General features: G+C 47.3%; 3 protein-coding genes and 1 non-coding gene across 7 annotated transcripts; 2 read left to right on the top strand and 2 right to left on the bottom strand.

Annotated features, from left to right (window-relative positions):
• Positions 1-59287: 59287 nt before the first annotated feature.
• Positions 59288-59432, top strand: LOC115859975 (small nucleolar RNA SNORA48). The gene has a single exon (XR_004042291.2). It is a non-coding gene; the product is annotated as a small nucleolar RNA SNORA48 (small nucleolar RNA).
• Positions 59433-71388: 11956 nt separating this feature from the next.
• On the bottom strand, positions 71389-115354 carry CD58 (CD58 molecule). Its single transcript, XM_030869168.2, has 6 exons — positions 115220-115354; positions 92796-93092; positions 84961-85230; positions 80378-80449; positions 77536-77576; positions 71389-72553 (listed from the first exon to the last, which is right to left on the bottom strand). The coding sequence occupies exons 1-5, from the start codon at positions 115287-115289 to the stop codon at positions 77557-77559; spliced, it is 729 nt and encodes a 242-aa protein (XP_030725028.2). The 5' UTR covers positions 115290-115354; the 3' UTR covers positions 71389-72553; positions 77536-77556.
• Positions 115355-118752: 3398 nt separating this feature from the next.
• On the bottom strand, positions 118753-217995 carry IGSF3 (immunoglobulin superfamily member 3). Of its 4 annotated transcripts, XM_060300801.1 has the most exons (13): positions 217865-217995; positions 216563-217230; positions 162418-162795; positions 154253-154663; positions 149384-149773; positions 144814-145215; positions 141734-142138; positions 132199-132609; positions 128345-128752; positions 123745-124221; positions 121683-121907; positions 119368-119499; positions 118753-119266 (listed from the first exon to the last, which is right to left on the bottom strand). In XM_060300801.1, the coding sequence occupies exons 2-12, from the start codon at positions 216603-216605 to the stop codon at positions 119414-119416; spliced, it is 3636 nt and encodes a 1211-aa protein (XP_060156784.1). In that variant the 5' UTR covers positions 216606-217230; positions 217865-217995; the 3' UTR covers positions 118753-119266; positions 119368-119413. The 4 variants fall into 4 exon arrangements, with proteins under 4 accessions (XP_060156784.1, XP_060156773.1, XP_060156779.1 ...); XM_060300790.1 differs by lacking the exon at positions 118753-119266 and having other exon boundaries at positions 119290-119499; XM_060300796.1 differs by lacking the exons at positions 118753-119266; positions 217865-217995 and adding an exon at positions 217357-217474 and having other exon boundaries at positions 119290-119499.
• A 57097-nt stretch (positions 217996-275092) lies between these two features.
• CD2 (CD2 molecule) lies at positions 275093-286143 on the top strand. The gene is made up of 5 exons (XM_030869170.3): positions 275093-275181; positions 275320-275625; positions 279649-279882; positions 284586-284708; positions 285799-286143. The coding sequence occupies exons 1-5, from the start codon at positions 275121-275123 to the stop codon at positions 286095-286097; spliced, it is 1023 nt and encodes a 340-aa protein (XP_030725030.1). The 5' UTR covers positions 275093-275120; the 3' UTR covers positions 286098-286143.
• Positions 286144-288358: the final 2215 nt, after the last annotated feature.

The following is a 288358-nucleotide window of genomic DNA, read 5'->3' as shown; positions in this document are numbered from 1 at the left end:
AATTATACTCCAATAAAGATGTAAAAAAAAAAACAAAAAACAACTCAAGTCAGATCCTCCCACTCCCTTGCTTATAATCCTTCAGTGGCTCTCCAATCTCTCTATAAAATGGTTTCCAAACTCAGCTAATTATGAGAACCCTCTGGGAAGAACTTTATAAAACTCAACTCTCTGATGGTGGGTCCTAGAACCTGTGTGCCTTAAGAGTTGCCCAGGTGACCTTGATGATCAGTCAGCTTTGGGAACCACAGGTTTCCAGGCTAAAATCCCAATGCCTTTGCATGGTATGGAAGGCTGTCCATGATGTACCTCCCCTGCCTTCCTCTCTGGTAACCTTTCGTGCCCCTTCCCCCTCTTGAATGTTATGCTCCAGCACTGCTGAAAGCGGACAGTTCTCACACAGGCTGTTATTCCACCTCTGCTTTGAGCATACTATCCCTTCTTCCCACAATGCACTTCTCTACCCTGCCCCCTGATGAATTCCTATTCGTCCTTTTAGCTCTGTCTCGGACATCAAGGAGCTTATGTAGAATGGCTCGATCTACATAAAGTTCAAAACAGGCAAAACAAATCTATGCTTTAGGGTCAGGAGAGAGGCTACTCCTTGGAGGCCAGGGAGGGAGGCGGCTAGCAATGGGGAGTGGACAAGAGTGGGCCTTCTGGGACGCTGGTCGTGTTTCTTTCTTTCTTTCTTTTTTTTTGCTGCATGTGGGCCTTTCACTCTTGTGGCCTCTCCCGTTGCGGAGCACAGGCTCCGGACGCGCAGGCTCAGTGGCCATGGCTCACGGGCCCAGCTGCTCCGCGGCATGTGGGATCTTCCCGGACCGGGGCACGAACTCGAGTCCTCTGCATCGACAGGCGGACTCTCAACCACTGCGCCACCAGGGAAGTCCTGGTCGTGTTTCTTGATCTGGGTGCTAGTTCCACAGGTTTATTCCAATTGTGAAAACTCATCAAATTGTATAGTAACGACGTGTACAGTTTTTTTTGTATGCTGAAGCTCACATGGGAGCTCAGCTCCAGGAAGACTTTGTGGATACCCTCCCTTAGAGTTAATTCTGCGCCTTTCCTGTTGCCACTCTGCCTGGTTCAATCTGCTTTTTTTGGTGTTTAACCCTCTGAATTATCATTCCTTTATTGACATATCTGTCTCCCCACCTAGACTGTGAGCTACTTGTGGATGAGATTAGAGAATCCCCAGCACCTTCCCAGGGCAGTTATATGGAGAAACATCTATGGACAGAATGAATGAAGACAAAGTGAGCATCAGTGCAGTGGCAGTTACTCCTTCTACCTTTTTTCCTGTTGAGAATACAAAGTGCTCTGCTATTAATCTGCTTTGAAGTACCCAAGGCAAGAAATTTAAATGACTCTCACCACGCCTCTGGTTGCTGAGAAAGACTGCCTGTGCCCTGCAGCCGGGGCTCCAGACTCTGCAGCTCCCACATGCACTCTGTACTCCCAGTGCCTGCCGGCCGATAGCAGCTCTTCCAATCTCATCCCATGTAAACACCACTGCCCAGAAGGGTTCCCAGGGGATCACCGAGTTGGCATTTGCTCACTGTCTTCCATTACTGCATATCTGGAGAAATGCTCCAGGCAAGTCATAAAATAACAACAACATCATTTTAATTTTAAAAAAAATTTAAATTAATTTATTTATATTTGGCTATGTTGGGTCTTCGTTGCTGCACGCGGGCTTTTGCTAGTTGCGGCAAGCAGGCACTACTGTTCATTGCGGTGCGCAGGCTTCTCATTGCAGTGGCTTCTCTTGTTGCGGAGCATGGGCTCTAGGCGCGCAGGCTTCAGTAGTCGCAGCACGTGGGCTCAGTCCTTGCAGCACATGGGCCCTAGAGTGCGCGAGCTTCAGTAGTTGTGGTACGCGGGCTCAGTAGTTGTGGCACATAGGCTTAGTTGCTCCGTGGCATGTGGGATCTTCCCGGACCAGGGGCTCGAACCCATGTCCCTTACATTGGCAGGCAGATTCTTAACCACTGCACCACCAGGGAAGTCCCCCAAAACAACATTTTTAAAAGTCTTTTAGGACTGGGGGGATTCTGTGGCCACTTCTGAGCTACCAACAGACTCACTCCTTGGCAGGGGTGTAAAGCTGGCAGACCTCTCCTAGGATGCTCCCTACACTTCCTGCATCTTCTCTACCTCCACTCCTCCCCTGCATCTTTCAGGAGACCCGCTACCTGCAGGTACCTAAGTTCTAAGGCTGTGGACGTCTCTTCCTATCAGCAATTCTAGCTTTGGGGATAATGGCCACTTATAGCTCAGTGTATGTATATGAGTAAGAAGCAGTTCTGCTGTAGTGAAAGAGTTCTGGACTTAGAACCATAAAATCCAGGTCTTAATTCTATCTCTGTCACCTACTGCCTTTGGTGACACATACAACTCTACTTCTCTTGCTCTCTTTATATAAACTGAGACATGAGCAGGGCACACCCCACAGATTGCTGTGAGCATTCACAATGACATAAGGTAACGCAAATGATTTACGCGCTGTAAAGTTCCACATAAATGTGAGCAGTAGTCATAGCAGTGTGAATAGGAGTCCACATTTTCAAGGAGCAGCTGCATTTTAAACCTTATATCTTAAAGGAATTTCAAACACCACTGACCAAGCTGGCGGGGGTAAGCGCAGGTGGAGTTCAGGGGACTTTCTAGCAAGAGCGCTCCAGGACCAAAGGACGGTAGTATGTGAAAGGTCACTCACCTCCTTCAGGGGACTATATTTCCACATCTGGAGCATTCTGCCTCACTGGCTTTCAACATATTCAAACCTGAGGTCAGAGGACCCCTTTCCTATGTAGGAAGGCCAATTCCCCAAAGCTTAATTGAAGCTCCAGTCTCATTTAGTGGATGCCACTGAGGGCCTGTCCCTGCCTGCTGTCCCTTTGGGAGAACTGGTGCAGTTCCCTGCAAACATCTATTCCACAGGAGCTCAGGCAAAGCCAGATGGGCAGGAAAACACATACCTCAAAAGGCCATTCGTAGCTAAGGGCCTTCAGCTCATCAAAGAGGAAAACAGAAACAACCCAGCACCTAATTTTTAAAACAGTCTCAACAAAGGATACTCCGAGCTTCCCTCTGAATTAACCATTACAGAGTGTGTATAGGGTGTGTCCGAGGAACCGCATGTAAACGCATAGTGCAACAGAGTAAGAATATCTGATGGTGTGAGGACTAAGATCCATTCCTGTGAAGTTAGCCTGTTTGTCCCTTAAGCATCCAGAGAGGCAGAAGATGCTCATCCTTGGATACTCACGGCCACTGACACGGCACCCAGTAAAACAGTGGTTATGACGAGAGGCTTAGGATGGAGTCCTGGTTCAGCCATTTAATCACCACGTGACTCTGGGAAAGTTAACGAGTCAAGTACCATGAACTCATGAACCATTTCTTCATCTGCAAAATAGGAATTAAAATGCCCCCTAGGGGGCTTCCCTGGTGGCGCAGTGGTTGAGAGTCCGCCTGCTGATGCAGGGGACACGGGTTCGTGTCCCGGTCCGGGAAGATCCCACATGCCGCAGAGCAGCTGGGCCCGTGAGCCATGGCCGCTGAGCCTGCGCGTCCGGAGCCTGTGCTCCGCAACGGGAGAGACCACAACAGTGAGAGGCCCGCGTACCGCAAAAAAATAAATAAATAAATAAATGCCTCTAATGGTGCTTTGTGAATTAAAGGAAGATGACGCGTGCAAAGTGTTTATCAGTGGCTGGCAGATAAAAGCTCAACGAATGACAGGTTTTTTTTATTGAAGTATAGTTGACTTACAATATTGTGTTAGTTTCAAGTGTACGGCCAAGTGATTCAGTTATATTTACATCTTTTCATATTATTTTCCATTATAGGTTATTACAAGATGTTGAATATAGTTCCCTACGCTATACAGTAAATCCCTGCTGCTTATCTATTCTACATATAGTAGTGTGTATCTGTTAATTCCATAATCCTAATTTATCCCCTCCCCTTTTCCCCTTTGGTAACCATAAGTTTGTTTTCTATGTCTGTACGTCTGTTTCTGTTTTGTAAATAAATTCATTTGTATTATTTTTTTAGATTCCACATGTAAGTGATATCATATAACATTTGTCTTTCTCTGTCTGACTTAATTCACTTACTATGATATTCTCTAGGTCCATCCACGTTGCTGTAAATGGCAATATTTCATTCTTTTTGTGGCTGAACAGTATTCAATTGTATGTACATATATACCACATCTTCTTTATCCATTCATCTGTTGTTGGACACTTAGGTTGCTTCCATGTCTTGTAAATAGTGCTGCTATGAACACTGGGGGTGCATGTATCTTTTCAAATTAGAGTTCTCATCTTTTCTGGATATATGTCCAGGAGTGGGATTGCTGGATCATATTACAGCTCTATTTTTAGTTTTTTAAGGACCTTCCATACTGTTTTCCATAGTAGTTGCACCAAATTACATTCCCACCAACAGTGTAGGAGGGTTCCCTTTTCTCCACACCCTCTTCAGCATTTATTGTTTGTAGACTTTTTAATGACGGCCATTCTGACTGGTGTGAGGTGATACCTCATTGTGGTTTTGATTTGCATTTCTTTAATAATTAGCGATGTTGAGCATCTTCTCATGTGCCTGTTGGCCATCTGTATTTCTTTGGAGAAATGTTTACTTAGGTCTTCTGCCCATTTTTTGATTAGGTTGTTTTTTTGATATTGAGTTGTATGAGCTGTTTGTATATTTTGGAAATTAAGCCCTTGTCAGTCGCATAGTTTGAAAATATCTTCTCCCATTCTGCAGGTTGTCTTTTCATTTTGTTGATGATTTCCTTTGCTGTGAAAAAGCTTTTAAGTTTGATTAGGTCCCATTTGTTTATTTTTGCTTTTGTTTCTTTTGCCTTGGGAGACTGGTCTAAGAAAATATTGCTACAATTTATGTCTGAGAATGTTTTGCCTATGTTCTCTCCTCAGAGTTCTATGGTAATGCCAGTTATTTTAAAATTCTGCTTCAGAACTAATTTTCTAGCAAATGGTCCTTTACATGAAGACTCAGACATTGGTAAAACACAAGCATAGTTGCATTCTGTTTTCATCCTCCCAAGATCCATTAGGAAAGAGAGAGAGGATATCCAGACAAAAGGTGAATTAAGGGATATGGTCTCCTCTCATCCATTCAGGGTGTGGTACAAGCTGAGGTGAAAAGTGTGTATGGGGGTTCATTCCAGTAGCCTAAGAGTCACACCCCAGGAAACTATCTTTCCAAGTGGGGGAAGAAAAAAACTTCCAAAGATTGATCCGACCTAAGCAGCCCATACCAGGTAGAGAAGTGTCAGAGGCTTCAGCCTGTCCCAAGAAGCAGTCACACTGGCCATCTCTCATGCGGCCAGCTGGTTATCATCTGGATTCTTTTTCTTTTTTTTTGCGGTACGCGGGCCTCTCACTCCTGTGGCCTCTCCCGCTGCGGAGCACAGGCTCCGGACGCGCAGGCTCAGCGGCCATGGCTTACGGGCCCAGGCGCTCTGCGGCATGCGGGATCCTCCCGGACCGGGGCACGAACCCGTGTCCCCTGCATCGGCAGGCGGACTCTCAACCACTGCGCCACCAGGGAAGCCCCTCTTCTTCTTTTTTTTTTTTTTTTAAGCAGAGGTCTTCTTAGAACCCCATATGATTTAAATTTATTTATTTATTTATTTATGGCTGTGTTGGGTCTTCGTTTCTGTGCGAGGGCTTTCTCTAGTTGTGGCAAGTGGGGGCCCCTCTTCATCGCGGTGCGCGGGCCTCTCACTATCGCGGCCTCTTGTTGCGGAGCACGGGCTCCAGACGCGCAGGCTCAGTAATTGTGGCTCACGGGCCCAGTTGCTCCGCGGCATGTGGGATCTTCCCAGACCAGGGCTCGAAGCTGTGTCCCCTGCACTGGCAGGCAGATTCTCAACCACTGCGCCACCAGGGAAGGCCTATCATCTGGATTCTTAATGAGAATGACCATCCATTCAAGGACTGGGCTGCCCATGCACAAATAACTCCCCAAACTTTCAAAAACATTTAGCTAAAAGAAATTAGGCTCTTAACATTTCAACCACAGCATAGTCACTTAACCCCACCTACCAAACTATTGGGGATATAATCACTTTGCATCAGCCAGTTTCATAGTTATGCCTAGAAGTTTCTACTACTTTAAGGAACAGTCAAGTATTGATAACAAAGGACAGCCTCTTTATAAAGTGGACTCTGCTAAGGAGCTTCGGGCAAAACCCTATTATAGTACATAGTCCATAAATATTTACTAAGCAACCGACTGGTTCATTGATTCCTTAATTCATTTATTCAGCAGATGTATACAAGTGAGCCTCACTCCCGCAAGGCTCAAAGGCCAGAGATGAGTAAGACACAACTCCTGATATGAAGAAACTTAAAACCCAATGGAAGATTATAAAAAGCTGACTATAATACCAGGAAGAATGACATAGGTACTTTAGATGAGCTTCAAGTGAAGTGCTATGGAAACTCAGAGGGAGAGTGGTTGCCCAGCACAGAGCAGACAATCAATAATATGTGGGTACGTGAAGTCTGCTACATATGATGAACGATGACAAAAGGTGAACTGCTGGGCTCCTGACACAGTCTGCAAGGCAGTGTCCTTTGGCCCATTCCACATCTGCACTCATCTGCCCACTGCAGACCCTCACCTGAGGCTTTGCAGTGGGCCCAAGAAATCAGGTGTCTGGTCCCTCCCAGCATTCTCATCTCTGCATTTCTCCACTGAATTCAGGCCAACCATTGATTCTCCAGTGTTGCCAACATGTCACACCACTTTACAAAGCCAGCATCTTACAGGCTCCGCTAATACCGCCCTAAGTGGATCTTAGGAGTCTCAGCCTGCCGGAAAATCAGTTCACTTCTGAGCCCTACCGTGACGAATATTTTCCCCCGTTTATTAGATAGCGATCTTGTCGATTTGGGAGATTCTTTTGCTCTGCCTATGAAATAGAACAGAGAGAGAGAGAGACCAGAGGGCAAAAGATAAAGGAGATATATACTGGCATCAGGGATTTTGTCAAGAGACACAGTGCCCAGGAGTAGACAGTTTTCCTGTTATACAAATGGAATAGTTTGATGACTTAATACAAGAAAATCCTAACAGGATTCTGATTTTTCATAATCATAAAGTCTGGGACTTGTCAGTTTTGAGGTTCCCAAAGTGTTAGTCTGATGGCAAAGTGGAACCAAAGAGGAGCCTTTCGAAGACATGATCTCATCAGCTAGGGGCTGCTCTGGGTCAGGGAGACTGGAGTGGCCCAGGAGACGGAGGGGCAGAGCAGCTATGAGGCACTGTCAGTGACAGAGGGAGGGCTGGGGTTTGCAGTAGAGGACCTGGATTGGGGTCCTGGCTCTCTAGAATACCAGACATGAGGCTTTAGATAATCATTTCACCTTCGTGAATCTCAGTTTTCTTGTCTTCAAAATGGGAGTATTAATATCTACTCTGACAAGATGGGCCAGAGACTCAAACACCATGAAATTCTTTTTCAGACAATAGAAATCTGCCCAAGGAGGATTTAGACAGTGAATTTGCAGGCCAAAGACCACAGACCTAGAATAAGGTCAGCACACATTAAGAAATCTGCTTTTCTTTTCTTTTTTCTTTTTTTTTGAGAGTTGAATATTCCTTACTTCTTAGAACCTCGAGCTCCCTCAAATGAGCATTAATTCTAATTATGCTGCTAATTACTAATACTGCTTATTGAACCCTTGCTCTGGCCAGATTAGCTCTGTGTTACCCTCTCTATAGGTATTATCTCATGGAATCCTCAAACCATTCCTATCAGATAGGAATTTTACAGATAAAGAAGGAAGGAGTCAGAGAGGGGAGTTATCCACCCAAATTGGTCACAAAGCTAGGGGCAGAGACAGGATTTGGATCCAGAGCTAAATTTTCCGCAGGGCGAGCACTGGTTCTGAAGACAAGGGCAGGAGGATGGCTAATTCTGAACCAGTGTGACTTTCCTAGGCCATAAAGGGCGGAACGCTAAAGCATCTCTCTTCCTAGCAGCCTTGCCAGAAGGGAGTGGAGAAGAACCAAAGCTCTGTGTCTGCCGTGGCTCAGTGCTAGCCGGGCGGCAGGCTGAAGAAGGGTAATTATGATTCCAGCAGCCATATTTACGGAGCAGTTACTACTGCTTACCCCCAACTCATTTAACCTGTCTGTCCTGCTGTAAAACTTCCCCACTTTACAACTGGGTAAACAAGATGGATGGAAACTCCACTCTCCAAGTCTTACACTAGAAAGCCTCATGACCCCTCTTGTTTCTGCTGCTTTCTCTTGAGACTTGAGTCCAGGGATTATGTAAACGTTGCCTGTGTCACCCCCAGCGCCAAGGCTAATAACCTTGCCAGAGAGCTGGTTTCTGCAAACTCACCTCTGGCAGCCTGCAGCGTACTTTGGACCTGTGTTGGTCTTTTCAATGGCTTGAGATGAGCTGAATTTGGATCCCTCCCCCTGGTGTGGTTATGGCGGTGGGGGGCACAGCAGTGGAAAAGGAGGAGAGATGGTTTTCTGCCACCGGGGAGTGGGGAGGAATGACTTGAGGCTGTGTAGACCTGGAGGCCCCATAACCTGCCTTCAGGCCAGAGAAGCATCTTTTCTGTCAGGACAGACTCACTCAGCAGCAGATTCGTAAGATTCCACGTGGGGCTTTGTTGGGAGGCAAAGACTGCCCAAGGGTACGCCTCACCCCTCACCGAAGGTGCCCATCTCAGCCGAGGCCACTGCGCTCACTGTCCTGGCTGCTTGCTTGGGCCCAGCCCTCAGTGTGGGCAACCCGGGCAGGAGATACCAAAGGGGGAGGGAGGAGGGACAGAGAGGATGGGAGGGAGAGGAGAAGAGGGGAGAGGGCTTCAGAAGGGGTGAGAAGAGAAGGGTGCAGGCAGCACAGACAGACACCAGATGAAGGTAGATGTTCAGTCTGCCTGCCGTGCGTCTCTGAGGCCCAGGCTGGGGATGGAAACTAGAGGCAATTCCAGAGGGGTGAGTCTTTAATATAGTCAGAAATGAAATAGGCAGGCCTGGACCAAACACCAGGTCCAGACAGAGCAGAAGAGGCTGCAGGCAAGCTCAGAAGCTGGGACTGTCCAGACTCGAGCGCTCTCTGGAGAAGTGGGGAGGGTCGGGAGAGGGTGGTTAGCTAGCAAGGCCAAGCCAGAGACCTTCCCCGAGGAACTCTTCCTACGGGGCTGAGCAGGGACGCGCCCTAAGTGGGGAGCCAGCGTCTTCTTTCACTGTCCCCGCCCTGCTCCGGCCTCTTCCTCCTCAGGGTGGGCCTGCCTGAGGCCAGCCCCAAAGCAGTCTCCATCCTTCCTCCCCACCCTTCAGCCCCTCTCATCCACTGTGCACGAAGGCCCCGAAGAGGTTTCTTCTGTGGTCCCAGGCCCACTGTGGACTGTCAGACCTCCAGAGCTGGCCTGTGAGCTGCCCTAAACCTGCCCCAAACCTGCCCCAAAGGGACATCTAGAACCATGCTTCTGTGGCCACTCCACTAGGAAGGATGTCGTACTTTAGATCTACCCATGCTCAATCAAACAAATAAAATAAGTTCTCAAGTGATGGGAAAACAAACAAAAGCAGAGTCTCAGTTTACTGCTCACGGACCATGGCCTGGTTTTGAGCAAAATGGCGACAGTGGCCTTCAGCCTCTTTCCCTCCCACTCAACCTCAATACACAGACACACCCTTGGTGACCCCCATATTTGACCTTCATGCTGGCAAGTGCCCCAAACCCACATGCTGCTCTAGCCGTCTAAGGTGCCTCACCCTGTGCAGCGCCCCATGTTCCAAATTTCCTAAACCCCTACCCGCTCCCTCCAAAATTAACCCATACTTCCCTTCCCCCACTCCCGTTGAGAGAGGAGGGAAGGGGGGCGGGGCACAACCATTAAAAGCATGACGGGGCTTCCCTGGTGGCGCAGTGGTTGAGAGTCCGCCTGCCGATGCAGGGGACGCGGGTTCGTGGCCCAGTCTGGGAAGATCCCACATGCCGCGGAGCGGCTGGGCCCGTGAGTCATGGCCGCTGAGCCTGCGCGTCCGGAGCCTGTTGCTCCGCAACGGGAGAGGCCACAACAGTGAGAGGCCCGCGTACCGCAAAAAAAAAAAAAAAAAAAAGAAAAAAAAAAAAAAAAGCATGACGTAGCCCTTGAGGATACGACATAAACTGGTTAGAACTGATTAGGCTCAAGATGGCGGAAGATTTGACTTCCAGTAGCCTCGTTATATGCTCACTGTAATACGTTAGCATATGCTACATGACACTCCCACAGGTGCCAGGATGGTCCTGACCGTAAAAGGCCAAAAAAGTGGGCAGTGGCTCAATTCCTGGAAATCCCCACCCCTCCCCCCAAATAGTTGCAATAATCCTCCACTCGTTAGCCTATGAAATGACCCAGCCCATAAAAACTAACCACCCCATACTTCGGGCCACTCTCGCTTTCTGAGATGGACCGCATTCTGTCTATGGAATGTGTGTCTCTCTCAATAAACTACTTTCACTTTACTATGGCTCACTCTTGAATTCTTTCCTCGGCAAAGCCAAGGACCCTCACTTGGCGGCCTGTCCCAGGGACTCACTCAAGACCTGGGCCACAACCGTCCTCTTTCACCTCATTTTCCTGCAACACCATTATACATACTTCAACAGCCAAACTGTGAGTCCTTCAGAAGGGAAAGAATATTAACTAACTGATCAACTACATTCCAGTCACGGTAATAAGCACTTTACAAACGGCATATCATCCACCTTATAACAACCCTCCGGGGTAGTTGTTGGTACCACCATTTTGTAAATAAGAACCTGAAGCTCAGAGGTTAAATAACATGCCCAAGGTTACACGGCAAAAAGTACAAGTGCCAACATCTCAAAGCCTTTTTTCACTTGGCTGCTCTCATTTTTAGTATTCTAAAGCTAGAGGGGGACAGACTTTATCCACTGTTGTATGCCCCAGAGCTGACTTAGTGCCAGCAAGTTACAGGTGCCAAATAAATGTTATTGAATAAATAAATAGGTGAATGAATGAGAGAATGAGAGAAATTGAAATGAACTTTGATGGCCATAAACTAATGGGTTAGTCTTCTCAGATAACATCCTTATGCATTTGGATTCTGAAGACAGCTCTGAAGCAATGGCTCCATTTTAGTGTGTGCCTTTCTTACCATTTCTAGAAAAACTGAAGCTCGTTCAGAGGAAAATGTCAGGATTGAAAGGAGATCCCAATCACTTATCACGAGTAAGAGTCATTGAGACTACCAGAGGAGAATACTTGGTGTTTAAATATTTGAAGGCTGGGTAGAGGGTACATGGAAGAGGAAGTGGGTTGTTGTTCCATGTTTCTCCAGGCCATTAGAATGAGGATCAAAAGTGGTACTATGATGCGGCTGATTGACCATCAGCATACTCTATTCTGTGCATACATTCAACAAGCACTTTTGGGTGTCACCTGCAACTGAGGCACAATAGAAGCTGTCTAAAGAAGGAATTGTATGGAAATTTTTATGCCTCTTTAAGAAAAGGAGTAAGAAGTTGCTTGGACTTCTCTTAGGGCCTTGAAAAAGGTGTTTACACACAAGGGGTCCTGAAGCTTAAGTTTTATTACCTTTTCAGTCAATCCACCCCTGATTCAGTCCCCTCTTCCCTGTCCACTCTCTCCTCCATTAGTAATCTTTTAATTTATTTAATGATTTATGTTTCCATTAAATAATAAGCAAATATGTGTAAATATTCATATCCTCCCTTTCTTAGATAAAAGGGAAAATGCTGTACATTGCTCTTTCTAACTTGAGTTAACATTGTATCCTGGAGATAACTGCACAGCAGTACATAGAATCACCTTCATTCCTTTTCACAGCTGCATAATGTTCCATTTAGTGGATATACCATAGTTTATTCAACCATTTCTCTACCAACAGACATTTGATTCATTTCCAGTCTTTTACTCTCTTAATGGGGATTCAGTGAGTGGCCTTGAGTATCATATTTAAATTTTTTGCCAACATATCTTTGGGATAGCATCCTAGAAGTACTATTGCTGGGCCAAAGGGTCAATGCATATGGAATTTTGTTGGATACTGTTGAGTTCTCTTCCACAGGGCCTGTAGTTAAAGGTCTCTCCTAATACCAGCCTCTCCCCCTATCTGCTGCTTCTTCACGCACTGCCAAGAAGTGTGGCCCAATAATTCCCCCTAGAGTTGCCAGTATCTAGGGACAAGTCAAAGAAGAGGGAGCATCTCAGGGTCACGTGATGGCAGATTGGGAAGGGCCCTGATGTGAGACATCTAGCGTGCAGAAACATCTCTAAACCCCCACCTATCCAGGGCTGCCTGGAGTCAGTAGACTTCTATGATCTACCTTTGAGTTGCGAGATGATTAATAACAATATTAACATTAATCATTTGAATGATAATACGTGAATGGGTAAGGTCGGTAGCTGTACCAGATGTGCCTCCACAAGCCAAGGGAGTGGGGGAGAGGGCCTCCAGTCCCCAGGGCCGGAAGAAAAGAGCCTCGGCCCTTCTCTCCAGGGAGATCCTGCCATTCCTCATTTCTCTCAGCCAGTATGTTAACACTCACAGACAAAGCCAGTAACTTGGACAGCGGCTGCCAGGGGACTTAGCTTATTTATAGCACAAGCTACTCTTACCCTCACCCCTGTGAAAATTGTGTGAAGAGAACAACTCAGCAGGATGGGCCGCTGGGCCATCTGCGACTCTCTTTCCACTATAAACGCCTCACAGCTGCATGTCACCTGCTGAGCTCCCGTCAGTGTTGCTTGGGCACTTGAGCAGATGGCATTCAGGGTGCAGCCAGGGCAAGACCAGTGGAATCCCAACCCTCTGTCACCTCATCCCTTCCCAGAAACAGCCTGACGCCCAAACAGCCTTGAAGTCACCCTATGTGCTCCTGAGAGAATAAAGAACAGTTCCGGGACTTCCCTGGCAGTCCAGTGGTTAAGACTCCATGCTTCCACCGCAGGGGGCGCCCGTTCGATCCCTGATCAGGGAACTATGACCCCGCATGCCACACAGTGCAGTCAAAACAACAACAACAACAACAACAACAACAGAAAGAACAGTTCCATGACCAGAGTCTGCAGCTCATGAGGGTACAGATGGCCCTGAGGCATCACCGGCAGGTACCTCCATCTCTGAGGTTCTTTTAAGGCTTGCAGAGCCCAGGAACACAGCAGGAAGTGGCAAATTCCCACTGCAGCACGGAAGTACACGGGTGAGATCCATCAGAAACAGAGCAAGTACACTCCAGAATAGGCCTCCCTCTTGGAAAACTCAGAAGACCAATTTTATGCCCACATTTTGTCACTGATTCAACTATTGAATCAGGCCAATGCGATTTGTAAAATTTTAGGGTCATCCTCCATTGTAAACACGAAACAAAACAAATTGTTAAGAACAGTCATGCCCCTTGTTCAGATCTGCCCATCTTAACTCAGGCAGCCAGGAGTCTCGCTCAGGCACTTGCAATAAGCCTGGGAGCTGTGAAGAAAAGGTAGCCAATGGATCCCACCTTCCATTGGTCCTACTCTTCCTCCTGACCCTAGCCCATCGCAGGGTTTCATGGGGTGATCTGCCCATCACCCACAGGAATTGATTACTTACAGAGGCTTTCAGCCTAAAAAAGAAACTAAAAAGAAACCATCATTGGGACATCCCTGGTGGTCCAGTGGGCAAGACTCTGTGCTACCAATGCATGGGGCCTGGGTTCGACCCCTGGTTGGGGAACTAGATCCCACATGCGTGTGAACTCCTGCCTGCCGCAACAAAGATCTCACATGTCGCAACTGAGACCTGGAGCAGCCTAAATAAATAAATAAATAGAAAGAAAAAGAAACCATCATTGCTACATCTGGAACATGGCTGACAATGGTGATGGCGGCTATAGCCCGGGAAGGGAGGGCGGTATATAAAATCCCCACTCCTTCAGGTGTGAGAGCCTTGGGAGATAGAATTGTGACTTGAGGATTCAAGTAGTTACAGTCAGGATGGAAAGCCCAGGGAGCAACATCTCTTTCTTCCCAGGCTGGGCCCCGTGGATGGAAGAGTGCAGCTGGGGAGCTGAGGGACTGGCCTCAGGAGATCCCTGGCTTTAGGCTCTTTGCCGAGAGCTCAGCTGACCCATCCATGAACCACACCAGCCGAGAAGGGCACCCCTCTCTTGACTCTCAGCCCACTTGGTGTTTGCTCTCATCTCCTGGTTCTTAAATTCCTGATTTTGTACCCAGGATCTTTTATCTGCTCCTGGCTCCTTTGATTCGGCAAACCACCCAATTCTAGCCTTTTGGACTTAAAAGATCTCAGCTCAACCCACAGCAGTCCCCATTCCAGCCCCCAGAAATGAAGGACAGCATCCCACCCCGACAGCTCGGCTCCCCTGATGCCCCTCCCCCAAAAAGGCAGATGGGAGGGTCCACTCTCAGGTCTTTTGTAGATGAGGCCTGTGCCCTGAGATGTTGGAACACTGGGTCTGAAACCGAGTGCCCCTAACACCGAGTGCCCCTGCTAAACTTATGATTAACCTCTCTATCCAAAACTTTATTCTCTTTCTTGTCCTGCCCCCAGTTCCCCTCCTGATTGAGAAGTAGCAAAGAAAAGGAGGAGATTAAAACTGAGCAGGACCCTGCAGGGCCTTCCCAGATACAAAAGCCCCTCCGTGTCCCGTTTCTTGTTTGTAGAAAAAGGTTTTAGTCTCCTAGACCTTCCCTGAGTTCCAAAGAGTAGATTCAAGCAGTTACTGATTAGGGAAGTGAGGGAATGCAGAAACAAAGGGAAAGCATTCAGGAAAATAGTTCAGCGTCCTCAAGGGATACACCTAACAATCTGACGCAGGTCTTTGAGTGGTTCTTCAGGAGCTAACACCCCCCACACCCAGGCAGAGGATGGTGACTACGTGCTGACCACAAGCACGGAGACATCAGACTGGTTGGAACCAGAAGATTGGTCATTAAGATTCCTGAAATACCAACCTGTTACCTCACTATCAAGCAATCAGAAGAAAGTCATGCCCCCTGCAACCCTCACCCCAAATGTTGCCTTTGAAAGCCTTTCCTTGAAAGCCACTGGGGAGTTTGTGTCTTTTGAGTATGAGCTGCCTGTTCTCCTTGCTTGGCAACTGCAATAAACACTGTACTTTCCTTCACTACAACCTGGGGTCAGTAAATCGGCTCCACACCGTGGAGAGGACCCAAGTTTCATTCAATAACAGGACCCCACGCTACAGGGTAGAAGGGGAGCATCAGACCCCGAAGAAACCAAGCCTGGAGGGATGGGCTTCCTGACCCATCCTCAGAGCAGACTCCTGGACCTTCAGATCTCAAGAGGCTCTAAGATCAGGGCTAAGTCGGACTCTTAGCTCTGCAGTGAAAAATTCATGATGTCCGTGATGGCATCCCTCTGTGTGGTTCCCTGCCTCTGTGTGTCATACTTGTGGAAAGGGAAAGTTGCCTGCCATTCCAGTAAACAACAAATGTCGCCCACCATCAAGCCATCAGCCTCTGCAATTACCCTACCCACCCACCCACCCACCACAGTGTACCCGGAGGGGAATTCAGGATGGAGAAAAGCAGGAAATATTCTGTGCTCTGGATACTGGCCCAAGCTAGTTACGATGCATATCTAAGGAATAATTTCAGTGAGCTCAGACTCTTGCATCTTCCCATTCAAAGAAAAGCACTAAAATCATTACTTTGGGATGTCTGTTTTCTGGGATTAGCAGTAATCTTTTGATGTTCCACCACATGGCTTTCTTTTTTTTTTTTCAGCAAAAATTCCTATATATCCTGTCTGTCTCCTCCCTTACCTCTGAGTTCAGTACCTCAGAGCTATCTGAGAGGCTGCCTCCTGGGCTCTAGTCCTCAGTGAAGGGCCCCAAATAAAACGTAACTTGCAAGTTTTAGGTTGTGTGTTTCTCTTTGGCTGACACACTCCTTCCCTTCCAGGCCCCTCTCAGGGAAAGGCAGGCTCCCTTTCTCCTCCTGATCCCTCAGCAGCCAGAGAGTACATACTCCAGACCCCTAGTGCTTCCCATGTGCCAGCCTCTCTTTTAAGCACTTGACCCATATAAGCTCCTTTAACCCTCATAACAGCCCTATGAGGCAGACACTGCTCATGTCCTTATTTTATAGATGAGGACGTTGAGCCACAGAGAGAGAAAGTAACTTTTCCAAGACCATCCAACTGGTAAGTTGCAGTCAGGATTCAAACCCAGGAAATGTAGCCACTATGCAGAGTCTAATGGAAAACATCTGGCATATAATAGGTGTTTGGCAAACGGTAGCAGGATTAATATATTACCTCAGCATAGCCTCAACTCTTCTACCTTTTTACTATGTAACATTGGACTGTGAAAAAGAGGTCGCTTGGTAAATGGCCAGTTGTAGTCAAGTCAGGGATACAGAACTACACAAAGTGATTGGCCAGTTCTAGTCAAATGGTCCGTTCTAGTCAAGTCAGGGTTACAGAACTACACGAAGTGATTCTGAGTGCCTGACCTTTGGCGGTCCTGTATTTCATACGGGCTGGTCTGTCTAAAGACCCATAACAGATAGTAATTTCTAATTTTGCTGAGGCACAAATCTGAATCATAGATACTATTTGGAAGTGAGTTTATGGGCACTGGTCTCTCAGTGAGTGAGTGAGCTGAGCCACCTGCTTGGTACCTGCATCACATCATGGGTTTATCATCCTTTATCTGCTGTTGTTCACATAGAGCCTCTTGTGATAACAAAAACTGATGTTTCTTTCTGGAAAATGGATGCCACGAGAGTTACAACTGCTGGTGCCAGTGATGGAGACAAAGAGATTTTTAAAAATTATCATTCCTTCCTCAAAATAGGAGCTATGAACAAATTAAGGAGTAGAAAATGAAGTTGTCAGTGACTCAGGTCCGTGCCATGAACAAGTTCACCATAAGGTCTGTATAAAACCTAAGAATAAGCAATTTGTGAATCTCTACAAATATCTGTCTGGAAAATTGTGTGAAAGATGAAAAGGTGTGGCCTTGAGGTGTGAGAAAATGTAAAGGGAACAGGAGACCTGATAGAAATGATATGCCACGGATATCTTTGCAAGTTTGAGAATTTACCAAGATCTGGGGATATAAGCTTTGTGAATGCAAAGGATCTGCTCAACTTAAGTACAATGCTTGGTGGGAGTTGGGATGTCAACTGAAAGAAAACGCACAGCGTAAGAATTGTGAGTTAAGTTTTATTCAGAGAACATACGGAGGGCTATAGCCTGGGAGACAGCCCCTCAGACAGTTCTGAGGAACTGCTCCTGAGACGTAAGGAAGGAGTCAGGATATACGTAAACTTTTTTGCTGAGGAAGGCATGTAGTCAAGCATCAAAAGATTACCACTCATCACAAAGAACAGACATCTCAAGTTAATGATTTTAGCGCTTTTCTATGGATGGGAAGATGCAAAAGTCTGGGGTCGTTTGAAATTTTTCCTTAGATACACATCTTATCTAAGGGCCAGTATATCCAAAGTACAGAATGGTTCCTGTTTTTCTCCACACTAAATTCCTGTCAGGGTGCACTTGCATTACCGGTGTTGACTACAGTATCTAATGGCTTGATCCTTGTAGAACTGGAATGGCAGGCAACTTTTTTCCTTTACACATTTTTTTTCTTTTTCTTTTTTTTTCCTCAGGGAAGAAAGCACATGGGAGCATTTGAGGGTCCCATGATGAAGTATCCTGAGCTAAAACATTTCATATCCCTTCCCCTGACACAGCCAAAGAGTCAGTCCGACCCTCCTCCCCAGCTTCCCACATGCCCAAGGTAGTTCGGGAACCCGCTCTCAGATTGTCAAGTTCTAGTTTGATTGTTCTATAATGGGCTTCAGTTTTCCTGAATCCCCTGCCCTGCCTTACCTTCTGCTCTCCCACCTTCAGTGTTTCTATGGGCATTTTCTTTCTTTCTTTTTTAATAAATTTATTTATTTATTTTTGGCTGCATTGGGCCTTCGTTGCTGCATGCGGGCTTTCTCTAGTTGCGGTGAGCAGGGGCTGCTCTTCGTTGCGGTGCACGGGCTTCTCATTGCGGTGGCTTCTCGTTGCAGAGCGTGGGCTCTAGGCACATGGGCTTCAGTAGTTGTGGCACGCGGGCTCAGTAGTTATGGCTCACGGGCTCTAGAGCGCAGGCTCAGTAGTTGTGGCGCACGGGCTTAGTTGCTCCGCGGCGTGTGGGATCTTCCCGGACCAGAGCTTGAACCCGTGTCCCCTGCATTGGCAGGCGGATTCTTAACCACTGTGCCACCAGGGAAGTCCCTATGGGCATTTTCAATATAGAATGGGTCTTATCAGAGCAGCTTCTAGTCAGGCCTGATATTTAACTTTCTGAGGACCAGTATTCATGGCATTAAGGAGGAAGAGTAAGAGCAAAGGCATCCCCAGAAACAAGGACAAACAGTGAGCTATTATACACAAAACTGGTCCCTTTGCCATTCTCACCAAGCCAAAAATAAATTTCCTGAAACCATTGACTAGCAGTCAATTAAGTTAAATATCTAATTAAAACAGAACTGGAACTGTTTTACAATTAAACACTTCAACTATTTGCCAATCCGAGCATGGTGAAATTGGGGGTTCTAACAGAGTAGCAGCAGCAAATAAAATAAAAACAGGTCTCAGCAGAAATAAATGTAAAGTCTCATTTCTAAGGAAAATGCACATACGGTCACTTTAAATCCACCCTGGTGGATGCTTGATGCTTTGAAGCTGGAGACCATGCCCGGAGCATACGTAGGAGAGGCACCATTGTTCAGAAGTGGGCTAGCACGGCCCAGTGTTTCCAGACGTGGTCGGTCCTGATAGGACAAGGAGAACGCAATACGTGGAATTCAAGTAGGGCTGCCAGAGGACAACAAAGTCTCTTTTCAGTTTAAATATGTCCCCAATATTGCATGGGACATACTTATACCAAAATTGTCTTTGCTGTTTACCTGAAATTCAAATTTAACTAGGCATCCTGTATTTTTCGCTCAGTTTAGCAACCCTAAATCCAAGATATGCAAGTAACCCCCATGACCCAGAAGAGTAGCTGGGAGACAAACAGAAGGGCATCCTGGAGTGGCTCAAGTTCCGTGAGGGTGTTGTATGAACATCTGGGTCCCCGTTTTTTCATCTGTAGAATGGGGAGATGGACACTTGCTGTGCAGAGTTTTTGTTAAGTATCATCAGCGGAGTCACAATGCACCTGACTGTCACTTTTATGTATTCAGTAAATAGTAGCTGTTATGGCATGCAGAGGGTCTGTAGCCAGTGAGCAGCACACAGTAGGCCCTCAATACGAGTTAGTTCTTATCTCTAAAGCAAAGAGAGCTGATAGGTAAGCGTAAGCATCATTTATGGGTACCTACTATATACCAAGTACTTTATAACATTTTCTCACTTCAGCCTCATAATAACCCTACTAAATAAGTATGATGATCACCTTTTCAAGGGTATGGACACTGAAGCTCAGAGATTTAATTTAAATTTAAATTAATGTTACAGGTAACGTTACATAGGAGGCAAAGCTGAGCCCCAAACCTGCTTAACTCCAAATCCTGTACTCTTTTCTCTGTATCATCCTGTCCCACATCACTGGATTCCAGGCAGGCATAATCCCACTAGAATAACACATTATCTTGTTCGCCACAGAACTGGCCTCTTCTTAACCTCTTCACCTGAAGGGTTTTCATCTCCAATTATTGGAGGATTTCCTTTTCCTGCGGGAACACAGCTACAGTCTCATGTGAGGTCAGTGAGAAATGGATTGGGAATTTTTGAAACTCACTTTACTGTCAACCTCACTGATATGCCTCTTTTGCATTAAGTGACAGATAATTGTAAAACGTTAAAATCAGAAAATAACATAATCCTTTTGGGTGGCTGGCAGGAAATTAAAGAACTATGGATTCTTTACATGCTTCTCTCAGGTCCCGTTCTATCCTCACCACACACCCCTCCCTGTTTTCTAATGAAACCAGGAAGGCCTCTTGCTCCTTTCTGCTTAGGAGACTGACTAGTGAGAACAGAAAATAAAATGATGGACAGGAAGGCTGCAGAGCTGGAAAAAGAGATGTTTTAGAGGGTGACACTCAGAAGTCAGTGTCTATTTTAGCAACACAAGGAATCCTAGTTGGAGGTCCCACTCAGGAAGGAAGAATCCCTCCCTTTGAGGGCAACCACGGTGTGGGGAAAACAGGACTTAGTGTTATTTCTTGCAAGACTGAAGGCATCAGAGACTGGGGGGAATACTTATGAGCAAGTGACATGCCAGCCACGCCCAGAATGGGAAGTCAAGACACAAAGCCGAAGCCGTCCATAGGAGAGAGAAATTCCTGTCGATCGTATTTAAACTACTTCTCCCTTCACTGACTTACCAGTTGCCTAAAGCATCAGGATGTGGAGATGCAGCCTCAGTGACGGCCAGGTTTTCTCAGTATGTGCGTTCCCAGTCAGATTTTACTTTCAACCTCTTTTTTTTTTTTAATCGATCAAAACACCCCAGTGCTTTGGGATTGCACCCTAAACCTACTGAATTTTGTATTGTAATTTTGACCTGGCAGACAAAGAAGAACATTTCCCCCTTGCCCTTTATGACAGTAAGTTCCTGGAAAGGCACTTGACTGTCTCAGTTGGCTTTTCACTGAAACTTACCCTTTCCCTCTTTTCTTCTGTCTGCCTCTCCAATCTCTTTCTTTTTCACTCTCCTACTTTGTCAGCAAAACTTGTCTTTACCAGAGCAACCCCCGTGGACTACACATTCCCTTTCCAAGCCATGTCCGAGCTGGTTCCATCTTCTCACTGGACCCCCTCTTTCATATCATTCATCCTTGGCTCACTGATAAATCAGCCAACGTCCTGCAGCCCATCTCTGGGTCCCACTCCTCCGGCACAGGTGGAGGCCCAGCCCCTCTTCTGCACTCCTGGATCTGAGATCTGGTCACGTGAATGCTGAGTTTACGTCTGAATGTCAGTGCAGAGCTGTTTACATGTCTGCAGGCCCAAGGGGGCTTATTTGCACAGAGCTCTGACCTAAGCAGAGCTGGTTACAAACCCCAGGGGCCCCCTGAGGGCATCCTAGGCCTCCCCATTTAGGGCGCTGTGGAGAACCATGGTTGCCCAAGTCAGGTTGCAGCTTCCAAAAACAAGCCTTCTGACTTGCTACGAAGCCTTTCCCCTTGTTTATGTCAGCAGGTTCTCGAGTTGGAGATTTCCCGGTGGGGCTAGAGCCTTCGCTGCAGAACTCTGTCATGTGTCTATGAGTGAGGCAGGTTCTGAGGCACCCTCTTAGACCACATCTCTGAGCTCCCACTCAGAGCCAGATGTGAAGAGACAGATCGGCACCATAATGTCTGGGGCTTTCCAGACACTGCTTTCTTTAAGCCAGTGATTCTGTAGCTGCCCCGAGGGTGCATGAAGAAAGCTGAGCTCTCTTTATATCTGTTTAAAGGGATTCTGAAGCCGTAGCAATTTGGCACCCGGCTTGTTCTTTTGCAAAGGTTGCAGTAAGGAATTGTAATTCTCTTTTTGTTTTTCTGTGGGCATAATGGGTCTACTTCATGCTTCCAACGTGTGGCTGGTATGAAAGGGAAAAGTATCTAGCACAGGACCTTGATTTGGGTTCCTTGGGTTGGGAGTAGTGAGGAGTAACGTTCACAAACATTGAATAGATAATATTCAGTTTCTCTCCATAAACAGGTGATGGTGGTGGTAGCGGTCCTGGTGCTGGTACTGTTGGGGATGAGGTTGGTGGTGGAGGAAGAAGTGGAAAATGAGGATGATGAGGAAAGTGTGGGGAGGGGGGTAGAGACGAGCAGACTGCAGAGAACACAGCCCAAGGGTGGATGTTGGGGGTGAGACGGTGTTGAGGAGAGAGAGAGAGATCAGAGAGGAGCAGCGGTGAGAGCAGTATGCAGGGCGCTCAAACTGCTAGAGAGGGAGGGGAAGGCAAAACTGGAAAGGCAGGAGAACCGGGGAAGCAGAGTGAGCCTTAAGGATCAGCAGTTACTCAGCCCAGATGATAACCGATGTCAAGCTGCTGCAGAGGGACTCTGACACGTTTCTGTCATTATTGCTTCTGATTCTGAGATCTTGACTTGAAGTTTGCCCAAAGAGCATTCCCTTCCACTAGCTGCCCCATCAACTCTGATTTTACTAGCATTCAAAATTATAAAGTTTTTGTGGACAGTGGCTGGATCTGAAATGAGACAAATACAGTAATTTCTCACAGAGCCTCCTAGTAACAAGGTCACTCGGAGAGAGTTAGATCATCTGTAGGTATCATTACTCTTTAGCACACTTTGTCACCTTTAGGTACAGAAAGAAATACCAAGGAGGGCTACAGAGTTTGTAAGCTTATTTACAAAGCAGAAACAGAGTCACAGACTTAGAGAACTAACTTATGGTTACCAGGGGGAAGGGTGCAGGGGACGCATAGCTAGGGAGTTGGGGATTGACATGTACACACCACTATATTTAAAAGGGATAACCAACAAGGACCTACTGTATAGCACAGGGAACTCTGCTCAGTATTCTGTAACAACCAAACTGGGAAAAGAATTTGAAAAAGAATAGAGACATGTACATGTATAACTGAATCACTTTGTTGTACACCTGAAACTAATACAACATTGTTAATCAGCTATACTCCAATATAAAATTAAAAGTTAAAAAAAAAAAGACAGAAAGAAAGAAAGACCAAGGAGGACTACAGAGCTTTGTACCCAATACCTGCTGGCAGAGAAAAAGCATGGACTTTGGAGTCATATAGATGAGAGTTCAGATTCCAGGCTTTCATTTCCTAGTTATTCATACTCTTTAAGCCTGACTTTCCTCAGCCATGAAATGGGAGTAATAACACGTATCTGACGGAGCTGTGCAGATCAAATGAGACAGGGCCTGACACATAGTCATTTTTTTTGATGCTCATACCATTTCCAGCAGGGGGTCTAAGGTAACATAAAGACGCTCGCCGGAGGCAGTTTTATGCTAACTTTCTGCTTCTCCTCGTTCTAGCTCTCAGCCAGAACCAGTAGGCGCTTCCTGTCCCAAACATTTTTCATGAGCCATATTTTCACTTATTAAGAATCATCTTGATTCCTGTGACTTAGGAATAACAAAACTTCAGACATCAAAACAACCATTTAAAAAAAAGAGAGAGAAGATTTAAGCTCTCAATTGGTTGTTTTTTCAAACGCTGCCCAACTGTTTTTTTCCACTGAATGGACTGAGATTTTGGTTGACTTAACCATGTGAAGAGATTCTATAACAGTTTTTTTTTACACTGTCGGATGTTTTCCTTGATGTCCAGCCCAAGTGCTTTTTGCCTATGTCATTCCATTACTCCTACTTACGCCGCCTGGTACCTGAATAAACATCTAGATCCCACCACTTGAATCTGTTCCTTTCAAATATTTACAAACCATAGTCATGACTTCATATAGTCCAATCCTATACATATTTAATTTTCCTTGATAAACAAGCCCTAGTTTCCCTACATCATTTATTTCTTCTTCTGAAATCTTTCCAAAGTTGCTTTTGCCTTAAGGAGATGCCTCTGAGTGGACTGTTATCAAACAGACGCTAAAAAATAGCTGTTCTGGAACCTGGGGTATGTCTTAAAAGTACGGATTCCATGACCTCATTGCCAATGATTCCGATTCATGGTTCTGGGATATGGGACCCTGGAATGCGTATTTTAACCACCCATATCTCCCCTTACACAATCTGCAGGTAATTTTGATGTGGGTTCCCTGTAGACCCCCCCTTGCAAGCAGTGTCACATCATAGTTGATACAGTAACGTGACGTATAAGCCATTAGGTTCCTGCTTTCTGATTTGCAATCCCATTCAAGCCTATCTTCCTTAGGTTACACCAAGATCGCTTTGATTAGTGTTTGCGTATTCCTAAACCCTTCAGTCAAATACCTCATTTTGGTTTACAGCTGCAGATAGCTAAGCATATCCGTTAGAGACAGATTTTACCCGTTTAAGTTCTAGAGGTTTCTCCCATTTCCCTGCTCCTCAGGTTCTGGGTTGAAGGACAGGAAAGTATGAAGGGTGGATTTCACTGCCACCACCATGTTCTAGAAATCTAGCAATTTTGCATCCCGTAGGATTACTCTTCAAATCTCTTTTTTTATACAACTGTGACTCCAGTTAATAATCATAATTCTTTATTGTCCTCATCCCCCTCACTGTCCCTTACATGTCCCCCATCCGGCTGCAAGCACTTCTAGGTCAGGCCTGTGTAACTCTGAGTCCCCTGCACCAAGCAATGCCCTTCACATAGGAGCTTGACAAATATGTACTGAACGCACAAATGAGGGAGTGCCCCTAACCTTCAATATCCGGTTGGTGAGGAAGTAGGAAGCTGAACATATACAAAAAAAAACCATTTGCAAACAATTAGGCCCAAGTCAGTATTTCAGTGCATAAAATCATGCAGCGCTCCTGCCCCCTAGATATTTACACTTCTTTTTCCCAGCACACATACTCCTGAGGGTCACAGACTGCCCTCACCAGGCATAAAATGTGTGCACATGTGGTGTGTGTTTAATCTTCTCTAATGAGAAAAGTAACCGAGAATTACTTAGGACCGCTAATAGTATTACTCCACCCCAATAAAGACTAAATCATTCTGGAGTTACTATGGGTAGAGTCTCTCAGACATGTGGATTGAGTAGGAAAGTTTCCCTCAAACAGCTGCTCAGTTGCTGGGGTAAAACCCACGAAGCCAGGATTAGAGGAAGGCGAGGAGGCCAAGTCACACAAGTGCAAGGTCAGATTGTGTCTTTATTTAACTTTTTGATCATTTGTACGTATTTTTCATGAATTTTTATTTTTTTAAAATATTGCATTAATCCTGAAGTTGCTCTCCTTAGCATTGACCGAAAGGAGTTGAAAACGTATGTCACACAAAACCTTGTACACAAATGTTTATAGCCGCTTTATTCATAACTGACAAAACTTGGAAGCAACCAAGATGACCTTCAGTAAGTGAAGGACAAATAAACTGTGGTACAACCAGACAATGCAATGTTATTCAGCCCTAAAAAGAAATAAGTTATCAAAGCATGAAAAGACATGGAGGAACATTGAATGCATATTATTAAGTGAAAGAGGCCAATTTGAAAATGCTACGTACTGTATGATTCCAACTATACGACAACTGGCAAAGTCAAAACTATGAAGACGGTAAAAAGATAGAGGTCGCCAGGCATCAGGGAGAAGGGAGGGATGAACAGGTGCAGCACAGAGGATTTCTAGGGTCATGAAACGACTCTGTATGATACTATGGTGGTGGATACACATCATTATGTATTAGTCAAAACCCCTAGAATATACAACACCAAGAGCAAACCCTAATGTAAATTATAGACTTTGGGTGGTGATGATGTATCAGTGTAGGTTCATCAGTTGTAACAAGTGTACCACTCTGGCTGGGGATGTTGATTATGGGGGAAGCTATGCATGGGTAGGGTCAGGGCATATATGGGAAATCTCTATACCTTCTGTTCAGTTGTGCTGTGAACCTAAAATTGCTCTAAAAAATAAAATCTATTTAAAAAATTGCTATGGGATATCATTTATTTTGATTACTGAAGCTTCTTTTGTTTTTGTTTTTTTTTGCTACCCCCCCCCAAAATTTTATGCCTACTCCTATTGCCAGAGGCCCTGGGGGGGGCAGGGTCTGTCTTCCAGTACCTGTGTTGCGGGGGATACTCAGAGTCCCTCTGCAGCAGCTTGACATCGGTTATCATCTGGGCTGAGTAACTGCTGATCCTTAAGGCTCACTCTGCTTCCCCGGTTCTCCTGCCTTTCCAGTTTTGCCTTCCCCTCCCTCTCTAGCAGTTTGAGCGCCCTGCATACTGCTCTCACCGCTGCTCCTCTCTGATCTCTCTCTCTCTCCTCAACACCGTCTCACCCCCAACATCCACCCTTGGGCTGTGTTCTCTGCAGTCTGCTCGTCTCCCTCCTCTCTCCCCTCCACTCACATCTGCCTTGTTTTACAATGGAAGAAGCTCTTTAACACCTGTGAGATCCTGTCATCTGGGCAGGGAAGGACATGCTCACTGGCTGAATCATCAACACAGCACCCCCATGGAAAAAGGTCCCAAATCCCCTATAGCTCTCTTTTCTGTTTCCTTCTCTCAAAAGGGTCCCTTGGACCCCGCAAAGAGGCTGTAGAACAAGAATATGGGCTGCCTGCCCCGGCTGACCGCAGGGCTCAGACGGTCCCATCCCTCGTGGCTTCCCACCCACCGCGTGTTGGGCGCACACTCAAAGCCACAAGCTCTGATGATTGCCACACACCCATCTCTGTGCTGCTCGCATACGACAGAGAAACAGAGGCACTGGAAGATGATGTCAGATCGATGAAACACATAATCAATCAGGGACAAAACAGAGGTTTCAACCTAAGTTTTTTGACCCGCAGTCCTGCATTCGTTCCATTATTCCATGAACTCCACCCTTTACTGCCCCTGACCCCCTCACACCCACCCCCTGAAAAGTCACTTCAGCCCCTGATCAATTGGCATGGGTGGGCCAATAGTGATGGTTGTAAATAGCAGATTTTAGGCTTGATAAGTTCAAGGCACTCTTCAGGTCCCCATAGACACATGCACCCACTGATAGAAAAATTCTCTCCCACTTTTCCCCTCTAGTCTGAGTTTCTTAACCAAATTTTCTCCAGCTCCTCTACAGAGCCTTTTACAAATTCCCACTTGCAACACTGCTGAAGGATGAAATGTATTGATGCGCTCTCTCAGATGGTGCTGTGAGCTTTAAAAACACAGACATGACACCAGTGAGTATGTGCCTGTATCATATTTCTCAGCTGAACATCCTCAGAAGCTGGGGAGGTTACTTTTCCACTCCAGCCTGCATGCTCTGTGGTCCCTGAGCTGGTGGGAGGGCAGAGTCCTGTAGAGAGGCCATTGTTTTCCTTGCCTTTGCTGATAGCATGAGATCAGCTAAATGATGATGGCTGATCTCCAAGACCAAGTGAAAGAGCAGCTAGGGGTACAGTAACGGGAAGCTGTAAATTGTAGAAGATATTTGTAATCTAACCAACGTAAGTCATGCCTTTCCTGGGAAATTGAAGTACTGATTGCTTACGAGCCTAATGGGTTTTGAGGTCCCAGTAAATGTGTGGGGGTGGATGCCAGGAGCAAGCAATCATTGTGACCACAGGCCACCTCAATCCATATCTGAGATCCCCACTGAGAATGACTGGAAAGGTTCCAGGCTCTGGCAGCCCTAAAGCCATTCAGATTTGGGAGGGCCTGGGGAATGCCGACCTCGGTGTTCTCTGGGTGGCATCAATTACAACACAACCTTTTCTCAAACACTGATATAGGTGCTTTCCGTATGTCATCTCGGTGAATCCTCACCACCACACTACTGGGGCGGGTGCTATTATGCCCCTAAAAATGGAGAAACTGAGACTCAAAGAAATTACGATCATGCATCTATTAAGAGGTAGGGCAAAATCCAAACTCAGTTTTGTCTGATTCCAAAGCAAACGCACTTAACTACCCAACTCTGTCGGCATCAGGGCTCTTGGGCCCCAAACACACCAAGCATCCCTAGCTAGAAGTCACCTTTCCTTCATTCATTCAGTATTCAACAATACTTAGTGAGCATCTACATCGTGCCAGGCCTTTTGCTAAGTATTCAGGCTTTGCTGATGAAAGAGACAGGGACCATACCTTCGTGGAACTTGAAATCTAACGGGTGAGTGTCAGGACTGCACTTAAGGTTGGACAGGTTCGGCCCTGCACAAAGGCTCTTGGCCAAGGTGGGTGAGTGGGTACTGAAACCCAGTTTACATTCCTCTACATGCCCACAGAACTGCATCTTCCAGAGGAAGCAATTTTTAACTATATTCCCAAAGCATTATATGGGCTATCTGGAAGTGCCCACCTTCCCTACCCGTTTCAAGTTCACGTCTCTCTAAAAGAGCCCCATGACAACCTTCAGTGTCCAGGGAACGTGAATCTGCACCAGGCCAGACTCTGGACAGTAAGGAGGTCAATAGAAAATCCAAAGAAAATGTAGCCTGATCCACGTGACCCCCACCAATGAAGCCCACACCTACGTTCAGGGAATCCTGGCTAATCAACCATGACTTGAATTAATTCCCCCAAGAAAAATGCCTGGATGAGGAAATGTTCACACAATTCCCAAAGATAGTACCTCCACCTCTGCAGAGGACTGAACCCTTGCTTGGCTCTGGGCCTACAGACCTTCTGCCCACACTGTCAGGCCCAGGGGAGCTGTAAGGAAGTCTTCCGGAGATACTTTTTGCAGGGAACAAATGCGAAGAAAGGTCAAGGTGACATGCAGTCCAAAGCCCAGTAATTGGAGGAGAGTATCTCTATTAGCAGAAACAGAGGCTAAACCGTGTGCCAACTTTTCAGTTATAATCATATAAGGGTTTATATTTAAGGAAGCTTCATGTATGAGATATTGTAATTCTTCCAAAAACCCTGATATGGTTCCCTTTTGATAGATAGGAGCTGACACCCAGAGAAATCATTTGGCCAAGGTCACGTAGCCAGGAAGTAGAGCTAGAAAGTGGCAAATGAGGGTCCACTTGACTCAAAGACACCTGATTAAGCTGTGTTCCAGCTTCGAAGGAGCTGTCCTCAGCCCTGATATAAAGATAAGGGAAGTGAGATAAAGGGAATGAGGCCAAGCAGCAGTGAGGCCAATGGAGAGAAGGGAAAGAAGAGAGAAGCAAAGGTAGCCGAGGGCGGGCCCTAATAACTTCTCATAGACGAGAAAGCAATACGTTATTACAAGGAGCTACAAATGGAGTTCACTGGTCTCGGTATCCAGGGCAGAAAACGTCCGAGCGGGAAGGACCTTTGGGTTTTTCGGGGGTTGCTTCTGATTTCAAGTTATTTATTTATTTATTTGGCTGCACCGGGTCTCAATTGCGGAATACGGGATCTAATTCACTGACATGGAAACGAACCCGGGCCCCCTGAACCGGGAGCATGGAGACTTCACCACTGGACCACCAGGGAAGTTCCCAGAAAGGACCTCTATGGCTTCATCCAGTCCCTCCTTTTACAGCCAAGGGAACAGAAGCCCTGAGATGACTAGTGTCTCCCCCAGGGCTCCCCAGGCTATCCCGAAGGCCTGGCCCCAGGGTCTCTTAGCTCTCGCGTCTGATACTTCCCATCACCCCCTGCATGGCTGAGATTAGTATCACCAGTGACCAGGATGCTACAAACAGCTGTGGTCACCCACTGTCCAGTTCCTAAGCATCTGCCACCCTGGCACCCATCTTTGCTGTGTGGCTTGCAGAAAACCCTGCCCTGGTCACGTGAGCTCCAGAGGCATGGAAAATTCCAGGTCAGTGAACAACCCTCCCTCCAGGTAGCCTTCTTCGTCAGCCCTGCCTGCAGAGGCTCCCAGGCCCTTTTGTCCGTCCCACCACCGGTTAATATTTCACTTTGGTGAGACTTGAGGGAACAAAGAACACGAAGCTGGCCTTAAGGGGCCAAAGGTAGGCAGCCAATGGTGCCCGATGCAGCTCGTAAATAAGGACAAATGTACTTTGGGTGAGAACACGGCTCGGCCTCCCGCGGAACAGCTGGGGAGGCTATTCATAGGAAAGCGAGGCGCGCTATTTGGGTCTGCCTGGCGTCTGAGTTAGGCTCCCTTAATTGTGGCTGCTTGGCCCACAGATGTGTCACAAGCCTCATTCTCGAGCAGGGAGTGGCCTGAGGCAAAGGGGACCTGCCTCTCCAGGGCAGCTGAGGGCACTCCAGGGGCCAGGAGGGGCGTTTCCAGGGAGATCTCCTGCCCCTGCAGGAGGACTTAGGAGCCAGAGCACGCACTTAGTAGTAGTAATATCAGCCTGACTCCTCTCCGCAGGGGAGTCACGTGTCCTTGGACCCTTCCTAATGGCCACCTTTGTCCAGGCTCCAAAGTGAACCAGGAGACCATCCACAGCACCTCCCACCCCGCAAGGAGGCCAAGGCCCCCACCAGGTGGCTCAGGTTGTGCTCTAACATCTTGGATAGGAAAGCCAAGTGGAGCAACCACGGAAGGGCAGTTCCCAGATGTCACGCGGAGCCCCCAGTGCCACCTGCTCCGGCCACCATATTACCAGCTCATGTGCTGCGGACTACAGAGCTGAGGTTGGGTGCGAGGCTCTGTGTGAGCTGAGGTGTGGGTGATTCTTCCCCATCCTTAGCACCGGCCACCCTGGAGAGGTCACCCTCTGGTCTGAAATATCATATGATACCACTTATATGTGGAATCTAAAAAAAATTATACAAATGAACTTATTTACAAAACGGACTCACAGACATAGAAAACAAATTTATCGTTACCAAAGGGGAAAGGGAGGGGGGGAGCGATAATATTAGGAGTTTGGGATTAGCAGATACACACTACTATATATAAAATAGATAAAACAACATGGTCTGGGCTTCCCTGGTGGCGCAGTGGTTGAGAGTCCACCTGCAGATGCAGGGGACGCAGGTTCGTGCCCGGTCCGGGAAGATCCCACATGCCGCGGAGCGGCTGGGCCCGTGAGCCATGGCCGCTGAGCCTGCGCGTCCGGAGCCTGTGCTCCACAACGGGAGAGGCCACGGCAGTGAGAGGCCCGCATACCACAAAAAGAAAAAAACAAAAACAAACAAACAAACAAAAACAACATGGTCCTACTGTATAGCACAGGGAACTATATTCAATATCTTGAATAAACTATAATGGAAAAGAATCAAAGAGTTATATATATATATATAAACGGAATCACTTTGCTGTATGCCGGGAACTGACACAGCATTGTAAATCAACTATACTTCAATTTAAAAAATTTTTTTAAAGAAATTGTACTTTTTACTATTCTTTGTGAGCAAAGATGATCCGTATATGGAAGACATAGCATTTAGGCTGTTTTCCCAATAAAAGGGCAGGACCTCCTGCTAAATCACACCTTCATTCAACATTTCCGGGCACCTACTGTGTACCAGGCTGGGTACTCAAATTAAACAAGGCACAGGTGGGCCCCGCACGGAGGGCTCCCAGTCTAGTGGGACCAAAGGTGTATTTACAATGAACACATTACACTGGGATGGGCGATGCTGAGAATTATGGCCTAAGCTCTCTGGAATGAGGATTCTTCCTGGGGTCAGAAAGGGAGGATAGAGCTTGAGAAGGTCTCCCAAAGGAGGGGCCGTTTGAAGGTTGGATAGATCCAGATGGACAATAGAGTGCTCTAGGCTGGAGGATATTAAAGGCATCCAAACCTGACCGTGATCTGGGGATGGAATCGTCTCCCCCGCTGCTCTTATGGGTGACGGCTTGATGACAATGCAAGTTCAGGTGACACCTTTGGTTAGGGAATGGGGCACTTTCTTCTCTCTAGTAAGTCCGCTTGTCTCAAGGACTCTACCTGTCTGAAAATCGCTGCCTGGACCCATTTCTCCTACCAGTCCCAGCAGCTAGAGTTGGATAAACAGGCTTTCTGACATGTAGGGAAGAACTCGTAGCTGGAAAGCGGGACCCGCAGCATGACAAAGGACAACCTGGGGCACCTGTCAGGAAGCCGTGCCTGACCATACCTGAGGTCTAACCGGCTAAGTTTGGACAGACCCACTCTCGTTCTTTCCCCCTCATGTGACTAAGAACCTTATCATAATAAAAGCTGTAAAAATGCCAAACTTTAACCTTATTAAAGTCACACTGTTCTCGTCTTGGCCACCCTAATGGGATTTTACAACTCAGCCTCTACAACGAGAGTCCTTGAACAGCCCAAGGTCTGCCAGAGTCCGTGATGGGTGACTAATGTCTTCATGGACTGCAGCCCACCACGTTCCCACCCTCCCCTTGCCAATCCCCAACCCGGGCTCACTGTGGCTTTCCATAATGGCCTCCTGTTTTGTGACAAATGGAAAGTGAGAAATTTCCACTATCTTGGACCCCGGGAAGAATGTATGAGTGTACCCTAGAGCACTCATCAGCTAACATGGTATTTTCCTCCAGATTAATGAAGTGCAGTGGAATTCTTAGCTGCTGTTGTAATGATTAATATATCGAATCAATATCACAGGAGAGGTGATCAGGGAAGTGATGTTGGAGTGAGCATGGGGTCAGTGGGAGGTGGGAAGGGAAGAGAGGAGGCAAAACCAGAGAAGGAAAAGAGAAGAAAAAGAAGAAAGGGAAGGGTCGGGAGAAAGGGTGCAGGTGGCTGACGGGCCTTTCTCCCATGGGCTGTGTTGGCTCATTTAGCGGGGGCTCCTCCTGCCCTGGGCCACATTGGTGGAAAGTTGGGTTGAGTCAGCTCCTAAGGAGGGGTCTCCCGGGAGTGATTATTAGCAGAAGGTTCTGCTTATGTTGTATTATGGGGAGTCATGGGCCCTTGACGATTGGAGGACATGTAAAGAGAAACTGTACAGTAGTGTCCAGGGGCTCACTAAACCTCTAACCATCACAAAAGACCAAAACAAAACAGCCCGGCATTAAGCTGATGGTGTTTCGGCAGCTGGAACTGTCATGTCTCTCAGCACCCCTCTGCAATGGGGGGTGGGAGCTTCTGGAAACAGGTTTGGGAAGGTGACAGTGGCATCAGTCGTGTGCTTCCTTTCTGCTGAGCCTCCTCTTTGCCCTACAAGACTCTGACCCCCTCCTCCCACCCTCATGCCCATGGCTGATGCAATCCTCCAGGGGGCCTCACTCGCTGGGTCCTCTCGCCCAAGCTAGGCCATCCAGATGTCCCCACAAGAAGGGGTGTCCACCCTGTGCATACTCGCACTCCGGCCCCTTGAGACCAGCACACAGATGGGCTGAGGGATGGTGGCCAAACCGCCAGTGGGAAAGATATTTGCAACGCAAATAAGCCCTCCAGAGCCAGGCTTTTGCCTCTCCTGCTCATTATTTTTATCACGATGTATTATAATAATTTCATATTCTGTATGATCAAGAGCTGGCTCCTTGAAAAACACCATCGCCTTTATTGAAATCACCTGTCAGTTTCAACAGGTCTCTGAAGTCTCTTTCCTGTTCCTTAATCTACTCCTGTAAATCACATCACGGGCCAGGTGATTCAAGTTTATGGAACCCCGTGTGCTATCCTGTGGACTGTCACACATAGTTTCTTCCCTAAAAGCAGAGGGGGGAAAATCAGGTCTGGATGCCCCGTAATGGTTAAATCATCTCTGCGATTGGAAAATAACACAAAGCTCCACTACAAACGCTGGTTTACGTACCCAGCGTAGGGAAGAATGAGCTGATTCACAAATTTTATTTCTGATTATATTTTTACACCTAATATTAATGATCGGATCAGTTCTTCGTCCACATTAAGACCATCGGTAAGTGGACTTGACTCCAACACGGCCACTACAGGAGCGGTCATCCCAGGAGGGGCTCACCAGTGGGTACGGAGCCCTCACCCACCCACCTAGGGGCCTTTGTAGACACTGCCTCTTTGTGTGTCTTTCCTTAAAGAAAGAGGTCCTGCAGGGCAAGCTGTCCAGCCTGCTGACCTTCACCTGTGGGGACCCAAATGGACAGACAGGATGATATGATGGGAACACCGTCAGTCAACAGAGAAGGCACAGTCTCAACAGCCCCCCTTCCCCACCCCACGTGCCTGGGTGGCATCACGGGAAGAGGCAGCTGGGGCTCCTCTAAGGAGGAAGGTAACCGTTGTTTAAAGATGCCGTGTTTCCAGTTCTCAGAAGGGAGATTTTATATTTCCATCACCCACTGTAGCACGCCCACAATAGCTGTTAGCTGTTTCCCTGACGGTGGATCCCAGAAGAGCGTAAACTCCCAGCCCGTGCGCCTAGCACAGTGCCTGGTATCCACTGGCGCTCAGTAAAGGCACTGTAGGTGGTAGTGGTCTCGAAGCAGAGAAGCCAAGTCGGGGGGATTACAGATACAGAGGGTCACCAAATGTGGCGAACGAGAGGTCATTTGACCGCCCTGCCACGTCAGCTCTCTGACAACAGGTCGGCGCCAGGGTTCATAAGGGAGGAATCCAAGAGTCCCTCTTCCTTTTTCCTCTTCACTTCCAACTCCGACTGCCCTCCCCCTCCACACCCACCGGCTGCCTCCCAGACTCTGGGACAGAACTCCGTGTTCTGCTCAGGGTGAGGCTTCTTCTTACAGAAAAGCCAGTGGCAGGGGAGGTGAAAAGGGCAGGCTGTCTGGGGACTCTTCAGACACAGACAGGAAGGCAGGATTAAGACTGCCCGAGGGGATGGTGGGGACCAACACAGGATGGAGGAGCCTTTCCCTCCATTTTCCCCTCCCTGCCGCCATACCTTCACTTCCCAGCTTTTGACTGCTCACCCTGGGCAACCTGGAAAGTCTACATTTTTAGGTAATAGATGGAGGCAAAGAGCAGCCATGACCCAATGTCTCTGAAACTGCCTTGAGGCCCCAGACCTTGGACCTCTTCCCAGAAGCTCAGCTTCCCCCTTTGAGGAGGATAAGGGGAAAGTGGCTGGAGCTAGCCTGGAAAGGAAGAAGTGGTAGACACTGCCTCTTTGAAAAGGATAAAGGCCATTTAAACCCAAGGTTTCAGTCCACCCCCAGGATCCCAAAGGTGACTGGTTCATAGATGGACAAGTCACACCAGTTTCCATGGGAATCATTTCATGGCTCAATATAGCATCAGTGAGGAGCTGGCACAAGCAACTCCTCTGTGCCTGCATCCCTTCCAGGTACTCTTCATGTACCTTACGTTGGGTTCAGCTGCTATGGCTCCTGTGGAAGCGTTAAGATTCCTCTAGCCCTGCAGATGAAGGGGAGGCCCTTCTTTGACACCAGTAAGGGCTCTCACCAACCCCCTCACAACTTTGGAGATTTAGAGATGTCCATGTCTTAATAACCAGAGTTGCTGTGCTCGCTATCTAGGATTTGGTTTACCTGGTAAACGCCCTGTCACAGACCCAGCATTTCTTCAATCAACCCCATATTCATTTGCCACTATCTTGTGGCTGAAAATAACTCAAAATCCTGCCCTTGGTTTTTGAAGGTGAAAGATTACGCCTGTTAATAACAGTCACCAAGTCCTAAGGTTCCTATTGAGACCCCGGCGTTAATTCAGGCTCCAGCAAATCCAAATATTGGCTGGGAGACAGAAGCCAGCAGGATTTCACCTGCGTGGCCAATTTTTATCTAGAACAGGGCTACGCCTGCATTAAATTGTCACCAGTGGAAAATAAACATGAACCCACCGAGAATGATAGATTTTGACATGAGGAGTGGTGGGTTATTCAGAAATTTGGAAACAAAAACCCCATAAGAAGTCTGTATTTCTCAGCACCAAGGGGCCGGAAGAGCTGATCCCTGCCATGTTGAAAGCGTCCTCACTGCTCTCCCTGCTCCCCAGTTTGACGATGTGCTCCCTTCTCATCCTTCCCATCAAAACTTCAATTTCACCCTCTCACAGTGGCTTCTAGGACCACCCCATCGAAGCCAGATTCCCCCTGCTGAGGCAGGACAGAGCGTGGCATTTTTAGGCACTGGCGGATGGCCAGGGTGACTGCCACAGTGAGCGCTGGGGAAAGCGGCACCAGATAAGGTTGGAGAATCGACAGGGACCAGTCTGCGCAGAGCTTGGGGGCCACGGTGAAAGGCTTGCCCTTTATCCCGATGTCCGGAGCAGGCAAGAAGCATCTGAAAATGTCTTACATCGGTTCCAGCAAAGCTTTCTGCCCTGATCCAAGCGGTAGTGCAGCTTGGTGTTTGCGGAGCCTGACTCTCCTGAGCTAGCCACTTGGAGTCGAAGTGAACCGCCTAGAGGATTCAGCGAGACAAGCAGACCAGCCGCCTGACAACGAGGCTTGAGCCACAGGAGGCGAGAGGAATGCCCACGGCCCTGCCGGGAGTCGAGGGGACCAGCCGAGGGCTCCAGGGAACCTCGGGCTCCTTTGGGCAGCTCTCACCTGTTCCTCCGTTTCTAGGGCGGAAGATCCTCTGCCTGCCTCACCCCTCCTCCGGCCTGCCCGCTTCACCACCCCTGCCCCTTTCCCCAGAAGCGGCCCCACCCTCCCCTGGAACGTGGAGTTCTCTGCTGTGGACTATGGGAGGGCCCTGGACCAGGTACAAGATGCAAGCTGTGCTGCAGAGGGTGGGGGCGGGGGGCGGGAGGAAGGAAACGGGGAGGGAGGTCAAAGATGGAAGGGGAGAGGGAAGAAGAAAGGGACTGCTCTGGAGTTTCCCCCTCGCACATTCCAGACCTTTCCTTTGATAAAAAGCAAAGGGAGGAGGTTTTTTAAATGAAATGAAATCAAATTCTGTCTGTTGGATTTGGTCGGCCCCTGTGATCCCACTCAACTGCCGCCTTGCCCCTCTCTTTCAGGACCACCGTCTGCAGTGTAACCACAATATAAAGCACCTACTGTGTGCCAGCTTGGCACTCTGCATGGACTGGGCCTGGGAGTTCTGGTGGCCGACCGTCATATTTGCTGGTACTGGGAGCTTCCCAGGACATAAGACTTTCAGTACTAAACCCAGGACAGTCCCAGGCAAACTGGGACAGCTGGTCACCTAAGTAGGAGCTGACCATCCTGTAGAGTCAATGATCTAGTAGTTAAATCACAGCACAGTGTGGCCTGTGGGCAGTGACAGGTAGGAATAAAGAGTTTCCCCCGTAGAACTGGAAACACCTTCTTGGCACTTAGTTCCCTTCCTGAAAGGACCCCAGTGCCTGTTTCCATGATGCCAGTCCAGGCGGAGCCTAAGCCCCTGGGATGGGCAGGCGGTGGTGCTGAGACTGGGCTGTCTCTGTCGTTTGCTAAGGTGACTCTCATTATATGAAGCTACGGGAGCCTGTCCACTGGCTCTTTAGGCGAAGGTCAGTTAAGGACAAGCGATTAGCTTGCCCCTTTGGGCCTTTCTCTTGGTGACACCGCCTCTGGTTCAGAACAAAGGTCCCTCATTTTGCTAGGGCACCGAGTATTGAATGCCAGAGTGCTGCCATCTGCTGGTCACAGGGCCTGTTTTCAGGAGGTGAGCTGAAGCCTCCAGAGGAAAGCTGACGGGCAAGCCAGGGGCTGCTAAGTCCACCAGCCACAGCAAGGCCTCCCGGAGTGCCCAGGGCCAGACCTCTAGCGAGAAGCAGCCAGGGACCCCCTCAAAGGTACACCTGGAAGAGCACTGGAAGCCCCCTCAGTGCCTGCACTCTATCAGTCCGGCTGTGGATTCCAAGAATTCCCAGCTAGCATGGGCACTCTTTTAGCTACAATACAATCCTCTGGGCCCTAGGGGTGGGCTGAAGCGGGCTGCACCAGAGTCCATAATTAAATATTCAGGAATTTTAAAAGCTGCAGGGTAGAAAGCCCAGAGATAAACCCACACACATATGGTCACCTTATCTTTGATAAAGGAGGCAAGAATATACAGTGGAGCAAAGACAGCCTCTTCAATAAGTGGTGCTGGGAAAACTGGACAGCTACATGTAAAAGAATGAAATTAGAACACTCCCTAACACCATACACAAAAATAAACTCAACATGGATTAAAGACCTAAATGTAAGGCCAGAAACTATCAAACTCTTAGGGGAAAACATAGGCAGAACACTCTATGACATAAATCACAGCAAGATCCTTTTTGACCCACCTCCTAGAGAAATGGAGATAAAAACAAAAATAAACAAATGGGACCTAATGAAACTTCAAAGCTTTTGCACAGCAAAGGAAACCATAAACAAGACCAAAAGACAACCCTCAGAATGGGAGAAAATATTTGCAGACGAATCAACTGACAAAGGATTAATCTCCAAAATTTACAAGCAGCTCATGCAGCTCAATAACAAAAAAACAAACAACCCAATCCCAAAACGGGCAGAAGACCTACATAGACACTTCTCCAAAGAAGATATACAGACTGCCAACAAACATGTGAAAGAATGCTCAACATCATTGATCATTAGAGAAATGCAAATCAAAACTACAATGAGATACCATCTCACACCAGTCAGAATGGCCATCATCAAAAAATCTAGAAACAATAAATGCTGGAGAGGGTGTGGAGAAAAGGGAACACTCTTGCACTGCTGGTGGGAATGTGAATTGGTTCAGCCACTATGGAGAACAGTATGGAGGTTCCTTAAAAAACTACAAATAGAACTACCATACGACCCAGCAATCCCACTACTGGGCATATACCCTGAGCAAACCATAATTCCAAAAGAGTCATGTACCAATATGTTCATTGCAGCTCTATTTACAATAGCCAGGACATGGAAGCAACCTAAGTGTCCATCAACAGATGAATGGATAAAGAAGATGTGGCACATATATACAATGGAATATTACTCAGCCATAAAAAGAAACGAAACTGAGTTATTTGTAGGGAGGTGGATGGACCTAGAGTCTGTCATACAGAGTGAAGTAAGTCAGAAAGAGAAAAACAAATACCGTATGCTAACACATATATATGGAATCTAAGAAAAAAACAAAAGGTCATGAAGGACCCAGGGGTAAGACGGGAATAAAGACACAGACCTACTAGAGAATGGACTTGAGGATATGGGCATGGGGAAGGGTAAGCTGTGATAAAGTGAGAGAGTGGCATGGACATATATACACTACCAAACGTAAAATAGATAGCTAGTGGGAAGCAGCTGAATAGCACAGGGAGATCAACTCGGAGCTTTATGACCACCTAGAGGGGTGGGATAGGGAGGGTGGGAGGGAGGGAGACGCAAGAGGGAAGAGATATGGGAACATATGTAAATGTATAACTGATTCACTTTGTTATAAAGCAGAAACTAACACACCATTGTAAAGCAATTATACTCCAATAAAGATGTTAAAAAAATAAAATAAAATAAAAAATAAAAGCTGCAATGGGTGGTGGGAACATTTACAATACGGAAATTGGCAAATGCTACAAATGAGAGCTCTCCCACCCCCTCCAGGGCATCAGTCAGCACGCCACTGCAAAGCCCCTGTCAAGCTTCAAATATTGTCACCTGGGAGATGGACCATGTCAGCCCGTTAGCAGGGGTTTTCTCAGATAAACCGCCTAGTATGAAATCAGTATCAGAGAAGAGAGATATATTCCGATAAGAGGGAGGTTGTGGGAAAGGCATTTTTTAACAACTCCCTAAGAACAATTACTTAATAGTTAATGGCCCAGGCATCAGAAACACCTGGATTCAAGTGACAGCTCTCCTACTTGTGAACTGTAGGACAATGAAGCAAATGGCTTCACCTCTTTAGCTCCCAGTTTCTCTGTCTTGAGTGGGGGGTAATATTAGCAGCTCCTCAAATGGTAGTTGTGAGGTGATGCAGTTCTAAGTGCTTAGAACGTTGCCCGGCACAAAGTAAGTGCTCAATACATGTTAAATATGATCAGTTATTGATTAGAATCACAACTCAGCAGGCTTGGAGCTGATCCTGCCATCTCCCTACTAAAGTCATTTTCACCTCTAGGTGTCCTTCACGGGGTTGGGAGGTGGGAGTTGCTTCCTCCATCCTCCGCAGCAGCTACATTTTGACATCAGACTCACTTTTGGCTATTCATTTGTACATGTCCCCTGCAGTTAGTACATAAGACAAGGGATCCCCTAGAACGTAGAAATAAGGTGGTAAGGTGAATGTAAAAGCATTAAAGATACAAACAATGGACACCAGCAGAAGTGCAGAAGATTCTCTGTAAAGGGATTCCTGCCCAGTTAAGGCATCCAGTATGTAAGTTCAGAAAGGGCAGGATTCAAATCTGATTGTAACAACAAGACCCGAATCCTCCTAAGTCGTATCGCCTTCTGGCCAGCAGGAAAGCAAAAGTCTAACGCTTCTGATTACGGACCAGATGTAGCCATGTGACCACAGCTTGCTGCAGGAAAGGTGGAAAGGGTCTTTGTTCAAAGTGGGGGTAGGAGGCATGTGTCTAACTAAAAATTAGGGGCTCTATTTTTAGGAAAGGAAGAACAGATATTGGGGGGGGAACCCACAGACTCTACCACAGTAGGTCAGTTTCTCTAAGTCTGTTCACTTCTTGACATCAGGGCACTTCTGCATGACAGCCCCCAGGATAAGCTGCCGTGAGCCCAGACTGGACAGGTGGCTAGATTCCCTCTGGAACGTTCTCTCTGTGGTCCTCGGTGAGACTACAACTCCCACATCCCATCAGGCACGGAGCTCCACTCTGTTGCCTCTACAGCTCCTTCCCAGAGTTTCCCTCCTTTCCGGCCCCGGCCTCCCCACTGGAGTTCGGGTCTCCCTGACCACCAATCTGGGTGATTGTAATAATCACTTTGTTCTTTCTGCCTCCACTCTTGCTCTCCTTCAAGCCCTGCAGCCGACAGATCACTCTTCCTAAAGCACAAGTCCCACCATGACACATCCCTGCTCAAGAACGTCCCAGAACCATTTCCCAGTTCCTTCCCCAAAGTCCAAATTCCTTAGAACTCTGAAGACTTTCTATGAATAGGTCTTTGTCTGAATTTCCCTCACGCACATGAAGCTCCAGCAAGAAAGGGCTGCTCACCCTTCCTGGGATATGACTGTGCCCTTCTGCCCCTCTGCCTGGGCTCCGCTCTGCTGGCATCTCTTCCCTCCTCAGCCTGTCTAAATCTTACCTGTCTCGCAAAGCTCAGGTCAAAGCCTTCCTCTTCCATGGAGCCTTACCCAAGCTTGAGCTACTCCCACTCTCCCAAGCACTGTCATAGGAGTTTATGTTTCTATTACGCTTGACCTGAAAGTATTTCTGCATTCCCTACTAGGGCGTAAGCTTCCACGGGGCTGGGGCCATGCTTGCTGGCATCTGGCACTAGAGCCTGCCATGTCGGTGACTCAGAATAAATGTTTGTAGAATGGATTTGCACAGCAGGGTTAGTGCTCCATGGAAGAGGGGCACGTGGGGACTGGGTGTGAATGTGAACAGCTCACACAATGACCTGTGAGCCTGCTGGAAGCCAGAAAGCCAGGGTGACCATTTACACCACTCGGGGAGCCAACATTTTGCCTCCATCTGAATTTACAAGTGTCGGGACAGACCTTCCACAAAAGGGGAGCCCCTTCTGGGCTTGTGTTTGAGGGGCCATGTGAGGGAATGGAGCAGGGCTGGTAAGGATGTCTGGCATTACTCCCTTTTTTTTTTTTCAGAAGGATCAAAGTATGAGTAGCCATGAACATCAAAGCTTTCTGGGGGAACGAGGCATTGACAGGAAACTTTAAATTATCTAGACAAAGCTTTCATTTCTCAGTCCCAGGGCAGCAAGGTGGCTCGCTCGACGTCACATGGCCAGAGTGTAGGGTAGCACCTCGACTGTCCCAGTTCCCTGGCTACTATTCTCCTGCTCCACTGCACGAGTCGTCCAGGTAAAAGACACCATCGATTCCCAAGGAAACCTCAAGTTTGGGGAAATACGAGGTCGTAGAGATCACACATAGATTTGTGTGTTTATTTTTATGCTAGCCATCATAAAATTATTTTATGCTTATACAACCAAAGAAGGAAGACGTGCAGTCAATTTTCAAAGTTGAAATTCTATATGTCTTAACATCCGGTGTTTAGATTTTCCCCTTCTCTGTTCATTGTCACCTTTTTTCCTCGGGAAAGTATCAAAATGGCTTTTCCTTACAACCTACTATATACAAAATAAACAACAAGGTCCTTCTGTATAGCACAGGGAACTATAGTCAATATCCTGTAATAAACCATAATGGAAAAGAATTTGAAAAAGGATATATATATATATATATATATATATATATATATATATATATATATATATATATATATATATATAACTGAGTCACTTTGCTCTACAGGAGAAACTAATACAACATTGTAAATCAACTATACTTCAATTTAAAAAACACTTTTTTAATGGCTTTTCTGATTTTCCGTTGGGGCTGAGAAGTCTTACTGGGAGCACCCATTCTCGGTCCAGCTTGTAACTGCCTAGATTTTAGTGCAATAGATAAGACTTGGGACCACAGACTACTGAAAGGCCCTTTGTTCGTGGACTACAAGGAGGGTCACTCAGTTTATCTCATTCATTATGCGACCCGACTTTTGAGTTGCCAGGTTGAAGCCCGGGGCAACATGTTGATGGAAGAGAACATTAAGCACCAAGTTGTTCTGTGCTCGTGTTCATTCCAACCCACTTTCACCTCCCTTAGCCCGCGAAGGTTATGACTACGGCCCAATTCCCTAGTGACTCACTCCAGGAAAAGGACATGTGACAAGGACCTGGCTCTCATGGGACTGCTGGTCAGCGGTGCCAAGACAGAGATGGCATTGTTCAGAGAAGCCTCAGGAAGTCAAACATCCGGAGACAAGTGTGCATGGACAACTCGCCCCACAGGCTGGAAGGGAACGTATTTTTCCCCACTGATCAATCTGTGTATTTACCTCTGCAAGGGCACTCAGAGGACTTCCGGAATGTTTATTCCCTTCAGTCTCAAATGGAGCCTCTCAATGGGCCAGGAAAGGAAGGGACCAGTGTTCCTGGAAGCCTGCTAAATGCTGGGTGCTTTATCTGTTGCCACATTCAATTCCATCCCCCCAACAGCCCTTTGAAATAATCATTATGGCCATTCCCGCTTTACAGATGAGGAAATTTAGGAGGTGGGTGGCCAGGCCCAGCCAGCTACTAAATGGCGGACCCAGGAATCAAACATGGGTCTAGGTTGACATTGAAGGGTATTTCCAATGCCAGAAAACAGGGTCCTTTCCATGCTGGTGTCCAAACTTTTGATAAAAGAAATTTTCACATATTGAACTATAGAGAAGTCATTCTGACTTTATACATGAGTTAACTTGAGTTTGATGCTAACTACAATAGCCTCTTTGTGGCCTATCAAACCTATATTGTACATCTGCTTTAACTGTTAAAGAAAAGGGCACACTGACCAGAAGTAAAGAACATCCATGTTAAAGATTAAATGCCCCCCTTCATACGATGATAAGACTCCCTTCCCAGGTGCCAAGGCCACACTGTACGTGCTGTACGTGTACGTGTTGGTCTGTTTTTTGAAACCTTGAAGAAATGTAGCCCTGACTTGTTTAATGTTCTTTTTCCTGTCCAGATATAAAACTGTGCTGAAAACCCTGCTTCTCTGGAGTGGTTTCTCAGAATAATCTGGAAACCTGGCTTCCGGGCTAGTCCTCAGTTTGGCTCAAATAAAACTCTTTTCTATTCTTATTATTGATGGTTTATTGATTATTTTCGTCAACACGTCCTCTGAGACAAGTAAGAGCAGTCACTGACCGGATGCTTCTGGAAGCTTTGTCTCTCGGCTGCCTTCCAAACACAGCTTTGTTCTGACCTCTTTCTCTCCATCTCTTTACCCTTCAAGACGCTTGCAAATGCCACTTTCCCCATGAACAGTTCCTGAGCACACAGTTCCAAGAGATTTCTCCCTCCTTCTCTCTTGCCCTCTGACCCTCTCAGCCTGTGATCCAAGCTCAGCCCTCACAGAGACTAGAGCTCAGCTCCTTTAAACTTGCACATGCATTTGTAAACTCCCAGGTGGGCTCTAAACTCCTCAAGGGCATGGACACTGGCCTTGCGGAGCCCTGAGAAGGCTTAGCATAACAAACAATAACAGGTACTGAATGATTCCTGGTGAATTTTTAGGAGAGGCTATGGAAGTCCCTGTGATTCTTTTAAGTAGAGAAGCACGGAAATCTCAGACAGGTGGTTGCTATCTCTGGCTCTTTAGCCAACATTCACCTTTGCACCAGAGTCCATAATCCTCTCCCCAACTTTCTGGGGGTCTCAGAGGAGACTGCCATTGCCCTGCACAAAATCCATGCCTTCCACCATCTGCACGGGGGGCGCGGGGTCGTGGGGAGCACCCTGCCCACTGGGTCCAGGGGGCTCGGCGGGAGTGGTCCAGGCTTTCCGGCAGCCTTGCCTGTTCCCTTGGTCTTTTCCCACGTCTGGGTGCTCACGCCTAGCCCCTCTCCAGGGACTCCGTGATGACAGCCTAACCACACTGGCCACCAACGCCTCACCTCTCCTCTAGGGACACATCCGCCGGCACAAATCCCAGATCTCATTTTCTTCCCCCCTGGGATTCTGCCTGTTTTCTTTCCCCTTAACTTACTGTCTTCCCTCTCTGAGCGGCCTGTTTATCTCCAGCTCTGTCAGAAGAACGATGAGGTCTGAGCACCGACGCCCACGTGGCATGCCTGTTCCCACCTCTCCCCCCGCCCCAGGTCCCTGGTCCTTTGGGGTCAGCACTACCCCTCCACGCAGCTTGCTTACCCCCCTCCACGCAGCCTCCCGCCTCTCCTTCCAGCCACACGTGGAGCATGTAGAGCACTGCAGCCGCACCCACAGACGCCCTTCCCCGGGGCCCCCTTGGGCCCCATCCACACGCAGAGGCCAGCCCTGCCCCTGGGCCTGAGCGTGCACCTGCCTGTCTCCCCAACTCAGCTGGGAGGACCCCAAAGGCACCGCCACCTCTTACCTTGATTCCTGATGCCTGGCCCTGTGATTGCCACGTAGAAGGTGCTCAGTCGGTGTTAACTGAAGGTGGAAATGAATGGCAAATGAATAAATGGTCTTGGTTCTGCTCTATGAAAGCACTCAATGCAGCAGATCAATCTTATATTCACAGTTCAGTCCCTGCCAGGAGGTCCCTGCACTAGACAGGACTTGGAAGCATGGACTAGCATAGGTGCTGCATCTGGAGGGCCTTAAGTCACTGACCGGATGAGAACACAGACAGGGAAGTGACTTGCCCAAGGTCATGCGGTGTGAGCTGCAGATCAGACTGACCCAGACTCTCTGATTCCATGACAAAGGCACCGTCTCAGTCATGACTTCAGAGTAATAATACGCTTGCTTTGCTCCTAAAGGACCCTGTAATTCAGACTTAATTTCTCCCAGTGATTTCTAATTAGTGAGGTTTGTTCTTGGGCTGCTAACCGTATCTAGCATTGATGAAGCCTCCTTGGAAGTACACCTGTAGGCAGTCAGGGATCCTGGGATCCTGTTAGATCCCGCAACAGTTCCGCCTTCCCAGCAAAAGCACTAGGAACGTGTGCCAGATTGAGACAACACACCTAAGGCGTTGCTCTCCACCTCCCAGATCTGGCACTGTGAATCCCCGCCCTGCTGCCACCCCTAATCTGCTGCTTGATAGAGGCTGTTCTGGCTCCCTCTCCCCCCATTCCCCACCCAACATCGTTTCTGTTGAACCCATTAGGTAGTTATTATCGTTTGCAGCAAACAGCTGATGCCTCCCGGAAAATTTAGCATTTGCTCTTCCCTGTTCCATTCATCTTGTGGCTTGTACATTTTCTCTTCTTTGTTATTAGCAGGGGCACTTACTGGAAAACTAGATCTCTGTCGCTTAGTGGTTTCATATGTCCCTTCTGTTCAGAACCCACCTGGAGTCAGAATCGTGTCTCTGTGACAGAACAATTGGTTGCTATGGAAATGACTGTACCACCCTGGGCACAGGCCTGCCTGCAGAGAAGCTGAGCACTGCATGCAGGGAGCGGCGGTGGAGGAGGGAGGAGGGGTCGCAGAATCCCGGCTGTGACCTGTTAGACTAGTGACTGATTTCTCTAGGCCAGCGTGGTCCCTCTGTTCCTTTTCCTCCCCAAACTGTATGTGTATGTGACTTCTCTTATCCACACCCTTCCCTCTTGCCACCGTCACTAGCCACTAACCACTCCACCCAAAGAGCAAAACCTTCCCCTACCTTCTCTCTTCCACCTCCAAGTTCAGCTTAGAGCTCGCTTCCCGCTCTGGGTGAACCACACCTGGCCAATCCCTTCTCCAATCGAAACCTTCCAATTCTAATGAATTTGCATGTAATGTATTTAAGTGGAATCACTTGCTTGGTTTCTCATTATGCTATTTTTTTTTCCCCTTCTTATCAAGCTCCTATACTTTCTCTTCTCAATAGTACTGTGGCCACATGAGTGCACACCTGGGCCAGTTGGGTGCATCGTCCCACAGATCCAGGCCGGACTCTGCTGACCACAGGTCCTTGGTAAATGCTACTCCCCGACTCCCAGAGATGACAGACTCAACCTCCAAGCTTGTCCAAGTAAACCTACTCAATCTTACTTCTTAAGGATCAAAAGCCTGGAGTGACAGGCAAATTGTATAGCTCTGGATATCATTTTGAACATTTGACAACCGAAAGAGGGAAGAACGCTAAAGCTTCAGTTGCCTGAAATACCCTCAGCTGATAAAGAATGAAAAAGCCGTGCTTTGTTATTTAGAAGTGTTTTATTTTTGTGGGTATTAAATCAGTTTCCTGTTGCAAGTTTTTCTTTAGTCTCATTTGCCTGTCACTTGGGACAAACCCAGGGAAGCGTTTACCCCCAAGGCCCATGACCCCCTTCAGTTAACGTGGCCCAGAGACCCTCTTCTGCATTTTCACATGAAGGGCTATGCGAGACCGCCCAACCTAAGGGCAGCTCCTCGTGCCTGGGAGAGGCTGGAGCCCTTCCAGAGTGCTCTCTGGGGCAAGGTTAAACTTACAAACATGAGGTGTAGATGTGGGGCCTTCCCTTTGGCCAATGGGCAACGTCTCATAGAGCCTGGGAGTGCAGGGCCGGTGAAGTCCCCTCTTGCTGTGTGTGGCTGTAAGCAAGTCGAGCTGTGCTGGGCCACAGGGTGAAGGAGGCAATGTTGGTTTGGGGGTCCCAACCTCCTTTTTCTGGAACCTGCCCTCCAGTCCCCCAAGGTGTGAGTAAACTGGTAGAAGTATCCCACTCAGGTGAGAAGGGCGCAGAGGTCAGGGCACCTCCAGGGGAGAATCAACCTTGGAGCTGGATGCCACTTCCCAGAGACTCTCTGCAGGAAGCCCTGGGCACGCAGGCCAGAGCTGCCCGGGGAAGGCACGCTGGGCCCAGCAGGGAGAGTGCGGCTCGCCCCAGCACGCAGCCCAGGGCTGGTCCGCTTATGGAAAGGGGCCCTGTGCCTGGGAAGCCTGACACACCAGAGAAAGCGGGTCTGCTGTGGGGACAGGGGGTGGGCTGTCTGTGGGCACGTGCCGAGCTGAGAGAGAGGACCCGGATGTGCAAGGGGCCTGCCTTTTCCCACCCTCAGAGCTGCTTTCATTTGGCGCGGGGGTGCGCCCTGAGGCCTGAGGAGGTGCTGGCAGGGCGTCCTCACCAGGCAAAGGCCCAAAACAAACACCAAACCTGGATGCCCCTGGCAGGGGGGCCGTGGAAGAGCTGGCTTTGGTCCATGGCCTCAGTCGGGGACACGCCCTTGCCCCAGCCTTGTCAGCGCAGTGCCTGTTGGGAAGCTTGTCCCTGCCCTTCCCAGAGTAGGTGTGGTGAAGGCCCCTCACCAGTCTCAGCCCTTCCACAGCCCCAGCTTGAGGCAAGGCCTCTGGTCCCCATGGATGGAGGATTCGGAGAGTGATGCTGCGGTTCCTTCTAGCTCTACCCTGACTGTAAAAGAGAAGAGGAAGTGCCCCAGTGGCATCACCCGGGGGACAGAAGACCTTCCCCCAGCGCTCACTGTTCACACTTATTACCGTTACTCAAGGAGTCACTCACTGCTCGAAGGAGACACCAGAATTCAAGCTCGGGCTGTGTGGCGGCCACAGAGGGCTCCTTCTGAGCTGGCCTCTCTGGAGACAGAACCACAGTCCAGCTTTAGAGCACAGTGGCCCTCAGCCCTCATGGGGCACAAGGAACCCGAGACAGCCAGCTTCCACATGTTCCTTGAGCAGCTGGGTGACGTGCTTGGTCTTTTCCAAAGAAATAATCTCAATGAGTTCTTCCCAGGAGAGAGGAAAAACAAAACTCAAACACCAGAGTCACAGAAATAGCCTGGGGCTTATCAGCCCTGACTGGCCGGTAGCTATGGCCTCCCACTGACAGCCTCGTCTGAAATAATAGAGGAGCCATCACAGCCCGTTTGCAAAATATGTTCCTTATGCTCTGTCAGCCCAGATCCAGGAGTCAGACACCACGCCAGATGGCTGCTTCACAGGAAAGGAAGGAGGGAAGGGAGGGAGGGAGGAAGAGAGAGAGGGAGGGAGAGAGAAAGAAAGAAAGGGAGGAAGGAAGGGAAAGAGAGAAAGAAAAAGAAAGGAAAGAAAGAAAGGAAGAAAGAAAAGAAAGAAAGAAAGGGCATAGAGGCTGGTAGAAAGGGGGACACACAGCCAGGAGAGGAAAAGGACGGGGCCGACAGGAGCACCTGGACCAGGTCTGGCTGGAGTTGGAGGTGACTGCATTATAGGAAAGATTGAAAGGTTAATATGAAACCAGCCGATGCTGAAAGAGAACAATTAGGAAGGTTAAGGGGCTTAATATTAGATTAATGGCTGCTGGAGGATAAAGTTCACAGCTTCCAGGGAAGAAGTCTGACTCAGAGAAATCTTTTTCGTTGATGACTCTTGATCTGATTTTGCTGATCTATTTTTGTCGTCCTGGTAACTGAGAGAAAATGAGCATTCATTCACAGGCGATTCACTCTCCCCTTCCCTCCCCCACCCTCCCCTTTCTTCTCTCTTTCTGTTTGGGAATGTCTGATTTTCTTCAGGTTCTGGAGTGAATTTTAGGGTCCCACCTGTTCAGCATGCCATACCCCACCTGTAAGTTTTCCCCTCAGTGAGATTTGTGATGCTCTATAAGAATATTTTCTTCAGTGTTGGTTGTATTCTGGGGATATTTCAGGCCAGTAAGTGGTTTCACGGATCAATGGCTCAGCCCAGGAGAGATGTTCTGAGATAAGATAATTACCCTCAGAATGGGAGAAAATATTTGCAAATGAAGCAACTGACAAAGGATTAATCTCCAGAATTTATAAGCAGCTCATGCAGCTCAATAACAAAAAAACAAACAACCCAATCTAAAAATGGGCAGAAGACCTAAATAGACATTTCTCCAAAGAAGATATACAGACTGCCAAAAAACACGTGAAAGAATGCTCAACATCATTAATCATTAGAGAAATGCAAATCAAAACTACAATGAAGTATCACCTCACACCAGTCAGAATGGCCATGATCAAAAAATCTACAAACAGTAAATGCTGGAGAGGGTGTGGAGAAAAGGGAACCCTCTTGCACTGTTGGTGGAAATGTAAATTGATCCAGCCACTGTGGAGAACAGTATGGAGGTTCCTTAAAAAACTACAAATAGAACTACCATATGACCCAGCAATCCCACTACTGGGCCTATACCCTGAGAAAACCATAATTCCAAAAGAGTCATGTACGAAAATGTTCATTGCAGCTCTATTTACAATAGCCTGGAGATGGAAACAACCTAAGTGTCCATCATCGGATGAATGGATAAAGAAGATGTGGCACATATATACAATGGAATATTACTCAGCCATAAAAAGAAACGAAATTGAGCTATTTGTAATGAGGTGGATGGACCTAGAGTCTGTCATACAGACTGAAGTAAGTCAGAAAGAGAAAGACAAATACCGTATGCTAACACATATATATGGAATTTAAGAAAAAAAAATGTCATGAAGAACCTAGGGGTAAGACAGGAATAAAGACACAGACCTACTAGAGAATGGACTTGAGGATATGGGGAGGGGGAAGGGTGAGCTGTGACAAAGCGAGAGAGTGGCATGGACATATATACACTACCAAACGTAAGGTAGATAGCTAGTGGGAAGCAGCCGCATAGCACAGGGAGATCAGCTCGGTGCTTTGTGACAGCCTGGAGGGGTGGGATAGGGAGGGTGGGAGGGAGGGAGATGCAAGAGGGAAGAGATATGGGAACATATGTATATGTATAACTGATTCACTTTGTTATAAAGCAGAAACTAACACACCATTGTAAAGCAATTATACTCCAATAAAGATGTAAAAAAAAAAAAAAAAGAGTTAACCCAAGTATGGGTAGCCGGCGGAGGAGACTGGGGCAGGGGGTTCCCAAGCTTCCCCAACCCAGCAGCAAATCGGTTCCCCCCACCCCCCCACCCCACCCCCCCTGCAGGGAGCTTTTAACATATAGACTCCCAGGCGCCACCCGGGGCCAAGTGAATTCGAATCTCTGGAGGAGTCCTCTGGGAGTCTGTATAAAGTTCCCAAGGTGACCTCAAGACCAGCCCAGTTTGGGAACCACTGGCCCAGGCGCACAAGGAAGACAGGCAAGGGAAGGGGGCCACAGACCCTTTACAGGGTACTTAGGTCATTTGTGTGACTTCCTAGCTCCCATCCCAGCTGGTGAGTTTCTTGGGGCAGATACTTCGTTTACTCATCTTTATAACCCCTGCACAGGGCTGGCCGCATCCAGTTTTCAAGGTCCCATTTTCAGAAGCCTGGATGGTAGAGACCTGGCCTGCACAAGAGCACAGGAGCCCAGAGACGCTCCAGTCCAGTGGTTTGCAAACTGTGCTCCCAGGCACCCTGGGGTTCCGTGGGGAGGGGTCTCAGGCTCCCGTCCACCTCTCCCCTTCACTCAGGGCAGCCCCCTCCCCTTGTACAACTTTGTGTTGTTAGACCTGCGCGGTCTCCTAGGAGTTTCGACTCGCCCAGGAAACAACAAGAGTCGGAAGTCGATGCAAAACGCAAGAGGTTTATTGAAGGCCGGTGCACCGGGGTTCCTTGGTCCTCACGCAGGAGGTCGAAGAAGGAACCCTTTTGGGCGCGAATATGTCAGTTTTATAGGTTCCCACTTCCCCGTATGTAAATTATAGATTTGGTTGTGTTCTCCTGCTGATTGGTCCCGGCTTAGGCTCGGACCAGAGAGGGAACTTGTCCCCAGCTGCCTGATTGGTCTTTGACAGACACCTTTTTTACATTTTGTTATCTCCCCTCCTTCTCGGAAGGGGGCCGGACATCCTGGAAATTCACCCATTGTCTAAGAAGCCCCTATTGTCTGGAGAGTTCTTAATCATTAGCTGGAACAATGTCCCTCGAGTCCCACAGTGTTACCCTTATAGAGGAGAAAATGTCACCTCAAAATATGCCACCTTGACCTATTGGTCATTTTGAAGGAAAGGGACTTATGAAATAGCTGCTGTAAAACCACCCTGACCCTCCTTTGTCCTCCTGAAAGCAGGGGGTGCACCTCCCATGCAAAAGGACCCTCCCTGTATCAGGAGGGAGGAAGGCATCCTTATCACCAGAAATTTAAATTTCCTTATCACAGGAAATTTAGGCCCCTGAAGGCAGTATAAACAAACCCTGTTACCTCTTCACATTTACTCCCTTGTCTTGTCAATTCTTCACAAATGTGTTGTTTCTTTGTCTAAAAGGTAAAGAAGCTTCCTGCTCTGGTCACTTCCTCGGGTCTTCATTCTCCTGTGAAGACTTCCATGTACATGGAAAAAAATAAATAAAATGTATATGCTTTTCTCTCATTGATCTGTCTTTGTCAGTTTAATTTTGAGATCCAGCCAGGGACCCTAAGAGGGAGAAGGAAAACTTCCCCCTCCCTACACTAGTGCAATCACCTCTCTGGCTTCCCAGTTTCCACCCTTGCCAACCTCCAGCCCCAGCCCTTGTCTATTTTCCATCCAGTGTACAGAATGATTATCTCAAAGCGTAATGCCAGTCGGGTAGCTCTTTTATTCAAGAGCCTGCATTAGATTTCCATTTCACTCACCCACTATCTATCTGAGGTCCTCACCACAGCCTAGGAGTCCCCACATGTCCTCGTCCAGCTTCCCCCTCGCTCATCAGCTCCAGCCACACTGCCTCCTACATGCCCTACACACACCAGGCAGGCTCCTGCCACATTCCGTTCCTTCGGCCTGAAACGCTCTTCCCCAGATGCCCGCCTAGCTGCTTCCTCTTTTCCTGACCACCTACCCAAAATGGTGCCCCATTCCATCAGCCTCTAGTCCCTTCCTCTACTCTGCTGAGTGTCTCCTCTACTAGCATAGAAGCTCCAGGAGGAAAAGCACTTTGTTTTGTTCACGCAGTGTCCCCAGCACTGAGAACAGTGCCTGGCGTATAGTAGATGCACCATTAAATACTTGTTTCCTGAATTAATCAGGTTGGTTTTCCATCTAAAATCATTCTGTACATTTTCTTCTTTACACATGTCTATATTTTCCAAATTTTCTGCAGTAGCTATATACCACTTTTAGTCACAAAAAGCAATAAATGAAGTCTTCTCCAGGACCGTTCTCTGGGAGACCCTCCAGGGTCTGAGTGGCACCAGGTCTGTCCTGAGCTGCTTAGAGCCATAAGGATACTGGGAGGAACCTCCAGTTTCTGATGGTGGATGGCGAACTCAGTGATGACAAGAAGCCCCTGTTTAGCCACCAGCACCTTGTCTTGGGATCAGTGGTGGGGAGCGCTGAGGAGGGGAGAGAGAAGTGAAAACAGAACCAGCAATAGCTGTGATATTCACCCTGCTCTCCTCTGCCTGGTACACACGCAAACATAAGCACTCCCAAGGATCCGGGCTCCCAGCGCTCTCCTCCAGAGAAGGCCCTGCTGCTGTGGGCTATGGTTTCACGGGCACAACCAGCTTTCCTCCCTCAGGTTTTCGCTCTCTTTTCTTTGGGGACTGTCTCTGGGCCTGGTACCTCCTGGCTCTGCTCAGTTGACTGACTGAATCTAAAACAAAGAAGCAACATCACGGCTCCAGGGGCAGGTCTCAGGCCTGATGGAGCCCCTCATCTGGTCTCTGTGCCTCCCCAAGTGGGTGGAAATCCCGGGCTCTCCCATGACTCAGAGTTCCTGTTCACAAGAGCTCAGCAGTTCCAGATGACAGCACAGCCTCGCACACTAGAAACAATTCAGGAAATGAAAGCACCTTGAACTTGATCATTTTCTGAAGGAATCTTTTCTGAGTCTCTTGCATAAAACCCATCTAAAATAGACATCGGAAAAGAGAACTAAGTGGCCCCGTTTCCCCTCCCTCCTCCAGCCCCAGAGCTTCCCTTGTGGGAGTGACTCAGAGTCCCAGGCCCTGGCTCCCGCCTGTCTTATTGTGACATATCACCAGGTCCCATCACCCTCAGGGACAGAGCTGCTGTCTCCTGGGCTAAGACAAGCCTGAGACGCTCAAGAGCAGGGGTTGGACACCCTCTATAAAGAGCCAGATGGCAAACACTTTAGTCTTTCTGAATCATCTACAGTCTGGTTCCTGTCACCTATTTTTTGTTTGTTTCCTACAACCCTTTAGAAATGTAAAAACCTTTCTTAGCTCACAGGCCTTACAAAAACAGACTGTAAAGGTGGGCAAGGTACAGCCCATGGGCCAAATCCAGTCCACTGTCTGTTTCTGTAAAATGACGTTGTACGGGAACACAGCCATGCTATGTACTGTCTGTGGCTGCTTTCAGGCTGCAATAGCAGAATTGAACACTTGCCACGGACACCAGCAAAGCCTGAAATAGTTACTATCTGGCCTTTTACAGAGAACATTTGCCAAGCCCTGCTTCAAAGTACTAATATAAATGACTCACTGGTATTCCAGCTTTTCGTGCTGCACACACCTTCCTGTTTCATACTGGAAACATTTTTGGAGATTAGTATTTGTTCCATTTTACAGATGAGGAAACTGAGGACCAAAAGGTTAAGGCTTACCCAAGGTCACACAGCTAATAGGGATGTTGGACCAGGCAAAGCTGCTCTGGAAAGGGCAATCCCTGAAGCCTGGAGTCGACCTCTTGTTCAGCCCCGTCAGGGAAGGAGGCAGCAAGCAGGTCCCTTGGTGCAGCGTCAGAGAGAGACACCGGGTATGGAAAGCAAGCAGGCTGACCTGTACAGGCACTCCTAAGATTCTCATGAAATCCTGGTGTGCAGAATATCTCCAAGGGCTTTCTGTGCACAGGAAAGGCTACTGGCTGACTGACTGGCAGGAAAGAGGTCCTTTCAAATCCATGTTTGGCTTCTGTAAGGATAAACAGGTAGTCACATAACGGTGAAGATCAGGGAGCCACAGCAATCCTCCCACAGAGATCTGGAGGACCTTGCATCCCGCAGACCTGAGGACGGCAGCGCCATCACTGGTGTGAGAGAGACTCCCAGTGGAAATTAGTGGTATCGCAGCTCCTAAGTGTCTAGAAACACCCTCAGGCTTCCAGGAGCTCACTTCCTGGGCTGGGAGTGTAAAAGGCTGGTGTCATCTTTGAGTCATTGTCCCAGTACGTGAAACTAAATGAGTGTTGTCCTCCTCAAAACCCTCCCTGAGGGAGGTTGGTGTCTGCATGCGCTCACAGTGCTGTCATTTCACAGGACGTGTTAGGAGCGCTTCCTAGGCCTGCTTTCCTGGCCTTTCCTGTGCTTTTAGAGTTTTATCTGTGGGGCACATCTGACTCCTGAGAATAGTTGGCCTCTGTGAAGCTCTGTTTATGCTTCCTTCAGTCTAACTTTGCTCCAGGACCTGTTTAGTGTGTCTCATAAGGTTGTTAGATGTTGCTATTGTTGGTGGGTTTTTTTTTTAAATTGGAATTAAATACCACAGTCATAAATTAGGATTCCTAGCATTTCTGGAAAAGTCAGACAATACTGGTTCTAAGTGTTGGAGCCAGTGGTTGAAGCTGAGGAGCTGCCGCCCCCTTAGAAGGATTCTCCAGTTTGCCACAGTCCTCACTCCTCCCTATTACCTATTATTGCCTGCCCTGCTGTTGATTACATTGCCTTCCTTGTCTCTATGGAAGTGCTATAGTTATATCACATATACGGAATAACTGCCATAATAATAACTGTTGCCACAGGACCGGACACTATGCTAAGCATGGCACGTACATTCTCTCATCTAACCCAGTGCATTAGTATCATTGTTCTCAACTCACAGATGCAGAAACTGGGCTTCACCCTCCCCTAAGCGACTTGCCCAGGATCAAACAGCAAGTATCTTCCCCATGCAATTACCTGCTGTGGTCAGGCAAGCAGGCAGACCTGGATTTGATTCCATGAGATAGCAGAAAGTTAGGTTAAACAGATATAAAATATCTTTATGAGCCATAGGGTTGAACTGAATTTCAGTTACGGACATATGCATTTGACCTTGTCAGAAAACGGCTCCTCCCATTGGTTGAGGGGGTGTGTCTGGCTCAGCAAGTCCCCAATCACTAGGTTTTCCTCTTTCTCTACCCATAATGTATTCAAGAATGGCTAGCCCTGATCCCAATTATGAAGCAGGTTACGTATCTCTGGTGTTAAAGACACCGGACTCTTCCCCCTCTCTTCCTCAGGATACCTGTCCTGACCCTCCTCTGATGCCACGTGCCCAGTGCCCTGAGGTCCTGACAAGGGGCCTGGAGACCCTGCTGTAACACAGTGTCGAGGCCTGAACTCTGAGACGTCACCTCACCTTCCAGATTTTCCCTATGCCCTTTGTCTAGCAAAATGTCCTCCATCAAAACATCCTCTTCTGTGTCCCAAATGTTCAGCCCCTTCTAAATGACTGACTGCTTAATCTGATAAATGAATGGGAAGATGAGGTGCTAAGGGACTTAGTCACTCTTCCAAAAACTCCTTTTAAAACAATCCCAGGGCTTCCCATTGCTCTTTGGAGACTGAAGACAAAATCCTCAGCAAGACCCAAAAGGCCCTTCTGTCCACCGGCCACTCCCCCACCCCCACTCTCCATCCAGCATTCCCCCCACCTTCTCCCAGTTCCTCCCACACACCTTAGTTCCCCACTACTGCTGGGTCTTTACACTGATCCTGTCCTCCGCCTGGAAATCTCTTCCACCCCATCTTGGTCAGTGGCTGCCTCCCGTCCTTCAGATCTCCATTCAGCCATGACCTCATTAGAAAGCATCCCCTGACCTCCCCAGCTAGGTCAATCCCACCATTAGACTCATGCAGGTACCGTGACCTTCTCCAGCACAGAACGCATTCCTCAAGGATGGAATTCTGCACGTACTGATTTACAGTACTTGTGCCTCATTGGACGATGAGTTCAATGATGCCATCATGGAGGTGTTTTATCTGTTTCTATTCATTTTTATATCCCTGGTGCCTAGATGCCTAATTCATATTTATTGAAGGAAAGCGGTAGCCAGGGGGAGAGGGAAGGGAAGAATTACAAATGACTTTCTACAGCTGAACCAGAGAGAACCGAAATGGCTTGCTCAAATTCACAGAACTAGCTAGTGATGCAGCAGAAAGTTGGACCCAAGTTTCCAAGGCACATTTCTTTTCCACTCTATCATTCTTTGCTCTGGGGCCTCTGCGGGCCTCTTTGCGCTGAGATGGATGATTGCACCCTGAAAATTATGGCTTTGGAGGCATGCCTGGCCTGGCTCCAGACAGAGGTGGTGAAATAGAACCAGGCTGCAGCTGGGTCCCCTTGTCACATGCAGGGGCAGAGCAGACCTCTGGGCCCCCTCCAGGTGGGCTACTGGGGCACTATGGCTGCATTTGGTGGGCATGTAAGACCCGGGATAATCAACATGCTGGAAGAAGAAAAGTGACCGTCTGCCGTGCTCTTAGAACATGCAAAACCCTGTAAGGGACACTATTTAGTTGATTCTGACACGAGCTCTGCCAAAGAAACGTTATTCTCTCCACTGACAGATGAAGAAACAGGTCCAGAGACTGAGCTTCCAAAAGTCACACAGCCAATCAGTGCAAGAATGGTTTTTTAGACTGAATGTGTGAAATTCCTGAGCAAATTCTTAACATCATGATGCATCACAGCCTTGAAGAAGAACAGACCTTACTCCTGTTCAGAATATGAAAAATCAACGTGAGAAGAATGAGAGAGCAGGACCTAGGATCCAAGGGGGAAGGGCTGGCTGGGGGACAAGAAGCACAGAACGTACAAGTCGGGAAGGAACTGGGGCTGGGCAGAGAAGGACTGAGATGATGAGCCCCGAGCTCAGTGCGCTGTCCTACTTCTCCAGGCTGTGCCCTGCATTTATCCCCCAGACTTCTTAGCAAAAGCGTTTTTTATTTCCACTGTCTATGGAAACGTTAATTCCTCAGCAATCAGATGTCCTAGATCTGGAAGAAGAAAGTGGCTGTCCAGTGGCCTGGCTGTCCAGTTCAAAGGAAAATGCAGTGATGCAGCCCCGTCCTTAGTGTTGAGTCTCTGAGCCCTGCTTCAGAGAAACGGGCACAGGGAGGGGACGGAGAAGAAGCCCCGTGTACCCCCGGGAGGCGGGGCTCAGGGAAGGCCACGGGGCTGGCCCTCGGGAGCTCCTGCCTCCCCCTGGGTGACTTTGGGCTGTTGTTCTGGAATTCCGTTTCCTCCCTCTAGAGGGAGGGGCTGGATGGGATGGCCTCTTATACTCTGGTTTTTGGCTTCTCCAGCCTAGGCCTGGGGTGCAGGTGAGTGAGAGAAGAACAAGCACAGTGGTGAGCGAGAGTCATCCAGGAGAAGATTTAATCAGTGACCGCAGAGCCATTAAACAGCTAGAGATGGGGTTTGAAACTTCTCAGCCTTTGTTTTGAACCTTGAGGTTTTCTCATGGTCAGTGAGAAAAATGATTGTAGATTTGAATAGATTGTGGGTGCTGTGTTATCTAAATGGCATAGGTTTGGGTGTCAGGCCCAGGTTTAAAAGTCAGGGCTTGGGTAGACAGATGACCCTCTCTGAGCCCCAGATGCCTCGTTTGTGAAAGAGGCACACCTCACAGGGTGGCCGAGAGGTTAGATGAGCTTCCATAGAGAGAGCATCTAGCATAGGACCTGGTAGACTTCCTACAAATCATCTGTCCTCCTCCCCCTCCTCCCACTGCGGAGGGAAAAAATGAAAGTGGAGAATGGAATTAAACTGAATTCAAACTCAGCAAGTGTTTATTGAGCCTCAAATGTGTTTTGCCCTACTCTTTCATACATTCATGTATTCACAACGAGGTGAATATCTAGTGCCACTCTACTACTGTACAGAAGAAGACACTGACGGTCAGGGAGGGCTTCAGCTCATAAACAGAACTGAGATCTGAATGTCTGTCTGCTGGATCCAACCCCAAAGAGTCTTTTCACAGATTCGCAGAGACACCTCTGGGACAGATCTCTGGGGCACAAGACCACTGGGAGAGGATTTAGCTTGGGGGTTGCTCTGGGAAGCTCCAGTGTTATACAGTTGTATGTAACATCCTCATATTCTTGGTGGTGTGAGGAGGCGCTGGAACAAGGGCCCTCTCGCCCTTGGTCATGGCTGGAATGGAGCCAGCCTTACGTCCACCTGGGGCAAGGGGATCTCTCAACCGCTTCCTACAGTTAGTCAAGGCTTTTCTGGTACTGACACTCCAGCTCCTCGTAAAAGTTACTATTTACATAGTGCCTTGATGTTTTAGAGTGATTTCACTCACCTGCTGTGAGGTGAGGGAGAGTATCATTATCCTTATTTTTTCGGGTGGGAGCAGGCTCAGGACCTTCCCTGATTTGCTGGAGGCCACGCCTCCCGCGCCCACTGCTGAGAATCTTCCCCCCCATCACTGTGCTCTGCATCTTGCCCAGGTGGCTCCTTGCCAAGGGCTAAGGGGTTCTTGTCACCCAGAGGTTGAAGTGAGGGAAGGGCACACAGTCAAAGCACCTGTGAATTCAGTGGTAACAAGGGATTGAGTCAATAATAGTTCCTTGGGCTTCCCTGGTGGCGCAGTGGTTGAGAGTCCGCCTGCCGATGCAGGGGACACGGGTTCGTGCCCCGGTCCGGGAAGATCCCACATGCCATGGAGCGGCTGGGCCCGTGAGCCATGGCCGCTGAGCCTGCGCGTCCGGAGCCTGTGCTCCGCAACAGGAGAGGCCACAACAGTGAGAGGCCCGTGTAACACACACACACACACACACACACACACACACACACACACACACACACACAAAATGTTCCTTAAATATGCACATCCTTGGGCTTCCCTGGTGGCGCAGTGGCTAAGAATCCGCCTGCCAAGGCAGGGAACGGGGGTTGAGCCCTGGTCTGGGAGGATCCCACATGCCGTGGAGCAGCTAGGCCCGTGCGCCACAACTACTAAAGCCCGCACGTCTAGAGCCCAAGCTCCGCAACAAGAGAAGCCACCGCAGTGAGAAGCCTCTGCACCGCAACAAAGAGTGGCCCCCACTTGCCGTAACTAGCGGAAGCCCGTGCGCAGCAACGAAGACCCAATGCAGCCAAAAATAAATAAATAAAATAAATTTTAAAAAATTATTATAAAAAAAAATACATAAACGTGTTGACCTAGCAGTTCCACTCCTGAAAATCTACCCTATAGAAATAAAAATACCCGAATGTATGGCTATGTGCACAAATATGTAGAAGGAATTGTTTATGGTGGAAAAAAACAAAACCTAGAAACAGAAAAAATGTCCTTCAAAAGAGGTATTATTGAGTATATTATGACATGCCATGAGTATATTATGACATGCCAGGGAATACTCTACAGCCATTAAAAAGAATAAATTGGAGCTATATCAGGTGCCTCACAGGGATTGCCATGAATAATTGATGAGAACCCCCTGGCAATGGGCAAAGAGACACCTGATTGGTGGTGGTGCTCTTGTATCAGTCAGGGGCAAAGCAGATGTCTAGTCCTTTCTTCATCGTAGCTTGATGCCTGGGTTGGTGGCCAGAGCTGTTTCATGGCTGGGGCACATAAAATAAATAAATAAATAAAATAATTGATGAGAAAAAGCAAAGTGCAGGAAATTGGTTATAAAATTTTAAATCATTCCATTTTAAAGAAGAAATAATGCCACCCTCCCCACCCCCGGTCCCCAATGTGCATGTGAGCCAACACACATGAGCATGGAGAAAAACATGGCAGCAACTCGACCCAGTGGTCATCATGGTTTTTGAGGGAAGGACTGTCCACCGTCCTGTGGCAGGAGATGGATGGGAGAAAGGGAGGGAGAACCCAATCAGAAGAAAAAGGAAAAGAAAAAAAGACTGCATTGAAATTAATACATATATATGTATTAATATGTATAATATATATATTTATGTATTAACATAAAAGTATCTGTGTAAGCAGATGTAAGAAGAAAATTCTAAATTATATATATATATCTTAAACATTTTTGTTAACCTAAAGCATCCAAATGTACATTCCTTCACCAATAGTTTGACAGACAGCCAAGATCTTTTCACTGAGAATAAGTCTGTTTGGGAGGACTGGTTCTGCCCCACTCTGCTTTTTGTACAAAAATCGCACCTTTAATGCTTTGTCTGCAATTTTTTTTTAATTATTTATTTATTTATGGCTGTGTTGGGTCTTCGTTTCTGCGCGAGGGCTTTCTCCAGTTGTGGCAAGCGGGGGCCACTCTTCATCACGGTGTGCGGGCCTCTCACTATCGCGGCCTCTCTTGTTGTGGAGCACAGGCTCCAGACGCGCAGGCTCAGTAGTTGTGGCTCACGGGCCTAGTTGCTCCGCGGCATGTGGGATCTTCCCGGACCAGGGCTCGAACCTGTGTCCCCTGCATTGGCAGGCAGATTCTCAACCACTGCGCCACCAGGGAAGGCCTTTGTCTGCAATTTCTAATTTTAGTTTCTGTAGAGTGAAGTGAGGACTTAAACACTTGGAAAACAACTTTGTACAGGAATCTTTCAGATATTATGCTCCCCCCCCGCAACAACTTATTCAGTTGTCTTGCCTACACCCAATTCAACAATCTTATTTTAGGATCTCTCCTTTACTGTCTTTCCAAAACTGTCAACTTGGTTCTTACAGAAACAATTCTTTTTCTCTTACATTCACATGTCCTCAGTTTATGTGACATTTTGTTAAGGTACAACTGGCATTAAACAGGCTTGGGAATAAATACATCTCAGTGTGGGTGACATTCATGTCAACAGGTAGATGCCACTGTATATGGCATCCCGGAAGGTGTGGGCACCCTCTGGTGGCACATTCAGTGCCCCCCACTCCCCGCAAGGGAGCAGCAGTCAGTATGTTTCACGGAGAGAATGCACACGGTCATGGATCCTGGCCGGTCAGTTACAAGAGGTAGAACTTCATTGAAAACCCTTATGTGCTGTGAATTGGTAACCGCTGTTGGATCACATCCAGCTCTCGGATCATGTGACTGTCGATTATCCTATGATCGAAATATCTAAGGCTGCAAGCGGATGTGAGAGTGAGGAAGCATGGAGGATTACAGCCTTCCTTTTCAATACATCACGTGGCATGTTGGCTAACACAGCAAAAAGTCTGGGGCAAGTAGCCTGGCTGAGGAGGGCAGACCTCATGCTTCTAATCCTGTCTCAGAACAGGTGATGCAGGGCTGGTTAAGGACTCTGGCCCGGCTTCACATCCCCTAACCTCCTGCATAACTTTGGGAATGTCATCTTACATCACTACATCTGTTCTCTTGTCTGCAAAATGGGGTGACACTGTCTAATTCACAGAGTTCTTTTGAGGCTCACATGAGAGGAATGTTCTTAAAAGTATTCGTCACAACGGCAGGATCATCCGGATTATTTTCATATGTGGACACCCTAGATAACATTTGCAACAATGGCGTGGGGTGAGGGACTCCATCCCTACAACAGGCAGCAAGGTTGACAACAAGGAACATACCCTTTGGAGGCGGATGTATGGGATCTGGAGGCACTTTCACCAGGAATTCACTGCACATCCTTGGGCAAGTCATCAGCTTCGTCATCTGAGACATGGAGAACACGAGTGGGAAAATCACATTGAGCTTGAGCAGTTACGGGGAGAATTAAATAGAGGTTAGAGTCCAAAGTTGTCTGGAACATAGGAGAGGCCAGGTAGATATCACTCTTGTGGACGTGACTCTTAGTCTACAACCTAAGATCTGAAAGAAATGCCATGTCCCCTAGTTTCTACAACTCAACTTATTTCTGACTCTGAGTTCTCATTTCTCTTTATTGGTGGAAAACTTAAACCCCAGCCCTTCCTGGGGACCACCCCCCACTTTGGCGCTGTGGACTGTGATTTGATGTGGTGAAGGACCTGGGGGTGGAGGGTGCTTGACCTTGATCTTTCATGCACACAGGTTGAGCTGGATGTCCTTTGCCCAGTCCGCTTGTCCTGTGGCTCTCTATTGCTTCTAGGACATAGTTAGAGCACATAATTATCTTTGTGGCTTGGTGCACAAATGAGTGCAATACAATAGGGAAGAGTAGGGCCTGTGGATAAAGCCATGCCCATCTAAAAGCATCCAAATCCAAAACAAATATTTAACACTGTGAGTGCCAAACAAAACACACCTGTGGGCAAATGGGCCTCTTGACTGCTCTGTGGCCACAATCGGCATCCCCTCACCTCCACCTCTGCTGGGAACGCTGATCCCCAGGGATCCATTTTTCATATTCTCAGAGCTCTACCAGCAAGGTTCTTCCTCCCCACTTCTGGTGTTCCCTACCCCTTCCTCACTTTATTCTTCTCTATAGCCCTTAGTACTGTACTTTCCTTATTTATCTTGTTTAGTGTCTATTTCCACCCACTAGAATGCAGGCCCGTGAAGACAGGTTTTTCATCTGTTTTACTGTTACATCCCAAGTGCCCAGAACAGTGCCTGGCACATAATAGGCACTCAATAAATGTGTTGAATGAAAAAATGGATGGATGGACAGATGGATGGATGGGTGATTGAGTGACTTCACTGTTGAATGGATGAATTGGTTTCCTTTCTTCCCTGATACTTGTGTTTTCAGAAGATTCTCATCTGGGCTGCAACTAGGGTGAGGTCAGTGAGGCACTCACCTTGGGTGCAAAATTTAAGGGGACACCAAGAAAACTCAGTAATCAAGATAAATGATATTTAATGCAATCGTTTAAAAAATCAAAATTAATGCCAAAAAATCTGTGATGAACAAAATCTCAAACTTTTAAATAAAGACATGATCCTAAAGAAATTGCAGTGAGCTAAAATTAATTGAAAATTATTTAAGATTGTCACTTGGTCAAGGGAAATTCTCAAATATGGCAATGTTCTGAACTGAAAATAAGGTAAGTAAAGAAGCAGACTTTGAAACTTTATTAATGAATTTCTTTTATTAATAAAGTTACAGTCTAATAGGAAAGAACAGTCTAATAAATTCTGTTTTTTGGTATAAATAAAATGTTTAAATGTAGAATAAGGTTGAGTTTTAATATACCTCCTTCTCAATTTTTCATTTTGTAAGCTATTTTAATGTTCTGGAAAAATATGACCTATTAAGAAAATACATGTGTATATATATATATATATATATATATATATATATGGAAAAAGTTGAAATCTTGCCATCTGCAATAGCGTGGATGGACCTTGAGGTTATTATGTTAAGTGAAATAAGTCAGACAGAGAAAGAAAATAACCTATAATTTCACTCCTATGTGGAATATAAAAAACAAAATAAATAAACAAACCAAACTAAACACGAAGATACAGAGACTAGAGTAATGGTTACCAGGGGCGACAGGGTTGAGGGGAGGGGGGAGGGCAAAACAGGTCATGGGGATCAACTCTATAGTGACGGATGGAAATGAAATTCTTGGTGCCAAGCATGCGGTAGTGTTTACAGAAGTAGAAATATAATATACTCATGACACTTATGTAATGTTATAAACTGATATTACCTCAATAAAAAACACGTTTAAAAAGGATAAATATTAAAAAGATAAAGGAGGAGGAGGTGAGGGGATTTCAGGCAGCTGGTGAGCAAGGTGGTCTTGATTGGCGCACTTTTCAATGATTCCCAAATCAAGACACATAGGCCTATTTGATCACTAGCTTTCCCTCTGCAGGAAAGGATCTTGAGAAGGAAGAAAAAGAGATCAAGAAGAGGAAGAGCCTGGCAAAAGAGGAAGGGCTTTCTTATTCCCCAGGCATCAGACATTAACACAGGCAGCCCGGGCAACCCACACATTGGCTCACTTTGCTCTCACTTCTGCCATTCCGACCCAGGGGAATGGGTACCACCCAAGATGGCTCGCACCACAACCCCTCAAGGGGGGCTGAGCTGAGCCAGGCCTCCCACTACCTGGTCCCAATAGCCAGTGCTGTGCTTCCTCGGGCTGGTGTACAAATCTGACACTTGGTCGGAGGTTAAAACCGAAGAGGCTCAATTGCTGAAAAGTCCTGAGGTTCTGAATCAAACTGAGTATTTTTACTCAGCATCGCAAATTATGCACCATGCTGGCTGAGGCCAAAGGTCAATGTCACTACACTGTTTTCGGAGGGAGGGGAGCGGCAGCCAGTCCATCTTGGGGTTGTAAGAAGCCCTTCACATACGTAAAGGTCTTAGATGCACAAAGACAGACTCTGGTACTGAAACTGAAGACCTCGTGCACTCAAGAATCTTCACAGGGACTTCCCTGGTGCCACAGTGGTTAAGAATCCGCCTGCCAATGCAGGGAACACAGGTTCGAGCCCTGGTCCGGGAAGATCCCACATGCGGCAGAGCAACTAAGCCCGTGAGCCACAACTACTGAGCCTGCACTCCAGAGCCCGTGAGCCACATCTAATGAGACCGCGTGCCACAACTACTGAAGCCTGTGTGCCTAGAGCCCGTGCTCTGCAACAAGTGAAACCACTGCAACGAGAAGCCCGCGCACCACAACGAAGAGTAGCCCCCAGCTCACCGCAACTAGAGAAAGCCCACGCATAGCAACAAAGACCCAACGTAGCCAAAAATAAATAATAAAATAATTTTTTTTTTTTTTTTTTTGCGGTATGTGGGCCTCTCACTGTTGTGGCCTCTCCCATTGCGGAGCACAGGCTTCGGACACGCAGGCTCAGTGGCCACAGCTCACGAGCCCAGTCATTCCGCGGCATGTGGGATCTTCCCGAACCAGGGCACGAACCTGCATCCCCTGCATCGGCAGGCGGACTCTCAACCACTGCGCCATCAGGGAAGCCCATAAATTTATTTTTTTAAAAAAGCAAAAGAATCTTCACAGCTTCTATTTGACATATTTTCTTTTTAGGAATGAAGGAAAATTCTCCCATGTTTGAGCTATTCTTTTATGTCAATTCTACAAAATTGCATGTAACTTTATAAATATTTTTAAAAGATATAGTTTTGTAAGTATTTAATATTCTGCTAATTTGATTTTGAATTGTAAATGTCAAGTATTCTGTTTTGGGGGGTTTTATGTTTTATCAGACTTTGTTAAAAAGGAAAAATTATACATTTTTAGAATGTTTTTATGAGTAAATTTAATGTACTGAAAATAAAAATTAAAAAAAAAAAAAAAAACTGAGGGTGGATGTTGGGAGGCACCCTGGTGTCAAAGGAAGGCATTGGAGACGAGGCCAAGATTTTAGGGCTCCTGCTTCTGGGCCTTTCACTGGACTAGCTGTGAGTGCTTGGTCCAGTTCCCTTCCTTCTCTAAGTCCCAGTCTTCTCACCTGTCTAATGAGACCTCTGAAAACCCCTCCAGCTTTGAGTCTAGAAGGTAGAATTCAGCATAATATTGGTGCCTTTGATCCATGGTCAACACAAGTGGTTAAAAGCAAGCCCTCTCTCTAGAGAATACCTAAAGATACACTCTTCCTTTGAGTAAACATAAAACAAAACTTGGAAAAGCATTTCTGAGGAATCCTAGCTATATGTGGAAAAACAGACCACACACATCTGTATTATCACAGTGTGGCTTGGTGGTCGAGAGGCCACTGGGGCCACACTGCCTGGGTTTGAATCCTGGTTCTGCCACTTATAACTGACTGACCTTGAACAAGTACATGTCAGTTTTCTCATTTGTGAAACAAGGAGAGTGATAGTACCTGCTTGTCCCTTGGAGAGGGCTGCCAGTGGAGACAGAGTTTTGGGGAGAAGGGCCAGGGGATGCAGAGATGGGTGTGATTAAAACACAAGGCTGAGGCTGCAGGGTAGACAGTTGACGGTGGAAAGGAGGTTCCAGTGGCTTTGCACGAGGACACCCACAGAAGGAGGAGAGGGGCAGGAAGCATGGGGCAGTGTAGAAATGGGTGGGCAGAAGAAGGCAGATGACCGGGGGATGTGTACACTGGGCAGAGCCTGGCTAAGAGGGGAGGAGGGAGAAACACAATGGGACAATCTGTCTCAAGATTCTAAATTAAACTCTGGTTTAAAGGCTTTCATAGACTCACTAGCTAGCGTCTGAAGCTAGTTCTTTGCTCAGACTTCCAAACAGAAAGTTGCTTTTTGACCTGGTAACTTTCAGCCCCGGGTAGAGAGGAGAAACGAAGTCAGAGTCCTGAGGGGAAGGAAGCTGCCTACATAGCCTCTCAGCCTCCAAAGAGCTGAGAGCTGAGCCTGGGCTGAGAAGCTGATGGGGAAGGCCTACTTCAGGATGAGATGCCAGCCTCCTCTATATTTCTTTTTTGGCCACGCCACGCAGCTTGCGGGATCTTAGTTCCCCCACCAGGGATTGAACCTGTGCCCCCTGCAGTGGAAGCTCACAGTCTTAACCACTGGACCACCAGGGAAGTCCCAATTCCTTAGTTTCTTTTTCAGGAATAACAGTTTTATTAGGACAATCCATATACTATAGAATCCACCCATTCAAAGTGTACAATTCAATAGTTTTAGTGTGTTCAGAGTTGTGCAGTCACTGCAATCAATTCTAGAACATTTTCATCATCCCCCAAGAGAAACCTTGTACTCAGGAGCAGTCCCTCCCTCCCCCCACCCCACATCCCCCTCCCAGCCCTATTCTGGAAATTTTGTATAAATAAAATTGTATAATATGTGGTCTTTTTAAATTGGCTTCTTTTACTTAGCGTGTTTTCAAGGTTCATCCATGTAGTAGCATGAGTCAGACCTTCATTACCTTTTTTTTAGTTTTAAAAAATGTTTTTTATTTTATTTATTTATTAAAAATTTTTATCTTCTACTTTTTAAAATAAAAGCATATATTATTTATATAATGGGGGGAACCCCACAATATTTTCAAGGGAGAGAGAAAAAAATCTGGATTAGTAAAATAGGAACCTGGCATTCAAGATCTATTCCAGGCTTAGAATACCAGTAGAGATTGGCTGACATCCTAAAAGATTGGTCTGTTCTCTTTCGGCCAGTGAGCACCAAACTCAGGAAAACCTTCAACCTTATTCACAGAAGAGAATGGGCAATAGTAGTAGCTACTGTTTATAAACTAGGCCTTGTGCTTAACGATTTGTAACTGTCATCTTCAACAATCCCAAGTGGTAGATGCTATTAGCCCTGTTTTATACATGAGACCAAGAGAGCTTACATAACTGACTCCAAATCTGCACATGAACCCTCCTCCGATAACAGGAAAACCATCTGAAGGGCAAGTGACACTGAAGGTTGAACAAATTACCGTCTTGGTGGAAACAGTAACAAATTACAATAAACTCTGACCCAGAAACTGCTGAAGAACAGGATCTAAGAATATTTACTGGTGAAAGATAGGTGTTCAAATATGACCTATCTTCTATCGTTGCCTTAAATAATTAAATGCTAGCTACTTATAAATTCAGTGGGAAACTCATTCTACGCAGATATAGGTAGGTTTCCGTTACCCAAATGCAAATCTAATCAGGTCTGAAATCCTAAAAGTAGAACATTAAGCTAAGTGATAACTCTCCCAATATGTTTTCAGTTTTGTTTTTTTTTTCTTTTAATGGCACCTCATGGGAGCCTGGACACAATGTCCAACTTGAGAATCACCTCTAATTTTCTTTTTTTTCTTTAATTAATGAATTTTATTTATTTTTGGCTGTGTTGGGTCTTCGTTGCTGCACGCGGGCTTTCTCTAGTTGCAGCGAGCGGGGGCTACTCTTCGTTGTGGTGAGCGGGCTTCTCATTGCGGTGGCTTCTCTTGTTGTGGAGCACAGGCTCCATGCGTGTGGGCTTCAGTAGTTGTGGCATGCCGGCTCAGTAGTTGTGGCTCACGGGCTCTAGAGCACAGGCTCAGCAGTTGTGGTGCATGGGCTTAGTTGCTCCGTGGCATGAAAAATGTTTGTTTGTTTTAATTTTAATTTTTAGCTGAGTTGGGTCTTTGTTGCTGTGCTGCGCACGGGCTTTCTCTAGTTGCGGCGAGCGGGGTCTACTCTTCGTTGCGGTGCACCAGCACCAGGGAAGCCCAAAAAATGTTTTTTAATATTATACGAACACACCATAGAGTATATTCTCTCATAAACACTATGTGGGTGAAGAAATAACAATGTCAACTCCCCTGAAGCCCTCATGACCCTTCACAGTCAGTATTCCCTCCTCCCCCATCATTTAGAGTACGAATGACCTTTTCTTTACCATATAGCACCACACAGTATAGTCTGTATCACTAAAGACCTTCATTACTTTTTATACTGAATATTATTCCATTGTATGGATAGACCGCATTTTATTGATCTGTTCATCAGTGGATGTATATTTGGATTATTTCCATTATTTGCCTATTGTCAATAATGATCTATGAACATCCGTGTACAAGTTTTTCTGTGGACATATGTGTATATTTTTCTTAGGTATATACCAAGGGGTGGAATTGCTGGGTCACGTGGTTATACTTCCTTCATTCTTTGCATGCACTTCCACTTTAGGATATGGTATACTCCTCACAAGTGCTCACAGGTCTGCTTGCCCCGTCATGCTATGAGCTTCCTCCGAATACCCCATGGAAACTAGCATCTAGAAAGCACTAAACAAAAGTGTGTGGGGTCTTCCACTGCTTCAGATGATGCTTACAGAGTAAGACGAGGCCTGGGAACTGACCTTCGGATCTTACAATGAGGGGGTCTTCGGTAAGCTTGGCAAATAGTGGGGGTGAAAGGCTGATTGAAGTGTGCTCAAGAAAGAATGGGGGGGACTTCCCCGGTGGTCCAATGCAGGGGACGCGGGGTTCAATCCCTGGTCGGGGAACTAAGATCCCACATGCCGTGGGGCAACTAAGCCCGCCCGCCTCAACTACTGAGCTCGCGCACCTCACCGAGAGAGGCTGTGCTCCGCACGCTACAGAGCCCACGTGCCCTCGAGCCCGCGCCACAACTAGAGAAGAGGAAACCTGCACACCACAACTAGAGAGAAGGCTGCGCGCCCCAATGAAAGATCCCGCATGCCTCAACGAAGATCCCGCGTGCCGCAACTAGGACCCGATGCAGCCAAAAATAAAGTCAATAAATAATAAACAAATCTTAAAAAAAAAAGAAAGAATGGGGAGAGAAGAGTCAGAAAAATGAAGTACAGATCATTCTTTTGAGGAACTTTTCATAAAAGAGAGCAGAAAAATGAGACAAGAGCTGGACAGGGAAGTGTAGTCGAGCATTTTGGGTTTTTGAAGATATGAGAAATGACAGTATGTTTGTATGATGTCGTTGAAAAGTTAAAGCTGATGCTGTGGAGACAGGTGGACAAAGAGTCATGTCCCTATGCAGATGAGGGGAGAAGGTGTCCCGTGCATAAGCAGTGTGAATGATTCGTCCCCTGAAATTCATGTTGAAACCCTCACCCCTACTGCGGCTGTATTTGGAGATAAGGCCTTCGAGGAGGTGATAAATGTTAAATGAGGTCATAAGGGGAGGTCCCCAATCCGGTAGATTGGTGCCCTTCTAAGAGGAAGAGACACAAGAGCTCTTCTCCCTGCCACGTGAGGACACAGCCAGACAAGAAGGGTTCTCACCAGGAACCACACTGGCCGGCACCTGATGTGGGACTTCCCAGCTTCTAGCACTGAGACAAACACATTTCTGTGTTTTAAGCCAGTCTATGGTATTTTGTTATGGCAACCCGAGCACACTAAGACAAGTGGAGAGATTGGTTTTAGGAGCAAGGAGATTTCATCTACGGTAACAAGAGGCAAAGCACATGGGTGCCGATGCAGCTGGGTGAGGAGATGTGTGGTGGGAAGGTGGGAGCTAGGTGGGAGAAGGGTTCTCCTCAGTGCTTTTGTTTTCAGTGATATGGGAAGCAAGGTGAGCAGTTGAGAGTTGTTAGTAGTGCAGGTCTAAGAAGAGCAATGAGGAGGCAGTGAACGGACCAGGGCAATGCAGCGAGGACGTCTGGGAAACACTGTGAGTCCCTTTGAGGTCTGCAGTCATTGAAATCAAACTTGTCAGCTGGGTGGTGTGTTTTTCTCCAGGATGTTCAGCAGTTTGGATGCAGGCAGGGAACTAGTAGATGCAACTATAACCACAGTTGGGGTTTGGCCAAGTGAGGGGGTAAAGAGTGAGGGTTAGAGGAGTGATTACATTGATGCACGCTGAACACCCCAAACAGTGAGGAGAACGAAGACCCCGAGCAGCTGAGGGCCAGGGAAGAGGCAGGATGGCTGGCTTGCAGGTCCTGGTGGGCTTGCAGGAGTTTGGGATTCGGGGGCCCTCAAGGGTGTGGTGTGGAAGATAACAAGCAGAGAGGGCACGCTTGTAGCTGAGATGGTGAGGGACTGCGGGCTTTACTGATAAAAAGGTCAGGAGCAGGGCGTGCTGGGAAAGGAAGAGCCCTGGGGGAGACCATGATTCGCAGGTTTTGAAAACACTCAGATTCTGAAAGGAGCAGCGTTAAGGGAGAGTGATTTCCACCTGGTACTAAACATCTTTACGCCACGAGGAATAAAAAGGATAACTCAGAAAAGGGCTATCAGGTGGTGGTGATCTGCTGGTGTGAGCATCAAAGCTGGGCAAGGAGCAATGGTCTGAAAGCAGGAACGAGCTGGGAGGATGCCCCCCTCCCTCTGGGACCAGCATACAAGGTGCACAGGAGAGGAGAGCTTCCACTTGAGAGGGTTGCGGGAAGCAGCAACCTAGGGGAGAGCCAGGGTTCCTGACAACAGAAAGGGGACATGAACATTCGTTGAAGAGGATACTAGGAATTTTACTGTTGACTGATGGGGTCAGAAAGGGCCAGAGAGAGCGTATGGGGACCAAAGTACGGAAGACACATTTCGTTAAGACAGCTAAGCCACCTGGAGGCCAAGGCGGGAGCTCTTCTCTGGGGTGCGCAGGGCTTCCAGGCTTCGGTCTCCCTCTTACTGACGCTGTGGGGAGCTGGATGCCACTGTGTCCCGGGGCCCCTTTGCAAACACCCACCTTGGAGGGAAGAAACATCTCCTCTTTCAGGCTGAAGACTCTCATGTGACAGGAACTGCAGGGAGAGTGCGGGCTCAGGAGCGAAGGCCTTTGCACGGTGACTCCGGGGATCTCGGGTTTCTATGATGGCTGCCCAGCGGAGAGCTGGGGCAATTCACCTCTTTATCCAGGAGAAGCTGCTGTTCTGCATGCGTACAGCAGCGGTCCCCAACCTTTTTGGCACCGGGGACTGGCTTCCTGGAAGACAATTTTTCTACGGACCGGTGGTGCGGGCAGTGGGTTGGCGGGGCGTACGGTTCAGGCGGTAATGAGAGCGATGGGAAGCGGCAGGTGAACCTTTGCTCACCACTCACCTCCTGCTGGGCGGCCCCATTCCTAAGAGGCCGAGGACCGCTCCCGGCCCGAGGCCCAGGGGTCGGGGACCCCTGGTGTATCTCACTTTACAGTTTGTTTTATCGTTCGTTTGTTTTGGGTGCTGATCAAGATACAGATTTTAACACCCAAAGTATTTTATAACTTTTCCCATTTTTGCCACTTTAAAGTATGAATTCCAAGAACAATTCATTTCTCACTTAAGACTGATTGCAGTTAGGAAAGAGGAAAAAAATAGATGAAGAATTTTTTCAGGTTAGTATTTTCTATTGAGAGGAGACAGTGCAAGTAAGATTGAAGAAGTTATTTCAAACATATACAATAGTACATATATTGGTTACTTAAAATTTAAACATTTGGGAAGAACATGAAATTGTTATAGCCTCGTAATTTACAAATAATGCACACTGTACAACAGAAATGTATTTTTTGATGAATGACAAACATACGCTTCTGAAACAAATTCTCTAAATATACAATTAAAATTTTAATTTTCTTTTTAAATTAACTTTTATTGGAGTATAGTTGGTTTAAGAGTTCTCTGTTTACCTGCCAATGTGACAGCTAACTAACATGATAAACTACCGTGCTACTGATCCTGCAATGAACTGTTTTTCCTCTAAAACCAAAGAGTGGATTATAGATTTTAGTAAAAAACCTTCACCTCCTGAGTCATGTGACTATTTTGTTTTACAACTCTAACAAGAAAAAAAGAGCCACTTAGTCACATATATATATATATATATATACACACATACTTACATTATTTACAAAGATTTACATTTCTCCAAAAATACAATTTATAATAAACAATTATGGGACAAGACAGTATCTGGTGATACTCAGTGTTGGTGACAGAGTAGAAACTAACGCCTGTTGTTTGTTAGTCCTTGTTTCTTCCATGAAGCATTATTTTTTGTTGTTATAAATTTATTTATTTGTTTTATTTTTGGCTGTGTTGGGTCTTCATTGCTGTGCACAGGCTTTCTCTAGTTGTGGTGAGTGGGGACTACTCTTCGTTGCAATGTGCGGGCTTCTCACTGCAGTGGCTTCTTTTGTTGCTCCAGGTGTGCAGGCTTCAGTAGTTGTGGCACTCAGGCTCAGTAGTTGTGGCTCGCAGGCTCTAGAGTGCCGGCTCAGTAGTTGTAGCGCACAGGCTTAGCTGCTCCGCGGCATGTGGGATCTTCGCGGAACAGGGATCAAACCCGTGTGCCCTGCATTGGCAGGTGGATTCTTAACCACTGCGCCACCAGGGAAGTCCTGAAACATTGCTTCTTATAAAGGGTCCATTCAGGTTAGACTTCCAAAGTTTCCTCAAGGATGAGGTAATACTCAAATGGTAAATCAGATGCCTTCTCAAAGTGACTGAAATAACGTAATTAGCATGCGTTTGACTTCATCTTCTGTTACCAAACAACAGGTGCTATAAAAGAAATATCTCATATTAGTATAAAATGCAGTCAGTCTGTGCTGCAGTCTATGAGTCTATAAATTACCCTCCGATTCTAATGCAGGTAGCCCTTTTGTAATAAACCCATCAAAAGCAAGGGTTCTAGGGAGCAGAGATGGAGGGAGATTGGTCTTGGGCTCTCATGAGATGGTAGCTGGAGATCCACCAGAAGGTCTACTCTCAGTGCACAGCACTAATTCACAGTCTCATCTTCTCAAACCAACTCAGTCTTTGAGTATAAATGAAATCTCCAAACAACAGAGCTGGGCCCTTAAGACCCATATGTAAACTGTCACCCCTTCTAACAGTCATCTCCTTCTTTGCCACATGAATCCCTGAGTGTGGTTTTCTTCTTTCAGTTTCTCTTTCTGATTATTCATCTCTGTGGTGATGACAGAGCACCCTCGGGTAACTCAGAGGAAATCAGCCCAAACACCCAGCTCCAGCCTTGACCAAGTCCCTGCGAACTGAGATTCCATTCCATGGCTTTTTTTGTCTTCCCCACAGTCTATATTTCCATAGGCCAGATCAGACCACAGCTCCCAAAATATCTGCATTCCTTTGGTAACAGGAATTCATAAAAATTTAGTGCTGGAGTCACGGGTTAGATAAAGGAAATAGGAGTTTTCCTTACGAAGAACCCTGTAGGACTTGAAAATGGGTGCTGGGGATTTCTGAGGGGGATGAAGTGGGCAGCAGCTCTCCACCTAGCCCTGGCAGCACAGGCTCTTCCGCAGGGACTTTCTCACCCTCTCCCACAGCCAGGTGCGTCCACTGCCAAAGAATCAGGCCTGCGTCTCCAGTTCTCCTTCAGACTGAGGTAGTACCTGCAAGTCTTTCCTCCCAGAGAATTGGGGGACTCGGCTCCCTTTTTAATTTGGTTGGCTCTGTTTTCCAGACATTTACCAAAAGTGAAGAATACCAGCACTGTCTTGGTGAGAAGTGTAATATCACACCCAACTTCCCTCAGATATCTGATATTTACTTGGTTGCCCTCAGATATATATATTTTTTTGCGGTACGCAGGCCTCTCACTGTTGCGGCCTCTACCATGGCGGAGCGCAGGCTCAGCGGCCATGGCTCACGGGCCCAGCCGCTCCGCGGCATGTGGGATCTTCCCGGACCGGGGCACGAACCCGCGTCCCCTGCATCGGCAGGCGGACTCTCAACCACTGCGCCACCAGGGAAGTCCCCCTCAGGTATTTTTAATTGGGGTTAGCTCTTCCTGACACTGGTCTTACGGAGATGTGACAAGTTCACATTTCTTCCTGGTTGTGCTTGCCCCTCCCCAGCTCCTCTCCCAAGCCCTGCCTGTCCATCATATCTGTAACCCTTTAATAACTGAGTTGAGGGAACTCCCCCCTGCAGCCACAGTGGGCTCTTTAAATCTAAAGAGTATTATTAAATAGGGTAGGAAACACACAAAGTACAAAATCTGAATAGCAAACAAAAATACGCCAAGGAAAGTAAGCTCCTCTCCCACACCCAACCCCATCCTACCTAGGTTTCTCCCTGGGATGTTACCTTAAGAAGTCAGGTTTACTTTCCTAGCTCATCATTCCAAAGCAATGTTTTTCACGCAAAACTCTCCTGCTCCAGAACCTACAATGACCCCCTACTCCCATATCACTTGATTTTAACGCCCTTGACTTCCAAAATTTTTCTTGCAAATATTGTCTCTTTTGCCATTTCTTCAACTTGATGCTAAGCAGGTTGACGTCTTTATCAAATAACCACGACAGGTTGCGTTCCCCTCCGTGTCTCTGCTGATTCTCCCAGCTGGAATGCCTTTTCCACTCTGCTCTTGCTTTGAAGATCTAGCTCACATCGTACTCCTTTCAAAATCTTCATGATTATTCTGGCCTCTTCACCTCCCCCTTGTTGGTTGCCCAGCCCTGACCATCCATTCCAGCCCATCACCATGTGCTTCTTGCCTAAGTCTTTCTGTTTCTTACACACTCATCCATTCTCCCCACTGTGACCATAAGCTCCTCAGGGTAGGAGCTTTAATATATGCTTTCTCTGAATCCCACACAATGTCTAGCCTCACTGGGTACACTGATCTCAAGCCATGGGCTAACACAGTGCCTGACATCTAGTAATCTCCATAAGTTATTTGCTGAATGAATAAAGGAGCAAGGGAAAGGAGTGAGTTCTGGGATACCCCATCACCTTTCTCAGTGGCCCGGGATGACAGCGCTCCCATGAACAACATTCCCCGTCACTGTCTGTGATGGCCATGCCTCCACTGCTACCAAGTGGATCTCAGCAGAGGCACTCCTCCGATCTCACCGTCACCTGCCCTCACACACATTACTTCAAATCCGAAACGCCCCACCTCTGACCATAACCCCCAGGTCTTCTACCTCTCCCCACACTGCTAGCACACCTGCCCCTCACCTCATCCATGGCTACCTGACTCCTCTCCAACCCCTCTCCATGGGGCCTCCTGGACCATCAACCCCTCGCAGACTCACTACCGCTGCCCACTTTGCACCCTGAAGCTGGCTGAGCTGTCCCCTAGAACCCCTTGCCCCAGGCCTTCTGCTGCAACTGACTTCCCGGGTGACCTGGTCACTGTCCTGGCTGGCAGCTGGGGAGAAAGGAAGCCTCCCAAGCCCACCCATTGGTCTGACTGCCCCCAGACCCTCACTGCTGTGCTGCGATCCCTCCACTCCAACCACTCACCCAGGGGCTTTCATGAAAGTCAGCAACTCGTTCAACCAAGCGAAAGGTCTCGACCGCTGCCTCCCGCTTTGCCTCCTTGCAGCTCTAGCACGTCGCCTCCCCCTCGGACCCCTAACAGGGAGCCGCCTGGGTCTCCTCCTGGCTCCTCTGCCTCGCCCACCACTCGAAGGCCTTCAGCTTCTCTTTCTTGGTGACCTCAAATGCTCAGGGAATCCATCACTGTTCTGACGAAGATGCTCCCCAACCTGTAACCCCAGCCCCTAAAGCCACTTCTCCAACATGCTGGACGCCCCTATCCACGTGATGTGCCCGCACCCCAGACTCAGCCTGTCAGAGCACAAGTTCACCTTCCCAAACAAGGGCCCCGCCTGAGTCCTCCGTTGTGCCTGCCATGCTGCCAAGGGTCAGAATTCCTGTCCCTTTTGGCTTCTTTCTTTCTTTAGTCAATCAATTAATTCATTTTTATTTTTGGCTGTGTTGGGTCTTCGTTGCTGTGCGTGGGCTTTCTCTAGTTGTGGCGAGCGGGGGCTGCTCTTCATTGTGGTGCGTGGGCTTCTCATTGTGGTGGCTTCTCTTGGTGCAGAGCACAGGCTCTAGGCACGCGGGTTTCAGTAGTTGTGGCTCATAGGCTTACTCACTCCACGGCACGTGGGATCTTCCCGGGCCAGGGCTCGAACCCGTGTCCCCTGCAGTGGCAGGTGGATTCTTAACCACTGCTCTGCCAGGGAAGCCCCTTGGCTCCTTTCTTGAAGAATAATCATAACCATAATAGCTAACATTTACTGAGCACCATTATGAGCCTGTCACTCTTCTAAGTATTTTGCTTACAATAACTTGTTTGTACATATTATTTCTCTGCTATTATTACCTACACTATCGTTGTGATTTCTATACTATTGTTATGCCCATTGTCCACAGAAGAAAACTGAGGTGGCAAAGAGTTTAATTGACTTGTCCGAGGGCTGTGAGAGACAGAGCTGCCATTTAACCCCAGGGAGTCTGGCACCAGACTACACTCTCCGCTGAGACTTTGTTCATACGATATCCGTACTTTCTCTGAAACCTAGCCCTCCTTCATTTCTGCCATGACCACCCCGATTCAACCTCTCCTCTGCTTGGCTGGATTATTTCATTTATCCACCAACCAGTGTCCCCATCTCTAGCCTCTTGTCTATTAATTCACCCTATGCTTTACCAGCAGAGAGATCTTTCCAAAGCATAGCTCTGCTCAAAAATCCTCAGTGGGGACTTCCCTGGTGGCACAGTGGTTAAGAATCCATCCACCTGCCAATGCAGGGGACACGGGTTCGATCCCTGGTTGGGGAAGATCCCACATGCCGCGGAGCAACTGAGCCCATGAGCCGCAACTACTGAGCCTGCGCTCTAGAGCCCGTGCTCCGCAACGAGAGAAGCCACCGCAAAGAGAAGCCCCCGCTTGCCGCAACCAGAGAAAGCCCACACGCAGCAACGGAGACCCAACACAGCCAAAAATAAATCAATCAATCAATCCTCAGTGGTTTCCCAGAAAAAAATCACCCAACCTCTTGGCAACTCTCTCTCAATATCTTGGCCTGGCTCAACCTCTATCCCACCAACATACGCTGCCCCCAGGAGGGATGACTTGCCACCCCCTACCCTGCCTTTTACAGCCCTGGGCCTTTACTCTTCCCTTCATCCCTCAAAGCCCGGCTCGTGGGCCCCTGCCTCCTGACCACGGGGACTCTGCCAGGACGGGGCCTTCTGGAGCCTCCTTACAGCAACTGACTTCACCCACCGCCACCGTTCATTGTGTTTGGATCCTATCTTTTGTTCACGATACGGGCCCAGCTCTGACCCTGGCTCCTGAAGTGAACCCTATCCTTGGCTCGATTTTCCTGGGATGGGAGAAGGAGGGAGCAGATTGTGGTGGGTAACAGGATAACTCTAGGAGTCTGAAGACCTAGATTTGAATCCCAGCTCTACATTTATGAGCGATGGGACCTGACTTCTCCGAGTCTCACGTTTGCTGTCTCTAAACAAGCTGTAAAGATACCCCCTTGCAAAGCTCACTGAGAGGGTTCAATGAGATGTTACATGGGAAGTCGCCATTTGGTGCTTAATGAACCGTGGTGAGTATATCTGCTGATGTAACTTATTACTGTTCAAGGCAACTAACTGACAGATAAGTAGAATCTGGCTCCCCAAGGAACAGGCCCTCTACATCAGGCTGTTCTGCTTCTAGTGCACGATATACAATGCACCCACTGAGCAGTCTACAGGACACTTACCTAGTTCTCCGTGTTTCTCTGCTATGGGCGTCCCAGAAAACCTACAAATGAAGACATTTGCATCTCAGTTAAAGAGCTGAAAAGAAAAGCTGGAATCTGGAGTTGCTGGCTAGAGGCCTGAACTGGGAAAATTCTAAAGCAGAGCCCTGTCGAGCTGGTATTTCCTACTCTCCTAAATGCTTGCATCAAATTGGCCATAGAGTTGGGCCAAAGAGTTGTTCAAAAACTGGTCATCAGATGATAGAAAACCAAAAATTGTTGACGAACGTTTTTTTCTATAGCAGCTTGTGCATAAAGCTAAAGATGGAGGGAAGGCTGGAATGTTCTGGACCAGCGCTGCCTGATAGGGATATAATGTGAGCCACGTAAGTAATTTAAAATGCTTAGTAGCCACATTACACAGTAAAAAGAAATGGATGGGGACTTCCCTGGCGGTCCAGCGGTTAAGACTCTGTGCTTCCACTGCAGGCGGCACGGGTTCAATCCCTGGTTGGGGAACTAAGATCCTGCATGCCACGCAGCACAGCCAAAACATTAATAAAATAAAATAAAGTAAAATAAATAAAATAAAATAAAAATAGTAGTAGAACAATTATATTTAAAAAAAAGAAATGGATGAAATTAATTTTCATGATACATTTTATTGACTAGCCCAACAAATCAAAGATACTATTTTAACGTGTAATCAATATAAACATTATTAATGAGATACTTTACATTCCTTTTTTAATAAGAAGTCTTACAAACCCGGTGTCTATTTTATACTGATGGCACATCTCAATTTGGACTCTCCTGTTTCAAGGGTTCAACAGCCACATGTGGCTCGTGGCTACCATTTTGGACAGCACCGGTTTGGACGTTAAGATACGGTCCCACGTGTATGCATCAGTTTCCTCCCCATCGAAGGCATCAGCTAGCCTGGAGCCATGCTAATGGTCCAGAAGCCAAGTCCACAGGCTTGACTGAGCTTGTAAAAGTGTCAACTACAACTAGCCGATGGAGCTGTTTACATTCAACTCTCTCCCCTTCTGAAGGCTCCATGCCAAATGCCTCACTTTCCCAATTAATGGCTTTAGGGTTGAGATGCTTGCTGAAGTAATTATTTCTTAGAACAATTTGTTTTTCCAGGTTATATGGTGCTACCAGTAGTGATCACTGGTGTAAGTTTCCCTCCACTGAATAAACTTTTTTTTTTTTTTTTGCGGTACACGGACGCGGGCCTCTCACTGTTGTGGCCTCTCTCGTTGTGGAGCACAGGCTCTGGACGCGCAGGCTCAGCAGCCATGGCTCACGGGCCCAGCCGTTCCGCGGCATGTGGGATCCTCCCGGACCGGGGCACGAACCCGTGTCCCCTGCATCGGCAGGCGGACTCTCAACCACTGCGCCACCAGGGAAGCCCAAACTTTTTTTTTTTTTTTTAATAAGTTAAATCAGACAGAAAAGTCTTCAGTGCTACTTTTCTCTGGTTCAGGAGTTCTGGTGGTAGACACCCCCCCTCCCTCCCAAGAAAAACACATGAGTGGAAAATTATTTTGGTTTCTGGGGACCAATCTGTTAAGGAGATGATTAACTATAATATCGCTATTTGGGGATTAAAAATAACTTTTTAAAAAGAACACCTGAGCTCCCCAAATGTTTTACGTATTGGTAATGATGGCTTAAAACTTTCTTCAGCTGATTTTTTTATAACTTGTTTGGAGGAGATTCAGTTGACTGGTAATCTATAACTTAGGGATCTTCGTGGTATTTGAAACCTATAATATAGAAATGGAACCTTCGGGAAATCATATTCTAGTGCCAATACCCCAAAAAAGTCTAGGTCAGCACTGACCAACAGAACTTTCTGCAATGATGGAATTGTTCTCTATTTGGTCTCACATGGTAGCCACTAGCCATCTGTGGCTACTGAGCCCTTGAAATGTGGCTAGTATGACTGAGAAACTAAATATTAAATTTTATTTAATCTTCATTAATTAAAATTTATATTTAGATCACTGTACGTGGCTAGTACCCACTGTATTGAACAGTGCAGGTCTAGGGAAACTTAAATCTAGTCTGTGAACTTGATTCAAGACATGACTGTGAAATGACATGGACCCCGGATGCCATCACCTTGCAGAAAGCTTCCTCTTCAACATTCCCTGTGAGAGTGACAAATCAGTCTCGGAAATTTCCTTTTGGTGAAGGCTGATATGGAAACTGATGGGGCTTCAAGAACCTCTACTCTGAAATTTACAGCCTAGTCAACATCCTCTGGGACTTGAGGAGGGGTTTCTTGACACCAGGAAAGAACAGGCTGGGATGAGGTTACCAGTTCTCCAGGGCATATGGGTTCCTTTCTGGAGACTGAGGAAGGCTCAGGAAGGCAACACAGGTAATACCAGGTCATTTTACCCACTCCATGTCACCTGACTCAACAAATGCTCCTTCCTACCTGGGACCTCCTTCTGGGCTATAAGTCATGAAAATTATGACCATGGCAGTCAAGAGTAAGAGGTTTTTTTGCAAAATCTGGCTTGAGACCAGAAGTATAACTATATGTTGAGGTGGGCCACAGGTATGAGGCTGTGGAACAGTCCTAAGTATATTCGTCTGTGTTCCCACTCCTGTACAGCTCTCTATGGCCCAAGGATTCATTCCACCTCAAGATAATGCAGAATCTTGGGGAACCCGACACACTCAGCAACCCCAGACAACAAGTACAACAAAAAAGGTTCTGTTTCTTTCGAAACAGCTAAGATTTCAAACTTTGTTTTCATCTTCAAATTAATCATTTTCTGGCCTTTGAGAAACCCATTCCAGTTTGAAAACTTATTATTTTTAAAAAAGAAAGTATACGTACATTTTAAAAACAGCAAACCACCTACTAGTGCTGGCAGTATGGCGAAAAGCACAAACCTGTGCCTTGTCTTGTCTGAAAAAAAAAAGAAAGAAAGAAATACAACTAGCTGGAACTGACCAAAACAGAGGTACAGTTGATCCTCTTTATTTGTAGATTCCGTATTTGCAATTTATCCACTTGCTAAAATTTATTTGTACTCCCCAAACCAATACCTGCAGCGCTTTCACGGTCATGCGCTGACATGGGCCACAGAATGGTGAAACCTGTGTTGCCTGATGTACACATTCCCAAGCTGAGGTTCAAGGCAATGCTCTGCCCTTGTGTTTTAGCCCTTGTACTGTAGACATGTGCCCTATTTGTGGTCTATTTAGTGCCATGTGTTTCACATTTTTGTACTTTTTTGTTGTCTAGTTCACTGTCTAAAACGGCCCCCAAGCACAGTGCTGAAATGCTGTCTCGTGTTCCCAAGCATAAGAAGGCTGTGTGTGCCTTACAGAGAAAACACACGTGTTAGATAAGCTTCACTTAGGCATCAGTTGTGGTGCTGTGAATTCACTGTTCATGCAGCAAGCACATATATTAAATAAGGTGTCTTTAAACAGAAGCACACATAAAGCAAGGTTCTGTATTGATTGATTCCTTGCCAAAAATGTTGTGACCGGAGGCTTGCAGGAACCTAAACCTCTATCTCCCCTGGGAGCAATGGTTCACTATGCACTAATTCTGTGTTTACAGTGACAGTAAAGCATAACTATCGTGAATAAAGAGAATCGACTGTGTTTCTAAATAAACGTATATGCACAAGGTTGATACATATCTGGCCCAGTGCTGTTTATTAAAAGCAGCAGATAGTCCACTATTCAGCCATCCTGTCCTGCCAGTGGGAGCACAGCTTGGTATCGTGTGCTTGGCAGGGCAATGTGGCAGCCATGCATTGCAAGCCTGAGAAACGTTCATCATACAGCCGCCGACACTGTGGTAAATGATGTGCCTACAGGCTCACCAAATCATTGCGACAACGTTGCATTAGCGCTCTAACCTCTCAGTGCCTCAGTTTCCTCTTGGGGATCACTATAAATGGAACTGATCAATATGCCTCCTAGGGTAATTGTGAGCATTCATTGAGTCAATACACTTAAGAACAGCCATTAGCTCTTGCCATGAACCTATTGAGTTGATGCTACTGGAATCTCTACTAACGTCCTTTGATCCTGCAATTCCATGTCTAAGATATTAACCTACAGAAACCATCAGTTATGTGCCCCTCTCCTCCCTCCAAAAAAGGCACAAAGATATTTACCACAGTCTTACAATATCAAAAAGCTGAAACAACCGAAGTGTCCACAATAGAAAAGAATGATGTGTGTTCATGAGGTGGACTCTATCCACCTATTAAAACTCTAAGGGCAGAATACTGAGCATATGGCAAAGCAATCACCACACATCGCTAAGCGAGAGGGTGGGGTCACTCACAGCAGGTACAGCCTGGAGGAGAGAGAGGGGAGAGGAGGAGAGAGGAGGGGAGGGGAGGGGAGGGGAGGGAAGGGGAGAGAGAAAACGAAAGAATGCATGGGAGTATGAACACACACCCTTTCCTCTTAGTAGGAACACAGGTGGGTTAGAGCAAATAGGCAATAATCCATTGGTTTGATTTGAGAGGCCCCTGGCCAGAAACTGCTAGTTGCTCCCCATACCCATTCTCCCCTCTTTAATAAAAGAATTCAGATTTTCAGCTGGGCATACCACCACTCCCCTAAAAGATTAGTTTCTCAGCCTTTCTTGTAGCAAGGTTTAACCATGTGGCAAGTTTTGGGCCGTGAGATGCAAGAAGGGTTGTGTGGTATTTCTCAAAAGTCTCCCTGAAAGGGGTAAGACACACCATCTTCCCCTCCCTGGGTCCCACTGCCTGAGATAGCAGGGAAGGTGCAGGAGCTGGACCACACAACTGCATAAAGTAGCAATGTGCCCAGGGCTGCCTACCTCCAATTATTATTATTATTTTTTTTTAGTTGAGAAAAGTTCATCATTTATCCTTTAAAAAAAAAATTGGAGTATGGTTGATTTACAATGTTGTGTTAGTTTCAGGTATACAGCACAGTGATATACCTGATATATTTTACCTTTTCTGTAAGATGTTATGGAGAAACCCGAACAAACTTTTTGGCCAACCATATACATATATACACATATATATACACACACACATATATATATATTCTTTTTCAGATTCTTTTCCATTATAGGTTATTACAAGATATTGAATATAGTTCCCTGTGCTATACAGTAGGTCCTTGTTTATCTATTTTATATATAGTAGTGTGTATCTTTTTTTTTTTTTTTTTTTTTTTTTTGCGGTACGCGGGCCTCTCACTGCTGTGGCCTCTCCCGTTGCGGAGCACAGGCTCCGGAGGCGCAGGCCCAGCGGCCATGGCTCACGGGCCCAGCCGCTCCGCGGCACGTGGGATCCTCCCGGACCGGGGCACGAACCCGTGTCCCCTGCATCGGCAGGTGGACTCTCAACCACTGTGCCACCAGGGAAGCCCAACAGTGTGTATCTTTTAATCCCAAACTCATAATTTATCCCTCCCTCCCCAATGTTTTTTTTAGCATGAAAGAAGTAATCTACATTTTTAAGTCACTGATATTTAAAAAAAAATTTTTAAACAGCTGAATCTAACGCTACTTGATACAGTCCCTTCCAAAATCCTTTCTCCCACGGGATGATGCCAGATGCCGTCATCGCTTTGGGACAGCAGAGATTTAGGGGAGATGAAACAACAAGGATACAAGTTCTTAATGACGTTCTTCCTCCTTGACCTGGCCGGTGCACTGACAGCTGCTCGCTCTCTCCTCACTCGGCTTTGGAGATACCAAGTTCTTGGGGTTTTCTGCCTTCCTCCCTAGTGATCCTTTTCAGTCTCCTTTGCTGGATCCTCTGCCCTTAACAGCCCCTACATGTGGGAGTCCTCAGGACTCAGTCTCAGCACCCCTCTCGGACGACTGCTTCCTCCACAGAATCTCTTCTAGTCCCAAGGCTTTAAATGCCTCCTGTACTCTGATTATGCCCAAATCTCCATCTCCAGCCCTAACCACTCACGAGAGACCTAGACTCATAAATCAGAGGACTGTATTTGACGTCTCCATTTGAAATCTAACAGGAATCTCAAACAACATGTCCCAAACCAAACTCTATTTCTTCCACACACCTGCTGTTCCCCTGCTTTCCAGTCCAATAGCAACACAATTCATTCCGTTGCTTGTGCCAGAAATCTAGGGGTCATCTGAGTATTTCTTTTTAGACACCTTTCTTCCACTCAAACCATTAGAAAATCCTGTTTCTATTTTCCAAACGTAGCCTAATCGGAACCACTTCTCCCAACTCTACTAGTCCAAGACACCATCTTCTCTCGCTTAGACCGAGAGTTTCCAAATTAGGCACATAACCCCAGGGAGAACATAAGATGAGCAATGAGGTGCAAAAAAAATTAGAACCTCTATCTGTTTTTACGGCTTATGTCATTCTTTAAGTTTTTTAGATTTTGTATATGTTTTAAAATTGTATGAGTTATATTCATTTTGTAGTACATTGTGGTAGAAGCATCTGCTGTTCCCCGATAAGCAATCTCTCCTTTTCACTCTGGGAGGAGAACCCCTGTGTTTTAACTGAGCACATGGCCAGCAAAAGATGGCACTTCTCAGCCCCCCTCAGCTAGATGTGGCCATGAACTCAGACTGGCCAAGGGGGTGTGAATGGAAGTGACGCATGCCACACTTGATCTTTAAAGGGGAGGACCAGGCTCCATCCCTCTCCTTCTCCCCTCCCACTTGCTATGGAGCAATTAGAGGTGCGAGCCCCTGTTTGACTCCAGAGAGCACAATTTTTAAGCTATAAGCATTTCAGTATGTATTTCCGAAAGGTAAGGATTCTTTGTAAAACATAACCATGGCATCGTCAGACTTAAAAAATTGTGTTCAACATCATCAAACATGGAATCACTGTTTAAATTGCTCCTGTTTTTTACTCTTTTCTGTTTGAATCAAGACCTAATAAGGTCCATACATTGCAATTAATTAATATGTTTCTTAAATTTCCTTAAACTTTAAGTCCCCCCATCACCTCTCTTTTTACTCCCCTTATAATTTATTTATTGAAGAAACTTGATCTTCAGTCCTACAAAATCTTCCACAGTCTGTACTTTCATTTAACATTGAAGCCAGATGGCCTGATTTCAAAACCAGGCTCTACCACTTACTGGCTATTGATCTTGGACAAGCAACTTAAACTCCCAACTATGTCTTGGTTTCTCCTCATGAAATAAGGATAATTACTAGATTGCGTGGGGATGGAATTAATTAACATATGTATTAGAATGGTACTTGACACAGAAAGTACTAAAAAGTATTAGCTTTATATCTGTAATAGAGTGTCTGTGAAAACTGTAACTCAATTTAAGTTTCAAATTTATGAAATGTATGTTAGTTACTGCATCCGTGGTATGAAATTCATGAACCACTACTTGTATGTAGGTCCATGAACCCCACTTGTATATAGGATCTCTACCATGACACACGTAGTCACTTACCACTTGGGACACAGGTTGACAAAATGACTGATGTTGTCCTTCTGAATAATGGATTGCTAATGATACACTGAATTTCCTGTGAAAGATCACCTTCCTCCGTAACATACGCTTCAGATGGTTTTGAGCCACTCTGACACTGTATTGTTGAAGGACAGTCCCAGGAGTACTGTATGAGTTCTAGATGGGTGTTGTAATCTTCCAGGATCATGCACTGGAGTGTAATGTTCCCATCAGTCAATGTGCAAGATAGTGTTGGTGATGGAAGAGACTCTGGGGAAAAAAAAAAGTAATGTTTAGTACAGAAAAGAGTAATATTTAGACTCCTCATCTGCAAATTCAGAAAGAGCTTCCAGGGACTTCCCTGGTGGTACAGTGGTTAAGAATCTACCTGCCAATGCAGGGGACACGGGTTCAATCCCTGATCCGGGAAGATCCCACATGCCACGGAGCAACTGAGCCCGTGTGCCACAACTACTGAGCCTGCACGCCACAACTACTGAAGCCCACACCCTAGAGCCTGTGGTCTGCAATAAGCGAAGCCACTGCAATGAGAAGCCCGTGCACCACAATGAAGACTAGACCCTGCTTGCTACAACTAGAGAAAGCCCGCGCGCAGCAACAAAGACCCAACACAGCCAAAAATTTTAAAAAAAAGAAAAGAAAAGAAAGAGCTCCCAACTTCCTTATGAGCTTGAAAAGACGAGCAGTCTACCCCCTTGAGCACCAAGGGGAGAGAATTCTCTCTTCTTCTGGGTCAGATCTATCTGCTCAAATTCAGCATAGATACAGGCCCCAAATGCCTTATCCTCAATTCTGAAATCCAAAGAGTTCCGAAAGCCAAAAGATTTTTCACAAATATTTATGACCATGTTTTACTAAAAATATTTCCATGCTTGAGTAAGCGGCTCTCCGTAACTAAGTGAAGTGCTTCTTAACACACACAGAGGAAACAGTTTATAGCTATTGCCTTTCTAAAATCTGAAGAAGGCTGAATTCCAAAGCACACCTGACTCAAAGGATTTTGCAAAAGGTTCTGAGGAGCTGTACTGTGGGCTGGCCCCGCTCTGAGGTAGAGGAGGGCACGGCACTTGTCACAGCCCTGTCGGTCTAGAGGCCTCACCCCCAGGTTTATTCTGGAAGCACCTCCTGCTGGCTAAGGCAGCTGGAGTTGCAAGGATGGATAAGACAGAAGTCATGACACGCCATTATCACCCTCTAAATTTAACCTCAAAGCCCATCGGCTCACCCCATTAGTCAGTGGTTTATTAATTCATATACCTTCTTGCATCTCTCCTTTCCACCAAAAACTAATCACAAGAGATTTGAGAAACATGTAAAAATATATGGAATATACAAAAATTGGTCATGGTAGCATTTGGATAATAAAATTTCAATACCTTGCAAACATCTGCTAAAAAGCGAATTAAAGTTCATCAAGATGATGCGATACTATGCTGTCATTTAAAATATTTTCTAAGACAAAGGAACACAAGCCCCACTTGATAATCTAAAAAATAAATATGTTCAACTCATCTTGCCTCCCTCTTCTCCTCCTGACTTCTTTCTGGCTCAGTTAAATAACACACCCAGCCTGTCTTGTTAGACCTGAGTCACACACGACTTCGCTTTCTGCTTGGCGTTTCCTCAAGTTTTAGGTTTAATCTAGCTCACATAATTCATTACATGCCGCCTTCAAGTTGTGTTCTTTAGTTAAAAGAACTCTAAGACATACACACACACAAGTGTGTATTCACTGCAGACTACCTGCTATCAGTAAGCAGGGTGACGAGTGGTGAGTCGTGGCAGAGGCAGGCACCAACGAAGCTTGGTTTCAAGGGAAAATGGATAAGGAAGGTGAGGGGACACTTGGAAGGCCCAGAAGCCATGATTCATGATTTGGCCAAGAACAGGTCCTGAGCAGAAATGACTGCTGAACCCAGTGCTCAAGTAGCAACTTGGAGCCTCTTCTAATAATCACTTCAGAATCCCATGGTCTACTGGAAAACCACCACAGATAATCCTAAGCAGGATCATTCAAAATCACATTTGTACTCAGTCTTAAAGAAAGGAAATTCAGACACATGCTACAACATGGATGGACCTTGAAGATGTTATGCTAAGTGAAATAAGGCAGTCACGAAAGAATAAATCTTACACGATTCCACTGATAGGAGGTTCTTAACAGTAGCCAGATTCTTAGAGACAGAAAATAGAATGATAGTTGCTAGGGAACTGGGGGAGGAGGGAATGGGGAGTTCGCGTTTAATGGGTACAGAGTTTCAGTTTGGAAGATGAAAAGTTCACCTGTTCTGTTACAGATTCTAGTTTATTGATCTAGTTCTGCCAATGTCCCGCTACCCATGATGGGACCTAGTTCAGCCGAAGTCTCGCTGCCCATGACGGGACTTACCACAGCTATAATCTAACAAATGTTAGTTACATCTGTGCCTTAAGCAACTGGCAAGAAATGTGCCTACTTCAGCCCTAAGACAACTTAGTCAATTTATAATTAATGAGTTCAGCTCACTATTCTGTAAGAAATGAGAATTTCTTATACATATCTGATGACATTTCTATATTTCCATAAACTTTAATAAAAAGTCATATGCCAGTCCAGACCTTTTAAGGATAGAGCAGTTAATTGTACTTATATGAACATTACCAGCCTCCATGCAATAAAGGTTATAAGAGGATGGGCAAGGACTATTAAACGCTGATGGTGGAAATTTTTAAGGGGACTTTGAGGGAAGGAGGAAAGCCAGATGTTCACTTACACAGAAGGACGTAGATGCTCTGAACCTAGAGGTACCAGGAAATCCCCCTGTCTAAAATATCCTTTCTGAAAGGGTCTGGTGTCTCCGGAAGATTACTGAGTCTTATTAGTTTAGTCTTAACACACCATCATGGAAGTATGACTTCCTCATTTCTAAAAACAAAAGTATGACTAATCGTTTTGACATTCACGTATGTATTTTTATAAGCAAAATCTAAATCTTATTAACTCTTTCTTGGAAGTGTCTTCTGATTCTTTCCTTTCCAAACATCTACTACTAACACCTCTATCTACCTGGATGATCACAGTAGCTTCCAACCTGGCGTCTCCTTTTCCTAATCCACCATAAATACCTCCCATCTGATTAATCTTCCAGAAATATATTTCATCAAGGCACTTCTCTGCTCCAGTATCAGATACAGTGGCTCTCCACTCCCACAGGCTAAAACCCAGATTCCCAAACCAGAACTTGAAGTCAACACATTAACGGCCAATATCACTCAGTGCCTCCTGATTGAAACTTGCCTCCCCTGCACCTTGCTCCTCTGCAGGCCTTTGCTGAGCTTCCTAGGGACGATCCAGTTAGTCTCACTACCAAAATCAAGCACCTTTGTTGAGTTACCATGGAATTTTTACAATTAAATTATTTAAAAATTATTACTTTTAAACATTTCATCAAGTTTTAAAAAGAGAAACTTAAATGTTTCGAATTCAGTTTTACAAACTCTATACAGGGGCTCGTAAAATGCATTCTATTCTAATTTAAATTCTGAATCAATCTTTTTGTTTGCTTGCCCTACAACTGCCAAATCTCCAGCTTGCAGCTTTTAAGGATTTTTGCTTCTTCAAAGGCATTGCTTGATCCTTCTAACAGGATGCCTGCACACCTTAACAAGCTTCACTTATCTAAAAGGAGTTCATCATCTCCTGGACAAACCAGTCACCCAGTCTGAGAGCCCCCCCCCATTACTCTAAATTGTGCATTCCACCTCCCAATCATCCTGATCAATTGCTTCCATGTCTGCTGAGTGCCCATTACCTATTCAAATCCTTTGCTGGGCTCTGGAGGTACAACGGTGAACAACAGAGAAATTCTCTCTCCCTCCCACTGTTTCCGATACTGGGTAGCTGAACCGGTGAGGGACAGCTATTCACCCAGCTATATCCTGTTCCACTGAGACCACATCAAACAGCTCAGACCTGAACTGCTATATTGCACTCTGCCTCTTCTCCATCCCCTGGAAACCATCTTACAGAGTTTGCCACCAGTTGGATCTTCCTAAAACACCCTTTAACATAGAGGAAGTAGGCCTAGAACTATACCCACATCTTGGGTAAAACAAGTGAAACTGTGACGCAGGAGAGGGGACAGATGGGTACAGGTTGAGCTGTGCTGGGTGGCGGCACAGAAAAGGCAGCTATGAGGCAAAAGCATTACTAGGACATCTGAGAAAAGCAAGGGGAGGTCACAGGGGCCAGATCTCATATAGCCTTGTAGGCCACTGTAAAGACTTTAGCTGTATCTCAGAGTCAGATGGGGCCACTAGAAAGTTCTAAGCAGAGGAGTGATGTGATCTGACTTCTGTTTTAAGAAGACCACTCTGGCTTCTGTGTTTAAAATTAAACTGTAGAGGGGCAAGGGTGGAAGCTGGGAGACCCATTAGCAGGCTATTGCAATCCTCCAGGTGAGAATGAAGCAGTCCTGGATCAGACCAGAGGACATGATGAGAGGTGGTCAGATTCTGGTTATATTTTGAAGGCAGAACCAACAAAATTTTCTGGTGGAGTGAACATGGTGTTCAAGAGAAAGAGAGGTGTCAAGGATGATACCAAGGTTTCAGCTTGAGCAACTGCAAGGCTGGAGCTGCCATTAACCGAGAGGGGGAAGGTTTGGGGAGGAACAGGTTTTGAGGGAAAGGTCATGAGCTCACTTCTGGACATGTGAGATTTGAGAGGCCACTTAGATATCTGAGTGGAGACAGAGTAGGCAGTCAGATAAACACCTAAGGAGCTCAGTGGAGGTCTGGGCTAGAGCTCTAAATCTATGCACTATCAGCACTGAATGCTATATAAAGCCCTGACATGTGATAAGCCCACCCACCTGGGTGTGAATGCAGGCAGAGAAGGGAAGAGGTCCAAGGCTTAAGCCTTGAAGTCGCCAATGTTAAGAGGTTGGGGGAGGGACTTCCCTGGTGGTGCAGTGGTTAGCAGTCTGCCTGCCAATGCAGGGGACACGGAACTGAGCCCGTGCGTCACAACTATGGAGCCTGCGCTCTAGAGCCCGCATGCCACAACTACTGAGCCCGTGTGCTGCAACTACTGAAGCCCGTGTGCCTAGAGTCTGTGCTCCACAACATGAGAAGCCACCGCAATGAGAAGCCCACGCACCGCAAGGAAGAGTAGACCCTGCTCGCCGCAACTAGAGGAAGCCCGCACGCAGCAACGAAGACCCAACGCGGCCAAAAATAAATTAAAAAAAAAAGAGGTTGGGGGATGCAAGGGGATAAGGGAACGAACCAACAAAGGAAACTGAGAAGGAACTGTTAGTGACTTAAAAGGAAACTAGAGTCGGGTGGTGCCCGGATGCTAAGGTGAAGATGTTTCACAGAGGAGGGAGTGATTAGCTATTTCAAAAACTTCTGAGAGAAAGATGTGGATGGAGAATGAGTCACTGGATTTATTCATGAGGAAGTCATGAGGAGTTTGGGTACAGCAGTGGGGATGAAAGCCTGTCTGGAGTAGCTTAAAAGTGAATAGGAGAAAGGGAGTATGTAGACAGCTCTTCCAGTAGATTCTCTATAAACTGAACGCAGAAAAGTGGGTGGTAGGTGGAGGAGTAGAGGGGCCAGAAGAGGGCTTGCAATGATGGTACAGATAATCGCTTATTTGTATGCTGATGGGAATGAGTCATTATCTCGTGGAGGAAATTACTGTAAGGAGAGAGTGGGTAGAATTACAGAAGTGACATCCCTGAGTATAATGAGAGGAGGTGGGATCCAGGGCACAAGTAGAGGGTTTGGCTCCAGATGAGAACTCAGCAAGCTGAAAGTAAGAACTGCCGAACAGGAATGGTAGAGAACAGGGGATACAGGGTCAGGCACAGGTAAGCAGATAGGCTAGTGGTGAGAGCTTGTCGAAGTTCTCTTCTGGTTGCTCGTTTTCCTCAGTGAAACAAGAAGCAAAGCCTTCAGCTGAGCAGTGGGTCTGGAGAAGGAGGTGTTCAAGGTTTGAGGAGAGAAAAGGTAAACTGCTGGGAGTGGGTGAGTGAAGACACTAGGAACATATTGGATTTAGCTGCAGTAAATCATCAGAATTTTAAAGTGTGGGACTCTGCAAGGTGATGTGCTTTTCTGCAGCTACGAGGCGTGAGCACAGAACGTTGGATCGCACCTGGCTGGACTGGGCTCGTCCAGTCAAAGTTCAATCATTGAGCACGACCAATCAGAAAAGGAGCAAAGAAGCTGGGTGTGTCTGCAACAGAGTGAGCCCAGGGAGTGAGCACGGCACTGGGGCGCAGAAGAAGGGCAGGGAGGACATCAGTGGGGGAAGGACTGTCAGAGTTGGCAGAGCAGAGGAACTGAGCTTCCAGCAGAGGAAGTGGAACTGAGATACTGAGGTGATGGAGGGAATGGAATCACTGGTAAAGACAAGTTCTACATTATATCTGTGGGGAGAGGTAAGACAGAGTGAAGGAGAAGATCATTACAGGAGAGGAGAGCAAGGACTAAGAAGTCAGGATATTAGAAAGAACTTTTATTTAAATATTACAAAAGCACCAAGAATTATGACAGCAGGAACATCAGAAACAGTGAAAAGGAACCAGGCACTAAAATAATCAGGAAATATTGGGGTGATGTTCTTAGCAGCACTATTTACAATAGCCAAGACATGGAAACATTGTAAGTGTCCATCAACAGATGAACGGATAAAGAAGATGTGGTGTATATAAATGGACTATTATTCAGCCATAAAAGAAAAGTGAGAGAATCCTACCATTTGTGACAACATAGGTAGACCCTGAAGGCATTACGCTAAGTGAAATAAATCAGACTGAGAATGCAAATACTGTATGATCTCTAAAAGGAGAGAAATCTCTAGAAATCTTTTTAGATTTAGTGGAATGTAAAAAGAAAAAAACGAAGCTCATAGAAAAAGAGATCAGACTTGTGGTTACCAGAGGTGGAGGGTGGGAGGAAGGGGAGTTGGAGGAAAGTGGTCAAAAGGTATAAACTTCCAGTTATAAAATATATGAACACTAGGGATACAATGTGCTACATGATGACTATAGCTAACACTGCTGTGTGGTATGTAGGTAAGTTGTTAAGAGAGAAGATACTAAGTTCTCATCACAGGAAGAACATTTTTTTCCTTTTTTCTTTCTTTTCTTTTTATGGTATCTATATGAGAAGACGGATGCTAGCTGAACCTATCGTGGCAATCATTCCACAATGCATGTAAATCAAACCACCATGCTGTATGCCTTCAACCTGTACAGTGATGGATGTCAATTATTTCTCAATAAAACTGGGGAAAAAAAGAAACATTAAAGTGTACCCATCAGCCTCTGGATGACTGCAACAAGGAAAGTGCTTTAGAGATGAGGGAAGGAGAATAACCTGGAAACATCAGCGAGAAGCACAGAGGAACCTGTATCCTATCCCCAGTTCCAGTTTAAAGTGGGAAGAGGAGGAAAAAAAAAATCCCACCTCCTGTGTGAGCTGCAAGGGGAAGCAGGAACTTTAATTTATAGAGCACCACCTATCCATGGTTCAGAGTTCTGAGCTCACTGATGGCCACGACATACCTTTCCCATTCCCAGCAAGACAAGGGATGCTGCTGCCAGCAGCTCTGCCCAACGTGTGCTGTTCTCCTGACCTCAGTCACATCCCCTCCTCACCAAGAGGATGACAAGGGAGCTGAAAGTGGCTCCTGTGTACCGGAAAGAGAGGAAAACCCTGACAACAGGTGATGACTAATTTTTATTTCTCATAAACCAATGATTAGTATCTTAAAATAGTTAGAAATCTGCCATTTGAACAAACCAATGTTATGGCATACTCACCGATCACTCTGAGGGTGAACTTGGTGTTATTTCTAACACTTGGGGATTCAATTCCGTACTCATCTTCGTCTGATGGTGTTAACTTGTCGATTGTGAGGTTACCCGACACAGTGTCTAAGTAAACTCTATCTTTAAAAGATAGAAAAGCTCTGACTTCAGATTGGTCATCCCATTCTACAACTTTATCCTTTCCTCTTTTCCACACAATCTCCTTAAAGGGTTTAAAACTTGATGTGTATAAAGTTACACTCTTGTTCACAGCTCCATATATTACTTGGGAATCACAGCTAATGAAATCTAGGAGAAAAAAAAGAAATTGGTTAGGGAAGATAACATGACTTGATCAAAAGCAGAAAATTATCTTCCAAGATGCCTTGTGGGGGGAAAATGATTAAATTTAGTGGTAAAATTATTCATTAGCTACTTTTTGTACTAAGCTGATAAACTGCTGATAAAAAGTATAGGAAGGAGAACATGCTTGACTCTGTAAGAGTTTATTCTTTAATAGGGAACTGGGGCCCACAGAAATCCAAGAAGTGGATTCAACATTTAGGGAGCACCAACTACGTGCCAGGTACTGTGGGCAATGCTGGGAATATGGCGGCAAACAAGACAGGTATCACTCCAGGCCCTCAAGGGAGGAGACACTGAGCAGACAAGGAGAGCCACCCAGGCAAAGGCCTTTCCTAGCAAATCACGCTGAAATTGACACAGGACAGCAAACCACCAGAAGATAAGAGGAGTCTGCAAGCTGACAGCCGGGTGAGGAGGGGAAGGAGAGATGGCCAAGCAGACAGAGGAAGCAGCCCCTCTGAAGAGGTAGGCCTTAAATCAGGAAGGTGCTGGGCGTGTCTGAGGAAATAAAAGCAGTTCCAAAAGGCTCGAAGGAAGAGAGCAAGGGGGGAACGGGTGGGGAATGAGGCTGGAGAGGCAGGCAGGGGCCAGACCACAGGGTCTGTGAGTGAGGGGCTAGGCCATGTCCGGTAAGATACGCTAAGTGTTTGGAATTTATCCTAATGGCAAGGGAAGGTCACGGACAGGGAAGACCGGCATGACATTTAAGTTTCAGTAGGTTGACTTTGTCTGCAGGGTGGACACTGGTCAACAGGGTAAGGATGGAGGGCAGAGAAAACCCAGAAGGGCAGTCAGTGCGGGAGCAGTGAAAGAAGGCTGGACCGGTAGACCAGACCAGGGCGCCGGCGGTGGGGATGGATAAGTGGACAGACTCTACATTTGAGAGGGAAATGAACAGGATTTAGTGATTGGATGAGAGGAGTTAATGGTGACTGCCAGGCCTCTCTCCTGGCTGACTGAGGTGCCATTAACTGAAATCAGAATGACCAGGAAGGAAGTCAGGGAGTGTGATGAAGATTGAGGTCTCGAGGCCTGGGTGCGGTGGCGTGTTGAAACCAACTGTTGTTAGCCTCTCTGCTGGACTCCGTTCAGGGAAGCCTGGAGAGCTTGGAGTGCACCACAGTGGGAGTATTTATAGCAGAGAAACTGCCTCATGCTTCACATCAGAACCTCCCACCTCCTCCACATCAATCCAGTTGTTAAACATTTACTATTACTACTAGATTGGGATATTCTTGATACCCCAAAATGGGCTTCAATGCATCGTGCTCCAGACTTGACTTTCTTGTTAAGAGAGAAGAGCAGCTGTTAGGGGAGAGACATAAAAGAGAAATTAAAACTTGATTGATCGAAGTTTTTACCTAGAAGCAATCAGGGTAATTGACAGAGTACAGGAAAAATCAAAAATATTAAATAGACCAATTGCAGGCAATTGTATCCAGTAATTTCAAATAAGAAGCAAATACGCCCCATTTGTCTATGTGCAAGGATTTTTAGAACCCACCTCCCTTAATCCAGGGAGGCTGCCTGCAATACACCGGCGTCCTTCTGTGGCTTTCCTGACCATGCACTGTTTCTCCCAATCAACCAGAGCCCATGAAAAGGCATGAAAAGGAATAAGATTTGAGGGGTGAGAGTCTATCCACACACAATAGTGGCGGCTCGAAATGTCTTGTACATGAATAGATGAATGAACGGATGAGGGTAAGTAGGGTGGTGGAGGAAGAGAAGAGGTCTCAGTTGAACTGCCCCTCCCTGGCTGCATAAAGCTGGCTTCTGTTTTTCCCAGGGGAAGGTGATGTTTCCTGGGCTTGAGAACAGGAAGAAGAAAAGTCTGGAATGGAGCTAACGGTGGAAAAAGGGGGAGACCAGTTCAGAAAAAATCAGTCATTTTGAGCTGGAAGAAACTCCAACAATTAGTCAGTCAAATAACCCCCATTTCACAGGTGAAAGGACAGGGCACCAAGAAAAACGGAAGAAGATGTTACTGAACGCTTACCCTCGGCCAGTTACGTGTTCACGTACTTGTGTCCCTTTTTAATCCTCTCCACATCCCCGTGCAGTGGTGTTGCTAACTCCATCTCTCAGGCCCCGGGAGACATATCAATTGCTCAAGGTCACTCAGCAAGTTTATGGTAGCTGAGGGACCAGAACAGACCTGACATGGCCCAGCCCCTCACTCACAGACCCTGTGGTCTGGCCCCTGCCTGCCTCTCCAGCCTCATTCCCCACCCGTTCCCCTCTTGCTCTCTTCCTTCGAGCCTTTTGGAACTGCTTTTATTTCCTCAGACACGCCCAGCGCCTTCCCGATTCAGGACCTGCCTCCTCAGAGGCACTTCTTCCTCTGTCTGCTTGGCCATCTCTCCTCCCCCTCTTCACCCAGACGTCAGCTGACTGATGGATGCTAAGCATAAGCGACCTGCAAGACATCTGCCTGGAGCTGTCCAGGAGGCTGCGGGGTCCACAGGTCTGCGGGTTCCCAGGGGAAGATACAGATTTGGGATCCATGACATTTGTAGATGCTATGTCTACCATTTCCTTCCTAAAGTCTTTTCTGTTGCACCTCCAAGACTGATCCTAAGGTAAGTTACCCATATGACTGTTTCCAGTGAAAAAGAATAGGAGAAAGGAGAGTGAATTTTTTTCTCAAGGTCACACACCCTGAACGAATGAAAGAATGAGCAAACAAACAGCAGCTAAGGAAAGGAGTCAGCAGTGAGTTGCTTACTTTGCTGATAACAGTGAATGGTCAGAAAAGGGACCACAGGGATGCTACCTTACCATGCCAGAGGGCAGAATGAAAAGGGCACCGACTTTCAAGGCAGATGCGCCCAGGGCGAACCTTCAAAAGTTCTCGCCACACTAGGTTTCCTCAGCCTAAAAAACAAATCATAATGCCTACCACAAAAGATTGTTTTGAGGTTTGAATAAGACTGAGAGTCTTTACACAATGGCTGAAATGAAGTAGGCTTTCAACAGGGTTTTCCCTCTTTTTCTTTCAATGATTCAGGCCACCATCAATGCATTCACTGTAGGTGACCCTGGCTGTGTGAGAACTGGGCATAGAGTGAGTTTTTGCTGTTTCGAAGTAGGGAGAGATAGAGGTAGGGGAAAATGTATCAGTGATTGCCTAAACAGATATTCTGTGCTAGACAGAATTTTTTTAACTGTTAGAGGTTTATTTGTTTGGAAGAATACTGAATGATCTTTTCTTTTGAAAGATATGAGGGTACCTAATACCTATATGTACTGTGTTTGTTTCCAATTTCAAAGACTCTTGCAGTCTTAAAAAACATCATCATTATACCCAGTTTTGATAGTTCTTCTCACAGGGCTTGAAGTCCGAAGTGGAACTCAAATATTTTGCAGACAAAGTGACCTGATTTTTGATTTAGAAAATATGGTAACCGTAACTACTGGGTTAATGAAATGGGACCTCCCCCAACTCCCAGCCACAAATTCCTCTGTGCATTTTCACTTGAGTCCTGGGATTCTTTTAAAAAATATTTATTTATTTATTTGGCTGTGTTGAGTCTTAGTTACAGCATGCAGGAACTTTCATTGCGGCGTGCAGGCTCTTTGTTATGGCGCGTGGGCTCTAGAGCATGCACGCAGGCTCAGTAGTTGCAGCGCACAGGCTCTCTAGTTGTGGCATGCGGGCTCCAGAGTGCGCAGGTTGCGTAGTTGCGGCACGTGGGCTTTCTAGTTGTGGTGCACGGTCTCTAGAGCACGCGGGCTTAGTTGCCCCACGGCACGTGGGATCTTAGCTCCCCAACTGGAGATCAAACCCGCATCCCCTGCATTGGAAGGTGGATTCTTATCCACTGGACCACCAGGGAAGTCCCGGGTCCTGGGATTTAGATTGACTGCTATTTTTAGTTTATTTAATCAAACACTTATATAGCACTTACTATCTACTAGGCAGTTGGAAGAACTCTACAAATATGTATTCAGCAAATCCTCTCAAAAACCATATCAGGACTTCCCTGGTGGCACGGTGGTTAAGAATCTGCCTGCCAATGAAGGGGACACAGGTTTGAGCCCTGGTCCGGGAAGATCCCACATGCTGCGAAGCAACTAAGCCCGTGTACCACAACTACTGAGTCCATGCTCTAGTGCCCGTGAGCCACAACTACTGAGCCCGCGTGCCACAACTACTGAAGACTGTGCTCCTAGAGCCCGTGCTCTGCAACAAGAGAAGCCACCACAATGAGAAGCCTGTGCACCACAACGAAGAGTAGCTCCAACTGGCTGCAACTAGAGAAAGCCTGCACGCAGCAACAAAGACACAACGCAGCCAAAAAAAATAAATAAATAGATAGATAGATAGAAAAAAAAACTTAAAAAGAAAAACCATATTAAGCAGCTGTTATTTTTAACCCTATTTTGCAGATGAGGAAACTGTGACACACAAACGTTAACTGACTAGCTAATTAAGTAGCGAAACTGCTTTTGAACCCAGATAGTCTGACTTTTAATCATTGCTTCTTATTTGGCTAGCTATGTGGTATATGGCTATTAAAGACAGTGACGTGATACAGGATATGTCAGAATGCAATTTCTAGAACGTATGGGAATAGCAGATGTTGGGAATGAGAAAAGGCAAACCATTCTAGTCGGGAGCCAAGCACAACTCTGAAACCTAGAAGTGAAGCATAAGCTCAATGGTCAACACATCACTGAATGTCAGGGCTGGACAGGTCCTCAGAGGACCCTGGCCCGCCCCACACCCATCCTCATATACATGAGGAAATTGCGAAGAGCTGATTGAGCAAGACAGCGATGAACCCAAATCTCCAAAATGTTACATGGGAACCCAAATTTAAACCTAAGTTTCATAATGCTGTTGTTTTTTAAAAATAATTTTAGATGTTCAATGGAAAATGAGACAGGGTTTCATAATTAAAGACCAAGAAACTAAGTTGAAAGTAAGGTCTAAGAGTTTGCACTTCTCATGTGTGATGGCAAGGAATATGTGACATGTGAAAAAGTAAGAGAGGGTAAGGGGACAAAAGAGACTCGAAGGCAGGAAGGAAGAAAAGCTGGAGCGGCGTGTGTGGCGAGAAAACAAGGGGCAAACAAAGAGGTAATAAGGACACAAAATCACAGGAGCAGCTGAGAAGCCTGTGAGAACTAGCAAATGAAGCCCTGAGATAAAGACCAGCCGTTCAGCCAACAGAGGAGCCACAGACAGGCCAGGTGTGACCTACAAGGGAGCGGTGGAGGCTGTAGCTCTGGTGAGGCTGGCTCGCCTAGGGAGAGGCCCCTCAGCTCCTACCCACGTGGACATGTGCGAATTGCCGGATCTTCTAAGTTTCCAAGAAATGCTGGACGTTCAAATTTTATGGGAACACAAAAATCAAATTTTATGGGAACACAAAAATCAAATTTTATGGGAACACAAAAATCAAATTTTATGGAATCAGTGGGCAATTAATTCCAATCTGAGCGGAGGGGTATCCCATAGTCAGGCCAGCCCCATGAGGACAAAGACAGGGTTGTTCTCCATCTTTGCTGCATCCCCTGCTGGCACATGAAGGACATTCCATAAATATTTGTTGAGTGAATTAACTAAACAACTTAAATGTCGTATGAAAGGCAGGGCTTCCTGACAGAATTACAATATTTGATAGTCACCCCAAACCCTGAGCTTTGCAATACCTCAAATCGCTGTGGAACCTGGTTGGAGAACCATGACTCAGCAAGGAGAGGTGGAGACGTTTAACTGAAGCTGCAGAATGGCCTGGGACCCCTCGTATGCTGTCAGAAGAGAACTCTTTCCTCCTCACTGCCTGCCTCCAGAACCAAAGCAAGACTGGAGGGTCTGCTGGCTCCCCACTCGCCATCCCCTTCAGGTTTAGCGGGGTTTCACCTACCACATGTTGTGGGCTTCAGGGCATTGCACCAGATAAGCTTACACCCACTCAGGATATCAGCCCTTCATCAATGTTAACACCCTGTCTGAGGTTTGAGGAGATGCAATTGTTTCACTGATGCCACTGCTGAGAGCTGAGCTAACCACTCTTCTGGGATTTGGAGGAAAGGTTTTTCTGGAGTTTTTTCTTAGAAATGAACAATGTGATTTTAAAATACTTCCCTTCTCTTCCTAAAATTTCTTCAAGGTTCCACATGGCTGCAGATTTTAGCAGTTAAGGCAAAAATTCATTTGATGAAAAGAGAAAAAAAAATCCCCTGAAAGTTTCAGTACCCAAATACATAAATCTTGGTATTTTCCCCTGTGTGTATGACACCATAACGACAATTCGGTTAAAGATTCATTCAAGCTGGGAGATAGGAGGGCCTTGGGCATTTTTGTACCCAAGTGAGCAGCTGGATTTCTCCTGCAGACAGGGGCTTGTGACCATGACCTTGTTCCTCTCACTTCAGCATCACAGCACACTTTCAGTTGATACCCACTTGGGGTACTGGAGCGGTGGCAGCCTGCGAAACTAAGTCTCTGGAGTCACAAACACACATGCTCACAGTACAGAGAGCAGCCACTCTCCTCACATGTCTACGTCGGGGCTAGTGTCAAACAATCTGTCCTATTAAGTCTACAAACATTCTGTTTGTCAGCCCCCATGTCCCAGTTTGGGCATACGACATATGCGCACCAGGTACATGGATAATCAAAAGAAGAGCACCCAGTCTTTTCACTCAAGGAAGTTTAGTGTAGCTCGTTTCTTTAACCTAGCTCTTAATTAATCCAATCCAAATGAGCCCTAGACCAACTCAGCCTCAGTAATAATATTCCACAACAGCAACACACTTCCTGAAGGCTCACTGTGTGCCAGGCACTTGTTCCAAGAGATAGATAGATGGATGGATAGACAGATGGATGGATAGATGGATGGACGGAGAGACAGATGGATGGATAGATGGATGGACGGAGAGATAGATGGATGGATAGACAGATGGACGGATAGGTAGATGGATGGATAGATGGATGGATAGATAGATGGACGGATAGATAGATAGATGGATAGATAGATGGATGGACAGACAGATAGATGGATAGGCTCATTTATTCCTCAACTTAACTCTATGAGGTAGGGCTTATTATTCATTTATTCACTCACCAAATATTTGTTGAGCACCTGCTATGTCCCAGGCACTGTACTAAGCAGTGAGGATACAGCACTAAACAAATCAGACAGAATCCTGCCCGCTTGGAGTTTACATTATTGGTGAAGGTGGGGACGCGGGGCAGGGAGGAACACATTAAATGGGAAAGTATCACAGGTGATGTTAAGTGCTACTGAGAAAAATAAAGCAGTGTATTGGGGAGGATGATTAATAACGAGAAGGGAGGTTGCCATTACATGTGAGGTGGTCCCAGCTGGCATGTGAGCAGGGCCCAGAAAAAACGAGGGAGTGAGCTTGAGCGTGTGGGGAAGAGCATTCAAAGAGTGAGAACCACTAAGTTACAGTTGAGGAAACTGGGGCTCAAAGAGGTTCAGAAGCTGACCGTGGTCACTCAGCTGGTCCGGGACAGAGCTGGTGTCCAGACACAGGTGGCCAGCTCCAAAGCCTGCACTGTTAGCCACAGTGTGAGATGCCTTGGTCCTTCCTTGTCAGTTCCACCTGCATCCCGTCCCCATCAGTGATTTCTGTTTCCATGAGTGCTGAAGGCAGAAATCTACTGGTCTCAGATATGCCACCATGGCTTCCCTGTCTTCATCTATTTCAGACTGAAACTGCAGCCCCCTGACTCCCAACAGACAATAAACCCCCTGGTCCCCCAGTCCCAGAAACGCCACAGAACTCGCCTCACATATGCTCTCAGTTGTCAAGCTATTCCTTGTCTCCTGGATGAGTGCATCCAGAATTAAGACGTTTGTTCTTTAAATCAACTTCCTTTTGAACTTCCCTGTTTCCTGTCATGCTAAAATACTTGCCTTTTTAACCCCTTATTCTTGCACTTAAAAATCCTTCTTTCACCAGACATTTCCTTCTCAATCTGTGCAGTCCGATTCAGTAGCCACTAGCCAATGTGGCTCGTGAGCCCATGCCACATGGTTAGTCCAAATTGAGATGTGTTGTTAGTATAAGATACACACCAGACTTTGAAGGTCAAGTATGAAAAGGGGAATGTAAAATCTCTCATTAACATTTTCTATATCAACTACATGTCGAAATGAAAATACTGTGGGTATATTAGGTTAAATAAAATATATTATTAGAATTAATTTTACCTGTTTCATATTATATTTCTATTTAACAGCACTACTCTGGCCGGCTCTTTCAAGATACCCATATCACATCACGCTCAAAAGCCACATTTGCCTTTGACTGTTCTTGTCTTAGACAGGATATGTCTGAGACCTACAGCATGCTTTGGAGAATAAGGTTCTTACTAGAGCTATTTAATGCTCTGCAAGTCTTTTTAAATCTATTCTCCAAAGTCTGATTAAAGGTATTTCAATGTGCTATTGATCATTTCATTAAAAATTTCTTTATAATCCCTATTATTTTCTAGTTACTCAGTTCATAGTTGAGAAACTCTATTACAACTAATTTATGATGACATAGTCATTAGTTTCTTATTAATATGAATTTCTTATTATTTCCTGAATGTGTACAGTAAACTTCATTTTGTTTTCTAGTTTTTAACTGTTACATGGGAAAAACATTCAGAAACTACAGACCAGAGAGGCTGATGGAAATTCAGACACTGTTCTTAACAGACATTCAGGGGAACATTATGAAAAATGAAGGTCACTAGGAATCAAAACGGGTTCATTTCCTCAGAACAAGCCTATCAAAGTAATTTGGTTCCCTGAGATGGATACTTGCTAAACAAAATCGATCAAGGTCACAAAGGATAGAACTCTGAACTAATAACTTTCAAATGGGGGCAGAGACCAGACATGATTTCTTACAGTGATTCTGGGCAAGAGGTCCCCTCACTTTCACTGGTTTCATTTTGAGCCCCAGAGTCCTTGGGCTAAGAGCTCATCAGCAAAGGCACGAGCAGCATTGAGAAGGAGAAGGCCAATGCGCACAAGGGAAAGGGACTGAAAACAAGAAAACCAAGAGACCAAAGGAGAGAATCCCATGCCCATAAAGTAGCTAAAAGACATTTTCCTTTGAGTCTGGTAGATGGGCACTGAAACTTATCTCCAAAGAGGAACTGCTAAAATGTTTTCCACACTTTTTGGGGGACGGTCTCACTATTTTAGTCACACTTCATATTAAAACTTGTCTGGGGCTTCCCTGGTGGCGCAGTGGTTGAGAGTCCGCCTGCCGATGCAGGGGACATGAGCTCATGTCCCAGTCTGGGAAGATCCCACATGCCGCGGAGCGGCTGGGCCCGTGAGCCATGGCCGCTGAGCCTGCGCATCCGGAGCCTGTGCTCCACAACGGGAGAGGCCACAACAGTGAGGCCCATGTACCGCACACAAAAAAAACAAAAAAACAACTTGTCTGAGCAAATGGAAAAGGCTGTATCCAGGTTTCACCTTCAATCCTGAGATGGAAGCTTTTATCTGTGACTGCAGAATCTAAGGTGCTGTGTGCCCTTAAGTAAAAACTTCAAAAAGCCTTCTGTACCCAAGAGAAAACAACATGAGAAGAAATCAAAAGACAGAAAACTTGTGCACACAAGGGCTGATGTATGCTGGCAAACTTTCTGCTTTTAAACAGAGAAAGCAATGCCTACCATCAAAGCCTATACGAATTAAAACACATTAGAGGGAGACATGCTGGGACCCAGCCCCACCCCCCAGCAGGCCAGCAGCCAGTGGAGTCAGTGGAGTCAGCTGCCCTCACTACTTAGCTCCGCCACAGCAGAAGAGTGCATGCAGCCCATATAGGGGGCAGCCTAGAGCATATAACTCTAGTCACCAAAGGGGATGGGGAGAGTCCTGCTGGGCCCCACAGGACATCTCTTACATAAGGCCACTTCTCCAAGACCAGGAAACGTAACCAACCTCCCCGCTACATAGAAATAAACATAGAGAATTAGACAAAGTGAGGAGACAGAAATATATAACAGACAAAGGAACAAGACAAACCCCCAAAGAAGAACTAAGTGAGTGGAGATAAGCAATCTAACCAATAAAGACTTCAGATAATGATCTTAAAGATGCTCAGTGAACTCAAGAGAAGAATGAATGAACACTGTGAGAAGTTCAACAAAGAGTTAGAAAATATAAAGAAGACTCAAACAGCTGAAGAATACAATAACTGAAATGTTAAAAATACACTAGAAGGAATCAACAGGAGATTAGATGACACAGAGGAATGCATCAGTGAACTGGAAGACAGAGTAGTGAAATTCACCCAAGCTGAACAGAAAAAAAAAGAACTTTAAAAAATAAGGCTAGTTTAAGAGACCGCTGAGACAACAGCAGGCACACTAACATTCACATTATAGGGGTGCCAGAAGGAGAAGAGAGAAAGGGACAGAAAACTTATTTGAAGTGATAACAGCTAAAAACTTCCCTAACCTGAGAAAGGAAACAGACATCCAAGTTTAGGAAGTACAGAAAGTCCCAAACAAGATGAACCCAAAGAGGTCACACCAAGACACATTGCAATTAAAACAGCAAAAGTTAAAGATAAAAAGAGAATCTTAAAAGCAGTAAGGGAAAAGCAACCAGTACACACAAAGGAACTCACATAAGACTTTCAGCTGACTTTTCAGCAGAATCTTTGCAGGCCAGAAGTACATCATGATGTACTTAACGTGATGAAAGGAAAAAAACTTACAACCAAGAATATTCTACCCGGAAAGGCTATCATTCAGATATGAAGGAAACAAGCAAAAGCTAAAAGAGTTCAGTGTCACTAAACCAGCTTTACAAGGAATGTTAAAGGGACTTCTCTAAGCAGAAAAGACCACAACTAGAAATATGAAAACTAAAAAAGGAAAAATCTCATTGGTAAAGGCAAACATACAGTAAAGGTCAACCACACAAAAAGCTAGTAGGAAGGTTAAAAGACAAAAGCGATAAAATCATCTATATCTATAGTAAAAAGTTAAGGAATACACAAAATAAAAAGATATAAAATATGACATCAAAAACATTAAATGTGGGCTTCCCTGGTGGTGCAGTGGTTGAGAGTCCGCCTGCCAATGCAGGGGACACGGGTTCGTGCCCCGGTCCGGGAAGATCCCACATGCCATGGAGCGGCTGGGCCCGTGAGCCATGACCGCTGAGCCTGTGCGTCCGGAGCTTGTGCTCCGCAACAGGAAAGGCCACAACGGTGAGAGGCCCGCGTACTGCAAAAAAACCAAAAAACAAAAAACATTAAATGTGAGGGTGGGGTGGGCAGCAAAAACGCAGGGTTGTTATAATGTGTTCAAACTTAAGAGATCATCAACTTAAAATAATCTCATAAAATTGACTCATTATATAGTTATACATGAACCTCATGGGAACCAAAAGCCTATGATAGATACATACACAAAAAAGAGAAAAGAATCCAAACATAACACTAAAGATAGTCATCAAATCACAAGAGAGCAAAAGGAGAAAAAAGGAACAGAAAAGAATTGTAAAAACAACCAGAAAACAATGAACAAAATGGCAATAAGTACACACCTATCAATAATTACTTTCAATGAATGGACTAAATGTTCCAACCAAAAGACATAGAGTGGCTGAATGGATTAAAAAAAAAAAAAAAGACCCATCTATATGCTGCCTATAAGAGAATCACTTCAGATCTATAGACATAGACTAAAAGCGAGTGGATGGAAAAAAGGTATTCATGCAAATAGAAATAAAAAGAAAGCTGGGGAAGCAATACTTACATCAGACAAAACAGACTTTAAAATAAAGACTGTGGGGCTTCCCTGGTGGTGCAGTAGTTAACAATCTGCCTGCCAATGCAAGGGACATGGGTTCGAGCCCTGGCCCAGGAAGATCCCACATGCTGTGGAGCAACTAAGCCCAAGCACCACAACTACTGAGCCTGAGTTCTAGAGTCCGCAGGCCACAACTACTGAAGCCTGCGTGCCCAGAGCCCGTGCTCTGCAACAAGAGAAGCCATGACAATGAGAAGCCCACTCACTGCAACGAAGAGCAGCCCCCACTCATCGCAACTAGAGAAAGCCCACATGCAGCAACGAAGACCCAACACAGCCAAATGCAGCAACGAAGACCCAACACAGCCAAAAATAAGTTAATTAATTAATTAAAAAATTAAAACAAAGACTGTAATAAGAGACAGAGAAAGAGATTACATAAGGATAAAGGGACCAATCCAACAAGAAGATAAAACAATTGTAAATATCTATGTTCCCAACATAGGAACACTTAAATACATAATGCAAATATTAACAAACATAATGGGAAAAATTGTGACAGTAACACAATAATATTAGGGGACTTTAATGTCCCACTTACATCAATGGACAGATCATCCGGACAGGAAATCAATTAGGAAACATTGGCCTTAAATGATACATGAGACCAGATGACCCTAATAGATATACAGAGAACATTACATCCAAAAGCAGTAGAATACACATCCTTTTCAAGTACACATAGAACATTCTCCAGGACAGATAACATGCTGGGCTACAAAACAAGTCTCAATAAATTTAAAAAACTAAAATCATATGATGCATCTTTTCCAACCACAGTGCTATAAGACTAGAAATCAACATAGGTAGTATGCTTTTTTTACATCCATCTTAGTAATACTTTTCTGGATCTGCCTCCTCAGGCAAGGGAAACAAAAGCAAAAATAAACAAATGGGACTATATCAAACTAAAAAGGTTCTGCACAGGGAAGGAAACTATCAACGAAATGAAACAGCAGCCTGCAGAATGGGAGAAGCTATCTGCAAATGATATATCTGATAAGGGGTTAATATCCAAAATATACAAAGAACTCATACAACTCAATAGTAAAAGCAACAACAACAACCAAAAAAACCTGATTAGAAAATAGGAAGGGGACCTGAAAACACATTGTCCAAAGAAGCCACAGAGATGGCCAACAGGCACATGAAAAGATGCTCAGCATCACTAATCATCAGGGAAGTGCAAATCAAAACCACAATGAGGTGCTACCTCACACTTGTCAGAACGGCTATCCTCAAAAAAGACAACAAAGAACAAGTGTTGGCGAGGGTGTGGAGAAAAGGGAACCCTCATGCATTGTTGGTGGGAACATAAATTGTTGCAGCCAGTATGGAGAACAGTATGGCAGTTCCTCAAAAAATTAATACAAACTGCCGTATGATCCAGCAATTCACTTTTGTGTACCTGAAGAAAACAAACACACTAACTGGAAAAAAACATATGCACACCAATATTCATCGCAGCATTATTTACAATAGCCAAGATATGGACGCAACCTATGTGTCTACTGATAGATGAATGAATAAAGAAGATGTGGTATTTATATATAATGGAATATTACTCATCCATAAAAAATGAAATCTTGCCTTTTACAACATGGATAGATATAGAAAGTATTAGGCTAAGTAAAACCAGTGAGACAGAGAAAGACCAATAGCATATGATTTCACTTATATGTGGAATCTAAAAAACAAAACAAACATTCAAAACAGAAACAGACTCATAGATACAGAGAATAAACTGGTGGTTACCAGAGGGAAGATGGATAGAGAGGGTGAGTGAAATAGGTGAGGGAGATTAAGAGGTACAAACTTCCACTTATAAAATAAATAAGTCATGGAGATGTAATGTATAGCATAGGGAATATGGTCAATAATATTGTAATAACTTTCTGTGGTGACAGATGGTGACTAGACTTACTGTGACCATTTTGTAATGTAAAAAAATATTGAATCACTATGTTTACACCTGAAACTAATGTATCGATAATATTGTAAGTCAATTTAAAAAGGGAAAAAACAAATAACCATAATAGAGTGTACAATTCAATTTTTTAAATTACAGTAAAAAGACAGCAATGAAACAAATTCCTAGATCTAGTTCTTTAAAAGTAGTTGTAAGTCTTTTTCAAAATTCCTAAAAGATACCTGTCAAAAATAAACAAAAACAGCAACAAATGGAAAAATGTGAAATTTCATCAGATCCTGGTATTTAAAAAAAGACATCCTTGTGACAATTGGAGGAATTTGAGTAAGAGTAGAAGTTAAGTGATATTGTGAGATTACTGTTAATTTTTATAAATATTATGTTATTGGGCTTATGCCAAAGCATTTAGGAGTGAAGTGTGGGTGTATAAAGAAGGTATAATTATGGCAAAATGTTAATAAATGAATACATAAATACAACCCCATTCTGAATTCTATGGCCCAAAGAAGGTTCCCCCACCCCTCTACTGTAGATTACAATATTGGATACAATCTATGTGATTGGTAATTTGCTGTCATATAATTTCACATGCTTTAGCAAAATTACGTTGGACAATATATATGTTATATATAAGAGATTAACTATGGCTGCACCAATCAACAAAAAGTTGCTTACCTATTCTTGGGTTGGGAATACATAGACTTTGAGTCAAACGGACCTAAGTGCTAGCAGGTTCTACCACTTATTTGTTGTGTGAACTTGGACAAGGTACTTGACCTACCTCAACTTTGTTCTCCTCCTTAACAGTCTCTACCTTATAAAACTGGTGTGACAATTAAATGAAAACAAAAATCTAAAACTCTAAGCACAGCACTTGGCACAGAGCACGTGCTTAATTCATGGCAACTGTTATATACACCCCATTATAATACTGGATCTAGTTTTTTGAGAGGAAAACACAACACTATTTTGATTTGGATTACGTTTCATAAATAAAACCTCACAGGCTCTCTGAATCTTAATTAAGCAAAGCATATGAACAAGTCTCACATAATAATGTGAGATAATGATAATTTAAAATGGGGAAATGTTTGACCAATACTTTATCATCTAATGTCCAGATTTAACAATTTGTATTGTTAAAAATATTAAAAGAGATCAATGAAAGAGGGGCTTTCCTGGTGGTGCAGTGGTTGAGAGTCTGCTTGCCAGTGCAGGGGACGCGGGTTCGAGCCCTGGTCTGGGAAGATCCCACATGCCGCGGAGCAACTGGGCCTGTGAGCCACAGCTACTGAGCCTGCGCGTCTGGAGCCTGTGCTCCGCAACAAGAGAGGCCGCGACAGTGAGAAGGTCCGCGCACCGCGATGAAGAGTGGCCCCCGCTCGCCGCAACTAGAGAAAGCCCTCGCACAGAAATGAAGACCCAACACAGCCAAATAAATAAACAAATACATTTAAATCAATGAAAGAAACTTTATATGAAGTGGTATATGACTTGGTTCCTGCATACAAGGATCTAAAATCTAGCTGGAGAGACAACTGGCAAGATAAAGGATCCAAAAAAGGTCAACCACTGCAGAATAAGGCAGGCGCTGCTAATGAGAGCTAACTAATACAACAGTTCCTATTTTTGATCTTGCTACTTGCCCAGCGCTACCCAGGTCCTGTCCACATGTTACCCCACTGATGCAAACCAGGGCCAAATCCTGCCAGCCCTACCTTCAAAACACACCCTGCTATCTTCAATTCCTCACCCCAACCCCAGTCATTTCTTACCCACCCCCACCCAGTCATTGTTCCCGCAGCCTCCTAACTGGTCTCCCTGCTTCTCTTTTTTCATCAGCAAGGACCATCCTCCACGCCGCATCCAGAATCATTCATTTAAACACTCATTACAATTTCACTCCTGTTCATAACTCTCTGAGACTTCCTATTTTACTGGGAATAAAAAAAATGTAGTCTTTCAAAGGGCCACAGGGACTTCCCTGGTGGCGCAGTGGTTAAGAATCCGCCTGCCAATGCAGGGGACACGGGTTTGAGCCCTGGTCCGGGAAGATCCCACATGCCGCAAAGCAACTACGCCGGTGTGCCACAACTACTGAGCCTGCGGAGCTCTAGAGCCCACAAGCCACAACTACTGAGCCCAGGTGCCTAGAGCCTGTGCTCCGAAACAAGAAAAGCCACCGCAATGAGAAGCCCGTGCACCACAACGAAGAGTAGCCCCCTGCTCTCTGCAACTAGAGAAAGCCCACGCACAGCAACGAAGAGCCAACGCAGCAAAAAATAAATAAATAAATAAATAAATTTATTGGAAAAAAAAAAGGGCCCACAAAACTTTATTTCTAGGGTCCAGCCCTGACTACTTGTACAACTTCATTTCCTATTTACTCTCCAGCACAGTGCCCTCCTCGAAGTTCTTTAAACGGCTGAAGCCTATCTCAGGGTTTTTGCTGCTGTCCTCTCTGTCTGGAATACTACTCTCCCAGATGGTAACCTGGCCTGCTCCATCATTTCCTTTTAAGTCTACACTCAACTGTTACCCTTTTAAAGAGACCCTCCCCTGACCACACTACATAAAATACTAACCACCAGAGAGTGACAATGAAATATCATACCTCCACCCCATGGAGCACTATGAAGCTGTTAAAAAAAAAAAAAAAATGAGGATGATCTCTATGAACTGATATGGAACGATTTTCCAGACATATGGTTAACTGACAAAAACAAAGTACAAAAGAGTACACAGAGTATGTTACCTGTTGTTTAAAAAAGGGAGTTAGAAATAAACATATGTATCTGTTTATAACTGCAAAAAGAAACAAAGATAAAACTGAAACAAATTATATGTTATGGGGGGAGAGGAAGGGGGGGAATAGAATTTCTGAGCATATATACATATATATATATATATATTTTTTTTTTTGCAGTATGCGGGCCTCTCACTGTTGTGGCCTCTCCCGTTGTGGAGCACAGGCTCCGGACGCACAGGCTCAGTAGCCATGGCTCACGGGCCCAGCTGCTCCGAGGCATGTGGGATCTTCCCGCATGTGGGATTTTCCCGGACCAGGGCACGAACCCGTGTCCCCTGCATCATTAGGCGGACTCTCAACCACTGTGCCACCAGGGAAGCCCCTGAGCATACTTTTTTATGGTCATCCCTCAGTATCCACAGGGAATTGGTTCCAGGATCCCAGTGGATACAAAAATCTGAGGATGATCAAATCCTTCATATAAAATGGCATAATATTTGCAGATAACCTATGCACATCCTCTCATATACTGTAAATCATCTCCAGATTACTTATAATACCTAATACAATGTAAATGTTATTTAAATAGTTGTCAGAATGTGGCAAATTCAAGTTTTGCTTTCTGGGACTTTCTGGAATTTTTTTTTTCCTGAATATTTTTAATCTGCAGCTGGTTGAATCTGCAAATATGGAAGGCCAGCTGTATATGGTTTTGATTTGAACCATGTTAATAGTTTACATATTTAAAAATTAAATCAAGGTGGGGGAAACCCTAAAACTGAATAGAAAGAGAAACAAATTAATGCAACTATGTATCACTTTGATAACATAACCACACAGAAGAAAAATTCAAATAAATTGAAAATACAGTGTTCTATACATATTTAGTGGGATATATGAAAGAATAAAAAGAACTGCTAAGAAATCTTGAACTGTATTTAGTAAAGTTTGTGCTTGGGAGTAGTATTGGCATAGCAATTATGGAATTAGTTTGTGTTTAATGTAGATTTGGAAAATATACTAATGCTACTAAGAATAGAATTCACGCCTTGGGGAAGGGAGGTACTAATATGGAATGGAGGAAAAGGAAAAACTGAATTGTTGGATTAGCTTTTGCAGTAACAAGATGAATGCCTGACTTTGTGAAAACTATTTCCTAGCACTGAAAACTGACAGGGCCTAGAAGCTATGGCTCCAAGAGTCTTGAGCACACCTAGCACCCAGGTCTTAATTTCTAAATACCATCCCCCACTAACAGGAAAAAAGGAATCTAATGATTCCAAGGCTGAGTCAGGAAAAGAACAAAACGAGTCCAGAACACCCTTCTACACCAGAAAGTAAGGAAAGTGCTCAAAACTGAGGGAAACATGGCAAAAGGACACTGAAACTTGGAAGGGTTCTCACTTGCCAAATACAGAATCACTGAGCATCAAAATGAAAAATGACAGGAATGCCATCTTAAATAATACACGAGTCCTTACTAGTATTAAAAAAAAAAGAAAATTAAAAAGGGAGGTGCAGAAGCTCTTTGTTACTGAAGAATGTCAATAAAGTATAAACAAAATAGGGATACAAAATTGCTATCTACAAACATTTTAGCGGGAAGAATCACCACTGGGTTGTAAAACATTGGGTGAAAGATTGTTGGAAAACAGGATATTCACACAATCTCAAAGTGTTACTTAATGAATCAGGTATTACAGACATACCCATTTTATTGTGCTTTGCTTTACTGTGCTTTGTAGATATTGTTTTGTTTTTTTTTTTACGGTACGCGGGCCTCTCACTGTTGTGGCCTCTCCCCCTGCGGAGCACAGGCTCCGGACGCGCAGGCTCAGCGGCCATGGCTCACGGGCCCAGCCGCTCCGCGGCATGTGGGATCTTCCCAGACCGGGGCACGAACCCGTGTCCCCTGCATCGGCAGGCGGACTCTCAACCACTGCGCCACCAGGGAAGCCCGATATTGTGTTTTTTTACAAATTAAAGTTTTGTGACAACTCTGCACTGTCAGATGGTAGTTAGCATTTTTTAGCAATAAAGTATCTTTTAATTAAGGTATGTACATTTTTTTTAGACATAATGCTATGGCACACTTAATAGACTACAGTATAGTATAAACATCACTTTTAAATATACTAGGAAATCAAAAAACTCGCTATGGCTTGCTTTATTGCGATATTTCCAGTGGTTTGGAACCAAGCATGCAAAATCTGTACTCACACGCTTGTATTTTCTCCTCTACAATGGAGAAATCTGGTGGACCTCACCTTAACCAAATCATCAACATTAACGTCTCCAATAATGAGAGAAATGGACTGCATCTGCAGTCTGATAAGATGCACACCTGTGCGAATTCCTGCCCAGGAATGTTTAAACCTGAATCTAAGCATGTACTTCAACATCGAGGGACATTTTTATTAAAAAAAAAAAAAAAACTAGTCCAGACCCCTTCAAAAAGGGCAATACCATAAAGGAGAAAAGAGAAAAAGAAAAAAAGAAGCTGGCTTGGGCTTCCGGGGTGGCGCAGTGGTTGAGAGTCCGCCTGCCGATGCAGGGGACACGGGTTCATGCCCCGGTCTAGGAAGATCCCACATGCCACGGAGCTGCTGGGCCCGTGAGCCATGGCCGCTGAGCCTGTGCGTCCGGAGCCTGTGCTCCGCAACGGGAGAGGCCACAACAGTGAGAGGCCCGCGTACCGCAAAAAAAAAAAAAAAAAAAGAAGCTGGCAACAGTTTAGATTTTTAGATTTAAGGGGATTAAAGAGGAATGACTACCAAATCTGGTGTGTGATCCAAGATCGGCTTCTGGACCCTATCTGAAAACAGTATTGTATCAAGCTATATTTCCTGACTGTGATAATGGTGCCAGGGCTTAACTGCAAACATATTATTCTTAGAAAACCTATGTTGGAAGTTCCCTGGTGGTCCAGTGGGTAAGACTACTCATTCCCAATGCCGGGGGCCCAGGTTCAATCCCTGGTTGGGGAACTAGATCCTGCACGCGTGCCGCCACTAAGACGTGGCACAGCCAAAATAAATAAACAAATATTAAAAAAAAAAAAGACCTATGTTGAAATATTTAGGGTTAAGTTGTCATAAGAACTGCAATTCTCAAATGATTTAACAACAACAAAAAAGTTAACTGGATGGGTGTGGGTGTATATAGAGAGATGTAACCCAAATGTGATAAAATGTTAATAAGTGGTGATTCAAGAAGAAAGGTGTGTAAGTGTTCACTTTACTATTTTGGCAACTATTCTAAAGATTTTAAATCTTCCAGAATTTTAGAAAATTAAAAGGAACTATTAACCACTTCCATTTCCCTTGCCTCTGCACTAGTAATCTCTATATTAGTAAATGTTCACCACCACCCAACAACTACATAGTTACTGCTTTATTTCCTTACTGTCTCTCCCCCACTATAATGTAAGCTTCCCAGTGCTGACACATAGTTGATAGTCCATAAGTGCGTGTTGAATGGCTGATGCTCACAGTCATCCTATTAAGCAGATATTATTATTATCCTTTCTCTCATGTGAATGGCGCTCTCTTTAAAGGCAAAGGTGTGGAGGCACACAGAAGTAAGGTAACTTACAGAAGTTTTAACTGCGAGGAGCGGGGCCAGGTCAGAGGCCAGGTATCTCTCTGGGAGCAGATACTCTTCATCACTGTTAGGCAGCTTTCCCTAGTGAGGTGGGTTTGGCCCCCAAAGGGCTCACTGCAGACCTACACGGTTTCCCTTAGCGCAAAGCCTATTCAGAGAAGGCGATATTCATGCTTGCAGAATGAAATGACGTCTGAATAAATAAATGAATTAGGTGGGAGAAACCAGCTAGTTCAGAGGATCTTCCTAGAGGAGGTGTGGCTTGATGGGTAAACTGGGTTTTCAGTTGAAGAGAGAGCACAGAGCAGGCAGTAGTGACCAAAGGTGCATTCTGGGACCGGGGAGAGACCTGTGCCTCTGGAGGAGTTACCTTATCCCTTCAACCTCTGTATATGCCTCTCCCTCCTGCCCATAGCCACCAGCATATGAAACCCTCACAGCTCTTTGGGGTCTGTGATGGTACCTGCCCTGGTCCCCCACCTCCAATTCCTCTCAACTACAATCATTTCTCTTTACTGCTGCCAGATTAATTCTTCCTAAGTGGATGGCTCTGATCCTGTCAGGCCCAGAAAGAGGTCTCCTTCGCCTGCAGAAGAGAATCCCAACTCTCAAAGAGGACATTCAGGGCTCCCCTAGGGGGCCTCAAGCTCCCGTGGGCACTGCAACTCTGCAGTGACACTGATGACTCCCTACTGCCCAAGGTCACCCTCTACACCCTGCTCCCCTGTCTTTCTTTCCTGGTCTCCTGCTCTTGGAATCTTTTCCCACATCACGGCATGTTCACATACCACCTGTCCTCGGAGGCCAGGTTCAAATACCCTCCCTTCCATGAAGTTTCTGCTTCACAAAAGATATTTGATTTCACAAAAGATGTTGCTGTCTTCCCCCTGCACGCCCACAGCACTTTACCTCTCTTAAAACATTTACTTCTGTGCCTTACACCGTAGGTTCTTTTGAACGTATCTCAACCCCCCATTCCGCAGGCTGTAAGCCACAGATGCATGCACCCCAAAGGCACTCAATAAACGCTGAACGCAGAGTGGAGAGGGGAGGTTCATCAGGGGTGTGGGCTAAGGGGCCGGTGGCAGGAAATTCCAAGAAAAGAAGTACTAGTTAAGGGGGTTGTTACTATGCTTCAGGGGTTTGGTTATGACTTAACTAGGGGCCTGTGTGGGGAGAGGTTGCTAAGGGTGGGGAGGTAAAAAATTGAGACAAAGATAACTATTTCATGGCGCTGTCGTAACGATTTAGCTGAAGAAGCGTGAAAGGGATGAACACAGTCCTAGACACTCACATGTTAGTCCTTTCATGTCCGGAAGGGAGGGGAAAGGGGACCAGCCGACACTCCTTAGGAATTCTGAATTGAGGCCCTCGCCTTCCCGCTGCAGAGCAGTTCTGAACTGCCGCCCTCCGCGCGGGTGCGGGCATACTTGACTTTGGCCGCAGCGCGCCCAACCCCAGCGCGGAGGCCGGCGCGCGCGCAAAGAGCGCGTTCCTTGGCCAGGGAGGCCAGCCCGAGACAAGCTCCCGCGCTGCGGAAGCGGCGAACCAAGTTCCCCTCAAGTTCTGCGCTACGGCACCTCCGGCTGGAAGCAGTAACTTAGTCACTTGAGTCGCACTGAAAAGGCACCCCTTCCGGAGGAACACGAGTGGGAATCGGGGATCGTGGAGGTTAAGAAAGCTCCCCAGAGGGAGGAAAGAGCCTAGGGGAGGTGAACGAGAAGGAGTCGCGTCCTTCTTTTTCCCAAACAGGCTTCAGAGTCTGCGGTCCACGTTTCCTGCTGACCACCCTAGGGAGACCTGTGGGTGACACGACCAAGTCCCGCGCGCGGGCTGCGTGCCCCACGCCAACCCCACCACCCCACCTTGCAGCGGCCTCGGGCCGCGCCCGTCCACCCGACCCTGGAGCCCCGGGGCCACTGACACCCCGCGCTGCCGGTCCCCGCGGGCTCCCGGGGGAGGCCTCCACTCACCCAACCGGAGCAACAGGCAGACCACTCCGAGGGCCCCCACGGCCCACCCCGCGGCGCTCCCCGCGGCCATAGCGGACGGGCCAGCTTCCGCGACAGGGACCCAGCCGGGCGTCGCCTCGGCCTGCCGGACGGAGAGAGAGCCCGCCCCGCGGTGCGCCCCGCCCCGCGCGTCCCGCCAGGCCCCGGATGACGTCTTGGCGCGCGTTTTCTTCCCCTCCCGAGAACGCGGTCTGGGCCCCGGGTACTTCCTGCTCTTCTGCCGCCCCCCCTCCTCTGTGGAGCTCTCCCCCAAAAGTGGCTTGCGTGTTCACACCAGGTTTATCCTCGTTACTCCCGCACGTCCCGCACTTTTCCTTGGCATTTGGAACGTGATGGAGACGCCCCCATAGCCGGGGGTATCGGACCGTCGCTTCCCGAAAACTGCGCCCCACTCGGCTGGAGGTGACAGCAGAGCTCTGTGCCGGGACAGGGAGGTTCTGAAGCGCTTTATTCCTTCAGCGCTTTCCAGCAGCCGCAGTCGCGCAGCCTCGCTTTTCCTGCCAGTCACTTCGCTACTACGACCCTGGACAAGGCAGCTTTGTCAAATATTAAGACAAAAGGAAACGGGCAACATTCTAGACGACTGCTAGACTGTGTGGGGTCCCCTGGTGCGGCCCCAATCCTCCTCCCCCAAGTGCCTGCTTCTCCTCATTCAAGTGCAGCCACCTTCTCGTTAAGACGGACCTCACCCCAACACTCCCTCACTGGGAACTGGGATTTCCAGCCTTGGGTTCCTCCTTTCTCCGTTTCCTCTTTGTTTCACTCTTCCTCCATCTCTACTGTGGACTCGCCCTCAGGCTGGGGAGTCAGCGCTGCTCACTCCCTCTCCGTTTGGCCTCCCCAAACCTCTCTCCCTCGTGCTGCAGCGGGCGCTTGGAATTCCGCATCTTATTCGTTAGTCCTCTCCCCTCAAATCCATCTGATCCCAGACTCAATTACTACTGTATTCCCAGAACCAGCTACTGGCATCAGTCTCCCGGTCAGCCCCCATTCTTTCAGACAGTGGCACCAGAATAATCCCTGCTCAGCCATTGCCGTCGTTACCATGTGAGGAGGAAACTCCTCCCATGAGCTGGACTCTTGAACGGGACTCTCTGACGTCCCGACAAACACCAACATGTTTGCCAGTTGTGAAGCGGTGGAAGTGTGCTTTATTGTTGCTGTCATTACCATCATCCTCGGGTGGGGACCTCCACTCAAGACACTTGAACTGCCCTGTTAGGAATTCATAAATTATTTCTTACATTAGCCATGAAATTGTAAAAGGTGTCTATATCCGTGAAATTTCTGGGACTGATGTTCTGTACCATGAGCTTAGACATTCCCTATCATCTGAAGATATTGGGAACACAAGGCAGGTACAGTGTGTAGCGCAAAATGTGAGACGATCAAGTTTCTCCTCTGCTCTGGGCTGGTAAGAACTCGGGCTAACTTGGAAGGATAAGATGGAATCAGAACTTTAAACACTGGGGAGCCCCTCAAAGTTTTTGAGCTGGGAAGTGATCTAACAGCAAACATCTGTTGAGTACTTACTATGAGCCAAGCCCTGTGTTAAGTGCATTACCTGCATTAATTTAATCTTATTGCTGTCCTTGTTTTTACAGATTAGGAAACTGAGGCTCTGAGAAGGTAAATGACTTGCCCAAGGACACAGAGTAAGGTGCAGAACTGGGAGTCCAACCCAGGGTAAGTCCAAAGTACCACTCTTACCCTTTCATACAGGATGGGCAGCTATACTGCTGTTTGGACTGGCCAGCAAAAGCTGTCAGCCCCCTCGAGAGCAGGGCTGAGGAAAGGACTGCCCAGTCACCTGGGCTGGGAAGTATTCCCCAGGTCACGGTCTCCAGGTATCAGGCAAGGAATGGTTTAGTAGGTCTTCCTCGATTGGCTGCTTCTCTGGCCAACGAATGGTGCCAGCTCTTTCATCAAGAGAAATGCTGTGCTTCCAGCAAACATTTTTAGAAGCCCTTATATGCCTGGTCTAGCAGACTTCATGAGTCAAAAGTGGCTCAGAAAGGCTGGACCTGCAATGCATTAGGCAGATGGGCCAAAAGGCCCTATCCATATACTGAGCACTGGCCACCCAAAGGAGGGCTGGATGTATTTTACATCCTGTGACCAGGGTTGAGAGGTCCAGTTTTATCTGCTCGTCACTGTAAAGAAGCATGGACTAGAAGGGAAAAAAGGACGGCTCGTTCAGTCTGCTTGTGTGGCGTGGATGGGCTGCTGCTCTTCCCAGCATGCCGCTCTAGTTCTCTGGCTCTAGTTCTTGCCAAGCTTGGAACTACACCCAAGAAGCTTGGGAATCCTAGAAAGACAGAGCAAAACACTGATTCTAATCCTGCATACGTGAAAATCGTCCTTGCCCCATATGGAAGTGTATATTCACTTCATTTATATCAACCCTGGGCGGATTTGCACCAAGGGTGTGTGTGTGTGGGGGGGGTAATCTTTATTCCATAATACTCTGTTTCCCTTTTTAAAATGCTCCCTGGCAAAAAGAGAGCATTTGGAAAAAATTAGGCAAAAATAATACATAAGACTTAACATGGAACCATTCTGGGTACCCAAGAGATAAACAGTCACATTTCAACTCTCGACCAAGCCAGCAGCTGCAAGAAGTTGATAAGGATGCAGCAAATGGGGCTGGGGAGCAGAGGAAAGCACATATTAAAGCCTTTGAAAGGCTTGAGTTTTAAAAAGAAGAAGAAGAAAAGGAAGTACCTCCTGCTTTTTACCTCCATCTAGTTCCTTTTGCATTCTGTGAATTTTAAAGAATTACAGACGGGTTCTGACTAAACACGTGTCGCTGCTATAGCTTTAAACATTCTATTATTCTTCTCAATTTGCAGATGTGGTGAACTCCCCCCAAAACCTCCCAGCATTTGAGTTGTGCAGGGAACAGAGATGGGTGTGTTCCGTGGGCTCAGTGCACGGGAATGCGCAGCTCCTGCGCTTTCCTCCATCCTGGAAAAGGCTTGCTGAGCATTTCACTGTCAGGACAATACGACAGAGTCTGAAGAAGATGGTGTGCTCTTGCTGCCAAGACAAAGGAGAACGTTGTCCCAGGTTCCTGCTCCCCTCCTCTATCAGTCTCCTCTCACTGCATCCTGTCTCCCCACCTCCACCCCACTCCCACCCAAAAGAAAGCTAGATTCTGAACTGGCCTGTCAGGCCTCCAGGCCTGTGTGTTGAGCGGTGCACGACTCTGCCCTTGACAGTCAGGGTGGATGTGTATGTATGTATGTATGTGTGATATACGCACATTTTCAGCAGCTGAGAGTAAAGTGTCTTGAGAAAGGGGTGGTTTTTATCACTTGTACAAAGGTGCCACTTGCACTGGGGGTGAGGCGTGATAATAGAAGCCGCAATTCACAAACGCTGAGTTTAGCAAGCCAAAGTCAGGGGCAGAACTCCAGGCCCCCAGGGCACAGCTCCGTAGACAGAGTGGCTGATTAGCGAGGAGAAAGAAGGACAGTGGACTCTAGTCAATGTAAACAGCCATATTTTCAACATAATTTACTACAGGTCTCTGAAGTGTATATAAAACATTTTAGTGCAACATCTTACAAATAGTTTTCCTTTAAAAAAACAAACAAAAACAAATCAACAGCTCTCTACATCATGCATGGGTAGTTTGCCTACCCTACCTCTTTTTTTTCTTCTTCAAAAGTTAACGCAGAGAAACCATTGTTTGAAAAGAATATGAAAACTTGCTACAGAAACACCCTAGGGAAAGAGGGTGTGGTCATATCCATGTCCTGGAACGGGCCTAGCACAGTGTCGTTTTTCATTAATGCAACATCGTAGATGTAGATAAGTCAAGAGAGCAGTCGGCAGTTTTCCTCTGCGTGTCTCTCCTGTAGGCAACTTGCAGTGAGGTTTCCCAGCCACCGGAGGCCACCATTATCACTCATCTGACGCCACATTTCCATAGAAATGGCCAAAGAAAGAAGGTCCTGGGGATTTTCATAGAAAGCTGAAAAGCTCACCCTTTGACAGTATCCCCTGGCCCAACAGAAAACGCACAGAAAAAAAAAAAAAAGTTATTAAAATACTGGCTTCGGTTTCTTTTTTCCTTTCAAATCTCCTGCAAGTGCTTCACTTACTTATGTGCAGCACTGGCTTTTCTTTCTTCTGTGAACCAATTCAAACTCAGATCTTCATTATGTGTCCCAGTTCCAGCCAGCCCTCCGGCATCTTTCCTTTCAGACAGAGGGAATGTACATCGTCTTCTCGAGCTGACTATGAATTAAGGTCCAGCAATTTCCCACTGAAAGCCCACACCCTGAAGTGAAGAAATGGGGCCAAAGACCGCCTTATGTCCTCAACACTGCACCTGCTGTGTAACCTCTACAGCATTGATGCAGCACAAGCAATGGGGATGAGCACATGAGGCTTCAGTGGGATTCAGGCGGCCGCACCTACACAGTCTCACAGGAGAGGACCGGTGTATCTGGGAGGGAGAGAAGGCAGGCTATGCAAGCCCCTCAGAAGACGGTTGGGCAGTTGCCTTGCTTCCCCCTTGGCTATGACACATCAAAGCACCTGCCGAGCACCCAGGCCCCCTGCACACCCGCACACGCCAATGAGGGTCAGTACCCACGTGGCCTGGAATCCTATAGCGCTCCCCTGGAGTCTGTTCTGTCCCAGAACAGGGTTTCACACTAATCTCTCTGGTTAGACCTAGTTCCAGAATCCCTGGAGGTTTTTTCCAAAGTGGGAACTCCCTTGGGATTCAAACTGCAAGTTCATAAGGAAGGGAGATGGAACTTGTGGCCAGCAAAATTTGAGAAAGCCAGGGCAGGAAGACATCTTCGTGGAGTGCACGAAAGGAAACACTTGCAACCGATGATGCTCCGGAGCCCGGCATCTTGCCCAGCAAGTGCGAAAGAACAGGTGACGCTGGCCTTCGCCAGGCTTTAAGGGGCATTCAAATGAAAAGCTGCCACGACAGTGAACAACCAAATCACCTAAAGCCGCAAACAAGAGCTAAGAAAGGGAAAGAGAAAAAATCCACGGACAAAGGCATGTGGTCACTCTCTGCTGAGATGAGGTAATCCATAAAGATTACAAAGGGCCGCGTCTGGGCCTCACCTGGGCAGATATTCTTATGGCAGTGAGATGCAGGTCAAACGGCGAAGGAGAGAGACATCCGTACCTTTGAGAAAAATCTAATTGGAAGGAAGAAGGAAAACCTAGTCTTCATATCTCCAGGGAGGTAGTTATTCCTCCCTGTTCTACAGTGGCTGGCTCTGGAAACCCCCCCTCACCGCTGGCTGACTGTCCCAACGTTCACGAACCTTAGCTGTCAGCCAGCCCCCAGTGCCTCCCGACAGTGTATGTGGGGGCTGCTGGGCCCTCTGCAGGCTCACTGGCCATTTTCCCTTAAGAGTTTGGCAAAGCACCTGAAAACAGAAGCCCACCTGCTCGCAATTATCAGTCAGAGACTGCCCTTGCAGAACAGACCAAACCAACGACCAGCCTTGGTTCCTTCTTTCACTAATCAGTGACTTTGATCAATCTGAAAGTCAGTAGCTGCTAAAAGCAGCCCTCTGCCCACTTTAACTTGCCAAGTGTGTGCTGTTTGGAGCTTCTGACTCGTTCTCCAACAGAGTCTGCTCATTTTTTGGCAAGGTTGGGATGAAGCCTATTGCCTCCCCAACAGATAGGCTAGGCTGGGCGCTATCTACTCCTAGTGGGGTTATGCAGGATTTATCTTGTACATACAGTTCTTTGAAGCAAAATTCAATGCTTTCATCTTGACTACAAAGTGGTTCCAACAACTCCAGCTGAGGGAAAATATAAGATACAAATTGGGCCCACACTACACATAATTTTCAAGTCTCGTTAAGGAAGTAAAAAATGTTTGGGTATATTTTGATCCATGGGTGGCATTTTCAAGTGTGCAAAAATGAAAAAAAGTCTTGGAAAAGATTCCTTTGCTCTATAAAGTTCGTCCTTCCCGCTGCCATCAGTCGTATTTAAGGGTAATTTGTCCACAACATGACGGAATCCAAAAAGCGTAAACCAAAGGGATTGAAAAAGCGTCCCTTACAAAGAATAAGAACCCCTGTAACATCTATATCTGAGAATGCTATATAAACCAGTGAGTAGACGTGGCACCAGGAGCTACTCACCACATTACCGAAAACAGAAACAAGCAACCTAATTCGGCAGGATGGCGCCACCTGCTCGAAAATAGCTATAACCAACCAAGACTGCCACCTAGAGGCGGTCCGCCTCTGGCTGAGCGGCGACTCCGAACGCTTCGCAAGTCCGACCGCGTTCCGTGGGAGCGCCCCAGAGGTCGGGTGCTGTCCGCTGTCTGATCGCAGAGCAAGAGGCAGTGGGGAGAGCCTCAGCTCCTCTGTGGCTTATGACCGCCAGGGGTCCCCTTAGTCTATGGCTCCTGGGTGGATACTGAGCACAGGGGGCTCCAGGCAAGTGGGGGAGTAGTTGAGGTGTGGTTCCTTGATCCACAACAGGGGCACCCCATTCTTCCCGTCGGAGTTCTTGCTGGAGTTCCGGCTCTTGAAGCGCACCAGCAGGATGGTGATGATAAGGATGCCAAAGATAGGGAAAGGGTAGAAGAAGACGAAGTAGAAGAGCGCGTCGTTGGAGCAGATGATGGACTGCAGGGTGGAACCTGAAAAGGACCGAGAGGGTGACAGGACAATGAGGGCTGAGAACCTGGACTCTCACTCACTCCTGAAGACCCCACGCAACTGCATGGATGCAACTTGGCAGGACTCCTGCATCCACCCTGTCCTTCCCCTCCTGCCACTACTGGAGGGCAGACTACCCTGGTATTCTTGTTTTCACAACCGCATCTCTTCCAACACAGCTGGAAGTTCAAACAAAGCCATGCCTCCATTTCCCACTAGGAGTCAGTTGTATTGCTCGGAAAGCCACACAAGAAAGTGTTATTTATTGATTGTGAACTCAACTGTATCTGGGGGTGGTGAAGATGCTGAATCCACTTCAGCCTGAACCTCCTTCCTGGTTGTATTTTACGTGTCCCTTTGCACTTAGTTCTGCTGCCAATGTCCTTCTTTGGAACAGAACACATTCTGTACCCACCAGCTTCTGAGAGCAGTTTTACCAGAAATGATGCTCATTTGATTAATGTTATCAATTAAAAAGTCGTTATGGACCACTTACAAATGTCTGCAGTGTATCTGTGGCTGCACAGAACACAGTGTTAGTCATTCCTGGATACAGAGGAGAAGGAAACCTCACACCCCTGACCTCATCAAGGACTGCTGCTCTGTGACAGGAGCCTGGGCTCTGGGAGGCTGCATTTTCTCTGTAAAATAAGGCTGCTGGATGATCCCTGTGTGCTATGAAGTTTACTAAGTTTGGACAGCCACCGTGGGCTGAAAAAAATGTGGTCTAAACACCTTCCCTTGTACTTTTGGACAGTGGGTTATTCAGCAGATCATTAGGGGGTCTAAGTATGATTTAGGGTTTTTTGGGGGGGTTTTTTGGGCTTTCCTTTCTACCGCACAGCTGTTGCTCATCAGTATTATTAAGAAAATTTAACGTACACTTACTAGATTTCCAAGGTCTATGAGACTACTGATATCAAACACTTTTGACCAACGAAATCTCAATTTCATAAGGTTCTATTTAATAAACAGGAGGTTATCAAAGAAAAGAAAAAGCTGACAAAACTGAAAATGATCTGATAAAATGTTGTGATTGAGAAGAAGTTGAAATTTTTAGCCGATTTTTAATTTCTGTATCATAGGCTAATTCTACTATAACAAACACCATTTTCAGTCTGATAAATTCCACATTTTGACAGAAGGCCAACCAAAAGGGCTCCTCGTTAGAGCTAATAATTCAGGTCAGCAAGAATTTCCTCCAGTCTCTGTTCATGAGTCCCTCGGTATTATAAAAACATTGGGTTCTGGATCATTCTGTAGCAATAGCTGTTGGCTAACAGAGCTGCTGCCAAGCTCTTTCCAGATGCTCTGTAACATTACTGCCCTTCTAGGCTGGTCTTCCCAACTAACCATGCAAAATCCACCTAATCCTCCAAGTTACCCTCCGAAATAAAAATGACTCAGGAACTTGAGAAAAAGGGAGAATGGCAGTGAGGTACTCAGACTTCATTTTATTTTTTCTTCCTCTTCTGCTGCTGATTTGCTAAGAAGAGACTAAGCTGGCTATTCTAACGAGTTAACAAGGTAACATCTAACAATACACTTGTATAATGAAATCCAACGAAAATTGAATCTGGTGGAGCATCAAGCTTATTATAAAGATCATCACTTCAATTATCACTTTAATTCCTCTCTCTATTTTTCCCAAGGGCAATCAAGGGTCAGTTTATGAACTGGTTTGTCAAATCCTAAATGCCCACAACAGGCAAGAAAACTGCTTAGTAGTCCACCATCAAGCTCTGATTTTATCTTCCGGACAGCTGGAATCAACAGTGACCCCCACACACACACACCCTGAAAACTGGAAAAACTCACTTGTGTCCAGAACCCGGATGCCGATGGGGGCGGACTCTTCCTCCGTCAGCCGGTACCATTCCTTCTGAGGGCTGGGCAGCCACTCCTCCACGCGGCAGGAGTAGTTGCCCGTGTCCCGAGGGCTTGCCTGCAGCACTGTGAGCCGGTAGAGTAGCGGGGAGAGCCTCTGGAAGCGAAGCCTGCCCTCCCAGGGGCTGCCCTCTGGGCCGAAGACAGCGTCTGGGCCCACGCTCAGCAGGGCCGTCCGCTCTGTGGGGTCCTCTTCCTCCTCTTCTTCCCCCTCCTCCCCTTCCTCCTCCCCATCTTCCAGGCCAGGGCTGCCCCTTTTCCCTCCAGCTTTAGTCCTCAGGGAGTACCAGGCCACAGCGAAGCGGGAGTCCTGGCTGGAGCGAGACACGATGCTACAGTCTAGCTGGAAAGCCGCCTTCTCGGACACCGTGGCATTGGGGACCACCGTGTCCACCTGCAGGGCGGCATCTGGGGGAGATAAGGCTGTTTTAATTTCTGTTCAAAACAACCTAAATGTCCACCACTAAATATGTTCTAGTAATATACAAGAGGATTCTACGTATCCACTGAAAGGAACAAGGGGGCGTTGTGTGCAGGGAGGTGGGAGGAGATTCAAGAAAAATTGTTAGAGTACAGCACACTGCGTACTCTACGCATCATCGAGTGGAAGAAAAGAGAAAATGTTTTATACTGACATAAGAATCTGTTTATATTTGCATGGAATATCTGGAAGAATGCACAAGGAGCTGGTAACATGGATACTTATAGGAATCCAGGGAGGGAGGGACACTTATTTTCACTGTAACCCCTTGCAGTGGGGTTGAATAGTGTCCCCCCAAATTCATGTCCACCTGGACCCTCCGAATTTCCTTAACTGGTAATAGGGTCTTTGCAGATGTAATTAGTTAAGATGCACTCATATACTGATTTGGGGCAGGCCTGGATATAAGAAGAGGAGAGGACACAGAGAGACACACAGAGAGAAGGACACGGGAAGGCAGAGGCAGAGACTGGAGTGACGCAGCCACAAGCCAGGGAACACGGGGCTGTGAGAAGCTGCAAGAGGCGAGGAAGGACCCCTCCCTAGAACCTTCAGGGGAGCAGGGCCCTGATGACACCTTGATTTCACACTTCTAGCCTCCAGAACTGAGAGAGAATAGATTTCTGTTGTTTGAAGCTACAATGCTTGCGCTAATCCGTTATGGCAGCCCTTGGAAATGAATTCACCCCATCAGCAGCTTTTGAATTGAAACCGGGTGCATGTAGATTACTGCCTACACCACAGGGAACCAACCCAAGCAGGTAAAACTTCTCCAAGGATTGAAGCTAAACAAAAGACAATAAACCTGAAAGGGCCCCTCACCCTGAGTATGGACCCCCAGGAGGATAACACAGACAGTGTCCTGACAGAGGTGGGAGATGCAGACTAGCCACGGAGAGACACCTGAGCAGGTAAAGCACATCCCACAGACACCACCAGACAGCTGTATCTGTTTCTTTCTTTCGCGGGTTTTGGCTCACTGGGGTAGGTTCTAAACAAGTAATTCACTCCCTACCTCCTAAAAGGCCTCCCTTTGGCTCTGTTTATGAAATGCTCATGAAAGATGCCAATGTAGCATCAACGAAAGCAGAGAGACCAAATCGGATTCTGCTTGGACGACAACCAAACAGGAGCATTTCCCAAGTACCGTCCTGGGCTTTCAATGAAGTGGCTGAATCGGCGTGCCAGCGAACGCAAAGCTGGTTACCACTGCTTCCGTGGGGCTCTAACAAGCCCCTCCCCACCCCCCTCAGCACATCTGGAACCTTGTGTGCACCGCTGGACACAAAAGCTTAGGAGCCAGCTATAGGTGGCAGCCAGCCCAGCTCTCACCGGGGCTGGGGAGAGATGCTGGAGGGCGGGAAGCGGCAGGACGGGAAATCAGTTCACAGGTGACTCAAACTCCCTCACTCATCGCCTTATCCCTCCAGGGAGCAAGGCAGACGTGCCAACAGAGAGAGATGCTGTGCAGTGAGGCAATGGACCCATCATGGCAAGGTGGTCAGGGACCGTGGGACATTCAGTTCCCCATCTACTCTCTCTTTGCTGTCTTCTTGTCTAAAGCTCACAATTTTTCGGGGCCCCTTCAAGTGCCCTGTCTCTGTTAATGCTCAAGTTTTTGGCTTCCCGTGTCTGTCCCCTTCTAGAAGAGGCCAGAGTATCTCCCTGGTCAGCCTTTGACACTCTTTCCTTCCTTTTCCGTGTGTAAGCTACAGGAAACAAGTTCGTCCCTGCCCCTCCCCGAGGCCATGCTGATGCTCCCATGCTGTGACCTTGACCAGTGACTCTGGGCTGTGGGTGAGGAATGTGGTTCTCTCTCCTCCCCAGTGAGCCAAACACAACTACTCATCTACTCAGCTACAATCTCACCCAGGGTAGTCCTTCAGTTTGTATATTTCGTACTACGGTCGCCCCTAAGCAATGCAAGGCGATTCTTAACCCAACTTTTAGAGCTCTTTTATTTCAAGTCTTCTATATGTTCAACTTATATCTCAGAAAAAAAGCTTTGAGGTACATCTACATAATGAATGTTATGCAACCAGTAAAAATGGTGGTCATGAAATGCTTTCAATGACATGGGGAAAGGCTCACAAAAGAATGCTGAGTGGGGAAAAAAAAAATCACATAGAACGATAAGATCCTGACTTCGTTTAGAAAGAGAGAGAGAGGGAGAGAGACAGAGGGAATATGAAGATATGTAGGTAGTGAGATTACACATAACTTTTTGGTTTTTTTGGCTGTAGGGCATGGGGGATCTCAGTTCCTCGACCAGGGATTGAACCTGTGCCCCTTGCACTGGAAGCACGGAGTCTTAACCACTGGACCACAAGGGAAGTCCCCACAGATAAATTTTCTTTTCAAAACTATATTTTTCTGTTTTCCAAATGATCACCTTATATAATCAGGGAAGAAAGGAAGGAAGGAAGGGAGGGAAGGAGGGGGGGAGGGAGGAAGGCTACTCAACTGACTGAACACAAGGCAGCCTCAGGGCTGCAGACTTAGGGGTCACATTGTGAGCACACAGTGTGGCGGGAGGGAACCTTGGGCGACCACCCAGTCTGCTCGAAGTACTGGCTGTGCGACATTTCTCTTCAGGCTTCAGTTCCCTCGACAGTAAAACCTACCACTTGGGGCTGTGGTGAAGACTGAACATAAACAGCCTCACTGTGGCTGGGGCGCAGCTGGCTGCCTCCTCCCACGCTGCCTGGGGCCTCAGTGTGCGGATCTCCATAATGGGTGGGAGGTGGAAGAGGAGAGTGCTCAGCTGCTGTGTTTACCATTTACCTTTGGGAAAAGACACGCAGCAGCTTCTAAGCAAGGGGGACGGGGGAAAGAAAGCTCATGGGAAGTATGAGTGACTCAAAGTAGAGGCAATTTCCCCTCCAGCTTAGGCAAGACCCGGAGGAGAGAGATAATGTCCCTCTCCTGTAACAAAGGCTGTATGCACTCCCCGAAGTGTGTTCATTGATGTGTGGGGCAGGCACAACCGTGAAGCTCCAGGATTCCACCAACAAAAAGAGCTGTTCTACTTAGATGTGAAAACATTATGAAAGCTTCCAACGGTGCCCACGACCACAAACAGCACCCCGGATGCTCAGAACACAAGACAAAGCATTCACAGTGCATTTCCGCTCCATGTCCTTCAGGGGATCACCGACTCTTTGCTCCGATATGAATGAAGGATGATGTGATGTTTCGCAGGACACAGGAACCCTGCACATCTTTGCTTTGATTATGTGTGTGAATGTGGAACAATAATTCTACCCAGTAATTATATGCATTTGGGTACTTTAGAAGCAACAATAAAGAAAAGCACAAGGCCACAAAGAACAGTCATTAGTACCAATAAAATTATTAGGAAGTGAGAGTATAACGGCTGCAGTTACGTCATTTTCCATTTAAATCATATGAATCAATTCTTTTCCATTGAAAATCCACAAGCTGAATTTTCTGAACCACATGGCTACTGTTTCAAGATTTTTTTTTTTTTTTTTTTTTTGTGGTACGCGGGCCTCTCACTGTTGTGGCCTCTCCCGTTGCGGAGCACAGGCTCCAGACGCGCAGGCTCAGCGGCCATGGCTCACAGGCCCAGCCGCTCCGCGGCATGTGGGATTTTCCCGGACCAGGGCACGAACCCGTGTCCCCTGCATCGGCAGGCGGACTCTCAACCACTGCGCCACCAGGGAAGCCCCCTGTTTCAAGATTTTTGCCACTTGTCTGAATCTGAATGTATTCTTTAAAAAGAAAATATTCTAGGCTCTGCAATAAATAATTGACAAATGCTACTCTAGCTAAGAAACAGAATCACCTTAGGCCAAGGCCAGATGTGCAATTTTCCATTCACTAGGGGAAAAAAAATCTCAGACAACTGTGAATGCAAATGTACAACGTAAATGCTCATATATTTAACTGCAAGTAACTAATTAATTGGGTTAATTTAATTAACAATTAGTTCACTTTAAAATTAACTAATTTTATGCAGTGCATAAAATATCACACTTAGAGGGGAACCACCAAAGAGGGCGGAGGCCTGGGGACATTAACTCTCACCTGGTCGCACGACTTGAACAGCCGTCTGGCCAGCGGTGTCCTCTGCCCGTCTGTACCACGTGCCACCAGGGCTGGGCAGCCACTCCTCGACGCGGCAGCTGTAGGTTCCGCTGTCCTGCACCGCCACGTTCTGGATGAAGAGCCGGTACACGCCCGGGGAAGGGCTCTCCAAGTGCAGCCGGCCCTTCAGGTTGTTCTTGGCCGCCTGCTCTCCGTAGTGGAAGGTGGCATCGCGACTCAGGCGGGCCAAGGTCTCCCGCTCTGGGTGATTGGGCTTCCACACGAACCACTCCACCAGCAGCTGGGAGGCCGCGCTCGTGCGGTTCAGGACCACACACTCCAGCTGCACCTGCCGCGTCTCCAGCACCGACAGGTTGCCCTGCGCCTGGCTGAGCTTCAGGCGGCTGTCTGCAAAGGCGAGGAAAGAGATGTTGCCAACAAGAAAGCAACGAGCCACGTGCATGCACCCCTTCCCAGCGGACGTGAGCGGGTGCCTTCCAAACGCAGGAGGACAGCAGCACGTTCAATCAGCAGAAGCACTGCTCAGGCGCACACCCTGAACGTTCTGAGTTCTTGATCACGGGTCTGAGTGCCTGAGTTTCATGGAGTTCAATGTTACGGTAACAGCTGCCCCCTAATTTATAACTCTCATCGGTTCAGATGCTTAGGAGAGGACAAGCGTGCATGGTAGATGACTCCACGTCCAAGGGACAGCAGACCACAAAGAGTATGGCCAAGGGGAGGGCGTGGCTGGGAAGGGACAGCAAAGGGCATGGTGAGAACCCTGCTGGGAGAGCAAATTTTTAAAACTGACCACATGATGGCTAGAATGTGCTGGGCTGTCAGCCTCAAAAGAACTGCAAGGGAAAGCCACGTTAATACGTTCACCAGCTGGCCCTGAGAATTGCGGTTCTTACTTTCTTTACCAAAAACACCCCACACGGGTTCCCTCTCAAGGTGGAAACAGAACCGATCTGACATCAGTAAAGAAAAGACTGATACTGATGGCTGTTTGAAACCTCAGCCAATCAGATTCTCCTCCAGAGAAAAGGTGTCATTAAACGCGGTACACTCTGATCACATACAATTTCATAAAGGCCCCAAAAGCCTCTTTGGACCCGAGGGGTTAAAAAGCTATGACACTGTAAGTGCCCAGAAGCCCCTGAGAAGGACACCTCCTGAGTGATATCTGAGGAGGGAGGGACTTTCACTTTTCCAGTTTAATACTGTCAGAATGTTTTCTAATGCACATTTATTTCACCTTTGTAATAAAAGGTCAAAAAATTTTAAAAAAAACAAGAGAATATATTTCAAATAACCAGTCTCTGAAAATATATACTTGGGAAGATATTAACTCTGCTTGTCTCTGGGCTGAAAGGTTATTTTCTCCTTTGTGCTTTTTTAGTATTTTCCAAAAGCTCTATAAATGTATGCTTTCTTATTAAAAAAGGGGGGGAGGGGGGGACTAGACGAAGTGGGGCTGCGGGGGGGCGAGAAAAACACACAAATTAAAAATCTCAACGGAAAAGGGGGAGTGTGTTGTTTTAATGTGTCCTGTGAGTTTTCTGTTTATAGTGTTACTATTCGCCATAAGCAGAGATTTCACTGTTTTGACAAGAATCCTTACAGCCCTAGTGCACTGCCCCAGTTAGCTTGCGGTGAGTCTGTTAACCTCCAATGGGGAAATTCCCTTGATAAATTTAGGACCTACCAAGAACCTCTTAGTTTCAGCACAAATGAGAAAAGGGAAAGGCAGAATGATGACTAAGAGGAAACACGGTGGGGGAGGGTGACCATGACCTCCCAACGGGGAAAACGGTCAGAACTGAGAAAAGACAGGAAGAACAGAAACCTGAAAGAACATATGTGGGCCTAATGGCAACCTTCAGTTCTCAAAAGCCCCAGGGACTGGCCTGAAGGCAGGACGTAGGTCACTGGAAATACCAACAGGAATCACTTAGACCACAGCTTCCTATTTTATGCACCAGAAGGGTCGGCATGAAATGTCACCGTGGGCAGACCTGAATCCCTGGATTGGGGCAGCGTGAGACATACAATATCCTGAGGAAAGGAGGGGACAAGCCCCATGGCGTTCAGCAAGGGCCAGGCCACATCTGGACTTCTGCATCTGGTTCCATTTGATCACAGAACTTTTTTTTTTTTTTTTTGGCCATGCCGCGCCATGCGGGATCTTAGTTCCCCAACCAGGGATCGAACCCGCACCCCCTACAGTGGAAGCACGGAGTATTCATCACTAGACCACCAGGGAAATCCCAGAATAAACTTTTATTGAGGCCTCCTGGGAGACAAGCCGTGAGGATAGCATGGTAAAGAGAACAGGACCTGTGCTCACTCATGCGGCTACCCGTCTAGTGAATTTGAATATATTAAGAGTGAACAAGTGATAGTGTTCACTACAGTGAACATAATAACCAATGATAAATGAATTTCCATGAGTATAAAATCTGAACAGGTAGTTCATAATTACTCATATATGAATAGGTATGCCAGGCGGTGACATGTGCTATGAAGGGGCTGGGGAAAGGGGATACAGAGTGACTAGGGTGCCATTTTAGTTAAAGTGAGCTAGGAATGCCTCCCTGAGGAAGAACGAGATAGATGGACATCTATGGTCAACACATTCCAGGTTATGAGAACAGCAAGTACAAAGGCCCTGGGGTATCAAGGAAAGCAACCATTTATTCCTTATTCAACCAGTATTTATTAAGGGTGTCATGTCAGTGGCTGGAGATACAAAGACACAGCACCTGTCCTCAAAATGCTTACGGTATAGTGGAGAAGAAATGAAAATAATTATTACATTATGTGTTTTATACGGAACTCCTGGTGATATAGGAGAAATCAGGGAAGGCTTCCTGGAGGTGGTGCTGAGTAAAGTCTTAGGAATGGGGTGAAGACAGGGGAGAAGCCACAGGAGGGGTGCATTCCAGGAGGAGAGGGTAGCATAAGCAAAGTCAAGGAGCTCGGACTCAGGGCGGCAACACAGCATCCCACAGCTCATCGGGCACCAGAGGTAGGGATAACAACTAACTATAGGGCACGCAGGAATGACGGATGGAGAGGGAGCTTAGGGCCACACTATGTGAGAAGTTCAAAGAACTAGAGCTTTTCAACAAGGAGAAAGGGCTCCCTTCACATGTTTGAAAGGATATGACTCAGACTAATCTTGGGTTGTTCTCGGGCAGACCTAAAACCTGAGAGGGACATTACAGGGAGGAGGAACTTTTCAACAACCAGGGCTGCCCAAAAGTGGAACTGAGGGCTGTGGAGGCAGTCAGCTCTCCTGCCTGTGAAGTGCTCCGGCAGAAGTCAGACGCCATCTGTCAGGGAGCCGGATATAAACGGAATAAAGGCTGCACCCACAGGGTCTGAGAGGGGGCCAAAGGGTGGTTCTGTTCAGAGACAGGAAGGGCTCATCCGTGGGCTGTGCGTGGTACGGAAGAAGGGGAAACCAGAAAACGCCCTCCAGGCAGGAATCCTGGGTATGGAGCCGGCACCAGCCCGAGATCCAAGGTGCAAACTGCAAACCCAGAATGAGATCCAGGCGCTGCCAGGGATCCTGCCTTGCCGCACCTTGCAACCCCCAGCTGCCCCTCGGGCCTCTCCCGGGTGAAGATGCTGCGTACAACAGCAGATGCTGATAGAGGATGCGTCTCTGAGTTCGCCATCAGCACCAGGACCCGCTAGGTAAGGTGGGTGGGCCTGCAGTGAATGAGGATGATGCTCTGTACCACATGCACATCCCTCATGGACCCCGCAGAGCCCTGCCGCACCCCCAGGCAGTCTCTGCCCTCAGCCTACTGGCCCAGGCTGGCTGCACCGTCTATCCTTACCTGGCTGCTTCACAGTGACTTCCGTGCGCCCCGAAACCTCCTCTGCCAGCTTGTACCAGGCGTAGTTGGGGCTCAGCAGCCACTCTTCCACATGGCAGTAGTAGCTGCCGCTGTCGCTGACCTCGGCTCTCTGGACAGTGAGGCTGAACAGACCCCCAGACACGTGCCTCTCAAACTGCAGCCTGGCTCTCAGGCCCTCCTCCTCGGCGTAGGTGCCGTACTCAAAGGCGGAGTTGTGGGTGGTTTTGAGGATGAGTTTGCCGTCGGCGTCCGAGGGCTTGTGGACGTACCAGAGCACGGCGAAGTGGGAGTTCTGGCTGGTCTGGGACTTGACTGAACAGTTCAGCTGGATGGGCCTGTTTTCCACCAGGGTGAGGGTCCTCTTTGATTTGCTCACCTGCAACTTTGTCACTGCAAAGGAAAAGGGGATGCTTCAGTCGAATCACCACACACCCCTGGAATGTGGCCCGAGTCCCGCCTCCAGGCTCCCCGCCTGGTTTTGTCCAGCACGGCTCCTAGAGAACCAAACACTGATGGGCTTCCCCCAAAGCATGGCTCGGCGTGAGGACAGCAGAACAGAGCCAATCGCACCCCAAACAACCCTCCGCTGGCCTCCTCCTTGCCTCTCCCTGGCTCAGGTCCTCGCCGTCTCTCCTGCCAGCTCTCCCTGCCATCATATGGCCGCCAGGGGCATCCGGCAAAAACACACCCAGACCGTATCAATTCCCTGCTTAAGAAGTTTAATGGCTCCCAACTGCTTATAGACAAGAAAAACATTTCCTTTCACAGTACAAAGTCCCTCCAGGATCTGGCCCTCACCCCGCTGTCCTCATCACCTCCAAGCCTCCCCCGTCACACCCACACCACACCTCCCCATGCCGCTTCTCCCTGAGCTCGGTCTCCGCTCAGCTGTCCTCCCTGCCTGTCTCCTACCATCTCCCCTCCGACCCTTCTCCCTACTCACCCTCTAGTCCTCTTCTCCCTCACTCCCATCCCACTGGGTCAGATGCCCCTCTTCTGTGCTCCCATCAGCACCCTTACGCATCTTCAGCTTGTTTTTCCTTACGTCCCTCCCATACTATCCATGAGCTCCCCGAGAGCAGAGATCAAGCTTTCTCCATTCGATCTGCAAATACTTAGAGTGTGCCCACTCCGTGCCCCTCACGAGGCTAAGTGCTGGGGGTGCTCTGAAGAATAAGACGGTCCTGCCTGGAGAGGTTCTCATCACCGCACCCCCGGATTCAGGCTTTGGAGAGCACCCACTCAATCAACGTTTGCTGGGATGTGTGAGTTAGTGACTGAGTGAGTGGGTGAGCGAACGAGAGGGAGCTGGAGAAATACGGTAGCAGGTGGCTGGAGGATGCTGGGGTGCTCTTCCTGGAGGATGGGAAGAGAGAAGGCAGAGAAGAAAATGACAAACAGTGGGACAGAACAGAGCCGACTCCGCCTCCCCTTCCCCTCACGATCCTGCTCCTAAACCAGAAGGGAGGGCAGACTCCAGAGGGCCTCCCTACCTGCTAATTAATGACCGTGCTCTCCTTTAAGGTGGCAAGAAGCCACGGTCTAATGAAATATATCTTATGAAGGTAATTTGAGATCTCACCCACTCCATCATTATTATACTTAGCTCTGCTCCCCCTCCCCACCATCCTCCCCCTACTGAAAAAGAGAAAAAAGGAAAAAGTCACAATTCCAAGTTCCTCTTACGGAGCTAATAGTAGAAGCATCATCCCACCCTCACCTTTCTCTTTACACTTCACTTGTCGAGGACTAAATCACTCGTCAGCTGAGAAAGGAGCCCAGGACGAGCCACAGACCCTGACAGGGAGAGCAAGCTGGGCTTCCTCCAGTGACCCTGCCCAGACGGGAGGCCAGAACAGGTTGGCCTGGGCCCTTCTCCAGCACCTCTGCTGGTCATCTCTCTTGATCTAGACACAGGACTGAGCCCACTGGTCGTGCCTGGGCCTCCTCTGCCAGTGCTGGCTAGCTGGCTCGCTTAGAGCTTAGTGTGGAAAGACAGGATCAAGGTCTGAGTTCCATGCACCAAGGCAACTGACACTTCTGAAAGCCCCAGACTGTCACCTGGGCACTGGGGTAACCCACAGACAAAGGTTCTGAGTGGCTGAGAGGATTCAGCGAGCTAAGTACGGCAGAATCGGACGCCCAATACCATGACTGCGAAAGCAACTCGGAGGCTGTTTCCCGGTGCTAAATCAGGGGACACTCTTCACAAAGGAAGCTGGATTCACGTACCTACAGACCTTCTCAAGCCATCAAGAATGCACCCGGCGCACCCGTCTGAGAGAAATCCCCCGGCCCATGACCCTACCCTTCTGGTTTCATCTTTTTTTGGGAACAAGCCCAGTCTCCCGCCTTCTCCCTTCTTCAAACGCACAAGTCCTCCAGGGCACTGGAATACAGGGCAGGCTTTACCAGCAAGCACCCAAGCTCTGGAAACTAGATTCACCTTAGCTTGCCAGTCGACTTTTCCTATCCGCTGCCTCCAATACTTGAAACAACCAGCTCCCTTTTCATTCCTTTCCAACCCGATTCGCCGCATGCAAATGATATCTCTATCAGAGCAAATGACACCACCTGAATTATCTGGTTCTGGGCCCAAAAAACTGGGTTGTTCAGTGTAGAGTAGAAAGAGCTTTAAAATGCATTATTAATTGGGGCCAGATTATTTTTGCAACTGTTACTAAGGAAACCTCCATTGCTATAGTAACCGCATATATTAAACTGGATGCCTATGACTAAACTTCAGCTCAGTCACATGGTCTGAGAACGAGAATCCAAGGAAGAGAATTGTTTCAAAGCATTTCCATTTTTTTCCCTCCTTCCCACGTCAAAATATTGTGAAGTGTTGGAAAGCTTGAAAGAGAGGCATTTTTGAAATTTGGTGCATGTCTGACAGGTAGGCAAGGGGTCAGCTCCTCTTCTACGCTCTGAATCTCCTCCCGCTTCTCAAGGACAGGGAGGACCTTTCCTGAAGCCCAGGGGAGACAGCAGCCTGCACAACTAATTAGGAGGCACTCACACATCCTGCCCAGCACTGCCCTGGGCGGTGCGCGGCCTGCTGGCCCCACCTTCCTCCGTGGGGTTAGGAGAGCCCAGCCCCCTTAAGAACTGTAGGTATTCTCATCTGCAAGATGAGAACAATCACAGCATTGACCTGAGAGCAGTGCTGTGCAGATTAAAAGCAATACTCTACAGTAAGAGTTTAGCACAGAACCTGGTCTATAATCAACACGCAGTATGTTTTCACTATTTCCGTTTCTTTTCAGTTTCCGGGCTCAGTCCCATGTTCAAAGCTCCATATTAGATGGAGAACTGCCAAACCTGAGTCGCAAACTTGCTACTGAAAGTATTGTCCACGGACTGGCAGCATCCGTGTTGCCTGGAAGCTTGTTAGAAATGCAGACTCTTGGGCCCCACCCCAGACCTCCTGAACCAGACTGCCTTTTAACAAGACTCCCAGGTGACTCAAATGAACCTGAAAGCCTGAGAAACCTTGGACTTGGCTGTGTGAGTGAATGGACTTAGGCAATAAGCACAAAGGTGAAAGACAAGACGCTGAGGACTTGGTTGATCGCCAACAGTGAGTCAGCAGGACGAACAGGCAGGAAGAAGGGTGTGAGGCTGCGGGCCAGGCCCCACCTTTCAGCACCCCACCTGCGAGCACAGACTCCAGCGCACCCAGCAGCTGCCTTCTCAGGTACCTCACGACTTCCAGAGCGGGGCTGTACCCTGCTGGAGGGAAGGGCCCTTTCTTTCTGCATCTGGAGAGTTTCCTTCTGAGGCCTCCGATCCCCTGTGGCCGGGCACCATCAGCACCACCTCACAAACGCCACAGGTGAGGCCCAGAGACCTGCGGGCTCACGTGCCCTCCAGGTGATTCTGATGCGCTAAGTTTGAGAAGCCACAGGTGTGGCAGTGAGGGGGCCACAGGTAACTCTAGAGACAGCAGTTTCTGTGCAATGGTGCAAGCAGCGGCCAGAGGGTAGCATACAGGCACTGAGGGAGCAGAGGGAGAAAAGGAAGACTCTGTTCTTTATTATAGATCCGTGACAGGAATCAGTCACGTTAGGTGGAGAGGGGGCCAGTGGCTGGACAGCAGAGATTTTTCAAACTGAGGGACGCAAGTCAGCCAAAAGACTGGGAGAGAATGAAGGAAGAGCTGTGGGGTGTGTGTGTGTGTGTGTGTGTGCACGTGTGCATGTCCATGTCCCACCTGTCCTCACAGAAGGAGGGTTACTGCCTGCCTGCCTGCCTGTGTGCGTGCGTGTCCATGTCCCACCTGTCCTCATAGAAGGAGGGTTACTGCCCTGTCTGCCTTACACGGCTGCAGACACAGCAGTGACCCTTGCTCACTGACTCCAAATAGGTGTACCTGGTGTTACCATGACAACGAGGCCTGAGGCGCGGGGGGGGGGGGGCGCGGGGGGAGGGGGGACTCCTCTAGGGCTCCTGCTCTCATGCTCACTCTATCTGTTAACAGCCAGCAGGCAGAAGCCACATGCCCCCGGGATGGAAGGAGAACCCCAGGTTCTCCTGAAAGAAAGGAGGGGCCAATCGCTCTGAAGCATGGGGCAGCCTGTCACCTACTGGACTGTGACAAGGAGAGCCACTGTCACAAGCCCTGGACTCCTGGAAGTCAAAGAAAAAGCCCTCAGCTCTGCCAATCTGCCAGGTCAGCAATAAGAAATTGGAGAGAACGGGTTTGGCAGCATCCGGAGGGTACTGAATATTCATCCTGACTGCCCATCAGTAAAATCCCAGCAGAATACACCCACTGACAAGTCAGCTTTCCACACCGGAGGCTGTCCTCCTGCAAGCGTGTTTATTGCTTCGTCAATTTTAACGTGCAATGTTTAATAGCCAAACCAAGATACGGTTGTAAATATCTGGAGTATGAGCGCTGACATTTCCCTTATTCCTCTGTATTTAGGGAGATGTAATTGGGGATGTTTTGGGTGCTAAAGAAAATCAGAAGGAAGCGCAGCAATGCTTCAAAATTAAAAGAGAAAAGAATGGATTAGGAGCTAAGAATCGAATATGTTGAACTGGCTTAAAGGCTTGCCTAAACGCCCCTGGTGGAGTCACACTCTGCCATCGATGGCTAAGGCTAAGACAAATCAACAACAAAACAGGAGGGATGGCGTTCCTTGAAGATTACCTTAGGGATGTGCATTTGGAACAGGAAGTCTGGAATGGTCAATAAGAGATTCACAACACGTTCATCAGGCCATCCAGACAGAGATTTTAAAGAAACAAATACCCGTGATGTGGTCAGGTCAGCAGGCGGCTCTGGCAGAAGGACTGGTCTGGGGCACAGACCACACAGAGCCTTCTTGGAAGCCAGCGACATAAGCTGTGGAGGGCTGATAAATGGACTGGCATGAGCGGGCCAATGGTCCCTGGGTTTCTGCTTCATGCTGTCGGAGTAAGAATATTGGACAAAATCATCCTCTAAAAGGGTTGGGGGCAGGGGGAGGGCGATGATATTCCTGTGGAGAACAACAGAGCGGGGAGAAGAATCCACGTTTTGAGAGGCAAGATATGGAAGGAGAGCAGCCTTAGAGCCCCCAAGCCTTAGAGCCACCTGGTGGCAGAAGTTAGAAGAAATAGAGGCATTCGAAGAGGCACAAAAACTCCTACACCATTAGCAAACCGTGTCTTGAGGAACCTCTACAGGGACCTTGTGACCCCAACTTAAAAAGAACAAATTTAAGTATTTGCTAAAGGGGCTCAGGGATGGTAAGCCAGAGAGAGCGGGGATTAAATCAAAGTATATGGTACCAAAGAGAATTCCCGAGGGAAAAAAAAAACAACTACCATAATAAAATAAAATGAAGAGCCTGGACTCTGGAGCCAGACTGCCTGTCTGGATTTGCCTCTTGCCTCTGCCACTTATTATGAATCACTGGAGAATTTATTTATCCTCTGTGTCAGCGTCCTATAAAATGGGTGAAGCTAGCACCCCCTCATGGCATTGCATGAATTAAGAACGAAGAATGTTACTGTATTTAAAGCATTCAAGGTGGTAATGGGCATGCTACGAAAGCTCAGCAAAGATTAGCTACTATCGTTACTGTTGTTACTTCTGCCGCTACAGGTGCTGAGACGCCTCCACACAGCGCTCTACAAAGAGAAACCGCCTCTGTAAATGATACTATTAACTGAACGCTGAAAGGATAATTTTTCCCCCCTTTTTTAGGCTGCGCCGTGCAGCATGCAGGATCTTAGTTCCCCAACCAGGGATGGAACCCGTGCCCCTGCAATGGAAGCGCAGAGCCTTAAACCCCTGGACCACCAGGGAAGTCCTAGGAAGGATAATTTTTTATTATATGGCCTTAAAAAAGGCTGAAGTCTTCCTCTCATCCACCCCAACTGCTTTTTAATAAAGTTCATACCTGGGTTCCCATCCCCACTTCCCACTCTCTATTTCTTGACTCCGCCAAGTCCCAACCTCTCTGAGGCTCAGTTACTCCATTTATAAAATGGGAAAGCAGTAGCTTCTTCCCAGGGCTGCAGCAAAGGTGACTGAGGTCATCTACACCAAGTGTCCAGTATACTCTCCGGCACGCGGTCAGCCCTCTGGTATTTTTCCACTTCTACTTCCCCCAAATAAAAGTACCAGTACCAACCAGGGTGTGTGGGGGGGAAAAGAGTAAAAATGAACATGAAGCCCTTTGGAAAATAGTAAGTGCTCAATGCATAAATATTTAATAAGGAGAGACTGTAACACTTAAGGAGGATGCACTCTCCCTGGTGCCACAGCCCTTCCCGGGGGCCGCGCCCGCCCAAACTCAGCACCCCCCCTTGCTCTCTGCGGCCCCCCAGAGGGCCAGCCAAGTGCCTTACCATGCACCTCTGAGGAGAGGCCAAGCACCCTGGTGCTCGTTCCCAAGGTTCCCACGCCAGCCGCCGCTAGTTCTCGCTTTACATGGAAATCACAAACAAACGGACTCAGCGTAAGCCACAGGAGACACGAAGACAATCCTCAGAGCAGATCCCGGGTCCCCTAACTATTCTCCAGGAGGCAATAAAATGATGTAATGGAAAATAGAGATACATGGACATCGGAACGACCTAGGCTCCAGTCTTGTTCCGATCTGTTTTTCATTTGGCAAGCTGGCTTGCCTCCGTCAAGGCTCCCAAACACTGGGAGCCTGGGTTTCCTCAGGAGCAAAATGGGCATAAAAGTATCTACACGTTATTTCATTGCTGGAAAAATTTAAAAAGAAAACAGAGGCACTAAGCACAAAGCCTGGCACCCAAGACGTATTTAATACATTTTTGCCCCTTTTCCCCTTGAGGAGCACCATGAATTGATCTGAAGCCAAATAACGAGAACCTTCAATGACCTAACTCCATTTTCTTCCCTGAGGCACTCCAGCCTTAGATTCTAAGTCGTAAGACAAACAGGCAAATATTAGGGATTTATTCAAAAAGGCAAGGCTAGGCAAGGTCCTGGAGTCAGCACTTCCTCTACCTTCTGCAGCCGGAACCACGTGACGGGCACCAAGGAGGCCCACAGCCCGACCCTGAGGCCAGAGGAGACCACAAAGGGTGCAATTGCTCAGCGAGGCAGGCAGGCGAGTCCCTCGGCACTTTCCACGACAAGGGTTCACACGAAATGGGGTCTTCCGCTTAACCTTCCATTAACCTGAAAATCCACTTCAGCAGAACAGCCTCTTCCCTGGCATCTCGTTGTCCAAGTTTAGGCTCTAATTGGCCAAGGAACTGTCCCATCATTTATACAGTTCACTTGTTCCAAACTGGTTCGATACAGACTCCGTTATGGGGTTAGAAGAGGCGAAGGATAAGCCCAGACACTGCCATTTCGTAACCTCGTGTTGCTGAAAATAACAAGCACTGTGACCATCTGCAGTGGCGGAGCAGACCGGGTTGGGCACACATCATGGCTGTGAGCAGGCAGAAAAATCCTTTTTGCAAGGTGTTCAAACCATCTTTGCAAAGTGGGTGGGGCAGAAAGTCCGCAAGAAGTCTTTGCAAAGTCACCTCCCATCCAGCCCCCACCCTTCGTCTCACGCATGCCTGTGCTCTCCTGCTTGGGGCCAGGCAATGGAGGGAAGCAGGAGCCAGGGCCGGGGTCCACCCTCCGCCTGCTTCCACCCTAACCGGAGACAGGTGCAGACACGGAGGAAACCATAGAGCAGCACTAACTTACCCTCTCCCCCGCGTTAGGGGAAGGGCCTGATGACGGTGAGTGTTTGCAGAACGTCCCCTGACTAAGGCTCCCCAGATGAGTGCATCCTTATCACCTGCTGCGAGACAGACTCCGCCTGCCTGCTCTCATGCGCTCAAATCCAGGGCAGGGGGACAGGGTCTGGGTCAGGGAAAGTGTCGAGGAAGGAAGGACAAGGATTCAAACCTTGGCTCCATTCACCAGCTAGGCAACCCTGGGCTGATCACTTAATCTTTCCTGAGGCTGTTGTGAAATTCTCATAAAATAACCAACCCTAAGCACCCAGCACAAAGCAAATACTCAGTAAGTACCTGTTATTTTCCCTTTATCCTCTGAGGTTCCTTGTCTGCAAACGGGGTGGGGGTGGGGGACAGTGGTACCTTGTTCACATCACTGTTGCAAGGATTATAGGAGATGACATTAAGAGACGGAGCTTTCTGCAAAACAGCCTAGTTGGCCTGCACACTTCACAGATATCAACGTCTTCACACACATGCGCACGCATGCACGTGCGGCTGGGGAACTACTGTAGATTAAAGGAGTCTAAAGAGACATGACAGGGACTTACCTGGTGGCGCAGTGGATAAAACTCCGTGCTCCCAATGCAGGGGGCCCAGGTTCGATCCCTGGTCAGGGAACTAGATCCCACATGCATGCCACAACTAAGAGTTTGCATGCTGCAACTAAGGAGCTGGCGAGCTGCAACTAAGGAGCCCGAGAGCCGTAACTAAGACCCAGTGCAACCAAATAAATAAATAACTTTTTAAAAAAGAAAAGAAACTGCCAAATTATTAAAAATAAATTAATTAATTAAAATTTAACAAATTTTAAAAATTAAAGAAAAATAAAGAGACATGACGACTAAATACAATGTGTGACCCCTGACTGGATCCTAGAAGGAAAAAACACTATAAGGGGCGTTTTCGGGACAACTGCGGAAATGCTGGTACTGTCCTATAATCACGTCAAATTCCCAGAGTCTGATTACACTGTTGTGGTCGGGTGGGACAAAGTCCTGATCTTCAGAGATACACACTGAAGTATTTAGAAGGAAGTCTCCTGATATTGGCAACTTACCCTCAAATGGTTCAAAAACAACAAAAAATTACACACGGAGGGAGAAACAAACGTGGTAAGATGTTAACAGCTGGTCATCATGAAAAGGGAATACGAGTCTTGCAACCGCCTACACACCTGAAATTTCTCAAACTAGAAAGTTGGGACATAAGAGCAGCCGGGCCGAGGGCTCCGTGCACGTCACTTCCTGCCTCTCTGCGTCTCCTCAGCCGGAGCAGGCGTGGGGGACCCCGGGACCCTCACCTGGCTGCAGCACCCTGATCTCCAGCAGGTTGGAGGTCCTCTCGGCCAGCCGCGTCCAGCTGTTGTTGTAGTTCCTCCGCCACAGCTCCGCCACACACTGGTACTTGCCCGCCTCTGTGTCGCTGGCCCGGCTGATGCTCAGACGGACGTTGTTGCTGGACTCAGCCTTTTCAATGGCCGTTCGGGTCCGGAAGCTGGAGGACCTCTCCCCCCACTGGACTCCTCCATCCCGGGTAAAGGTCACCAGGTCATGGAACTCGGCGGTGCCCACCGGCTGGAACCGCCACGTCACTGACACGGGGACCCGGGTGGGGTAATGGGGTTTGATGATGCACTGCAGGTCAAAAGAGTCACTGTAGGTCACCCCCGGCGTGCGGGAGATGGCAGTGACTGCAAAGCCCGTTTCTGGAGAGAGAGCAGAGAAACTCAGGCCAGAGGAGACACGTGGCCTTCTCAGGGCCATGTGACGCGGTGACAGGGCTCCTGGCAGAAGCTAGCGGGACAGAGCAAAGGCTCACACGTGGGGCTCTCTGGATGCCCAGGCCAGGATTACTTTTGCTAGCGTGTTGACACACAAACCCAGCAGTTCACAGGACCCCACAGAAAGAGGCCGGCAGCAATCCTCAAGCAGCACTAGCGAACCCTTCCCGATGAACCCTCACGTGGATTTGTGCTGGATCAGTCCCACTCACAGGGACTGAGTGCATGTAGGCGGGACCATCCCAAGATATCTTGGGATTCCGTGCTGAAACAGGAGAAAAGAGCCTCAGGGCCGATTTCCTTCATCACACTCAGGTGGATGCACCCCGCCCCAGCCCGGACGGCCCCTGTGCCTGGCCCACCGCTGCGTCAGTGCTGGAGCAGGGGAGGCAGGTGGAGCAGGTGTGTTCCCCGGGCTGGGCAGCGCCGGCTTGCTCTCCAGTCCCTCTTCTACCTCCCCACAGAATCCACGGCAAAGAGGCAGCGAGGGACCCACAGCAGGAGGGACTGACCTTCACCAAGTAGGACCTGGGGTGAGGCCCTGCAGGTATGCTAGGCTGAGTCTCTCCGTATTCCAGCATCACTAATCCCCAGTACTGACTCCTCAGTAGAAGTGATCAGAGTCCCTTCAGCCTTGAAATACGACTGACTGTTACCACATTCGTTATGCTCATAAAACTGAGAGCAGCCAGTATTTCCTGAGCACTATGGGCCAGGCATGGTGCCAACTGCTTGGCTTTCATCACACTTCACTGAATCCATCACCCCTTTCTTCCAGACAAGGAAACTGAGGCTCAGAGAGGGTAGATAAGTTGTCCACTATCAAGCTGCCAGTGAATGGCAGTCACGCTACAAATCTGTGTGCCACTGATTCCGGGGGACTTATTAGGTTGCTTTACTCCCAGGAAGCATAAGACAGTGGTTAAAGGCACAGACCCTGGAGCCAGATGCCCAGCTTTGGCACTGTCTAGCTATGTGACGTTGAGCAAGTTACTTAACTTCTCTCTGCCTCTATTTCCCCATCTGTAAAATGGGTCCTTGTGAAGATTAAATGAGTTAGTATTTATAAAATACTTGGAATAGTACCTGACACACAGTATATACTATATTTTGTTAAATATGTAGTTTGTTTAAAAAAAATAGACATAAAGGAAAGTACTTTAAACTTCATAGGTAAAAAGGCACCGAATGAATCTTTCGGCAGAGCCTGGCCAGAGCCCCTTGGTAAGCTCTGGCTATGGGAACCACAGACATACGGTGAATATGAAAAAACTCAGAGGACAACCTCATGCTGAAAAATTACTTCTAACCCTAACCACCCCTCAGACATTCCTAGCCTCACAGGATGGGAAAGACTCCCTCTGCTGGACACCCAGGACCTTCCTCACAGGTTCCATTTCCACGTGTCCACATACGGTACTGAGCTGAGAGAGACATGGGGAGTGAGCTGACCTGGAAACTCAACCACTGGATGAGGTTTCCAGAGACAGAAATCTGAATGGGATGATGAGTGCCGAAAGCAGATCAACCTTTGGGATTAAGCTTATGGAAAGTAAAAATGATTCTAATGGGGCGGGGGGGGAAGGACTTTGTTGGGGGCAAAACCACTTGGTGTTGCCATCTTTACTGGGGTAGGATGGTCCAAAGCACCACCAGCCCTACCTATGAGGAAGGTGGCAGCATGGTCCCAGGGGTGGGATGCAAAGTCACTGAGGACAACTGATGTCACAGTCTCTTAACAAACAGAAACACCTAACATGACAAGCTACCTCCCCAGCAAAGTAGCAGATTGGTCTTTTAATATACTGATTCTATTAGGCAGATAAATGTTGATAGAAGCCTCTTTACCCTGTGAGAAGCAAATCTAATATTCTTTGGTTTTAGCAAATTTCAAGGTATCTTTTAATTTCATGCTAATCAGGAAATGGCTTTCTTTAGGAAGAGCCTTATAGAGGAAAAGGTAAAAACACGGGCTTTGAAAAAAAAATTTAAGACAGATTGCTGGTTTCCTGGGTTCAGATTGTGTGTCTGTCACTTAAAAGCTATAGTCCTGGGCAAATCAGCCAACTTGTCTCACTAGTCTCCTTGTAAAATGACAGTGTCTATCTGTAGGCTAGGCGAGGATTCCAAGGGACAATTAAGCTTCAGTGCTTACACTCAGCCAGGAAGGGTAGTAAGGGCTAAATAGATAGCAAAAGGTGATTTCCTACCCTTCTCTGCCCTGCTCTGAATTTTCAGGAGGGCTGAGCCCCTGCACAGGAGGGCCTGGGGTGCAGGAGGGAGAGGATTTGTTCCTGCTCTTCCAGGTTAATTTTGGCAGTGGCCTTTGTTCCTCCACCTGGGGCCACCACTCCCCAGGCCAGAATCCTTACAACTTCACTCCTACCACCCAGACCAAGGAGTAGTAACAGCGCTCAGCTGTTGCCCATCCCCAGGGCCCACCATGGAGAACCACTGTTGGTTCCTTGAACCCCATCCACACTTCCATAAATACTTTCTTCAATCAAACCCTTTGGAAGGTGCCGTCTATCTCCTACCAGAGTCTTGACATGGGAGCATCTCCCCAATGGTCCCACAAAAAGACTGCCGAGCTTACTTACCGAGAGCCGTGATGGACACGAGGGTACTGGCCCGGCGTTCCCCCACGACCTGCCACTCGCCATCCACTGCACGCACCCATTCGGTCACGTGGCATTCGTACTGGCCCTCGTCCTCCCTCCTGCTGTTGAAGATGCCCAGGCTGAACGAGTTGGGCTGCACCTGCTCCATCTGGACGCCCCCAAAGCTGCTGCGCTCCCAGTAGGACGTGCCAGGCTGCACGGTGCCGTCCCGGTCCAGCCACATGATGTTGCTGCGGCGGTTCTGCCTGTCCACCAGCTGCCAGATGACGGAGAAGCGGCCTAGTGGTCTACCCGCTGTGCGGATGCTGCAGGAGAGGTGTAGATTCTCACCCTCCAGGACGACGCTGGCATTGCTGGCCACCTCCACCGAGATGCTGCTCTCTGTGCAGAGGGAGAGAGTGCCACGCTGGGGCTTTCTGGGCTCCACTGAGCCCTCCCCACTGACATCAAAGGAGGAGGGGTACAAATGTCACTCTATTCAGGTACAAGGGGACCTTGGAGGATGCGAGCACTCTGACACTTGCTGCTGCTGCAAGCCCTGGCTGCTTCTGGGTTTCGCTCCCTGTGATTTTAGAGCTGATAACCTAGGAGGCCCTTTACTGGATACAAAGATAACGTGTGGGATCATGAGCGTCTAAGACCTGAGACTGAATCAGAACAGAAAGACATTACCCTTAGGGCACAAAGCAATTCATCAGGCCCTCCACATCCACTGCTTCCACATCCATGGATTCAACCAACCATGGATAGAAAATATGCCAAAAAAAAAAAAAAATTCCAGTAGGTTCCAAAAGGCAAAACTTGAATTTGCTGTGCACTGGCAACTCTTTACATAGCATGTACATTGTATCAGGTATAAGTAACCTAGAGAGGATGTGCACAGGTTATGTGCAAATCCAATGCCATTTTATATAAGGGACTTGAGCATCCGCAGATTTGGGGCGGTCCCAGAACCACTCCCCCTCGGAATCTGAAGGATGACTGTAACATGTTCAGCAGGGTTCAAGAACTTTTGACCTGGATTTTCAGTACGTTGAATACCTTGAAAATTCTACTTCACCGAATCTTCCCATAATTGAGGGGCTGCAGCAGTCACATAAAAGCTGAACATCCAAACATGCCATCTGAGTCCTTCAGGGCAATATCAGGAGATAGAAAAAAAAAAAAGTGACAGGAAGTATTTGGAGGACAACACGTGCTTGCTTGGGTGTGGGCAGTAATAAAGCACAGATGGCCTCATTTCACAGCGTGTGTGGGGAGCAAGCTTTCATACTTTCATTAACACACAGGAACAGACCAAAGCCGGTGGCTCGCCTTCCTGCTGCTGTCCACCTTCAGCCCTGGGGTTCCACTGCTCTTGACCTTGAGTTTCTGCCAATCAAACTCTGGGATAAGGATTCCTCTCTCCTTCGCTCCTCACTTAGCTATATGAACTCCCCCAATGGAATTATTTAAGCTCTACACGCCTTCTTCTATGAGATAGGGAGAGTGCTACGTTTTTCAAAGGTTAGAAAGTAAATGAGACAATGTCTAGAAATAACCTAATACATAGGTTTTCAAAAACTGGTTACCATGATCATAATTAACTTTACTACTCCCATTAACTCTTCGTTTTTATAAAGAATGTGGATACTTTATCTTAATTATGCGTAGATTATTTTGTATAATTATCTATAGAGCTCCAAAAGCCCTTCAGTGTTAAAAAACAGGAAGTACCAGACGAATTCGGCTCCAATTTTCTGGGCACCATCCACATGAAACACATACATCAATTTTAAATCAATCAGTAAATCAAATCCCAGATTAAGAGGCACACCCAATTACTGAGGGGAAAAGCATACCCACGACCATGCATTTGAATCAATCTTTTCTCCCGTGTGTTTCCCCCCAGGCAGAAACACACAAAGATGAGCACTGAGCCCAGGCATGGAGCTCTTGCTATAGTGAACGTGTCTTCCACCCATTCTGGGTTGGCTTGTTTCACATGAAAAAAAGTCCGGACAGACAGGGTGGGGAATAGGAATTTTCCCAGGAGCCATATCTAGATGAGTCATGGAGATGACAGGGCTCCCGAGTAGCTACATTTGTAGCAGGAGTGGCTGAAAGCAAGGATTTGGAGGCAGGCAGACCACGCTCAGGCCCAGGTCTACTGCTTCCTAACTCTGCAGTCTTGGGGCTCTTACTGAACCTACCCAAGCTTCCATTTCTTATGTGCAAAATGGAGATACTAAGAGTCCTACTTCTTAGAGTCACGACACTGAGGGTATTAGATGGGGTAATTATTTTTCATCATCCTCATTAATAATAACAATATTCCTCTTCAGATTAAAGACTCATTAATGACTCACTTCCAGCGTTATCAATTCAAAGTGAGGAATTGAAGGGCAACTTCGGCATCAATGGAAAAAAAATCCCTTTGCTTGCCTTAAGCAGAAGAACGACTTGCAGGGCATCACTCCCACCCCCTACTGTCACCCCAGTGGGCTCTATCTTCTATAAGCCCTGGCTTGTTTGTTACAAGGGCTGCTGTTTGGTGCTCTGTTACTTGAGCAAGCCTGGAAAAACCACGCAGTTAGATGTGAAACTACGAGAAGCAAAACCATTCCACAGCCCAGGCAAAGGCAAATGCAGACACGGTGCGGACTGCCCGTTAAAGACTATTTACAAGTGTTCTCAGGCCTGAGAAAAGGCAGCCAACAATTTAAAACTTTCTGGATTAAATGAAAACTAGGACAGAACTAATGAGAATCTGAGTGCACGGTTACAAACGAAATTTCCAATCAGGAGGTTGATGACGGAGCACAGGCTAAGCGCAGAGCAGTGAGTCTGGAGTTAGAAGCAAATACTTCCCATGCGATGCAAGCTCGACCGACCACTATCAGACCAGCTCAGCCACTTCCCTGTACGGTGCTCTGGCCTCTTCATTCACAGGATGAATAGAATACTGGCCTCTCCAAGGATTGGAGGGGTGGGAGTGGAGAAGGAGATGATACACGCAGAAGCACTTTGGGCTCTTGAGAGGAAAAGCGCCATTAAAATCTGAGTTTTTATTATCACCATTACCGATGTGATCACTGTTGTTCTTTGGTAGACTTACCCAAGTGGCCTTGGGGCAGGATCTGGTGGTGCTGGGGGACTTTAACTACCCAGTTATCTGCTGGAAAAGCAATATAGCAGGCCACAGATCATCAAACAAGTTCTCGGAAGGGGATGGAGGAAATCTCTTAGTACAAAAAATAGGGAAGAGTACACAGTGTGGCTGCCCTTCACTGGATCCTTATAGAACAATGAGGAATTAGTTGCAGATTTAAAAGTAGAGAGACCGTGGTTAAGGCAGGCGCAGTCCGACAGGAAAATACTAAAGAGAGTGGGCATCCAGTTTAACCAATTCCATTCAGCAAGCACCTACCCTATGCAAAGCACCATGCTAGGCATTGCAGGGGGAAACAGTCGAAGAAAGAAAAGAATTTCAAGATGAGATGTGTGTGAGAGAGAGATTTAAAAAAAAAAACAAAGCACAAAGGAAAGTCATCCTGTTGGTGAGAAAAGAAAAAAAGAGTGGCAAGACCCCTGTTGTCTGTTTCCTTTCTTCACACTTGAAACTATATTAAATACGTAAAAGTGTAAATAAAAATGAAAAAGGAATCATTACAGGGCTAAGAGAAAGAACAGCTTGAGCAGTGGAGCAAAAGGTTAAATAAAGGTTAGTTTAAAAACGTCACCATCTTGCTTAAAATCAGGGCATTCTAAGCATTCTCATTTTACTAAAAACAAAACTATGAGAGAAATGAGATATTAATGAGAACATCCTGATACTGTGGATAATTAAACCCAACATAAGCAAACACAGGCAGTCCCCCGAGTCCCCAGTCCTGACTGATTCCCACCCAGACAATGCCAGCTACAAGGAGGCGGGGAGCCCACCTAAGCAGCCTTGGAAACAAGCTAAGCTTTAAAAGCCTGTGCTCCAGGAAGATGTGAGAGGTCCCATCCACTGACTTTTAAAAACCCAGTTCCGACAGGGGATGGATGGACAATTAGGGTAATGCCAATCCCCTATACCTCCAAAACCCAGAGAGCGAATCTTTCTTAATAATGCGCTTTAGCATTTAAAATCCTCCCATAAAAGACCAACCCTCTTAAGTGAGATTTCAAGACGGGCATCCACCCACTTCTTCTGGGACTTCATTCCCACACAGGAGCAAACAGCTGTCCTGGATTCCTGGTTGGCATCCAGGCTGAGCTGGCACTGCAGGCATTTACACAGAGCTGCTAGCGCAGAGCTGCTAGTGCTAGGATCTGCCGTGCCCCTCTCCAGCCTGCAAACATACACCCGGCGCTCTGCCTACCAGGGTTGCTAAGTGTGGGCAGGTGAGCTGGAGAGAGGAGAGGGGGTAACGGGTTTTCTCTGCCAGCTCGGACTGAACCTGCCCCGCCCTGCCCTTCCCTCCCCACAGCTCTTCTCCTCTCCCCCGACTTCTGTCAGATGGTGCTAGCTACTGAACCAGACGAGTGGGAGGAGGAGGAAGCAGCACATCCCTGCACTTACTGATGGGGAGGACGATGATGGGGATGTTCTTGGGACGCTTGCTCTCCTTGTCGATGAATTCCCCGGTGACTGTTTTCTCTCTCTCTGTCACACGACAGTTGTATTTCCCACTGTCCTCCTGGCGGAGGTGGTAAATCTTCAGCACGAAGACGTTGTCGCTCTCCTTGGCCACTTTGAGTTGGCCCCTGGCCTCCCGATGGGTGAACTCACTGTTGAGGACCGGCACAGCATTCGGCCCCATGCTGGCAATGAGCGAGCTGTTGAAGGCCCAGGAGACGGCAAAGTAACGGTCGGGAGTGTTCTGCCCCTCCAGGATGCACCTGAACTCCGCCGGTTCACCTACCGTATACAGCCGCTTGTCGGTCTCCAGCCGAACGGTGAACTCTTTGTCTGAGAAAACAAGTAACAAAACGTTTGCATTCTGGGTGACCGAGGGCACCAGCTCTCCAAACTGCATCAGCAAATTCCCGCCACCCACACCTTCTCACCAAGATGACTACTGGGAAGGCACCTCCACACTTGTCTTGAGAGAAAAACTCTCGAATATCACAGAGGGAACTCCAAGGTAGCCAGACCCAGAGAGTCTAAAGGGCTTGTTGTCCCAGTCAAGTCGACAGGGCTCTGTCTGCAGCGTATAACGCCCCAGGTTAGACTCTGAGATCAGCAAGCAATATCACTCCTAATTTCACTTGCACAGCAGATTACAAAGGTCCATCCTTGATCTATATGCCCAGAACTCCATTAAAGCATCAGGATTACAAATATTTTCAGTAAATATTATAGACATGACCCTGCTGAGACTTGTGAGACAAATTACCCGGTGCCCCAGGTGCTGACCCCAATCTAAATAAACATTCTATCTATCTATCCATCTATCTATCTATCTATCTATCTATCTATCTATCTATCTATCTATCTGGAGAGAGAGAGAGAAAGATGTCCTCCACCCCCAAGTGAATACTGGAAGTAAGACACAGGTAAGACAATCCCTAACAAAACTGCATAGGAAAAGTGAAAACTAATGTCTTTTCACTAATCTATCACCTGTCAGATCAAATCTCTAGAAAGATGGAGTGGGAAAGTACCTACTTCCAAGGACAGCCAGATGACCTCTGAAATGGTCAATGAACCCACGCACCCTTCAAAGAGCTAGGAGTTAAACCAGGCATGGGGGGGGGGCGTGATCAAAGAAGGGCTCATCGCCACTAACTGTCCCACACACCATGTAACGGTGCACGGTGACTGCCAATGCCATGAGATAATGATCGTATCTCACAGGCACCCGTGGCAGAAGACAAAGGAGTGAAGGGTCCTGGAAAACAGAGTCACAGAGCCTTGGGTGGGAGAGGCTTCAGTTGTAAGTACTGCCCAAGTCCTTCCCCTCCCAGTTCTAGCTCTATGCCTCTAAAGAAAACATTGACTGGAGAATCACATTTACAGGAATGTTTGAATTCCTTGTATAACCATTAGCTCCAATCTCGACTGTCTTCCCCACACTGGCATTTCCAAGCCGTTACCGCTATCTTGAAGTGGTATCTTATCTTTAAGGCCCTTGCCCCATTCTTATCCCCCTATCCCATGCACTCTTCAAGCAGATGAGAATCCTGTTTCCCTAAAAAACACAGCAATCACAAGAGTGCTGCTTCCACATTCCTATTCTCCAGCTCAAGTTTGGCTTTGTACCCACCTGTTCCTCAGGCTCTCCACCTCCTCCCCTCCCACATGAGCCAGGGTCTTGCCCCCAACACCCATTTTCTCCAGTGAATCAGCTTCTTCCTTTATTACCCAAACTTCCTGACAAAGCGAATTACCCTCAACGACTCCAAGGGCTCACTTCTAAAGTGACAGCTGCTGCCTCAGCTTCCCTTCCCAAAAGAACAAGCTGAGAGACCTGGGTTTCACTCTGCCAACCTCTGCCTAGAGGCATACACCCACGTGGGACGGAGCCCATGTCATTTGCCACATACTGGCTTTCTGGTCAACCAGATTGCAGTAATCTATACCTCAACATCAGAGATTTTAGGGGGGGGAAAAAAAAGCACCCCTTCCACATAAATGCCACTGAAGACATGCAAACAGGTGCCCCAGACCTCAGACTTCCTACTTCTTCAGAGTTAGGCTGGCTGCAACAGTGGCTGTCTTCTTTTGGCGGCCGAAGAGTCTTCTGGTCTCACAGGAATCTCCCCATGGCTTGGTGAAGCTTTCACATTCCCAGATTGAAGAAGAGATTCAGGGCAAACCATCCTCTTTTCTGCACAGCCATTTGCCCTTGTTATACCCAGTCAATTAAACCTCCATAAATCGATTTATGCTTTTTCCAATACCCCCTCACTCCTCAGCTCACTGAAATTGGGCTTTGGGCCTTCTCCCACACTTCACTGACCCAGCAAATGTCCCCAGTGACACCCCCTGCCTATCACAACCAAAGGCGTTTCTCAAGTATGTCTTAGCCTCTGGACCAGCTCTCCTCCCTTGGGTCCATGACACCATCCCTCCTGCTTCTCCCGCTGGCCTGACCACTCTGTCTCTCGAATCTGCTCCCCTGACCACCTCTTACTGCCACAGTTATCCTGGGCCCTCATCGCTCCCAAGCTCAGCCTCTGAGTGCCACGTCTGATCACATGCTGGGTGCTTCACATGCTGAGCATCTCTATGAAGGTCTGCTTGCGGCATGGACTCCTTGACCAAAATTTACAAGAACAAATACAAAGACACCCAGTGCTGCCACTGAAGGGGAAGCAGAGGCTCTCAAGCAAGACTTGGCACATTGCCTCATCCCTCCTTATCACAGTTCCAGGTATCCCCCGAAGCCCCAGCCTCGGATTCCTCCTTCCACAATACTCTCCATTCTGTTGCCTCGAGCACCCACTGCCCGCTTCCTAGGTCACTGCCACTGAGCTAGCCCTGGCCTTATCAGCCCTTCCCTACCTGGTCTCCCAACTTCAGACCCAACCTGTTTAGTCAACACTAGGTGGCCTCCATGGTTGTTCCCTTCTAAAACCCAGGCCCGACTGTGTCACTCTCTGCTTAAAAATCTCTATTCCCTCCTCCAAATGTTGGCAGCAGTGGTTTTCAAGCTATGCTCAGGCAGGGCGGTAGCGGGGAGCCCTTCCTTTCCTCATACAAAGTCTTTTGCTGCCCAGTACAGAAAACATTTGGTTCAGGCAAAGGGGAAACACCGCAGCCTTCAAACGCCCTCCTCAAGCACCCCATGGCATGCACCCATGCACATGAACACACACACATGCCCACCCACAAGCGACCGCTCAGGCACCTCTACAGGACTCCTAAGATTCTAAGGTGAACAACTTGAAATGCTCGGACCACAGGGTCAAGGCCAAGCTCACACTCTAGCATGTGGGCTTCAGGCCACCTTTCCTATCTCCTCTCACCACTCCTGATCCGGAACTCAACATCTGCTCACCCTTGACCTCTCTGTGCTTACCAAGCAGGTCAAACAATTCTGTACCTTCACGCGTCTCCTCCTGATGTCTGCTCAAGCTTCAAGGCTCAGCTCAAGTCACCAAATGTGTTGGTTTCCCTGAATTTTCCTCAACCACCCCACCCAGGGAAAACACTGTTGCAAGAACACTTCCCATTCACCATGTTCCCAGGGCACCCTTCACTCAGCCACTGGCTTTCACATCTGTAGTTCCCCGAGTGCAGGGACCAAGCGTTATTCATCTCTGAATCCCCGATGCCTATCGCCACACCTGCAGCGTTGCAGAGGCTTACTAAGTGTTGACTGAAATCAACTAAGAGAAGGGCAGCATTGGGGCTGCAACCACTGAACCAGAGCAGCACAGACACGGAGTGAAGTCATCAACTATTTTTTCACCTAGTTTTCCCTTTGCTGGCTTCATCTGGATACATTTGCTGGGCAAGTTCAAAAAAATCCTCATTCCAAATTGGTAAGATTAAAATAAAGAAGATTAACTGATGCAACCTAATTTGAAAGCGCTAAGACTTAAAATCTGGCCCAGACTTTTGAAGCTGCTCTTAACACCCTCCAGGAAGGGAAGGGATAAATATGAAATAAAGTGCCTTCTGTAGGTTTAGTACCGGAAGTTCCAGAAGCGGCTAAATGCTCTGGGTCCTACAGAGCAGATAAAGTGCTCCCAGCGCGGGAGCCCAACCCTTCTCGTAAAAGCCCTCACGCCCATTAGATGTCCAGAGAGTCGCTTCTGCCCTTTTACCTCTAGCTCTGCGTCTGACAAAGCACAGACGGTGGAAGTGTACTGAAAATCCAGCTTCCCGGGTCCCACCCCAGAAGGCTGACTCAGGAATCTGCACTGCCTGAGCCTGGGAATCTGTGCTATTAGGTAAGTCTGAAGCACACCCTTAGGATGGCAGAAGACCAGGTGGCAGGAAAGCTATGCAAAGACCAAGACCACCGCCATCTGACTGGAGCAGATGGGATGGGGTGGGGTGGCGGGGTGTCCAACTACAGGTCCCGAAGGGGGCCCCCCACCTGTGCCTCAGATGCCCCAGCTCACCTCCCACAAACCACAGGTCCGCTCACCAGGACAATGGCAGCCCCTCACTGCAGGTGAGCAGTAACAAGGAAAGGCCCTTGGGCACTTGCTGCAGCTCCAGGACGGCACGCCACCAACTTCCAACCAAGCCAGGGAACCGAAGGCCCATGGGAACACCCGCCCCTAGCCCAGCTGAAGCGGTCAAGCAATAGCTTTTGGCTCCGGTCGAGAGCCCAGCTGGACTCAGGGGCCGGGGGAGTGCAGCCTGAGAAGGTCAGGGCTTGGGCTACCTGGGCCCTATGTACCCCGAGTACTTGCAGAACCGCCAGAAGGGCCTGCACAGCCTGTCTGACCACCCTCCCTGCCAGACAGAGAGTGGGGACGAGAGACTGACCGGTGGGCTGGACGTTGACCACAGTCCCCTCAGAACGCTTGCGGGTCATCGGGTACCACGAGCCGTCTGGGTCCTGGATCCACTCGGTGGCCTCGCAGTAGAACTCGCCCTGGTCGGAGGGCTGCAAGTGGAAGACGGTGAGGCGGAAGGTGCTGCTCCCCAGCTTGTCCAGGCGCACCTCCCCCAGGCTCTGCCTCTGCGCGTAGTCGCTGCTCGACTGCAGCACAAAATCCCGGCTCAGGGCAATGACCTCCACCGGCTTCTCGCCGCCCCGCTGCCGCAGCCAGGCCACGGACAGGTGGCTGTGCTGTAACGTCTCCGTGGCCACCTCACACGTGAGCTCTAGGGGGTCCTGCTCCACTCTGTGCAGAGTGTGGCGCACAGCAGTGGACTGCAGGGAGTCCGGGATCACTGCAACACAGGAACAGCCATGGGACACGGTCACAAAGCCACAGATCTTACACTCGTGGGGCTGAGCTCCCACCCACCAGCCTTCGACAGTCCCTGTGTGGCCATGGAGGACCCCAGATGGCACAGAAACCGAACGAATTTTCTGTTTGGATTTGGACTGCAGTTTTTTGGCGCTTACACTTACCTGGTTGATATTTCAATAACACTCAGATAAAAAGTGACTTGGGGGCAGAGGGATACATTCAGAATTCGAGATTCACAGATATACACTACTATATATAAAATAGAAAACTATAAGGACTTACTATATAGCACAGAGAACTATATTCAATATCTTGTAATAACCTATAATGGGAAGCAATCTGAAAAAGAATATATGTGGGTATAACTGAATCACTCTGCTATACACCTGAAACATTCTAAATCAACTATACTTCAATTAAAAAAATACATAAGTAAAATAATGTTTGTAGACTTAAAAGAAAGTGGGTCAAATTTCAGTTTATATAATAAATGAACTCCCTGAAAATAACATGTAAAAGGAATTCTCTGTCAGGTCAAATAAGATTTTGTTGTTCACGGTAGTATTGCTTCCAGACATTTTAACTTGGCTTCTCACTGAACTTCAAACAAAAAGAGTTCCTGGAACTTCGAGTTTCCCATTTTCTATACAACTTGCTCATTTTCTCCCTTCTAGCCACCCCACCCCCATGTCAGCAGTGCAGTGCACTAGGAAGGTTATTTCTTCTTCTTCTTTTTTTTTTTTTTTAAAAAAAGGACTTCCCTGGTGGTGCAGTGGTTAAGAATCTACCTGCCAATGCAGGAGACACGGGTTCGAGCCCTGGTCCAGGAAGACCCCACATGCCACAGAGCAACTAACCCCATGCAGCACAACTACCGAGCCTGTGCTCTAGAGCCCACGAGCCACAACTACTGAGCCCACGAGCCACAACTACTGAAGCCCATGCGCCTAGAGCCCGTGCTCTGCAACAACAGAAGCCACCACAATGAGAAGCCTGTGCACCACAACAAAGAGTAGCCCCCGCTCGACGCAACTAGAGAAAGCCCGTGCGCAGCAACGAAGACCCAAAGCAGCCGTACATAAATAAATAAATAAAGGTTGTGGTAGAGAGAGGCAGCAGCATCCTCAATTTTTTAGTAGGTTTAATTTTCATATTATTCATGTGTCAACATGTGTCATGTTCGTGGGCTGGAAGGAAGCCACGGTATGGGGATGAGTCAGGCAAGCAATGAGATTTCCTCTGTGGTCACCTGGTCAGCAGTTTCCTGCGGAGACTAAACATGACCCCCTCTCTGATGTGAAGGGTCGAAATCTTAATTTCTAGTTTTTATTATCACAATTAAGCCTGGAAATTATGACGTGGACAGAAAAACAGAACAGCCTTGATATTTCTGACCCTTCACATTGGCAAACACTGTGGCGCAGAGCCGGCCACAATGAAATCCCTCTCCCTTCTCCGCCACCTCCTCCATCATCCAGGGGCCAAGGGAGACAGCTGGTACAAAATTCCTCACCCTGGAGCCAAAGGACACACAGACCCACTTCAGGTCTGAGCATGGTCCTGCAGCTGCATCAGCTTCCTGACTCAGCAGCGCCCCAGGCAGCTCAGAGACACCTTCCAAAGGCCCATCACTGAGAACACCACCCAGTTCTACCCACCACCAGTCCCTCCCATCAGGAAGCTTGCACAAACCTCTAGATAACCTCATCCACCAGAGGGCAGACAGCAGAAGCAAGAAGAACTACAATTTTGCAGCCTGTGGAAGGAAAACCACATTCACAGAAAGACAGACAAGATGAAAAGGCAGAGGACTTTGTACCAGATGAAGGAACAAGATAAAACCCCAGAAAAACAACTAAATGAAGTGGTAATAGGCAACCTTCCAGAAAAACAACTAAATGAAGTGGTAATAGGCAACCTTCCAGAAAAAAAAATTCAGAATAATGATAGTGAAGATGATCCAGGGCCTCAGAAATATAATGGAGGCGAAGATCGAGAAGATGCAAGAAATGTTTAACAAAGACCTAGAAGAATTAAAAACCAAACAAACACAGATGAACAATACAAAAACTGAAATGAAAACTACACTAGAAGGAATCAATAGCAGCATAACTGAGGCAGAAGAACGGATAAGTGACCTGGAAGACAGAATGGTGGCATTCACTGTTGCGGAACAGAATAAAGAAAAAGGAATGAAAAGAAATGAGGACAGCCTAAGAGACCTTAGGGACAACATTAAATGCAACAACATTCGCATTATAGGGGTCCCAGAAGGAGAAGAGAGAGAGAAGTGACCCGAGAAAATATTTGAAGAGATTAAAGTAGAAAACTTCTCTAACATGGGAAAGGAAATAGCCACCCAAGTCCAGGAAGCGCAGAGAGTCCCAGGCAGGATAAACCCAAGGAGAAACACGCCAAGACACATAGTAATCAAACTGGCAAAAATTAAAGACAAAGAAAAATTATTGAAAGTAACAAGGGAAAAACAACAAATAACATACAAGGGAACTCCCATCAGCTTAACAGCTGATTTCTCAGCAGAAACTCTACAAGCCAGAAGGGAGTGGCATGATATATTTAAAGTGATGAAAGGGAAGAAACTACAACCAAGATTACTCTACCTGGCAAGGATCTCATTCAGATTTGACGTAGAAATCAAAAGCTTTACAGACAAGCAAAAGCTAAGAGAATTCAGCACCACCAAACCAGCTCTACAACAAATGCTAAAGGAACTTCTCTAAGTGGGAAACACAAGAGAAGAAAAGGACCTAAAAAAACAAACCCAAAACAATTAAGGAAATGGTCATAGAAACAAACATATCGATAATTACCTTCAACGTGAATGGATTAAATGCTCCAACCAAAAGACACAGGCTTGCTGAATGGATACAAAAAAAGACCCATATATATGCTGTCTACAAGAGACCCACTTCAGACCTAGGGACACATGCAGTCTGAAAGTGAGGGGATGGAAAATGATATTCCATGCAAATGGAAATCAAAAGAAAGCTGGAGTAGCAATACTCATATCAGATAAAATAGACTTTAAAATAAAGAATGTTACAAGAGACAAGGAAGGACGCTACATAATGATCAAGGGATCAATCCAAGAAGAAGATATAACAATTATAAATATATATGCACCCCACATAGGAGCATCTCAATACATAAGGCAACTGCTAACAGCTATAAAAGAGGAAATCGACAGTAACACTATAATAGTGGGGGACTTTAACACCTCACTTACACCAAAGGACAGATCATCCAAACAGAAAATTAATAAGGAAAAACAAGCTGTAAATGACACAACAGACCAGATAGATTTAATTGGTATTTACAGGACATTCCATCCAAAAACAGTAGATTACACTTTCTTCTCAAATGCACATGGAACATTCTCCAGGATAGATCACATCTTGGGTCACAAATCAAGCCTTGGTAAATTTAAGAAAATTGGAATCATATCAAGCATCTTTTCTGACCACAATGCTATGAGATTAGAAATCAATTACAGGGAAAAAACCGTAAAAAACACAAGTACATGGAGACTAAACAATATGTAACTAAATAACCAAGAGATCACTGAAGAAATCAAAGAGGAAATCAAAAAATACATAGAGACAAATTACAATGAAAACGCGATAATTCAAAACCTATGGGATGCAGCAAAAGCAGTACTAAGAGGGAAGTTTATAGCAATACCAAGCCTACCTCAAGAAACAAGAAAACTCTCAAATAAACAATCTAACCTTACTCCTAAAGGAACTAGAGAAAGAAAAACGAAAAAAACCCAAAGTTAAGTTAGTAGAAGGAAATAAATCATAAAGATCAGAGCAGAAATAAATGAAATAGAAACAAAGAAAGCAATAGTAAAGATCAATAAAACTAAAAGCTGGTTCTTTGAGAAGAGAAACAAAATTGGTAAACCTTTAGCCAGACTCATCAAGAAAAAGAGGGAGAGGACTCAAATCAATAAAATTAGAAATGAAAAAGGAGAAGTTACAACAGACACTGCAGAAATACAAACCATACTAAGAGACTACTACAAGCAACTCTATGCCAATAAAATGGACAACCTGGAAGAAATGGACAAATTCTTAGAAAGGTATAATCTTCCAAGACAGAATCAGGAAGAAATAGAAAATATGAACAGATCAATCACAAGTAATGAAATTGAAACTGTGGTTAAAAATCTTCCAACAAACAAAAGTCCAGGACCAGATGGCTTCACAGGTGAACTCTACCAAACATTTAGAGAAGAGCTAACACCCATCCTTCTCAACCTCTTCCAAAAAACTGCAGAGGAAGGAACACTCCCAAACTCATTCTATGAGGCCACCATCACCCCAATACCAAAACCAAACAAAGATATTACAAAAAAAGAAGATTACAGACCAATATCACTGATGAATACAGATGCAAAAATTCTCAACAAAATACTAGCAAACAGAATCCAACAGCACATTAAAAGGATCATACACCATGATCAAGTGGGATTTATCCCAGGAATGCAAGGATTCTTCAATGTATGCAAATCAATCAATGTGATACACCATATTAACAAATTGAAGAATAAAAGCCATATGATCATCTCAATAGATGCAGGAAAAACTTTTGACAAAATTCAATACCCATTCATGATAAAAATTCTCCAGAAAGTGGGCATGGAGGGAACCTACCGCAACATAATAAAGGCCATATATGACAAAACCACAGCAAACATCATTCTCAATGGTGAAAACCTGAAAGCATTTCCTCTAAGATCAGGAACAAGACAAGGATGTCTACTCTCACCACTATTATTCAACATAGTTTTGGAAGTCCTAGCCACAGCAATTAGAGAAGAAAAAGAAATAAAAGGAATACAAATTGGAAAAGAAGAAGTAAAATTGTCACTGTTTGCAGATGACATGATACTATACATAGAGAATCCTAAAGGTGCCACCAGAAAACTACTAGAGCTCATCAATGAATCTGGTAAAGTTGCAGGATACAAAATTAATGCACAGAAATCTCCTGCATTCCTATACACTAACAATGAAAGATCAGAAAGAGAAATTAAGGAAACAATCCCATTCATCATTGCAACAAAAAGAATAAAATACCTAGGAATAAACCTACCTAAGGAGGTAAAAGACATGTACTCAGAAAACTGTAAGACACTGATGAAAGAAAACAAAGGTGACACAAACAGATGGAGAGATATACCATGTTCGTGGATTGGAAGAATCAATATTGTAAAAATGACTATACTACCCAAAGCAATCTACAGATTCAACGCAATCCCTATCAAATTACCAGTTGCATTTTTTACAGAACTAGAACAAAAAAATCTTAAAATTTGTATGGAGACACAAAAGACCCCGGATAGCCAAAGCACTCCTGAGGGACAAAAACGGAGCTGGAGGAATCAAACTCCCTGACTTCAGACTATACTACAAAGCTACAGTAATCAAGACAGTATGGTACTGGCACAAAAGCAGAAATATAGATCAATGGAACAGAATAGAAAGCCCAGAGATAAACCCACACACCTATGGTCAACTAATCTATGACAAAGGAGGCAAGGATATACAATGGAGAAAAGACTGTCTCTTCAATAAGTGGTTCTGGGAAAACTGGACAGCTACATGTAGAAGAATGAAATTAGAACACTTCCTAACAACATACACAAAAATAAACTCAAAATGGATTAGAGATCTAAATGTAAGACTGTACACTAAAACTCTCAGAGGAAAACATAGGAGGAACACTCTTTAACATAAATCACAGCAGGATCTTTTTTGATCCACCTCCTAGAGTAATGGAAAGAAAAACAAAAATAAACAAATGGGACCTAATGAAACTTAGAAGCTTTTGCAAAGCAAAGGAAACTACAAACAAGACAAAAAGACAACCCTCAGAATGGGAGAAAATATTTGCAAATGAATCATCGGACAAAGGATTAATCTCCAAAATATACAAACAGCTCATGGAGCTCAATATTAAAAAGACAAACAACCCAATCCAAAAATGGGCAGAAGACCTAAATAGACACTTCTCCAAAGAAGACATACATATGGCCAAGAGGCACATGAAAAGATGCTCAACATCACTAATTATTAGGGAAATGCAAATCCAAACTACAATGAGGTATCACCTCACACCAGTTAGAATGGGCATCATCAGAAAATCTACAAACAACAAATGCTGGAGAGGGTGTGGAGAAAAGGGAACCCTCTTGCACTGTTGGTGGGAATGTAAATTGATACAACCACTATGGAGAACAGTATGGAGGTTCCTTAAAGAAATAAAAATAGAATTATCATATGACCCAGCAATCCCACTACTGGGCATATACCCAGAGAAAACCATAATTCAAAAAGACACATGCACCCCAATGTTCATTGCAGCACTATTTACAATAGCCAGGTCATGGAAGCAACCTAAACGCCCAGCGACAGACGAATGAATAAAAAAGATGTGGTAGATATATACAATGGAATATTACTCAGCCATAAAAAGGAAAGAAATTGGGTCTTTTGTTGAGACGTGGATGGATCTAGAGACTGTAAGTAAGAGTGAAGTAAGTCAGAAAGAGAAAAACAAATATGCGTTAATATGTATATTAACGCATATATGTGGAACCTAGAAAAATGGTACAGATGAACCAGTTTGCAGGGCAGAAATAGAGGCACAGATGTAGAGAACAAACGTATGGACACCAAGGGGGGAAAGTGGCAGGAGGGGCGGTGGTGGTGGTGTGATGAATTGGGAGATTAGGATTGACATGTATACACTAATACGTATAAAATAGGTAACTAATAAGAACCTGCTGTATAAAAAATAAATTAATTAAATTTAAAAAAAACAAAGGCCCATAGTTTCTTAGAGGTTTGGCCTCTCTTCCAGCTGATGTCACCTGCTTAGTGTTCCTCATCAGTTCTTCAGCTTATCAACCACAAATGTCCTTGCCTTATATTTTTATATCCCCTTTCACCAGCTTGAGGGTCAGTTGACCTTCTCTGAAATTCTTAACATCTGCATTAGATCTTCTTTAAGTTTTAGCTTCAGCTTTCTACTATTTACAAGTGAACACACAAACCTGGTTCACTTATGCTACCTGTTGACCTCTAAAATATTTGGGGAGCTTTGGATTCTCCTTTTAAAGTCAAATAAAACTGCACTATAAAAGAAGTGACTCAGTGTTATGGATTGAATGTTTATGTTCCCCCCCAAATTCCTGTGCTGAAACCTAATCCCCAGTGTGATGGTATCTGGAGATGAGGCTTTGGGGAGGCGATTAGGTCATGAGGGTGAAGCCCTCATGAATGGGATTAGTGCCCCCCACCTTTTTCTTTGGCTGCACCACACTGCATGCAGGGTCCTAGGTCCCAGAGTGGGGATTGAACCCGTGCCCGCTGCAGTGGAAGCGTAGAGTCTTAACCACTGGACCTCCAGGAAAGTCCCTGGGATTAGTGCCCTTATAAACGGACCCCAGACAGCTTTCTCCTTCCCTTCCTGCCATGTAAGGAGACAACAAGAAGTCAGTACTCCGCAACCCTGAAGAGGGCTCTCACCAGTACTAACCATGCTGGCACCCTGATCTGGGACTTCCAGCCTCCCGAACTGGGAAATAAATGCTTGTTGTTTAAGCACCCAGTGCAGTCTATGATAATTTATGATAGCAGCTCACACTGACTATGACACTCAGACAGAACAGCAGCCATGTGAACACAGTTATCTCCTTACCCATGAGGTTCATCTTGGCACTGTAACTCCCGAAGTATCGCTCATCGGTGTTGGGCGTGTGGCATTCATACTCCCCAGCATCCCGGGCCTGGAGATCGGTGATATGCAATAAAGCCGAGTTCCCCTGGACCCTCTCCACGTAGATCTTCCCGCTGCGGACACGCTGGGTATAGATGGCGTAAGGGAAGGAAGAGTCCATGGTGCTGACGATCTGGACCTCGCGCTCAGGGGCGGAAGGCAGGTAAATGGACCACTGGAAATTCTGCTCAGAAGGCCCCTGGTAGCCACTGACGTTGCACCAGATGGTGATGTGGGAGCCCTCTGTGCGGTACAAGGGTCCTTCCTGGACGGCGACTTGCCGCTGTGCTGACACTACCCCTGTGGGGGAGACACACACAACAGGCTCACTTACTTCTCAGACCAAAATGCAAAGCAGGCAGCAATGTTCAAAGGTTTTGTTATTCGTGTGACATGGTAATAATATAAGTAGCTTACTGGCCCTTTCTGGGGTGCTCTTTGATTTATAAATATTAATTAAAACACTGTGGTAAAGCACTGTCTCTAATTTGCATATATGGGAATTTGATCACGCAAGGACATGGTTCTGTTACTTATTCAATGGCTGACTCTTGGGAATTTCATTTAGTCCCTCTGTCATTTATGCGGCAGTTTTATATCTATTTATTAATGCCCTTTATAAAGTTTTTTTTTTTTTTTTTTTTTTTTTTTTTTGCGGTACGCGGGCCTCTCACTGCTGTGGCCTCTCCCGTTGTGGAGCACAGGCTCCGGACGTGCAGGCCCAGCGGCCATGGCTCACGGGCCCAGCCTCTCCACGGCATGTGGGATCCTCCCGGACCGGGGCACGAACCCGCATCCCCTGCATCGGCAGGCGGACTCTCAACCACTGCGCCACCAGGGAAGCCCCTTTTATAAAGTTTTTAATAAAATGAGCAGGAAAGTTGAATCCTTGGCACAAATTCAGAGGAAAACAAATAAAACCAACTGCCTTGCAATCTGGCTGAAACTAAATAAATGCTCCTTTCTTGATTAGAGGGCTGGGAGGAGGGAGTCCTGGGCCCTTTCTTTGGTGCTGCACCCTTATTTGCAAGAGGTAGCTACTCCCATGACACTAGGTAGAGCATTCGTTACACCCTCTTTCCTCCATATGCGGAGGCAAAGCTGAGCTCCTGCAGGCCGCTGTTCGGAGTCCACATGAACAGGAATGGGAAGGGCTGACGCACATCCCTGACACCCAGATGCCCACACGCCGCCGATGGGGGCGACTGACGGCGCCCCCCGTAACAAGGAAGTCGGGCTGCTCTGGAGACTGAGCTCTGATTCACCACCGGCCGCCCCACCCTCTGGCTGGGATATGCGTCTCCGCCTGGCCTCTGCCTGCCTTCTCCATGTTCTTAACATGGTCTCCGCTCGCAGACTCAGGGGCGGGAAATAGAGTGAGTTTGCTTACTCATTCCATGCCAGCACAACTGATTCTGCCTGAGCCACTGAGAAGGTGGGAGGGGGGCACACCCCTGTGGCCTTCCCCTTGACAGCAGGGGGCGCACAGCACTGTGGCAGAAAGAGCAGGGGAGGGCTAGTCACAGCTTTGCCAGGAACTGGAGCTGGCTGTGCTATCTTGGACAAGCCGCTTTTCCTCTCTTGTACCTTGATCTCTTCATCCACAAAATGATTTCTAAGAAGGCTTTGGAGTGGTCTAGCACGTGTGCCAATGCTGGCTTTGTCACTTATTAGATTAGTTGTGACCTTGGATAAGTTACTTAACCTCTCCAAGCTTCAGTTTTCTCATCTGTAAGATAGGGATAATCATGTGTGCCTCGCAGAGTTATCAAAAGACTTAATTAGATAACATATATAAAGCCCCTAGCATGGGGCCTAGCCCATAATTAGTCCTCAAGAAAGAGCTGCTAGCTAGGGCCCCTCCTGGCTGGAATACTCTGTGGCTCTGGACCCAGAGAGGCCAGGATTTGGGCCAGGGAGCCCTTAAGGACACGCCAATGGCCTCTTGACGATGACACCATGTGTGGGGTCACCCACCTCCACCCACAGCTGCAGCCCACTCCCACTCCCATGAAAGCTTCTCCCACTCTCCCGCCAAAAGGCCATCACAGCTGCCCCAGCTTAAACTTATCTGCAATGGATCCAGCTGGGGAACAGCCGGGACAGCTCAAATCCTAGCAGGATGCAGCTCTAAGCCCAGCCCGGGGGATGCCTGAGCCTCAAAGCAAGCTGATCTAATCTAAAACAGAGGCTACAAGGAAAGGCCTGTGGCTTATAAACTTTCATTCGTGCACAACCTTTTCTCCCAAACAAAATTTTACAGGGAACCCCACCTTGGCTTAAGCAGCAGAAGCAAGGAAAGTGAAAAGGGGGGTGGGGAGAGGTGGCAAATCAACAGATGGACGTGGTACGTGAATTGACGTGATACATTCTGGTTAACAGCATTCACAACTATATTGAAGGTCATGGAGAAGACAGCTCATTAGTTATTTTCAGTATGTTAAAATTTTGTGTGTAACATTTTTACTATGTGTCCTACAACAATTTAAAAATATATAGATATGTATATAATGACACTTGAACCAAATGTTTGCAGTACTCCAGAGACGCAGAACTTTGAAAACAATGTAACTACATTCATAACTTTTAGGTCTCCCTGCATTTCAATGTTCTACGACAAAACAGCCACAACCACGCCCCACCCGCTGCAAAGAAGGCTGCAAGCAGGTCAGGGCCAGCCAGCATCTTTGTTAGGGCACTACTTCTCAACCTTAGACCCACACTGGGATCACCTGGAGAGCTTTAAAAACTAGCAGGGCCCGGGCTCCACCCCATGTAACTGGTCTGGTGTGCAGAAGCCTGGGCATTAGGAGTTTTAAAAACTCTAATGCAGAGCAGTGTCGAGATGTCTTTATCGACAGAGTGCCAGCCAGGTGCCCAAATTAAAGACCAGATCCTGGTTTAAGACTCTCAACAGCTTTGAGCTCCTCCCTTTGCTGATTTGGGTCAAGAAAGTTTTATTCTCCTCTAGTGAATGGGCAGAAGAAAGCAGCTGAGGCCCATCAGATACTGGCTATGATGATGCAATACTGAGCTCACCTAGACTGCATTCTATTTACAGACCTTACAAAAGCACTAGATCGGAGGATCATACACATCATTCCCATGAAAGGTAAACAGTGTTAAGTGGCCTGAATGAGCCAGGGCATCAGGGTCAAAACAACTTGTCCGAGTCGGAAGCCGGTTAGAAGCAGTCATGACAAATAAATGAATAAATAGATACGAGACTGTACTTTAACCATACACATTCAGCTGCACCTGCTTATTAAATATCTTCTGCATTCCCTTCCGACCCCACAAAGGGCCTCTGACCCTTAAAAATAATGCTGCTCTTAGGAAGTGGACCTTAACATAGAAATAGAAATTAACTTTTTCTTCTCAACAGTTTAATTCCCATTCTATACCCCACATTCCCCATTTCCTTCTCCTGGCACTGCCCCTGTTGTCCGGATCTCATTTTCCTAGATGCTGCTACCTTCAAAAAGACAGAGCCCCGGGCTTCCCTGGTGGCGCAGTGGTTGAGAGTCCGCCTGCCGATGCAGGGGACACGGGTTTGTGCCCCAGTCCGGGAGGATCCCAAGTGCCGCGGAGCGGCTGGGCCCGTGGGCCATGGCCGCTGGGCCTGCGCGTCCGGAGCCTGTGCTCCGCAACGGGAGAGGCCACAACAGTGAGAGGCCCCCATAACGCAAAGAAAAAAAAAAAAGAGCCCCGACCCTGGCCAACGCATCTCCTGACTCCACTGTCCCTTCCATCTTCCCTCTCAGCCTACACTAGAAGGTTCCTCTGGGCAGGGATCAAAAATAACATTTTTTACTTTAGACATTTCTGTACTCTTTGTTTTGCAATAAGTAAGTTATCACTTCTCTAAATTAAAATGATCCAAGTATTATATATAACTGTATAAAAAGGACTAGACACAAAAGACATAAAAAGAGTGGGAGATAAAAATAGGAACAAAAAACAAGGGCAACAAAAAATAGTAATGAATATGGTAGATATTAATCCAACTATATCAATAATCACTTTGAATGTCAATGGTCTAAACGTACCAATTAAAAGACAGATTGTCAGAGTGGATTAAAAACACTACCCAACTATATCTTGTCTACAAGAAACCCACTTTAAACATAAAGACAAACATTAAAAGTAAATGAATGGAGAAAAATATACCATGTTAACACTAATCAAAAGAGCTGGAGTGGCTATATTAATTTTAGACAGACTTCAAAGTAAGGAAAATTATCAGGAATGAAGAAGGACATTACATAATGATTAAAGGAGTCAATTCTCCAAGAAGACATAACAGGTCTTACTGCATATGCACATAACAACAGAGCATCAAACTACATGAGGCAAAAACTGATAGAACTGCAAGGAAAAAAAGATGAATCCACTAGCATGGTTGATGATGTCAACACCTCTCTCTCAGAAATGGACAGAATCAGCAAGCAGTAAATCCATAAGAACATAGCTGAACTCAACAACACCTTCAATGAACTGGATACAATAGACATCTACAGACTATTTCATCCAACGACAGTAGAATACCCATTCTTCTCATGCTCACATGGAACATTCACCAACACAGACCACATTCTGGGCCATAAAATACCCCTTAACAAATTTTAGAATACAGAAATCATAAAATATCTGCTGGTAGACCAAAATGGAATTAAACTAGAAATCAATAATAGAAAGATAACTGGAAAATACCAAAATATGTGGAGATTAAACAACACACCTCTAAATAACACACGGGTCACAGAAGAAAATCTCAAGAGAAATTTAAAAAAATACTTTTAAACTATCAATAAATGAAAATTAAAATATGACTTAGCAAAACCTATGATATGCAGGGAAAGCAGTGTTTAGAGGAAAATTTATAGCATTGAATTAGAAAAGAATAAAAATCTTAAGTCAATAATCTAAGTTTCTACCTTAGGAAATTAGGAAAGGAGGAGTAAAGTAAATCCAAAGTAAGCAGAAGAAATAAGAATTAGGGTAGAAATCAATGAAATTAAAAACAGAAAATCAACAGAGAAAAGTCAATGAAACCAAAAGCTGTTTTTTTGAAAATATCAATAAAACCAATAAGCCTGTAGCCAGGTTAACAAAGAAAAAAAGAGGGTACAAGTTATTAATATCCAAAATGAAAGAGAGGAAATTATAAGATTCTATGGAAATTAAAAGAATAATAAAGAAATCCTATGAACAACTGTATGATCACAAATTTGATAACCTAGATGAAATGGACCAATTCCTTGAAATATACAATCCGCAAAAACTCACACAAGAAGCAAAGATGATCTCAATAGGTCTATACCTATTAAAGACACTGAATCAATAATTAATAACCGTCCAAAACAGAAAGCACCAGGCCCAGATGGGGTCACTGGCGAATTCTACCAAACATTGAAGGAAGAAATTATACCAATTCTCTACAATCTCTTTCATAGGATGGAAACAGAGGGAATACCCCCTCCTAACTCATTCTATCAGGCCAGCATTACCCTAATACCAAAATCAACAAAGGCATTATAAGAAAACTACAGACAAATATTTCTCATGAACATAGGTGCAAAAATTCTCAACAAAATATTAGCAAATTGAATCCAAAAAATATAAAAAGAATTATATACCAGAACCAAATGAGATTCATCCCAGGTGTAGTTGTTCAACATTCGAAAATCAATCAATGTATTATAACATATCACATCAAACTAAAAAAGAAAAACCACATGGTCATATCAACAGATGCAGAAAAAGTATTTGACAAAATTCAACACCCAGGGCTTCCCTGGTGGCGCAGTGGTTGAGAGTCTGCCTGCCGATGCAGGGGACACGGGTTCGTGCCCCGGTCTGGGAAGATCCCACATGCCGCGGAGCGGCTGGGCCCGTGAGCCATGGCCGCTGAGCCTGCGCGTCCGGAGCCTGTGCTCCGCAACGGGAGAGGCCACAGCAGTGAGAGGCCCACGTACTGCAAAAAAAAAAAAAAAAAAAAAAATTCAACACCCAATCATTAAGAAAACTCACAGTAAACTAGGAACAGAATAGAACTTCCTCAACTTGATAAAGACTACCTACAAAAAACCTATAGCTAACATCACACTTAATGGTGAGAAACTCAAAGCTTTCCCACTAAGATCAGGAACAATGCAAAGATGTCCCTTCTCACCATTCCTTTTCAGTAAGGCAAGAAAAAGACTTAAAAGGTATATATATTGGGAAGGAAGACATAAAACTGTCTTTGTTTGCAGGTGACATGATTGCCTATGTAAAAATAAAAAAGTTTTTATTGACAAAGAAACTCCTGAACTAAGAGATTACAGCAAGACTGCAGGATACAAGAGGTTAATGTACAAAAGTCAACTGCTTTCCTATATACCAATAATGAGTAAATAGAATCTAAGAGTAAAAGCACAATACCATTTACATTAGCATCATAAATAGAGTCAACTGATCTCTGACACAGGTCAAAGGAAAAACAGTGGAGTAAAGACAGTCTCTTCAACAAATGGTGTTCAAACTACTAGACACTCACATAAAAAAAAAATGAATCTAGACACAAACCTTACACTCTTCACAAAAATTAACTCAAAATAGATCACAGACCTAATTGTAAAATGCAAAACTATAAAACTCCTAAGAGTGGACTTCCCTGGTGGCGCAGCGGTTAAGAACCTGCCTGCCAATGCAGGGGACATGGGTTTGAGCCCTGGTCCGTGAAGATCCCACATGCCGTGAAGCAACTGGGCCCGTGCGCCACAACTACTGAGCCTGTGCTCTGGAGCCCATGAGTCACAACTACTGAGCCCACATGCCACAACTACTGAACCCGCATGCCTAGAGCCCGTGCTCCGCAACAAGAGAAGCCACCGCATTGAGAAGCCCACGCACCGCAATGAAGAGTGGCCCCCACTCGCTGCAACTAGAGAAAGCCCGCGTGCAGCAACGAAGACCCAATGCAACCATAAATAAATAAATTAATTAAAAACTCCTAAAAGATAACATAGGAGAAAACCCAGATAACCTTGGGTATGGTGATGTCCTTTCAGCCCTAGTCCCAAAGGCATTATCCATGAAAGCAATAAATGATAAGTTGGCCTTCATTAAAATTTAAAACGTCTGCTCTGCAAAAGCCAATATCAAGAGAATTAGAAGACAAGCCACAGACTGGGAGAAAATACTTGTAAAAGACACATCTGATAATGAACTGTACTGTAAAACATAAAATGAACTCCTAAAACAAAGAAAAAAAAAAAACCTGATTAAAAGATGGGCCAAAGACCTTAACAGACACCTCACCAAAGAAGATATACAGATGGCAAGTAAGCATATGAAAGGATGCTCCCTCCACATCATACATCATCAGGGAAATGCAAATTAAAGCAAAAATGAGATACTACTACACACCTAGTAGAATGACCAAAATTTGGAATGCTGACAACACCAAATGCTGGTGAGGATGCAGAGCAACAGGAATGCTCATTCACTGCTGGTGGACATGTCAGGGGAAGCACTGACTGAAACCGCCCACCCTGGCCAGGCAAAGACAGTAACAATTTGCATGAGTTATCTTACAACAGAAGATCTGGTAAGGAACACATAACTAACAAGCCACCAACAACCGGAAGAATTCGGGAAAGGTCAAAAGGAGAGAGAAGACGCCAGTCCACATGTCCTACCAACCTCCCAGAATCCTCCTCGCTGGAATCCATCTTGGCTGAGTGACGTGCATGCCACCGGGAAGGACGCTGAGTCAGAATGATTGGCTAGAAACAACCTGGAAACTAATCCCATCACCATAAAACCTGAGACTGTGAGCCACGTGGCAGAGCAGTCCTCCTGGGTTCCCTTACCCTCCTGCCCTCCGCCCAGGCGCCCCTTGCCAATAAAGTCTCCTGCTTTGTCAGCACGTGTGTCTCCTCGGACAACTCATTTCCGAGAGTTAGACAAGAGCCCGCTCTCGGGCCCTGGAAGGGGTCTCCCTTCCTGCAACAGAAATGCAAAATGGTACTAATGCTCTGAGGGACAGTCTTGTGGTATCTTGTAAAAGTAACCATATTCCTACCAAACAATTCAGCAATTGCACTCCTTGGTATTTACACAAAGCAATTGAAAACTTCTGTCTACACAAACACCTACACATGGATATGTACAGCGGCTCTCTTCATATCTGCCAAAACTTGGAAGCAAATGAGATGTCCTTCAGTAAGTGAATGGATACATAAACTGTGATACATCCAGACAATGGAATATTATTCAGCAGTGAAAAGAAATGGGCTATCAAGCCATGAAAGGACACGGAGGAACTTGAAAATACATATTATTAAGTGAAAGAAGCCGATCAGAAAATGCTACACACTGTATGATTCCAAGTAAACAACATTCTGAAAAAAGCAAAACTATGGAGACAAATCAGTCTCCATAAAGATCAGTGGTTGTGAGGGCAGGGATGTGAACACGGAGAGCACAAAGTATTTTTAGGGCAGTGAAAATACTCTGTATGATACTATCAATACAATGATGGATATATGTCGTTCATTATACATTTGTCCAAACCCACAGAATGTATAACACCAAGAGTGAACCCTGAGGTCAACTATGGACTTTGGGTGATTATGATGTTTTAATACAGGTTCATTCTTGGTTAAGAAACGTACCACTCTGATGAGTGATGTTGATAATGGGGCAATTTATGAATGTGTGGGGACTAAAGGTATATGGAAAATCTCTGTATCTTCCTCTCAATCTTACTGAAAAACCAAAACTGCTCTAAAGAAAATAAAGTCCTTATAAAGAACTCATACAACTCAACAGCAAAGAAACAATCTGATTAAAAAGTGGGCAGAGGATCTGAACAGATGTTTTTTTCCAAAGAAGATACACAAATGGCCAATAGACACGCGAAAAGATGCTCAACATCGTCAGGGAAATGCAACTTAAAATCACAATGAGGCATCAGCCTACATGTATTAGAATGGCTATTATCAAAAAGACAAGAAAAAACAAGTGTTGGTGAGGATGTGGAGAAAAGGGCATCTCTGTGCTCCGTTGGTGGGAATATAAATTGATGCAGCCGCTATGGAAAACAATAATGAGGTTCCTCAAAAAAATTAAAAAATAGTACTACCGGGCTTCCCTGGTGGCGCAGTGGTTGAGAGTCTGCCTGCCGATGCGCAGAACACAGGTTCGTGAGCCAATGCGGGGGACACGGGTTCGTGCCCCGGTCCGGGAGGATCCCACACGCCGCGGAGCGGCTGGGCCCGTGAGCCACGGCCCCTGAGCCTGCACGTCCGGAGTCTCCGCAACGGGAGAGGCCACAGCAGTGAGAGGCCTGTGTACCGCAAACAAACAAACAAACAAACCATTGGGGAGTTTGGGTCTTTTGCGCATTAGGCGCCTGCAATAAACGCTGTACCTTCCTTCACCACAACCCAGTGTCAGCAGATTGGCTTTGCTGTGTGCATCAAGGAAGTAGACCTGAGTTTGGTTCAGTAACAATTTCACAACATATACAATACCGAATCATTATGTTGTACACTTGACACTAATATAATGTTAAATGTCAATGATATCTCAAAAAAAATTCTTTAAAATAAGAAAAGAGACTCTTAAAAAAACAAAGAAAGAAAAGGACGAGAAAGAAAATACTGGGTAATAGAATGGCAAGTGATTAAGGAATGCAGGAACTGAGGAGGAGCAGCCGTGGGGCAGGGTCCTGGTTCCTCCTCAAGGAGAAAAACATCAACAATACCTTTGAGTTCTTCTGCAGGTACTAAGGTCCCCACCCAGGTGGAGGATGGTAACTTCAGGCTGAGCACAAGATTCCTGGAGCACTGGCCTGTTACTTCACCACCAACCAATCAAAAGAAAGTCTGCAAACAGTGGAAGATAACGAAGACTCTGACCCCCTCCGCAAATGATTCTCCCTTTCAGGGTCAAGCAGAATCTTGGAGCTGGGTTTGGCCAGCCTCCTGAATAGAGCAACCTTTCCTTTCCAGCCAACATGTGTCTCTTGTATTGCCTTTCAAGCAGCAAGCAGCCAAGCCCAAGTAACAAGAAAGACTATATATTTGGTCTTTGTCCCCTAGTTCCTGGCCCACAGCTCCTAAAACTCCGGGAATTTCCTTAGTTATAGAGTCTTTTGTTATTCACAAGGGGACTCTGACCATACAGAAGTTGTTGCTAATGAGGTCATTCAAGGTAGGCCCTTAGATATTTTCAAGAGAGGGCTGGAATGTTCAGCCCCACCCTCTGAAGTCCAGGGAGGAGAAAGGGGTTGGAAGTTGAGCTTAATCCCCAATGGCCAATGATTTAATCAATCGTGCCTATGTAATAACACCCCGCCCTCCAGCCCCAGATAAAAACCCTAAATGACAGGATTAGAACTTCCAGGTCGATGTGCTGGGAGGGTGGCACACCTGGAGAGGGCCTGGAAGCTACCCCCCCATACCTTGCCCTAGGTACTGAATACAGCTGACCTGTGTGACCAAAAGGAAATGCAGAAATGATGGAGTGTGATTTCCAAAGTTGGTCATAAAAAAACACTGGGGTTTTCACCGTGCTCTCTGGGATCACATACCCTGAGGAAAGCCAAATGCCATGTCATGAGGACATCAAAGCAGCCCTGTGACCAGGTCCACGTGAAGCCTAGTGCCGACAACCAGCGTATAACTAAGCCTCCTAGGAGCTCCTTCCTCCAGCCCTTGCCAAGCCTTCAGACGACTGCAGCCCCAAATGACATCTTGACTGAACCCCCCTGGGAGCCCCAGTGTCAGAGTTTCACGGTTAAGATGCTCTTGAATTCCTGATCCACAGAAACTGTGAGAGATAATAAATGTTAACTGTTGTTTTTTTGGTTTGGTTTTGGGTTTTTTTGTTTTGTTTTGCTTTAAGAATTATACTCACAATTGCAATAACTACTGGTTTAGCAGAACACAGTTTCTCCCATCAAGATTTTTATTTTAGGACAATTTTTATTTTAAGAGCAGTTTTACATGTGCAATAAAATTGAGAAGAATTTACTGTTCTTTTAGTCTTAAGTGTTGGAGTAATTTGTTTTGTACCAACATGTATCTAATATAGACACCTGTGGGTCCTAAGATTGAAAGAAAAATTATATTACATGCACTTGTGTGTGTTCTTCTAGAAAAAAAGTCCATGAACTTCAAAAGATAAAGAGATTCAAGACCCAGAAAAAAAGATTAAGAATCACTGGTTTAGACAATAAATGGTCAGTGGGAAAGGCTACATCCTTTTAGATTAGTTTTGGCAGTCTGTAATCCATAAACACATGATATCACTTAACTAGTTTTTCAAGCTATTGCTTGTCCAAGTTTGCTCCCACTTTTTCCTTCGTGCTGAGTCCTAGACAACCTGGCTAGAGGCAATGTGATTCAGGAGTTAGTGAGCAGGGAGGTGTGGCTGCGCCTGTGAAAGCCAGCTTCCCACGCATTTTTTGAACATGCCTGGGCGCAGGGACACACATCTCTAAGCACGGGATCCAATTTCTGAGTTCAAGATGCATAAGTGAGCATGTCAAAGTGTCAGAAGGATCTAGCTCACCATTCCACATCTCCTGTTCCAGTTGTGACCTCTATAATCCTCAGAGCTCAAACAGCACACAGTTGTTAGGAATTCTGCATGTGCCTCGGCCCCACTAGTATATTTCTTAATCTGTAAAATGGGAATAATGTAAATGCACTATATATCAATCTCAGAGGTAATCCTAGAGATCAAATAATACTGTGAAAGTCACCAAATGAAAAATTTTAAATTTCATCTTGTTTCTACCAACGTGAGATACTAATCCAAAACCAGGAAAAAATCTTTGTTAAGTACAAAAGCATGAAAGACAAGATTAACGTTTGAATTTCAGTTAAAAATGAAAAACTGCACACACAGTAAATTTATGTTAAAAAAATATATACTGCACCTAGAAAAATAACCAAACAAAACATTAATGGTACTGGGCTGAATCTGAATGGTGAATGATTTTTCCCTCTCTCTTTTCCTTTCCTCTATTTTACCATTTTTAAAAATAAGCAAGTATATGTTTAAAATGAAGGTGAAGGAGGATAATGATTAGCACCTTAGCGTGTCAGGCATACTCTGCCCGCGTCATCTCATTTAATCCTCACAGTAAATGAGGTTGATTTCATCATAGCCACATTTACCCGAGGAGGAAATGGTTTTTCAGGTTACGTCACTTTCTCCATGACAAAGAACATGGCTAATCGTTTTCTTAGTCTGTGGCTCATACTGAAGGTGCCTGGTGAATATCAGTGATGAGTGATGATAAACCTGGGTTTCCTTGCCAACTTGGTCCTGAAGACGATGATGGGGAGTGTGCAAGGTCTCATGTTAAAAATGCCAAACAGACCAGCCATGGGGTGGAAACCAGGCCACCTCAGGGCCTCACAGAACGGAAAGGCTCCCAAGAGAGCAGTCAGGAAGGCCACTCCAGTGACAAGGCTGGGGTTTCTCACATTTTAGCCTTCAGCCAAGGGAGGACAAGAAGGGGCATGAGCTAAAACGAGTCCTCACTGGATCCCTTTCTGGGTCAGGGGACAGACAGACACGGAGCTTGGCCCTTACCACCAAGAGCCAGCAGTTGCTGGGTCCCAATCAGGGACAGTAAGTTATGTGTATTAATGTGTCAACGAAGCCAGGCTGGAGACACCCACACTATGGAAAACACCTTAACAAGGAAGGCCCCGTTAGGTCAATGTCACTGCCTTCCAGAGGCAGCCTGACCAAGGTCCACACACACACGGGGGAGCCACAGAGCCAGGACAGCTCATGGTTCAGCTTCCCCAGACCACGAGCACAAAGACCTGCACCCAGGTCCTTACTGCCATCAAAAACATCCCTTGAAATAGCCATGCAGTGGCACAACACAGCAGCAGACCTGAAGGATGGAGCTAATTCTGGAAGCTTCTCTCTCTCTGACCTCTCACAGCACAGGCAGTAGCTGGAGACCCTGGCTGGTCACTTAACCTCTCTGTGACCCAGCATCCTTATCTGTAAAGTAATATAATCTTCACAGTATTATTGAAGGATTAAATGAGTTAAAACCCTTAGGACCTGGCCCACCATAAGTGCTCAGTATGCATTAAGCTAGCAACTGTAGTTGTAGCAGTAGTTGTAAGTGTTAGTTATAGCTGTGCAACTAATCTCTCCCACACACCAGCCACGGCAGTTTGTATTTTCCAAACATGGCAGTAACAATATCTCCTGTCCCACATGCTCCTCTGCACTGTGACCAAGAGATGGAGTTTATACCCTTCCCTTTGAATCTGGGCAGGTTTGTGACATGGTGTGACTTTCAAGGCTCGGCCATAAAAAGCAATGCGGCTTCCACTCTGCAACTTGATGCCAACATGGAAGAAGTCCTGAGGCTGCCATGCTGTGAGGGAGTCCAAGACATGGAGAGGGCGCTCCAGTCCACAGCCCCAGTAGAGCTCGCCATCAGTAGCCAGCCAAGGGCAGGAACCAGCCTTCATGATTCCAGGCCTGAGCTGTGAGCCGCCTCCCAGCCTTGGGATCCTCCAAGCCGAGGCCCCCGACATTGCAGAGCAGAGAGAAGCCACCCCTGCCAGTGCCTGCCCAAATTTCCAACCCACAGATGCTGTGAGCCTAATAAAATGGTTATTTTAAGTCACTGAGTTGTGAAACAATGTTACACAACAAATGTAACTAGAACATGTGTTATACTTTCAGCCAACATTTTCTGAATACCTATTATATGAAGGAGACCAGCACAGAAACCATGAAGGAGAGATGAATAAGACGTAGTTTGATCCTAAGTTGACAATTCCCAAAGAAATACTCATAACTAATTAATACTATACAACGGGATGTGATGGCAGTGAGGTGCAAAGTGCAAGGTTAAGACCCCTCAAAAGGAGAAAGTAAGGACAAAGAGGCTTCACAGAGGCAGTAACATCTGAACTGGGTCTTGAAGGAAGCAAGGTGAGGTACATGCCATGTGAAAACATTGTACTATGTCCCAGGATTATTAGCAAGAAGTTTGCCAAGGTCTCTTTTGTCACGTGACTGGGGGGCACGTCAGTGCCAGGTGGGAAAGGGCACTGAAAGTCATGCAAATAAAATCAAACCCCTCCTCTGGGACCAGGGCAGCTGAGAAGAGGCAAGTGGGAGACAGGTCAGGTTTTGTGTTTCTGAATCATCACTCGAGTGGCAGGGGGAGGACAGAGTAGAGGGCAAGACTGGAAGCAGGGAGACCAAATTAACAGTCAGGTGAGACAAGATGAGGGCCTGACCTGGTTTTAAGTTCAAGGACAAAAATATCACTCATTTAATCCTTCATTCTTTTTTTAGTTTAAATCTCCAGTGGTACCTAAAAGAGATGTTCTAGAGACAATGATGAATAAACGTTAAATTATTGATGCTACTTCTAAGGTGTGACTACCAGCTCCAGAACCAGCAAAGAGGGCTGCAAACAAGTGAATCACTTCGTCCCAAACTGACTTTGATCTCCATGATGTCCGCTGAGTCACTAGGTGCCCCACCATCCCAGGACGTTTAGCTACCAAGACCCTGGGCTGGGTCCCTGCTTCTGAGCTGTTGTCTAATTCACTCATTACTAGATGTTGAAGCTGCCACCTTAGAGGACTGCTAAACTATGACTTCAAAAGTTTTTTAAACATTCTAATACTTTAGACAAAAATTTTTAGTTAAAATATTACAAGCTTTTAATCTCTTCTGACTACTAGCTAGAATCCTGCTTCCCCCTCCTTTCCCCAGAGATTGGTACAGTTAAGACTTAGGGATGGATCACTCCTGACTTAAAAAAGGAAAAAAAAAAAAAAATATATATATATATATATATATAGTAAATATATATTTATACATATATAAAGCCATTGAAAATATACACTATTGATCAGCATTTTTTAACATAAACATCATCCTTTCATACAGAAATGTTCCTTAGTTTTCCTCCTCAACACTTTTGAGATTGAATAGAATTCTGGGTCTTTCCTTTTATACAGCTGTATAGTATTCCACAACAGGACGACACCCCATTTTATTCATTCCCATATTGGTGGATATTTAGGTTTACTTTTTTCTTTTTGGGGGGGGTGGGGGCTATAACAAACAAGCCCTTCTCTTTTCACATGCCTTCAATTTCTTGTCCTTTTCTCACCTGAATTTATGAAATCCTCCAGCTCTCCTCTCCTTCACTATTTAAACCATAGGGAAGACCTGGGCACTTCCAGGATGTCCATGGCTCTTTTCATCCCATGACGTGCTTGGCACGAGGACCAACCCAAAGACCACACCTCCCTGCTCTTTCACCTCAGCCCCTCCTCTCCTGGCACTCACCTCTTGCCACTACCCTCCACTCCTTTCCCTGAAAAGGCAGGAATAACACTCCAGAGTCCTACCCAGCCCATAATATTCCTCACCTGTATTCCCCCTCACCCCCAAACCAGGAATGGCATGGAAGCAACATCTGGAAGGACAGGCAGCCAAGGGGGAGTCCTGCAGCCCTGCCAACCATGCCCATGGCTATGAGATGGACCCGTCTCCCAGCTCCACCAGGACTCAAGGCAGCAAATCCAATGGAAGATGATCATAATTGAATATAAGTACCTGTATTTGCCTTCTGTTTTCCAGAGGGGAAAAAAATTAAGATAAAAAGAATCACATTACTTGCCTGTAAATGCTCTCGCTGTAGTTACCCTAGATCTACTGACCACTGTTTCCTTCCATCCGGTCTCAAAAATAACACAAGTGGGCTGAGTGTCAGGCTGATTCTTTTTAGTAAGAAGGCGGCCTCATGTCACAGCAGTTCCTGCCAAGTCCAGGGGCCCAGGAACCACAAGCTTACAGTGAGTTCTAGAAAAGGACCGTCCCTCAGAACCAGCAGATGCCTTGGTCCTTCTCACAAGCATACATTTCAGGACTGTTGCCGCTGCTGCTCGTTTAGGCTGCATTTCTGGACCTAGGATGTCTCGGTTGCTCCAGATTCTGAGCCAGATCGAGAGGTGTCTGCTGGGCTTCACAACAGTCTCTTTACTGTCTGCCCACCCTCCCGGCACACGGGGCAGAACAACTCCTCCGCGGCTGCCCTCACACTCAGCCGTCCTGTTTTTTCTCCTGGAAGCTGGCCAGTCCCATCAGGAAGAGGACCACTGAGCCCAGGTCCTTCCTGAACAATCTCAAAGGGCTTCTTTGGGCAGCAGAAGGAAGCAGAAGACCTTCCGGGGCTTCCCCAGTGACATCAGGAACAAGACCTGACGTGAAGGGGTCTTTGACACACGCCCCCCGCTTCTGCCTCTCAGCACCCAAGCCTCGGAGACACAGAGCTAGAAAGTGGGGGCTGCCTTGCTGCCCAGGGGCGCCCAGTTCTGAACGGGTTGTCTGCAGGGGCCCTCAGAGCAGTTTCCCACTCCAGGTGCAGCCCCTCCAGCTCCGACCCAGTAAGCCTCCTTGTGCAAAACACAAATGCTCTTCTCAACTCCAACCAAGGCCCCTGCCCAGAGCCTTCTCCTCTGGTCCCCCGGCCGTGCAGTGACTCTCAGGGCTGGAGTCACCAGACAGTGACCAACTATGTCTCTCTCTGTGCGGCCCTGGGCAGAGCCCAGCACTGGGCTTAGGAGAGACTTCAGTAAACATTACTGATGGATGGGTGAAGGAGTTCGATGACTCCAGCAGGGCACTGGCTCCCAGTGCTCACTTCCCTGAGGTGAGGAAAAGCCCTGAACACCCGCATTTGGTTCCAGAGGTTCCCAGCCAGCTTCCTGTGGGAAAGGGCAGGTGGCTCTGGGAGCTGGGGTTGGCTGCATAGGACAGTAAGGGCAGCAGCTGGGCGGGCAGCAGAGATGACCGTTCTCCTAGACCGCAACCATCTCCAACACACGCGGGCTGTCCTGTTGGACGGTGAACAGATAATCACAGGAAGCTGAGCCCATTCGACTAGCTCAAGTGTGTGCCGGGGAGGAGGGTGGAGAAGGGGGTACAACTCAGAGTGGAGGTTCAGAGCAACCCGAGAGTACAACCACAGCACAGCGAAGCCCTGGAAGGCCCAGAACTGGAAAACCTGCATGACCTAGGCCCCCTCCCCACAGACAGCTCCACTCCACCCTTCAGGGATGTGCTTCCTGCCCTTGGCCTCAGTTTCTGGGCTCCGAAAACGCAGCCTACACACGTGCCTACTGTCGCCGCTGCACTCACCCGCAGCTCCCCGCTCTGTCTCTTGGCGCAAATTACCCAGACAGCAAGCTCAATGATTGAGCAACTCTTAACCAGCCCTCCCAAGCTGTAGACTTGGGGGCCCACCCAGGTCCAGCCAGACTTGACCAGCTGGGCATCTGTACTCCATGACCTGGCATACAACCACTTAGGGCAGCAGGGACCACCCGAGTTGGGGGCCACTTTGCTTTGAGTGTGGGTGGCCAGTAATAATTAAGTACCAACGTCTACACTCAACAAAAACTTAAGAGTCAAGTGTCCTGACATGGCTTCTGGGGATTTTCCCAGGCACGTGTTACTCAGAATAGCAATCCGTGGCCCTTCTTCATCTCTCAGCTTTGACGTTCCTTGTTGGTGGTTCAGTCTCTTGCTCTTTGCCCTCCTCTGTGGGCAACTCTGAGGTTGAATCTTTTCTTCCCAATTCAATTAGAGGAACATGCTTCGAGCATGACTGTGAACAGGTGATAGGCAGTGGGCCCTGCCTGTTCTTACTGGGGGGCACGGGCACGGAAGACAGAACCACGGTGGCAGAGATTAACTCTGCAGCAGCCCCGCGCAGAGAACTGAGGTGGAGTAGTCTGGACACAGTACTGGAACGTGGAGGGTTGTGCTGGCACAGAGTACGGGAACCTTCCAGAGGGAGGGAGAAGAACGAGCAACACACCCCTGGGGCATTCCCAGAGCAAGGAAAGGTCCACCGGGAGACTCGGTTACGTAAATTACAGCACTTCCCCGTGAGGTGAAATACTACGCAGCCATTACAAATCACAGAGAAAAACACTGATGAACACCAGCACTGCTGAAAGCGCATTACTAAGTTAGAGGAGGAAAAGGCTCTAAAAGGGTTTGAACGTGTTTTTGTAAAGAGCCCCCCCCCCACACCCACACCCACACCCACACACACACACACCGGTGGGGAAAGTTCTGAGCGAACACACAAGAGAATGCTAAAAGGCAGTAAGGTAACAAATGACTGTTTTCTTTGCACTTAGTGTTTTCCCACCACTCTGCACTCTGCGTGGATTACTCCTGCAACGAGGACAAATGCTCCTAAGTCATTTCTCAGACCACCTTCCTCCTCACTGCCCCCCAGAAAGGAGTCAAGAGGGGTGAGCACTCTGGTGCAGATGAGTCAGAGGTTGTATAAGCGGCGGAGGGGGTTGATGTGAAATAGGGAAGGGGCTGAGAGAGGAACTGATGCCCAAACGAGCAGGGGCCACACTGGCCAAGTGGCCCAGCAAGTGTGCGACGTGTCACGTGTTTAATCAGTCGCCTTCTATTTGAGCTACCTACTGCTCAAGGACCTGGTTGAACAGGTTTGACCTCATCTCCATTCTTTTAAAGCTGTTTAGTCACTTCCCTAAAACTCCTTTTTTTTCCAAGTTATTAAACTTGCAATTCCAGGTGGATCTCTCTAACACATCTCCCCTGCTTCTTCCCACTGGATGCCTCTGCACGGCATTAATAGATACCATGAGCCGTGATGAAAATCATCCTTCCGGGATACCACAGAGAAGGCACCTGAGGGACAGACAGTTGGAGAAATCCTGAGAAAGCAGAAGTCCAGGCATTAACAGGCAGGCTGCCACTGGTTTACACAGGGCCCAGGACACGACAGCCCACGCAGGGCCGTTTCTCAATCCCTGCTGGCAGCCAAGCGGGCACTCCAGGCCCTGGAGAAACTTGGACAGACAGGATTCGGGTTCTGAACGTTTGCTGAGGCCTCCACAGAGTAAGGAGGGTTCACACGCCTTTGCCCCCTGGTGGCAAACCCAGCCCTCCTGCTGCAAGGCACCCCCAGGCACACACACACCCCCGCAACAGGGGCAAGATGAGAAGCCCTCTCTGAGAGGAGACAGAAGCACAAGGTGGTCATGAGACTCATCACCGCGAAATGGAGACTTCCTCCCCAGCTGTCAGCTGAGGTGGGCAACAGGGAGCGAGTCCCTGCTCGGCTCCAGACACGCGCCAAATCTGCGCCACACTAGCCTTTTCCCGGGTGTCTTCTCATTTTAACTTCACAGCCATCTCGTAAGAAAAGTGTACTGTCCCCATTTCACAGATGAGATGAGCAAACTGAGGCTCGGAGAAATTCAGTGTCCTAGTGGGTGCAGAGCCAGCACCACAACCCCCAATCTCTGACTCCAAGCTCCTTTCTCATCCATTCTACAAATACTGATATATCGTGCTCTTCTTTGCCAGGCGTCGCGCAGACCCAAATCCCCACGGTCTAGGAGGGGGAGATAGATGTGTAAATGGAGGCTGCAACGTGCTCGTGGCACGGTCAAGGACGCTTGGAGGACGTGGAGCAAGGGTCCCCTCTCACCAGGGGAAGTCAGGAAAGGCTTCAGAGAAGGAGCTTCCTTGAGCCAGGTTTTAATTGAGAGGAGTGGGCATGCCTGCTGGGTGACGGCAGGAGGACATGTCGCAGGATCTCAGCACAGAGCAACCTGAGTGTGCGCAGAGCTACAGGAGAGAGCCAGAGGGGCCAGAGTGCTGTAGCAGTTTGCCATTGACAGGTGAGGGGAAAACTGAGGGGTAAAGGAAGACCAAGAGGAAGCAACAGAAAGGGGCGGATCAGGGTGTGGCTTGGATGCCACGCGAAAGAAGCTTCGGCCCATGGACCACAGGCAATGGGGAGCCACTGAGGGGTGTAAATAAGGGAAAATCTACCTATCTATCTATTTATCTATCTATCTATCTTCTGAATCAGGTCTCGGGAAGATAGCTCTGGCAGGAATGCTGGGAAAGGGGCCCCAGCAGAAGGCTCCGGCAGTGAGAGCTGCTGAGGCCCCAACTAGAGCAGAGCACAGGGGGTGGAGGGGGTGTGGTCTGGCAGGAGAGATGCTAAGGAAATGACATCAGCAGTCAAGAGCGCACGGGGGTGTCTAGGGAGCTGTCGAGAACAACCCCCAAATCTTAGGCAACCAGGGTGGGGGGGGGTGGCGTGCAGAATGGAAACAGAGGAGGGGTAGGCTTAGGGGGAAGTGGATGATGTCATCATTGGACTGCGAATTTATTCCCTGGGCCCATCCAGCTCTCTAGACCACCGCATCCCGTGCAGCAAGAAATCATCTCCTCCAGCTAGCCCTTGGCAGGACAGAGGGAGCAGAGAACAGTCACACGACTGATGGATAGCAAGCGTTCAGACAAGAGGGGCCTCAGAGGTCATAATAAACCATCGATCCGTTTGAGAAAGTTGCCAGAAGACTGTTCATTTCCAAGCTGCTCCCAAATACTTGGCATTCAGTCCTCCAAGTCTGCATCAGTTGCAGACCCCGCAGCTCCCAAATGGGTATCGTCAGCACAAAGGTCAAGACATAGCAGAAGTCAGCAAGGGCAGAGCCCATCCCTGGAAGGCAATCAAGGACTCCAGGCTCACGCGACCTAATCAAGGAAGGCTTGACTGAGGAAAGAGAGGAAAGACAACCGAGACGTTCAAAACAGAAAATGATCCCAGTGATGAGGGCTCTGATGATACGGCTGTGGTTATTGCTTGGCTACAGCTGCACCTTGAAAATACCGGACAACGATGACCACCCCCAAAGGTCTCCAGCCCACCCAGTGCTGAGAACTGGAATTATCAGTTGCCTTTTGTGTTGGCCAGATGAGATGCGGAGCCGGTGTGGGTCTGGGCAGGGGCTGTCAGCATCTCTCAGCACAGCAGACTGTCATCGCATGGTGACACATCCTCCAGGATTGAAACAGCATCTCCGAAACCACTTTCAAGACCACTGTGGAATAACTAACCACACAACATGCTGAGTGAGGAGCCCTCGGAGCTGGGACGGAGAGCAAACCCGGAAGGCAACAAATGGGCACGTGGACGCTGAAGGATTAGTTTTTAATCCTGCCCCACAATCCTTTTTCAGCCATATATTTCTGTCTCTCCAAAGTTAGGAAAGACTTTTAAAAAATCCATGTTCCAAGGGGGGGAAAGAGAGATTGTACTCATTAACTCAGAGCTGCCCTTGTCCGACAGGATTAACTCACCAGACCTGCAGGGCCAAGAGAACAGGCCCCAGGGCAGGGGGGGCACTTTTGGGGGGCAAAGGAGCTGCTGTTTAAATGCTTTTTACAGAACCTCCAGCCAAATCCAGAAAGATGAAGGGCTGCAGTGAGGAACAGGTGAGGCAACAGATAGAAAGGGGCTTTGAAAAAGTTCTAACTCCCCATGGGTAGGGGCCGTGACATTAGCGTGTTTACAGAGTACTTGATTCACTTGCCAAGGCAGAATTCCAGAAGTGTGAGGCCCTGGGACTGGAGTGGAGCATTTCTTCACTGCAGCTATCCCTGACAGGCTCATTGTAAAGTAATGCATTTTGTGGACACGCAGAGAGAAAAAATAGACTCGAACGCTACGGATCGATGCTGCGCACTGCAGACACAGCCTCGGGTTTCTAGGAGCTGCATTAGGGTCTTGGGCAGAGTTCAGCTGCAATCTGTCCCCCTGAAAGCCAGCTAAGGAGAAGTCAGCCCCAAGCCTGGACAAAGCACCAAACATCCCCACACTCGGATCATCTAGAATATCCCGGGTTCAAGCATTCCTGTCCAGAGCTGGGCCAGGTACTTCCACCGCCTGCACCAGGGAACTGGGAGGTCTCAGCAGGTCACCATCCATCCCAGGAAGGATAGCAGAGTTGGTTTGGGTTTTTTGTTTTTGGTGGGGGTGGGGGGGGGAGGGGGAGGGACTTTAGACAATATTTTAGTTTCCTGTCTAGTGCTGAATACCCTATATGCAAAAAAAAAAAAAAAAAAGCTTTTTTAAAAAACATTTTAAACCCAAACAAAAAAACACAAAAGGGAAAACACCTAGACAAGCCTTAAAGTCCCTTTTCAGATTGTGTGATTTTGTGATACCAAAATTCAGAGCCCCGGGACTCCCCTAATTATATATATTTTCCTCTTTCAGGAAATTTTACATGTAAATGATAGAATGAAACCAAATATCAGAATCACCACCTTGGGAGTAAAAGAACACTTAGAAACCATACAAAGTAGAAATGAAGAACCACCATGAGAGGAATCTGACCTGAATTAAGAAGCAACGTTTAAAATTCCAGGTTCAGAAAAGCTTGAACAGAATCCAGGGCTGAAGTCAGCCCTGAGCCCGCAGGCCCTGCCTTCCTGCAAAGGTGGGTAGATTCTGGTCTGCAGAGGAGATGCCAGCTAGGGAAGGGCCTCCACCCCACCCCACCCCACCCTATGCTGTGGAGGCTGAAATGGAGGCCAGAGAGCAGGAGCCCACAGTCAGCATCACAGCAGCAACACAGAGAGAGAACACTTTTTGAAGGAAACATGTGAAATCGAGAACACCGGTGACCTCTGGGGGGAATGGGGTGAGAAGCAGACACTCTGCACAGTCTACCTCCTAAGCTACCCTTTGTAATTGCATTACCTATTCAAAAATAAATGAATAAAATACATGGCATGCCAAAATAAAACAGGAAAGCAATAAAAAAGACAAAGATAGTTTAAAACTTCTCCTAATGAAATGTCATTTCAAAAGCTAAGGGGAAAATGGGGCTAGGGGAGGAGGATGCTGAGGGCTCAAGCTAGTGAAGAAACCAACTTGATAAACAAGAGCCATCGTCCTGGCCAAACCCACCACTCTCCGGTCCTCCCTGTTCACATCTGCCTCGAAGCTCCCACAGCAAGCCCGGCTCTGCGCCCAGAACACCTGGTTCTCCTCCTCCATCCCTGCCCACATCTCCTCAGTAATTTGTTACGTCCCCTCCTGCCTCCTGCCCAGAGACTCAGGTTGCCCACCAAACCACAGGAGGTGCCCTCCACGCTCCTCTGCTGTAATCATACTATCAGGGAGTTCACCTGTTCATACGAGCGCCCCACCTGAGCCCAGGTGTATTTCCCAAAGTTGCCTGTAACGCGATCTCCCATCCTGCCAGCTCTGCCTACGTGACTTTGACACTGTTCCCATCCAGAAAAGGGATCTGTGTTTCTTCCCCTTGAAGCTGGGTGGGCTCATGACTGTGAGAGCAGTGACCCTCTGTGACTTCAACTGGAGCTCTGAGAGCCACATAAGCAGCCGGACTGCTCTGAGCGCCCCATGCTGAGGAACCCAAGTCACCGCCCGGGGGTGACCCCGTGAAGACAGTTAGATGGTGGCCCTGCTGTTCCAGCTCGCCAGTGGCCCGGCCCCAGCATGAAAGACACTGACACACAGCCACCAGCCAAACCCTTCCCGGAATCCTGAGCTACAGAGAATTCCTGAAAGACAATAAAATAATTTTTAAGACACAGATTTGGGATGACTGCTTACAAAGCATTTATTAATTAATTAATTAATTTATTTATTTATTAACCTGCCTCTAAACAGCACAATCCCAAAGCCCCATCTCAAACTCACCTTCGGTTCCCACTTCTCACTGGTGTTAAGGCACTGAGTTTGACAAAGCTCTCAAGTCGCCATCTCCAGAAATTTGTTTACGTAAATTCATTGTGTCTGCCCATAATGCCTATTCCTCCAAAACTGTCCCCCCGATGTCTACCTTACTCAGTTCTCTTCCTGGAATAGAGGAGTCCATGGTCTCCTCCAGTCCTTGGTTAATTTCATGCTCACTCATGCAACTGTCCCTAAACTCTGCGTATTCATAGGAACTCCGCCCGGATCCTTTCTTGCCTTCCTGCGCTCACATCTCCCTCCATTGTCCTAGGCCTCTGCGCCCAGGGCTGTGTCAGTCACTTCGCTGCCCCTCATCCTTTCCAACTCCCCACACACAGAACAGGAAAGACTATTCTGTTCGTTTGTTTTACACCCACGATGTTTCAGAAAAGACTGGAGGCAGCGTAAGCACCGAGAATTCTCATCCTCAAACACAGGGATGACCGTCCCCTTGCGGGGGCACTGAAGCAGTATATCCCACAGAGAACCAAGAATCCCATGAACAACATCTGGGTACGGGGTCTCTGGCCTCCACTCACAACGTGAAGGTAAACTCGGGAAGATTTCAAGGCTCCTCCCCTGCGATGGCCTTTTCTCTACTCCACACCCAACCAACTCCTAGTCACACTTTGAGGCCCAGCTCATTTGTCATCCCTGCTGGGAAGCCTTCCTCGCCCCCTTAGGCTGTCAGTCACTCTCTCCCCGTGTGGTGTGCCTGCCCGGCACCAACATTTATCTCCACACTCGCCTGCCTGAGTGCAGACTCAGGGCACCTTAAGTCAGAGCCTCACCTTAACTCATCTCTGCGCCCTCCGCACTTCGGACGGTAGGTGCCCAATGAGTGCTCGTGGGATGAACTCAGTTGGCTGCTCTCTGGGAACCCCCTTTCCGTGTACCCACCCTCCTCACAGAGGCTGACATCACCCCTCACCCCACTCTGAGGCCTCCCTCAGCCTCTCCTTGAACAAAGCAGGACCCCTCATCCTGCTGAGAGCCCCACTCCACAGCCATCTTTCCCGGGAAGAACGCCCCACCCCAGGTTTACGATTCCTTCCAGGCTGGAAGGTGCCTCTAGAAGCATCTGTTCAGCTATCCAAGCCTTCACGGCTTGATCTTCATGCACTTCTGAGTCAGCCCTACTTACCCTTTAGGTTTCAAGCACATCAGCTGGAAGGCTGGTGACAACTTCCCCCAGCTCAGAACAGTTTTCCCACATGCGGTTCTTATGCCTGAAGGAAATACTGTGCTCTCCAGTAACATTAGTGTAATGGATGGTGATGTTCTTAGCAGCCTAGGTCTTAGACTAGAAAAGGCACCAATACTGCCAAATCCCCAGCCTCAAGAATGGTGTGTGGGGCTTCCCTGGTGGCACAGTGGTTAAGAATCCGCCTGCCAATGCAGGGGACATGGGTTCGATCCCTAGCCCAGGAAGATCCCACACGCCGCGGAGCAACTAAGCCTGTGCGCCACAGCTACTGAGCCTGCGTTCTAGAGCCTGCGAGCCACAACTACTGAGTCCACATGGCGCAACTACCGAAGCCCACGTGCCTAGAGCCCGTGCTCCGCAACGAGAAGGCACCGCAATGAGAAGCCCGTGCACTGCAGCCAAGAGTAGCCCCTGCTCGCCACAACTAGAGAAAGCCTGCGTGCAGCAACAAAGACCCAATGCAGCCAAAAATAAATAAATTAAAAAAAAAAAAAAAAAGAATGGTGCCTGGCACTTAACAGGAACTCAAAAATACTAGCTGAATGAATGAAAAAATGAACAGTTACCTGGCCCAGCCCTGACGTGGAGAAGCTGTGGTCCGCCGGGCCACTCCACACCAGGCCCCAAAGCATAAGAGGTTGTGCAACTTCCCCAAGGTTATGAGCAAGCCAGCGAGGGAAACTGGAACCCCCGTCTCTTGCCTCCCAGCACATGGCCCTCCTTCTGCCCAAGTGGGCAGCTTTCTCACCACCCACCCCTTCCACATTCCAAAGACAGCATCTCCACGAGAAGTTCTGGATGGCATCCAGGAGTATTTTTCTTCCTGGCTTTAAAACAAATTGTGACAAATGGCTCTGCAGATCTACTGGGCCATGAAGCCAAGCAGATGGCACTGCAGTTCGCACTATTAACTTAAATTCTACTCGATGCTATTTCAAATTAGGGCATTTTACCTAGAAATTGTAAAAAGCACCGTTTTGGGGACGGGGGTGTGTACTGGTAAGTAAATTTGCCATCAGATTCATTTACAAATCTACTTGCTCCGGGCCACCCTCAATGATCACACATTTTTACCCACTCCCCCTTCCTCTCCTCCACCAAGAAGTCCTGACTCATGTAAACAATGATAGCTTCTTGGGGCCCACTGGTCTAACCACCCACCTAAACTTGACTGTGCCTGTGGACATCCCCCTGGCAGAGGCACATCGCCGCTGATGGCAGCCCAGGCGGGGAAGCTCTATGGGAAAGTTCTTTACTGTGAACTGAAATCGGGCTCCAGCGTCCTGGACAAACCCAGTCTCTCATTTATCCATTCAATGGGCAATAAACGAGCACATTCTAGGCACTGGACACTGAAGCAGACACCGAGGCTACAAAGAGACGCACAGAACGATCTTGAACCTCAAGGAGCTCGCCATCTAGAAGCTCTGAAGCTTCTGTCTCCAGCTGAACAGCTGGACATCTTCCGTGGCTGTGCACGACATGGATTCGGTTCCTCCCTGTTTCTTACAAACGGGCTCCAGTTTGCCTCTGTCCCGCCAAGCGTGTCGCCCAGAACTTTGTGCTCTTCCCCACGCATGGTCTGGTCAGCAAGGAGCGAGCAGACCACTACCCCTCGGCTCTAGACACCACAGATAAGACAGATAAGACAGATTTGTTTGGTGGCCACATCACATGGCTGACGCCTGCCAGCTAAAGCCTTCCATCCTTCCACCACCTGCCCTTCCCACACTTGTGCAACTGGATTCAGAACCTTGCACTTATCCCTGTCCGTCCTAACAGGAGCCAGCCCATCAGCCCATCTCTTTCTTCCTTATCAAGCCACATACTTGCTGTCCTTTCTTGTTTTAAAGTGATGTACATAACTCTAAATGATTTGGAGGAGTATGACCTCTACCTTCATCAAAACGGACTAGAAAAATGCAGAGAGGTCGAGGACAGAATCCTACAACACCTAACCCAGCCAGAGAGCTCTGACGACGATGCTTGGGCACATGTCTCCCGGCTCTTGTCCTGCCTGTAAGTGTAGGAGCGCATGGTGTCTCTAGCTGGCATCCGCAGCAGGTATTCTCAATACATACACCAATTTGATGCCAAATCCTAAGCCATTCCACATGTATTAAAACTAAAAATAAAATTTAAAAAAAAAGTTATCTCTGCTGTCTTCCCTCTTTTTGTGGCTTCCTGCAGCCTAACTCTACCGCTTCACCCAAGCCTGCTCCTTCCTCACCAGAACCCCTCCTGTTCCCCTGCCACCACCAGCAGCCCTGTCCAGCTGTCTTCTCTTCAATCTTAAAGGTCTTTAGCATATTTTAATACTTGGCTCCTTACTGCCACTCTCTCCTTCCGCCCCAGCCAGTCCACCCACTAACTTACTGCCTCTTACGTCCCCCACGGCAGTTTCCCGCCTCAGGCACAATGGCCCAGGGGCTCCACTTAGCCAATCCCTTCATGTCCAACTCCTCCTCTTGGTGTTCTAGGCTCCCAGACTCTGGCCTCGCTCCCCCATCTATGTAATCTGATTCCTACCAGTCCTTCCGCAATTTGCCTTTTCCCCCCCCAAGCCCGCCGCGACTCATTCCCACCTACACATTTTGCTTCCGATGTTTTCCATCTTCCGGTGTTGAAGAGCTAAACAAGATGGAAAAAGAAGGGCTTCCCTGGTGGCGCAGTGGTTGAGAGTCCGCCTGCCGATGCAGGGGACGCGGGTTCGTGCCCCGGTCTGGGAAGATCCCACGTGCCGCGGAGCGGCTGGGCCCGTGAGCCGTGGCCGCTGAGCCTGCGCGTCCGGAGCCTGTGCTCCGCAACGGGAGAGGCCACAACAGTGAGAGGCCCGCGTACCGCAAAACAAAACAAAACAAAAAAAGATGTTAAAAGACAGAAGAAAGAGGGAAGGGAGAAGAGGAGGAAGAGTGAAAAGAAAGAGGAAGGGAAGAGAATGGAAGAATGACGACAGCAGCACCAGCTAACTCTCGCAGAAGTATCCTGCCAGGGCCTGCTCTAAACGCCTCATACACGTGACAACATTTAACCCTGACAACAACGACAGGAGGCAGGTGCCATCCTCATCCTCATTTGCAGGTGAGTGCGGCGCCCAGAGGTTAAGTACTCTGCCCCGGGCACACGTGGGGTCTGTGCTCTGAACCACGCCACTTGCACGACAGGTAGGGAGATGAGCATGGAATTAAGCCACACACAAGCAGCGAGTTGTACAGGTACTGGGGGAGGCGGGGTCAGCCTGGGGAGTCAGGGAGGGGGTCGCACGCAGCGCACCTTGATTTGAGTCTTGGAAGCAGAAGTCAGGCAGGCAGCCCAGGAGCAGGTACAGGCACTCATGCCACGTGAGAAGACAGGGCACGGGCAAAGCCAGAGGCCAGAGAACCAAGGATGAGTTCACTCACAGGGCTGGTGTGGGCTCTCTGGCTGGAAGGGGAGCATGAATGCAGGTGGGCAGGGAGCAGAGGTGAAGATGGAGGGCAGGGACTAGGTCTTGAGAGGTCTGTCTCACTATAGATGGGCCCTCAATCCTGCGACACATCAGGTCAACCACTTCTCATTATCTAAACCCTCCCTCTTCCAAGGCCCATCCAGCCTATTCCAGTGCAAACAGGTGTTAACCAACTGCAGATGAAAGGGAAGAAGCTTCATCTAGGACCAGTCCCCATACAGGCAAGACAGGATGCCCTCCTCAGTCTCCCCTCTTCACACTGTCCTCACCTTCTCCAACAGGAAAAAGAAAATACAATGCAATTGCTTCTTCTGTAAGCTTGTTAAGTCCAATCCTTAGGGCTTCATTACTTGGCTTTTGCTATCAATATGAGCGTCTGGAAAATACGTGGAGTCATGGACTTCTAGGAATCCATTAAATTTAGGGAGAAACTGTGATCTAATGTCATTAGATGACAAAGAAAATAAGCATTTTCTCAGGACTGGACAAGTTTTTGAGCTTTGGTTTAGATGCTGACAACATCATGTGACACAGTGACCATCTCAAGCTCGTCAGAAGATGAAGGACAATTACACATTTCTTAAATTTACTTCTTGAATGAGAAAGCATTTAAAATATATAGAAAAGTATAGAGAATAATAAATACCTGTATACATCCAAGACAGTCAAATCCTCATTTTTGCCACATTTGCTTTAGATTTTTTTTCAAGAAAGAAAGCTTTATGGGATTTGCCTGGTGGTCCAGTGGTTAAGAATCTGCCTTCCAATGTAGGGGACGTGGGTTCGATCCCTGGTCGGGCAGCTAAGATCCCACACGTCATGGGGCAACTAAGCCCACATGCTAAAACTACTGAGTCCGCGCCACAACTAGAGAACCCACACGCCGCAACTACTGAGCCTGCACGCTCTGAAGCCCGCATGCCTCAACTAGAGAGAAGCCCGCACGCCGCAAGGAGGAGCCTGCATGCCGCAACGAGAGATCTCGCATGCCACTACTAAGACCCGATGCAGCCAAATTAATTAATTAATTGCAAAAAAAAAGAAAGAAAGAAAGCATTAGACATTGATCAAGTCCCTTCCCAATTCAATTACCCCTACCCACCCCAGAAATAACATTCTGAACTTGGTATTTATCACTCTCATGCATTTTTACGCTTTTCCTATATATGTATGTATCCAAAAACATATTAATAATTTTTGCATGATTTCAAACTTTGTAAAATGGCATCACACTGTATGTACTCTTCTGCATCTTTCTTACTTGACAAAACACTTTTGAGAGTAATCCTTGCTGACATATGTCACTCTAGTGAATTCATTCTGGTTGCTGCAGATCACAGTTCATTGCAGGAATATTCACCACCATCTGTATCACAAATTTTAAATTCATTTTCCTGTTGATGAATTTTTCAGACGTTTCCAACATGTCACTGCAATAAATACGCTTGTAGATGTTTGTCTGGGGTATCTTTGGTCACAGGAGACATTGCCCAAATGACTCTGCAACACTGGTACACCAATTTTATATTCCCAAGGTCAGTGTTTAAGTATTCTTTTTGTATCTTCATCATCTCCTGGTATTGTTCGACTATTACAGCGTCACCAATCTGATGGGGATGAAATGTTATCTCCTTGTTATTCTGAAAATCATTTTTAAATGAGAAAATACATTACTAATAAATGCAGCTTAGTGGGCAAGAGTTCTCAACAACACATGGGAGTAGAGTAAGTTTTCCTTGGATTTTCAGGAAAATAATACAGAAAGGATACAGAAGTGAGCAAGGGTACACATAAAACAAGACTGGCCATGAGCTGATAATTGTTAGAACTGGGTGATAGGTGCATGGGGGTTCATTATCCTATATTCTCCACTTTAGTGTATATTTGAAATTTTCCACAATACAAAATTAAAATAAGGAAAAGCAGCAGCTGCATTTGGAGCAAAGAACACGCAACAAAGAGGAGCCCCTGTAACAGTGGAAGGAAGGCAACCTTCAGAAAGGGCAGAGCCTGGAGCCGCAGGTAGAAGAGGACAAAAGGAAGCTGGAAGAGGGGGCTTTCAAATTGTGTTGTGATTTAAGTCAGAAGAGTTAGGAACATTATTTCTCAAACTGGTGTTTCTGATGACCCTTTACAATACTGCAGCACCTAATAAAATGTTATCAGATTTTAAACTAGGATTGATAGAATGATCACCATTCAAAATCACTCAAGTGTTTGTTCCATGAAATTTTACTTTGAATTACAGAACATTTGTTTTCATACTCCCAAGTTTGTTGTTTAATATGTGCATGAATTACCTGTTAACATCATTAAAAAAAAACACACACACACAACTTTTTAGTGAAAAAAAAATGGTCCTTAGGCTTTTAAGTCTGGAATGACTTCAGTAAGGATAAGAGGTCATACTGCAGGCTTTTGAGTGAAACTGGAATCATCATGAACCATATTAGAATTCTGGATGCCTCCAAGCAGGTAGGACCTGAGTCCCCCCGCTTACAGGGCAGGGGTCCAAGCAATGGAGTTGGTCAGGATGCCTGGGATATAAAAGATAAACCCCAAAGAAACACAGTGGAATTCTAGACAGAGCAAAACTTGACCTGAGAGGGAGCTAAAAATTCCTGTCACATAGGTAGGAAAAGGCAGATTAGCTCAACTGGATTAAGAAAATGTGGAAAAGGGAAAGCCTCAACCAGAATTATAGCCAGTGGTTTTCAACTGGGACGTAGGATGTCTGAAGTGTACTGAATGGCAGGGCATGGCAGCGGCAGGTGCAGGGCAGAGGCTTGGCCGCAGCGACATCAATTACGGCTCCAGCGGGCCTTGGGAGCTCAGGGCCACCAGGGCCACCTGCCATCGAGCCTGCAGCAAAAACCACTTAGCAAGTCGTTTCCAAGTTCCTCGGAATGCTGTTGCCTAAAATCATCTCACACACGTGTGTCCCACACATCTTCACTCATAGTCGTCACTCGCCCACCTCTGCCCCTGAAGCAATTATTCATTAACCACAGGCATTTAGCAGCCAGTAACAAAGCCCACAGGTCCGGAAAGCACGGTGTGAACAGTGAAAGGGGCCGGGCTTGTAGCGCCAGCTCCTCTGCAGAGGCAATGCACTCCAGAGCTGAGGTCAACCTGTCCAAGGTCACACGACCAGTTCCTGACAAAGGGACTTAGAGAGGCCAGGTCTCCAGATTCCCAGATCAGTGCTCTCGTCCCTCCCATGGCACCACGCGGGTCCTTAGTTCCCCAACCAGGGATGGAACCCACGCCCCCTGCGGTGGAAGCACGGAGACTTAACCACTGGACCGCCAGGGAAGTCCCGCGCCTCCCTCTTCTAAAGCATCCTCCTTGCGCTGGAATCCCGGCAATTGTTCTGTTCACACCCCTGGGCCACTGAGATCTCATCTGGATGGACACTCGTGGCAGGACCTTCAGGGGCCTTGACTCACTCCCCTGCAGTCCTTTGTGTTCTCGACTCTGGGCCGCTCGTCAGCAGCTCTGTCCTCTTTTGTGCATCTATTCCTGCCAGTCTAAGGGAGCAAGCAGGAAGTTTCCAGGCCGGGTGCTCAGAGGCTGACCGTTCTCAGCAGACGTCACCTGGTGCCGGCCTGCCCCAGGGGCACCCATCCATGCCTGGTCCTCCTGGGGGGGGGGGTGCTGGGCAGCAATCAGATCCGGGGGTGAGGAAGGGTGGGGAGCTGAGGCCAGGTTATAGCTGCAGGAAGGGACTTCACGCACTCAGGAGGATTCCCTGTGGGCAGGGCGGTTGGCATCCAAATCCCTGGGCCACCGGGATGTTGTTCCTACTCCTCAGTGAGGAGCTAAGGGCCAGGGAGTCAGTGACTCACCCAAGGTCATCAAGTCAGTAGGAGTCAAGGCAAGGGCAGCAGCCAGGGCGTCCCACTCCGAGGGCAGGGCTCGTTCTGCCCCCACGGGCGGGTTTGCCAGCGGGCTCTGACCTCCCCAAACCTGTGGCCCCAACGTGGCGAGGCCCCTCTGCGGTCCACGTGCCGCAGGACAAACAGCTGCGCACTCTCACTCCGGCTATCACTCCTTTAGAAAGGATGGCCTGTGCTTCCTTCCATCCTGACCCCTACCAAGAACACCACTCCGGAAATGTTGCCACAAGTGAAGAAAAAAGGACACCCAACCACAGGTCCTCAAACTCCTCCTCTCCATCTCCCCCAGAGGCCGCACCAGGGCGAACTGCATCCACCGCTACCATTTACGGGCTCTGTCAAAACCTCGGCACAAAACAGGAGAAGAATCCAGGCCACGCCGTCGCTGGGTGCCTGTTCATCAAGCTCCAGCCCTGAGATGCCCGTGAAACCGCGGCCGCCAAACGGCTGCCCAGGCCCCAGCAAAACGCCCTCCAGCGCGGAGCCTGCCCACGGCTCCCAGTGGCTGCCGCTCCCGCTGCCGCTGGGGAGAGGGCGTCTCCAACTCCAGCTCTGGCCTGAAGCTAGCCCACAGGGCCACGATGGCTGGGGAAGGGAACAACGCATGTGCAGAATGTTCCGGTGTCCACCCTGCAAGAGGGCCCCGGTTACAGCAGCGCAAATCCACGGGTGACTGTGAATTGCGAACCGAGGTGACGGCCAAAGGGAAAGCCAGCAAAGGAGGACGTCCGTGGAGTACACGGCCGTCAGAGGAGAAGGCTGCCCTGCCTGGCCTTCCCCGTATCAACTGGCTCCAAACACTGAAACCTCTCCAGACACCCGCTCTTAGAAGGGCCGGCTCGGGACTCGTTAACCATCCGCCACTAAAACAGCAGCGAGTGACACTACAGTCTGACCAGAAAGGTCCGAGATTAGAAGTCAAATGCACCGGGTCCCTTTCATTCTCTGCTGGTGGGAACGTGAGATGCGCCTCACCATGGGAAACGATCTGGAAGTTTCTTATAAAGTTCAACACACTCACCATATGGCCCAGCAATCCCACTCCTGGTGTTTACACAAGACAAATGAGAACCTACGTCCACACAAAGACTGACACACAGAAGAGCAGCTTTATTCATAATAGCCCCAAACTAGAAACAGACCGAACGTCCATCAGCTGGGGAGTGGAGAAACGAACGGGGATACATTCATGCGATGGAATACTACTCAGCAATCAAAAGGAATGAACCAGACCCATACAACCACATGAATGAATGTCGAAAGCACTTTGATGAGCGAGAGAAACCAGATTCAAAAGACTTCGTACTGTAGGATTCCATGTGGACCACATGCTGGACAGGGCAGAACTGCAGTTACAGAAATCAGGTCAGTGGTTGCTGGACCTGGAGATGTGGGGAGGGAGCTTTTGGGGGTGATGGGAGCATTCTACATTTGTCTGTGATGGTGGTTTCCATGACTGTTTACACTTGTCAACACTCAACGAATTATACACTTAAAATTGGTGAATTTTGTTGTATGTACATTATACCACAATAAAGCACATTAAAACAATACTAGGTTCCTTTTCCTTAACTGGAGCTCAAAGAAGTGGCCCATGCTGGCTGTGACTTGGAGAAATCACATAACCTTGCCGGGCCCCAACTATGCCATCTGTACAGGGGCTGCCTCACGGTCCCCTGGCTCGAAACGACAAGAATGAAGTCGGAGGATGTGAGCGAATGTACAGACCTGGGGGTCCATAAGCGTCAGCCTCTGCCCACCCGCCCTCCCCAGCGTAAGTGAGCGACTCCACTGACCCACAGCCTTCAACCAGCCGGGGCCGGGGATGAGCCGGAGGACCCGGTGAGGAACTGAAACACTGCGGAGGGTGAAGGAGAAAGGCCGCAGCCTGGGGGGGCGGAGCGGGTCGGGGAGCTCGTGGAGGCGGCTGCTGGGGAAGAGGCTGAGGCTGGGGACAGCACAGAGGTGGGTGGGACAGCCCGGCGCTTGACCATTTTGCTCAAGGCCGGCCTGGCTGTGGCCTCCAGGTCTCTCATTTCCTCTACGTTAACGAGGGGTCACAGAAGTGCTTGCCCACAACGGCATCATCTCCCTATAAAGTCGTCAGCTTAAACACAGAGCCAAGCTGGGGCAGGACAAAGTCTCCTTTATGACACATTGCGGTTCATCCCCACCCCTTTGAACCCTTGGGCTCTGACACAGAACACGAGCTCCAGCCACTCCCCGTCACTTCCCACAGGCGCCAGGACACAGCATTCCTTTCCCTGGCTTCTGGTTAAATGCCATTGTCAGTATCTTTAGGAGGAAGCGGGGGGACTTGGGGGTGGGTGGGGGTGGGGTCAAAAAGAGAGAATGGATCCAAAGGACTTCTAGGAACTTTAAAAGGCTTGGAAATTCATGGTGCCAGTTCTTTACTACGTCTAATTTTACTCTGAAAGTTCCTCTTAACACAAAACATGTTCCAGCCAAGACAGGGTTAGTTTGGGCTCATGAATAATGAAGGCGAGGGACTGCCCCTGGAGGCGCAGTGGTTAAGAACCCTCCTGCCAATGCAGGGGACATGGGTTTGAGCCCTGGTCCGGGAAGATCCCACGTGCCGCGGAGCAACTAAGCCCGTGCGCCACAACTACTGAGCCTGCGCTCTAGAGTCCGTGAGCCACAACTACTGAGCCCTCGCACCACAACTGCTGAAGCCCGCGTGCCTAGAGCCCGTGCTCCGCAGCGAGAAGCCACCGCAATGAGAAGCCTGCGCACTGCAATGAAGAGTAGCCCCCGCTCGCCGCAACTAGAGAAAGCCCACGTGCGGCAACAAAGACACAACACAGCCAGTAATTAAATAAAATTTTAAAAAGAAATAAATTTTAAAAATAACGAAGGCAAGAATTTCCTCAGTTCTCTGAATGGAGCTGGAATGAGGCAGAAAGCGGCCCCAGAAGAGAACCCACAGGAAACTAAAGTTGCCCGAGGCAGAATCAAGTGAGCTGTCAGGGGTGAAATGCAGAGAGGGCATTAGCTGCAGACAGCTAAGCTGGGCAACAAAGGAAACAGGGAACAAGACTGCGGGTCCTTCAGGAAAGCCGGGTAGAGCCTTCTTGCCTGTTAGATGCCTGTGTTTCAGGTGACACCCAGTCGGGTAAGGCTGCTATCTCCGCAAACCCTCCCCGCCACCCAGTGATAAACCACTCCCTTTCTCCAGGACGGTCTAATTACATCCTTTTTGCTTGACACTCACAGGGCCAGGGCAGGTTCTCTGGAGTAAAGCCCAGTACGGTACACAGAGGATGTCAACACTGCTCCCTGAAGCACTGGGAGAGAACGCAAAACGAAGGAAACCTTGAAGAACAGGCAAGAGACAGCAGTGTTGACAGGAACAGGTGCTGGAGGAGATGGAGAAGGGGGAACAATGGTTGACACACTGGGGGACATCAGAGGCGGAGGTGTGGCAGGTGGTAAAAGAGGTGACTGCTGCAGGGCAGGGCAGGGGAGACCCAGGCAGCACCACCCAGACCATGGGGGGAGGACCCCTCAGAGCCACCCGATGCTGTCAGCATGAGAGAACACCAAAGCTGGGGAACGCCCAGGGGCCATTTGCTCAAAGGCTCAGAGATTTCACCCACAGTGGCCTCGCCAAGACTGAAACAAGAACAGCAAGATATCCCGTGGGAGGTGACAATGTGGTCCAAAGGTGGTGTCTTAATGGCTCAGCAGTATGTACTGTGGCCTAAATCCAACCTCCAAATGACCACGTTATCTAACTAAGGCCAACCTGAGGCCGTCAGCTGACCAGGGCGGCACCCTGGTCCTGAACAACAATGGTGACAACTACCACTTACGCAGCATCTCCCACATTAAGACTCTCCCCTACGGTTCCATTCAAGTCTCACGATAACCCAAATGAATGGCTCCTGCTATGTTCGGATAAGGAAATGGGCGCTTAGAAGAGTTAAGTAACTTGCTCCAAATCACACCGCTGGCTGAATAACCAATGCTTATCGAGTGGTGGTCGGGTGGACGGATGGATGGATGACTGGATGGACAAAGGAAAGGCCAGGCTGACAGACAGCTCCTCTTGGGACTAGACTTGGCCCTTCTGCGCCTGTCAGAGGAAGCAGGGAGAGTGGTGGGTAAAATGAGCCCATGAACAGGACAGCATCGACAAATATATATGACAGCCCTATTTTGCTGAAAGTGGGGGGAAAATAAAAACACCAACCCTCCACGAGAAACAGGAAAAAGAGAAACAGTCTGTCCCGGTCTTTAAATTTTCAAATCATAAAGAAGAGCCCCGGTGGCCCACGCCGGCTGTCCCCAGGTCTGAAGGGTTTTCCTCCGAGTATTTATCTGCAGAGTCAAAGTTCTCAGTTAGAGGAGAAACAGGACACAGCAGAGATTACATCGGAGCAGGAGAGGCGCCGCACAAAGGCCCTTCCTTTGTGTCTAACTCTGCTTTGTTTAAAGCAAGATCAGATTCAGCATCTGCACTTTTACTCGCTGCCTGACGAAAACCAGATGCCAAATGCCTCGCAGCACTGCGTCGGGGCCCCTGCCCTTCGGAAAACGACTTGAGTCAGGCGGGCCAAATGCACCCGGCACTGAACAAAGCGCGCCTGTGCTTCAAGGGCCGAGATCTGCGCTCCTGAGCCTTTAAGAAAAGGCACATTCGGAATCTTTTCAGGCTAGGAAAGGCAAAAAAGACGGGCTTCGTACCTCATTCTTCGTCTAGTCTAGAGGCCTGGAACTTTTTCCTGAAGCTCCACCTTATAGCTGGATGGTTGAGATGCTCAAGCTGGTCACCAGTGGATACCAGTCACCAAAACATTCCCCTCTGCAAGCCACTGACATTCTGGTGACCGATGGGAGAGAGCAGCCATCTTGCTGACACGGCTCAGGGACAAGGATTCCCCCTAAGCTAAAGGGCCTTGGGGGTGGCAGTAAACTCACCCTCCAAAAATACTCAGAGCCCCAGAGAGAGAATAAACACCAGCCAGCAAGCTCTAGCTCCTGGATCTCTGAGCAAATCAGGTCAGAAGTAAATCAAGTCAGAACACAGATCGCTGAGCAAATCAAGTCAGAAGCAGATGGAAAAGTGTAACCTGAAGACCACTTATCTATCACCTGGATCACAAACAACCGTCAGCGGCGCCACCCTGTTACAGCTCCAGACCTGGCTTCCCCAAGGATCCCCAGCTAAAGGTGGAGCGATCCAAGTCTGATTCTGGAAGGAGGGCACTCCTCCCTCTGTGGCCACACCCCCGGCCCCTGGCCCTGGGCCCCAAGGATGCTGTGGCAGGGGAGGACAAAATGAAGGAATACAGGCTCTTAGCTGCCTCGGCCAGGAGATGACACCTGTCACTTCCTCACCCGTTTCACTGGCTCACATTAGTCACACAGTGTCAAAAAATCTGCACAAATTTGGAGGGGTGCGTGCACATCTGGTGAGCTGTTGTCTCTGCCACATCGTCTAAGTCCTAAGACTTCTCATTCCCAAGGTCAAGCCCCTATTTTCAAATGAATTCAAGGTCTCATCACTTAGAGCTTCCGTCATTACCTCAAAACCCCAGTGGCAAAAACAGACAGCATCTTCCTAAATTCGGTCCCCTCTTCCAAATTTCCATTTTATGTCAAGTCATCACACTCAAACTCCTACAGTCATCTTCTAGACGCAAGATTCAATCATCTCTTCATTCAATCCTCCCTTCTTTCAACAGTTACTTTCCTTTACAGTTTTCCTTTGATATTTTCCCCCATTTCCTACTACTTCCAACTCAAATCTCACCACCAACAACTGAATTATTCCAGGAGCTTAAACTGGTCACTCGGCTTTTATTTTCTTCCCTTGCCATCGACCTGGTACGCGGCTGCCTAATCCTCCCTTCCAAGGTCCACTTTCTTAGTTTCTCCCCCGCTCAGGGGCCCACAGTCCTCCCCACTGTGTAAATCAAGGGTCACCTTCTAAGCCTGCAATTTGCAGTGCTCTAGAATCTGCCTGTGGAATTAGGCAGGACATAACCTCCCTGTTCTCTGCCACAGCCATGTCCACTCCCATCTCCACAGGTCTGTTCATGCCACCCTCCTACTCTTCTTGTGCAAATCCTAATCCTACCTCATGATCCACTCCAAATACGACCTCCTCACCTGACTCCTTCCCACTAACATACTTAACCTCCTTCTCTTCTGGTTTACCACAGGGCTAAGCGCTGTCTCTGCCTAGTGTGCCTTCTCATGAGAATCTACATTGTACTGTTTTACAAGTGTAAATCCTATTTCCGGCTCCTTTGAGGGAGTGTCTGATGTAGGTTGCCTTCAACTGTACGTAGTGGAAAACGGCAATTCTCTCACCCGGAAGACTGGGTTTGCCTCTTGGTGGGTGTTCAACCAAGAAAGACACAACCAAGCCAACACTCAGGAGAAGGAAGGATTTATTACTTGAAGCAAGTTAAGGAGAACACGGGGGGGTCTTTCCCAAAGCAGTGTCACCCTGAACAGCAAAATTAGGATAGTTTTAAGCTCAGGGTACACTGATATTCATGGAGGGGCTTGGGTGGTTGAGAGTCTAAGCTTTAGTTGACTGAAGTCACGAGGGTCAGAAAAGGTCAACAGCATCATCCCTTAGGCTCCAGTTGATCTGGTGGTTGAGTGCTTCAGGCTAATCTTCACTATTGAAAAAGAAGTGGGAGTCTTTATAACTGATCTATTATCTTTGTTATATACTTACTATCTCTCTGCCTGGTAACAGTTCTTGCATTCTTTTGTTCCCTTAAGATTATTAACTACTGAGGTCTGTTCAAGGGCAAGCACTGTGGCCAGGCTCAGATCCCAAAGTAACTTAGGCCAAAAATGGCTTCTCTTATGTCAAGAAAGCCACGCCTGGTTCTTTTCCTCCGGGGACTCCTTACCCTAACTGCTTACAATTCCTTCGGCTGAAACAGTGATGACAGAAAGTGCAAGGTCGGCCTGCTCAGTCTTCAGTGCCTCTATCGTCAAGGACCCTGGTTCTTCCCATCTTTTCCCCTCGGATGGCCTCAACAGATTTGCTTTTCCTCGTGGTGACAAAATGGCTGCCTCTTTTCCAAGAATCTAGTGCATGGAGCTGTCCCTTCTGTGTTTCCTTTTAAGAGAGAAAATGTCTTCCCCAGAATCCACTCCCCGACCTCCCCAGAGGACTTCTCATATCTCACTGGCCAAAACGATGTCACACGCCCGTATCTAGACTATGGGCGTCCATGACTGGCTTGGACCCATCAGTTTTTACCATGGAGCTTAAAGCAGAGTTACCTTTCCTTGAGTAGTTGGCAGGGAGGTGGGGAGGGAGGCATGACATTCAAAGGAAACCAGAGCTCTGCCAACAAGAAGAGAAAACAAATGGCTGTTGTGTAGGTAACCAACAGTGTCTGCCACGGGCAGGGCCCGGCGTCATGCATCCTTGCGTCTTCCCTCCCTGGCCACACCCGTCCTGCACTGGCACATATGGACGCTCAACAAATATCGGTGGAATTCAGCCAAACGAGGAATTATCCTGTGGGTGTGAGAAAACAGTGAGCATTACAATAGAGTGGCACAATTGGACATTTGTGCATAGAAAGTGGAAAGAGGGCCATGAAATCCAAACAGATGCAAAGAAGTACTTAGCAGAGGAGGTGGGGAAGCTCCGGTCCAAACCCTAGGCTGGGCCTGACTGGCCTGACTCCCAGTTCCACATCCAGGGAGCGGGCCCCAGGCCAGAGGGCTGGGCCTCTCCCAGCAGGGCCCAGCTGGGCCTTCTCCTCATTTCAACCCTTGCTTCCACTGGGCCAGGGGTCTACATCCAGCCCACAGCCTGTCAGGCACAAAGGAGGTTCCCAATGAGGCCTGCCAGTGCCTAGCTGCTCTCTGGGCACATCATGGGCACCATAACTCTGTGGACCAAGAATACCTTAGCACAGGAGGTCTGGGCTCTGAAAACAAGTCCTCCCTTCACTCAGGGTCAGGGACAACTCCTTCAGCTGGGCTCACAGGTCTCTGCACCCTCGTTCCTCTTCAGGCCACCCTGTTCCTATCCTTGCCTCCCAGCTCAGCTTTCCAGCACATTCTCCCAGATTCTTTGGGCTACGGACAGCAGTCCAGACCCCAAAGGCACATGCCTCCACCCTTGAGTGGAAAATGCACAAAGAACTGTATAGAAAATATACTGAACACAAGGCTCTGAAGTCTCACAGATGCCCTACGTCTACATCACAGGTCCATGAGTTTTTACCTATTGGAAGTTTTGGAGTTCCTTTTCAAATACTGTAGAGCTGGGATTTCAGTGGCTAAAGAAAACTGTGTTGAATGCAGCCACTCTCAGAACTCATGACACGTATGCAACATTCGATACACAGTGACGGAGCAATATTAGGTCGAACTGTATGACACTGCCGATATTCGACCGTTTTTGACCTACGAACATGGCAATGTCACACAGTTCAACCTAATATTTACTCTGTGCCAGGCAACTGGCTTGGGACACCATGACCAACTACACAGCCATACTCCCTGTCCTGATGGAACTTACAGTCTAGTGCATTAAACCATTAACTAAAAAGTCATCTCGGGTGGGAGGGAGGGAGACGCAAGAGGGAAGAGATATGGGAACATAAGTATACGTATAGCTGATTCACTTTGTTATAAAGCAGAAACTAACACACGACTGTAAAGCAATTATACCCCAATAAAGATGTTAAAAAAAAAAGTCATCTCAGTTTTTAAAAAAAAGAAAAGAAAGGAATACACAGTTTAGCTGCACTATTATAATTAATTATATGCGTATTTATGTGTTTACTGCCTGACTTCTTTGCACGCCTATAACCCACAAGGATGGCTCTGTCTCCTCTATATAACACACAGCCAAACACGTAGCAGAAAGCACTGGATATCTGTTAAACTTATTAATTCATGTTACAGTAGACAAGTGCAGGTGCTGTGGAAGCATCCGGCAAAGTGATCTAACTAATTTGGGGACGTAAGTGTCAGGGCCTTCACCAACTTGGAATTTCTAACATTGCTGATAAGGCTGAATTAGGTCCTCGAAAGACAGCTCCGTATACCACACAGATACTGCCAGCAGCATAAGTACATGGGGTTTCACGGGGATTATTTAAAATACTTAATAGAACAAACTGTTTTTACGCACAGCCCCGTATTTCAGAAATGCCATTTACATAAACAATTGGTACGTTGATTGCAAATCATTCTTATTTCTCTCCTAAAGCAGGATGCCCCCAGGATCTTCAGTAGGTGCTCTATTAGCCTAGTCTGAGTTCCAGTATTTACTTAAAAGTACTAACAGCGAAGTTCTGGAGAAATATTTGGTAACTCGGACATTTTTCTAATTCAGACTAATCTTCCTCGTTAGTCTACGTTGTTAGGGATTTTACGATCCTATTAAGACGAAGCATCAAAGGCTGCCCTTCGAGGAATGTTCACCAAATTCTTTTGCAGGACACTTCAGGCAGCGAGAACCAGAGCTAACATCAGAGAGCGGGTGGGAAAAAAAATAAAGAAATGACAATTTGGAGAGCAGCTGTAATCCAATTCAGCCTAATACGTGACACCTAGATGAAGTCACATTCAAATTCCAAGCAAAGCACGTGAAAACTTTAGGCCCCGCACCCCTGATCTTTTGATTGACCTGATGTAATTTCATGAAAAACATCGGTGAACACCACTAACCGGCAGGCCTCCTATCTATTTTGCGGCATCTCCGTGAAAGCCAGCCCTTGACACACTGCAGAGACATCAATGAGCCTGGACGGTATCTTCATGCGTGTCTGGCCCGTCACTGCTCGCTGTACCAGCACAGAGATTTGGTAAAACACTGGTCACATTCATGGAACGTCTTAAACTCTCTTGACATAGCAAATGATCAGCAGGCCCTGTCCCCATGCCAAAGGCAAACAAAACTCTGTCGCCAGCAAGGACACCCGGTCTCTCCGAAGGACGCCAAAGTCCCTGTCCTGCCTCCTTTGCGGAACCTTGCCAATCTCTGGGATGCAGGCATGATCAGGGGCTAGGGGAGATTATGCTCTGAATGTCTTAAGTGATTAGTTACTTAAAATCCTCCACCTGACTTCAGTCATTCCCCGTCGCAGATGACAGAGAAAAAGCCTACTTGATTAAAGCCTGAATGCCTATACATTTAAAAAAGGGAAAATATGCAGAAGAAAACAAGAGTCAGATTACTGATGGGCATAGCACCAGCCCCAGGACATCAGGGGCTGCTGAATAAATTATGACAAGGAAGCACATACATTAACCATAGATTCGCCAGAAATGCCTCCGCCCTTCCGGCTCTCACAGTTACTTACTTTCCCCCAAAGCATAGATTGAATCTGGCCTTGTCCTCAAGCGTGGCCTGGCTCTCCCTAGATTCCAAATATGGGAAATTACAGCTCTTCTGTGGTGGGGTGAGAGTGGGAAGGCAATGTTTGTGTTGCGTAACGTTTTAATTAAAACAAAGACGACGTACCCAGAATTTCTCTCTTCTGCTGGGAGAGTTTTCCAGGCCTCCTTCCACTCTCTCCCCACCCAGGCCATCAGTCTTTTCATCACCTCCAGAATAATTCCCCTTTAAAATAAGGGGATTATGCATAATGAGATCTGCAAAGAGTCTTCTAAAATAAATTCAAGTCTAGAGCCACATTCGTTTTCATCTACTTTCAACCTTCTTAGAAATCCACACTTGGGCGTGGGGGGTGGAGTGGATGGACCTGGACTCGGAGTGTGAGAGAGAAAGGGGCTACGACGCGTGCTGCTTCTCCCAGCCGAGAGGTGCGGGGACACCCAGCTAAAAGTCATCCCCCATCCTGACACAGGGAAGGAGAAAGACCTGGGCCGGTGCTCCGAATGCAATCTTGCTTTTTTGTAATGCAATACCAGTAGACAGATTGCAAAACTCTCCAGCAAGCTACCTTACTGTACTGAAACATCAGAAGACCTTAAGAAACTGCTCAGCAAATCACCTCTGAACAGCGTCAGGGAGGGTTGTCTAGCTTGGGGATGAGCCAAGAACAAACTTATCCGCACAGTCCCTCCTCTAATAAACCAACGGACGTGTCCATCTGCGAAGCAGAACCCCCCGCAACGGACCATCCATCTCCAGACCAACACAAAACCACCGCGGAACAAAAGCACTGCGGAAAACCAGAAAGGCCTCTGAGGAGAGCTGCTCCTGGGGAGAAGGCTGGCCCTGCGCACAGGCTCCTGGGAGCAGCCCTGCCTGCTCCGGGGCTCAAGCCATCGCCACCGGGCACAGCTTACAACCTGCCTGGGACCTGCAGACTTAGAGTACGTGGGCGAGAGGGGAGAAATACCAGGGACGAGGGAGAGAAGCACAGATCAGGGCTTCTTAGGGTTAACCCCATGTCGAGGGAAGGCCCCCGGGAAGGTGCAGATCTGGAAGAGTCCGTCAGTGTGTCCCCTGCCACCCGGCTGAGCTAACCCAGCAGCTTCCGGAAAACAACCGTGCTGAGAGCCTTGGGCTCCGGACAGGAGTTAAGGGAGGCCAAGTACCACGTAAGGGTGATCAGCCTTAACACCACCATACCCCTAACACCAGGGTCCTCAGCAGAAAGCTGGCTGTGGACGCTGTCTCCTATCTGATGGCAAAGTATGTGACTATTCTAGGTCTCCTTTGTTCTGACTTCCTAGAAGTTCAGAGCTAAGTATGCAATTCCCAATTCCAATACAACATCCCCAGCAGTTAATAAGCACGTCTCCCACCATCATTGGTACCCTTCTCTTACTCCTATAGGCCCTTCACCAGGCCTGCCCAGGGCATGTGTAATTCATGGCTGCTAATGAAGAGCTGAGAACAAAACAGGAAGAAAAGATGTAAGAAATAGTCAGTAAAAAGACTTACCTTAGGAAAAGAGTTCCCTTACGTCTGAGTGTCTTTAATTAATCTTTCTATTTATTGAAGATTAAAAATACCTATCAGGTGACTACTTAAAATGTTCATTATGATTTTAGCTTTCGGTTCTTGGTATTTGAGATAACAGAACGACGACTGCTTGTAACAGGCACTCAAATATTTGTCGATGGAAGTCTTTTCAGGAAAGTACTGTAAGGAGATTCTAGTGGTCTCTGGATGGGTGGTAGCCAGGTCAAACCCTGATGTTTAAGAAGGCTTGGCTGTGATATGTGAACCCGACAACCACCCCTCCAAAATAGCGACTCTTTTAAAAATCAGGTCTAAAGGTGAAAACATCCAGGAAACCTGCTTTTGCCCCAAGGGTTTTAAAGAAAGTCACACCAGTGAACCTGAGAAGTAACCCAACACTTTGAAATGATCATCTTTTTACAGCAATAGTTGCTCCTGCAGGGTTAAAGAAAAAAAGTTCTCTTCCTTTGGGTTAAGGCCTTGAAGGTCTGGTAGCCAGCAACCTTAAAGGTTACTCCAGTCCAGCTCACCCTAAATGGAAGAATCATGTGGGAGTTGAAAACGCAGGAAAACGTCTCATTTTTTTCCTAGTCTATGAACAAATAAGAACAGTTGATTGAATTGGATACAAAATCCAGTATTTACGACTGTCCTCTTAACAAGTTTTGAATGGGCTTTATTTTAATTCAAGATTATAACTAAGACGGTCAATAAAATATGTGTGTGCTTAATTTGTTAAATGTATGTGTTTCTAGAGAACATATTCAGAATAAACAAGTCAATTATTTCTCTTAAGTACATTAAAACTTAAGGGTAGTGTTTTTATTATGACTCTTGCTCTTGATACAGCAAGACAAAATCATTCTGTTATATAGCTATTGAATAAGGCTCACTACTCCCCAACGATTTCACCAATTACAGCTTCTTCTAGCTATAAAATAACCAAATCAGTTCTGATATGGCCATAAAACTGAGACTGAAAAAACAGTGGAATAAATCACCCCTTTAAAATCAAGTTGTTGAACAATATGTTCTGTATGAGTCCATTTATGTCAAAAAAAATCTATATTTGTGCGAGTATATGACTAGAAATTATAGAAAAAAAGCCTGAGAGAACATAGTGTATCAAACTGTAAAAAATATATTTCAGACTCAACAAGGGGCTCAGGGCAGAGAGGGGAACTTTCACTTTTTACTTTCTGTCGATACTGTTTGGATTTTTACAACAGAACTATATTCACATGTCACTCTGTCCAAAAAATTAGAAGTCAAAGAAACAGAGCAAGCAAAAATAAGCTATCTTGTGAAACTGCAACTTACAGCTCAGCACCTTTCTGTTATGTAACATTCTACCCTGAAGCACTTTATTTGTTTTAAATTATGCCAAATCTTCAGTGAAAATCGAGATTTCCTTCCTGATGGGGGTGCTACATCTAAGAGGTTGTGAAATTTCATTCTCTGGAAGTCTTTAGAAAGGCTGGGTATGTGGGGTGGGGAAGTGGTAACTGGCCAGGACAGGGAAGGTGGGGTTTGCCCTGAAGCAGCGATGGTTACTCACACACAGGTCTCCAGTTCCTGCTCCTCCTAAAAGCCCTTCCCAGCAACAGGTCAAATCAAGGTTGCCGATGCAACCAGTTGATGGGCAAAAACCCCTAAGTAAGTTACACAAGCCCCTTAGGGCTCTCAAAGTAACACTTGGGGTGAGGAAGCTGGCCACCTTACAGGTTTCAAAAACACCTCACCATGATACCACTTTCCCTAAGCTGCGGACACAGGGCTAAGGTACCTAATGGGCCCAGGCTATGTCTCCTTTGGTCACTGGCAACCCCGAGCACCAAACTAGTTTTGCTTTAAAACTGGACTACTGTATCAAATGGGAGGGGTCACACTGATTATCACGTAGAAAAAACAGATTAATACTACTTAATCAATGCTGCCTGGCTGGGAGACAGAAGATTTCAAATTTATGGGGCTCTTGGGGGAAGGAGAGTTAATAAAGGGGGTCCCTGAGAAGGAGGTAGGCAGCCCATCTCATGACATGGCTCGGTTACCAACATAACACAAGCAGGAGCCAGTGCCCAGCTGAGAGCAGAGAAGGTGTTTGCAGAGGCTGCCATGGAAAAGGAGCAGACCGTACCCCAGAGTAGCGGAAAATGGGTGTTACGAGCAAAAGCAGAAACAAATACATGAAAATAACACCAACTTAAGGCAATTCTGAACATACTCCACCATATCAAAGAATCATAATGGGGGACTTCCCTGGTGGCGCAGTGGTTAAGAGTCCGCCTGCCAAAGCAGGGGATGCGGGTTCGAGCCCTGGTCCAGGAGGATCCCACACGCCGCAGAGCAACTAAGCCCGTGCGCCACAACTACTGAGCCTGTGCTCTAGAGCCCGTGAGCCACAGCTACTGAAGCCCGCGCACCTAGAGCCCGAGCTCCGCAACAAGAGAAGCCACCACAACGAAAAGCCCACGTGCCACAACAAAGACCCAACGCAGCCAAAAATAAATAAATAAAATAAATAAATTTATATAAAAAAGAAAGAATCATAATGGGAAAGTACGCATAGCTGGTATCAGATTTCTTCCCTCTGTTTTAATAAAGGGAAGGTCTGGGGACGTGTCAGTTGATGGGAAGAGGTCCCACGAGAAGACTGGACACCAGTCTCTTTGAGTTCACAGTTTTGTTAGAATGTTTTTGCTCTGATGATGTTTTGATGGACACACAAAAGCTCTTCCTTCGGTACAGAAACAGGTCCCCTTCACTTCCACTCTGGACCCCCCACCTCCAGTAATGCCCCCTGCCCTCCCTGCCACTTCTCCCGCTGGTCCTCTAGGACACCTACCTACAGCTCTCTGGTGTCTGCCACCTGTCTCTGATCCAAATACCTAGACCTCACACCAACCGACTGTTCCAGTTCTTCCCACCAGCACCTCTAAGGGCCCAGGTCCACTGACACTCGGGCTTCTCCACCCCTTCAGAAGTCTTCTCAAAACAGCCCCTTGTGCCCCAGTGTCCTCCACCCCACAATTCTGCCAGGACCTCACTCTCCTATTACTTAAATAAATGCCTAAAATTCCCGCCCATCCAGAAAGCCCTTCCAGACTGACCACTCGAGAGCTACTCCAGTCGCATCCCTCTCCTGGACAGAGCATTCCCTTCACTCCTCCTGCTAAGCTGAAAGCAAGACCAAACTTGCCTCGCCTCTCCTTCCCCAACAAGACAACTGTCCTTGGAGAACACGTGGTACATCACTGTCTCCTTGTCCACCTGCAAAGTGATCTACCCCTTTTTCACCCCAGGCTTTAGATTATCATCTCCTAGAGGGGAGGAACATGGTTGTGATCCAGCAAAGCCTGGATCACCTGGATGAAGGGAAATAGGGTATTCGGGTGAATTTCATAGAGGGTTAATAGAGGGTTAGGCAGAACCTTTGTTTCAACTCTCATGATCATAAAACCTATTATAAAGCTTTTTAAGATACATCTGACCACTTCCCAGGCTGAGTAGAGTTAATATAATTTAATCTTTGATTCAGAATCTTGCAGTGCCCCCAGGCTCATGATTCTCTCCTGCTACTGTAATTACAGATGCGGAAGATGTAGAGACTGGGCTGATGGTGGCCTGGAAACCAATTTCTAGAATCAATCCCTGCTACTACATCTTGTGATTTTCACCTTCCTTAAAGTGGAGCTCAAAAGTAAAAACAAGGGCTTCCCTGGTGGCGTAGTGGTTGGGAGTCCGCCTGCCGATGCAGGGGGTGCGGGCTCGTGCCCCAGTCCGGGAGGATCCCGCGTGCCGCGGGGCGGCTGGGCCCGTGGGCCGTGGCCGCTGAGCCTGCGCGTCCGGAGACTGTGCTCCGCGGCGGGAGAGGCCACAGTGGTGAGAGGCCCGCGTGCCACAAAAAAAAAAAAAAAAAAGTAAAAACAAAATCCCACTTATCTGGGATGGGATTCTAGTTAAGGGAGGCCCATTGTCATGGTCTTTGTTAAGTGCCTGCCACTGTGGCCCACAATTAGTCACTTAATAAAGGGGTCTCGATGAGGGAATTTGGCAACATGTAATTTTCTACAAATATAAGCTTGGTTTTCATGCAACCATTCATTTCTTTGAAAAATCAGGGTCATTCACACACAGGTGTCCTAAATTTCCTTAAATTAAAATCCAACCCTTTACAAGGAATAGCTGTGCTCACATCAAAGCAGCAAAGAAACAGGTGTCCAATCACGGTGAATGAGGAACTCCCAAAGGAACCTACAAATACTAATCAAGGAGCCATAATTCAGGATGCACAAGGCCAGGGACCATGGGAGGCCAGGAAGTGGAGCCACTTCATCCAGTTCCCAGGCCAGGGCTCAGTGGAAGTGGTCTGCCTGGGCTCCAGGCAGACCCAGTCTAAGCCCAAATCCCAAACTCACTACAATCTGAACTAATTCTCTGTGTCCGGCATCATCCCACATGAACTGGTCCCTGAAACTACTGACAGTCATTTCTCCAATCCCTAAAGGGCCACTCTGCCACCACTATGACTGCTGACTCCTCTGCATTGGCAGGACTCTCATGGGAAGAGAATGCCCTCCCCATCCAAAGACTGCCCATTTCTGAAAGCCCAGCCCAAGTCCTCACGCATAGGTCTTTCCCAGTGACCCATGGGAAACAACAACCAGTGACCACATTGAACTTTACCTTGAACTTCCCGGGAGTCCATGGACAGATTTCAGGAGGTATGTGAACTTGAACGGGAAAAAAAATTACATCTTCGTTTTCACGAACCTCTAAGTTAACTGTTCCTTAATTGTGAATGTAGGCAAGCATCATGGTAATGTTTCCAGGACCTGTGACTGTCACAATACAAATCATACATACTTTCATATCACATCACAGTGGATGCAGATACCTCAAAATATCATTTTCACCCTTCACTACAGCAAAATTACGTAATTGTTAGATCTGCTGGTAGGTCTTGTTATTAATGTGTTATTAAAGAAGCACACTGCTGTACCATAATTTTAAATATTTTGATGGCAGCGTTTCAATATAATTGATTTTCTCTGTTATCCTAAGTTTTTATTTATGCATTTGAGAATGTTATCCTAAGAAGGGGTCCATAGGCTTCACCAGGCTGCCAGAAGGATCCACGGCACAAAAAAGGTTAAGAACCCCTGGTCAGTGGAATAAAAGCACGAGCTCTATAGCCAGACAACCTGGATTCAAAGCCAGGCCCTGCCAATTTCTAGCTCTTTCCCTTTGAGCACAATGATTTGAACTCCCTGAGCCTTGAATTTCCTCATCTTGATCGAGGGAGTCAATATAGAAACAACACCTACCTTGTGAAACCATTCATTCATCAAAAATTTAACTGAATACCTACTTTGTGCCAGGCACAAGGCTGAGTTCTGGGGCTACAGTAATGAACTGCACAGAGATGGTCCCTAAGCACTTTATACGGAAGATCATGCTCTATAAAGTGTTTGGCTGTGACTGGCACATAAGCATTCTATAAACACTACAGTACCACTGTTAAAACCACAATATTGAGCATTCAATTGTATGCTGATTTGCGTTGCTTCCCAGGTAACAAGTGTTGGTTCATCTAGCTCACGCCTTCCCAAAAAGGCTTCCTGGAGGCCCGGGGCGGGGCCTCATACTCAGAGGGGCAACCTGTTAGATGCAAGAACACAGGATTTGAACCAAATGGTCCTGATTTCAAAACCCTGTTCTGCCACTTCCTAGCTTTGTAACTGTGCCAGAGACCAAGAGCTGTCCCCTCCAAAATTCTGTCCTCTCCTTCCCCTGCAATAATAGAGCCCCAGTTTTGGCTGGATACTTAGAATTAAGGATGACGTTTCCCAGCCTCCGTTGCAGCAAAGTATGGTCATGTGATCAAGTTCTAACCAATGGGGATATAAGCAGAAGCAACGTGTGCACGAGGGCATGCCCTTCACCAACCCTTTTCCTCCTTCGTAATGGTTGGGACTAGCACAGCCATCTTGGACCATGAGATGACCTTGGGAATAGAGGCATGCACTTGGAACAAGACAGAAAGGACCTGGATCCCCACCCCTGTGGAGCACCATTTCAAACCATTTCAGGCAAGTTCCTTAACCTCCCTGGACCTCAATATCCCCATCTACCAAAGAATGATAATATAAGGTGTCTAGCTGGCAAGACTGTTTGAGGATTTAATGAGATAGGACTTGCTTCACAGTAAGGGCTAGAGTTAGGAGAGGTGGTAGTACTGTTATTCTCTTGCTGCAATGACAAATGGAGGGGATTGGGACATCTTAACACAGCCCTGGGTGCCCAGGGGTGGCTCAATGATTCACACAGTTGAAAGGCATCTTAGCAAGCCTAGTCCTGACAAGAATTCCCTTCTCTGGCACCCTTGTCAAATGGTCCCCAGAAAAGGGAAGGGCACTGCCTCTGGGACAACTGTGGGGACAGTGGTGTTTGTTCATCCGTAAATCACGATCTTCATCCTCTTCCTTCCAAACCCTTCCCCCGACTACCCCAGGCCACCTCGCTGCTCTCCACTTCCTCCTCCTTCTCCTCTGCCTTTGATCACCCAGTCCTGCCTCTGAGCTCACTCCCCCCAGAACATCAAAGTCTCTTTCAATCTCTTTTGGAAGCACCCTCTGGCCTCTCCCCTAAGAAGCCTTCCCTAACTAACTGGGAAGGTCGTGATCGCTTCCTCAGTCCCAACCTATTCAAACAAGAGGCTTTTCAAACTCTACGAACGAATTTCTCTCCCACTGGAGAAGAACACAGATGACCATCTGACATCTACAAGTTCTCTGTGTTGAGCCAGGGATGTCCCCATCACTTACGTTTTTCATTGCTAACACTTTCAAAGCTATTTCATCTTGTTTGCCACATCACCACTGGTCTGGAAGGCCTAACTCCTCATGGTTACGCAAAATCGAAATCTGCCTTACGTGCCTACAGCTTATATTCAACTCCCCTGATTATTCCCTTCCTGCTCTTGCAGACACAAATGCTATTGTCTCCCCCACAGTGCTGTCACCTTCCCATGTCCCTGTCACTCACACAGGCTGCTCCCTGCCCCGGGCCTAGGCACAGACACAACCACCCTCTTCTCTCCTCATTCCCTCTTTCACGCTCAAGCCACGTCCACACCAGCCCCTGTTCTCTACTCATCTTCTGCCCCTCCGGCTCCATCCATTCTCAGTAGCGGAGACTCTACTATCCTCTTGGCTCAACCAAGCCCATGCTTAAGACGGCTTTCGAACTGGAATAAGGGTGGCCATGGCAGCCGATGGTTGCCTAGTTGGGTGGGGCACCCAGAGCTGCAACAGGACGGAACAAGACACGGTGGTCGAGAGGGCAGGGATCGGTACCCAAGCAGGCAGAAAAGGAGGAACCTGATCCAAGTCCTAGACGTCGGTAACGGAAGGGAGTGGAAAGCACGGGTCTGATTATGTCGAGGGAGTCACAAGCATCTCAGATCTACCCTGTACGCCCCTCACATACTGTCACAGGGTTTTCTCAAATTGCCACTTCTGGAGGCTGGCAGCACTTTGTGCACTTTAAGTGCACTTTGCAGAGCACTTAAACTGGTCCTACTTTTTACGTACAAAATTTTATTCCAAGCGTGTGACCCACCCGGACACAAAACCTTGAGAGTCTCTGCTATTTTCAATTCATATTACACATTCATTTTCATTGCACAGCCAGAATGCTGACACGTGAATCCGATCACACCAGATCGTAAGCAAGAAATAAGACCCCAACCTGGGTTCTGCTCCCTCCACAAAGACCTTCTAGTCTCCAAGGTTAACAAAGTAGTAGCGAGGCCCCCTCCGTGCCATGCTGCCAGCCATCGAGTGGTAAGAAAGGGTGAGATTTCACCAGTGGGGATCAAAAACCCAGGCATGTCCAGAGTTCTAAACCTCCCCACTCTCACCCAGGTGTGCTCTTCGGCCGCCGTTCCCCTCTGACACCACCTTGACACTCATTTTCCTCCGTGGCACCTGTTTATACTTGAGGCTGGGAGTGGAGGAAAGATACTAGTGCCCAGTGCCAGGGCTCCACTCCAGGGTGGCCCAGAGGGTGAACAGAAGGGGAACCAGCCAGCAGCCTCACATTTCTGGGGCAGCCAGGAGAAACAAAAGGCCCAAATGTCACATTGCCTTGTTTGCCCATTGGTGATTCCTTCCCCTGCCCTGGGCCCCACCCTTCCACTCAGCCCTCTTTCCCGCCTTAGCCACACCATCAACCCCATGCCCAAGCCTCCCGGAGGGCTCGCCTGTTGGTCCTCTTGTATCCACATGAATCGCTAATTACTGATTTAAACCCACACGCTAAGTGAATGACAAATACCAATACAATACTTAGGACTGGCGAATGGAGAGCTACCTGTCTTCTTGACTCTGCCTGAGCATACAGGAGACACAGACACTGTATCCTGACCCACACCTGAGCAGAAGACTGACTAAACTTGCCACCAGACTGGGTGTCCCTGTGAGCGCTGAGGAGGGGAGGGCGGAGCTGGCAGTGATGAACTCACACACCGGTTCTCCAACTCAGCTCCACACTGGAATTGTCTACGAGAGCTAAGACTCATGCCTGGGTCACCTTCCCAGAGAACCTGGTTTAATTGGTCTGGGGCCGCTGCCTGGACATCGGGATTTTTTTAAAGCTCCCCCAGTGATTCTAACATGCTCCCAAGTTTGAGAACCACTGATGGCTCATACTTACGTGTTCCTGACATTTTTCAAAGCAGTCAAGACCTTCAGGACACCTTATAGCCTTTAACTGTCAAGACAGCCCTTGGCGGTACACCCCATTTTACTGTGATTCAGACGTCAATCATAGTCAGACTGAGATCTGAACTCAGGTTCTCCACCGCAAAGTCCACTCTTTTTCCACTCTTCTGTGAACTCTTCTTGCAAGGGTGTAGACAACACATGAAAGCAATCTCCACTGCCACTAGATCACAAGTAAGTCCCATAAATGCAAGACACCTAGATGTGGAGATGCAAACACCACAAGCAGCAGTGATAACCTCTTCTGAATGCAGGGGACTGAGCTGAACCCAGAGGGCAGTGGGGTGTGCTCACGTGCGAGGTCTAAGGCAATGGAGGGAGAGGATGCATCAGATCCCGGGCAGGGAGCTTATCCTAGACCCAAGATGTGTCCTGAGATACCACACTTAAGAGTAAGACAGCATTCAGTGGCATGGAAAGCACTGTTGAATGGGAGAATGTCGGGCAAAGGGGGGACTCTTCAATGGGAGGGAATCTTAAGAGAGGTGTCAAGGGTTCACCTCTCAGGGCCCAGTTTCTCCATCCCGATCTAACCATCCTAACCTTCTGTGGGTCACAAAACCCAATCCTAGCACAGCCCCTACCAGGCACCACTCCTCCAGTCTCTCTTCCCCCCAGAACTACAATCTGAGCTTCTTTGGTGAGGGGACATATGACTAGACCCTCAAACATTTTTAGTCTACTGATCACTTAGGTAGGGCAAAGCATCCCTTCAACCCCTATTCCACCCATGCTTACTTCCCCCTCAAAAAAACCAAAAAACAAAACAAAAAAAAACACCATCGTTATCACCAAACCAACTTTCCTGAGAGTGGGAATAACGCTGCCACTTCGGATCGGATTAGGAATTGATGTGGACTGACACAGACATGAAGACGCTGAAGCACCATGTTTATAAAAGACAAGAAACCAATCCACGATCCACACGGAGTCCCTAAAGCGTCGACATAGATGGGGGACCCCACGGCGGGGCCCGGGACAGACACTGAAGGACAGCAAATGTCCCTTCTTAAAGACAACAAACGATGGGCCACCTTTCCTCCTGGGTCAGAAATGGGGCTCTATTCCAACCTGTGACACACCGCTGCCTCCCGGGGTCCCCCAAAGCCGAGTGTTGATGGCAAAGAACCACAAGGAATTACAGGAACCAAGAGCAGGTGAAACTTTCACATCGATCGCGCTGATAGGCAGCAGCCACTTACCCAGCACAGCCAGACAGCTCAGCACTGGGAGAAAGCACTTCATGTCGGCAGCTGAGAGGAGACACAACACAGGGCGCTTCCTCTTCTCCCAGCACTTAATCTCTCATTTCTGGCAATCCACTTAGAGCTCCAGAAGACAGTTTTGGAAAGAGAACTTAACTCAGGGAATGAGAACAGGTTAAAGAGCTCAGCAGGAGGGAGTGGGGGAGGGGCGGCGGGTGGCAAGTGTTAAACTCCCCTAGGCTAAAGGAAGGGTCCAAAACAATTCGGACGGCGCTGGAGGCTCGTGCCACATCCTGTGCCTTGTGGTTTCCACTGTAATTGTAGATTGCGGTGGATTAATCCTCAAGGAAAAGGAAAGAAAGAGTCTGAGAAAATCCTTTCATCCACTGATTATACAGAAATGTCCTTGGCTTCGCAGTGAAGGTGTCTGTAATCTCCCTCATTCGGATTCCCCAAAGGGAACGGGGCAGGTTTTGTCAAAACCTTTGACAGCCAAATCGCCCTGGTCGGCATCGACTGCTCTGGGTTTCTTCATCAAAAAGTCCGTCTCCACGCATGATGGTGGATCACGGGGCTACCACCTGCCCCAGACCTGCCCGCAACACACGAAGCAAGTTGGCGTTCTTTCGGCAGCCCTGAAGCGGTCCCACAATGCCAGCAGCTCTCTAAAACAAACACAACAGAGATTTATCAAAGGCAAGCACGGCCGCCGCAAAAGCGAGAGGGGCAGAGCGCCAAGCTGGTCCGGGCACCTGGTCCTGGACCAGGACGGTCAACCTTTGCAGTCTGACCTTGGCCAAGTCGCCACCTTAGCCTCCACTTCAGTTTCCCCGCACAGAGCCGAGCAATTGTGGGAAGCCCGATTGTTCCTGCAATACTTTCACCAAATGCTTCACTCCTGGGAATTCCTTCCGCCTCCCACCGAGCCCCGGCGCCGCGGGTAGCCCCACCCTCCGCGGGGGCAAATCGGGAAGAGGCTCCGAGGTGGGGCCGCCACTCCCCGTTCCACCCCCGGCCCTCGCCCCAACGTGGGAGCTGTGCGCGCGCCGCGTCCCAGGTGGCCCCGCTATTGTTTTACCTCTCCGGGTGTTTATTTTTCGCTGATTGGAAAGAAAAGAGAAGGAGGGAGAAGGGAGCCCGGGGCTCCGCTTTCGCTGCCAGGGGAGGGGTCTCAGGCCGACCCCCCGAGCGGAGCCGCAGCCGGGCCCACCGCCGCCCCTCCCACCGCCCTCCCCCCGGGCTCCGGCTCCCCTCGCTGCCGCCCTCCCCGCGCCGCGCGCGCGGTCGCCGGATACCGACCTCGCCGCCGGCCCTCTCCCTTCGCGCGTCGGTCCGTCGGTCCGTCTGTCCTGGCGCACGCCCCTAGGGACGCGCCACCTCCTCTCTCTGCTCCGGCAGCGGCACCGGCGGCCGCGCTCCGGCCCCTCCCCAGTCCCCGCCCCCTCCACCCGGCCCGTTGCACCCGGGCCAGCCGAGCGCGGGGCGAGGGCGGTGGCCTCGGCTAGAGGCACCGCCCCCGGGCCCGCCCCTTCCCCCCAACCCCGGGCGGCCGCGCTGGGGGCCGGGCGGGGGCTCAGGGTGCGGCTGGTGGAGCCCCGCCCGCACCTGCGGGTAGCAAGGGCCCACCGAGGACCTGGGCGCAGCTGGCGTGGGGGCCGGGCAGCGCCGAAAGTTAATCAGGGGGCTCACACGCAGACTAGCCGGCCGCGGGCTGGATGCACAGGCCCTTCCCAAAGCCCAGCAAAGGACCCCTGAGCCTGGAAGAGGGCGGACCGAGAGCGCGTCCCCTCTCTGGGAAACAAAAACAAAGCCCTCTGCAGGAGCCTTGAATCTGTTCATATAGTAGAACCCCACATTGCACTTCACTCTAAAACAGAATTTCCTAGACGTTGAGACTGAATTGGACTCTGGAAACAGTCTGGCTTCTAACCCCGGCTCTTCCACTTCCCTGCTGCAGACCTTGGTCGAGTTACTCAATAGCCCTGTGCCTCAGTTTACCCACCTGTTATATGAGGAAATGGCCTATGCTTAATAGGGATATATGAGATGTCCATGGCACACTTGTAAAACACTTAGGATGGTGCCTGCTACATCTTAAGCACTCAGTAAATGCAAGCTATAATTATTTTATGAGGAACACTCGTATCCAAGCAAGTGCATTTTCATTCATTCAATACTTGTCTAACACACGCATGTACTGAGTAAGCACAGACCCGAGGTAACCAAGGTAGAATAGGACAGTCCTGCCCTCCTGGAGCTTGCAGTCTAGTAAGGAAACCATAAAACAGGTATGGCAGGAAAAGAACAGTGTTGAGGAAGCACATGCAAGGCCTCTGACCCTGTGTTGCGGGGTCAGGGCATGAGGAGGAGGGGGGTTTGATCAGATCAGGCCAGGTGCCGGGAAGGCTTCTCAGAGGAAATGAAAACTAGGTAGAATCCAAAAGAGCAGAACGAGGCACCAGGGGGAGAGAGAGGAGGAAGGGGAGGACTCACAGGCCCTGGAATCAGTATCCTTGAAGGCCCGGAGCGGAGAGAGAGAGTGGCCCAGGTAGGGGATCAGAGATCTCTGTTGGGCCCAAATTAGTCTGTAAGAAAGAAGTGGCAAGAAACGAGCAGAGAAGAAACCAGGTGTCAGAACCTGAAGGGCTTTGTATGATGTGTTAAGGGGTGTGGACTTTAGCCCAGAGCCATAGCAAAGCCCCTGCAGATTTTGAGTAAGGCAGTATTGTTATCAGAAGTACATTCTAGAAAGCCCACTCTGGCCTAGGTGTGGAGGATGGATGGGAGGGGAGTTCTACAGGAGGCTCGACATCTGCAGACGAGAGATGATGGTGACCAGGACCACAGAAGTAGCAACAGGGAGGGAGAGGAATGAGCAGGTCAGGAGCTAGGCTCTGTGGAGTGCCAGGTTGAGGGTGAGGCATGGAACACAGTGCAACCTCAGCAACTGAGATCACAGTACATAGGATCAGATTGGATGTATTGAGCTTGAGATGCTCAGGAGGCATGCAAATGAAGATGTCCATGTAATTGGGGTGGGGGGTAAGGGTAGAGCGGAGTTCAGAAGTCAGAAAGGTGCTACGGCTTTGTAAGGTATTTTCCACCCCATTGGACAGTGTGATGGTGACAGTATTTAGTGAAGAAGTAGTCTGATAATTCACTGATACCCAGAAAAAAAAAATGTTAATTACCCCCTCCCCTCACCAGGGTGCAGGGCAATGAAGGTCATGCTATGGGGATGCAAAAATAACTAAGGGGTCTTATTTGCCCTCACCCCTCTCTCTTGGCTATAAATTTCTTGTGGGCAGGATCTACCCTTTAATTATCATTTACCCCAAACAGCTCTTGACATTGTGATCTGCATACAATAATTACACTATTAATACTTCGACCAAATTGAATTAAATTAAATATTTGTCACATCTGCCAAGTGTTGTATTGAAAATCTCTTCTTGAGTTTAATATTACTTCTTTCCCCCAAGACAACCCTGACTCCGGCATCTCTCACTTCTCCTTATCTGCTAGACCCCTTCCTTTATTTATTGAGCGTCTATTATGTGCCAAGAAAACTCTCTGCTCTCACTCGTGGTGCTTACATTCTCACGGGAAACACAGACAATGAGACAAAGAGATATATGGCATAATGTGACATATTCTGAGGAAAACTGGGATAAGGGAATATGCACGTATGTGTGTGGGGTTAGGAGGAAGAGTCTGCTCTAAGTAGGCGGTCAGGGAAGGTCTCACAAAGGCAGTGACATCTGAGCTGAGATCAAATTAGAAGGAGCGAGTGAGCCCCGGATATTTCTAGAGGAAGAGCATTCCAAGCTTAAGGAAGAGCAAGCACAAAGCCCCTTAACATGCTCTGATAATAGAAGGTGTGTTAGTGTGCCTGAAACGGCAGAGGAGGGAAGGAGAAGGAGAAATATGATCAGGGAAGTCGCAAAGGCAAAATCCTGTAGGACTTTGCAGGCTTGGGGGCAGTCTGGTGTGGGGGGGACTACAGTGTTGGGAGATAGGAGTGGAAGGGGCACACTGAAAAGGCGACAGAGGATAGTGGCTCAGACTAGGGTGGTAGAGATACAGGTTGTGAGAAACGGGTGGCGTCTGGAGGCATTTTAAAAGTAGATTCAATGGAATTTTCTGGACAACTGGATATGGAAGGGGTGAGAAAGAGGAGAGTCGAGGATTCTTCCAGAAGATCCACATGAGCCTGCAATGGAGCTCTCAGCCCCACCAGGCTGCCCAACCCCTTCTCCGAGACCACGCTTCCCAAGCATGCAATCCCCAGTCCTCTGCCCAGGCTACTTCCTGCATCTTTGAACCCTGTACTCAATTATCCCTTCTCAGTTCTTTCCTTCTCAACCCACCCCACCTCCTACCACCTAGACCCCTGGCATCCGTCTGGATGATCTGTCAACCCTAGACTTCCCCAGATACGTTATGGCTGGTTCCCAGCCTAGTATCTTTCCTATGTCCACATTGATATTCAAAGAGCTGTGCTGTCAGGCGGGGAGAGTAAAGTACAATTAAAAGGATGCCTCTGCCCTTCGGACAGAGGAGCAAGTACATGAAGTAAGTGCTGAACAGTGGCCCTTTCAGGAGCTCATCCACAGGCCAAGAGAGACTCAAGTCACAAGGGAGGGGGAAGCACCCAAGGAGAAGAGGGGACAGGAGTCCCCAGTCAGCAAATGCCTGGTGCCCAGGCTGAACATTAGCAACTTGCTTCAAAACATCTTACGCTGGAATGTGGACGCCTCTCCTGGACTGGTCTGGAATCGGGTGGATAGTTTGAGTGTTTTGGAAAACTCAATCTTCTCCCTCGGGGAGTCAAACGAAGAAGCCTACAGAAACACAGCTCCAGCAAAGCGCTGCACTCGAAAGCAAAGATCCAATATTGCCTGATTTTCCTACTTTTCAGGAAAAGCAGTAGATCCAGACGTTCACTGAATTCTTCTTAATTTTATTTGTTGGAAGCTAGTGTTTAAAAATGAACACTCTTGGGGGACAACAGCACAGAATTTCTTTGTGGATAAATATGGCCAAGTGGTTCTATCTGTTTTGACATCTCCAGGCCTGTTGTGGCTGCAATCGAAAGACTAATATAAAACCACAAGTGACAGAAAGTTCTATTTTTTAAAAAAGGAAAAAAAGGAAGGGGGCATTAACCTCATTCTCTGTTGTCAGCTGAAAGAAAGTGGAGGGCAAGGCATTTTGCCTAAAGATAGCCTGACACTGCGTGCTCACAAGCACTGATGTTAATTGCTCCTAATGCATCTTGAAATACTGGGTGGAAATAGCAATGCCTTCACTAAACAGCCAAGTCAGAGCTCAAAGTGCCACTGAACAATCTTCTTGGTAGAAGCTTCCTTCTTGTTGATTACCCTCCTGTGCGGGCGAGGATCCCCAGAGCTGAAGACTAGGAATTGCTTACTCAGGATACCGTCTGTCTTTAAAAAATATAGAGTTGACTCTTACATGTTGAGATGGCGTGGTGAAGGGGTAGGCCCCTTAAGCTTTCCCCACAGGTGGGTGCTCAGAACCCAAGGGGTGTCATCTAGCGTTAGAGAAGGGTCTGGACTTGCACCCACCCGCACCTGGAACTCTGAAGGCTGGTTCATCTGGGATGAAAAGTAAGATTCATTCAGCGAACATTCTCCTTCCTCCACAAACCCCCACAGCTGTGCTTGCTTATTCTCCGGCTGACAGAGAACAGTGGACCTGGAGAAGGGTGCCTGGGTTTGTATGATCTGCACTTACTGACACTCAACTCTGGTCAAGTTACTTCACCTCCTTCACCCTAGGTTTCTGGTTTGTAAAAAGGGATTGCAATAGCATCTGCTGTCGCAAGGAGCTTGTGAGGATTAAACGAGCTGATATGTAGAAAGAGCTTAGCAAAATGCCTGGTACTTAGTTCTCAGTGCTCATTAGCTATTCTCTTCACTGATTATAAACCTCACACAGTCCAAGGAGCCGGGAACCAGGAGCCAGAAATTCGAGCTTTCAGTCCAGGCTCTGCTGCCTACGCTGTCTTTTGACCTCTCTGGACCCAAGTTTCGTCTTCTGTAAAATGGGGTTGGTCAGATGAGCCAGAAGGTCCCAAACTGCTGTGCTTGAATTACTCCAGAAGCATTAAAATCCAGATTCCCAAGCCCCATCCCAGAAGATTCAGTCTCCAAGCATCGGTGTGAGACTGGACTAAATGAGTTCTAAGGGCTCTTCCAGCTCAAAATTTTATGACGGATCTTTCCATCATAAATGGAAATTCAAGATCCAACTCCTCTATCCAAGTCCATTTCTGATTTTGATTGGGAGGACCCTCAACTACAATAGCATGTCACCAAGATCAAAAGAATTAGAAGAACCCACTATTCCATTCTAAACTTAGTCCTGACCGTGTCAAGAGGCTCACCATCCTTCCCACCCCAAGCCTTGAGCATCTCATTGCTCTTCATTCCTCCTTTCCAAAATCTCAGCAAGTCCTAATTTTTTTGTTTGTTTGTTTAAACCCAACAACAGCCTTAGATGGGCTTCTTACACCCAACTCTGGCTCACCACCTGTGCTCTTCTCTCTCTGCACTCTCTCCCTTTGCTAAAGAATGGAAATAACCCAGAGCCTCTGGGTAGGCAAGGATTTTGAGCTCAGGCTGAACACTGTGGCACTTGTCATGTTGGAGTGATTCCTGTGAGTTAGATTGGCTGACCCCAATCTCTCTCTCACTCTCTCAGTGTCCCAGGGCAGCCGGCTGGCGGCCAGGGCTGGCTGCCACTTTCAACCATGCTGTTGCCCAGGTGGAGGACTCTTAAGAATTTGGCTTGGCCTCTCTTGTAAAAAAAAAAAGAACATTAGTTTGATCATAGAGCCTCCGTCCTCCTACAGGGGAAGGTGTGTCACCATAGACTTAAGATTCTAAGGATTAAGCAACCATGAGCTTAGAGCGGAACAGAGCCTTCTGGATGTGGAGGTGCTCTTTCTGAGACATCTGTTACCCCACTGATCACCCAGCCTGTCTGGCCTGGTCTGGCTGGCATGTTGCCTGTTCCTATAAAAGAGTACAAAGACATTGGCCAATCTCACCCAAATATATATGGGCCCGGCTGACAGTTTCCAAAAGTTCACTTTGAAGTTAATTATTTGGAACTCAGAACACAATTCCCCATAAGAGTAAGATAATAAATGGTGATTATATTTCCAGGCTGACATACAAGTCTATTTAACCCTTTATATGCTTAAAATACTACATATTTAAGAGGAAAAGAGCAGTCAGCCAGCAATACAGTTGAAACACCAGTGATTAAGTAATACTGAAAAATAACATTGGGACAGGATTGTTTTTTTAATGTAGCAAATATTTAGTTAACATAAAGCACTGTTCTATGCCCTGAAGTGCTGGAGAAAGCAGGCATGCTTCCTATCCTCGTAGAAGTTGCACTGTGTTGATTCTTCTGTTCATTGTCTGTCTTTTCCTGAGAATGCAAGCTCCCTGTGGGCCAGAATCTGGTCTGCCTTGTCCTCTAGTGTATGCCAATGCCTAGCAAAATGCCTGGCGCAAAGAATGTGCTCAGTAAATAAATATTTGTGGACTTGGCTTCACGTCATCTGGATGCGACAGGAGACCTTGAGCCTAGAACTTCCATGAAAGGAGTTGCAGACTGCAAGCGGCACCAGGCACCTTCTAGAAGCAAATGAAAATCCTTTCAGGAGGGAGATCCTATTATGATTCTACAAAGAAATTTCCAGCATATAATCATATATAACCAGGAAATAAGACAGTATGAGTGAGAACCAGTAGAAACTGCAGAAAACTAAAACAGGCCCACACATCCTTAAGATATCGGAGTTACCAGACACAGCCAATAGAATAACTATGCCTACTAAAATTCAAACTGGAAAATTTTGTCAGAGAACTGGATGCTGTAGAAAGATCTAGAGGAAGAGTATTCCAGGCTGAGAGGAAAACATGTGCAAAGGCCCTGAGACACATTTGAGGGAGAGAAAGTCAGTGTGGCAGAAGCAGAGTGAGCGGGAGAGAGAGAGAGTGGTGGAAGGTGAGTTCAGGAAACAAGGCAAAGGCAGATCATGTGAGGAGGGGAATTTGGGTTTTATTCCATGTGTCAAGGCAAACCATTGGATGGCTTACAGCATTAAAGTGACATGACTTACTTTACTTTTTTAAAAGGCCAATCTGGCTGTTGTATAGGAAATAGGCTACAGGGACGCAAAAGTAGAAGCAAGAAGACGAATTAGTAGATCATTGCAAGGTCCAGGTGGGAGATGATGGAGGCTTAGACTAGGGTGGTGGTGATGGAGGTGGTGAGAAGTGAATTCAGGATATACTTTGAAGAGGGAGCTGACAGCTCTTCCTGATAGATAGGACATGGGGTATGGGAAAAAGGCCAGAATAGCTCACCGCCCCTGTGTACTCTCTCTATGACCCCGTTCTCCCCCAGCCCCCGCATGGTCTCTACTTCTCTCTCAGTAGACAGCTTCCTAATGGTAATTTTCAGCCCAGTCCTTTTTTCTGAGCTTTACCCCTATGGAGGAAACCGCCTTTTGAGACCTTAGACTCAACATGCCCAAAACTTAGCTCGTCATTTTTCCCTCTAAAGTTTTTTTTTTTTTTTTTTTGAGGTACGCGGGCCTCTCACTGTTGTGGCCTCTCCCGTTCCGGAGCACAGGCTCCGGACGCGCAGGCTCAGCGGCCATGGCTCACAGGCCCAGCCGCTCCTCGGCATGTGGGATCTTCCCGGACCGGGACACGAACCCATGTCCCCTGCATCGGCAGGGGGACTCTCAACCACTGCGCCACCAGGAAAGCCCTAAACTATTTTTTTTCTCCTCAATTTCCTGTCTCAGTTAATGATACCACTTTTCACTGGACAAGTCAGAACCTTGGGACTAATTTTAGACTTCTCACTTTCCAGGTCCAAGTGGTAACAGGGACTGGCGACTCTACCTCCTTCCTTAACATCTTCCAAAGCTGTGTGCTCCTTTCTGTTTTCATGGCTTCTGCCCTTGCTCAGGCTTCATCACCCCTTTCTAGACTCTTGTCATGGTTTCCCACCTGGTCTCACTCCCAGCCCATGCATCCTTCTAAAGTACACATCTTTCTAAAGTGCAGTGGAAACCTTCTGGAGCTTCCAATTGCTTACAGAAGATTCAGACCCCTTAGAATGGGTTACTGGCCTCTCCTCCAATACCCCCATCCCCACGCCCGCGCTGGAGCCATTTCCAACTTCTCTATGCCCTTGTTGCTTCCCACTATGATACGATCTGGTCTCACCCAGTCACCTATGGCTTCCTGGATGTGCCTTTATATACGCCGTCATCTGCCAGGTATGCCCTTTCTCCTTCCACTACCATCAAACGCTCACCCTTCTAGTAGGAACAGTTGAAGCATCAGCTTCTCTATGAAGCAGACTTCCTCCCCTCTCCTTGCTTGCCTCCTCCCAGCACTGAGTTCATCATCTAGGAAAGCTCTGTGTAGACCTCTGGGCTAGCGCTTTTCCACTGATTAAGGTTATGTGTTTACTTGTGTATTTTGTCTAACGAGTTTCTTGAGGTCAGAGACTGTCTGATAGAACTGTGTCTTCCCCTCTCTGCATTGAGCCTGGCACCTAGCCGGCACTCAACTAAAGCTCTAGTGGCTAGGTGAAGGAGTGGTTATGCGAATACCCCGGACTGCATCCTCAAGCCCACAGAGTGGACCCCCAGCCCCTGAGCTCCAGGAAGCCACAGCAGCCAGGGGTTGGAGCATTTCATGAGTTTTATTCTGGGTGACTTTATCCATGGCATCTGCTTCTCTGCCCAGCTGCTCTGGATGGATGGTCCCTGCAGACAAGTAGGAGGTCAAATTTTTTGTTCCTACTTGTGCCCAAGAGCCTTCCTTTTTAGTTCCATCCACAAAGTCCCCAGGCAAGGGACATATGCCGTCCACCACCCCTGCCCATCTCCCTGGGATCCCCAAGTTCCACCCCAGCCCAGACCTCACGGCCCTTGGGACTTAATCAGAGACAGCATTTCTACTGGGTGGCTTTGGGTAAAGCTGACAATGTTTAGGAGCCCACAGTTGTGCCTGAAGTTCACAGCACAAATGACCATACATGGATATTAACAAGCTTCTATCATAATCACGTGTGATTTCTATAACACGTCTCTGACACCCGCCCCCCCGCCCCCCGGTCCTCTTTCCACTCTTTTCCTCACTTATAATTTTCTATTTATGGAAAAAGTGGTAGGGAGCAGCAGAAAGGGAAGAACTTGGAAAAGAGAGAATGAACCAAAGAAGAAAAATTAGGAAGGGAGAGGAATGAAGGAAGGAGCAGAGGGAAAGAAAAGAAAGAAGGAAGAGAGAGAAAGAGGGAGACAATGAGAGAGAAAGAGACAGAGAGAGAAGAAAGAAAGAAAGAAAGAAAGAAGAAAGAAAGAAAGAACCTTAAATTAAGTAACCACACATGTCTCTAAGAAACATATCTAAAGTACCTCTACTTAAACAGCAGGGACCTCATGGCAGATATTATACATTTAATTGACTAGAGAAACCAATCACAGAACAAAGCCCCTTTCTTTGTGAGCTGTCATATGATAACCCAAACACAGTAGTTGCTAGTTTTCTGCAGACACTACCCAACCACAGCCGTCTGTCTTGGTCCTAGACTGTTTAAAAAAAAGAAGAATTTTTTTTTTTTAAATATGTGCGTGTGTGTATCAGTCACAAGACCATCGCAACAATGGCTGCCCTGTGGAATTCAGCTGGGCTGTCCCAGCCCACAGCCCGCTCCTGGCCGCCAGATGTCAGCCAGCCAGAGGTTCCCTTTCATCCTCACCCACCGCAGAGCCATTCTGGTCTGTGCAGTGGTGAGGGCTGACAACCCTCTCCAAGCTCCCCCAGATCTGAGAGAGGCCTGATCTTGCCTGAGGCCAGCTGGGGGTGCAGGGTGAGGGGGTGGGGAGGGTGAGAGCAAAGCCTCCTGGGAACGGAGATGGGGTGGCTCAGGGCTGTTCTCAAAGCTCAGCACCTGCTGCTCATTAAGAGGCTTGTTTTCAACCTAGGAATCCAGTCGTGACCATCAGGGAAAACCAGGACAGACCTCACCGCCAGGGTTTGAAAGAAGCACCAGGAGCTGGGGTGTGTGGTGGGAAGCACACACGAGTCCTCCGCCCGTGGGCGCTTCCCGGGTGCTCGTGGGTCCTACTGTCGAGGCAGGAAGCAGCTGGATGGCTCCGGACCCCACTACTTCCACCGCTTCCTCCATCCCTTTCTCTCCCAACGCTTTCTTCTTCTCTTCTTCCTCCTCTTCCTTCTCCTCCTCCTTCTTTTTCCTTTCACACTGCAGATTTGGAGCAGCAATGGAAGTCCAGCAAGGCAGTTGGAAGGCTCACCACGCGAAGATGTCGCCCAGAGGGCCCCAGAGCTCCCAACCCCACCTCTGGGCTGTGAGAGAACACCGTAATGCAGTTCAGCTTTCGGGGAAGAGCTTCTTCCTTCACTGGCTACGTGTCCTTAGATAATTTAGCTACCCTACCAGCCTCAGGTTCCTCACCTTCCCACTGGAGGTAATAGCACCTGGTTCACGTGAGGAGGTATCCGAGTGCTTCGTTCACAGGGTTAGCACAGGGAGCTCAGGGGTAATACGGTGGGTAATATCTGTAGCACGTAGTAAATGCTTAAAGAATTCCGTCATTTAACGGATATGATTAACACCTACTAAATGTCAGTCTGTGTTCCAGGTGCTGGGAGAAAAAACAGACAAAAAGAAGTGGAGTTAATATTCTAGGAGGGGGAGACAGACAAGAAACAAGTAAATAAGTAAAATAGACAGGATGTTAGATGATGAAAAGGGCTGTGGAAAGAATAAAATCAGGGAGGGGATAGGAGTGCTGGAGGAGGGGGGATTTGCAATTTTCAATCCAGTGGCCAACACTCCCTGGAAAGTGATATTTGAATAAAGAGCTGAAGGAGGTGAAAGAGCCCAGCCTGCAGATGTCTGAGGGAAAAACCTTTTGGGTGGGGGGTGGGGTGGGGGTGGGGGAGGGACAGCAAGTGCAAAGGCCCTGAGGCAGGAGTGCACCAGGTGGGGCTAAGAAGCATCTAGGAGGCTGGTGTGGCTGCAGCTGAGTCGGGGTGGGAGAATAGTTGGAAATGAGGCCAGAGAGGTAATGGTTCGCATGTGCAGGAGGGTAGGGTGGTAACAGGGAGTGCAGTCATGTAGGGACTTGTTGATCATTGTAAAAACTTGGGAGAGTTTTAAGGAGAGGAGTGGTATAATCCAATTAAGGTTTTAACAGGAGTGCTCAGGATGATGGGTTGAAGGTAGACCACAGGGGTCAGAGTGGCAGCAGGGAAACTAGTTAAAGGCCAGTGCAGTAGTAGTTCAGGGGAGAGACGGCGGTGGCCTCGATCACGCGGAAGAAAGGAGGTGGTGAGAAGTGGGTTGGATTCAGCATATGTTTTTTAAAGAGGAAGTGACAGAATTTGATGACGGATTCCATGAGCAGTGTGAAAACAAGAGAGGAGTTCTAGAATGTCTGTGAGAGTTTTGGCCTGAATGAAATTGCCATTTAGAGTAAATGCTCTGAGTTCTGTTTTGGATATTGTGAGAGACTGTTGCCTCAATGGCTCCCAATGAGTCATGCACTGGGGCTTGTACCCTGGGACTTGCCCTCTTAGAAGGCTGCCTCAGCCATGTGAGAAGCACAGACTGTCCTGCTGGAGAGGAATATGGAGGACGACCAAGAGCTCCAGCTAATGGCCCGACATGTAAATGAGGGCATCTTCAACCATCTGGTCCCAGTAGAGCCTCCAGAGCATTTCAGTCTCCTGAGTGATCCAGCTGGTCCAGCCCAAAATGCCACGAAGCTTTAGGGTTTCTGATGAGCAATAGATAACTGGTACAATCACGTGAAATTTGAAACGTCTTATGGACATTCAAACTGGGATGTCAAGTAGGCAGTTGGATGTATGAGTCTAGAATCCAGGGGATGTCCAGGCTGCAAACACATCTTGGGAGTCATCAGCATATCAATGATAGTTAAAGCCATGAGACTGAAAGCACCAACGGTGTGTGTATAGGTACAGAAGAGGAGTGCAAGGACTGAGGCCCGAGACACCATAACATCCAGAAAGGAAGAAGGATTGCAAATGTGACCGAGAAGGACCAGTTGGTGCAAAAGGAGAAGAACCAGGCATGTGTGGTGTCCTGGTACCAAGTAACAGACTGTGTTACTGGTAGAAAGAAGGAATCAATTATGTCAAATACTGCTAATGGATTCAATAAGATGATGACTGAGAATTGACCACTGGATTTAGTCCACGAACGTTTTTAGTTAGCTTGAGAGGAACAGTTTTAGTGGAGTGGTAAGAGTGGAAGCCTGCTTACAAGGAATTGAAGAGTGAATGGGAGGAGAGGAAGTGGAACCACGGCCATAGAAATCCCCTTTGAGGGATTCTGATATAAAAGAAAAATAGGAAAATGCATCCATAGTGGTAGAAGGATGTGCAATCAGGGAAGGTGTCTTAAGGTTGGGAGCATGTTGTTTATGGATGGGAATGATTCAGTAGAGAGAGGAAAATCAAGTGATGCAGGAGACAGAAAGGAGATTCGCCGGATGATGGCCTTGAGTTGAGTGGAAATAAGACGCAGGGTATAAATGGAGGCACTGGCCTTAGCTGGGAACAAGAATGGACCATACATAATGTGGGAGGAAAGGCACAATACGTGGGCACTGACGTAAGCTAGTGAGTAGATGTCGGTAGAAGTATACGAAATTTCACTGCTTATGTTTTCCTGGCAAAGTCATTGGCTGAACTTGAGGATAAGGGAAGGGGTGTTGGAAGGTCAAGGAGGAAGGGATAGAAATGAATGGTAGCCATCGTATGATCTCCCTGTGAGCGGTGAGCGTTCCCATCCTACCCATTACTCTCCAGGACTTTAGGACACCGGTAGATCCAGGCTTTATATAGCCTGGAATGTAGAGTGACTTTGGTAGGCGCTACTGAGCCTAGACAAAGCCATTGCTTACTTCCTCCTTGACACAGAACCCAGTTTTGTTCAGATACATGGTGGCCACGTGCTTAGGGGGGTCTGGGTCTTTTCCCTGACTAGGGATTAGACCCTAGTCTAATTGATTAGTGTGAGCTGATCAAGATAATTCTGGTCCCTCTGCCAGCAATTGTTGTAGGCCTGGACATGTGTTGCGATTCTGATCAATAACATGTGAGGGGAGATCCGTTGGCAGTCTCTTAGAAAAGATTTTCCCTTATGATATAAAGAGAATCCTAGAAAGGATATTTCTTCTCTTAGCTCCCCTGTGTTATCTGTGTATAGAACCTGAGTCTGAAAGCAGCCACACTGAGGCCAGGTCTAAGGGGGGCCCACATGGAAGAAGGAAGGTCTTTCATGACATCACTGAGGCACTGAATTCAACCCGGGAGCCTCCCTACCTCCTGCCATCTTAGTATGTGAGATATTATCAACTAGTTTCCTTATTGACGCTGCCCTTTTGTGTTGGTTCATCTGTGTTTTGCAACTGGAAGAAATCTGATACCCAGAATATCAGCAAAATAGATGGAGAATTTAGCTTGGCTTTACTGAGGACACCAATTCAATTCGATGCAACATAGAGAAAATGAGAACAACGTGCCAGGCATGGTATCAGACACAGATGAAAAAAACTCCCTTACCATAAAGTACTTATAACAAATCTATGTGTGTTTGTATTGGGGGATGGGAATAATAAAATATAAAATGACTCTTCTAGAAAGCAGAATGTGTTAAGTGCCTTGAAAGAGATACAGGAGGTCAAAGAAGATAGTGATAGCATCCATTGGGGGAAAGTGGGCTAGTCTCCATGAAGGAAGTAGAGTAGAAGCCGGGTCTTGAAAAGTAGGTGGGATTTTTAGAGACAGAGTGAAGGGCTTTCCAGGTCTAGAAACTAGGAGTCTGTGCTAGGAAAGGCAGAATCCAGAAAGTGGACTGGTCTGGAAAGCCAAGTGGAATATCCGGTTCAGCTGGCATATGGATAGTGTGTAGAGGAGGGGTGGAAATAATGTTGAAAAGTTACACTGGGTCAGGATCTGAGACGCCTTAAATAGCAGGCCAAGAAATGAGGGTCTGCTTAGGTTGCAAAGGGCGGCCCCTGGGGATATTCTCAATAGACAGGTAACAGGATCAGAGCTGAATGTGGGGAGATCCATCTTTAGTAGACGGACTGAAGCCTGTTCTTTTTTACCAAATAATAACTGTTTTAATTATTTGCCACACCCTCAACACACACAGACATTAATATAGATGCACCTAAAGCCTCAGCAAAAACAAACAAGAGAGAATTACATTCTCAGACCCAAGCCATGGGAGGGAGGAACAGGGACAGATCATTTGCCCCGGTCTTGTACAAACCTCTCCAACCCTTCTTCCTGGATTCCGCTTGCCCCTCTTCTTTTAGGCTCCCTATAACAGGGAAGAATCACCATTCTGTTCATTTATTTATTTATTTTTGGCTGCGTTGGGTCTTTGTTGTTACGCGCGGGCTTTCTCCAGTTGCGGCGAGCGGGGGCTACGCTTCGTTGCAGCGCGCAGGCTTCTCATTGCAGTGGCTTCTCTTGTTGCGGAGCATGGGCTCTAGGCACACGGGCTTCAGTAGTTGTGGCATGTGGGCTCAGTAGTTGTGGCTCGTGGGCTCTAGAGCACAGGCTCAGTAGTTGTGGCGCACGGGCTTAGTTGCTCCGCAGCATGTGGGATCTTCCTGGACCAGGGATCGAACCCATGTCCCCTGCATTGGCAGGCGGGTTCTTAACCACTGTGCCACCAGGGAAGTCCCCCCCACCCCCCATTCTGTTTACAATCTGCCCCCAGAGCCCACATTTGCACCAGGACAGTGGTTCTCTATCTTCTAGTCTCTAATGTTTTATACAGTGGAGCTCCTATTAATCACGGTACCCTTTTCAGAACACCATAAAATATTGATATATTTAAGTCCAAAATACAGCCTATGATTTAGCACAAAATTAGATATTTAGGTACTGTATGCTTAAGTTGCTTAGAAATGTTAAATTTAATTAAATTTACAGACACTAACACCCAATATAAAACCACAACCATAAGCCCAAACACCTGTCCATAGAAAAAACAAGCTGTCAAACTAAGTGCTGGCGGCTATGTCTGGGTCCATTAATATTCATTTGCTACTTGCTAATTCTCTCTGTCATCTGCTAGCACTGGCCAGTGGACAAGCAGTAACAGGTGCCAAAGATTTAATAAAAATGTAGAGAGCAAAAAACAAAAAACTGGAGAAATTCTATTCATTAACTTAATTTTCTGGGAATTAGCCTATTTCTTCATTCATTCAACAAAGACTGATTGGGCAGTTACTGTGTGCCAGGCACCGTGCCAGGCGGAGGAGACACACAGAAGTAAGGTGCAGGCCTGCCTTCCAGAAGATGCCTAGTCATGGCTGCGGTCGAGAAAACGCTAACAGGACCAGAGGAAGTGAATGCCGTGGTGGAAACAGTGGAGGGACCTACGGAGCCTAGAGCCCAGGGCCAGGGAGGGCATCCTGGAGGATGAGCCATGAGAGGTAAGTCCTGAAAATAAGCTCAGGTAATCTCAGCCAGTGCTGGTCAGAGACCAGCACAATGTTCATGGCATCATTGGGGAGGGCAGGGCCACTACTGGGTCACCGACGTTTACATTTTGTGAGATAATGATCATACAAAATATCATAATTTTATAGATGAAAGGCCTTTTAGTACCTGAAATTTAAAAAGAAAGAAAGAAAGAAAGAGAAATCAGAAGTTCATAATTTCATTACAGATCTAGAAAACAAACTTATGGTTACCGGGGGAAAGGAGGGGGAGGGACAAATTGGGAGGTTGGGACTGACATATACACACCACTATATATAAATTAGATAACGAAAAAGGACCTACTGTATAGCACAGGACACTCTACTCAATACTGTGTAATGACCTATATGGGAAAATAACCTAAAAAAAGAGTAGATATACGTATATGTATAACAGATTCACTTTGCTGTACACCTGAAACTAACACATTGTAAATCAATTATACTCCAATAAAAATTAAAAAAAAAGAAATATACAACTTCAGAAAAAAGGAACGTCCTGTACTTGGTATAATTTTAACTTTGTGAAGAAATCATCACATTGTTCTTACTTGTCTCACTTGGCTGCAGATTCATGAAAACATGAGTCCTAGAGCTGCAGTGGGGAGAGAAGCTGGGGAAGGCGCAGCAGCAGAGCAAAGGAACGTGGACAGAGGTGCTGAGGCGTATGGGACCTTTGTCTTTCTGGGCGCCCTGGGTTTGGGGGAGGGAGGGGAGTAGAGGCAACTAGCCCCCAGGGCTGTGTCATGACCTTCCAGGGCATGCTTTCCTTGGGGGTGTGTAGGGAGCAGGTCTTCTCCTATAAAAATATTACAAATTATGTTTTATGACTATGTTGGAATAAAGAATATAATCTTTGAGCCTAACAGCTCATTTTTTCCCCTTTGATGTTAAAAGAAATTAAAACATTTTTGTGGGCCCCTAAAAGTATTGTGGACTTAAGGTTCTTTGTCCTCTATGCCTAATGGGTAAATCAGGCCTGACAGTCCTAAAACTAGGGGCAGCATCCTGTGAGGTGGGGTGCCAGAGGGCCTCTGTGTCACCATCAGGACCTTGCTGGTCCTGCCTGTGGAAAAGTCGGGCCCTGCTTGGGGAGCAGGGGTGTACCAGAGGAAAGTTGAGGAATGAAGTCACAAGACAGCCAAATACCATAGAGGTGTGTGGATCTGGTAAATGAGCACAGCCAAGACTGGATACCCCAGAGGACAAAGGGCCACTTGCCAATGGCCAGTAGGACAGCCTGGCCTCTTCCGGCTTCAGGGACTAGACACAGCAGGGACCAGCCCTTCCTAGAAATTCTGCCAGATGGTCTAGCATCCTGGGCTTGGCCTGATCTACATTTTATCAGCCAGGGCCAGACCAAGCCTTTCAATTCAGAGCCCCTCCCTCTACCACGATCCTTCCCCAAATACCACCTCTACTGTGGACTGGATAAACCAAGGCTGAATTTTAGTCCAGCTGACCCTTTCTGTCCAAGTCTCAGGTGTGTGTTTGTACAAGGTAGGCTTTGGGGCTGTGACTGGTGCTTTTTCCCTTGCTTGGCTCAAAGGAAGTCTTGTGTAGGGTATACAGGACTGGAGGGCAGGGACCAAGGTCGTTTAAATGCATAGGGCACTTGAGGTCGCTGATGGGAAGACACGAGAGGATAGAAAGAGAGAGAGAGAGAGAGAAGAGGCACAGAAGGAATCCACAGCAGGAGCCCAGATGATGTTTTTGAAAGAATGATGTATCCTTACAAATATATGTGCTCTGATACATTACCCTAATTTTTCTAATTTAGCCTAGGTAAAAGGATTCCAGAGACAAATGCATAATAATAAAAATTGAGGGAATCAAAATGGACAAAATGTAAATGTCTAACTAGAATAGTGTCTAAATAAGTAAATAGGATTTTCATGCTCTCTGCTAATGTCTTTCTGCCCAGTATTTTTGATGTTGTTGTTGTGGTACGCGGGCCTCTCACTGTTGCGGCCTCTCTCGTTGCAGAGCACAGGCTCCGGACGCGCAGGCTCAGCGGCCATGGCTCATGGGTCCAGCCGCTCCATGACATGTAGGATCTTCCGGGACCGGGGCACGAACCCGTGTGCCCTGCATCGGCAGGCGGACTCTCAACCACTGCGCCACCAGGGAAGCCCTGACTTTTTTTCTTAATGACACTGATATTATCAAAGAGTTCAGCTGGTTATCCAGTGGAATGTCCCACGATCTGGGTTTTGCTGATTGTTTCCTCATGATTATATTCAGGCTGAGTGTCTGAGACAAGAATACTACACAGGTGAAGCCGTGTGCATCCCACTGCCCACATCAGGAGGCCATAACGTCAGTTACCCTCACTGTCTGTGATACCAACTTTAAAAATTTGGCTAAGGGAATGTCTATCAGATCTCTTCATTGTAAAGATAACTTTTGACCTTTGTAATTAATAATTACACTGTGGGGGCTTCCCTGGTGGCGCAGTGGTTGAGAGTCCGCCTGCCGATGCAGGGGACGTGGGTTCGTGCCCCGGTCCGGGAGGATCCCACATGCCGCGGAGCGGCTGTGCCCGTGAGCCATGGCCGCTGAGCCTGCGCGTCCGGAGCCTGTGCTCCGCAACGGGAGAGGCCACAACAGTGAGAGGCCCACATACCAAATAATTACACTGTGGGTGTTAAATTCTTTTTTTTCTTTTCTTTAGGGGCCAAAAATCATCTACTTTTCCTGAAAAAAAAAAATCTTCCCTCCGTTGTCCTATCAAAAACCTCGCCGACAGTATGATGTGCCTTAGAGCCCATACTAGTATCCAATAGGCTGCTCCTACAGCAGGAAGCTTCATGATTGTAATAATGAATACACATAACATTTCCTAAAGTTTTTGCAGCATCTCACAGGTTACAGAGCATTTTCACACTTATTACAGCTTTCTATTTTCCCCCAATTTCCTTTTCCTTCTATAAGAAGGGAGACTGTTTCTAATCACTCATTCATTCATTCACCCACCCATCTCTTCATCCCGACCGCATTCAGGCACGGAGCTAGAGGCAGGGGGCTTTCGGAGATGAGTGAGGGGATCAGGTCCAGGGGAGGAGACAAACACACAAACTGCAGTAGAGAGACATGCTCTGGTGAGGAGAACGTAGGGAGAAAAGGGACCCACCAGGAGAGAATCACAGGGAAGTAGCAGCAGAGCCTCCAGCCTGCCCTAACCATGGCCAAGTGAGAAAACATCTTTCCTCCTTTTTAAAGTCTTGTCAGTTGGGTTTTCCGTTACTGCCGCCAAATGTGTGCTAACTGATACAGTAGCCTCACTTGCAGATGAGGAAATTAAGCCCCCAGAAGCAAAATAGTTTTGCCAAATGACCCTCAGCTAGTAAGTACCTGAGGTGCTTCTTGATCCTGCCGGCCTGATTCCAAGCCCCACGTGTCTCTGTACCCTGTGCTGGTCCCCTAGGGGAAGAGACAAGGGAATTCCCTCTGGTCTGAGCCTTGGTGTACTCCCTGACACCCCTCTTCTGCACGCAGAGCGGAGATGGTCAGACAGAAAGGAGATGCCCAGGGACACTTATTCAGGTGGAATGAGTGTCAGTCACTTCCTCCCAGTAGGCTGAGCGACGGGCATTTCAGAATAGGAAGCAATTTCCTTAAGTCCACCGGTGTTCACATAGACAGATGGGGCGGGTACACAGTTAATCAGCCCACACGTCAACAGACTTTCTGAAGGCCACAGAGGGCCCCATGTAAATAGGAATCCAGTGCCTAAGTTTCAGGGAGCCTGATTGGGTGTGGGAAAGACTGAATGGCTCTGGGAACAGGAGTTAATGGGTGGGAGGAGTCTACTGGACTTGGGGTTGGAGAGTGGGCACATTGTAGCAAAGAAGGAGCTTCAGCAGCAAGCTGTGAGTTTGAAGTATGGGGGCCATTAGGTGTGAGCTATTTGCAGAGAGAGAAAAGGTGAGCTTAGCGGTGCCGTTCTAGGTGCAGCCTTGACGCTGAGGACTGGCACCCTCAGTAGAGGCTGTGAAATGATGCACAGGGTTATCCTTGTAGAGGGGAGGGCCCAGAGTCAGAAACATTTAAAGTACATCTTTGGAGCGTTAAAAGAGGCACCAAATGTATAAACGTGAAGGTCAAGAATTCTAAACCCTTAACCACGAATCGTCCTGCTTCCCCTTAAGTAATTTTGCTAGAGTACGCTGGTGCAGCCTGTATTTGCTGTGGGGTGCAGGGTGGTGTGTCTGTGTGTGTCTGTGTAGGGGAGGTAGTGAGAGGGGGAAAACGTGGCGTTTTTGCCAGCATTTGCTTTTTTTTCCCTTAATTTTGGTCTTTTTTTTTCTTTCCTGCTGTTCTCCACCCCTACAATAAGCTGAGGCAGTGTAAGTTACAATTTATTAGCTGGTTGCTATGGGTTACACCAGCGCGCCACGGATACTCCCTTCAGAAATAGTAACATTTAATGTAATGTAAAACAGAACTACCTCATCACCACTTGGTTGGCTTCTGCTGGCTTGTAGTATTATATCCTTCCCTGCTGAGATCGAAGCCTCGGGAAATTAGCTGGTGTCATTATTTTATTATGATGATGGGTGTCTGCCATACCCCTTGTTTCATGAAAAAGAGAGTTTGCAAACCAGAGTGTCTGCAGGATCTGGGGTGCTAACTTGCAGGGCCACGCAGTGCCTGGAGACGGAGTGTTTGTTTCATCTTCCTGTTCATTATTTAAGGCAGTCTTCTTAAAGCCTAGTCCCTGTGAGTCGGAGGCCACTTATCATTTCAGGGAGGCTAGTCATAACTACTGATAGGTTTTATTTATTTTGCCATCTGTATAATATGTGTAGCAGGCTGGCTAACAAAAATGTGTGGGCTGGTAAATTTTTAGGATAATATTTAGCTATAAGGGTGATGTAAAAGAAAATGGTTAGGAGATGGCAACCCTGACTATAGTCATGCAACTTAAAATAAACCCCATGTAAGAGAGATAGGCATTTCCAGGTCACCTACGTTCTCCTTTCTGCCCACCGTCTCTCCGTCAACCACCCACCTCACCTCTACCCCACCCAGAGCACACTGCCAATTGCTTCTCACTCACTTCTCTCTGCTGCTCACGGAGCCGTGTCTCTTCCACATGTGGGTCACCGGGTCAGACTACAAATGTGTTCTTGCTGGGTCCACGTCTGTAGGAAGAGTGCTGGGGTAGTAGAAAAAATATGGGATCTGGAGCCAGACAGTCCATGTTCAAAGCCTGACCCTGCCACCTTCTGGCTGCATGACCTTGGGTACATCACAACTAGTTGGAGCCTCAGTTTCCATACTGTAAAATGGGTTAACAGTATTTGCCTTGAAATGCATATCCTTAGGATGAGAGGGGAAATGTATGTTAAATCACTTAGCATGGTGCCTGGCTCATTGTAGGTGTTTAAAAAGCGGTCCCGCTCACTCTTTTACTTGTCTAGAACGGGGGATATTATTGTTCCCTCTGCCAGCCTGTCCCTCTGGGCAACTCCTGTTTTTTGTTCAAGACTCAGCTCACACACAACCTCTTTTGTAGTCACCCTCAAGCCTCCTGCTTTCAGACACTTGTTTCCCCTGCTCTCGACTCCACGTGGCACCTCGCAGACCCCTGTTGTAACAGGCGCCCTCCGGATTGCCAGTCTTTTCACAAGCTTTCCTCCCGTGGGTTCTGAGCTCCTTCAGGACCGGGACGTTGCCTCATCCATCTCTCTTTCTAGCACAGATGTTTCCAGTGAAGTTTGTTGGATGTACAGATGAGGTAAGGAAGGAACTAGTTCATTAATTCATGTTCACTTAACACTACACCCAGGGGATAAAAGCCGAGGCTCCAGTCTACCGGCCAGGGGCCGCCGCTAGGACTAAGGACCAGCATATGCCGTAGTCTCTATGGTTCAAAAGCCTTTGGCAGCAAGGAACAAAAGATGCCGCTTACAATGGCTTAAAAATGGGAACATTTATTATGCCCAGAACAGGAAGTCCTGTTCTTCAGTAACTCCATAAAGGACCCAGGGTCTACAGCTGCACTCAGGCGTGGTATTCAGATCAAATGGCAGTATCTGCTGCTCTTTTCATGATGGGAAAACCTCTTTTAGAACCTCTGACCCTCACCTAGTAGACTTCTCCTCATGGTTCTGGCCAGAATTCTATTACTTGTTCTTTCCGTAGCCACTTACTAGCACAGGGAAAGGGACACCATGATGGCTCGTAACTCATGGTAATGAGTAGGACAGGCTGCCAAACAACACTGAGTTTCTGTGAAGAAGGGAGAAGCGTGGGGGTGAGTTTATCATGGCTGCTGTGGCGTTCATTCATTTATTCATCCAACAGATACTTGTTAAGCGCTTACCATGCACCAGGCAACGTGCTGGAAGCTGTGGACAGTTGTGAATAAGAAACAAAAGACCCCTTCCCGCAAAGAGCTAACGTTCCAGTGGGGAACGGGACAGCGAACATGTCAGCAGGTTAACAGGAGAATTACAGATTGTTGGGAGTGCCAAAAAGGAAATAAACAGGGCAGTATAGCAGAGAGAGAACAGGGGCTACACTAGCCTGGGTGGTCAGGGAAGGCCTCTCTGAGAAGGTAACATCTGACGGAACAGGGAGCACACGTCAGGTGAAGATCAGGAGGAAAAGTACTCTAGGCAGAGGGACAGCAAGTGCAAAGGCCCTGAGGCAGGAATGAGGTAATGGTGTGGCTGGAGCAGAGTCTGTGCCTAATGACTGATCAAATGTTGCTCCTGGAACCCAGCCCAGCTCCCACCCCAGGCTGGAAACAGATGACTGGCAACAACTCTGGCTTCCCAAAGCCTCTCCTGCCCAGACTTGCAGCCCCACCCAGGTCAGAGGCTCAGCTGCTGAGGCCACAGGACAATAGGCAAGCTGTGGGATCAGCCTGTGAAGAGAGGGAAAGCCATCGTGATTCTGACAAAGGACCCACACATCGGGTCAAAGGCTTCTGCCTAATCTGTGTAGCAGAGATTTCCTCGGCCACAGCTACCTGGGGGTATGAACAGACAGGTGCAAGGTAACCACGGCACTGCTTCCTGTGTGTGTCTTTCTGTGTCCCCCATGGGCTCACAGCCTCCCCCATCGTGCTAGGGCGGGCCCAGCTGCCCCTTCTTTGCGTGGAAGCAGGGGAAGGCTGCTGCTAGGTGTGACAGCTCTGCGGGATGAAGAGGCAGGGCCTGAAATTCTGGGCTGTTGGTGTAGGAATCTCTCCCACCTTTCTGTAGCCCCGTTTCTAGGTGGGCATGAGGATGGACTGATAGATGTGGTCCCCAAATCTCATTCCATTTCAGAGGCTGGTCATTCTTCTTCTTTCCTCGTCTTGCCAACAGTGAAAACCTCTCTGGGGATTTTCACCTGCTTCTGCCAGGTCCAAGCTAGTCCTGCCCGTCATAGCCCAGCCAGGCCAGAGCAGTGTGTCCTCCTCCCCCTTCTTCTGTCAGCTGTGATGGCAGGCATGCTCACGGGGCTTCCTCTGGAGGCTGGTCTTTTTGCCTCCGCCTTCCAGGCAGCTACCTCCCCAGATCCATATTAAGTAAACTAGTGTAGGCTCGTGGAGTGTCCAAATGAGGCCACATTGACATCAGTACCCTGTCCCTGTTCACTGCCCCAGGACACCCACCTGCCTGGTGTGTCTCATACCCACTTTCTGGAAGTCCCTGGGGATGTCTCAGCCATGTCTGCAAATCGCTTTGCCTTCCTGGACCTTTGGCTCTTGGCAGTCAGTTTGGGAGTACAAGAAGGAAAACACCTCCCTGCCCCCAGTGTGACAATACTACTGGGCCCTAGAACAGGGTTGCTCAGCATCCGGGGGGCAGGGAGGAGGGCGAGACACCCCAGCTGTCCTCTTGCCTCCAGGGTGGCTGGTTGCCGTAGAGACTACCACACTGGCCCCAGGACCACTGATTCCTCCTGACTTGGACCTGTGCCGCTGAATCTGCCAGGCTCTGTTCTCCTTGAGGCTAAACCATCTTATAGGAGCTTCACATTTGACTTTTTTTTTTTTGCGGTACGCGGGCTTCTCACTGTCGCGGCCTCTCCCGTTGCAGAGCACAGGCTCCGGACATGCAGGCTCAGTGGCCATGGCTCACGGGCCCAGCCGTTCCGTGGCATGTGGGATCTTCCCGGACCGGTGCACGAACCCGTGTCCCCTGCATCGGCAGGTGGACTCTCAACCACTGTGCCACCAGGGAAGCCCTTCACATTTGACTTTTGTCACCAATCTCCCTGCCTCCTTCCTCTTCTTGTCCCAAGTCTGCAAGCAACCCCAGCGGGGGTGCTTTCTCTGGAGATCCAGAAATCCAGGTGGGAAAATGTCACTCCATCATTCAGACGTACCTGAATCTTAGCTCTAACCCAGCCTGTTGTAGAATATTAACAGCAAAGGGAGTTGAGGGGGGGGTGTCCCTAAGATCAACTGCCTCATTCTGCAGATGAGCCAACAGAGGTCTAGAGAGGGGAAGTGGTTGAACTCAGGACGTGGACCACAGAACTCATGGCAGGATGGGGCTAACCACGTCTCCTGACTTTCAGTCTGGGTCTCTGTTTACTGGATCATCTGCCCTCTCCCATTCAGAATTTTACAAAAGTCCTTCTATCTTGGAGCACCTCCTCCTTCAGCCCTCCCCCAACTTTGTATGACATCTGAAAAGGGGCCCAGCTACGAGTGGCATGGGTGGTCTGTCTTGAGGATGAAGACCACCTTTGACAGTCCCTCTCCTAGGCCAAGTAGGAGAATCAACACATATTAATTGAATCAGATTAGGGAATAATTTGCTATTTTCTACTTATTCTATAGTATATTAATAGGACTCCTGTGAAAATAAGAATGCATATATTCTGCTCAAACAATTAGATTAAACAAATTATGATTGTTATTACTGCAGGACTTAGAGCTTCCGACCATGGCCATTTAATAGGAACCTATAATAACTCCAGAAACTGTGCTCTGTACCACATTTTGGGAAATGCTGCATGAGGGAAGAGGCATGGAAAATCTGAAGCTCCCCTGCTCCTCGAACAGGGTCTCCTGGCTCCCTAAGACAGCCAACCCCCTAATGACTCTCGGGAAATAGCGTTCCTACTCCCGGTGAAGCTGCCTCTCTGTGGCCTCAGGGCTGCTGCAGGGCAGGGTGGAGTTCAGATCACCCCATTTGCACAGGTGGGGCTTCTGGAGTGGCTGAGATGCTTCTATTCCTTGCCCCCTGTTTCTTGGAGCAGAATTTAAGGAAGTCAAACAGGATTTTGGCCCAAGAGACCAGACATGAAATGAAACCTATTTTCCAACGGGCATTCTTCTGGCTTTTCCTCCAAGTGGGATTTTTGACGGTAGGATTAGGTTTAAACATTGAATTTCAATTTTGTATACACATACCAAGAGGCCCCAGGGCAATGGGGACATTTTAAATGAACACCAGCCTAAGTCCTCTACCTGCCAAGTGTTCGATTAAGCTGCTTAGGTCTGTTTCCACCATCCTGTCTTTCAAATATTTATGTGTCAGATTATAGGCAATCTTCAAAGGCAAGGATATGCAAATCTGTTCTATAAATCAGAGAATAACACAGCTGCTGTCTTCCTCAGAGTGACAGCTCACGAATGCCAGCATTTCTGCCTGCGGAGGGGGTGGTGGGAGGTAGGCTTCTTGCCCTCAGACAGGCCTGGTGTGTGTGTGTGTGTGTGTGTAGTGAAGGTGGGGAAGGGAGTGGGAAGTTCTTTGCCTTTTTGTAGAACAGCAGGCTTTATTTTTTGTTTTTTAAATTTCCCAACAGTGAAGGAGTTAACTTATTCCATGAACCGTAACAAACTACCAAGGGATAGAACCTCTCCGGGGATCTGAGGCACCCAGGAAACTAGAGAAGAGGGTGACTTTCAGTTTGGGAAGAAATGTACCCAGAATGTGACGTAAGGGTGACGGGAGAAATCAACAAGTAATGACTTTGAGAATTCCAAAATGAATTTAATTTAGTCGAAATGAGCAAAAAGGAAATTGTGCCTTGCAAATACTCGTGCACATTAAGCTCTGGCCCAGGGTCTTAACAATCTGTCAGGACAGGCCCAGTGTGCTGAAGATTATACCTTCGTGGGCTCTTTTCGGCTGTTGGCGTGAATACATGGACTTGGTACACTGGTGTTCAGTGACAAATGCACATCCACCAAGACCAAAGCTGGAGTTTCTGGTCCTTGCCAAGCAGCTGGTTCTGGCCTCGTGTCACCCTGTGGAAGCACCTGGGGAAGGCTTTAGTCAACAGGGTGCAGAGGCCCTGGGAAGTGATGTGTATGAGGAAACGTGTTGGGAAAAGATTTGCTGGGTATTAGTCAGAATTCTGCTGAAAGTGACTCAAACTCACTTAGGCAAGAGGGGAATTTTCAGGGTCACAGAAGGGAGTGTTGAATAACCAAATTACGGGGAATAAAAGGGCATATAGTTGGGCTTGGGAATAGCTGGAACAGCTGGAACACTGCCAGGCTCTCTTCTATCAAATGTCTTTAATTTTCCTCTGTGCTGGTTCTAACATGGCTGGCAACAACTAGCAGATTCTGTACCTAACACCTTCACCACTATAGAAACTATTCTGTACTGAACAACTTTTGTCATGATCAAGTCCTATTTCAAGTTATCCCAGGGAAGAACTATGATTGGCCAAACTGGGATCAGGTGTTCATGCCTGGACCAATCAACCGTAGGGAGGGAGGGGGCATGGGGTTATATAAAAACATGGCAGCTCTTAAGGACCTCATACTGATAAGGAGAGGCCTTTTTAGCAAAAGGAGTGGGTAAGTTTTGGACAGACAATCCATTGATATCTACTATAGCTAAGAGAGGACCTGAAAAGGGACCAGGGAAGATAATGTGATGAATGAATTATATATTGGAATTCCACTGACCTCCTCCTTGAAACTCAGTGTTCCATAGGATTCCTTAATGACACTAAATTCACCTGGTTTGTCTTTTTCTTTTTCCTGACAGCTCTTATTCTTTCTCCTTGATTGCCCTGGATCCTCCTCTTCTCTGCATTAAGGATCTCCTCAAGATTGCAGGCCCTTTACAATCTTGCCTCTAGAGGAGACAATAGACTCTTTCCTTCCACGCATAAAAATCACTCCCTGTTACAACCTTCCCCTTATCTTCCAGAAGAAACCTACACTTGAATTTCTGTTAGCTACTCAAAGCGTGCCCCTTGAATCAGCCATGTCAGAATCACCTGGAAACTTCTTGGAACTGCAGAAAGTTGGGACTTGTCCCAAAACTACTGAATCAGTCTGCATTCCAACAGGATGACCTGGCAAGTTCATTAATCTGAAACGCATTGCTTTGAGCAGTTGCAAATTGAACTCGTAGCCTTTCTGCTCTCGACAGCTAAATAAATATTTCTTCACGATCGTCGCATGAGGTCAAAAGCAACTACATCTAAAAACTCAGATTCCAATCCTCAGAATTACTTTTCTGAGGTCAAAAGCAACTACATCTAAAAACTCAGATTCCAACTCTCAGAATTACTTTTCTCAATACTTGTCTTCACTACCTATATCCAATCCATCACCAGTTGGTACCTATTCATCCCACTGTCTCGTTGGTCTGCTTTTCCTAACCACCTACAGCAGGCTCTAACAGATACATTTGCCTCTCATTTATAAAACAAGCCTAGTAGTACTATGCCTCATTTACATATTCACATACAAATTTAATGTGCAATTATATTCATTCTGCTAGGAGCAGTTTTCAACCATGGCTTTGTGAGCAGTTGTAAGGGATATTGCAAACAATATATTAATAATTATAAGGTATCATAATTTATGAACAATTTATATTCTTAAATATATTAGTTGGGATTAAAGATTATTTCTAAAATTATGTTGACGAACCTGCATTCTAATATGCTATAACGAGCAGCAGAGAAAGTGGTAGAATAATACCTTTCGGGCCAGGAATTGTACATAAGAGTATGTCTTATATATAAACATCATCTATCACAGGGGTCAGAAAACTCTGTGAAAGGCTAGATAGTAAATATTTTAGGATTTGTGGGCCATATGGTCCCTGTCACAGCTCTTCAACTTAGCCATTACAGTGAGAAAGCAACTACAGACAAAATATCTTGGTTACAGTAGCTTTAAAACAAGACTTGAACTCCAATAGTTCAAGTCCTCCAAGTTTGAATTTCTTTTTCACAGTTATTTTGGCTAATATAGGTTCTCTGCAATTCCATATAAATTTTAGGTTTAGCATGACAATTGCTAAAAAATAATCTGCTCAGATTTTCTTTGGGATCGTATTGAATCAATTTATGGAGAACTGACAGCTTAACAACACTGAGTCTTCCAATTCGCAAACAGGGTACGTCTTTCCTTTTTTTTATATAAATTTTTTTATTCATAAATATTTTCCAAAATGAAAATAGGTTTACCAAAACATGTCCCTTACTGGGGAGGTCGGGGACAGCCCTTGCTCCTGGGCCACCAGGATGGGAAAACTTCGGGGCTCGCTCCCTGCTTTCTAAAGGGGGGCGGGGAGTCCCATCAATCTTCCAGGGCAGGGCCCTCACCTGGGCAGAAGGATCAGCATGCCAGGGAGAGGGGTGGGGTGGAGTGAGGGGCCGGCGCACTCAAAGGTGAAGTCTTCCTTCTTCCATGATCCCCACTTCTCCTAATTAAAGTAGGTTTAGGTGACCTGCCCCAAATGGACGGCGGTGGCCTCGGGCTCCTTGTGCCTCTGGAAGCATATCATGTATCTGGTATGGAATTGCCACGACTGTTTTTTTTTAGGGCTTTGGCTGCCCGGTACTGCACCTTAGTGCCCTGCAGATAGAAGAAGATGAAGGAGAGAGTCTCTGTCCACAGACTCTGGTAGAACTCTGCAGTGTGCAGGTGCGGGGGCAGCACCTGCTGGTGCCTGGGGATTCGGACAGGGGCTCCTGGGGAGGGACTGCCAGATGCGCTCACAGTCTGAGGGGTGAGGAGTGTGGTACCAGGCGGCCTCCTGGTTGAGCTCTCCTTGGTGAGGGCCACAGACCCCAGTGGACATACATCTGGTAGTGGAACTGCCGTGGTGCTCCTCAGGATGATGTCTTGCGCAGTCAGGTGCAGCATAGGCAAGGGGTCCTCAGTGCTAGAGCTGAAGGCTGCTGGCTCTACCATGGACTGGAAAGAGCTCAGAGGCTCGGGGCCTTGCTCTCCAGGGTGGTGCTGAGCTGCCTTGGTCTTGCTGAAGCTAGGCTCTGGGGAGCTGGGCGGATTCACAGGTAGTAACACCAGGAGCTACGCCCCCATCCCCCAGGTGGTTCCCTGATCCTGGGATCACACAGTACTGGGTTCCTTTGAGGTAGGTTGTGGGTCCAGATGGGGGACCCAGAGCCTGGCTTTTGGCATTTTTGCTCCCACTGCTGCTAAGGGCAGGGTTTTTTTTTTTTTTTTTTTTGTAGTTTTTAGTGTACAGGTCATGTACATGTTGGTTAAATTTATTCTTAAGTATTTTGTATTTTTGGTGCTGTTGAAAAATTCCATTTAAAATTTTATTTTCCTTGCTTATTGTTAGTATACAGAAATACGTTCAATTTGTTTTGTATATTGATCTTGTGTTCTGCAACCATACTAAACTCACTTTTTTTTTTCTTATTAGTTATCCATTTTATACAGAACAGTGTATACAGGTCAACCCCAATCTCCCAATTCATCACACCACCACCAGCACGCCCCTGCCACTTTCCCCCCTTGGTGTCCATACGTTTGCTCTCTACATCTGTGTCTCAATTTCTGCTCTGCAAACCGGTTCATCTGTACCATTTTCTAGGTTCCACATATATGCATTAATATACGATATTTGTTTTTCTCTTTCTGACTTACTTCCCTCTGTATGACAGTCTCTAGATGCATCCACATCTCTACAAATGACCCAATTTCGTTCCTTTTTATGGCTGAATAATATTCCATTGTATATATGTACCACATCTTCTTTATCCATTTGTCTGTCGATGGGCATTTAGGTTGCTTGCATGACCTGGCTATTGTAAATAGTGCTGCAATGATGTATACAACTCTTAGAGGAAAACATAGGAAGAACATTCTTTGACATAAATCACAGCAAGGTATTTTTTGATCCACCTCCTAGAGTAATGGAAATAAAAACAAAAATAAACAAATGGGACTTAATGAAACTTAAAAGCTTTTGCACAGCAAAGGAAACCACAAACAAGACGAAAAGACAACCCTCAGAATTGGAGAAAATGTTTGCAAATGAATCATTGGCCAAAGGATTAATCTCCAAAATATATAAACAGCTCATGCAGCTCAATATTAAAAAAGCAAACAACCCAATCCAAAAATGGGCAGAAGACCTAAATAGACATTTCTCCAGAGAAGACAGACAGATGGCCAAGAGGCACATGAAGAGATGCTCAACATCACTAATTATTAGAGAAATGCAAATTAAAACTACAATGAGGTATCACCTCACACCAGTTAGAATGGGCATCATCAGAAAATCTACAAACAACAAATGCTGGAGAGGGTGTGGAGAAAAGGGAACCCTCTTGCACTGTTGGTGGGAATGTAAATTGATACAGCCACTATGGAGAACAGTATGGAGGTTCCTTTAAGAACTAAAAATAGAACTACCATATGACCCAGCAATCCCACTACTGGGCATATACCCAGAGAAAACCATAATTCAAAAAGACACATGTGCCCCAATGTTCATTGCAGCACTATTTACAATAGCCAGGTCATGGAAGCAACCTAAATGCCCAACGACAGATGAATGGATAAAGAAGATGTGGTACATATATACAATGGAATATTATTCAGCCATAAAAAGGAACGAACTTGGGTCATTTGTAGAGACGTGGATGCATCTAGAGACTGTCATACAGAGGGAAGTAAGTCAGAAAGAGAAAAACAAATATCGTATATTAATGCATATATGTGGAACCTAGAAAATGGTACAGATGAACCAGTTTGCAGAGCAGAAATTGAGACACAGAAGTAGAGAAAAAAATGTATGGACACCAAGTGGGGGAAAGCGGCAGCGGGTGTGGTGGTGGTGATGAATTGGGAGATTGGGATTGACCTGTATACACTGATGTGTATATAATGGATGACTAATAAGAAAAAAATAAATTAAAAAAAAACAAAACAGAAGGTGAATTCTGAAAACCACAAATGGTAAGCAACCTGGATCCCGGGTAGTATTTATGAAAGAATTGTTTCAAGGGAATTTATGAGTACCTATAAAAGGAAATAGTGATTACTAGGAGCCAGTATAGATTCACCCATAATGTTAAGGTGTTGTAAGCATTTTCCTTTCTTTTTGAGAGGACTATTAAGGGGATTCTGAGCCAGTGTCTGTGTTTTAGGAAGAGAGCGACACTGTTCACTCCATCTCTGACCTCATAAATTAGAAGTTATAAATTAGTAGCTTGTGGTTCCCTGTGTTTCTTTGGCTCTGCCCACATTTTATGATGCTTCTGGTGCAGTTGCCAACGTTTAAAAAGAGGAAGTGTGGCAGATCATATTCTTGCCCCGATTACCATCTCCCCTCCCACCAGTGGCCACGTGAACAGCTATGTCTCCCTGTGCGGGGGTGAGGGGGTGGGCAATCACCCTTCTCCTCAGTTGCTCAGGATTGGCCAGGGTGCTTGCTTTGGTGGATGGGATGTGAGCAGAAGTTCCCTCTGACACCTGGGAGCACATCCAGGATGGGGTCTGCTCTTCAGTCTGGATCCTGGAAAGAGAGTAACCGCAGAGCAGAACCATTGCTGCTGATATGTAACAGGAACAGAAATGAACCTTTGCTGTTACGAGCCAGTGATACTCTGAGGGCTACTTGTTACCACAGCCTAACCTAGAAAAAGTGACGGATAGAGGAGACAGCCCATAACAATCTGGACCTTGCCCTTCTCTTAAAGAATCAGAAGATCTGATGACACTGGCCTCCAGAGCCCCATGGCAACAAGTGGCTGGAGATAAAGGGCGGCTCCCCCTTTGGATGGAGACCAGTCACCACCTGCCCGCTTTACTCATCTACATGGCTGTGGGCCCTTGTAAACATCTAACTCAAACTCCCATGCCACCCATGTATAACAAGTCACAGAGAGCTGTAGAAGCCAGTTCTGGGCAATAATACCCTGTTTCAGGCACGCGTCACATGTTCCACATGGCTTCCTCTGTTTCCAATCTCACTGACACATCCACCGCATGGACTCCTCACTTCAACCTGGCAACTTCTCCAAGCTCCTTGAACACAGAAGGCTCGCTCACAGCACAAACCATGTGAGAAACAAGGGCTGACCCGACCATCTCCCAGATTTCATGAGTCATTGCTGGAAGCCGTGACCCCTGCCTTTCAGCCACTGCTCAGCTACATCCCTGGGAGACCCTCTCCACCCTCCTCCCATTCCTGGAATCCTCAGCAAGTGCTCCACGGGAGGGTGAGCTCAGGAGATGATGGAAATGAACGTATCCAGAGTTCTAGTGCTGTGTGGACACTGCCGTGTGGAAGCCGCCCAGTGCCTGGGAGCAAGCCAAGAGTCTCGAAGGGCTACTGCTGACGTTTGCATGGTTGCAGCCACCCCCTGCTGACGTCCCCCTATCTTCCTTGGTCTCTCCTAACTGGAGAATGCCAACCCCACTCATGTGAAATGCAGTTGCACCATCTACATATCTCCTCTCTGGACACCCCTCCGGTGCCAAGACCCTAAACAGTTAGATCTGAGTGCCCGGGGCCTCCCAAACATCCTCCATTCAGCTGGACCCCAAGGCTCTCGGCATATTCATAGGCACTGGCCTGTGGCAGTGATACATCAGGGTCCCCCATCCCTGCAGGGTCCCTGCTGGATAGGGAGGGAAGGTAGAATGCAGTAAGGATTCAGAGATGCCACTGCTTGCAGTCACTGCCTTTTCCCGGAGCCCATGGTTTTATGAAACTAGACCCAGATGGTACCCACCCCGTCACCTGGAACAGGGAGGAAGACAGTAGAAACAGATTCCCAGGCTCCCATTGCCCAGAGCTAGGCCGTGTTCCTTGTGTTGTCTGCCAGCAGAGAGCGGTGGGGACCCTGGACCACCCCAGGGCATCTCCAGATAGTCGCCTCACTTAGCCTCTAATCTCACGTCCTTGCCAATCCCGTTTACAGGCTGCTGCCAGAAAGAGCCTCATACAATGCACCCCTGATTATGCCCTCTCTTGCCTGGTTCCCATCTGTTTCAGGAAATAGTTCAAGCTTCTTAGCATAGCAGGCAAGTCTGTTCATGATCTGGCCCCACAGGCCTTGCTGCCCACCCCTACTCTCACTCCCCACCTGCCCCAAATTCACGCCACATCAGAGTGTTCAGGGCTCGTATCCTGCTTTCCCATATGCCGGAATCTCCTCTTCTGGCTTCTTCTCACAGCCAGTTCCTTCTACGTGTTGTCTCCTTTGGCCAGTGTCCCTTGACCCCACAGGCTAATTTTGACGCCCATCCCCTGAGCACCCTGGGCTCCCTGTGACAGAGCAGCCCTCACGGTATGCTGCCACCTGTGCCCACACACTCATGAGAGCAGGTGCTCCAAACGCCAGGTGTCTGCACTGCCTTTGGCATCAGATAAAACTTAATGTTAAAAATTGCAAAAGGAATCATCCCACATCCTTTCTTCTCCCCACCCGACCATCTACTCTAAATCTTATTATTTTCTCCACTAATCCTTGAGATTGTTGGTCTATTCATTCATTCATTCATTCATTCATCAGACATTTATTGAACCTCTACGCTGTAGCAGGGACTGTGCTCAGCCCCGGGGACACGTGGGTGCTTACATTCTAGTGGAGTGAGAGAGACGGCACACAACTCAGGCACTGAGCGATGAGCTAGTAAGTAGAGACTGTCAGGTGATGGTGTGTGCTATGAAGCAAAATAAAACAGTACAGGGTGGATAGTACTGGGGTAGCAGGTGATTTGCTCTCTTCTATTTAGGGTCATCTGGGAAAGTCTCTAGGATAAGATGGCATTTGAACAGAGACCTAAAGGAAGTGAAAAGCCATACAGATATTTGGGGAAGAGCCTTCCAGGCAGAGGGAACAGCAAGTGCAAAGGCCCTGTCTTAGTCCAGATGATGCTGCCATGACAAATCCTAAAACTCCATAATGAAAGGATGGCAACAATGAATGTTTATTTCCTGCTCAAGTTCCAGTCCACTGTTAAGCTGCTGGTGATGGGCAGTCTTCATTTGGGTCCAGAGACTCAAATGCCTTTTATACTATGACTTTCCTGTTTCCAAGGGCCTCGAAGACCTCCCCATTAAGGGGCAGATGGGGAGTGGAGAAGGCACAGACGGTTCTGAAGACCACACCCCCAGCGAAAGTGACAAGCACCGCTTTCTGTTATGTTCCCTCAGTGAGAACCAGTCAGGATGCCACCCTTGAATGCCAGGGGTCTGACTGGGTTGCTACTTCCCGGCAACAGGGCATTCTGTGGACAGGCATTTTGGGGGCCAGGTGGCCCCCTCTGCCTGTGAGTGGAGACAGGGCCTGGTAGTTCAAGGCTAAGTAAGGAGGCCGCTTTGGCTGGGGCAGGGGAAGCCAGGTGGGGCAAGGTGGGTGGTGGTGAGGTGATGGAGGGGCCTACAGGTCACCCTAAGGACTTCGGACTTTACTCTCTATGAAATGGAAGCCCTTGGAGGGCTTTGAGCAAGGTAATGATAAGAAAGGGCTTATGTTTCAAAGGGGCACTCTGGTTGCAGTGACTAGACCAGTCACTGGAGAATAGAGAATAGACTGCAGGGGACAGGGAGACACAGGTAGGCAGGGAGTAGGCCAGGGCAGTCATGCAGGGGTGAGGTGATGGTGCCCTGGACCAGGTGGAAGGGCAGGGTCCATGCAAACCCTCCAATAGAGACACCCAAACAGGATAGGACTGGGCTTCCCTGGTGGTGCAGTGGTTGAGAGTCTGCCTGCCGATGCAGGGGACGCGGGCTCGTGCCCCGCTCCGGGAAGATCCCACATGCCGCGGAGCGGCTGGGCCCGTGAGCCATGGCCACTGAGCCTGCGCGTCCGGAGCCTGTGCTCCGCAATGGGAGAGGCCACAACAGTGAGAGGCCCGCGTACCACAAAAACAACAAAAGAAAACAGGATAAGACTGAGACCTCTGATCTACCCCAACTCCTGCCTTCTAAGCCAGGGGCTGGTGAAAGGGCAGAGGGTATTTTAGGCTTTACAGATGGAGTCCATGGCAGCTACTCAGCTCTGCTGTTGTAGCGTGGAAGCCACCGTAAACAATGGGTAAACAAATGAGCATGACTATGTCCCAATAATGCTTTATTGGCAAAAACAGGCAGGCAGCTCACAAAGCTTCCTGACCCCGATAAAGCTGTCACAAACGACGCCGGTCTTCTCTTATCACACTTTTCCAGTCCAGGCACAGGTGTTGGTGGCAGAACATGGCTGAGAACTCTGTCACTGTTTAAAGTTTGTGCGACAGTGAACCGAATTTTTTATAGTAACACTGTGGCATAAGAATGAATCATGGCTTCTCACTGTCTTTGAGCAAGTTCTCTCTTGACAAAGGAAATGGCTTTTGGCAAGACCTCTTTATGGTAGTGCAGGCTCATCAGCTATTCTTCTATAACTAAGTACCTTTATTATATGTAATTAAGGCAGCAACTGAGAAAAGATGCAAATGTGTTCTTAAAAATCTGACTTCGCAACAGCTGGGAGATTTGCAAATTTTTAAAAGAGCAGGTTTAAATGAAAGCACATGTGGCATGTGCCAAAATGGGAAAAGGAGGGAGGAAGAGCTAAAGAAATGAGGGGAAAGATAAGGGGGCTGCAACTTAGTGTTCAGGAATTCAGGCCAGTCTAGGGGCTACCCTGTGAGCTGAGCTGACTGTGAACTGCAGGGAACATCCTCCACCCCAGGCCGGCTCTGCCCTCCACAGTGGCTCCCCTGCCCCAGAGTTAAGTACTGTAGCAGCACAAATAACACACGCCACCGCTTTTCCAACTTTCATGGGTATTTTCTTTTTCAGAATTTCTTTCATCTCTTTGCATGGCTGAGCTGTATGTGTAACAAGATGGGGCTACAGAAACGGGAAAGGGGGCCAGAGAAAAGAAGAGACTATCTCATCGCCTCATTTATGATGAGAGCTGGAATCCAGGAATGTTCCATCCGTGTAGCACAGAGTGGTCCAATAGAACTGTCTGTGATGCTGAAAATGTTCTATATATTCGCTATCCAATATGGTAGCTACTAGCCACATGTGGCTACTGAGCCCTTGAAATGTGGCTAGTGGGACTGAGGAACTTCATTTTTAATTTAATTCCATTTAATTAATTTTAATCTAAATGTACGTGTGGCTGGCGACCACCGTACGGGACGGCGCAGCTGCTATGTGTGTATGTGTATTAGGCTCAGAGTCAGACAGACCCTTTAGGTTTTGACCCTGCTTTCCCACTTACTAACTCTGATCAGACAAAATGCTTATCGCCACTAATCCTTGGTTTCCTCAAGTGCAGTCTGGGCACATTTGTGCCTACCTCATGGAGTAGCTGTAAGAATGAGGTGAGAGATTGGAGATAAAACACTTCGCACAGCACCTGGCAGAACGTAAACACTCAACAAGTGTTCACTATTTTTGTTATTCTCTAGGAAGCTCCTCAAAGGACCCATTACCACCTTCCAAGCATTTCAGAAAGGTAGCTCCTAAGGCATCTGTGCTGGTCTTCCCCTCTGAGGCTTCCTTGATCTTAAGTGATATCCACAAACCTAACTGCAGAGAGCTGATGGGCACCAAATGAGACCTCTGCCTACCTCTGATCACCTTGAGAGTTCCTTGGGGAGGAAAAGATTGCTAGCTTCCCATTCAATATTTGGGTGGCAAAGTGCCCAGCTAAAAGATCATATACTTCCCAGGCTGTCCTGAAATTAGAGGTGGTCAATAAGATATAAGCAGACATTGTTAAGTACAGCTCTCAGGAAGTCTTAAGAGGGCAGTTTGTATGTGCCTTTTTGCCATTTGTCCCTTCACTATTCCTCCTACTTCCTGTCTGGAATGCAGACGTGATGGCTGGAGTTCCAGCAGCCTTGAGGAAGTATCCCTGTGGATAAAAGCCTGAACTACTAAGGATGGAAGAGCAAAAATAAAAGAGGCCTGTGTTCATGAACACTATGAAACTACGATACCAGCCTGGGACTGCCCACCTCCAGATTTCTTTTATGTAAAAGAAAACTCCATATCATGTTTATGCTATTATTCCTTTTGTTTTCTCTTATATGCAGCAGAACCTAAAATTAGCTATGGCTAATTACTCCTGGCAAATTCTATAAGTCCAGGTTTTTATGACATATACAGTCAGTGCGAGGCAAATTCCACAGCCACACGTTCTGCATCTGTGTGTTCAACCAACCACGGATCAAAAATATATATATTTTTTAAATTCCAGAAAGTTCCAAAAAGCAAAATTGGTATTTGCCTTGCACTGGCAACTACTTACATAATATCTGTACTGTATTTACAACTATTTACATAGCATTTACATTGTGTTAGCTATTATAAGTAATCTAGAGGTGATTTAAAGTATATGTAAAGGGGGCTTCCCTCGTGGTGCAGTCGTTGGGAGTCCACCTGCCGATGCAGGGAACACGGGTTCGTGCCCCGGTCTGGGAGGATCCCACATGCCGTGGAGCGGCTGGGCCCGTGAGCCATGGCCGCTGGGCCTGCGCGTCCAGAGCCTGTGCTCCGCAACGGGAGAGGCCGTGACAGTGAGAGGCCCGTGCACCGCAAAAAAAAAAAAAAAAAAAAGTATATGGAAGGGAGGATGTGCGTAGGTTATATGCAAATACTACACCATTTTATATAAAGGACAAGAGCCTCTGCAGATTTTGGTATCCACAGAGGGTCCTGGAACCAATCTCCCTTGGATGCTGAGGGACAACTGTATTTGATGAAGCAAAGAGCTTGAGAAAAATCAGTTCAGTTCTTATTCCTCTATCTTGCCTGCAGGGGGCACCGAAGCCTGGGAGTGACATTAGAAATCATCCTTTCTGATCAATTTTTTTTTTTAATCATCAAGCATGTTCATTACTTTTTTCTTCTATGGATCCAATGTTTCAAAATAAATTTTTCCCCCATCAATTAAGTTCTAATTAGTTTACTCATCATGGCAAACATTTAACAACCATAGTGGACATTTGCCATTTGGGGGGCTGTCCAACAGCTGATTCTCTTTCTATATTTGGGGAATTTTCCTAATACAGTAGAGTCTCTGAAGAAATGATACTAGAAAGTATCCAGCAAGTATCCTTGTTCTCCAGAAGCTGGACACAAGCACAGAAAGTTTAAGATTAGCCCACTGGATGATCACCTGAGACTTTGTATCTGGAGTGAGGGACACAAAGCAGCCACCGTGGTTTGGAATTCATCTCACTGGGCAACAGCATCCTAGGCGCAAGAGTGGTGGTTCCAGTGGGTCAGTGCCTGGTGTCCAGTGGCACCCCCCCCCCACTGCGCTGCTCCTTTGATGGGACCTTAGCTGAGTACCTCATTGCTCAGCTTTCCCTGTTTACTGCCCGTTTCCAGAGCCTGTTCCTCCTGCTTTTCCATTTCTTCTGGAGCTAGCTGACATCTCTCCAATGCACTTATGTTTTGTTTTAGTCAATCAGACTTGGCTTCTGTTCTTCACAACCAAGAATCCTGACTGGTGCACATGCTGAGTGACATGACTGTACCTGTGATACTGCACAGAACTGACATCATTCCAACTAGATCAAGAGACAGGGTTTACATGAACCAGTGTAGCCATAATTGGGTAGTGGCACACTTTCTTTTGGACTCTTAAAAACATTCAGAGTAGTTTTCTCCTTTTCTCCATTTCTCCCACTGTGGATCCCTAAACACGACGAACTCCAGCCTGGAAACCACGAATATCATTGTATTTCCTCATTTTACAGATAAATTGAGAATGGAAGTGACTTTCTCCATATGTCAGGCTGTAGAAGAGCTTCCCAGGGAGGGTCACTAGCCCTTCATTCACGCACTGTGCTTGGCCTGTGGGCATGCGTGGTCTCTCAAGGAACTCAGAGTCGTGTAGGAGAGATGCGTGGTTCGAGTGAATGCAAAATCCCACCCTTCTGGGGAAGAACTTTGGGGAAACCAAAAAGACTCAAATAACAAAAAAAAAGAGCAGGTAAAGATGTTCAGAAGCAGACGTAGATGATAGTGAGAACAGAGGAATGTGACTTACGTGTCAAGAACTCAGGCTTGCTGAGTAGAAGCAGACTTGGCAAAGCAGCAGCTAGCCCTGCAGATGTTAACCTCTGTTATGGACCAGGTGAGAAGGTCTGTCAGAACAGGGTGGGGCCTAGAGGGGAGAACCCAAGACAAGGTCTGGTAGAAGGTTCCTAAGTCAGTGAAGGAAATCAATGTTTGCTGCTTCCTGCTTTAAGGACGTGTGATCAGAAACGTCTGAACTTGCAAAATAGATTTCTGAGAAGATTATTTACTTTAAAAAATGATTCTCCACTTTAAAGACAGAAAGATGTATCTATTTCCTGAGTTGCAGGGATTTTGCTTTGCATAGTTATTTTACTTATTTATTTATTTTTGGCTGCGTTGGGTCCTCGTTGCTACGCGCGGGCTTTCTCTAGTTGCGGTGAGCTGGGGCTACTCTTCGTTGCGGTGAGTGGGCTTCTCATTGCGGTGGCTTCCCTTGGTATGGAGCATGGGCTCTAGGTGCGGGGTTTCAGTAGTTGTGGCACGTGGGCTCAGTAATTGTGGCTCACAGACTCTAGAGCACAGGCTCAGTAGTTGTGGCGCACAGGCTGAGTTGCTCCACGGCATGTGGGATCCTCCAGGACCAGGAATCGAACCCATGTCCCTTGCACTGGCAGGCGGATTCTTAACCACTGCGCCACCAGGGAAATCCTTGCTTAGTTATTTTTTTCCAACAACGTTTTGAGGCGGCGCTATTATCTCCATTTCGTGGATTAGAAACAAAGGCCCACATAGATTATGTAACCAGTCAAGGTTACACAGCTTGTAAGATGCAGACCCCGATCTGGGTGGTTTCGTTTTCTCGCTCCAAATGCCCAGTGTTTCCCATTCTACCAGGCCACCTCCCACAGAGCGCCTCAAAATGACACTCGGGCTTCCCTGGTGGCGTAGTGGTTGGGAGTGCGCCTGCCGATGCAGGGGACACGGGTTCGTGCCCCGGTCCGGGAAGATCCCACATGCCGCGGAGCGGCTGGGCCCGTGAGCCATGGCCGCTGAGCCTGCGCGTCCGGAGCCTGTGCTCCGCGATGAGAGAGGCCACAACAGTGAGAGGCCCTCGTACCGCAAAAAAAAAAAAAAATGACACTCAAAATGCATTTGGAAGGCACTTCTAATTGAAGAGACTCAATTTACAAAGATTAGATTTGCGCACAATTTTGAGAACACATCCATCACAAAAAGCATTATGCAACAATATAAGGATAAATAGCATGGATCCCATACAAAAAAGAGGAAAATAATAGAGGAAGTGTGGTTAATTAATGCAGTAGGAACTGAAACAGAAGCAGAAGGAGCAGAAGAACATGCACTCCCGGAAAATGATACAATAAGCGGCTTCATTAGGAAGACAATTTATGTGGTGGGAGAGATAATAGCAAGAAAGGAAAATGTGAAAACAAATTAGTCTACTAGAAAACACTGCTTGTGTTTTGTAGAAAATATTTGAAAATATTTTACAATGATTGATTTGTAAGAAGCCTCTTGGCAATCAACATCCGTGGAATCCTTGCTTTTAGAGATGTTAAAAAATAGGTCAGCTTCTCTGGGTTGGACAGGTTTAGGTGTGATCTCTTCAGGGAAAGGGACCAGCTGGGTATTTTCAAAGGCTTTAGTTTATGATTCTAAGGTTCTTCTTATGGACGCTTTCTATGATTGCCATTTTCTAAAGCTGGTTAACTCGGTGGCTTTATTTTTTTCCCCTCTAAATTCCCCACAGGGCTTTAATTAAATCAGACCACATTTGGAGTCTTGTGTCGCCTTCTGGGCACCACATTTTAAAAGGGACATTGACCTGCTCTGCTTCCAGAGAATGGAACGAAGACAAATGGGTGGAGGTTGCTCAGAGATACATTCCGACTGAATGCAAGAAAACCCTATCTCCTGCTATCAGAGCCCTCTGACAATGGAGTCGGCTGCTTGTTCAGACAGTTTGCCCCCAGCAATTGGAAATGCTGAAGCAGGGAGTGTTTTAACAGCTGTCAGAGTTGCTCTGGAAGAGATTTTTTTCTTTCACTAAGTTTTTTTTCAGCTCCAACACTGTATGGTTGATTGATCGTGTAACTCTTCCGTATGTTTTCCCAAGTCGATAGCTCCTTTTAAAGTTCTTGTCTTCATCATTAGACTCTTGTCTTCCCTCTAGAGGGGGGAGCAGAAAAGTTGGCAAAAACAATATAGCCACAACTTCAAGGTCTTATTGCTGTCCGGCTGTGCCTCTCCCTCCACTGAGAAAGCAGGACACCTTGTGGCCTATTGATCAAAGGAGAAGTCTGGAGGCCAATCAGGGCGACGGTGACAGTGCTGGTACCTCCAAACGGTCCTTGGCAAGGTCCACGCACGAGAGCAAAGGGCGCTGAGGCTTAGTAAGGCCACAGTCCTCTTCTGGGGTCCCCACCTTTATTGATGGTACCTCTGACCATCAGATATGCTATGCCTTCGTCTCCCTACCCGCCCCCCACTCCACCATATTCAGTCCATCACCACATCCTGCCCACTTTCCATCTATCTTCTGTCATCTGAACCTGAACCCACACCAGGTGGCTCCCTCCAGTTTATTTTACACAAATCAGAACCCGTCCGGTCACCCACTGCTTACACTCTTCAGTGGCTTCCCATTGCTGTTGGGATAAAGAATCAGCCTCGTCCCTGCCTGTTCTGGCACCTGTGTACTTCTCCAGCTCGGTCTTACTTCAAGCCCCTCCCCCAGCCCCTGCTCTCTCAGTTCTAGGCACACGACCTTCCTTCCACCCACGGGCCCTCCCACCATGGGCCTCTGCTCCGCTCTCCTCTCTGCCTCGGAGACTGTTCTTCCCACCCCTCTCAGTCTAGGTAAGGCACCTGTCCTGGCCATCCCAGGTTAGTGGAGCTTTCTCAGGGAGGCCTCCCCTGGTCTTCCTGGCCAGATCACACCGCCTGCACCACCACCCCCCGCCCCCCGACTCAGTCCTGTCCACGGTCACAACACCCATGCCTCTCCTTCCCAGCACTTCTCCCACTGGCAGCTGTCCATTCATTTCTGTGATGATCTGAGCCTCCTGCTAGCCTCTAGCCTTTGGGAGGGCAGGAGTCATCTGTGCGCTCAGCATGGCGCCCCCTGAACAAAAGAATGAGGAGAAGAAGGTGTGTGAGGTGCTGTGTGCTTCCAGTGGCCTAGGGGCCATCTAGACAGAGGAGGTGGTCATCAATAGGGTGCTCTCCAGCCCTTGAGTCCCTCCCTGACACCCTCCAAACCTCTGTAACCACTAAGTCAGGAGGCCTATTACTTGGTTAGGCGCTGTCCTTAACCAAGTCTTTGAGTTAGAACAGCTGCTGTTCTAAGAATTGGATATACAGCAGCAAACTAAACAGTCCAAGTTTCCCATAGGATGTACGTGCTAATGAAGAGATACAGATAATAATAGCCACATATATATGCAAATTTTCAGTCTTTTTTTGTTTGTTTGTTTGTTTTGAGGTACGTGGGCCTCTCACTGCTGTGGCCTCTCCCGTTGCGGAGCACAGGCTCCGGACGCGCAGGCCCAGCGGCCATGGCTCACGGGCCCAGCCGCTCCGCGGCATGCGGGATCTTCCCCGAGCGGGGCACGAACCCGTGTCCCATGAATCGGCAGGCAGACTCCCAACCACTGCATCACCAGGGGAGCCCTTTCAGTCTTTTTTGTAATGCAGTTAAGGGAGGTAAGAGTGTCCTAACACTTGAGTTTAGCCAAAAGTTTAATCTATTCCTAAAACACTCTCTCTAGCAAGAAATATTTGTTACAAGAGAATGTTAGGCAGCTGGAGGATGGAGACATTGGAAAGAGTTAGAAACGGAAGGGAATGACTTACATCCTGGAGGCCACGTGCTGTTGGTGCCTCTTGGCCTTGGCACTCAGGGTTCCCGCTGTCCGAAAAGCGCTCCTATGCCACATGTCAAAAATCCCAGGCATCTGTCAGAAGCAAGCTCAAGAGACCTTTAGAAGCCTTCACTGGTCCACCTGAGCAGAGTCGCTTCCTCCTCTGAGCTGTTGGGGCACCTCCTCCAGACGTTCACCCTGATTGCCTCCAGCGCACTGTATTGCAAAAAGTTGTGTATGTGTGAGGTCTCTCCTACGGGGCTGTGAGCTCTTTGAGAGCAGTGCCCTTATCTTCATACCGTTGTATCTCCAGTGCCTGTCATAGAACCTGGCTGGGTAAGTCAGGACTTTTGGTTACAAGTTGTAGAAATCAACTCGATCTCCTCACTTAAGCAAAAAAGGACAAGCCACTCTTGCTTGGTCAGCACGCCCTAGCCTCTCCGTTTCTCAGAAACAGGACAGTCTTGTGGGTGGGCTCTTCACAGGGAAAATCTTCAGAAATGCGCACTAAACACTGGATAGTAAGCCCTGAGGCCGGAGGTCCCGAGGCAGGGCGGGAAGGATGGGAGGGGAGGGGCCACGCTGAAGCCCAGCTGAACTCAGTTCAGGGTCATTATGATGGTTCCAAACTCACCATAGCATAGGAGTCTCTCCTTCCCCTTCTCACTCTGTCTCTTTCCTCAGCTCCATCAGTTCATTAGACTCAGGAGAATGAGGGTACCACTCCCAGCAGCCCAGTGCACATGCCGGGCTGCGGCTGACACGAGAGCCCTGTATGTCAGGTCCCAAAAAAGTGCCTGAAAAATCTGAGGACCATGGAGGTAGACACCTCCTCCCTGCCGGCAGCTGTGTCACTCTCTTCTCAAGTTGTCCTTGCTTTTTTCTTTTTTAAAAATAAATTTATTTATTTTTGGCTGCGTTGGGTGTTCGCCGCTGTGCACGGGCTTTCTCTAGTTGCAGCGAGCGGGGGCTACTCTTCCTTGTGGTGTGCGGGCTTCTCATTGCAGTGGCTTCTCTTGTTGCGGAGCACAGGCTCTAGGCTCACGGGTTCAGTAGTTGTGGCTCGCAGGCTCTAGAGCGCAGGCTCAGTAGTTGTGGCGCACGGGCTTAGTTGCTCCGCGGCATGTGAGATCTTCCCGGACCAGGGCTCGAACCTGTGTCCCCTGCATTGGTACGCAGATTCTTAACCACTGCACCACCGGGGAAGCCCCTGTCCTTGCTTTTTAATTGCTCAATTTCTTTTCTTTGTTTTCCTACTTAAAGGCTAACAAAGAATGAATCGGTGTTTCAGCCATTTGTGGTCATCGTTAATTTCATGGTCCTCTGCATTTATTAAGTCTTATTTCCTCTTCATAATCTCCCGTCCCCTGATATTTGTGAAAGCACATCTTATTCTCCTTAATTGCTTTGGCTGGTGTGATCTAATTCTGATTTTTCACCACTCTTATCTTTTCCCAGGAAGCTTTAACCGATGCAGCCTATTCTCGGTTAATTCTCTCCGTTTTTCTCCACAGACAGGAGTGGATTTCTTTCTCTGCAGCTCTCTCATCGGTCTTTGGAAGAAGTTGCACTGATTGTATTTCGCTTCCCTTTTAGAAGGGCTGGGCTGGGCTGGGCTTTAATTACGGGTGGGCCCCCTCCTTTGCCACCTGTTTCTCCCCTGAAAACCACCCAGGTTTCTCGGGTTTTCCATCTGCAGCCAAAGTGCTCTTTGCCCGTCAACTGCAGGTGATTCTTCCCCTGGCTGTTTCGCTGCTGGTACAGAAGGCTGTGCCTGAGGGAGAGGGAAGCTGGGCAGTCAGATGGGTACCTATTAGCAGCTCGGGGCACAGACTGCTGGAGAAGCTAACAACTGAAGAGATGCTGCACACTTAGCGGGGCCAGCGGCCCTGGAAAATTAAGTGCCCGTTATCAGTGACAGTGAAACGCCACTCCCGGTCTGTTGAGAGGCAGACCTAAATGTCTACCTGACTGTGCTGTCCTTCTCTCCATTTCTGACCTGCGGGCACCACAGTTAAAGCTTCCCAGGTGTATTTTGCTTATGCCTCTCATTTAACATCTATTTTGTCCTGCCTTGACTCGTGGTTAGTCATTTATGTGCCTCTCACATGGCAAAACCTAACTCATCAACTCACCCCTTTGCAATATGAACATACTTTGGATCCCACGGTCCTCATTTCTGTTAACATATTGCCTAAATGATTCTAGCATTATCTCTGACCTCCCTTCTCCCCCAACCTCCACACACGATATTTTGCCAATTAGCATCTTTGGTGTATACCTGTTTCTATTTGCCCTGGCTGCCCTTGCTGAAGTTCCCCCGGTTGCTGTGCACATGGCGGCAGCCGTGCCACAGCCAGCCCCCTTCTCTCAGTAGCCACTCTTGGTTTTCTTTCCTTTACCTGCATCTCCTCCCGCGCCAAGTGGAAGCTAACTCTCCCCACTGCTCTAGAAAGGGATCACGTGGCTTAGCCTATCCCAGTCAATGTGACTCCATCCCCTGGCCATTCTCATTGGTTCACTGTGAGCACAGGGCCCTGTTCAAACCGATGAGACGAGAGAGGACATCTACTGAAGACTTTGGAACAAATGCTTCCTTGCCCTTCTGAGAGGGCTTCCCGAAGTAAGTCATAGGGGCAGGTGGCCATCTTTACCACCATGTGGCAGAGCCCACCCGAAAATGAAACCAACACAGAAGAAAGCAAAGCCAAGAGATACAGAAAGGCTAAGAGTCTTGATTTTAATATTTGTACCCATGGATCCAGCTGTGCCGGAACCACCCTAGACCTTTGTGGTAACCTACACCCTACATCCGAGCCATAAACGCATCCCACGAGCACTGCCTGAGAGCTACATCCATAATCCAGCCCCTCCTTGTATGTCTGCAGCCACCTTCCTAATCCTCGGACTCAGGCCGCTGCAACACCTGCACACTGGTCTCCCTGGCTCCACTCTCTTCCCTTATGCACTATTCTCCACAGGGTAGCCCAAGAGATCCTGTTAAAACCGTAAGTCAGATAATACCACTGTTCTGCTTAGAACCCTCTGAAAGCTCTCTGTTCAATTCCAAGATCCTTCCCTTGACTCAGAGGCCCTGCGTGACCTGCCTGCTCCCCTCTGACCTCATCTCTCACCACTCTCGCCCTAGCTCAGCTCACTCTACCCTCACTGGCCCTTGACTCCCACCTCTGGGCCTTTGCACTTGCTGTTCCCACTCTCTGGAATGCTCTTCCATCAGACTGCTCCATGGTTTGCTCCCTCTTTCTTTCAGGGCTCTGCTCAGCTGCTGCCTTTTCAGTTAGGCCATCCCTGGCCAGTCCTCCTTAAAACAGCACTTCCTTGTCACTCTGTGTCCCCTTGCCTTGCTTAATTTTTCTTTATATCACTCACCGCTACCTGAAAATTTACATATATATGTGGCTATTACTATCTGTATCTCTTCATTAGCACGTACATCCTGAGAAACTTGGACTGTTTAGTTTGCTGCCGTATATCCAATTCTTAGAACAGCAACTGGCACATAGCAGGGACTCAGAGTATTGCCAATTTACTGTTGAATGAATGAATAAGTGAATGAACTAATGACTTCCCTATTTTGAGTAAGGTATTTTCATTTGGCTTTACGCCACCTGTAGACAGAGTGTCCTAATACAGCATTCAAGTAATAGTTGCTTAAAAAGTGGACAAATGAATAACTTAGCTTTGGTCAGATTGTAAGTTACATCTTCATATGATAACAATACCTGGCCTGTGACCACCGCTTTTGTGTCCCAAGTCAGTGTTATATATGGTGCCCCTTTTACTCACATCGGTTTTCCAAAATAAACAGGGCAAATCTTGCCCTCGCCTCACGTCCCAGGCAAAGCGTGGTTCAGAAGGGGTAAGCAGCGGAGCAGGGACCAAAGCCCACGTTTCCTTGCTCCCAGCCACAGCTCTCCTTAGTTTTGCATTTCTGTCTGCAGAGCCGCAGCTTCACAACACGAAGCTCATCCACAGCCCTGGGGGAGTGCTACGAGATCCTGGTCCACATGGTCTCTATTTAGCTAACATTTCCAATTCCCTCTTCTCCGAAAGCCAATAAAACTCTGAATTTTTCCCACATGAGATCGTGGGCTCTTTGGGGAAAAGACAAGCGAGCATATGGTCTCAGGAAATCAAATCTGCCTTGTGAGATAAAAATTTTTCTCCCTGTAAGTCAGCCCGTGTGTAACATTCTGTGCAGCTGCCTTTTACACGTTGGGGGTGCGGACAGCAGACGTGTGCTCCTGCCTGAGCGGCCGTGACACATGGCAAAAAAATCCTTCGGCAGCCCTTCTCCTCCAGAGCGGGTTTTTCCCTCCCCCAGCTATTCCCCACGGATGACATTAGCTCCCTTTTTAATTCCTCTCCCCTCGCTGCACACTCTGATGTTACTCACCAACTCCCAGTGGACACGTGTAGACTTACTCGGTTTCACGTGTCATAGATAAAACAGCAGGGCCTTCTAATCGGAAAACGTTTTCCAGGTTGCAAAAGGCTGCAGAAAACCACAAAGCTGCCAATACGGTTCAGGGTTTATTAATACATACTTGGCACAGATTTGGTACCCGACACTGCCCCGTCCCCCGTGGGGAGGGAGGAGGGATTAGTTGTATGTTTACAGACACAGCCTACAGTGGGAAAAGGCCTAGGATGCAGCCGCCTTTCCAGGGCCCTTCTGGAGAACTGTTCTTTTTCTTCTTTTTTTTTTTTTAAACAGTTTTATTGATGTATAAATGATATGCAAAGAACTGCATATATTTAATGTACACAATTTGATGGGTTTGGACATATGCCAAGATCCATGATACCACAATCCAGGTAACAGCCATATTCAGCACCTTCCAAAGTCCCCTTGTGTCCCTTTGTTTGTTTTTTTGTCATAACAACACTTAACATGATGGTACAGCCATTGTGGAAAATAGTATGGAGGTTCCTCAGAAAATTAAACATAGAACTACCATATGATCCAGCAATTCCACTTCTGGGTTTATTTCCAAAGGAAATAAAAACACTAACTCAGAGATCTCTGCATGCTGTGTACGTGGCAGCACTATTCACAATAGCCAAGACACGGAAACAACCTAAATGTCCCTCAACGGATGAACGTTAAAGAAAATACATAATTCAGCCATAAAAGAGGAGGAACCCCTGCCATATGTGGCAACATGGATGGACCTTGAGGGTATTATGCTAAGCAAAATAATTCAGAGAAAGACAAATACTGTATCTCACTTATAGGTGGAATCTAAAAAAGCTGAACTCATAGAAACAGAGCGTTAGAATGGTGGTTGCCAGGGGCTGGGAGTGGGGGACATGGGAAGATTTTCCTCTACAAACTTTACTCATCAAAGGAATACGTTCTGGGGATCTAATGTACAGCATGGTGACTATAGTTAACAATGCTGAATTACGTGCTTGAAAGTTGCTAAGAGTAGGTCTTAAATGTTCTTAACACACACACACACACACACACAAAGATAATTATGTGAGGTGATGGAGCTCTTAACTAACTTTATTATGATAGTCATTTTGCAACATACACTCCTATCAAATCATTGGGTTGTAAGCCTTAAACATATACAATGTTATATGTCAAGTATATCTCAGTAAAGCTGGGGGCGGGGGGAAGAACACAACGTGAGATCTACCCTCTTAACAAATTTTGAGGTGCACAATACCGTATTGCGAACTACAGGCCCTGTGTTGTAGAGCAGGTCTCTGGAACTTACTCACCTGGCATAACTGAAACTTTACATCCACTGAGCAACAACTCCCCATGTCCCCTTCCCTCAGCCCCTGGCGACCACACTGTATTCTCTGCTTCCATGAGTGTGACTATTTTAGGTACCTCAGATAAGTGGAATCATGCAGTCCTTGTCCTTCTGTGACACAGCATAATGTCCACCATTATCTATGTTGTCAAAATGACAGGATCTCCTTCTTTTTAAAGGATGAAAAATGTTCCATTGTATGCATATACCACGTTTTCTTTATCCATTCATCTGTCGATGGACACTGGGCATGCTTCCATCTGTTGGCTATCGTGAATCATGTATTCCCATGTTCATCAGAGCTCGTTCTTGTAAAGGCCCAGAGATACACAGGCAGTAGACCTCTTCACGTGAGCACGGTGTTAAAGGTAACTTGGGTCTTCTGTCTGATTTTTTTTTAATATAAATTTATTTATTTACTTATTTTGGGCTGCATTGGGTCTTCGTTGCTGCGCGTGGGCTTTCTCTAGTTGCGGCGAGCAGGGGTTACCCTTCGTTGCGGTGTGTGGGCTTCTCCTTGCGGTGGCTTCTCTTGTTGTGGGGCATGGGCTCTAGGTGCGCGTGGGCTTCAGTAGTTGTGGCACGTGGGCTCATTAGTTGTGGCTCACAGGCTCAGTAGTTGTGGTGCACGGGCTTAGTTGCTCCGTGGCATGTGGGATCTTCCCGGACCAGGGCTCGAACCCGTGTCCCCTGCATTGACAGGCGGATTCTTAACCACTGCGCCACCAGGGAAGTCTGGTGCTCTGCTCTGACCGGCCTGTAGACCGGCCTCAGGCCTCACGGTTCAATGAAGTGGTGTTTTAAAGAGGCTGCTATTATTTTGAGATGCCCCCCATCAAGACATGGGACCTAGTCGCCCCTGAAATCTGAGCTCTGTGACCCCTTCAGCCAGCTGAGTGCATGGGAATGATGTCTGGGACTCCTGAGGCTATAGGTCATAAAAGGCCAGGCCCTTGTGCCTGCTCTTCTTGGAATCCTGGCTCTCTGGTGGCCCCTCCCTCTCGGAAGGAAGCCACCACACTGCCGCATAAAGGGCCACGTGGTGTCCTCCAGCCCACAGTGCTGCAGCCCCCCAGTGCAAGCATCAGGCCTACGAACAGAGTCAGTGTTGGATGTGCCTCCCCCAGGCCCAGCTCTCCCAGCTCTCCCAGCATCCCTCCAGCCACCTGAGCCTTCCCAGTGGAGGCTACAGACGTGGCAGGGCAGGGAAGAGCCGTGCCCACGGGTTCTGGGAGCATAATGGCATGGTGGTTGTTTTATGCCACTATGTTTGTGGTGGTTTGTTGTGCATCCCAGGGCCCCCTGGCCTCACTTCCCCACACCCCAGTCAAATCTACAGAGCCAGGCTGCAGAAAAGTCTCCTTTCACATTGCTTTAAACTCTGCAGAAAGGAGACTTCAAGGCAGGCAGCACTGAGTTGCTTCTGCTCAGAACAAAGCCTCCTATGACTTCCTACCGCCTGTCCCTCCTCTGCCTCCCCGACCTCTTCTCCTCCCAACACCTGCCCGGCCCCACACGTCCCCACTGGAAACCCCCTCCCCAAACGCCATGCGCTGCGGTCCCACCTCAGGGCCTTCGTGTGCTCTGTTCCCCCGCCTGGAGCACTCCTCCCCGACACACTCCACCCCTCCACACACACTCCCTTAGGCCTTTACCCTGAGCCACTTCCTCAGTAAGACCTTCGTGGTCACACTCTCTAAAAGTGCAAAACCTCCACCCCGGCTTGCACCCCTGCTTTAGTCCTCATTTTTCTCCCTCATTTTCACCACCTAAATGCTTACATGTTACTTATTTATGCTGTAGATTGTCTGTGTCTCCACTGGAATGCAAGTTCATTGGGGGAGGGGGGCGTAGAATACATCCCAGGGCCCCGGAGAGCACCTGGCACAGGGAAATAGGCAGTCGATAAACATTCATTGAATAAATAAACGAATACTATGTGACAAAGTGTTGGTTTTGCTATTATCCTTAGAAACAAACTGAATATGTGCCTGTCACAATAAATATTTGTTAAAAGAGTAAGTGGAAAGCATGGAAGAATGGAGGGCCCTTAGAAAGGAGTGTGAATGTCATCCTGTCCCCAACCTCCAGGTCCAGTGTCACTGCCCACTTCTCTCTTCTGCCGAACAGGAGCACCTCTTTCCCTCGCACTGAAGCTTGTCTGCATCTGTGCTTCCCTCCTGCTGGGGCCTCAGCCTGGGATGTCCTTCACTGACCACTTTATGAACTTGTATCCTGTTAGTCTCTTAAGGGTCAGCTCAGGCTCAACCTCTCCCAGCTGGAGCCTCTTTGCTCTCCCATGAATTCCACCTGAGCGTGTCCGTGGCACTTCTCATGGGTACTGGGGTCCCTGGATGCCCGTCTCACCTGCATCATGAGTCTGAGATCCCTGGGAGGACAGGGGCTGCACGTCCCTTGCTCATCTTTGTAGCCGCACCACCCCTGCTCACAGGTGGCCTCGGATACAGATGGGGTATCAGGAGTTTGGGACCGTGGAGGAAGGATGGGGTAGGAGAAGAGGTAAGGAGAAGCCCATGCTCAGATTCTGAGACCTACTATAGTAGTGGCAGAAAGAACGCAGTTCTTGGATAAAAGAATCTGGGTCATCTCCTGGCTAAGTCTCCACAGAAATTCATTTAACTTCCTCAAGCTTTGGTTTCTTCACCTACAAAGATGCTTATACTGCAAGGATATTGTGTGGGTGAAAGAACATGGTTTTTTTAAGGGGGGGGGAAATGTAAACAAAAACACTACACAAATAGTGTGTATGCAAAGGTTAAGCGTTCTAACCACTCCCAGTGCAATTAGCAAGGGTGCAGTTCAGGTTGTGACCAGAGGGTGGCAGCAGCAGCAGCAGCAGGCGGAAGCTTTGCCCCATGGTCCTCTGAAATAAAGCAGTCCCGGGAGCTGCTGGATTGCCCTGCAGTGATCGGTGATCTTTTTCTTTTCCGCCCAGCTCATCTAACTCGGAAGAGATTGCCCTCTCTCCTGCAGTGGGATCTGGCTGTGCCTGCACTAAGCCCAGACACCTCCCTTTGATGATTTCCCTATAAGTTTTTGATGGCCACTCTCACTGTCACGTGTGTTTTTCATCAGTTACCTTATCTAGCTCTCACCACAACCTTCTGAGCTAAACTGAGCCAGCAGAATTGCTGCCCCTCTCCTACCTCACCATCCCAGACTCGATGAAACTGAGGCTCACAGAAGGACTTTGAGGGGCACACAGCTAGCAAGTGGGAAAAGTTAGAGCTCACTTTAAACCTGGATCTTCCAGCTCGAATTCCAGCATACCACCACTTCTTTTACCTTCTCTATTCAGTTGTTCATGCAACCAGCATTTACTGCGTTCTTGCTGTTTGTGGGAGAGTTACATGGACTTCCAGCCACCGTGGACCCTTCTCAGGGCCTAGGCCAGCCGGTGTCTCCATCCTGTTCTTCTCAGGTGCTGGCCCTCAGTCTTTTCCCCTACTCTGCAGCCAGTACCGTCTTCTTGTTCCCTGGGCTCGTGTCCCCAAGCCTAGCAGCTGAGAAGCGCTCTGTTTCACTGCTTCTTCTATCACAAACTCACAGGTCCTGCTGGCATTCTAGCTCAGCAGCCCTGAGAAATAAGTACGGGGAAGAAGGCTACAAAAATAAAAAGCAGAGCAAAGCAACACGTGCCCTAAGAAATCTTATAGTTTCCTAGCTCTTGTTGGTCTTAATCCGCAACTTTCTTGCTGGAAAGTATTCCGAAACCCTGAGAGCCTCCAGCTCTCCCGGCTAATTTCTGAAGGCAAAGCTTCTCAGTTTTGTCCCCGCCCCTTATTCTCTGAAGTAGACCCGTTTATCAGGAACATAGTGGCAAACAGGAGAGGTGATGTTTGTCGAGGATCTCCTCGGGGCCAGGCACTGCCCTAGACACTGGACACACATCACTTCATCTGACTCACAATAAGCTTGAGGATGGAGCCTTTGTCGTCTTTCACAAACGTGGAAACTGAGGCTCACAAGCTGAAACTGCATGCCTAGGTCTGTATAACTAGTATGCGTGGGCCAGCTCTGTTTGGCACAAATCTCTTTTCTCTGTAATCATGTGATTATACAACTAGTGACGTACATAGACATAGTGTATCCCTTCTCTCAGAGACCTTTACGGCCCCCCCCAGCCCCCTCCCTGCCCCGTGGGGGACTTCCAGGCTGAATGACTCTCATTTCAGGTATCCAGACTTCACACAGGAACTGTCTCTGTGGGTTGATTCTCTCCTGCCTGCTGTGTGGGTGGGAAACTCCAAAGGAAAAGAAAACTCAGTTCTTGCCTCAGAGGAGATAACACCTGGCAGAGGACTTGGCGCTCAGAGATGGAGGTCTCCCTACGTGGAATATGCATCGGCGGCTGTCTGCACGAGGCTGCCTTTGGGAGGAGACCCACTCGCTGCCTGGCAGTGAAAATGGCTGCGGATTGATGCCGATTCTGATGTGACCACCCAGATACACAGCCAAGCTGAGTAACAGCAGGACCAGGCTGCAAACACACACACACACACACACACACACCCACGCGCGCGCGGTGGCCTTTCTGATCCTCACTGAAGCCACGGCACACTCAGTTTTTAGTATAAAATGCAACCTGCTTACCTCCTTTTTCGTGTTTCTCACCTGAGCTTGTGGGAAGGTATAACCAGGGCACGAGCAGTGGTACCAAAGAGAGGAGATGTATGTTAAGTAGGAAAGCGAGGCTGGCCATAGTGTTTCCTAAGTTGAAGAAGCACACGAGGGGTGGGAGGCAAAGATGACCCTGAGGTCTCAGTGGGTAACAGACAGTGTCCCAGAAGCTGGGCATTAGGCTGCTGACTTGGACAAGGCGGACAGACACACCCTAGAACCTCCCTGAGCTCAAGACCCTCAGCTGAAATGCAGAGAGGAGACCAGATCGCTTCCTGAATTTCCTGCTGCTCTAAAATCTGACAATTCAGGACATTTGGTTGGGCGTGAACTGCTGCAGCGTGAACACAACCTGATTCTCTCTCGAGCGCATTACCTTGACACAACTTGAGGGAGGCAGGAGTGAGGACCAAAGGTATTTCAGTAGTCAGGGATAGGGATTGGTCCTAGAGTGAAATCTCTGGAAACGTCTTCTTCCGCCCCTTCCTCCTCTGCTTCTTACTCCCTTCCCTCTTAGACTATTTCCCCAGGAGTATTAGTTTGGGTAGGAAGAGTCAATGAAGACAGAACAAGAGACAGCCCCTAGAGGGCAGTGAGGTTGGAGAGGGAAAATTTGGAATGAGTCATCAGTGGATTTTCCCCGGAAGCTCACATACAGGAGGGTAGGAACTGCACCCACCCTCAGTACTGGGAGGTTTTACCTAAGTGGGAGGCCCACTTAGAATTAAAAAGAAATCAATTGAATAGCAATATATATTCAATTCGGAAATGTTAGAATAGCAGCAACAAACAAGGACAACAGAACAATAGCCATTATCCCACGCGCAGAGATCAACACCCTGGTGGACATCCTTCCAAAAGACACACACCCAGCACACACATTTTGAGAAACAAAAATGGGATTACATTTTTTATCGTGACCTTTTTTTTTTTCCATATTCAGTTTTTGTCCATATCATGATTTGTTTAACAAATTTCCTCCTTTCAAATATTTAAACCGATGCCAGTTTTATTACCCTGAACTGGGCAGGTACTTTAGATGCAGCTGAGTGAGTTGACTAATTGTCAGAGAGTTGCCACTATCATCATTGGTATACCACAATTAAATATTCTCTGGGGGGCTTCCCTCGTGGCGCAGTAGTTGGGAATCCGCCTGCCGATGCTAGGGGACGCGGGTTCGTGCCCCGGTCCGGGAGGATCCCACATGCCGTGGAGCAGCTAGGCCCGTGAGCCATGGCCGCTGAGCCTGCGCTTCCAGAGCCTGTGCTCCGCGACCAGAGAGGCCACAACAGTGAGAGGCCCGTGTACCGCACACACACACACAAAAAATTTAAATCATCTGCAATTTTGACTTAGAAAAAATGCTACAAGATATAAACTTTCAGCCAAGTCTTGTAAGTCTTTCATTATTTCCTTAAGATAAAATCATTCTTGTGGACTTGCTAGGTCAAAATATGAATATTTTTGACGCTTCTGATTCACACTGACAAACTGTCCACCAGAAACTCTACACCTGTTTGCATTTCTACTGTCCATATTCAAGAATTTCTGTTTTTACTATCATTAACACTGTATAGATTATTTTTTTAAAAAAAAGATGAAAAATGCATCTATGTTAAAATTTACATTGCTTTATTAATAAATTGACTACATTTTCATAAGCTTATTCAGTTGTATTTCTTTTTTTGTGAATTGTCCCTTTGACAACTTTAACCAAATTTAATATCAAGGTGTTTTTTCTACACTTTCTTTCTACATTTACATAAAAAATTCAATTTTAAGGATATTAAACTTTGTTATATATCTTGCAAATAATTTGCCCCCTTTAGTACTTTGTCTTTTAATGGTTTTTAGGGCTTTTTATGTACAAAATTTTAAAATTTTACATAGATTTATCGATCCCTTTCTTTTTCAGTTTCTGCCCTTTGAAGTCCAGCTCATTCGTCATTCAGAACTAAGAAAGATGTGAGAGGAGCAGGATTAACGTTTTAAAAAGAACAGAAAGTTGCTCTCCACTTGCTCCATGAGAGCCTAGGAAAACTATCAGGAAAGCTGAAATAGGTAACACCATGGCGGTCACCACATCGTCTGGACCAGACCTTCAGAGGCTGGCGTTGGCAGCTGGCCAGTGAGTTAGCCACTTACAAGCAAGGAAGCTAGATGATAATTGCTTCTCAGGATCTGCACATACTTTTGAGAAAACATGTGTCTTAAGCACCCTCTATCAAAAAAACTTTTTATTACAAAATTAATGTATTCATTATCAAAATTTCTCACTTCACAGAAGTTGATAAAGTAAAAGTTTCCTTTCTTCCGCTTCCAAATTTTAGTCCTGAGAGGGGAAACACTGTTAAAGGTTTGGCATGAGTCCTTACAGACTTTTTCCTATGCATACACTATTACATGTGATATAATATAATATAATATAATAATGATATAATATATTCTTACTTTTAGGGCTACTTCATTCTATTTTAACTGTTATTCAATATTTCATAGTGGTATTTCATACCATAATTTTAGTTGTTTGAAAATTTTTATTACAAAAAAACACTATAACAAACATCCTTGAACAGGATTTTTGCACGTTTATGCAAGTATTTGTGAAGGATAGATTTCTCACGTTAAAATTACTAGGTAAAAAATACATATATTTTAAAGTTTAATGAAATTTTCCAAATTCCACCCCATGGGAGGTATGGCTTTATATACTCTCTCTAATATTCTATGAAGGTGCCTGTTTCTCCCTACATTCGTGCCAATAATGTAAATCACTATCTTTTCTAACTTTGTCAATCTGATTGTGAAAATGGTGTTTTATGGCTATAATATATATATATGTAACATTAGATGGCTTCTCATACATTTATTGACACTTTTTTCTATAAAGTTTTTCTTCTATAAACTGCTCATTTATATCCTTTGCTCATTTTAAAAACTGAATTTCATTTGTCTTTTTGATTGATAGGAATAATTTATATACTTTGGATATTAATAATTTTTCATATATATGGCAAATTTTTCTGTCATTCTTTTCATTTTGTTCATCATCTCTTTGCCTATACTTCAGTATTACATTTTTACATAGCTGTGTCCATCTTTTCTTTATTAATACTTTTGGAACCTATAGTATATGTAGGTAGGCCTTCCATACTCAAAGGCATGAAAATATCCTTCCATACTGTTTTTCTGTAGCACTGTGTTATACTTTTAACATTTAAAAATGTAATCCAACTGCGTTCTATTTTTGTGGATGATGTGAATTAGGGATTTGCCACACAATTGTGAGGTAAATATCCTATTCAGGCTTCCTTTTGCCCAGTGGTTGAGATTCATTGTTTCGACTTACTTTCATTTCCTGGGCAACTTTCTGAGACAGGACATCCACAGTTGCACCTAAAGTTGAAACAGAAAACAAGCACAATTTTTAAGATTTTTGCTCACTCTATCCTAAAGAATCATAAGGCTAGAACTTTACATTGGAAATCTGTAACTGGGTGCTCCTCTCTCTATAGCTGGGTCTCTCTGTGCCTCTTTTTCTGGTTGTGTCCATCAGTGCATCTCTGTTTCTCTCCCTGTCTCACACGTTTCTCTCCTCTGTCTTTCTCCTGTCCTCTAGCACTTCTCTTTTTTCTCCTTATCTCTTCCTTTCCTTAACCATCTACAGTGTTAACCATCTTAAATGTTTCTTGGATGATTTGTTCTGATTGTTTAATAGCATTTCATAGTCTCAATGCATTTTTGTTTGTTTTGGAACAATTTTTTATTTACCTATCTGTGAATTTCAATATAGCTATAAAATGTATGCTAAACATAAGATTTGGGGATTTCAAGCATTCACAGCTGAGACTCAATTTGTATTTGTTTCTTTTTAATCACATAAACAGTCTTAGAACATTTAAAATGCCTTTTGAGAAAGAGAAAAAATCCACTTTCGTAATTGTTTAGTATGTATACATTTTCCAGTATTTGTAATCATGGAATAAATGATTGTATTCTGCTAGCTATTCACTTACAAACATTTACCTATATTTCTATGTGGTCCTGTTAGGGACATTACAGCAGAACAGATAGAAGATGGGCCGTATGGTTGAATTTGGCTCCTTGTTAACTAAAGGGGGATCCTGTGTGATTTATTTAGCCTCTTAGTTCCTTTTCTCTTCGACGGGAATAATAAAACCCACTCAAGGTTGTTGTGAGGATTAAAATGTTATAAGAAGACACACACTCATAAATACACCTGCTTTGGCAAAGGAGCACATCAGCCAGGTTTTGTATGTGTGTGCGTGCACGCATGTGTGTGTGTCTGTTTTCTATGTCACTGTAAAGAAGCAAAAAGGAGAGCCACGTGGTTAAGCTCTCAGGGAGTGGATTCCACTGGTGTTATTTCAGTTCCTTTTTAAAGAAGAGCTCAGAATCACAAGAAGGAAACTAACGCCAAAGATGAGCCTCACATGTAAAATCTTAACCAGCTTCCTTCTGATTTTCACTGTTTCCACCAAAGGTAAGTTGGTGCGTGGGTCTCCACTGTCACCATTAGAAGCTTCTTTGGCAACCCTGAAGTGAGTGCAAGAGTCAGAGAGGTCACAGCCCAGCTTTCCTCGGCAGTGAGCTACCTCAGTAACTTTCTTGCTTTTTGTAGGTGAGGTCTCTGAAAATACTGAAGTCATCTGGGGTTGCCTGGATCATGACATCAACCTGGACATTCCTGGTTTTCAAATGAATGATGGGGTAGCAGATACACGATGGGACAAAAACAAAATCAAGATTGCACAATTAAAACAAGACAAGCCACCTTACCAGATAACGGACACGTATGTGATGTTAAAAAATGGAACTCTGAAAATTAAAGCTCTGAAGAGAAATGATAGCGACGTCTACACAGTATCTGTATATGATTTGAATGGAAAAAACATATTGGAGAAAGCATTTGATTTGAAGGTTCAAGGTAAGTCTCTGTCCCCTAAATTCCTCCATCTCAGTATGGGCGCTATTTAGCAAGTGGAGGAATAGCATTTATGAAATGTCCCCAGCCCTGACCTTGGCCTTGGGGGAGCCCTAAAGGAAATCGAATGCATCCCTCCTACCTCGGTGCAGACTCCAGTCCTGTGAGAGAGATGGAATCCACAGCTAATAGACCCTCAAGTCTACATACCTCAAACTCTCTCTTCAGAGGCTGCGGGGATGCAGGGTTGAGTGAAGGATCTGGATTAAGATCCTGCGTTAATCACGAAGAGGGGAACAGGTGGGCAGAAGAAAAAGGTGGCCGTTCCAGGTGGATGCTGAAGGGCAAGCTAGGTACGAGACTGGGAAGGGGAGGCTGACTGGAGGGCAGTGGGTCTTCCATCCAGAGAGACAATTTCAAGCCAGGATGTCCTGAAGGAGTAATTGTAAGGCAGAAAAGGGCTGGAAATGATGAACTTAAGGATGAACAGCCCTTGTTTCTAATCAGCTCAACATCGGCATGATCAAAGGTGGAAGATGATTGTTGCTGATATCTGTAGAAAATACACAAGGTGTGGCTTTGTATGTCTCTGCGTGTACTGGGAGGGTAGTAGTAGCTATTGAAGATGGAAGCTTGAAGCCTAGCTAGGAAGCTGCTGCTTTACTCCAAGTGAAGTAGGGAAGGGCTGGTCGGTGACACTCAATTCAGGTTTCACATTGGAATCAGCTGAGGTGCTATTAAAGTTACCAGTGCTGAGTCCCATCCCAGACCAATTTAATCAGCGTTTCTTGGTGCAGGGCCTGGGCATCGTAGGTGCTAAACTCCCCAGGTGATTTTAATGAGCAGCCAAAGCTGATAACTAGTGGCCTAGACTAAAGGATGCCTATAAAATGCCTAAAGAACGATGACGTCGGGGGTCATGTGTGGAGAAAGGATGAGCAAAGTGGCTTGAGTTTAGGAGACAGGGAAGAGAAAGTACAATAGAATGGAAGTGAAAATGAAGTCATAAGTCCAGGGGTCACTTGGCTGGGTGTGGATAAAAGTGAGAAGAGGAAGCTGTACTTAGCTTGGAGAGGAAGACAGGAACCCCAGCGTGAGCACAGTCAGAGATTCAGTGAGCAAATAAGCATTTCCGTGCTTTGCACAGGAAACGCTGCCATAGGACGGGCCCCCTCCTCCTACCTAGAGTCACCATCCAGCCCTGTTCTTGAGCGCTCGGAACTGGTAGCAGCCCCCCTCCAACAGTCACAGACATTGTCAGCTCCTCTGCAAATGACAACTTTCCATACCTGGACCTGCACCAGGACGGAGAGTACATTCCAGAAATGGGGCGAGACAGAATGGAGCCAGAAGGGACTTCTGCTTGTGGGCTCTGGGAACCACAGATGTCGTGACTCCGCCAGCATGGGCTTGAGTGTCCTGTTTTGAACTTGAGCTTCACATTCATGTTTCCTTTGGTACTGCAGTGGTAGTAATGGTTACCAGTGAGATGTCACGTGCTTTGCTACAGGATCTTATTTAAGGTTCCCACCAATCCTGAGAGGTAGCTGTTATTATCCCCTTACTATCTATAAGGAAACGGAAGTGGCTTGACAGGAGCAAAGTCAGGATCCAAACCCAAGGCTAGTTTTAGCAAGAATGGTGACATTCCCCCACCCAACCCCCAAACAGCTTTATTGTGGTATAATTCACATACTATAAAATTCAGCCATGATTCCATGGCTTGTAGTATATTTACAGAGTTGTACAACCATGACCACAATCAATTTTAGAATGCTTTCATGACCTCAAAAATAAACCTTCACTCCTTTGCCAAAAGACACAGATCTTTCCATGACACAGCAGCCATCTCATTGTGTTTGTGTGTGTGTGTGTGTGTGTGTGTGAATGTCACATAGCGTGTCAATTTGTGGGTCCAGGCACCATTTCCTGCCACATGACCCTGGACAAATTCTCTGTCTGCTCTGAGTCTGATTTTCATAATAATAACTATCGGCTATTCCGTGGGACAAGGCTTCAGGGAGACAACTAAACATAGGTGCCTTGGGCACCTGGAACACTATACTTGACTCCTCAGTGCTCGTGCTCTCCCCATCTCTTAGTTCCTCCATGCTTCTCAGTCTCCAACCTTGGTACCCACAGCTCCTTAAGGAGGGGGCTGCTGCTGCCAGCTGAGGAACCAGTGGAAGGCCCCTCAAAAGCAGATGTTAGTGGAGAAGGAGTTTGTCCTAGCAACCTGGAATCAAAGAGCCTCATCTGTGAGACGTGCCCCACAGGATCCAACCATGCCTCTTGTAGGAAAGTATCTTACAGAGAGGATGTATGTAAAGATATGACTTCGAGTGGCTCCTCATCTCTGGGTGGTTCATATCAGTGAAATACTGGAAAGGATCTTAAAGTCCCCAGCAGTTAGGAACTTATTAATTAAATCAAGAATAGATCATTTAAGAAGATGATGAAAGTGTATATTTATTGGTGTTCCTAAAAGAATTTCATAATAGATCATTAAAGGAAAACAAGCAGACTAAAAATATCTATGATCCAGTTTTAGTTTCTAGAACACTATTTATATGTGGTATGCATGGCATAGAAAACATTTGTTAAAGGGATGCAGCGAAACATTAATAATTATTGACTCTGGGTAGTAGAATTGCAAGTGGTTTTTAATCTTCTTGAAACTTTTTTGGTATTTTATCAATTTTTGCAGTGATGTGATTTACTGTTATAAATAAAAAAAAGAGTATTTCCATTTTGAAAACACAAGCAAACTCCTTGACTCAACCCCTAGGGTATGCACTGACCCTGTCTTCTTGTATATGGTGATGTTTTTCCATCCTCTTCATTCTGGGTCACACCGAATCCCGGGATGGGAAAAAGAAAACCCTTAATTTCTGCCTGCCTATATTTTGGGACGGAAATGAAATTTGGTGAGAAAGTTCATGGGGAAGATATTATTGTCTGGGAGGGAGGAAATCAGAAAAAAAAAAAAACTATCCATCTGCATAAAGAATGGAAGGATGCTGAGAGAGGAAAGTGGCAAGTCTGAGGAAAGAGAGGGAAGGATGAGAAAAAGGGCAGAAGTTGGTCACACGGCTCGCAAGTGGTGGAGTAGGATTTGGACCCGGCCCAACTGACACCAAGGCCAGGGCTTTTTCTTTCATGACGCAGCCTTCGAATATTATCATGTCAGAAAAGGAGAGGCAGGGCGTGTATGATTACGATTACAACAACTACCACCAATATTGTCAGTACCTGTCAGTGTGCCAGGGCTTTGTCACATGTCATCCCTGCTGTGATAGGTGGGGAATGTCTTTCTTATCCTTCTCTTGTGGATGAGGTCCAGTGAGGTCCAGTGGTGAGGTCCAGCAGCTCTGGGACGCTGAAGGCGTTCTCTCCCTCCAGAGCTTGAACTGCACACCTGACCCCCTGCTCCCAGGACCTGCTGCTTCATTTGTGACCAAGGCCCCAGGCTACACATGTACCAGTCCTCCAGGGACAAGTTCCCAGCTGCTCTTAAAGCATTGCCCCCACCCCGCTATCCCTCACAGGCTCCTGAGCATATGGGGAGCAGGGTGTGGTAAACCTCTTACCCGTACTACTGAACTTGGATTTGGAAGGGTGAGCTCCTCTCCTGATTTGCCATTTATTAGTGGGTGCCCTTGGACTGTCCATTTAACCTCTCAGAGCCTTGGGTGCTTCATCTGTAAACAAGAAGAAAAACATGTGCCTCTCTGTTGGGATGAAAGGATATCCTATATGTGAAAACATTTTAAGGTCTAAAACAGCACATAAGCCTGTGATATGATGTATCTTTTACTGATATAATATATCTGTAAATATCAGAAATAAATTTGTTGTGAATGTGCTGTATAAATAAAATGAAATAGAAATGGTTTTTGAAAATTGCTAGGGATCTTTGAAATTTTTTCTGGTCCCAAACTAACTCAATTTCCCCTCTATAAATAGGTATGTCTTTTACAATCAGTAAATGGCCTAATATGAATTGAATCTTTCTTTTCTTTTCAGAGATGGTCTCAAAACCTGTAATTTCCTGGAGTTGTACCAACAGAACCCTGATCTGCGAGGTAGCAAAAGGAAGTGACCCTCAATTAAAACTGTTTATAAATGAGACCCGTATCAAAGAAAGTCATCAGAAGGTCATCACATACAAGTTGAAGAGCAAACGGACTGAATCATTCAACTGCGTGGCGAGTAACAATGTCGGTGCCCAAACGAGCACGGTGACCATCAGCTGTTCAGGTGCGTGGTGGGCACTGGTCAGACACCCCAAGTTCGCTTCACAAACACGGCCTTTGAGGCCCACAGCAGAGGACCGCTCCAGGGCCTGGGTGCTTGGGCTAGGAGGCATGCTCGGCTCAGGGTGAGGACTGAAAACATATCCCCTTTTCCCCGGAAATCTTCAAGGGAAGTCCTAGAGGAGAGAGGAGGTAGTGCTCTATGGTTGCCCATCTTGGGAATCTTCTCAGAGAGCATGGTATAACCTCAGGCAATGAAAAAGATTCTCTGCTAGGAGGAAGAATTGCCGAGTTGAAGAGATAAAAGGAGCTGTGACGGTGATCTCACACAGACCGCCACTTCCCAGAGAGGCAAGCTGACTGGCCCACGATCCCTCAGCTAGTCAGTGACCATGATTGTGGCTCCTAGGGCAATAATGGAGAAGGGAGCAAAAAAGATTCCTTTCTGGAGGGGAGATGGCTGGCACCTCCTATCAGGGGCAGGTGCAGAAGGGCTGTAGAAACCCTGGGAGTTAGAGGCTTGGGGGGAAGAAGAGCTCGAGGCCAGGGAGGACCATGAACACAGGTGGGCAATGCTCTCACTGCCTCAGAGCAGACAGCCCAGCACCAGAAAGTTCTGAAACTTCAAGAGTCTAAGCTCTTCCCTGGACCACCAGCCTCATGTGACCCCTAGAAGTAATTTTTTTTTAATAAATTTATTTATTTTTGGCTGTGTTGGGTCTTCGCTGCTGTGTGTGGGCTTTCTCTAGTTGCGGCGAGCAGGGGCTACTCTTTGTTGTGGTGCGTGGGCTTCTCACTGCGGTGGCTTCTCTTGTTGTGGAACCTGGGTTCTAGGTGCGAGGGCTTCAGCAGTTGTGGCTCGTGGGCTCTACAGCACAGGCTCAGTAGTTGTGGTGCATGGGCCCAGTTGCTCCGCGGCACGTGGGATCTTCCCGGACTGGGGCACGAACACGTGTCCCCTGCATCGGCAGGCGGACTCTCAACCATTGCACCACCAGGGAAGCCCTAGAAGTAATTTTTGAAAGGTGGCCTGCTCTGGGAGCCAGGAGTCTTGGCTTCTAGTTTGGGTCTGTCCAAATATATAGGGACGACCTGGACAGAGTTCCTTCCCCTTTCCGGGCTTCAGCCTCCTGGTCCACAAAGAAGATGAGCCCTGTGATCCCCAAGAGTCTACTCATCTGCTACTCTGGGATTATGTCTCCACTGCTGTCTAGTCAACCCCCCGACAGGAAACTGAGCACAAAAGATAGTTATTTGGCCAGAGGCCCTGAGTTTCTATAGTGAGTATGGCTGGTCAGTGACCCTAGGAAGCAGCCCTGAGCTGGTGTGAAATCAGAAGTGAGACATTTTAATATACATTTTGAATTAGTTATCAGTTGCTGCATAACAAACAACCCCACATTTAGTGGCTTAAAACACAAGCAGTTATTATCACACAGTTTCTGTGGGACATGAATCTGGGAGTGACTTAACTGGATGTTTCTGGCTCAGAGTCTTTCACGAAGCTGTAATCAAGACACAGGCAGGGGCCTTTCCTGGTGGTGCAGTGGTTGAGCGTCTGCCTGCCAATGCAGGGGACACGGGTTCGTGCCCCCGTCCTCGAGGATCCCACGTGCCGTGGAGCGGCTGGGCCCGTGAGCTATGGCCGCTGAGCCTGCGCATCCGGAGCCTGTGCTCCGCAACGGGAGAGGCCACAACAGTGAGAGGCCCGCGTACCGCAAAAAAAAAAAAAAAAAAAAAAAAAAAGACACAGGCAGGGGCTGCAGTCATGTCAGTCAGGTGCAAGCACTACTGGGGGAGCATCCATGTCCAAGTTCACTCACGGGGGCGGCATTGAGGCTGCCTTACAATATGGCAGCTACTTCCCCCAGAGCAACCTTTTTTTTTTTTTTTTTTGCGGTACGCGGGCTTCTCACTGTTGTGGCCTCTCCCGCTGCAGAGCACACGCTCCGGACGCGCAGGCCCAGCGGCCATGGCTCACGGGCCCAGCCGCTCCGCGGCACGTGGGATCTTCCCGGACCGGGGCACGAACCCGTGTCCCCTGCATCGGCAGGCAGACTCACAACCACTGCGCCACCAGGGAAGCCCAAGCCGTGGACTTTTTGTACTTGCTCTCAGGAGTGATAGATGGTGCATCACTGCTGCGGTATTCTATTCATTAGGAGCCTGTCAGTAAGTCCAGCCCACATTTAATCAGAAAGGGTCTCACACCAGCGGGAATACCAGGAGGCAGGGCTCAGCGGGGACCATGCTAGAGTCTGCCAGTCACACGCTCAGACCAGCGTCCCTTCACCTCCTGTGAGGTCTATGTCTGCCCACCAGCCGTCCCTCCGTGCCCCCCATCACTAAGGCACAGTGAGTGAAGTCGCCCCTCCTCGACTTCACAAGCTCTTAATCCCCTTTTAGGAGGCTCTTGATTAGAGCTGCCAGATTTAGCAAATAAAAAGAGACAGTATAAATGTGTTCCAAGTGTTGCGTGGGACATACTTATACTAAAAACTATTCGTTGTTTATTTCAAATTTAACTGGGCATCCGGTGTTTTATCTGGCAGCCCTACTCCACGCTTATTTTAACTAGATCCCACCAGTATAAAAATGTGTGTGCATGAGGGATGGAGCGAGGGAAGAAGGGCTTTGGGGGAAGATGAGGTTGGAAGACTGGAGCATTCCTGTCCCTTACTCTGTGGTACAGAGTGGGAACCAGTCTGGGAAGGGGCCACTAGAGAGATGGGAGGAATACCTAGGGGGAGACTGGGGAGGACAGGGCTGCTCTTGAAAACCCTAAAATGGACCTGGATGTTTCATCCTAAAAGGCCAAGGCAGAGTGGAGCAATGACAAGATTAACCACTTGGCTCAGAAAAGATGAGCATGTACTTAAAACCGAAATAGTAGGAGGAAGGAGCAGGTTTGGACACACAAGAAGGACTCCACCACATAAACTCGTGGGCACATTATCTCCAAGAGGGAGTGCAGGAAGGAGTGTGTCTGGATTTAGTGACTGTGAGGACATAGCTTTCAATGACAGAGCCACAGCTGCCTCTGAGACACACTGGAGCATTCCCCGCAGAAAGCCCCCAGAGGCTGTGCTGGACGAATCTGTGAACAGACTGTGTAAGGCGCTCCAACATTCCCAAGTGTGCCCAGATAGGGGCGTGCTTGCCCTGCCTGAGGACTCTGAGAAGACAAGCTAGTGGCTGCATGGTTTAGTCCCTGCTCCCCAACTGGTCCTAGGCCCATGCCCCCCCGCACCCAGGTCAGACCCTGGGAAGTCCTTGGCTCAGCCCAAGGTGGACTCCAATAGCCCTGGCCCTTCCTCCAAGCAGGCAGAGCCTAAAGGACCCCCCTAACTTTCCCGGTCCAGTTTCACAGCAGGTTATGATTATGCCTGCTTTTCCAATGGAAGCCGCTTCATCCGCAGAGCATAGAGAGGCTGTGTAACTGGCAGGCAAAGAGTGGGTCAGAGGGAGACTTAGGAAAGAAAGCAAGGATTAACAACCCACCGCAGTCTGGAAACCTGTTTCGTTTCGTTTCTGAGCCTCTGACTTGCTCCTGGGGCCCATCCTGGGCTTCATGAACAGCAGTATCTTCCCAGGAATGTTTGGCTAGAGAAGGGTTTCCTTGTGATGTTGGGCAGAACTCCATTTGTTCTCCAGATGTACGAGTCCCCCGAACCCTGGCCCCAGCTGCTGCCTCTGTGACTGCTGTTGACTCACTAAAGGGCAGATGGCCCAGCATCCCTCCCGGGAAATAGCTCCCAGAAGCACCGGTGCACGGAACTGTAGTCAGAGCAGACCCTGATCTTTGTGTGTAGTTTTACAGTTTACAAAGCACTTTCACATCCATTATCTGGTTGACTTCCAGCAGCCGCCTGTGATATAAGTTCCTTCTCTCCATTTTTTAAAGACAGGAACAGGCTCAGAGAGGTGGAGTAACTTGCCAAAGGTCACACAGCTCTTGCCTAGAAGAGCCTGCTCTCAAACCCATTTCTCTTAACACGGTCGTTGTTATCCTCATTGCATGACAGCAGCTGAAGATCTGTGAGCTGAAGATCAAGTCCACTGCTGCTGCTAACTCTCTGTGTGTCTGAGTTTCTCTCACAGGCCAGGGAAAATCTGGGACGGGGTGCTGCCTCTGAGGTCAGAGAACTGGGTTGGACACGTGAAACATGTATCCTGTCTTTAGAAACTTTCTGGTCAAGAGGGTGAGAAAAAATCATGATGTGGGAGGGCAGCCGGAGATGAAGCTAGAAAAACAGTGCAGAAACATGGAGACGAGGGGCTGCTTAAAGGAACCACTCGAATGGATACTGTGTGGCCTCAGGCAACTCATCCTCCCTCTCTGGGCCTTTTCTGTGAAACTAGAGATTACCCTAGATTTTCTCTAAACTCTTTCTCAGATCTAAACTTCTGTGACATTCTCCTTGATAGGGGACAGTGCTTGGTACGTGAAGAATCAGGCATTTGTGGTTCAGGAGAGCAGTTCTCCAAGGAACGTTCTGAGAGGGCTTATCCTGGACCCTGCACCCGCTCAGGTATTGACCCAGTTCACAGCCTCCATGAGCTTGGCTTCCCTGAGGTTGAAAAGTCCCACCAAGCTCTTTTATCTGAAAGAGAGGAGGCAGGAGTCCTCAAGTCCTCGGCCAGAGCAACGAAATGGCCCCTCTTCCCAGGATGCTCCCATCCATCCCACGTCTGTTCCTCTTGCAGAGAAAGGTCTGGATATCTATCTCATCATCGGCATTTGTGGAGGAGGCACCGTCTTCCTTGTCTTCGTGGCACTACTCGTTTTCTACATTAGCAAGAGGAAAAAACAGAGGAGTAGGAGAAATGGTAAGCTCCCTCTCTTCTGTCCCACCACAGGCCTGGGTGAAATCCCCGTGGAAACAACTCATGGGTCTGGCACTTAGAGTCTGGAAAGAAAATAATGGAGATGGGTAGTTTCAGAATGTCAGGGCTGTAACCGGCAGTTACAGTTTGTTCCATTTTGTGGTTAGCTTGAGTTTTGAAAAACAAATTCTCAGTGATAACAATGTGGGAGCTTTGAGAAGCTCCATCCAGGCTGGCCTCATTGGAATCCACCACCTGAGGCTGACTGGGTACAAAGCTGTGTGGACATATGTTGAATGAGCCACATATATCTATGTGGGTAGAAAGATAAGCTTCGAAACACAATTTCTGTGAAGAAACACCTTGTCTTCTCCTGAGGGTGTGGCCAAGGTGGGTTCAAGACCAAGCTCCTAGGAATACAGGTAAAATTTCAGGACATCAGGGACTCACAGGAACACACTTGTTCTAAAACTGGATGTTTATATCCCCTTTCCAATTCACTGTTCCAAGGGGAGGAGTTAGGGCTGTGAGTGTTTCTTCCTTGAATCAGGCCAGTCTGACAACTCACCTAGAATGAAAAAGTTATGCTCATAAGCAAGGAGCTGGCTCAAGTAGCGTCCAGGCCACTCGAAGCAGTGTGGGTGAATGACAGCAGAACTGGGGGGAAGGCAGATCTAACTGAGAGACCCATCCAAAGGCAGGGAGTGACTAATGTCCTGTCTGACTACTCAGATCCTATTACAAGGGCTGTAACCCTGAGGTGCTCTAGGGCATGATCCCTGGGATGACTCAGAGGCAGGGCTGGGGTCTGAGTGCCCTCTCTGCTCCCTGGAGACCCAGGCACAAAACCATCCCCCACTGGTCTCTAAAGCCCTGGGCTCTCCCTCTATTTTTCTGTTGGGCATTTCTGTCTCCCCTACCCACCCAAGGCCTGGAATCTCTAGAGGGTAGAGGTGGCTTCTGCTTCCTCATCATATCCCCCAGAGCAGCTAGCATGACATCTTGTACACAGGAGGGGCACTCAATAAATAGTTATATTGATCTTGATTGTATCTTGCCAAGAAAAACTCTTCCGAGGTTTTTATTGTTGCAGATGAAGAGATGGAGATAAGAGGGAAGAGACTGACCCCTGAGGAAAGGGGCTGGAAGCCCCACCAAATTCCAGGCTCAACTCCTCAAAATCCAGCCATGTCCCAAACGCCTCCAATACCTGGTCATCGTCCCCAAGCACCCGCTCATCGTCCCAGGCCTCCTGGCCCCCGTGTCCAGCACCAGCAGAAGAAGAGGGCTCCTCCTACCCTGGGCAAACAAGTTCACCTGCAAAAAGGCCCTCCCCTCCCCAAGCCTCGAGTTCAAACGAAACCTCCCTGTGAGGTCGAAGAAAACTCGTAACTGTCTCCTGACGCAGCTGTCCTCTTCCTCTAATTAAAAGAGATTAAAAACCGTCCTTTCCCATAAAAGGCACTGTGGAATTTCTCCACTCCAGGTGTGCATGCCTACACTTCCATCAAGTGTGCTCTACAAGCAGACCATGATCTCCTCCCCAGCCCAGGAGCCACAGCCATGTCTGTACCTTCCAACTCAGCCATGTGGTCTGACGTCTGGAGTCTCTGGCCTCCTCACAGATCTCCACCTCAGCAGGAAGGGAAAAACAATAAAAGTGTACACATTAGGATGATGGGTGATGGAGTGCAGAATCCTAGAGCTCTCGTACCCTCCCTCTCAGAGCACGTGCCGGTGTCAGATGTCAAGCAGTCGCTGTGGCCATGTCTCGCTACAAGCAGCTTCCTGCTTGAGAGACCCTTGGTTTTCTTAGGTGGACACTTGCTCACCATATCGCGAGTACAAGTGAAACAAATGCCTTGAATTTGACCCCAGCATCTACTCGCTGTAGAAAGGAGCCCAGCATCGAGCTGCTGAATGAGAAAGAGGCTAGTGAGTGGGGTGTGACGGCAGGACCAAATTTGGCCATCCCACTTCAACTGGGCCACCTTAATCCCCACCAGAACAACCAGAATCCACTCCCCAGGTCTCAGCTGCAAAGCTGGACCCACAGCCTATTGGTAGATTTATGCAATGAATTGAAATCTCTGTGCACACACTTCAACAAGAGACACCAGAAAACATAACCTCATTTTGGGTTTCACTTCCTTGACTCTTCAGACATGGTCACCACGATCTGTAGAACCATCCTTGAAAAGAGGGGAATCCATGAATACTGAAGGTGCCATGAGCCTAGCAGACAACATGTAGAAGGGCAGGCTAAGAGACAACTTGGTTGAAGCAAATCCCAAGTCTTAAGGGACCATTATTAAAAGTTCAGGCCCCACCCCCAGCTAGCAGTCATGCTAGCTGTACTTTGAGGGAAGTGGGAGAAAAAAAAAAAACAGTTTACAGTTAAGGTTCTAAAACAATAGGTGGTGAGAAGGCACCTGCTTTGAAATGTTGGTACCATGTTGTTTGTGGTCCCATCCGCCCACCTTCTCCCAGCTTCTTAGACTTGCTAAACCTTGTCAGGCTTGGGCAGGAAGCTCTGAGGTCTAAACCACAAAGTCTATGTACATTCAGGACTTCCTGTGAGAGCTCACGGAGGGTTGAACTGTTCTTTTCTCTGAACCTGAACAGCCATTGTTTTAGCTCCCAGAGTTAATTATTAAGAATAATGATGAATGGAAGCCCATAGCTTCCTGAAATTCAAACATGAAATCCAGTCAAGTAACAGTCATCACAAGATCAACCTAGGAAGAGAAATGAAGGTCTTAGCACTGCCCCCTTTCTCCTTCCTCATTGCAGTCCTGAGCTATTCCATCAGCCATCCTGCCAGAATGGCTCCTATCCCATTCCCTTCCTGAAGCCCTCCCTGGCCTTACCAGCCCACGCTGCGCTTTTCTCCTGAAATCTTGTGGCATTATATATCATACAGAACACGTATTGCCTCTAACTATTCAATCCTTCATCATTTACTCATTCAACAAACATTTATTGAACTTCTACTACATACCAAGCTCTGTGCTAGGTACTAGGAAAACAGAGGTGTACATGAAATCTTTGCTCTCAAGGCACTCACTGTCTAGTTGGGGGAGGAGTAGACTAATTACAGGATAAATGTAACAGTGTGATAAGTATAGGTTAGAGGCCAATACAGGAGCCCAGAGGAAGGACTTGGAATCTGGATTGAGTGGTGGGACTGGGGTGACACAGAAGGCTTCCTGGAGGAGGTGGCATTTGAACTGAGTTGTAATAGATGAGTAGAACTGGTGAAGCAGAGGTGCAGAATTACCCATGTAGAGGGAACAGCAAGAGGAAGCTCATGCCGACTACCTGTTTATATAAATATGTTATTCATTTTTCAACTACTATGTTTCATCAATTTGAAGATACCATTGATTTTTAACTGGCACCATTATTTACATACCACGAGAAAGAAAAAAACACTCTCAATCACACTGTTAACAAATGCTAAGATACAATCAATTTTAGGCCCAACCCCATTCCTGAGGTGTTATAATGTGAATAAAAAGTGCATTTTAGAAGCAATGAAATGCATGGTTAACAAGCCTCCTGAGGACGTTGACCACTTCTCAGCGTTGCTCATACTACTTTACTGAAAATTTCACTGGCCAGTTGACTCAATGGGTGAGTACAGTCTTGAT

Source organism: Globicephala melas, chromosome 1, assembly GCF_963455315.2.
Source record: "Globicephala melas chromosome 1, mGloMel1.2, whole genome shotgun sequence".
NCBI lineage: Eukaryota > Metazoa > Chordata > Mammalia > Artiodactyla > Delphinidae > Globicephala > Globicephala melas.
Note: the sequence above shows the minus strand (reverse complement) of the source record. Positions and strands in the feature narration are given on the sequence as shown.

Excerpts from the sequence above, each read along its gene's own strand:
- CD58 (XM_030869168.2), bottom strand. The coding sequence starts at position 115,289 with ATGGCCGCGGGGAGCGCCGCGGGGTGGGCCGTGGGGGCCCTCGGAGTG. Across the intron at positions 85,231-92,795 it reads GTTCACCCTCAGAGTGATCG|AGTCTCTTCCATCACCAACA; the intron begins GTGAGTATGCCA and ends TTTTTTCCCCAG. Across the intron at positions 77,577-80,377 it reads TGGTTTGCTGTTTTTAAAAT|GTTTTCTGGGACGCCCATAG; the intron begins GTACGTATACTT and ends CTTCATTTGTAG.
- IGSF3 (XM_060300801.1), bottom strand. The coding sequence starts at position 216,605 with ATGAAGTGCTTTCTCCCAGTGCTGAGCTGTCTGGCTGTGCTGG. Across the intron at positions 128,753-132,198 it reads AGTCACTGTGAAGCAGCCAG|ACAGCCGCCTGAAGCTCAGC; the intron begins GTAAGGATAGAC and ends TCGCCTTTGCAG. Across the intron at positions 119,500-121,682 it reads CCTGGAGCCCCCTGTGCTCA|CTCGAGAAGACGATGTACAT; the intron begins GTATCCACCCAG and ends ATTCATAGTCAG.
- CD2 (XM_030869170.3), top strand. The coding sequence starts at position 275,121 with ATGAGCCTCACATGTAAAATCTTAACCAGCTTCCTTCTGATTTTCACT. Across the intron at positions 275,182-275,319 it reads TTTCACTGTTTCCACCAAAG|GTGAGGTCTCTGAAAATACT; the intron begins GTAAGTTGGTGC and ends TGCTTTTTGTAG. Across the intron at positions 275,626-279,648 it reads ATTTGATTTGAAGGTTCAAG|AGATGGTCTCAAAACCTGTA; the intron begins GTAAGTCTCTGT and ends TTTTCTTTTCAG.